The following is a 288,358-nucleotide window of genomic DNA, read 5'->3' on the forward strand; positions in this document are numbered from 1 at the left end:
TTTCCTTTGCTTTGGAAAAGCTTACAAGTTTAATTAGGTCCCATTTGTTTATTTTTGCTTTTATTTCTATTGCCTTGGGAGACTGACCTAAGAAAACATTGGTTTTATGTCAGAGATTTATGACATAAAATGATTTATCTCAGAGAATGTTTTGCCTATGGTCTCTTCTAGGAGTTTTACGGGGTCTTATCTTATATTTAGATCTTTAAGCCATTTTGAATTTATTTTTGTGTATGGTGAGAGGGTTTATTTTAGCTTTATTGTTTTACGTGTGGCTGTCCAACTTTCCCAGCACCACTTGCTGAAGAGACTGTCTTTCCCCATTGTATATTCTTGCCTCTTTTGTTGACGGTTAATTGATCATAGGTGTGTGGGTTTATTTCTGGTCTTTCTATTCTATTCCACTGATCCATATTTCTGTTTCTGTGCCAATACATGCTGTTTTATATTCTTCTAAATTGTGGAAAATATCTCAGGATATTGAATTTAGTTCCCTGTGCTCTACAGTAGGGCCTTGATGTTTTTCCATTCTGTATGCAGTGGTTTGCTTCTACTGGCCCCAGCCTCCCACTGCACGCCTCCTCCCACCCCACTGGCAACCACAGGTCTGTTCTCTGTGTTTTTGTTTTGTAGATACGTTATGCCTCCTGCTTTGTTCTTTTCCTTCAGGGTTGCTTCGGCAATCCTGGTCTTTTATGGTTTCATATAAATTTTAGGATTATTCTGGTTCTGTGAAAAATGCCATGGGTAATTTAATAGGAATGGCATTAAATTTGTAGATTGCTTTGGGTAGTATGGCCTTTATTTTGGGGTATGGAGATTGCTTTGGGTAGTATGGCCTTTATTTTGGGGTATGGTTGCTCTATAATGTTGTGTTAATTTCTGCTGTACAATGGAGTGAATCAGCTCTATGTATATATGTCTTCTTCCTCTTGGACCTCTCTTCCACCCCCACCTTTCCCCATTCCATCTAGATCATCACAGAACATTGAGCTGAAGTCGCACTAGCTATCTCTTTTACACATGGCAGTGCTTATACATCAGTCCCAGTCTCCCAATTTAGTATGGCTATTTTAGCAATATTAAATCTTCCAATCCAAGAGCATGGGATATCTTTCCATTTCTTTGAATCATCATTAAAGAACATTTAAAAAGGATGTGTGTATCACACATAACCCTCCCAGACTTCAAACAGTACAACACGCTAAGCAAAGTCAGTCATAAACAGAAAGACATATCATATGATGTCACTTACATGTGGAATCTAAAATACAATACAAATCAGCCTGGGTCCATCATGTTGCTGCAAATGGCATTATTGCATTCCTTTTGGTGGCGGAGTAATACTCCATTGTGTATGCAGGCCACATCTTCTTTATCCATTCTTCTGTCTGTGGATATTTAGGTTGCCTCTTTAATTTTCTTTATTAATATTTTGTAGTTTCTAGCATATAAGTACATCTTTTACCTCCTTGGTGAGATTTATTCCTAAGTAATTTTTTGGATGTAATTTTAAATGGGATGGTTTGTTTACATTCCCTTGCTCATCTTTCATTGTTAGTGTAAAGAAATGCAACTGATTTCTGTATGTTAATCTTGTATCTTGCTAAGTTGCTGAATTTATCAGTTCTAGTAATTTTTGTGTGGAATCTTTAGGATTTTCTGATATGATACCATGTCATCTACAAATAATGACATTTTTACCTCTTCCTTTGTAATTTGATACCTTTTATTTCTTGTCTGGTTGCTGTGGCCAGGACTTTCAATACTGTGTTGAATAGAAATGATGATAGTGGGCCTCCTTGTTCCAGATCAGCCTTTCACTGTTGAGCATTATATTGACTGTGGGTTTGCCATAAATAACTTTTATAATATTGAGATATGTTCCTTTTATACCCACTTTGGTAAGACTTTTTATCATGAATGGATGTTGTATTTGGTTAGGTGATTTTTCTGCATCTGTTGAGATGATCATGTGGTTTTTATCGTTTGTTGAGATGGTATAGCACATTGACTGATTTGCATATGTTGAACCATCCTTGTGAACTTAGGATGAATCCTACTTGGTCATGGTATATGATCTTTTTTATGTGTTGTTGGATTCAGTTCAGTTCAGTTCAGTCGCTCAGTCGTATCTGACTCTTTGTGACCCCATGAACCGCAGCATGCCAAGCCTCCCTGTCCATCATCAACTCCTGGAGTCCACCCAAACCCATGTCCATTGAGTCGGTGATGCCATCCAACCACCTTATCCTCTGTTGTCCCCTTCTCCTCCTGCCCTCAATCTTTCCCAGCATCAGGGTCTTTTCCAATGAGTCAGCTCTTTGCATCAGGTGGCCAAAGTATTGGAGTTTCAGCTTCAACATCAGTCCTTCCAGTGAACACCCAGGACTGATCTCCTTTAGAATGGACTGGTTGGATCTCCTTGCAGTCCAAGGACTCTCAAGAGTCTTCTCCAACACCACAGTTAAAAAGCATCAATTCTTCGGCTTTCTTTATAGTCCAACTCTCACATCCATACATGACCACTGGAAAAACCATAGCCTTGACTAGATGGACCTTTGTTGGCAAAGTAATGTCTCTGCTTTTTAATATGCTGTCTAGGTTGGTCATAACTTTCCTTTCAAGGAGTAAGCGTTTTTTAATTTCATGGCTGCAATCACCATCTGCAGTGATTTTGGAGCCCAGAAAAATAAAGTCAGCCACTGTTTCCACTGTTTCCCCATCTGTTTGCCAGGAAGTGATGTTGGATTCAGTTTGCTAATATTTTTTGAAAATTTTTACATCTGTGTTCATAAAAGATTATTGTTGTTGTTCAGTCGCTAAGTTGAGTTTGACTCTTTGTGACCCCATACACTGCAGCATGCCAGGCTTCCCTGTCCTTCAGTATCTCCCAGAGTTTACTTAAACTCATGTCCATTGAATTGGTAATGCCATCCAACCATCTCATCCTGTTGCCCGCTTCTCCTCTTGCCCTCAATCTTTCCCAGCATCAGAGTCTTTTCCAATAAGTAGTCTCTTCACATCAGGTGGCCAAAGTATTAGAGCTTCAGTATCAGTCCTTCCAGTGAGTATTCAGGGTTAATTTCCTTTAGGATTGATGGACTAGTTTGATCTCTTTGCTGTCCTTGGGAATCTCAAGAGTCTTTTCCAGCACCACAAGTCAAAACCATCAGTCCTTAAGCTCTCTGCCTTCTTTATGGTCCAGCTCTCACATCTGTATGTGATTACTGAAAAAACCATACCTTTGACTATATGGACCTTTCTCAGCAAAGTGATGTCTCTACTTTTTAATACACTGTCTAGGTTTGTCATAGCTTTTCTTCCAAGGAGCAACCAACTGTCTTTTCATTTCATGGCTGCAGTCACCATCCACAGTGATTTTGGAATCAGAGATTGTAAAATCTGTCCCTCTTTCCACTTTTGCCCCTTCTGTTTGCCATGATGGGACCAGGTGCCATAATCTTAGTTTTTTGAATGTTGAGTTTTAAGCTATCTTCTTCACTCTCCTCTTTCACCCTCATCACGAGGCTCCTTAGTTCCTCTTCACTTCTCCCATTAGAATGGTATCATCTGCATATCAGAGGTTGTTGATATTGTTCCTGGCAATCTTGATTCCAGCTTGTGACTCATCCAGCCCGGCATTTCGCATGATATACTCTGCATATAAGTTAAATAATCAAGGTGATAATATACAGCCTTGACGTACTTCTTTCCCAATTTTGATCTAGTCCATTGTTCCATGTCTGGTTCTAACTATTGCTTCTTGACCTGCATACGGGTTTCTCAGGAGGCAGGTAGGGTGGTCTGTATTCCCATCTAAGAGTTTTCCAGTTTGTCATGATCTACACAGTCAAAAGCTTTAGCATAGTCAATGAAGCAAAAGTAGATGTTTTTCTGTAATTCCCTTGCTTTTTCTGTGATCCAGCAGATGTTGGCAATTTGTTCCGTTTCCTCTGCCTTTTCTAAATCTAGCTTGTACATATGGAAGATCTTGGTTCACCTACTGCTGAAGCCTAGCTTGAAGGATTTTTGAGCATTCTTGCCAGCATGTGAAATGAGTGCAATTGTGCGATAGTTTCAACATTCTTTGGCATTGTCCTTCTTTTGAATTGGAATGAAAACTGACCTTTTTCAGTCCTGTGGCCATTGCTGAGTTTTCCAAATTTGCTGGCATATTGAATGCAGCACTTTATCAGCATCATCTTTTAGAATTTGAAATAGCTCAATTAGAATTCTGTAACCTCCGCTAGCTTTGTTTGTAGTAATGCTTCCTAAGGCCCACTTGACTTCACACTCCAGGATGTCTGACTCTGGGTAAATGAACACATCATCGTGGTTGTCTGAGTTATTAAGATCCTTTTTGTATAGTTCTTCTCTGTATTTTTGCCACCTCTTCTTAATCTCTTCTGTTTCTGTTAAGTCTTTAAGTCTTCTGTTAAGTCTTTCCATTTCTCTTAAGCCATTTTTGTCCTTTATTGTGCTCATCTTTGCATAAAATGTTCCCTCCGTAACCCAGGTTTTTTGAAGAGCTCTCGTCTTTCACATTCTGTTGTTTTCCTGTATTTCTTCGCATTATTCACTTAAGAAGGCTTTCTTATCTCTCCTAGCTATTCTCTGGAACTCTGCATTCAGTTGGGTATATTGTTCCCTTTCTCCTTTTCCTTTCACTTCTTTTCTCAGCTATTTGTAAGGCCTCCTCAGACAACCATTTTGCCTTTTTGCATTTCTTTTCCTTGGAAATGGTTTGATCACTTCCTCCTGTACAATGTTACAAACCTCTCTCCATAGTTCTTCAGGCATTCTGTCTACCAGATCAAATCCCTTGAATCTATTCATCACCTCCACTGCATAATCATAAGGAATTTGATTTAGGTCATACCTGAATGGCCTAATGGTTTTCCCTACTGTCTTCATTTTAAGCCTGAATTTTGCAATAAGTTGCTGATTATCTAAGCCACAGTCAGCTCCTGATCTTGTTTTTGCTGACTGTATAGAGCTTCTCCATCTTAGGCTGCAAATATTATAATCAATCTCATTTCGCTATTGACTGTCTGGTGATGTCCATTTGTAGAGTTATCTGTTGTGTTTTTGGAAGAGGGTGTTTGCTATGACCAGTGCATTCTCTTGGGAAAACTGTGTATTAGCCTTTGCCCTGCTTCATTTTGTACTTCATAATATCATCAAAGATACTGGCCCATAATTTTCTTTTTGGTGGTGTCTTTGTTTAGTTTGGTATCAGGGTGATGGTGGCTTCATAGTATGTCTTTGGTAGTGTTCCCTTCTCTTCAGTCTTTTGGAAGAGTTTGAGAAGGATCAGTAAAAGTTCTTTGTATGTTTGGTAGAATTCGCCTGTGAAGCCATCTGGACCTAGACTTGTTTGTAGGGAATTTTTTGTTTTTTCAACTACAGATTCTCTTTCACTACCAGTAGTCCATCTTTTCAAATTATCTTCTTCTTGATTCAGTTTTAATGGGAAGTATTTTTCTGGAAACTTGTTCATTTCTTCTCCGTTGTTGAATTTGTTGGCATAAAATTGTTCATTGTATTCTCTTATGGTTTTCATGTTTGGGTTCCACATAAGTGAAAAAAACATCGCTCATATTTTCACATGTGACTCTGCTTAAACATAATGAAAACGTTCCATTTTAAAAACAATTTGTGACAAGCAATGAAAGGTAGATACTGTACAATAATGTGGAATGGAAGAGAACAGAGAGCAAGAGGTCGTGGAACCACCACCAACCACACCAAAGGCTGGTCTTCATCCAAGGAAGGTGATGTTGTGTATATGTGGGTTGGAAGTGAGTCCTCTACTAGGAGCTCCTTTTGGAGCTCAATTAATTCCAATAAGTACCGCCCCCACGTAGACCAGGTGAAAGCAGCACTAGACGAAAAGTGTCTGGAATTAGTCAACAGAAAATGCATAATCTTCCGTCAGGATAACTCAAGACCACATGTTTCTTTGATGACTAGGCAAAAAGTGTTACAGCTTGACTGGGAAGTTCTGATTCATTGTCATATTCACCAAATATTGCACCTTTGGATGTCCATTTATTTCAGTCTTTATAAAATTCTCTTAATGGAAAAAGTGTCAATTCCCTAGATGATTGTAAAAGACACCTGGAAGAGTTCTTTGCTCAGAAAGATACAAAGTTTTGGGGAGGTGGGGTTATGAGGGTGCCTGAAAAATGGCAGAAGATAGTAGAACAAAATAGCGAATACATTGTTCAGTAAAGTTCTTGGTGAAAATGAAAAATGGGTCTGTTATTTTAACTTTAAAACCGAAGAAACTTTTTGGCCAGCCTAGTGTTAACCGTGTTCCCATCACTTTCTCACTCTATGTCTGTCATTATTTGTTTTACGTATTGGGGCGTTCCTGTATTGGTGCATATAGTGTCCTCCTTTATTTTTCTTTATGCTTTTTGCTTTAAAATCTATTTTATCTGACAAGAGTATTGCCAACTCTTGCTTTCCTGTGATCTTCATTTGCAGGATATGCCTTTTTCCATCCCCTCGCTTCCGATCTGTGTGTTCTTTGCCCTAAAGTGCAAAGTGTCTTGCGGTGCCTACAAGGGTGCCTTGTCGGTGGCTTAGTCACTTGTTTTTTTAATCCAGTCCGCCACCCCGTGTCCTTTGATTGGAACAGTCTGTTTACATTTGAGGAAATTATTGGTAAATATGTATTTAATATCATTTTAAACCTTGTTTTCCAGTTGATGCTGTGTTTCTCCTTTGTCTCTTTGTTTTTCATTTTGTGGTTTGATGATTTCCCTTTATTTTATACATGTGTTTTCTGTTTGTTTTTTTGTGAATCTGTTGTATGTTTTTGATTTGTGGTTACCCTGTTTTTCAAGTATGTTAACCCCTTCCTATATCTGCTTGCTTTTAGACTGGTAGTCATATAGGCTCAAATAAACGAATCTGTATTTTCCTACTCTCCTCCCCTGCATTTTATCATTTTGATGTCCTCAGTTACCTCTTCATGTTTATCCTTTTGCCATTCCTTATGTTTATCATCGCTTTCATAAAAAGATTTAAAGCCTTTTTTTTTCTTTTTGGTCTGTATATTGGCTTATTTAAATGATTTACTTTACAATTGTGATTTTCTCTTTCCTATCTTCTTGATTCTTTTATAATAAGAGAAGACCTTAATATTTCTTTTAGAATAGGTCTAGTATTGCTCTTTTCTTTTAGTTTTTCCTTATTTGAGAAATTCTTTATCTCTCTTTCTCTTCTAAATGTTATTCTTGCTGGGTAGAGCATTCTAGGTTGCAGATTTTTCCCTTTTAAGACTTTAAATATGTGTATCCACTCACTTCTAGCCTGCATGATTTCTGTAGAGAAATCAGCTTATACCCTTATGGGTGTTCCCTTATAATTAACTCTTTGTTTTTCTTTTAGTGCATTTGGGATCTTCTCTTTGTCTTTCGCTTTTGCCATTTTGATTATAATATGTCTTCATGTTGGTCTCTTTGGGTTCATCTTGTTCAGGAACTTCTGTGCTTTCTGTATCTGGATATCTGTTTCCTTCTTTAGGTTTGGAAAGTTTTCAGCCATAATTTCTTCAAACACATTTTCAATCCCCTTTTCTCTCTCTTCTCCTTCTGAAGTCCCTGTCATCATAGAAGCGCACCCTTTATGTTATCCCATGCATGCATGCTCAGTTGCTTTAGTTGTGGTCCAGCTCTTTGCAACCCAGTGAACCATAGCATGCCAGGCACCTCTGTCCATGGGATTTCCCTGCAGGAGTACTGGAGTGTGTTGCAGTGCCCTTCTTCAGGGAATTTTCCCAACCCAGGGATTGAACCCATGTTTTCAGTGTCTCCTGCATTGCAGGAGAATTTACTGCTGAGCCACCAGGGAAGACCATGTTATCCCATAGGTATTTTATATTATTTTCACTTTTTTTTTTTTATTTGACTTTCTGTCTACTGTGTTCTTGGAGAAGGCAATGGCACCCCACTCCAGTACTCTTGCCTGGAAAATCCCATGGACGGAGGAGCCTGGTAGGCTGCAGTCCATGGGGTCGCTAAGAGTTGGACACGACTGAGCGACTTCACTTTCACTTTTCACTTTCATGTGTTGGAGAAGGAAATGGCAACCGACTCCAGTGTTCTTGCCTGGAGAATCCCAGGGACGGGAGCCTGGTGGGCTGCCGTCTGTGGGGTTGCACAGTCAGACATGACTGACGTGCCTTAGCAGCAGCAGCAGCTACTGTGTTCTGAAGGGTGATTTTCATTATTCTATTTTCCAGATCACTTTTTCATTTTGCTAGTCATTGCCTTTATCTTAGTTTTAATCTTGGCAAATGAATTTTCTAATTTTCTTGCCTCCTCATAGTTTCTAGTTATTTGTTTGTTTTACAGTAATATGCATTTCTGTCGATAGCCTTTCTTAATTCCTCTGGTATCTTTATTACCTCTTTTTTGAACTTGGAGTCTATTATACTGGAGAGGTCTGTTTAATTGTTCTTTTAGGGGAATTCTCTTGGTCTTTTAACTGGAATTGGCTCCTCTGCATCTTCATTTTACATATATTTCTCTTACTCTGAGTTTAGGAGAAACTTATATACTGTGGTCTTGGAAGGCTATTTATTTGTGGGAGTGTCTCTGTGTAGCTTGTTGTAGGTTTAATGTTTTCGGTGCAAGGGCTGCTTTTATGTGGATGCCTTCCTTCTCTCCTCAGCATGTGCCAGCTGTTACCCCTTGATAGGGGGTGCACAGATGCTGTAACTCATGTGTTCTCCCAGGCCAATGGCGGCATTGGCTGATACCACTCCCAGGGCCCATGGCGGCAGCTTCTGTGCGCTCGTAGGTTCCACAACAGCAGGGGCAGTGATTGGCACCATTTCTTGGATCTCTCTGTGCCTGTGGTGGTTTGTGTTGCCCCCAGAGCTTGCATAGGCAGTGTCCTGAAGTCTGAGACCGTGTGTGTAGGGAAAGAGGCTCTTAAAGCAGTCCTGCCTTTCCCCTTGCGTGACCCCTACAGTGGCACCTTGCCTCTGTGGCAGGTCCAGGCTTCTTCCTCATGCACCTTTGGTTGTGGATGTACCATACTCCAACCCTTCAGGCCATCTCTGCACAGCCAACCCCAGCACTCCCCCTGAGTTTGACCTCCAAAGCCTGAGGTGCAGCACCCAGCCCCCACCTGCACTGGCAGGCACATGTCTCAGACTGGGCAGTGCAGGGCGGCCGCACCTACTGTCTGTGTAGGTCTGCGTTTTGCCTTCTCCAGCCAGTTGCTGCACTCTCCTTTGAGGCTCCAGAGCTCCCACTCTGTCCTGGCTGATCTCTCTGCTGGTGCGGGGACTTCCCAGGATATTGGAACCTTTGCTCTTTCATGGCTCCCTTCCAGGGTTGCAGGTCCTGTCCTGATTCCTTTCTCTTTCTTTTTTCCTTTTGTTTTGTCCTACCTGGTTATGTGGAAATTTTCTTCCCCTTTCAGAAGTCTTGAGTTCTTCTGCCGGTGTTCAGTAGGTGTTCTGTGAGAATTGTTCCACGTGTAGACGTATTTTTGACGTATTTGTTGAAGGAGGTGAGCTCCACATCCTTCTCCTTTCCCATCTTCTTCACTGTCCAGTTTCTAGAATATTCTTCTCAGGAGCTCTAAGCTTTGTATTTTCTTAGTTTTTTTTTCCTTTTTACATAAGTTATAGAGTGAAACAACAACTAAATAGGCAAGATAATTGTCAGTTATTTTAAAGTGTGGACTGCGGCCCACAGTCCTAGATATGCACATGTAGTCAGCCCTCTGTATCTAAGTGTTTTGCATCCGTGGATTCAACCAACAACATGTTGAAAATGTTCAGGAAAAAAAATCCAGAGGGTTCCAAAAAGTTTACATAGTATTAGGTATTATAAGTAGTCAAGGGATGATTGAAAGTATACGGGAGGAAAAAAAGATGTATGGGATGATAATGCAGGTAGATTATGTGCTAGGTCACTTCAGTCATGTCCAACTCTCTGCAGCCCTATGGACTGCAGCCTGCCAGGCTCCTCTGTCCATGGAATTTTCCAGGCAGGAATATTGGAGTGGGTTGCCATGCCCTTCTCCAGGGGTTCTTCTGGACCCAGGGATCGATCAGTGGGTAGATTATATGTAAACACTAAGCCATTTTATATAAGGAACTTGAGCATCTGCAGATTTTGGTATCCATGGTGGGGAGAGAATCCTGGAGCCAGTCCTCCATGAATACTGAGGGATGAATATATATAAAGATTTATGTGTGTGTGTGTATATATATAATTTTTTTTTTTTGCCCTCCCTGATTAGATGACTTCCCAGAATCTACAGGAGTAAAGCGAATTGTTCAAGCCTTGAATGCCAACGTCTGGTCCAATGTAGTGATGAAGAATGGTAAGTAACTTGGGACTAAACGTCCTAAGGACTTTTTTCCTCCATTCTAAGTTTTAAATTATTCAGATATATGTGGAAGCATTAGGATTATATGAAATCTGTATATTTGTTCCATTTTAAAGTCCCCAGTTGAAGAGAAGGCCAAAATAAACATTTCTAAGAATTTAAAGTATATGTTTACTCGTTAACAAGAATTTGTAACTTACGTTTAATATGCTTGGCCTTGTCTTTGGCTTTGAGAAATAGCCCCAAAGTTGTAGAGCATGAATTCTATCCTTAGAGAGCTCATAGTCCAGCAGAGGAATCAAAGTGTATCCTTTTAAAATGCTAGGTAACTGTGCAAGGCAGTCTTTGATGAGTACAGAATGCCTGATACAAGCAGCAGAGGCAGAGGGGCCAGAGGTGTGGCCTTTATTTATTGTGGGCCTGAGTATAGAGAGTTTCAAGACGAAAGCAGGTCCTAACAGTTGTCTTCACGGGATGGTCAGGATTTGGGTTGGTGAAGCGAGAGTGGCAAACAGTGGAGGGAGCATGTCTTCAAGAATAATGGTTGTATCTTTTAGGGTTTCTCAGAAACTCTTGCCTACCAGTTGGACCTAGCTTAGGGGAGAGAGGCCTGTATTTGAGGCAGGACAATCTGAGCTTTTTCCTATAGGAAGTGATAAGTCATTATGAGACTTCTTAACAAGTGGTGCAAAGAAGTTGACACCTTTGAAAGGTTGATGTTGTGGTGGGTTTGGCAGCTGAAGCACGTAGAGGTAGAGCCTGAAGTCAGGAGACCAGGCCCCTGTGGCCGCAGCTCAGTAGCCACAGGGCGAGAAGCTGAACCTGAAGTGCGATTTGAAGCCAACAGGCTAGTTGGTACATTAGCCTCTTATTGTCTGTATTAGTTTGCTCGAGGCTGCAGTAACAAAGTACAGCCAGCTGGAGTCTTAGAACAACAGGTATTTATTGTCTCACAGTTCTAGATGCCAGAGGTCCAAAATCAAGGTGTCAGCAGGGGCTGTGTTCCCTTTGAAGGTGTCAGGGAGGTATCTGCCCCGGCTGTCTCTTCTGGCTTCTGGTAGCGTAATTCCAGTCTTCACATGTATTCTCCCTGTTTGCTGGTCTCTGTCCCTGTCTTCTTTATATAAGGATAATAGTCATAATGAATTAAGAGCCCACCCTACCCCAACATGACTTCATCTTTACTAATTATATTTGCAAATAAGGTAACAATCGGAGGTATGAGAGGTTAGAACTTCACCATATAATTTGTAGGGGGGTGTAGTTCAACCTATAACATATTTCTTTAGGGAATCACTGCCTGTGTAGCGTTTTTCTTTTTTGTAGCTCTTGGCTGCCCCAACAAGTATGTTATGCTAGGTGAAACACTGCAGAAAAGAATGAGAAAAATCATGTTTAAGTGACCTTATCCCATATTCCCTGAGATAAAGGAAAATTGGTTTTATAAAAACAGAGATATTTCATCTCAATTTTCTGTTGACACTTGAGAGTAAAGTGAAGTGGGGGCTTTTGAGCTTGCCTGAGATCTAATTTAAGCCATACATCATGAGAGAATTTGCTTCTGGCATAGAAAGGTATTCCTTCCTCCCCTTTCCTTCTCCTTCCTCCGTTTTACTTAATTTTTTTCTGGGGGAAAATCTAATGGGTCTGTTATGTTGAATTCCAAAGATATTAGACTTTATTCTGTTGCAGAAGCAATTAAGTTAAGGCCATCATAGTTCTAAAAAAAATAGATTTCAGCCTATGTTGTCATCTCCCTGTTACCAAAACAGACTCCAGTCAAGGCTTGGTTCTCATTCATTCATTCAGCAAATCCTTGTTGAAAATTTATCATGGTGAACCATTGCTATAGACAATCATCACTATGAAAATACACTTAAGGTATGGGACATAAACTGGATCAGTGTGGAATACAGTTACATTCAGTGGTGCTTTTTATAGTCATGAGGAATATTTTCAGGAGAGCTTATTCAGTTTCAATCACTTTTTGAAAAATCTGTCCCCCAAGTTTGCACATTAAGTAAGTACTGTGGGCTTCCCAGGTGGTGCTAGTGGTAAAGAACCCAGCTACCAATGCAGGAGACTTAAAAGACACAGGTTTGATCCCTGGATCAGGAAGATCCCCTGGAGAAGGTCACGGCAACCCATTCCAGTCTTCTTGCCTGGTGAATCCCATGGATAGAGGAGCCTGGCAGGCTACAGTTCATGGGGTTGCAAAGAGTCGGATATGACAGAAGTAACTTAGCACGCATTCACATCTTATAATTGACATTTATAGCTATAAATTTAGAAGCTGGACTGAACACACTTTATTACTTTGGAATTATGGTCAAAGGTATTTTCTGGAAAACAAAATATGCTTTTCAAACACTAAACAATACTTATGAGAACTGCAAAGCCAAGAGGCACACTGGATTTCTCACGGTCTTTGCCTTGAAGCGTCATTTATTTGTTTTCTCTGCAGTAAGTGATATATTGGTTTGCTGTTAAACAAATCTCAAATATTGCTGTTAGCTTAATTCCATTTTTAAGAGGATCTTGACCTACATGGTATGAAGGAGACTTAATTCTCTTCCTTCTTGAAGGAGCCCGAGGTGTGGAAATACAGTGACATTTAGAGGCAGCCCACATTTTAGGAGGCGTGGAGGACGTCCTTGTGTAACCCACATCTTAGATTAGAGACAGAACTCTGTGTGAGTGTATGGTGGGGGTCACGTTCCTGTTCCAGGGTTGCCCTACCTCCCGTGCTCCCTGCAGGTCCTTGCTTTGCTGGTGGGCTGAGTGAACCGAGCCTGCCTCCCAGCAGGCTGTTCTTGAATCCTGCCAGCAGGTGCTCAGGCTGCTTTGTTTATTTGCAGGTGTCCATCTTTTCTACTTCTTTTTTCTCTTTCATTTCCCCCTTTTTCTCTTTCTCTCCTTTTATTTTTCTCTTTTCTTTAAAAATTGTGGTTAAATACACATAGCATGAGAGTTATCATTTGAACCATTTTTAAGTATGTGGTTCAGAGGCATTAAATACGTTCGCATTGTTGTCCAGCCATCACTACTCAAAGCTTTTTAAACCCCCCAAAATTTTACATCAGGAAGTTAGTTGACAAAATAAAGAAAGGTATTGGAAGTGTTCTTTTTTGTTTGTCTTTCTGCTGGAAATTCAACCAAGGTTTTTTACACAGGGTTTTATTATTTATTTAAAATTTATGAATTTTAATTGGAGGCTAATTACTTTACAGTATTGTAGTGGTTTTTGCCATACATTGACATGAATCAGCCACAGGTATACATGTGTTCCCCATTCCTGAACCCCCCTCCCACCTCCCTCCCCATCCCATCCCTCTGGGTCATCCCAGTGCACCAGCCCTGAGCGCCCTGTCTCATGCACTGAACCTGGACTGGCGATCTGTTTCACATATGATAATATACATGTTTCAGTGTTATTCTCTCAGATCATCCCACCCTCGCCTTCTCCCACAGAGTCCAAAATACTGTTCTATACATCTTTTACACAGGATTTTAGAGAACAGTAGGAGAGGTAGCATACCTAATTCATTCTAAGGCCAGGTTAAAATGATCCAAATCCCTAAAAATAGTACCAGTAAAGAAAGTCATTAGAGGCCATCTCCTCTATGAACATAGATGCCATGATTTTAACCAAAATGCTAGCAACCCTAGCCCTGAAATACATAAAAAGAATATAACATGACCTAGTTGAGTTATTCCAAGGACCTAAGATTCTTTAATATAAGAAAGAGCTACTTAAATCATCACATGAACAGGTTATGGGGGTATCATATCATTATGGCAGTTAATGAAAAATGCATTTAAAATTTTCAACATTTGTACAGAGGGAGGAAATAAAGAAACTGTGAACAAATCAGAAGTGGACTCTTGTGGCAGAAATTGACAATATGTAATATAGTAATATAGTATATACCACACTGAATGTAAAACAGGGAGAGGTGGAGTGGTGCCACTTCTCACTTTCAGGACACTAATGACTAGTTTTTATGTTGTTGTTTTCATTAGAAAAATTACTGTAATCACAGTTGATTCTTTGGGATTATTGCATTGCCAGTTATATAATCTCAGTTAATTATTTTGAAATATGTATTATCTATTTATTTGTCAAGCAATAATGGATCATTGAGGTTATGTCATATTGGTCTTTAATTTCAATTCAGAAAAGTATCAGTTTGAAAACCTTTTAAAAATGCATTTTAAATGTGCTCAGCTTGGGAAAAACATTTCCAATTCTAATAAGGACTGTGAAAATTTAGCTGTTCCGGCAAATATCCCTGAAAACATACAGATCTGACTAGGGTTTCATTTCTTTGCAGTTTATTGGCCATTAGGCATTCAAAAGTCAAACACTCAATCTGAAAATCCACTTAATTAAAAACTTAGACATGAATAACTGTCTTCCTGCCTTCTACCAAAATAAAGTGAATGTGTTTTCCTCAGTGGGACTTCCTGATTGAAATGAATGGCAAGCTCAATTCTTTGCTTATTGCAAGTCTGAATAACTTACCCTGCTATAGTAGGTAGCCTCGTTAAGTTTTTGCCCCTAGTCTTTTCCTTAAAAGTTAATAATATAGAAGATGGTTCCTTGGGACTCTAGTTTCACCACCTTTGTGGCCTGCTGGTTTTGCAAATAAGGTTGTTATTCCTTGCCTCAACAACTTGTCTCTCGATTTATTAATCTGTCATGCCATGAGCATTATGAGCTTGGACTTGGTAAAAAGTTTTGGCCTGCCAGCCTGGAATCTTGGGGCTCATAGACAGCTGGCATGGGTTGAGGAATTTTTCAGGTAAGGCCCTAACAGCTTCCAGGACCACTTGTCTTGAGAATCTTCCCTTCAGAATTCCCCAAAGCAACACTGTCTGCCACAGGGTTTGGCAGTTGAAGCAAGAAACTGACATCTGGTCTGTACAATAGGGTAAATAGAAAATATAAAGTTAATGATAACTTAGAAGTATGAGATTAACAGATATAAACCACATAAAACAATAAGGATTTACTGTATAGCAAAGGGAGCTATATTCACTATATTATAATAGTCTATAATGGAAAATAATCTGAATATTTATATATGTAAAACTGAATCACTTTGCTGTACACTTGAAACTAACATAGTATTGTAAATCAGTTATGTGAAGTGAAAGTTGCTCAGTCATGTCCAGCTGTTTGTGACCCATGGACTGTATAGTCCATGGAATTCTCCAGGCCAGAATACTGACGTGGGTAGCCTTTCTGTTCTCCAGGGGATCTTCCCAACCCAGGGATCGGACCCAGGTCTCCCACATTGCAGGCGAATTCTTTACCAGCTGAGCCACAAGGGAAGCCCAAGAATACTGGAGTGGGTAACCTGTCCCTTCTGCAGCAGATCTTCCCAACCCAGGAATCGAACCGGGGTCTCCTGCATTGCAGGCAGATTCTTTACCAACTGAGCTATCAGGGAAATCAACTATACTTGAACTACTAAAAAAAAAATGAGGGATATATTGTGCAGCTGGAAACACACACACACATTAGTGATACAGAAACAACCAAAGAAAAGATAAATTGAACTTCATCAAAATTAAAAAACTTTTGTAATTCAAAGTACACTTAGGAAAGTGTCCTCTGAATGGTGGAAAGTATCTGTAAACCATACATTTATCTGATAAGGATCTAGTTGTTCAGTCAGTCAGTCATGTCTGACTCTGTGACTCCATGGACCGCAGCACTCCAGGCTTCCCTGCCCTTCACTATCTCCTGGAGTTTGATCAAACTCATGTCTATTAAGTTGATGATGCCACCTAACTTATCTCATCCTCTGTTGCCCCGTTCTCTTCCTGCCCTCAATCTTTCCCAACATCAGTGTCTTTTCCAGTGAGTTAGCTCTTTGCATCAGGTGACCAAAGATTTGGAGCTTCAGTATCAGTTCTTCCAGTGAATATTTACGGTTAATTTTCCTTTAGGATTGATTGGTTTAATCTCCTTCCTGTCCAAGGGACTCTCAAGAGCCTTCTCCAGCACCACAGTTTAAAAGCATCAATTCTTTGGTGCTCAGCCATCTTTATGGTTCAGCTCTCACATCTCTACATGATTTTTGGAAAGACCATAGCTTTGACTATATGGACCTTTGTTGGCAAAATAATGTCTTTGCTTTTAATATGTTGTCTAGGTTTGTCATAGGTTTTCTTCCAAGGAGCAAGCACCTTTAATTTCATGGCTGCAGTCACCATCTGCAGTGATTTTGGAGCCCAAGATTCTGCCACTGTTTCCATTTTTTCCTCATCTATTTGCCATGAAGTGATGGGACCAGATGCCATGATCTTAGTTTTTTGAATGTTGAGTTTTAAGCCAGCTTTTTTACCCTCCTTCACCTTCATCAAGAGGCTCTTTAGTTCCCCTTCGCTTTCTGCCATTGGGGTGGTGTCATCTGCATATCTCGAGGTTATTGATATTTCTACCAGCAGTCTTGATTCCAGCTTATGATTCATCCAGCCCGGCATTTTGCGTAATGTACTCTGCATATAAGTTAAATAAACAGGTGACAGTATACAGCCTTGACATACTCCTTTCCCAATTTTGAACCAGTCCATTGTTCCATGTCTGGTTCTGACTTTTGCTTCTTGGCCTGCATACAGGTTTCTCAGGAGGCAGGTAAGGTGGTCTGGTGTTCTAATCTCTTTAACAGCTAATGCTGCTGCTGCTGCTGCTGCTGCTGCTGCTAAGTCGCTTCAGTCGTGTCCAACTCTGTGCGACCTCATAGACGGCAGCCCACCAGGCTCCCCCATCCCTGGGATTCTCCAGGCAAGAACACTGGAGTGGGTTGCCATTTCCTTCTCCAATGCATGAAAGTGAAAAGTGAAAGTGAAGTCGCTCAGTCGTGTCCGACTCTAGCGACCCCATGGACTGCAGCCTACCAGGCTCCTCCGTCCATGGGATTTTCTAGGCAAAAGTACTGGAGTGGGGTGCCATTGCCTTCTCCAAACAGCTAATGTTAGTAGTTCTCAAAATTTGCTGCATATTATAATTACCTGGGGATAATCACCTGGAGAAGATGTTTTAAATCTCTATGCCTAGGCCTCACCCCACAACAGTTAATGCAGAATCTCCAAAAATTTTCCACAATTTGTTGTGATCCACACAGTCAAAGGCTTCAGTGTAGTCAATGAAGAATATGTTTTTCTGGAATTCCCTTGTTTTTTCTATTTTTTTTTTTTTTTTTTTTTTTAAATATCCCTTGTTTTTTCTATGGTCCAACGGATGTTAGCAATTTGACCTCTGGTTCCTCTGCCTTTTCTAAATCCACCGTGTACATCTGAAGGTTCTTGGTTCATGTACTGTTGAAGCCTGTCATGAAGGATTTTGAGCACTACCTTGCTTGCATGGTGAAATAAGTGGAACTGTGCCCTAGTATGAACATTCTTTGGCATTTCCCTTCTTTGGAATTAGAATGAAAACTGACCTTTTCCAGTCTTGTAGCCACTGCTAAGTTTTCCAAATCCAATTTTCCTATTGAATTCAGCAGTTTAACAGCATCATCTTTTAGGATTTGAAATAGCTGGGATTTGATCACCTCCACTAGCTTTGTTCATAGTAATGCTTCCTAAGGCCCACTTGACTTCACACTGCAAGATGTCTGGCTCTAGGTGAGTGACCACACCATCGTGGTTATCTGGGTCACTAAGACCTTTTTTGTACAGTTCTTCTGTGTATTCTTGCCACTTCTTCTTAATATCTTCTGCTTCTGTTAGGTCCATGGCATTTCTGTCTTTATTATGCCCATCTTTGCATGGAATGTAGTACTTAGAATGTATAAAGAAATCATATAGCTTAATATAATGAAAAGACAGTGCAATTTTTTAAATGGTGAAGGAGTTGAATAGACATTTTTCCAAAGAAGGTACACAAATGGTCAGTAAGCATATGAAAAGATGCTTAACATTATTAATCATCAGGGAAGTCACAGCCACATGAGATGCAACTTCATTCCCACCAGGTTAGCTATAATCTAAAGAGACATTAAGAAGCATTAGTGAGGATGTGAAGAAATTAGAACCCTTATACACTGATGATGAGAATGTAAAATGGTGCTGTAGCCACTTTGAAACAGTAGTAGTTTCTCAGAAAAGTAAGCCATATGACCCAGCAGTTCCACTCATAGGTATTTTACCCAAGAGAATTGAAAACATATGTCCACAAAAAAACTTGTACACAGATGTTTCTAGCAGCAATATTCATAATTGCAAAAAAAAGTGGAAACAAATGCTGAATTGGAAATAACTGCTGAAAACAACATCCATATGATAGAATATTATTCAACCATAAAAAGAAATGAAGCATGGATGCATGCTACAACGTGGATGAACCTCAAAAACATTATGCTAAATGAAAAAAGCCAGACACAAAGGCCACGTATTTTAACAATTCCACTTAAGTGAAGTGTTCAGAAGAGTTAAATTCATAGAGATAGAAAGTAGGTTAGTGGCTCCCAGGGGCAGGGAGGGGTGGTTCGGGGTGTGAGATTTCTTTTTTGGAGTGATGAAAGTGTTTTAGAATTATGTAGTGATGGTGGCTACCCAGCTTTGTAAACACCAAAACCCACCAACTTCCACACACGAGAGAAGTCGAATGTTGTGTATACGCAAGTGATACCTCAGTAAGGAGGAGGAAAGGGAAGGCTGGAAGGAGAAAGGAAACAAGGAGGGAAGTCAGGAAGGAAAGAGGACTGATAATGATGATGGTACTGTTAGAAGGATGTTGGTCGGAGAAGGCAGTGCGATGGTAACCATACTAATGAGCTGCTGATATACATACATTATCTTATTTAATCACAGTATTCAAAAGAGTTAGGCTTAAAGAGGTCAAGTAATTTCCCCAAGGTCATATAAGTCATCAGTTCTCAAATTTGTGTGCACACTGGAATCACTTGGGGAACTTTAAAAAGTACTGATGCCTGAATCTCATTCTTGGAGATTCTGCATTAACTGTTGTGGCCTACGCATAGAGATTTAAAACATCTTCTCCAGGTAATTATCCCCAGGTAATTATAACATGCAGTAAAGTTTGAGAACCACTAATATTAGCTGTGAAATAGCAAAACCTCTGATTTGAACTTAGATCTTTATAATTTTGAAGTCTCATGCATGTAACTACTGTAACGTATAGCCTTATAAATTACTATATTTTAATGACATTTTTCCAAAGAGTCTGGTGACAGTGTCCTGTCCGAACATTTCTACGTAGCTGTGTTACCTTATGTGGCTCTCATTCTGTCTAGGCTTTATTTTTAATCTGGAAAAGGAGGTTGGTCTCCATCCATGGCTCTGGCTGTACAGTGAGATCACCTGGGAAGCTTTTACGACCTGTGCTGTCTGGGTTTCACCCAGACCATTTATCTTAGAAGGGAGGGGTGGCTACAGTATTTTTTAAGTGCCTCAGGAATTCAGATAGGCAATTTGGTTCAGAACCACTGTCGTAGATGATAGTCCTCTAATTCTAACTTGTAAGAGTCTGTGCTTAATCCACAGGAGTAAACTCGGCATTTTGAAAGCTATTAGCCCCTTGACTGATTTGCTTTCTCCCATTCATGAGTTGTGCAATACTCACAGGTCACTCCTCTGACTTACAAAGCCAGAGGACAGAGATAGGACTCTGCCCAGGGTAGAGTCACCTAGAGGCAAGATGAACATAGTGGGCCCTGTCCTCTGTACGTCCTTGGTACCTATTTCTAGTATGACAAGATCTTCTTGAGACCAGGGAGAAATAACACAGCCTTTATAAGTAGCTACCTGTCTGGGGCACAGTTGAGACCTTAGGTGTGGCTAGATCATATGAGTTTGTCTTCTGTCGACCTCAGATTTCTCACTGCTTCCTAATTTTAAGACCCAGTTTCAAGTGTCTGTTCATTCATTCAGAAAAATCCTTTTTTTTTTTTTTCTGGCTGGGCTGGGTCTTCATTGCTTTGCGCAGACTCTCTCTCGTTGTGGCCATAAGGGCTACGCTTCATTGCAGTGCACAAGCTTCTCACTGTAGTGGCTTCTCTTGTTGTAGAGCACAGTCTCTAGGCAGGTGGGCTTCAGTAGTTGCTGCTCATGGACTCAAGACCTCGGGCTCAGTATCATGGTACATGGGTTTAGTTGCTCCCGGCATGTGGAATCTTCCTGGACCAGAGATCAAACCCATGTCCCCGTTATTGGCAGGCAGATTCTTATCCACTGCACCACCAGGCAAGTCCAAATAATATTTATCAAGTGGTTACTATGTGCCAGGCATTGATCTCTGTGGTTGGGATACATCAGTGAACAAAACAGACCCAAGTTTCTGTCCTTGTGGAGTTTTCATTCTAGTGGGACACAGCCAGTAGACAATACACCTAATTAGTAAGTTGTACAATATACTAGAAGATGATAAGTGATAATGAAAGAAAAATACAGCAGGTTTTAAGGATATTGAGATAGTTGGGTAGATTGCAGTATTAAATAGGTGTAGGTCTTAAGGTTGATCTTCAGAGCTTGAGATCTGATGATGGAGATGAGGTATTTGCCATGTGATATCTGGGAGAATAGCTTAGCAGGCAGAGTGGATAGCTACAGCAGAGGCCCTGAAGAGAATCCACACCTGATGTGTTTGAAGAATATCGAGGACTGCACTGTGGCTGAGGAGGGAGCACAGTCAGGGGATAATGAAGGGTCTCACAGGCCATCATAGTAACTTTTGTATTTGCTCAGAGGCAGCCAGGGACTTTGGCAGGTCTTTTGCTGAGTAGAAGAGTAACATGACTGACGTGAGGTCTGAAAAGAGCACTCGGGCTGCTTTGTGAAGAGATGGTAGAGGGGAGGAGGAACCAAGGTGATCTCATAGGAGGTGATTGTAGTATTCCAGGTGAGAGAGAGCGGTGACACAGACCAGAGTTGTAGCAATGGAAGGAGTGAGGAAAGGTCAAATTCTGGATCTGTTTTGTGGTCGTGCCAGCTTGATTTCCTGATGGTTTGGATGTGAGGGATGAGCGAGAGAGGACAGTCAAGGAGGACCCCAGGATGCAGGCCTGAGCAGTCAGAGGAAGAGGATGCCATCAGCAGCAGTAAGGAAGCTGCAGGTGAAGCCGACTTTGAGGGGCAAAGGGGCATATCAGTGGTTTCCTTTTGGACATGTTAACTTTTGAAATGGACGCTAGACTTCCAAGTGGAGATATCAAGTAGCCCGTTGGCTAGATGCATGGAGAGGCACATGCATAGCATTTAAAACCTTGAGTCTACATGAGATCGCCAGGTGAGTAAATGTAGTGAATAAAGAGGACCAAGGACTCAGCACAGGGACATTCCAACAGGAGGAGGATGGGGAGAAGAGAAAGAACCAGCCAGGGACACAGAGAGTGACAGGGGCCTGGAAGCACATTGGAGGGCTGTCAAGGTGGAGGGGGTGGTCAGCCGCGCCAGAGGCCGCTCACGGGTCAAGGAAGATGAGAACTGGTCTTCAGATTTAGCAATGTGGAGATCATCAGTGGCCTTGAGAACAGTTTTGGTGAAGTAGTCTTAGAAGAGATAGGGAGGAGAGGAATTGGAAATGGTGACTGAAAACCGCTCTTGAAAATTTTTTTTTTGCAGGAAAAAGGAACAAAGAAATAGGTGGGTGCTAGTGAGAAGGGTGTGGTTTTCTTTTATTATTTTTCTTGAGAATGAGATCAAGAGCAGCATGTTCATAGGCTGAAGGGAACGAGCTTGTAAAAAGTGAGAAAACTGTTGAAGGAGGAGGAGAAGGGAGGAGTGCTAGAGGCTGTCCTTGAGTAGGTGAGAGAGGGCGGGCTCTAGTGGGGGAGTGAAGAGGTTGGCCGTGGATGGGAGGGGAAAGTAGATCTGTGCAGAGGCAGAATGGAGTATGTGGGCACAGATGTTGCCGGGTGGGGAGATGTGGCATGGAGATCTGTGGAAATTTCTTCTGATGGCCTCTGTTTTCTCAGTGAAGTAAGAAGCCAGGTTATCATCTGAGGACAGAAGGAGGTTGCATTAGGATTTGAGGAGAGAGAAGAAAATGTGAAAGTTATCTAGGAGAATGAGACAGTAGATGATCCTAGGGATGTAAGATATGATGCTAAAAATAAATGACTGCCAGACAGCACGAAGGGGCCCGCTTGAAATTTGGTGTGATACGTTTAAAGTGAAGACAGGCACAGGCGGCATGAGTGTGTGTGTGTGCCTGTGGGAGTGGAGTCGAAGGGTGGGTCTTTTCCCTGGCTGCCTTCAGGTACACGGGTACAGCCATGGAATCGGCCGTTGAGCTATTACCAAGCAAGGATAATCATGGTAAGAGAGAAGAAAGGGCTTCCCTGGTAGCTCAGAGGTTAAAGCGTCTGCCTGCAATGCTGGAGACCAGGGTTCAATTCCTGAGTTGGGAAGATCCCCTGGAGAAGGAAATGGCAACCTACTCCAGTACTCTTGCCTAGAACATCCCATGGATGGAGGAGCCTGGTAGGCCCCAGTCCATGGGGTCACAAAGAGTCGGACACTACTGAGCGACTTCACTTTACTTCACTTCATAAGAGAATGAGTATAATGATTGATCATGGAATTTAAGCTGAGTAAGAAAGGGAGAGAAAAATCAGGGTGGAGAGGATCAGGGAAAAGGTGATAGTTTTGAGGTCCTAGTGAAGCTGAAGGATAATTGGCTTGGGCTACTATAAGGGAGTGGGGATAATAAGCTGGGAAAATAAGCAGTGACCAGCGAATGAGATGCATGAAATTGAGATGACAGAGGGGTTGTAATTGATAATAATAAGATCTTAGGCTATGACCATGGGACTCTTTTACTGAAATAGGTTGAGGACAACATCTGTGAAACGAAACTTTAATGAATCAAGAGCCAAGTTCTTAGAAGGACTATCAGTATGTATATTGAACTTTCTGAGAATCAGACAGAAATAGTATTGGAGAAAAGGACAGTGAGCCAGTAATTAAAATTGTGATGAAATAAGGGGAATGGTTGGATAATATGTTAGATGATGGTAGCAAAGTATCAGATGCTTAGCCTTCAAATATAGACTGTGTGAGAGTATTGGTAAGGTTTTATATTCAGAGGCAGTTTTAGAAGTAATTTAATCCAGTGGGAGTGGGGGAATGTATACTAGATATGACACACATCTTCTCCAGGTGTTTGCCTGGCTCCCGTTGATAATCATTTTAACTAGTAAGCCCGTATTACCCAGTTGATGGATAGGTGACATATCTCTCGAATGCATTTAGATAGAAAACTGATAGGAACGCCTGAGCTAGTCTGTTCTATCCAGTACAGGTATGGTTTCTATAGCATCCCTGCCAGATGATTGTCCACCGTTTTTGGTTGAATGCTTCTAATAATAGTTACTTCAGTCTTTTATGAAGCAGTATTCCTAGAAGCAGTAAATTGCATAGAAAAGTCAGAGAACAGGCCTGTTAATTCTCAGAAGATATAATATCTTAGTCTGGTAGTTTGAGGAAAGGATATTTTACTTTGTGATATAGAGCTGAGAACAGTGGTGAAAATTTTCTCTGTAATGTATTTTCCCCACATCTCCCTATTTACTGGCTTTCATTTTGATCACTCTTCTTCCTTGTCCTCCTTGGAGGTGAAGAAAGTTCCAGTGGAAATGATTTAGCTCAGAGCTGTTGAAATGATCAAGGGGATGGGAAGAATGGAGATTGTCTCAAGTAATGAGTTTGGAAAAACCAAAACTGAGAAGGGATTTAATTGGAATATGTAGTGTAGGGTATGCCTAGGGTACATACGGACTTGATTTCCCAAAGCCTAGGAGGTAATTTGTGGAGTATATTCCACTAAGAGATGATTCAGGCAGAAAAGAGAAATGATTCTAAAAGGACTGCAGTGAATTCTTTTGAATGACAGTTGTGCCTGATTCAAGTTAGGAAGGCACTTGGCCTAAACTTTTAAGACTTTTCCTTTGGAGAACAATCATTTACTTCCCAATATTTTTCTATGCAGTATTTTTTTCTATCAAGTCTTGTACTGGCTGTACAGATTGCATATTGTTGAACTTTATAAAATTTAATAAGGGACATTGTTTTGTTTGGTATGCTAGTGTATATGAATTAGCCAGGGGAAGCATTTAGAACATAGAATCGCTATGCATGCCTCTGGCATGATGTGTTCCTTTCATAGATGCGGAAAAACGAGGCCCCAGGGAAGAGAGGTGACTTGCCCACATCCCCACAGTGAATCAGTAGCTAAGGTGAGACAAGAGGGCAGGTCTCCTGACCCAGGAGCGTTGTGTGTTTTTGCATTACTGTGTGTGTGTGTGTATCTCTGTGTGTGTGTTATTTGCTCAGTCATGTCCGACTAGGTTGGGAATTCTCCAGCAAGAGTACTGGAATGGGTTTCCATTCCCTTCTCCAGGGGATCACAGTGTGTGGATCTACAGTATTGGCTGGTGAGAGAAATGAACACAGAGGAGTTAAATAATTTACCCAGGCTGCATGGGAAATTATTGGCAGAGTCAGATGAGCTCATTCCCCACAGAACTCTCTCAAGCCGAGGCGTTCTGCTGCCATGAGTAAGATTTTTAATGAGACAGGCAGGAAGTAATGATCATACCTGAGTTTTTGGACCATTTTTACTGACTGCATTTTAAATAAATCCTTTTAAAAAGGTTGATGTGGTGTTGATACTAAGTTTATCCCATTGTTCTGCACTTAATCCAAAACACCGGTAAGGCTTCTGGATAGTTACTGTAATAACTATCTTGTTATGCCTAATGAAAGATAGTTTATTTTAAATTTTTAAATAATAATTTTAAAATTATTTCTCTTCAGAGTCACCATGGATTATTCTCTTTAGTTTGAGTTAAGGTTTATTTGTACATAATAGGTGCTCACTTATTGTAATTTGTTACTTAATTTCACATTGTAAAAGGAAACAGGTTAAATTATAGTACTGCAGTTCAGTTCAGTTCAGTCGCTCAGTTGTGTCCGACTCTTTGCAACCCCATGAATTGCAGCACGCCAGGCCTGCCTGTCCATCACCAACTCCCGGAGTTCACTCAGACTCACGTCTATTGAGTCAGTGATGCCATCCAGCCATCTCATCCTCTCGTCCCCTTCTCCTCCTGCCCCCAATCCCTCCCAGCATCAGGGTCTTTTCCAATGAGTCAGCCCTTCACATGAGTTGTAGACAAATTGTTATTCTAGAGAGAGATCTATAAATCTTCTTGATATAGAGGTGAAATTTCTGGGCTAACTTATAATAACCTGGTTTCATATTCTTGGCCCTACCAATGTCTTGTTTCATAAGTGAAAGCTTCATTTTAAAGAAATTTTTATTCGTTTTAAATTTAAGGATAATTGCTTTACAACTGGTTGATTGTGTTGACTTCTGCCGTACATCAACATGAATCAGCCATAGGGATACATATGTCCCCTCTCTCTTGAACCTCACTCCCACCCCTCCATCCCCGACCCCCCGCCATGTTGTTACAGAGCCCCAGTTTGAGTTTTCTGAGTCATACGACAGATTCCCATTGGCTATCTGTTTTACATGGGGTAGTATATATAATTTATTTTTTATGTATAAAGCACAGATATGCAGATAATGTATAAGCATAGATATAGTGCATCTGTGATATTAATAGTTCAGTAAGGAGGGTATATCATAATTAGGAAACAAATGTCTAGAAAGGCCCTGAGGGGGCGTGTCTTTGTACCCAGTTCCTGGCACAGAGCTCCAAATAATACAATAAATTAATATTTGGGTTTTGTCCTGGCTCCTGAAACAATTCCAGAGCAGTCAAGGTGAAAATAGTATCTTCTGTGAATTCAATAACAGACCCCTTTAAACCACACTGGAGTTTATGTTAATAGAATGACTTTTGGAAAGCCCCTGAGAATGGGAGACTGGTTATCAGGGGAACCAGCCACATGATTAGATGGTTGGAACTTTCGACCCCACCCCCAACCTCTGAGTTGGGGAGGATGGCTAGAGGTTGTTAATCACCAATGGTCAATGATTTAATCAGTCATTTACTTCCAGTTAAATTGTAAGCAGTGGAATTTGGAGTTTCCAGATTGGTTAACACATTGAGGTGCTGGGAGGGAGGCATGCCTGGATACCTTGCTCTATGCATCTCTTCCATCTGGGTGTTCCTGAGCTATATTCTTTTATAATGAATTGGTGATCTAGTAGGTAAACTGTTTTTCTGAGTTCTGTGAGGCATTCTAGCAAATTATCAACGCTGAGGAGGGGTTCATGAGGAACCAAGCCCTTGGAGCAGGCAGTTCTACACTGTCTATGGAGAGTAGTGTCAGAATTGCATTAAATTGTAGGATATGTAGTTGGTGTCCTCCAAGAACTGGAGAATTGCTTGGTGTGGGAAAAAAAACCACACATCTGATGTCAGAAGTGTTGGTTATAAGTAGAGAAGGAAACAAGTTTTTCCTTCAGGGGCCATGATGAAAACAGCTGAGAAACAGTGAGCTGAAGGGTCAGGTGGTACATACTAAGCTCTTAGTTCAGTTCAGTCACTCAGTCGTGCCCAACTCTTTGTGACCCTATGGACTGCAGCACGCCAGGCCTCCCTGTCCGTCACCAACTCCCGGAGTTCACTCAAACCCATGTCCGTTGAGTCAGTGATGCCATCCAACCATCTCATCCTCTGTTGTCCCCTTTTCCTCCCACCTTCTATCTTTCCCAGCATTGGGGTCTTTTCCAATGAGTCAGTTCTTTGCATCAGGTGGCCAAAGTATTGTAGTTTTAGCATCAGCATCAGTCCTTCCAACGAATATTCAGGACTGATCTCCTTTAGGATTGGCAGATGGGATCACCTTGCAGTCCAAGGGACTCGCAAGAGTCTTCTCCAACACCACGGTTCAAAACAATCAATTCTTCGGCGCTCAGCTTTCTTTATATTTCAACTCTCAAACCCATACATGACTACTGGAAAAACCATAGCTTTGACTAGACAGACCTTTGTTGACAAAATAATGTCTCTGCTTTTTAATATGCTGTCCTTGGAGGAAATTCCCAAATGTCGCTGTGTTTACTGTAGAGAGGTCAGAGTTTCCACTGTATGCATCAAAGCCTTCAAATGGTCTGCAAATGAAATGGATAGAAATGCCTGTACACCTCAGTAGGTTTTTTAGATGTCTGTATCCACATTAATTTGCTCACCTTGTATAATCTTCCCTGTACTGTCTTCCCTTCCATTTACTCTACCTGAAAATTGATTTAAGAAGAGGGATGTCAATAAAATCTCAGCTGCCTACTTGAGTTACCCTCAGCTCCTGTGAGAGCCAGCTTGTGGCTATGGAGACTTAGCATTTGGGGTTTTTTATAATTGGATAATGTCCTCTTGTTATGAAAGAGAAACTGACGGGGGCCAATGCTTTATGCCAAATGTGACAGGTTTTTAAAGTTGATTCCCCCCACTCCCACCTCCCTTTTTGGTCTCCGGTGTAGCTGTCTTCGCTCTCCATTTGCCTGGTGTACAAGGAGACCTAGTGACAGACTCCTTTGTTATCTTTGGATGATCAAGGCATCTTGCAACATGAAGTGTTAGTCACTCAGTCATGTCCGACTCTGCAACCCCGTGGACTATAGCCCATCAGGCTCCTCTGTCCATAGAATTCTCCAGGCAAGAATACTGAAGTGGGTTGCCATTTCCTTCTCCAGAGGATCTTCCTGACCCAAGGACTGAACCTGGGTCTCCTGCATCACAGGCAGATTATTTACTGTTAAGACTTGGTTCTAAAATCCAGGAAAAGAAGATGGCTAGTAGAGGCCTGATGAGCTGTGATTTGCTTCAGGTGAAGGCGTCGCTTGTTGTTTTGCGTAGGATTGCAGCGTTGTGTGTAGTGTCCTTGGTTAGTGTCAGGTTAATGTTACCCCCGTCACCTGACCACTGGTACCACAGAGGATTTAGTTGGCTCTTGGGTGTTCAGTGGGTTTTTGTTTGTTTGTTTTGTTTTTTACAAATACCACCACTGAGGGATGGGCTAGGAAGGGAAATTCTGTGATCTTTTACTGTTCCTAATCAGTGAAGGAGGGATTAGACTAAATAAATACTACAGGGTTGTAACAGTGATCTCCCAGTGGTAAGCAGTAATTGTGGAGATTGGATTTCAGAAGCTCTGAAAATTTACCTCCAGTTTATTATAATTAATATATATATATTAATTATATATATAATTATATATATAATTATATATATATAATTAATATATATAAATAAAAAATATATATTGACTATCCAGTGATACAAGTAGGTAAAGATTAAGTGGAATTTTAATATTAGAAACAATTCTTTCATATGGTTTTCTGTGTTTTCCCATTATAAATGAAAAGATTGGTCGCCTATTAATGTATGTTCTCCAGAATGTACTTGGTAACAAGATACCATGGCAGAAATCCCAGTCCATTTTTAAGGCATCCTTTGCAGCTGATGTAGAGCAGTATCAATAATGGAGTACCAAAAGATAAGGTCTCTCTGGCTACCTGATACCTGGATTACTCTCCTGAGAAAGCAGACGGCTAGTACCTTTAATATAATTTTTTTCTAAAAGTTGAAAAAAATGATGATTAAATAAAAAATTGAATTTAATGTTACAGAAAACAAAATAACATCAAAGTAGTGAATGGAAGAATGGTTAATGAAGAGGATTCTAATGGGGTCTGTCTCTGCCTGGGTGGTTTTGGGAAAATGGCATCATGGACTCCACTTTCCTAACCTCTAGCATAGAGTAGAATTATATCAACATAATATTCTATGAAACTAAGTTCCTTGAGACAGAATGAGTTGTTCCTCTTTTTTTATTCCAGCACCTAATATTGTGGAACTGAAAAAAAAATGATTTGAGTAATCTGTCAGTACTCTCACTGTGAATGTTGTGGTCAAAAATGTGTTATATTAATACATTGATTTTTAGGTAGAATGCATAATTTGGTGGAGAAGATTGTGTTGTAAGAGCAAAACGGGAAGGAAGAATTGTGACAAAATAGAGAAGATAGAAGGCAGTAAATGTATGAGTAAAATAATGAGATTTTGTTTTTAAAAAATCACCCCCAAAATTGTCCATAGGCAAATAAATGGTGGGAAATCTCTTCAGATTAGTCACCGTGAAGGCACTGCAGGCTTCCTTCTGTGGCCCCCTTGCAAAATATTTTTGTAGTCATTCTTTGGAATTATTTTTAGAGCTGGTTATGAGCCACATAAGAAAAGTCGTCTTTTTGTTTGTTTCATTTGCTCTCATTAATCCCCACACTTGGTTTTGAATATTTTTTTGTTTCTACTTGATTCTAAATATTCCTTTGAGGAATTTCAAGAGTGTGCTTTAGGCTCTGGAGAAGGGACTCACGGTAGAACCACTTTTGGAATTAGTTTAAAGCTTTCCTTTACAACCTTGGAAAAAACAGTACTCATTCTGATATTTAATTTGGTTGATTAATAATTTGTGTGTATACATAAACAGGAAAAAAAGAACAGGAGGGCATATGCTGAAGTTAACTGGCATCTTTGGTTATTTAGTTTTCTTCCTATGATTTTCTCTATTTTACAAATTTTCTACAAAGAACATATTTACAATCAGGAAAAAAGGCAAAAACATATAGTGTGGTTACTTTCTGGTCACGTTTATTGCATGTTCAAGTTTTGGCAGAGACACTTCTTCACTTGTGAGATGTGTCACAAGTGCCAGAGATCGGCTTTTCTGAATTCAAAGCTGGTGATGGAGCCAGATTTAGTGCTTAAGCCTATTTTTCTGAAGATGTGCTGTCTTTAATAATATACTTTATAATTTTACCTTTTTTAAGCAGTAGCTTAGAAAAAGAGAATAAGTCAATTCTGATTCTTTTGTGATTTTAAGAACATGTCATTTCCATTTTTCAAAGCAGAAGTGGAATGTGAGATAAAAGTATAGGCTTACTTTCCTAATACTAGTGAAATCATTTTGGATGAAGTACTACTGTATTTGCATAACAGTTTTTATGCAAATAATATGGTATGTTTAAAAAAATTATTAAAAAACATACCTCGTCTCTGTATAAATTGAGATATCTTAGTTGTGGTTATGGTAAATTTGATCATCTTGTCACACAGGTAGGAAAAAAAATACTTTGTGGGGAGAGAAAGGGGATGTAAAGAAGACTTAAAATACAGGAAAACTTGAACTTTGTATGACAAGATGATGCCAAATAATTGGTGCTTTAGAGAAATAAAAGCTGGGGATTTCCCTGGTGGTCCAGTGGTTAAGACTGTGCTTCCAGTGCAGGAGGTGCAGGCTGGATCCCTGGGCAAGGAACTAAGAGCCCACATGCCACGTGATGCAGCCAAAAAATAAAGGAATAAAAGCTAAAATATGCACACAGAAAATATATAACATATCATCTAAGACATTTTGGGGGTGCAGTCATGGAAATTCAAAAATTGTGAGCAATACATATAAATTTGAAGTAAAACCTTCTGTCATACTTGCAGCCTCTGTCTAACAGCATGTCAGGCTGTCAGCGGATTTCTCCACATCCCCCCTGTAGGCTTAGCACTGCGCTTTGGGCTATGCAAGGTGGAAGAACTCTGAACTCCTGTCTCTTGTCTGCACGGAGTTTCTAATATAGTTTAGAACAGCAAGTAGACTCAAGGTAGGTGTTTATGCTATCACAGTAAGGACAACAAGGCAGATGGGACTGAGGAGCAGAAACCATTTAGAGAAGTTTCCCAGAGCAGGGAGAGGTGGTTTGTGATGCTGACAGGATATAAAGATTGACTCCAAAGTGCTTTTATTACTTTTCCACTGAAAAATCCTTACAAGAAATGACTTAAAACCTGAGCATTTTAGGCCCAAATTTCCTGTCCTAATTAGATTTATATCAGTGGTTCTTAATTCAAGGTAGTTTTGCCCCCACCCTGGGGACATTTGGTAGTGCCATAGGTATTTGGTGGTATAGGTGGGGATGTACGGGATGCCCCCATACACGATCAAATGTCAAAAGTGGTGAGTTTGAGAAACCCTTGTCTACATATTCTTGAAGGCACAGTGAGGGGACCCTGGGGCTAACCACCTGTCTGCCACGGGTTTTATGTGACCAGTGCCTCCAGGAGTTACAGGGGCTGGGCTAGGATAAGTTAGTGACAGGCACTGAAGCGGCATGTAATTAATTATTCAGTTCTCAGCTGTTCGTCTTATTTCAGTTGAAATCAGCCTAAACCAGGGATATAATAAAGGATTACAGACAAAAGAGAACTAGATGTGAATAAAAGGATATCTTTTTGCACTTGATCCAAGTTTCTGTCATCGTATTCAATGTTTGTATTGTCATATTCAGTATTTGTATGTTAAGCATTTAATGTCTCTTTGCTCTTTATTTGATACCTTTGGGCTTAATGGAAATTAATTAGGATGGAGATTTTTAAAAATAGTTTTATTAATTTATGTTTGGCTGTGCTGGATCTTCGTTGCTGTGTGGGCTTTCTTTAGTTGCAGCGAGCAGGGGCTACTCTCTAGTTGCAGTGCATGGGCTTCCCATTGCGGTGGCTTCTCTTGTTGTGGAGCAGTGGGTGTAGGGCATACAGGCTTTCACTAGTTGGGGTACATGGGCTCAGTAGTTGCAGGCCCCCGGGCTCCAGAGCACAGGCTCAGTAGTTGTGGTGCTGGGGCTTAGTCTTCCCCTTTATATGGGATCTTCATGGATCAAAGATCGAACTGTGCCTTCCGCTGAGCCACCAGGGAAGCCCTAGAATTGGGATTAATTAGAATCAAAGAGTTCTGAATTTCACGTTCAGGTTCTAGTTATGTGACTTTGAAGAAGTTACCTAATCTCTATGAATTATAGTTTACTCTGTTTAAAAAAAAAAGAGAAAACTTCGATTCATGTTGATATTTGACAGAAACCAACGCAATACTGTAAAGCAGTTATCCTTCAATTAAAGATAAATAAATTTTAAAAATTAAAAAAAAATTTGTAGAAGAAGATAAATAACAGTGTTCCTTTAGCTTTATAAAGAGATATCCAAATAATTTCATATATTTCCACAAGGCTTGAATTTTCCATTTCTCATCTTTATTCTAGATGCTGTGGCTTTGTTTCTGACATTTCCTTGAGGAATTCTATGCAGATGATCAGTACTGAATTCGTGTTTTTAGGACCAGAGTTTAGTATACTTACTATTCCTTCTAGAAGAATTTAATTTACATCACTTAACAACTTCCCCTTTCTGTAGCTCTGAAGTTCCAGAAGAATCCATCGAGCAGACAGATTTATTCCTTCTTAGTCTGGTATTTTGTGGTGTCAGTAAAACCAGAGATGCTAAAGTCAGTTTCAACAGCTATCAGCTAAAAGAATAAATTCTTAACAGGGATGACATTTCCATGCCCTGAATCCTGGGGAGAAAAATCTGGCAAACAAGACAAGATTTAGGTGATTTCTTACCTGTTAGAACAGTTTACAGTGGGTGCACATGGGTAGAGTTTTCCTAAACATTGAACTCGGGGAAAATGGAAAGTTTCTTTAAAACCATGGGTGTTTAAAACATTTCCAGGTTTTTTGAGCAACATTAATGTGCTTTTCTAATTGTGAAAATTTTTGTCTCTAACTTCCTTAAAATATAAGCAGTGGAACATAGTGAACTCATGTTAGTTGGCCAAATTCTCCATTGTTTATAAGAAAATACTGAGCCAGAGTTCTTCCAGCTTTCATTAGCCTGAAATCTGATTATAAATTCATAACCATCTATAGATCTTAAAAGGATTTTGGAATTTTTTGTTCTTATTTTTCTATGAAGTAACTTAAAATACTTAATTCAGAGTTGACTGTCAAGAGAAGCTGAAGAATGCCACTTTACTTCTTAAAATCACAAACCTCTAGAGCAGAAAGGGCCTTAACAACCATTCTACCATTCTAGCAAGGCTCTTTTAAAAAAAAAAAAAAAAAGATCAGAAAATTGAGACACACAATGATTGACTTGTCCAAGGTCACACTGGTAGGTCAGGCCTATTTGACCACTAGTCCTGTCCTCTTCCCACCTATTTGGACTCTTTTCATAATTTTATTCATTATTAGAATGAGACAATCAGGGTTTTTTTGTTGTGATGGTGGTTAAACACACATAGCATTTAATCATTAAAAGTTTTATCTTTATGATAAAATTCAACATCCATTTATGATAAAAACTCTCCAGAAAGCAGGAATAGAAGGAACATACCTCAACATAATAAAAGCTATATATGACAAACCCACAGCAAACATTATCCTCAATGGGTGAAAAATTGAAAGCATTTCCCCTAAAGTCAGGAACAAGACAAGGGTGCCCACTCTCACCACTACTATTCAACATAGTTTTGGAAGTTTTGGTCACAGCAGTCAGAGGAGAAAAAGAAATAAAAGGAATCCAAATTGGAAAAGAAGAAGTAAAAATCTCACTGTTTGCAGATGACATGATCCTCTACATAGAAAACCCTAAAGACTCCACCAGAAAATTACTAGAGCTAATCAATGAATATAGTAGTAAAGTTACAGGATATAAAATCAACACACAGAAATCCCTTGCATTCCTATACACTAATAATGAGAAAATAGAGAAATTAAGGAAACAATTCCATTCACCATTGCAACGAAAAGAATAAAATACTTAGGAATATATCTACCTAAAGAAACAAAAGACCTATATATAGAAAACTATAAAACACTGATGAAAGAAATCAAAGAGGACGCTAATAGATGGAGAAATATACCATGTTCATGGATCAGAAGAATCAATATAGTGAAAATGAGTATACTACCCAAAGAAATCTGTAGATTCAATGCAATCCCTATCAAGCTACCAACGGTATTTTTCACAGAGCTAGAACAAATAATTTCACAATTTGTATGGAAATACAAAAAACCTCGAATAGCCAAAGCAATCTTGAGAAAGAAGAATGGAACTGGAGGAATCAACCTGCCTGACTTCAGGCTCTACTACAAAGCTACAGTCATCAAGACAGTATGGTATTGGCACAAAGACAGAAATATGGATCAATGGAACAAAATAGAAAGCCCAGAGATAAAGCCATGCACATATGGACACCTTATCTTTGACAAAGGAGGCAAGGATATACAATGGAGAAAAGACAATCTCTTTAACAAGTGGTGCTGGGAAAACTGGTCAACCACTTGTAAAAGAATGAAACTAGAACACTTTCTAACACCATACACAAAAATAAACTCAAAATGGATTAAAGATCTAAACATAAGACCAGAAACTATTAAATTCTTAGAGGAGAACATAGGCAAAACACTCTCCGACATACATCACAGCAGGATCCTCTATGACCCACCTCCCAGAATATTGGAAATAAAAGCAAAAATAAACAAATGGGATCTAATTAAAATTAAAAGCTTCTGCACAACAAAAGAAACTATAAGCAAGGTGAAAAGACAGCTTTTAGAATGGGAGAAAATAATAGCAAATGAAGCAACTGACAAACAACTAATCTCAAAAATACACAAGCAACTCCTGCAGCTCAATTCCAGAAAAATAAACGACCCAATCAAAAAATGGGCCAAAGAACTAAATAGACATTTCTCCAAAGAAGACATACAGATGGCTAACAAACACATGAAAAGATGCTCAACATCACTCATTATCAGAGAAATGCAAATCAAAACCACAATGAGGTACTATTTCACGCCAGTCAGAATGACTGCGATCCAAAAGTCTACAAGCAATAAATGCTGGAGAGGATGTGGAAAAAAGGGAACCCTCTTACACTGTTGGTGGGAATGCAAACTAGTACAGCCACTATGGAGAACAGTGTGGAGATTCCTTAAAAAACTGGAAATAGAACTGCCATACGACCCAGCAATCCCACTGCTGGGCATACACACTGAGGAAACCAGAATTGAAAGAGACACATGTACCCCAATGTTCATCGCAGCACTGTTTATAATAGCCAGGACATGGAAGCAACCTAGATGTTCATCAGCAGATGAATGGATAAGAAAGCTGTGGTACATATACACAATGGAGTATTACTCAGCCATTAAAAAGAATACATTTGAATCAGTTCTAATGAGGTGGATGAAACTGGAGCCTATTATACAGAGTGAAGTAAGCCAGAAAGAAAAACACCAATACAGTATACTAACGCATATATATGGGATTTAGAATGATAGTAACGACAACCCTGTATACGAGACAGCAGAAGAGACACAGATGTATAGAACAGTCTTTTGGACTGTGGGAGAGAGAAGGGGGGATGATTTGGGAGAATGGCATTAAAACATGTGTAATATCATATAAGAAATGAATTGCCCATCCAGGTTCGATGCAGGATACAGGAAGCTTGGGGCTGGTGCACTGGGATGACCCAGAGGGATGGTATGGGGAGGGATGTGGGAGGGGGGTTCAGGATGGGGAACATGTGTACACCCATGGCAGATACATGTTGATGTATGGCAAAACCAATACAATATTGTAAAGTAAATAATAATAATAATTTAAAAAATAGAAAAAAAAGTTTTATCTTTAAATAGGCAAACACATGAATATGGAACAAACGTTAAAAGGTACACAGAGGTTTATAGAATGCAGTGATGAGGCCAACTCCCTTGCTCTCCTGTCCATCCCAGATCCCTTCCTTGGAGGCAGCCACTGTAAAGAATGAGGGATTTTAAATAGACCGTTTGGGTCTAAATAGCACATCTAAACTGACATTGTATTGCATTATTCTTCACGGGTTGCAGTTTGGCCTGCCAAGTTTAGGTAATGCCCAACAAAGGAAAAACATAAGCCGTGGAATTGTAATATGGAGAGAATTGTGTACTGATTTGAAAATTACCCAAAGTCCAAGTGATTTGCAGTAATGGAAGTGATGGCTCCCTTACATCAGTACTCTGTTACTCAGATAATGCCTTTTGTGCAAAGAGCCTGAAGTATTTTTTTAGAACTCTCATGTATCCTCATGACATGTAAAATCCCTGAGTAGTACATAACTACTTTCAACTGCTTTAGAGTCGATAGCACATTAGCCACAAAAAAGAATTATGTTGATGTTTGAACAAACACCCCCAGGCTCTGTGAAACCATCAGTGTGGGACATCACACGGATCTGCTTTCTCAGCCTCTGAGCCTCCATGGCCTGCCTTGATGAAACCTTAGTGTCTGGTCCTTGGATGGGGCATACCCAAGCATTGGGCCTGGAGAATTACTCACTGAGTGGGCAGTTTGGCTGAGGGGTGAGGGGGGCTCCAGGAATACATGTGCACCTTTGGTTGTGGAGCAGGGAAGGCAGCAGGGCAGCAGCAGACACTTGGTACCGCCTAGTGCCTTTGTAGCCTTAAAGCATGGGTGCTGACTCGGGTAGATAACTGCCTGCAGTAAGTAGGTGACTGCCCACGTGGTAAGAGTTCAGCCTGGAAAAAGCTGCAGGTCTAGACTCCACATGCCCCAGTTGGGCCTCATCCCAGTTTCCAAGGCAGACCTCCCCAAGTGAAAAGGGGGACAAGTAGACTGCAAGTGCTTACCTTTCTGTGGTGCTCTGTGTGACTTATGACGGTTTCACCCAGTAGGGGAGAAGACCTTGAAAGTTTGTAGGTTGAAGAGAGGTGAGAATGGAGCCAGGGAAGCCACAGGGAGAGGAAAAGTGAAGTAGGAGGAAATTATCTTTTTGAGAGTGCAGTTCTGTGACTTCTGTGCTGCTAGCCTCTTAAATTACGGGTTTCATATTCTGCTCTCAGGCAGTGGTTTTTTGTTTTGGGGGCTTTTTATTGTTGTTGTTGTTTGGTTTTCCCTCCAGTTTTCCTGATCCTAAGGATATTCCTGGGCTTCCCTGATGGCTCAGTGATAAAGAACATGCCTGCCAATGCAGGAGATGATGCTGGTTTGATCTCTGGGTCGGGAAGATCCTCTGGAGAAGAGAATGGCTATCCTCTCCAGTATTCTTGCCTGGAGAATTCCGTGGACAGAGGAGCCTGGTGGGCTACAGTCCATGGGGTCGCAAAGAGTCAGACACCACTGAGTGACTAACGCTACCTAATAAATATAAATACTGAAAGTATTGGGAACCTTAACTGAATTAAACAGAGCTTAATTTCAAGAAAGCATGAATGTTCATTTTCATCTGGTAATGATTCCTTGACTTTGATTCTTTTTAATGTTTTTTAATTGTTTAGACACTGAAATATTAGTTCATCGGTTCAGTTCAGTCACTCAGTCGTGTCCGACTCTTTGCAACCCCATGAATCGCAGCATGCCGGGCCTCCCTATCCATCACCATCTCCCAGAGTTCACTCAAACTCACGTCCATCGAGTTGGTGATGCCATCCAGCCATCTCATCCTTTGTCGTCCCCTTTTCCTCCTGCCCCCAATCCCTCCCAGCATCAGAGTCTTTTCCAATGAGTCAACTCTTTGCATGAGGTGGCCAAAATACTGGAGTTCCAGCTTTAGCATCATTCCTTCCAAAGAACACCCAGGACTGATTTCTTTTAGAATGGACTGGTTGGATCTCCTTGCAGTCCAAGGGACTCTCAAGAGTCTTCTCCAACATACACAGTTCAAAAGCATCAATTCTTTGGCACTCAGCTCTTCACAGTCCAACTCTCACATCCATACATGACCACTGGAAAAACCATAGCCTTGACTAGAAGGACCTTTGTTGGCAAAGTAATGTATCTGCTTTTCAATATACTATCTAGGTTGGTCATAACTTTTCTTCCAAGGAGTAAGCGTCTTTTAATTTCATGGCTGCAGTCACCATCTGCAGTGATTTTGGAGCCCAAAAAAAGAAAGTCTGACAGTGTTTCCACTGTTTCCCCATCTATTTCCCATGAAGTGATGGGACCAGATGCCATGATCTTAGTTTTCTGAATGTTGAGTTTTAAGGCAACTTTTTCACTCTCCTCTTTCACTTTCAGCAAGAGGCTCTTTAGTTCCTCTTTGCTTTCTGCCATAAGGGTGGTGTCATCTGCATATCTGAGGTTATTGATATTTCTCCCGGCAATCTTGATTCCAGCTTGTGCTTCTTCCAGCCTAGCGTTTCTCATGATGTACTCTGCATATAAGTTAAATACGCAGGGTGACAATATACAGCCTTGATGTACTCCTTTTCCTATTTGGAACAGTAGCTATTAAAACATCAGTGCTGTTAATCTTTGCAAACAGAACTACTGAGCAGCCTTTGTTATAATGGCCCTGCCATATATTTGTCCCAGGGATGGGAAGCCTGGTGGGCTGCCGTCTATGGGGTCACACAGAGTTGGACACGACTAAAGCGATGCAGCAGCAGCAGCAGCCGTATATTTGATCTGGACTAATATGCCTTGATTTCAAAGTTATCCAGAATTTCGAGGGTTTTGTAATTAATTTTTTATAGGTAAAACTTTTATAATGAGGAAGTAGCTATTACATCATCATCACAGTCATTTTAACAGCTTTAAATGTAAATAAAACATTTCACTGATTGTACTTTTTCTCTTCAGAGAGGAACCAAGGCCTTAACCTTCTCAGTTCATTGACTGGAGCAAACCATAGCATTGGTTCAGCAGAGAGCTGCCACTCAGAGGTAAAGATTGTTCCTGGATCTTGTCTCTGCTTCGGCTTTTCTTTCTACTCATCATTATGAATCTGTACCCCATTCATCATTTTTTCCTTTCCACTTAAGAAGTGGCAGAGAATATCAGGAATAGATACAAGGAGCCTGCTGCCTGTTAAGAGCAGGCTAGATTGGTATTAAAGCAGTAAGCCCTTTCAAGATGTTTACAATTTGGGCTGTTCCGTGTGTTTTTGCTCGAGTGCTTTTAAAAACATGCTAGAATTTCCTTGAGGCTGAAGTTTCCCCCCAGATCTTCAAATATAAAATAAAATTAATGGTTCTTTTCAGTACTTCCTGTGTGCTCTACAGTCTGAGGAAGGTCTTTGTCCTTAATGAGTGTAACAGGCTGACTTCAGCCCTCTGTCCTCAAGGACTTTGGTCCGTGTCTGCCTTGGTCGGCATGCTGGAATCGTGAGCACATTGTGTAGTGCCACGTTGTCTGCCCAGGACCTCCTTCTTCCATCTCTGAGCTGTTTTGTGATAGGATTGTGTACATTTTCAGGTTTTGAGTAAAACGTGATTTGAAACAAAACAAACAATATGTTTTTAATAGTCAAAGGCAAAATCATAACACTTTTCTATCCCTGAGGAAAATCAGCCCCAAGTTAGTGAATCTCTGGCCTTTTTTTAAATAATGTGACCTTGATCCTTCTTCCATCCCTCCTTGTGTCTAGCTCCTGTTACTGCCTCTCTAAAGCTGAGCAGTGAGTGGAACTGTGAGCCGTTTTGGAGTTAGTTGGGAAGCAGCCTCCTATTAGGTTGTGACCCGTGTGTTTCTCCACAGCAGCCCTGTGTGCCAGCAGCAGAGAGGACCGAATCCCTCTTGGATCATCGAGGGGCTGCTTCTAACACAGCAGACGTGCAGGTCGATAGCACTGTGGGTAAGTGCTGTGTGGCTGCCAAGTGACAGCTCTGTGGAACTTGCCAAAGCCCATGCATTGGGGCATAAATCATCCAAAGGCAAATTGAATTTAAACGAGGATGAGGGAAGGACATTGATCATGGTTATTGTTTAGTTGCTAAGTCGTGTCCGACTCTTTTGTGACCCAGTGGACTGTAACCCGCCAGGCTCCTTTGCCCATGGGATTTTCCAGGTAAGAATACTGGAGTGGGTTGCCATTTCCTTCTCTAGGGGATCTTCTGCACCTGGGGATCGAACCTTTGTCACCTGCAATGGATCCTTTACCACTGAGCCACAGGGAAGTCCAAGGACATCAGTAGTGACCCCCAAATGAATGTGAGCCTTGTGGATGGCTGCAGAAAAAGCAGGGAGAGTAAATACATTACAGTACAAATCTGTGGGCACCACTGGTTCTCTCAGCAGGATCTTGATTAAGATTATCTTAAAGTAGATAGAACCAGGTGGTGAAACAGCTTTATATCTCCATATTCCACCATTTTTTCATGGTATTTTACAGTAGTCAGAATTATTAACAAGAAGAATATAGTTTTATAAGCCCTCTCATATCCTTTTAAAGTTCTTTTATGTCCACATTCTCATTTGGTAATGAAGTTTGGCAGAGAAGTTGTTTTACAAAGATGAAGGTGTGGCCCAGAGCAGTTTAATAACTTGTCCAAGGGCATCGAACAAGAAAGTCTTGGAGCTGAAACTGAAATGCAGTTTGCTGTCCAAAAAGCTAAAAGGCCAGGGCGCTTAGTTGACAATAACTATAAATGTTCTATTGTTGGGAAACTGCTCACATCAGTACTACTTTTAATGCCACGGAGGGCCCATGTGCAATAATAAGTCTTAAAATTTTTTTTTTCTGTTTGTAAAATAATCCATAAAGAAAATTCAACTAATTGGTTATAGAAACATATTAAGAAGAAAAAATTGTGTATAACTTCATTTCTCTCCAGTTTATTTAGTCTTGTCCTCTCAGTTGAACCCTTCACATTGGCTTTGAAACCTACTAAAGTCTCTGCCGTGAAAGCAAACCAGTGACCACACTGAAGAAGATGGGAGGATAAGAACAAACCTACAGAACTTGGGGAAATGGTGTCCTGACTTGATGCCGTGAGCCAGAAACAAAAAGAACTGAACAGAAATCCTACACTCTGCTTAATAAATGTGATTCTTACAGGGATCTGGGTTTGAAATTCTAAAAGTAAATATATTTTACATATATTATGGTTGAAAGAATAAGAAAATATAGCCTAGAGAAAGAGAGCTAGGTTTCTCACTGTCAGAGAAAGAAGTTAAGGAAAGGTGAAGGCTAGGTTGAATCCTTTGGTACTGAACTAGAATTGAAGGTATCAATATGAACTCTTAGTTTGTTAAAATATAGTTTGAGCAGTGGAGAAATAAGTATAGATATGTGTATGCATGTGTGGGCTTCCCTCGTGGCCGTAGTGGGAAAGAACTTTCTTGCCAATGCAGAAGACATAAGACATCTGAGTTCTGTCCCTGGGTCAGGAAGATCCCCTGGAGAAGGGAACAGCAACCCACTCCAGTATTCTTGCCTGGGAAAGAGGAGCCTGGCTGACTGCAGTCCATAGCGTCACAAAGTGTCGGACACAACTGAAGTGACAGCACACACTCAGGTATGCATGTGTAAGTACACACACACACACACACACACACACACACACACACTTCCTAGCTCAGTCCACTAGGAGGGTCTAGAAGCAATAATACTCTTAATAGTGGTGGAGACACTTAACACTTAGATCTTGGTTTCTAAATACCATTCTCCAAGAAAAGATACCAGGGCTACTTGGAAAAGTGTGTGATTCAGGGCTGGGGCAGGAAAACTGAAGGATGAACCTGAAGCATCTCGTGGGGCCAGAAAGTAAAGTGAAAGTGAAAGTCACTCAGTCGTGTCCGACTCTTTGCATCCCCGTGGACTATACAGTCCATGGAATTCTCCAGGCCAGAATACTGGAGTAGGTAGCCTTTCTTTTCTCCAGGGGGTCTTCCCAACCCAAGGATCGAACCCAGGTTTCCCCCATTGCAGGCAGATTCTTTACCAGCTGAGCCATCAGGGAAGCCCTAGAATTCTGGAGTGGTTAGCCTATCCCTTCTCTAGCGGATCTTCCCAACCCAGGAATCAAACCAGGATCTCCTGCATTGCAGGTGGATTCTTTACCAACTGAGCTATGTGGGAAGCCAGAAAGTAAGGAAGTGCTCAAAAAAGGATGAGGGCATGTTGAAAGGTCACAGGAACCAACCTGAAAGCATTTCCAATGGCTAACGCTGGAAGATTTTGACAAGTAACATAAATTAACAGTAGTATTAGGTTGTAATCTATAAAATAAAATGTATATCCATGAATCCATACTAATTTAAATAAATAATTGAATAAATACATACCTGGAAAAGAAAGGGCTGCTCCTCCTCCTAGAGGAGTTCCAATTGATAAATGTAGACATTATGAGGGAGATAGAAAATCACCCTTAGCCACACTCTACAGTAATAGTTGTTGCAGGCAAGATCCACTGATGGTGAAATTAGTAGATGAACATTTGAGAAGAAACACAACATTTCCATAGTCAAAAAATATCTTTTCCAAATTACTTATTACAAAGGGAGAATAGTAGCTTTATCCTGGAAAAACCTGGCAAGTAACCCTTTAAGGGATGAAGGTTACGTCACCAGTAACGGCATGTTGATATCTCCTCTCAATATGATGCGCTGAAAGGGTACTCACGCCTGTGGTATTCCCGCCAAAGGTCCATAACCTCAGTCGTAAGAAAACATCAGACAAACCCAAATTAAGGGGCATTACACAAAATAACTGGCCAGTACTCTTTAGAAGTGTCAAAATCATGAAAGACAAAGAAAGACTTAGGAACTGTCACAAATGGGAGAAGACTAAGCAGATTTGACAGCTTAGTTCTGTGTAGAATCCTGAATTGAATCCTGAAACAGAAAAAAGATATTAGTGGAAAAACTGATAAAGGTTGAATGAAGAATGTAGTTATAGCACTGTTCCATTATTAACTTCTTGATGTTTATAGTTGTACCTTAGTTACGTAAGATGTTACCACTAAGGGAGGGTGGGGAAACGGCTTATTGGAATGCTCTATACTATTTTTGCAACTTTTTTTGTAAGAGTAAAATTATTTCAGATTTCGTTTAAAAAGGAAAAACCAAACCGGCGAAAGTGAAACACTTGCCCTACCTCACATCTTCCTCCTCTCTCTACTTATTTCCATTCCTCAACTCATTCTCATCTAGCTCTTGTTCCCATTTTCCGCTACAACAGCTCACCAACAACTTCTGTGCCACTCGATCTAATTGGTGTCCTCCTGTCCCCATCTTGACCTCTTGGCAGCATTTGGTGTTATGAATCAATCCCTTTCTGAAGCATTAGCTTCTCTTCACTCAACCAACACATCTCCTGGTCTTCTTCCTACCTCTCTGATGATTCCTTCTCTTCCTTTGGAAGAGTACTCTCCTTTACCCAGCCTTTAAATATCTCCATTCCTCAATGTTCCATCTAAGCTCCTCTTCCAAACCTATATTTGAGCATGAAGTGATTTTAGCATATCCATAGTTCAGTTAACATGTATACAGATAAATCACAAATTTTTTGTCCCTAGCCCTGTATAGCAACTGCCACCATGACATACCCATTGAACAAAAACAAATGTATTAACCAAAATATTTTTAACATCAAATAATCTGTATAGCATTGTAGTAGATGCAAAGAACTATGTTATCATCCTTGTCTTCAAGGAGCTTATAGTCTACAAAATGCAGAGACAGGCCTTGTAATGTAATGGGTAAAGTCATGGACTTGGAGTCCTGGACGACTGGGTGTGAACCACGACTCTGCCACTAGTAGTGAACTGGCCTTGCGTCAGTTATTCAGCTTCCCTTAGTTCCCCTTCTATAAGGTGAGGCAAGAAATCCTTCTCACAGTGCTGTTGGAAAAACGAAATGGAATTGTGTCAGTTAAAGCACTCGGCAGTGGAGACAAAGCTGTCTTTCTCTCTTACCTTGGTATATATTACAGAAGTGGTGGACAGATGTGAGAATACAGAGTAGTGTGTGTCAGTGCCAAGACAGCTCTGTGAACACCAATTGTGGAATGAATCTTAAGGAAGGAGACGTGTGAGTTGGGATGGTCAGGGAAGACATCCTACAAGTGGCCAGCCTGGAGTGGAGGCTGAGTGAAAATTCTGACTAAAAACAAAGTTTGATAAAGAAACCACATGCTGAAGCAGAAATAGTAAAGGATTTGTGATAAGAAAATAGGAATTTAGATTGGCTCTGCCTTTGAATAGCTCTAATTGTAGAAGAGTTCATTTTTAAACCCAGGTTGCTTCATGTGTAAATTGTGGACAGTGGTATCTGTCCTAACCACCTCATATGGTTGTCAGTAACAGATGTGCAAATAGTTGTTGTCCAGTAAAGTATAGTATAAATTTCAAGCATTTATTGAATCTGCGTATCTTAGTTCAGGGTGTGGGCTTTAGAAACTGGAAACGCCTACGTCTGAGTCCTGGCTTCCCGGTGGCTCACTGGTAAAGAATCTGCCTGCCAGTGCAGGAGCTGCAGGAGGGGCGGGTTTGATCCTTAGGTTGGGAAGATCCCCTGGAAGAGAAAATGGCAACCCACTCCAGTATTCTTGCCTGGAAAATCCCATGCACAGAGGAGCCTGGCAGGCTGCAGTCCATAGGATCACAAAGAGTCAGGACCGAGCATACATACATGCATAAGTCTGAAGCCAAGGTCACACTTACTAGCAGTGACCCAGAGTAAGATCACTTCTCTTTGTACTCTAGTTTTCTTAAAAAAGGTAGAAACAGAATTCTTTGCCTCATTGCAGTTATTTCAAGGATAAAATGAGTCCCTGTTCATTTGTGAGGGCCCCCTAGCAGCCAAGCAGGCTACAGCACCAGAGCTGTACAGCTGGTCCATGCTGGGCCCTCGTTCAGTGGTAACTTGCATCCAAGCCAGATTGATTGCTTTAGGATTCTGTGTATTTAGCACATACGTAATACTGTGTGCAAATCCTCATTGCAGATCCCATGTTAGACCTGGACATTCAAGAACTTGCCAGTCTTACTACAGGCGGAGGAGATTTGGAGAATTTTGAAAGACTGTTTTCAAAGTTAAAAGAAATGAAAGGTAATTGGATCCATTGGGTCTTACAGGTTTCCACAGTGATGCTCCTCTGTTTTATCTAGTAGGATTTTACTTTGTAACTGCTAATAGCATTCCATGCTTTGGGCTCATCTGAGAAATGTAGATACTGTGGGACTGTGCCATCCTCTGTTGGTAAAAATTTCTTTAGGAAAATTCTCCCCTTTTTTTCATTCTTTTTCTTTTTCCTTTCCCTTCTTCTCTTGCCTGTCTGTTTCTTTCAGTCTGTCTCACTAACATGGAATCAGTAAGATCCCTACCAATTTACTTACATCATTCCCATCTGGAAGATTTGGAAGACTTAAACTATCTAACAGCTGTAATAACTCCACCATAAACATGTGTTTTTGCAACCCATCTCCCATCTTCTAGTGTTAGAACATCTATGCGCTCCAGATTCTCCTGTGCGATTAGATGAATTTCTTAAGATATATTTTCCCCCTAGACAAGGCTGCGACGCTTCCTCACGAGCAAAGAAAGATGCATGCAGAAAAGGTGAGAAAATTAGTCAGGTATTTGCTTACTTACTGCAGGTCCAGTGCTGTGAGAATTACATGTCACACTTGTTTACTTGTAAAGTGTCTTACTGTGAACTTTCTGTTGGATATTCACTTACAGTTATTTGAATATTTAGTTGCTGCCACCAAGCCAGGATTTTCCAGTGTATGTTGAGTGATGTGGAACACTGAGGCTCAGAATGTTTGCCTTCCTAGCTGTTAGGCTGGAAAACTCTTAGTTATTTTGTTTGGGTTGGCAAGAAATGTATATGGTTTATGTATTCCATTGTATGACTGTGTCATAACTTACTTATCCACTTCCCCATTGGACATTTCAGTCATGCACCGTTTTTTTTCCTGTAGTGAAGCTGTTCATATCCCTATACGTCACCTATGTATACAGTTCTGATAATATCCTCAGTATAAAGTCTAGGAGTAGAAGTCCTGGATCAGGGTGTTCAGGGGTTTTGACAGATGTTGTCAGAGCACTAAAGGGCAAGGTATAGAATTTTAAGTCTTAATCAGTTCTGTGTGTGACATGAAATGAGCTGAAGATTAGGTGTTGCCTAAACTCTGTTGCTTGCTTCTCTCCACAGGTGGCCAAAGCCTTCTGGATGGCAATTGGGGGAGACAGAGATGAGATTGAAGGCCTTTCATCTGATGAAGAGCACTAAACTATTCATGCTAGGACTTGCCTAACTAGGACCCTAGCGCTTTCTCCCTGAGATTCTTCTCTCCTCAACCCCATCATCTTTTGCTGAGCTTACCAGCACATGTTGGCTGCCTGACTTATTTATAGGATCCCGTTAATTTTAGTTTTTAGTAGAGGGTAAAGCAGAAATCTCTTCTCCCTCAGTATATTGTAAGGGAGTGAGAAGTTTTCAAATAACATTTTTTGTTGTAGGAATGGGAGTGGGGTGAGCCTCAAAGGCCTGTGTGACTTGCCCAAGTTAAAGAAGAAAAACCATCACCAAGCTTTCCTGGTCAGTCTTTTGAGGAGCATTCCCTGTGTTCATGTTGATCACTGAAGATCAAGAGTTTTCTGGTTTTCTCTTTCAAGGAGCTTGCTGCTCAAGGTTTGATGCTTTTGGTGGGAGAAAAGGAAGAAACTGCAGATTTAATCTGTGCTGCAGCACAGATTATAGGTCAGCCACTGGCCTTCGGGTTAGTCTCTAGCTAAAAAAAAAAGCATCTGAGTATTTCATTTGAAATACAGTATCTGACCTCCTGGTAGAAAGTATTGAGAAACCAGTGTGAATTTTTAGACTATAATAAATGATGCAAAGGTTTTCTACTCTGGTGGGGATAAAAATAAACCCTTCTCTCCCAAGTTGTGGGCGGGCGTGGGGATGGGGGTGGGGCATGGGTAAGAGAAGGAATTCCCTGTATAGGCCATTGAATCAGTATGATCCTAGCCTGAGATTTTTGCATTAGTATTACCACGTAGAAACTTTTCTTTCTTAGAGTTTGCCACTTGAGATGGCCGAGATGTGTTGTCACAGTTGATACCCTCAGAACAAGGGGAGCTTCCTCTTCTCTCTCTGAACTCAGAGATCACTGCCAAACTAGTGAGACTTAAGTGGGACTTGGTGAGAAAGCACGCGAAATGTTAAGCAGTGAATCCCTCAGCACCTGTGTTACTTCCAGAGCTGAGGAGTTAGGTTCCAGGGACACTGACCTCCAAGGGGGAAAGTTCCCAGAAGAGTGGGAAATACAGCAAATGAAATCCTTATTTCTGTTTGTTTAGGGACTGCGTAATGCATGTCATGAGCCTTCAGTCTGCCATGGCTCTCAGCTGGCTCAGGACACATGGGCTAAGAACTGCTGCTGGCCTGGTGTGGGTGTGAACCCCATAGGTCACCAGCAGAAATGAATTTCAGACCTGCCTGTGCAACACCTTTTCAGCCCTGCAGAACCTGCTACAGATAGCAGAAGGAATGGAGTGCTCCAGGGTCCTGGCCAGAGCGGCCACAGGATGGAAGGTTTCAGTGAGTGGGAGAGCCATTCCAGGGAACACTGGAGGCTGTCTTCCTTGATACCTTTTTTCTTTTTCTTTAACTATTCTGAGGGTCTTTGAGACTGTAGTTTACCACCATTCCACCACTGTTTCTTTGAGGTGACTGCATTGGCTATTGATGGGGAATGTAAGGAAAGTCAGTTCTGGGATTGCAAAATGAAAGGCGGAACAAGTTTTTCTTAAAATATGAAAGGTTTCAGAGAACACATTAGGTCACGTGGTTTGGGAAAACAGACTATAAAAAGCTGTGAACTTGATCTTGTGGATTAAACAAAGCCAGGTATTAAAATGTGGTTTATTTATAAAGCCTGCTTATGTATATTTTTATGATTTTGTTGTTTTTTAGTAGAGGATGTGGGCGGGGTGGGGGGCAGCCTTTCTTCATTGGATTAGGCATAAACAGCAGTAATCTGTTCGTCAAACTCACTGTTTTAAATCTGCCCTTCATGTGTATAATACCATGCTTTCAAGGTCTCAGCTATCTAGGTATTGGCCCCTCCTGGGTGACATGTGAGATTAAAGTACACAGTAGTAACTACTAAAGGCCCTTTTAAGAAGCGTGATCATGAGCCAATAGTGCAATAGAAATTGCAGACTAGCCGAAGTGACCTATGTACATGCCACCACAAGTTGTTATGGACTGTCCATCTGGGATTTAAAACAAGAGCCTCGACTTTTTTCCCCCTTAAACATTTTTCTATTTGTGTAACACAGCGTCTGGCATAAACTGGGCCCTTAAGTTTGGTTTGGATTTTCATTTGATATTTTGATGGCTATGATTGCAAAGTTTTAAGGTCCATGAGTGTTGGGAGAGACAAGAATAAACTTTTTTTTTCCTGAGAAAATCGTATATTATGTAATAATTTTAGAGTGATGAAGACATAGATATTTTTATAATTTTAAAATATGTTATCCTGCCAGAATATGAGATTGACAGAACCACGTCTGCTTGCTGTCTTTTTATAGAACTTGGCCACATCTAGTTCAGAGAAGCAAGAGATTCAGGGAAGCTAGACTTAGATGGCTGAGTAATACGGGATGTGGTTCAAGGACCATAGAGCATGTCAGGCCATTGCTGCAAACTGCTTGTGACACAGGAAATGTGACCTACAACTAACTTCGTGTTCCCGCCATGGAGAGCTGGGGATAAATGGTTTTGCTGTGGCCCATCAGATTCTCTCAACCTTGGGCCAGTCTCTTAACAATGGACATTAAAAGAACATGTGGAGTGCCCCTTGCCCTGCCTTGGCCTGCCATAGAAAAACAGTCTTAGAAGAATCACTGTCTAAGGGTAAGATGAGAGCTCCCTGAGCTATTCTGAGCTGGAATGTTTGCTGATGCAAAGCTAAATTTAGCCAACATCTGTCCAGTGTGGTCAGAAGTTTGATTCATTGAACGTTCTGATTGATGGAGACAGTGCCAGGGAATGCTGGATGAGTTAAGAGTCGCCCTTCACCTCACCCCCCCCCCCCCAAAAAAAAACCCTTTTAAAACAGACGAGATAATTTAGCTACAGCCTTCTATCATCAAATACCCATCTTATAGAGGACTGTAGGCAGAGAAAGTGTAAAAAATCAGGTCAGGTGTAATCCTGCATCCCTTAGTGCAGGATTGGTTTAAAAACAACACCCTAACAATTAACTTGCCCATAATTTGTGTGTTCCTGAAAGCATCCTGCTGACCATGCAGGACAAAGTTCTAGTTTTGATTTAGATTCCACTTGGGGTTTAGATTAGTGATTTATCCTTGCACCTTTGGAATGTGAGCTCTTGCAGAAGGGGTCCTAGAAATATTCTACGTTATATTTTATGATGTGATTAACGTCACCAGTCTTGCTCTTAATCTGGGTGTCTTTGTTCAGGGTTAATGTGTGTTACAGTTCTTCTAGTGTAGGAAGTATCTTTCTTGATTCTGAGGTGTCTCTCTGATTTGCAGAATGAAGAATTGAAAAGAGGTAACAGCAACAGTGTGATCTTTTTGTTGGAACACTGATGAGCCCTGGTCCGGTTCTTAAATATGTGCTGTTCTACTGTGTTTCCTGTTGGAAAAGTATTGATTCAAAAACAGGACCTAATGGTTATAACTAACTGCATCTTTGGAAAACAGGTTTGGGAAGAAAAAAATTTCTTTTTCCTCTAAGCTCCTTTTTCATATGTGTGTGTGTTGATAGGCTTAAATAGTTGAGCCTCACAGCTGCAAATCTGGGAAGAATACCCGGGCCACAGAAAGCCTCCCGGGTTCTCTCCTGTGAAGCATGTGGCCTCCCCTTGCCTCTCCCTTTTCTGTCATTGACCAGGTGGCTTTGATGGTACAAAGTATGGGCTGAATGAGGCCTGAGGTAGGAGCTTTAGTGGAAAGAGCAGCATAATTTAGGAGAGATGAGTCTCTTCTTCTCAAGCCCAAAGACATGGTCTGCATCAATCCTGTTGCTCCAGGAAAGTCTCAGGAAGTCATTTAATGGCTTTAGAAGGCCTCAGACCTGATGTTAAGGATGAGCAACTGCAACCTGTTCCTTTATCCTGATGAGAGCTGAAACGAGGCCTCAGTGCAGCCAGCCCTGCCTGGGACCCTTCTCGGTGCCAAGACTGCTCTGGCCGGGCTCTCCTCTCTAACAGCTGTCTGACTCAGGAGGGAGACGGGGGTGAGCAAATTGAGGCCACAGAAGGCCGAACGCTGGGCAGGACGTGAAGTGCGCTGTACCCGGCCTTGACTGCTGTGGGAAGGAGTGCGCCCAGTTGGAGTGGGAAGGGCATAATGTACACCTTGGAGCAGCGGGTCTGTCTTGAGCCCACGTCAGAATCACCTGGAGGGCCCCACTCCAGGATTTCTGATTCATTAGGTCTGGGGTGGGATCTGGGAATGGGGATTTCTAACATCCCAGATGATACTGATGTTGCTGGCCAGGTGCTGCACTTTGAGACCCGTTGACTCTGAGGAAGCTTGAATTGAGCTATTGGGCTAAGAATCGGGGTAGATATATGGGTGAGGTTGTGGAATTCTCAGCGGAAGTGACAGCATGAATAAAGGTATAGAGATGAGCAAGGGGTGATGTTGGGGAAACCCCTGTCGTACAGCTAGAGAAGTGGTGGTAGATGAGGATGAAGTGATGTCGAGAACCTCGGAGTACCACTCAGTGCCTGCTCGGGAGATCATCAGGGAGCCGACGGGCTTAGGGCAGAAAAGACAGGTAACTGTAATTCCAGGAACATCTGGCAGCAGTACTAGCCAACACCAGTTGATTACCAGTCTTCCTAGAGAGCTGTGTTGAAGATTCTGAAACGGAGAATGGACTCCGCACTGTGATGAGTGCTCTGCATGGATAGAAAAATAGCAAGTGGTGGTGGTTTTGCCCTGTATTTGCCATCCCTGGACTAAAGGGTGGCAGATTAGGGTACTGGAATAACTGATGAAAGGTAATCAGAACTTTGGGTGGCATTCCTTCAGCCATATATAAGGACTTGTAGGGGACAGTAGGACTTCCCAGCTGGGGCTAGTGGTAAAGAACCCGCCTGCCAGTTTAGGAGATACAAGAGTCAAGGCTTTGATCCCTGGGTCAGGAAGATGCCCTGCAGAAGAGAATGGCAACTCACTGGAGCGTTCTTGCCTGGAGACCCATGGACAGAGGAGCCTGGCTGGTTACAGTCTGCATGGGGTACAGCTGGAACGACTTAGCACACACGCACATATAGGATAATGTGAAAATGGATGGAAAAGGTACTGCTAAGGTAGAGTCTACTATAATATGGGCACCAGTTCATAGTTCAGCAAAAATATGTGATTGCCAAAAGAACCTGAGGATACGAGAATAAGATGTAGACCCTACTTTCAAGGAACTCAGCTTAGACGGGTAGACAGTTAATTCAAGTTGACTCCACGGTGATAGGCAGATTAACAAAAGGCTTCCTTTCTGAAGTGAGTCTTGGAGCATTAGGGGAGGTTAGCCAGGTGAACTGCTGCTGTGTCAGGTGGGGTGGGGAGCAGGGTGTAGACTGGGGAGGTGTTGCCATTGTGAGTGGTCACAGATCCTGGTGTGATAAGTGAGGAACGGTGTCACCAGGCTGCTGGGTTGCAGGGGCGAGGTGGCGAGCTGGATGGGGCCCAGCTGCCAGGGGTCATGAGGTTCATGTCAAAGGCCTTAGAATTTTGTGCTGTGGACTGTGGGGCCGTCTGAGGTCAGGGAGGTGCCTGGGTCACTGTGGATGATGCAGTTACAGGAACGCAGGCTAGAGGCTGGGGGAGTGGTTAGGAAGCCAGGCAGTTGTCCAGGTACTGGAGAGCCTGGGGCACAGGACTGTGAGTGGAGGGCCAGGACTGGTCAGACATGGGGCACAAGGGAGTGGTGGACAACTGTGACTTCATGGCCGTGGGTTGGGTAGAGGGCTGTGACGAAAGAGGGTTGAAGGCAGGAGAGGGTGATGGCTCAGTGAGGGCAAGGATAAATTCTGTTCTTTTAAACTGAGTTCTGAGGTATTGAATTTCAGGAAAAGGAGTCCGTCAAGGCTGTATATTGTCACCCTGTTTATTTAACTTATATGCAGAGTACATCATGAGGGACGCTGGACTGGAAGAAACAGAAACTGGAATCAAGATTGCTGGGAGAAATATCAATAACCTCAGATATGCAGATGACACCACCCTTATGGCAGAAAGTGAAGAGGAACTCAAAAGCCTCTTGATGAAAGTGAAAGCGGAGAGTGAAAAAGTTGGCTTAAAGCTCAACATTCAGAAAACTAAGATCATGGCATCTGGTCCCACCACTTCATGGGAAATAGATGGGGAAACAGTGGCAGACTTTATTTTTCTGGGCTCCAAAATCACTGCAGATGGTGACTGCAGCCATGAAATTAAAAGACGCTTACTCCTTGGAAGGAAAGTTATGACCAACCTAGATAGCATATTCAAAAGCAGAGACATTACTTTGCCAACAAAGGTCCATCTAGTCAAGGCTATGGTTTTTCCTGTGGTCATGTATGGATGTGAGAGTTGGACTGTGAAGAAGGCTGAGCGCCAAAGAATTGATGCTTTTGAACTGTGGTGTTGGAGAAGACTCTTGAGAGTCCCTTGGACTGCAAGGAGATCCAACCAGTCCATTCTGAAGGAGATCAGCCCTGGGATTTCTTTGGAAGGAATGATGCTAAAGCTGAAACTCCAGTATTTTGGCCACCTCATGCGAAGACTTGACTCATTGGAAAAGACTGATGCTGGGAGGGATTGGGGGCAGGAGAAGGGGACGACAGAGGATGAGATGGCTGGATGGCCTCGCTGACTCGATGGATGTGAGTCTGAGTGAACTCCCAGAGTTGGTGATGGACAGGGAGGCCTGGTGTGCTGCGATTCATGGGGTCGCAAAGAGTTGGATCGACTGAGCGACTGATCTGATCTGGTGGCTCAGACAGTGAAGAATCTGCCTGCAATGCACAAGTCATGAGTTCAATCCCTGGGTCAGAAAGATCCCATGGAGAAGAGAATGGCAACTCACTGCAGTAGTCTTGCCTTGAGAATTCCATGGACAGAGGAGCCTGGCAGGCCACAGTCCATGGTCCTCAAAGAGTCGGACACGACTGAGCAACTAACACCCTGAGGCACCGGTGGCACCTCCGTGTAACAAGGCTGTTGGATGTGAGTCTGAAGCTCGGGGTTGATGTCTGGGCTAGAAGTACTGATCTGGGAGTCTTGAATGTATATGTGGCTTGCAATCACATGGGTAGGCAAGCTCTGTCAGGGATATCCAGGGTACCTACCATGGTCTGGGTGCACCGCCATGGAGCGGGGAGGTGTAGGCCTGAGAAGAGCTTGTGCAAGAGGGTCCAGGGGAACCCGAATGCTCAGGGCCTTTCCAAAAGGGAGGTTTGGTCCACAGGGATGGCTGCAGAGGTACGTGGGGAGCAAGGAAAAGAAACGCTCGGGACTTGGGTGTGGGGAGGAGGCCTGGAAGTGAGGCTCCAATAAACACTGGGAGTCAGGAAAGGGAGTTTGGGCAAGGTGGAAGATGATTCAGTTGGGGTGTTGTCTGGCTCATGTTTAACAGACGGCTGGAGTTAAAGTTGTGGGGCTCAGGGACAGGCTGGTTAGAGGAATGGATCTAAGAGTCATTTGCTGAGAAATCGACTAGATAAAACCTTGAGGAAAGTTGTTTACGGGCAGGAGGCTGGAACTGGCCAGGTAACGATGAAGGTAGGTAGGAATGTGATGTCATTCATGGAGGGGAAACCTACAGGCTCACAGGTGCGGTTCCTGTGAAGCCCGAGCCCGCCTCCCTCCTGGGATAGCAAGTACTTGGACTCTGGTGATGTCCTTAGAAGGAAGTGACCCAGCTGGAGAATGATTCCAGCTCCCTTCTGCCTTCCCCAAATGGTTTACTCATTCTAGTCATCCTTTTTCTTAATCCACATCATCTCAGGTCAATGTACCACTCAGCCAGGGGAGAGATTTTTGAAGTCTCTTTCTCCTTGGGGGTTTGAAATTTAAAATGAATTTCCACAGGAGCTAAGTCCATCAGAGCTGGAAAGATGCAGAAACCGACTTCTTTAGGAGTCTGAAACTTAACTTACCTCCAGGCCTTTGGGGAGACTTATCTGGTGACCTGCAGTCACTGGCCGGAGGCTTTCAGATACAGTGGACGTGAGCACAGACTAACCGCTGGGAGCTGTGCCAGAGCCGGGGCCCCCGCTCTCCCTGCACGTCGCGCTCGGTGAGTGAATGCGGGCGGTGGCAGAATGGGACCTGGCACTCCTGGGCTCAGCGACTCTCTTCTCTGAGGGCCCCAGGCCCTTTAAACTCTCCAGCCAGACATGGCAGCAAGAATGAATGCGCACTTCCAGCCCAACTGCTTTTCAATGAAGAGTTTTATTAGAAGGGCACTTACAGGAGGAAGAGAGGAGAGAGGACACATTTAACAATAGGGGTACAATGCTTAAACAGGTGCTCAGCTCTTAAGATACAAAAGTTAGAAAAATCTAAAACACTATAAATACATACATGCTTTTTACAAAGGGTATTAAAAGGTCAGGCTGGCTGAGAAGGGAAGGTAATCAGCATCCTCCGTTCTCGTCCCACCCAAGCAGGAGTCCCGCCCAGGACAGCCTAGTTGCAACAGCAGCACTGAAGGTGGATGAAGGCTTCCTGGGGCAGGTGGCTCCAGCCCTCTGTACAGTTCTCGCCCCTGGGAAGGGAGGGGCTGGGTTCAGAGGCCCCTGTGGACGGGCCTGCGTTGGCCTGAGCTAGCTGCCTGTGTTCACATGCTGCCACACAGGGAGCCAGCCTGGGTTGGTGGCTCTGGGGGCCAAGCCACTGTCCTCGGGAGGAGAGCCATTTCCAACTTTCTTCCAAAATTAAATAGTTATCTGTCTTGGTTTTAAGAAATTATTACATAAATATAAAAACACCAGAATGCTCGAGTGTACATTACTTCAGCATAAAAAAAAATTACAGGATCACTTGAGAGAATTTCTCAATCCAGTTTACACAATACATGAGTTTTTCTTTGTGATAGCCGTGTTTCTGAAAGGTTGCTTGTATAGCAAGTCATCTCCCCTCTCTCCCATCAGAGAGGGCTCTTCAGTTTTGATCCATACATTTTTCTGCTTTCCTACCCACTTGAGAAGTGGCTGATACTCCTCAAAGACTGTTAGTTGAGGAAGGTTCTAGAAGGGAACATCTATACCACACCAGAGTGACACAACTTGACTGTGTTGAGGTTTTCTAGCAAAGATGTAGATTAGGGAGAAAACTCCCAACTCTGCCACTTGAAGTCACAGTGAGATACAGGGTTCAGAACCAAACATGCGCCCTCTCGCTACTGGTAACCCCCTTGATAAACAGTCCTAGGAGCGCATGCCAATTCCTGTCCCTCCCTTCTCTTACAGACTACAGAGAGTGGCCTAATGGGAGCTCTGGCCCCGCAGAGGTCCTCAGAGCCTCAGAAATGGCAGCTTGGGGCTGCAAATGAAATCAGATCTCTGCCTTCTCCCCAAATGACTCGCATGCATGCATGACATGCACACATTACTTCAAGAAAACTTTTTTCTGCGGTTTGAGTAAAAGCATTTAGCCCTGGAATATGTCCAAACTCCAGGAAGCCAGAGGGAGATGGAGAAAAACAAACTGAAGCACAAGATATGTGCTACAGCTCATTCCAATACGTTAACAATGATTTAAAAAAATAATCACCACGGACGATTCAAAAAAAAAACCTCACCGACAACATAAGGACAGTGGAAGAGTCTGCCAGCAGCCTTGCCCTCCTGTCTGTTCCTCCTAAGAGTCCAAGTCCCCGCTCCTGACTCTAGGTTTGTCTCAAAATGTCAGGTCTGCAGCCTGCCAGGAAGGTGGCCAGCGGAGATGACGCGCCAGCACAGGCCTGTAACCCGAACTGCCAGGGCGGCTACCTACTTGTGCTGGAAGGCTCCCAGTACTAAATAAAGTTAGGAGTGGGGAGGGTGTGGGAGGAGAGGAAAGGGAACAGAAGCTGGCTCCCAGGGGAGGTGCCGAGGCCAGGATCTAGGGCCCCTGCGCCGTAGCTACACCCGGGTCAGCATCGCCACAAGCCGCAAGGTGAAGGTGGCCTGGCGGGGAGCCGGGCCGGGAGCAGGCGTGTCCTGCAGCCTGGACAGTGGCACCAAAAGCACCTCCAGCAGCTGCCATCAGCCCGAGAGCCGCCCTCCTCCTGCCCCTTCACCTGGCCTGTCTTTCAGTGTATAAATGCCTTTATGCAATAGGGTTTTAAAACTACTTTTTATGACTTGTAGGACACTAATATTACACATGCCTCAAAGCCACTTACGCAGCCTCTATGATGGGAATGAAACCAGATCCTAACCTCTAGGTACAACCAAATTTTCTTTTGAAGGGTGCTGAACGTGGTTTTACCCACTTTTTCCTCACCCATCTTCCTTCAGCAGTATAGTTATAAAGAAAAAAGGCCAAGTAAGTAGCTTTAGGGAAAAAACACAAAAACTCCATGCCTCCTACAAGGATTCTTTAGCTTTCAGCATTGTGGGTTCTAAGATGCCATCCAGATGCAGCCAGACATGACCAACCAGATCACCCAAATTGGGCTGTACCTGAAGCCAGCTCCCAAGTACCTGGAGGACAGCTCTGTGCCGTAGGGAGTGCTCACAGGAGAGGACGGGCCCCTGGAGACGGCTCCCCGTGGCTTTTAGTAGGCGCACCACGACGGCTCCAGCCTAGGCCAAACTGAAGTTGGAAGCCATACCACCAGTCTCAGGCCTGACCGGGAGCAGAAACACACATCCAGGAGGTTCAGATGATTTCTTTTATCTGTAAGAAGCAGTCCACGATCATTTCACACCAGGCAGAAACTTCAGACCCACAGCCTCTGGCCTCAGGTGGAGTGAGGGGCTATGTGGTGTCTCTGGACTCTGACAACAGCCCTGTATGAAGACTAGTCCAGGTCTGGCAAGGCACTCCTGTCTGCTGCTGTGTCCTCTGGAGGCATGGTGAGCAGCCCTCCTACCTGGACTTCGGGGCTGGAGCTTCTGAGGCCTAGGGTCCTGCGAGCAAGGCACCAGGAAGCACCCAGTGTCTCCACACAGCATCACAAAATGTCATCACATTTGAGGTTTATACCTGCCAAAAGTACACAACTTTCTTCCCTTCACCTGGAATAATACAGGACTTCCATAGGAAATCCCTTTATTTTTCCTGGTAGAAAACCATGCAAAAAATATGGGATAACTCATTTCATACAAAAAACAGCAGCAAAGAATAAAGTACCAATTGCAAGTGACAATTCCATCTGCTGCATTCTGCAAAAGGTCAGTATAAGGGGGCTCTTTTTTTTTCCAGTTGAAATACTCTATAGTCGTTTCCTCACTAATGGCCCCCGGAGCAACACTTACTACACACTCTAACTGCTAGGGTTGTCACTGCCGGTCCTCTGCCGTGAGCTAGATAATCTCATACCTCAGGGAAAGATGACAGGCCTCTTGGCACCAATTCTGCAGTTTTCAAAGGGGTAAAAATAATTTTTTTTTTAATAGCCCTTTTATTTCTTTGTTGGCCTGAGATCTTTCCCTCTTGGTGAATTTGCTTTTGTCAATTTCAGCTTCCAAAAGTACTGGCAGGTGTCTTCTTAACAAAACCTGGGAAAAGCTTCACTTCGGGAGAGAAGTCGCTGGGCCCCACTCTGGTTTCCAGTCAGTGTGTCAACCAGGGTGTTTGTTTTTTTTTTAAAAAATCACATGTTTAAAAGAGCATACGATACCGTTCATTTAATGAACGCAACTGACTATACCAACCAATATAGCCAAATGCATGAGAGAGCGGAGCGAGCTCTTACAGGTGACCGGACACCCTTGCACACCTCGTGGACAACTACCTCCTGGGAACACTTCCCCTGATTCGGATCTCTCTTGAGATTAGCATGATGATACAAACTGTATGTCGCATATGTGCTGAGCCTCAACAGATCCTGCCAACTGCTGAAAATGAGGGCAAATTGAAGATCATTTTTAAAGAAGAGGTGTCTCACCACCTCTTGCCACCGGTCCCTATGTGCTCGATTCTAGACACAATCAGTAGGCTCAGAGAGGTGGAGACAGACGAGCCCCTTCCCCGCCGCAAGTCAATTCAGCACCCAGGTACATGGTCTGCTCCTGCTGGGGTTTGGGAATATTCAGTGGAAGGGGAGGGCTGGGCCCGTGGTGTGCTCAGACCCCTGCAGGCTTCTCCCTGCCCAGAGCACCCAAGGCAAAGTCCACACTCCAGTCCTAACCAGGGGGCCAGTTCCTGTTGGGCACTGACATCTCAGTTTGCTGTCTTTAAGAAAGAAGGGGACCCGGGGAGGGGCAGGTGGTGAAACACTACCTGTTTGCTCACGCCACCAGAGCAGAAGCCATTTCTTACCCTTCATACCAGGGCCGAAGGGCCACCGTGTTCAGACAGCTGTTCACAGAAATCCACCTCTGGGTTTGCTTTTGTGTTTTGGAAAACAGGCTGATGCCACTTTAGTTGAGGGAGAAAAATTTCTTCTTTTGACACCAGTGAGTTGAGTTCTGATTTCTCCACCTCCTACATGGCCCTCTTCCCCAAATCCACCCTCCCTACCCTCCCCCTTCGCTCGCAGTGTCCCTAAGACACGCTGGAGCAGCGGATGCTAGGGGAGCCCATCTGGGTGAGGACCTTGTCAAGCCACTGCAAGGGTCCATTCAGGTGCAGCTCAATCCAGCAGGGGGTGCTGGTCACAGTTTGTCTCCTGCAAGACATTTGAGAAAAGGGTGGGTGGGGGCCATTTAGAAGATCCAGTAGCACACACAGATGCATCAGAGTGGCTTCTCCTGATCTGGTGTCAGTCTTCTTCCCAGAACCAGAGCTACAGCCTGCCCTGCCAGACCCAGTCCTGGAGAAGGTGCCACCAACTTGCTGAAACTGCCTGCCAAACTCCTCCAAGCAGGAAGGGAAAGGAGGTGGCCCCCTTAAACATGTAAGGCAAATTCCAGGGTGCCCCAGAGGCCCACCGGTTGCCGTGACGGGCCGCTAATGGAGAACCTCCAGCCAGAGCAAAGGTCTTCCCAGCCCCCCGTCCTAAATGGGCACCCACAGCTCCCCCGCCTCCAGTCCTGGCAGGCCACGGTGACGGGCGTCTGTCTGGTTGAGGGGTGTTTTTTTACAAAGCGCCGACAGAGTCCGCATGCCGTTGGTCCCCAATGTGCTGATATAATTCCCATCTATGGCCTTATTTTGGAAAATCTTACGAGCAGAGCGAGCCATGGAACAATTACTGGAAAAAACTAAGGCACACCACACGTTTCTTTTCCCCAAAGCCCTCTGTCTAAATTCGGGCTGGTTGATGACGCAGCTTGCAGGCGAGCTCCCAAAGGCCTCCGCTGAGCAAAAGGCTATCTGCTGAGGCCGGAGGTGCGGGTGCCAGCTGGAGGTGAGAGGCCCGGCTCTCGGCCACCTCACAGGAAGGGATGAAACCTTCCTCTCCTTGGCCCAGGAGGCAGAGGAGGGCGAGACTGTTCTGGGAAGGGGCCGCGCCGCCGGTCAGGCTGCTCCACAGTGCTGCCAGGCAGCAGTGACGTGGTGGGCTGCACAGGCCGGGCTGTGCTGGCAGCGTGTCCTGCGCGGTGACACAGTGGCCCCAGGGAAAGGCTCCGGCCAACAAAGGGCCTCTTCCCCCAGCACTTAAAGCTGGGCGGCCGCGTGCCGCGCCAGGTTGAGAGCCGCCAACCCCAGGGCACCACCCTCCTCGCCTGGCCTGCGCATCGTCTGAGCGGAAGGTTAGAAACGGGCTCACAGACTCGGCCCCGGGCGCCTGCCTGACCCGGGTGCCTGTGTGCGACCCTCAAAACGGCAGTCTGAGTGTTAGGAGGGACAGACCTCCCTCTGGCTCCTTCCCACTGGGTCCATCTTTAAATATTTCCCTTCCCCAACAAAAAGCAAGACTAGTTTTCTAAACTTTCTTGTTGCCTAATGATTCCAGCCAAGGCTAAGAGGTGAGCTACAATGTCCCTCGGGCTGGGCCCGTGGGCCTGGGCTGATCTCAGGCTGTTATCATCCTGAAGGCTGACCACTCGGACCGCCCAATTGGTCACACCTCCCAGATTTGAGAGAGACCCCACAGACCAACGGCTGTGTTCCCCAGCACTGTGGGGCAGACACGGAGAACAGCAGCTAAAATACGGTAAATGACAGACGAGGATTTTACGGACCGAAATCCTCTAATGAGAATCTGACTTTCCATAAGTCACGCTCATCTGGATTTCATTATAAATGGTGGCCCAGAGCCAATACTGAAATGGGTTTGGCCCGGGTGCAGAATGACTGCAAAACAAAATGGATTCCAAACATCTGGGAAAATGAAGAGAAGGGGGGAATAACTTGCGAGGTGCTGGCTTGGGCTGACGTGTGGGTGCCCCTGCCTCTGCCGTGGAGTGGGGGCTGGGTGCACAGACCCGCCTCTCGAGGAAGCTCCTGTGCAGGTGTGGAAAGAAAAGGAATGGGCAGCTTAGGCCCACACCCGAGAGGTCTGAGAGCTTCGACAGAGCAGACCAGGGACGTCCCCTGACCAGTGCTGCGTTTAAACCAGTACGTGAAATTCTGAAAGAAAATCATTTCTGAGCAAGTGAATTATTGTTCCTTTGACTGCTGGCATCTCCTCCTCTCTTCCCTGCTTTCTCGGTTTTAAAACCCTAGATCCTCAGGATTACCAGGTCAGAGAAGGAGCCACAGAGGAGGGAAGGAACCCTGAGGGGGAGACTTAACTCCTTGGAGAGGGTCGTCCTAAAACCATCTGCCCAGAAGAAACGAGGAGGACGCAAAGAGGGTGCAGTAGTAGGCTCAGCGTTTCCACCAGTGATGTGACTTCAGGCAAGTCAGTTCCCTCCCTGGGCCTCCACTCCCTCATCTGTACAACAGGGATGATACCAACATCCCCACCCAGGGTTGTGACGATGAGATGCTGCCCGTGCCTGAGACGCTGAAACGCTGGGCAAGCACTGCTCGCTCTCCCTCGTCTGGGACTCGGCCCCGCTCTGATCCCCGGTCCTTCTGCTCTTCAGGGAGAGGGCCAGCCTAGCTCATCTCTGAGGAGCCCCTGCTCGGCTGTTCTGAGTCACCTGTGGCCCCCGCGCCCCTAGGACAGGCACCCCAGCACCCACCTGTACTCGGCTCCCCAGCCTTTGACAAAGCTCATGCGAATGGTGCACATGCGGGTCAGCTGGTACACGGCCTCGAAGCCCTGGTTGACAGACTGAGCCAAGAGGGCGGCAAACTCCTGGTTGTTGAAGATCTTCAGGTTGCATCCTGCCAACAGGACAGACGCAGAGCTCACGGGGACGAAGACTGTACTTGGCCTGAGCACCCCTCCTGGTTAAAGCCACCCCCCAGGTCACCCCCCAGACCAGCATTTCCGCATTAGCCACAGACTCCACACTCAGCCGCCTGCTGGGGGTGGCCCATGTGGTCTCCACCCTGAAGCCACCGCCGCTTCAATAGGGAGGTGCAGCCGACACAGCTGTAGGGGGTTGCTCAACCCTGGTCCATAAGTTCTAGTTCGCAGAGCGAAGGGAAGGCTGAGGGAGACAGTCAGGTGGGGGGCTCTGCCCTGGGTGAAGGGGCCAGGCGGAACTCCAGGGAACAGAGAGACAGGGCTGTGACCCGAAGGTGCCCTTGGCGTGGGGCATGGTCAGCCACCTGGGGAACAGAAGCCCGTGCCCTTCGATGGAGGGGGCGCCAGACAGGGCAGCTGAGAGGCTGCCCAGCCTGCCATGCCAACAGGAAGTTCAGCAGAGGGTCCTGGGCACCTTCCACCCAAGGTTCTCCGATGAATCCACCTCCGCTGGGACCGGGGGTAGCGAGAGATCTGGGCACAAAGGTGGGTTAGGGTGACATTCACAGGAAAGAGAAGGTGTGTGCCTGACTCCCAGCAGTTCAACCAGAGAGAGGCACACGTGAAACGTACAATAAATCTCCTGTTTGAAGTCCTACAGCCCAAGTGCCAGGAATGTGTCAACGAGAAAAATAAAAAGACAAAAGCACATGCCGGAAATGCCCCAAAGGTGAGCTGAGGTGACGCTCACTAGCGGGCCAGCACTGACTGGGCCCCTCGGCTGGCTGTGCGACTCTGGGCTGGTCCCTTTCTCTTCTAAGCCCATAGCTCCCTTGTGAAAGGAGAGGCTGGCCTCAGGAGCCCCCAGCTCCGACATTCCAAGAACTGACAGCCAGCACCACAGCCAGCTCTGCCCGAACCAGAGAGGCTGGGAGGGCCAAGGGGTGGGCAGGAAGCCAAAAGTGCAGCTGGGCTTCCTCTCCTCGTCTTCTCTGAGGGGACAGGAGGTGGAGCAGGGCCCACAGTGGGCTCCAGCCCCCTGCCCAGCGAGCAGCAGAGGAGCGCACAGCCCGAGGCTCGTCCTGGCTCGGCCGCTTACTAGCTGTGCGTCCTGTGCAGGTGACTCAGCCTCTCTGAGCTTATTTCAACATGCCTCCTTGCCTGGAAAGCTAGAGTAACTGGAGAGGACCAAGTGAGCCCCAAGATAGACACGTGCTCTGTAAACGCAACCGCACGACCTTCTGGGAACAGAGAGCACCGCTAGCATCTCAAACCGCATTCTTCAATTGACCTTGCCCATGACCCGCCACACCACCACCATCTGCCTCTTGGCAGGCAGGGAGACATGCCACACTCGTGCCGTAGGCAATGGCCTGAGCCACACGTTCCACCCGCCAGGCGCAGTCCACACTCTGCGGCTGCATGTCCTGGGAGGAGGGGGCCTCGGGGGCTTTCTGCCTCTGCTTTCTATGCAAGGTTCTAGGTAAGACCAGCCTCTTGCCTGGTTTTCTACCCAGGGCTGGCCCTGTCCACACCACCCTCTGAGGTGAGCCAGGTCAGTCCTCCACCCCCTGGAATACATAGTCCTACTCAGAAAACCCTCAACAGTCCCCTTGAGTAAACGTGATCTCGTGTCCTTCCATGGCCCGGTCCCATCATATTTTCTAAACATGTCCCTGACTGTCTTAAACAGCCTCCACCACAGCCAGAGTGCAGCCCACACGTGTCTTGCCCTCCTTCACCTCTAGGCCTTTGCCCATGTCATCCCCTCTGCCTGGAATGCCCTCGTCCCTGCCCCCATCACCCTGTGGCTACTTCTTCCACACGGATGCAGGCCCATGGCTCCTTGCAAGCCCAAATGCCTTATCCTCCATGAAGCCGCCTCTGAACCATCCTAACAAATGCTTTTCCCCCTTGGGTCCAACAGCATGTGACCTGTGCTGCTTGCTTTGTGCTTAGCACCACCCTCCCTTGTATTAAGCACATTTGGGTCTTTGCCTTGTACACTCAGCTGATGGGTACACTCTGAGAGGGCAGTAGTAGGGCTTCCTGTACCCTCCCATCCCCCTGCAGCTTCCAGCATGGCTGTAGGAAGGAAGGAGGAAGGGAAGAAGGAAGCAAACAAGCATACTACCTCAGCATCTGTGCACAGAGGCAGGAAACAGGTACCCACAGATCAAAGGCAGACCTGTCAGATGCTGCGTCTGTTCTGCGGAGGTTCCAGGAGGTCACAGTGAGACAGCAAGGCACAGAGAAAACGCAAGTGAAGCATCTCCAGATTGTCAGTGCAAACACCAATGAGAAGAAAAGGAAGAAGGCGGCTTTCCGGCATCCCAGGCACTCGCAGCAGAGGAGAGGCCCAAGGGGTGGGGTGGGTGTGTAGATGGTGGTACCTGGTGGAATCTTGCAGACGGTGGCTGGGTGCCAGCCATAGCGCTGGTTACAGTTGGGAGACTGCACAAAGATGGCACTGTCACTGAGGCATTCTGCGAAGACTTCCCCTCCAATGTAGTACAGCCGCACGCCCCGCCCTAGAGAGATTCAGGTTAGCCTGGACCAGCTCTCTGGCCCCCACAGTGGTCCTGGCACCCACCGCAGCGACCACAGGAGGCAGAGCTGCAGTCAATGTTCCAGGTGACTGGTCTCTAGCAGCATCACCAGGCAAACGGGACCCAGAGTCCAGGCCTAATCCCACCAGGAGGTGATGGGTGATGCTGGGCTGCTAAACTAGGGAGGCAGACAATGAGAGGAAAGAGCACAGGGTAAGTCTTAATGGTAGCCTCCACCAGTGATCTGCCACAGGCCTCAGCCAAGTTACCCAGCCTCAGTTTCTTCATCTGCAAGAAGGGGATCATGATAATACCTACCTCATGGGTGCCTGGTGGGCAGTAGCTGTTGCTGCTACTCTTAGGTCCCTTCCCCTTCCAACATTCAGAAACTCGTAGTCAACCTGCAGAGCTCCTCAGGCAGCAGACACCCCAGGAGCCCTTCACTGCAGGCGTGGCTTAATTAACGCCACCCCATGTACCTTTCTCCTCTTGATGCGTTTTTCTAAACCATTCCATAGGTCTACATCATTTCGTTTTCCTTCATCTCTTAAATCTACTCCAGATGGACAGAAATTATTTTTAAACTGGCCCTGCAATTCAAGCGGTTACATAAACCCTCCAACAATGAGTCTCTGCTCGGCCAGGGGATGTACTCTTCTGCCTGGAAGGCCTCTGTTCCCACTCCAGGAGGGGAGAGGCCCTGAGGGCCGAGAAATGGAGCCAGATTTCACAGGCGCGACGTGGAGCGGGATGGAAAGCAGGTGATCTGCTACAGGCCTGCCACCTCGTCCCACAGCTGTCCCCTGCCCCCACTCCCCTGCTCCACCTGGCTCAGGGCTACAGGACTTGGCATCTCGAAGACCCCAGGGTGCTGGCAGACCCAGGGGGGCCCCAGTATTACGTCAGTCAAGAGCAGGAGGCAGAGGTGGAGGTGGGAAGACAAGATCCAAGGAACAAAAATGTTTGTTTGGGTAACTTTTAAAATACTATTTTTAGATATACAGAAGTATGGAGTGAGTAAACACACCACTGTGTATACCACTGCGGGTCTTTCTAAACCAAGTGGGAGGCTGTCTGGGAAGGGTACAGGCTTGGAGCAGGGGGCTCTATGTCGCCCACTGTGTCACACAACTGCTGTGTGCCCTCTGCCCCTCCCTGGGCATCAGGTTATTCCCTGGAAAACGATCCCACTGGCGCAGGCCCATGGCTTCCCAACTTTTAACTGGAAAACCCTCTCTCTACATGAGATCTTCTGTGAAGGCCCACGATACAAGCAAGAGCAGAGGTGCTCTGGTTCACATGGGCCCGGACGCCTGCTTCCCCGCTCAGCTCTTGAGTTTGCTCTAGAGCCCCTCGGCCACCGTGGATGCACTGAACAATGTCTGAGAATACCCACCCTCTCTACTCCATCTCTACGACCCTTCTAGGTGACTGGATCGCAAAGTTGTGAACATCCTCAGCATGATAATTTTGTGAACAAACCGAGGGACACACATCAAGGCTTCACCTTCCCTATACTAAGTGATCTTTCGCCACGGGCTGGGGCTCAGAAGACCGTGTTAGCAGCCGTGCTGTCCCGGCCGCAGGCAATGAAAGTGAAAGAAAGTGAAAGTCGCTCAGTCGTGTCCGACTCTTTGTGACCCCATGGACTATACAGTCCATGGAATTCTCTAGGCCAGAATACTGGAGTGGGTAGCCTTTCCCTTCTCCAGGAGATCTTCCCAACCCAGGGTTCAAACCCAGGTCTCCCGCATTGCAGGCAGATTCTTTACCAGCTGAGCCACAAGGGAAGCCCAAGAATCCTGGAGTGGGCAGTACCTATCGTCTTTTCACCTTTTCTAAGTTCCTAGGACAATAATATATGAAATGAACAAATGGAAGATCACTCCTCCAAGACAGACTATCTACCTGTCTGCGCTCCGTACTTTAAGGGTATTTTTATTAAGAGAATGGCACAGTTGCCTTTCTTGAGAAATCCAAGGGTCTTCCTCTACTGCTTTCAAATTTTCAGAGACAGTCTCTGCCCAAGGAGGGATGAACAGGCGACCTGGATTGTACCCATCTTACCCTAAGCAAGGTGACAAGGCCTGAGGGGCAGGTGAGGGAGGCGCGGCACAGCGGTGGCAGGAGGGTCCCAGCGGGGGCTGGGGTGGGTGAGGGAGGCGCGGCACAGCGGTGGCAGGAGGGTCCCCGCGGGGGCTGGGGTGGGCTGGGGTGTCAGGGGTGCGTAGTGTGGCCGCCCCTTACCGATATGCCTCCGTGTCAGCTCCACAGCCGCGTTCCGGTTGACGTTGGAGAGCAGCCCCAGGCAGAAGCGCTCCGAGTTGGAGGGGTCGGTGAAGCCATCCACCGTCATGGACGGCTGGGAGGCATGGAATGTCTCCCCAACGCGCTGGTTGAGCTCGTAGTAGGAGATGGAGCACCAGAAGGCCGGCTCGCAGTAGGTGACGGGCTGCAGGTCTGAGGAGACAGGCCAGGCAGCTGGGTCAGGGAGTACCCCCAGGCTCTGGACCCCTGGATGGGGTCCCTTGGATGCCCAGGAAGACTGTTTCCTCGCCTCTCAGAGGGCATTATGATCTCCCCATCCTTTTCCTGTGTAAAACTCGCAGGATCTAGGGGGGCAGAACCGTTAGGTTTTGGGAGACGCGTTCCACCGGCCCTGGCACTGTTTAGCTTGAGCTCATAAAGGCTCTGCCCCGCCTGGCCTTAGGTCAGAGCCATCTTCAAGGAGGTGCCAGGCCAAATCTGGAAGGCCCTGGGACCAACCAAGAGACACCTGGGCAGATGCACCAGACAGGCCAGGAGCGGCCAGTGCAGTCTCGTCCCGCCACCGGCCTTTCTTTCAAGGTCCCCATAGTAACCCTTGCTGATCTCTGCCCCCCAAAAGGGCCTGCAGCTGCTGGTTCTGCCTGATCATGGGCCAACTCCTAGCCCATCTCGTGGCAGCGTCCAGGCCTGTGAAACGGCCAGATGACGAGGCTAGTGCGACCCCGGGTGTCACCCGGGCTCAGCGGTTGCAACCACATAGGCACCGGGTGCCATCTGCAGCGTGAGCTGGGTCCCTGCCACCGACCACGGAAGCTATCCTCCACGCGTATCCAGATGCCATCCACTGGGCGGCTGAGACACACACTCTCACCTAAGAGAAACTCGGCATTTATCCCAGTTGCCAGCCTGTCTCAGTCAAGGGCACCTTAGAGCAGACTGCCATCCTGTGAGAGGGTGGTTCTCAGAAGAGGTAGGCACCCCGGAAACAGAGGTTTCCCCTCACGTGGCACCACATCGCCTTTCCCGTGACTCGTGCCACCTCCAGCCATTCCAGGCTCCACACCTGCCCAGGAGCCCTCCTCCTGCCCATCTCTCCGTCATAGCTCATCTCAGGGTCCAACCTCCTGGCCAGGGGCCAGGCCCTCATCATTCCTCATTTGCACCACTGCCTGCCCACTGACATGACCCCCTGCCACCCCCTCCGCACCCCAGTCACCCCTTCCAGCCGGGCACTGCTCCTGGGACCACATCCTGCACTCTGCCCCCTCGAATCCTGTGTGCTGGACAATCAGGGAGATTGCTGCTCTCAATGCTCCATCACGGGTCACTCACTGTGGCTCTTATTAATACATATATACATATACATGGACGGTCATTCAGGGTGCGTCTCTGGGCAGCTGGTGAGAGAGTCCAGGAGGGCTCACTGGACCAAGTCTCAGCCCTGGCCTGAGACCCCTGCTCACTGCCTGGCAGTGAGAACCCACGAGAACCTCTGCTTAGCTCCCCAGGCCGCTGACAGTGTGTAAAGCCCAGGAGAGAAAAACCCAGAAGGTGGGGCCAGGTCTCCCTGCTGGGCAACGTGGCCCTGACCTCCTTCCAGGGTCAATGTCCACGATCCCATCTAAGGGTGAAAAGAAGGTCAGCACACACAGGAGGAGCTGCAGACAGGTGACAACCTTGCCCTTGCCACACCCAGGAAGAGTCGGCCGGAGGGTCAGGACATCTGACCAGGTTTCTCCGCCTCAGCACTATTGAGATTCGGGGCCGGGTAATTCTGTTTGGGGAGAGAGGGTTCTGTGGGCTCCAGGATGTGTGCGGCACCCTTGGCCTCTAGATGCCGGCAGACCACATCCATCTCGCCCTCCCAGCTGTGACAGCCAGAAGGACCTTCAGACATTGAGAGAGGTCTTCCAGGGAGCAAAATAGCCCCCAGACGACAGTCACTGCCCTGAATGTTTGACCAGGTCATGGAGCCCAAGCTTCAGGCCAGACACAGAGCAGCTGTGTGCTGCTGAGCAAAGCAGTTTAGCTCGGAGTTCCAGTGTCCACATCTCCCCGGGGCCACCCGAGTAGAGAACCTCCTTTCTCACCCGGCGCTGTTTTTCGATGGACTGAGAGAATTCAAGTGGAGAGCAGGGCACACATCAGACACTCAATAAATGGTGTCTACAGAAATTAGAATAATTTTGGTTGTTCAAACTTGAGAACATCCTGTTCTTGGCCTGACCTCCAACCAAAGGGGGCAAAGTGTCCTTGCTCCTCCCCCTCCTGCCAGGGTGGAGCAAGGGAAGAGGAGGGAAGGCAGGGTGTCCAGGCTACTTAATGGCGAAGTGGGTGTGATGGGGGCAGAAGCAACCACAGCCCGCGGCCAGTACCCTGGAGGCTGGACTGAGCCATGTCAGCCACATCTGGCTCTGGTGTTGCTCGATGTTTGACATTCCAGTGAGATAAGTTATATTCTAAACAATGTGCTCACTAAAATGTGAGCTATGTTGCTTTGGAAATCTTAAGAAAAACAACCACCACCACCTAAGAAATCCAAGTGCACTCCAAGCCTTCAAAGTGGCCCGGCAGCGTGTCAGATCCAGAAGGTACTGGGGAAGCGCTGCGGGCCCCACTCCCCAGAGGCAGGCTCTGCTGACTTTGCTGCGCAACCTCAGGGACATGACGTCCCTCTCTGGCCTCAGTGGCCCAGTCTGAACAGTGACTGCAGTGGACTGGAAGCCACCGAGAGCAGACTCTGAAGGTCACGGGTCACCCTGAAGAGGCAGCCGTGACTGATCTGGGCTGGCCTTGGCCTCCCTAGCCAAGTACAGAACAGCATCCTCGTCCTCAAATGATAAAGCCAAGTCCAAGTCCTGGGCTTAGTGCAGGCAGAAGGCAGTGAGCCAGGATCCCAGGAACACTGACCCAGTCCACTTGTCAAAAGAAGGGAAGTCAGCAGGCCACCCGCTGGGTAACGTGGGGCCAGAACGCCATTCTGGTGATGTGTAGGCTTTGAGGTGTCTCAGAATCAGAGAGACTCGGAGTCCTCGCCAGAGGCTCTCCCAAGCAGATCTGAGCCCTTATCTAAACATCCCTGCAACTCACAGACGCGCACTAAACAGTGTTGTGGAAAACACAGGATGCAGGAGCCTGACACATAATTAAGCAGATGGTAGTTTGGGGACTGGAGCAGTCAGGCCAAGGCCAAGTCTGAAGGCTGCCATTTCAGAGAGGGCTGTCTGGACGAGCTGACCCACGTTCAGAAGCAGCACCCCAGCCGTGCACTTACTGTGGTCTGCAAACAGCTGCCAGTCGGCCCGGCCTTTCCCCTCTCCCCTCCCATCATCGCTCAGGCCTTCCTGCAGGCACTTACGCCAGGGGAGCTGCACGCTCAAGTACGACCCGCTCCGGGGCTCTACCTTGAATGGCGCTTTATTTTCAAACTGCATGTCCGCCCTCATTTCTTTTTCTAGTAAAGGACTTATCCACACCATGGTTTGGAACAAGACCAAGTCAGGACCCTGGGAAAGAGAGACTATAAACAGGCTAACCATCAAATTAGATAGCTACTTAAAGAGCACTCAGCTTGGCTCTGAGCTTCCTAGCAGACAAGGCAAAAAGGGGGCATGACATGCGACCTGGCTCTGGTTGGCAAAAAGACAAGGCAAAAAGGGGGCATGACATGCGACCTGGCTCTGGTTGGCAAAAAGAAAATTCTTACCAGTTCTGTAGGGAAAATAAAGCTTGTCCTGGGCACTAAATCTTAAAATAACTCTTCAGTGAGGCCACTTCTCCCCCACAACAGTCAATACAGTCAGCCAAGCCACCCTGGATTCAAGAGGGTCCCAATAAATGCAGAAGCAATTTTACATAAGGCTGCTTCTGGGGGAAAAAACTCTGAACATATACGGCTCACAGGCTCCTCTGGGTGGACAGGGCAGGGTGACCTGCCCCAGAGAAAGCGGTTTCGCTTCCCCAGACCAAGGACTCCACACACCTGGTATGGCAGCTGACGGCACGCGCCCAAGGCCTTCCCTCCACACGGCTCTGCTCCCAGTCAGACTGCTGAGTTTGTGCTAATCCCTCTTCCTGTGGCAGAGGTGTTGCAGACGCAGGAACCTCCCGCTCCAGCCACTCTCGGCCCCCAGCCCCCGCCGCTGCGGTGAGGGCCAGATTCCTCGAGGGGCAGGGGGCACTTAATTCTCGACTGGCCCCCTGCCAGCCTAACGCACTGGCTGGCTCTGGTTCTGAGCCCAATTCCAAGCTGGCATGGACTTTCTGTTTTGTTTAAGGGAAAGAAAACAGAATAAAACCCAGAAGGCAACACTTGGATTAAGGGATGCCTATTAAAAACACGTGCAAGAGATCCAAATCCGGGAAAGGAGAAGGGGGAGGCCCGAGCGGGGCAATTAACTTTCCGCTATACGTCGAGTGCAGGGAGCGGGTGAAGAGCGGGCGCGCTGATGCGGCGGAGCTAAGATCAGAGCGCCAGCGCCCGCCTCCATCTGGGCCCTATGGAAGGAGACTCCACACCCTAGGCCCCATCTGCCTTCCCACTGCCTGCACTGCTCGCCCCCCTCATCTGCTTGGACACAACCTTCACGGCCCAGCTCAGGTGGCTGTGAAAACATTCTCTCACCCCTGGTGTCTGAGCCACCTGCCTACCTAAAAGTCAGGTCCCTGCCAGCCCAGGACAGTCATCCCAGCAGCTGGGCACCAATTCCAACTGATCTCACGAAGGACTAGGCAACAAGCCCACTTTTACCCAGAAAGGACCCCTGCTCTATCAACCTAGGACCAGTCTACTGAGACCAAGAACAACGGAAAGTCTCAGAGTTGGACAGATGCCCGGGAGTCTGACGGTCCAGCCAGCAGTTGACTTCCTGCCATGAAGACGTTCGCCTGTGGTATCCCGAGCTTATGGAAGACGAGAGCTCAATGGGGCCTTGGAAAAGACACCTGAGATCGGGTTTGGGCTATAGGGGGTCCCCTGCCCTCTCTTGAGGGGTCAGGGGTCTTCCTGCAACCTTGGCCACCTGGGCCCCCTTCTCTCAGCAGGAGGAGAAGGCAGCCTCAGTCCAGGGCCCTCGGGGAAACCATCACCTCCTTCAACTCCAGCTCAGTTCCTGCCCCTGGACACTCCCTGGTACCTCACTTCCCCCAGTCAAAGCCTCTCCAGAGATGTCTCACTCTAAAGCAAAAAACAACTTACTCACAGGCAGGATCTGGCTCGTTATCTCTCTCCACCTCCCTCCTCACCCTTGCATTTGCTCCAATCCTTGACCTAAATCCTTAGGAAATTCCAGGTGACTCATCCAACACAATGTGTAATAACAGGAACTTCACCTGCTCACATCCCTTCCCTGCACAACAAAGCCCTGGGATCTCCCCAGAGCCTGCCGCTGGCCAGAGGCTGAGTTGGCTCTCAGTCACTCCTGGGGCTCCCCCATGAGGCACCCCAAGTGGCTTCACTGTGGCCAGAGGCTCAAGCTTTTGCCTGGAGCAGGAAAGAAATGAAGATAGTAGCCAGATGTCCTATGCCTGCTTTCTGTTTGTATAGTAACTTCTTTATGAGAACTAATAGGTGTCCTGAGATGCCCAGATGTCTCCGGGGAGAACTCTCCATGTGCCCATCAGCATGCTGCGGTTTGGGACATGTGGCCGTGAAAGAGGAATGCAGGGCTGGTAGCTGTGTGCTGCCCCACCCCCGCCTTTATCTGCCTGCAGCCCACTGCCGAGGACTGGAGCCCCCTCTCCTGCCCACACCTGCTCTCCAAAGGATGCCCTTGAACCTCCGAGGAGCTCTCTCCTTACACCTCACTTGGCATCTCCACAGAACTGCCCACCCCCTGCCCTCAGCACCTCTCTCCCCTCTGACTGTTGGGCCCCATCCTCCACCTGACCCCCAAGCCTCTTCCCGAGGCACATCTCGTGAGTCCATCCTTAGGTCTCCCTCTCCATCCACTCCCAGGACTTCAGCCGAACCTTTGTCAGTGTTTCCCAAGTGAGGTCTATAGAATAGTCCATGGGATCCTAAGAAAGAGGTGTTCCAACAGTGGTCGGATCCTGGGGAGAAACGCTGGACCAGCCAGGCCTCCTTTCTGCAGGACTCTCAGAGGCTTTACGCTGCAAGTGCCCTGGGGGGCCTCAGGAGCGAGCACGGGACAGGCTTTCCAAACTCATCTGATGACAAAATCATGTCTCTAACCCCACGATGGGCAAGGCTATCACACATGCTAATGGCTCTGAAGCTGCGCCTCCAGCCGTGGCCTCTCTCCTGGCCGTCCCGCTGCTTCCTGGACTCAGGTGAGCAGAGGCGCCTCCCTGTCACCCTCCACGCCAAACCCCGTCCCCCATCTCCTGGGGTCCGGCCGCAGTGACACGGAAGCCTCCTGGTCTTCCCAGTTAAAGCTGGTCAATAAACGCTGCTGATTCAGGCCCATGGTGCTCACAGATGCCTTCTCCTGTTCCGCTTCCTTTCTCTAAAGCATTCATCTCAGCCTCCTCCAGTGCTACAGCTTCCTAAGTGGGTTTTTTGGGAGGGAGGGGTGGGGCAGAGGTGGTAGCCCCAGCAATTTCTCCTAAAATTTAAATTCCACATAATGGCCAGATTAATCATTACGAAGCCACCATCAGATAAGCGCCCAAAATTCGAAACCCACCATCTTGCCTTATCCTGTAGGCAAGACGGGGCTACGGAAGTGTGGCCTTCTGCGCTCTTTTCTCAGGCCTGCCAGCCCCCTCAGCCTCGTCTCCACTGTGCCTCCCACAGGCCAACCCACCACACTGCCAGCCGTCCGCAGAGCTCGCCCACCCTTGCCCCGGCAGTGCCCCGCCCTCCGATTCTGCCTGTCCCTCAGGGCCCAGCTCACACGGGCCACCACAGCTCTGAGGCCTCCCCACCCTGCCGGGCACATGCAGTTCCCCTGTCGTGTGCGCTGGGCACAGGACAGCACCGGTGACTAGACACCTCCAGCCACTCCACCAGACAGTGAACGTTTCAGGGTCTTCAGCTCTGGACCCCCAGCATCGGTACATACTAGGAACTCAGGGAATGAGTGAGTAAATACGGAGAAGACACTGACCACCCAGCATGATGTCCCCACTGGAATGCCACCATTCCCTTCTATAAGCCCTCAGGGAATTTCATCTGCACCTACCTCTTGTTTTATATAAAAAGTTATTTACAGTCCTGCTTATTTATCCCAACAAGGCCGACAACACTTTGATGTCAGGGTCTGGGACTCCTCTTTGAATTCCCCTACCTGGGCTGGCATACAGAGACAGAGCAGGAAGTGCCAGCAAATGGTTGAGTGAGGAAGAGACAGGCAAGCAGGCAGAGGTCCCGCCAGGGACGACATGGGACACCAGGACCCTCAGTTCCCTCCCTGAGCCGAGTTCTACTGAGTGAGAAAGGGGAGAGCTGGTCCAAGTGGCCGAGCATGGCAGGGTCCCGCTGCATGTGGGGGCACAAGCGCTGGATCCCCGAGGCCTGAGGTCCCCATTTCCCAGCTGTGTGAATGGGACAAGTCCATTAACCAGCCTGCCCCTTGGCTTCCTGTTCCACAAGATGAAAACTGGAACACTACCACCTTATTCAGTTGTCATGAAGATGCAGCGAGCACGCACGAAGTGCTCTGAACAACACTCAGTAACAGCGAGTTCTCAAGAAATGCCAGCCATTATCATCACCATCCTCTCATCTCCATCCAGCCCTGATGCCAAGGCGATGAGACTGTAGGGTCCTATCGATGGTTTTGAGTGGGCGAAGGCTGGGGTTCGAGGGCTCATCAAGCAGAAAGGAAGCCAGGCCTGTCCGCACCCGAGTCTCACCATGAGTCCTTCGTGACTCGTCAGATGACTCGTGCCCCCATTCACATCTTCCCAGCAGAGGGGCACCCCTCTCTGTCCACCAGGCTTGGAGGCTGTTCCTTCATTTGGAAAAGATGGCCTCAGAATTCCTGACTCTCAGACAAGAGGCCAAGGGACAGGGCCGCAGCCCGGGAGGATCATGCCAGTCGGGCACTCTGCCTTGGGGCCAAGTTCAAGGACATGCTCTCATCCTGGTCTACGCAACCTCGAGGGGAATGCAGAGTGAGCACCCACCCAGGACAACTTTCAGTCCGAACCACAGAGTCAGGCAGTGGGGTTGTCAGGTCAAGCACCAGCTCATGTCTGTGGACTGAAAGGGCTGCCAAGGTGGGGTCAGAGGGGTCATCCTTCAAAGCAGAAAGCCCAGAGTGAAGTTCACAGTTATGGCCTTCAAGTTAACATGAGCTTCCAGCCTTCAGCGTTTATGTTTAATAACTCCATCAGTCCTTTCACATTGGGAACATACACCGTGGTATTATTTTACAAAGATGCTAAAACAGATCCCCCAGTCACATTTCACATTGCCCACTTGTCAGCCTGTATTAAAGGGTTTTCAAGCAGCTCCCACATTCCAAATGATGACTCTTCATCTGATGCTATCAGTCAAGGACTGGGAACAACTGGGAAAAGAAGCCAGGCCAATCCACTCTGATTCACCAAGTTTGGATATTAGCTCCTCCTTTCCCTGAGCCCCAAGTCAAGTCCCAGCAATACAGGCCAGAACAAAACCAAACTCACATTTTTCTAAAGCTACCAGACCAACTCAGGAAAAAAATTCCTCTAAATGAGAACTGAACAAATATTTCATTTGTTTTGAGCCCTCTGGCAGGCCCCACACTGAAGCCAAAAGATGCTCCTGGACTAGAAAAGCAAATCTCACAAAAATGACCCAGAAATCAAACATCTGAGGGAAGGTTGTGGAAATGATGGCCCAGCCGCTCCAAAACATCATGAGATAATGCAAGATGATCAATGAGACATCTAAGCATGGAAATGTGTTTACAAAACAATAGAAGATAGAAGGAAAAACTGAATATGAAGTATTCTCTCAAAGGCAAAGCACAAATATATGTGCTTGATTCAAAAACATCAGAGGACCAAGATAAAGGGAACGCATTTGTGTTAGGGTAGAGGGATTATGGGTAACTTTGCATTTTTTTAAAAATTCCTTATATGGTACTCTTTTAAATAAAAATGACATCACTGTCAGATGAGGTGCTCAGATGAAATCCAAGTAAGTGTATCTGAAACAAGTCCCCGACAGCTGGGGGTTGTAGTCTGCAGCACTGCCCGTGGCTTTGCATCAAACCACACACGGATGCTCGCCGACCACAGACCCTCATGTTTCTACAGCACAAGATTCAGGGGATTTTCATTCACTCGTGTCTAACCGCCTCCCCGGGGAAATACAAACCTGGCCCCCCGGCTGCCTTTCCTGCCACCGCTGTTCTCAGGTTTCCCATCCTGTGGGTGACCCCAGAAGCTATGTAAGCAGAAACCTGATGGGTTGTGCTGGGCAGATGGTGGGGGCCGGGGGCGGGGGAGGAGCCTCACCTTCAGGGCTTCCTCCCCACACTGAGCACCAGCCAGGGCTACAGCTAAAGGGGGTTCAAATCATACAGACAAGGAGCTACTTACCCAAGTTATTGTGTGTTGGGGACATCGGATTCGGGGAGAGGTTTGGAGAACCTGCGAGGTAAGACACTGCTGTGAGACGTCAGAAAAGACTGTTGGCCTGGGAGCCAGATGACAGAACGTGTACTTCACAGTGGGGCGGGGAGAAATCCCGCTGAGCCTCCACGGCCCAGGAGAGGGCCGCACCTCCTGTCCCCTTGCCTGTGCGCTCCCTTCCCTGGGTCCCAGCTTCTTTATCTGTGCAACCAATAGATGAGCGGATGACCTTGGAGTCTCTTCCACAACTCGAGGGTCTGATGCGTCTAATCAAGCCCGCAGCATGCGGTTGCTGCGGTCCCAGCCTGCGCGCACAGACCCCACACTGACATGCCCTGTTAACTGAAGGACAAAAGGAGCAGGGAAGACCCTCTCCCCAGCCGCCCAGATCCCTCTCTGCTCTCAGAGCTCAGGGTCTGCAAATACCAATGCAGGCATTCCCAGGTTTCAGGAAACGCACCCAGCTGCCTCAGACACCCCACAGCTCAGCAACCAGACTGATGTTTTATGCAAAACATGATGCTACACACGGGGAAAAGTCCTAACTACCCAGTTCTTCCTACTCTATTATCTTTACTCATTGCTCCTGGTGGGTGGGTGGGTGTGTGCGGACCCACACAGCATCAGCCTTCAGAAAACCAAGCTATTGCTTTCCCAGAAAGCAACACTGGGCTGGTCCCTCCATTGTCCCTGCACCCACGGGGCTCCAGCTCCAGAGAGTTGCTTGTTTACTGACAGTCCTTTGCACCTGGCTCCACTCCCTGAAATCTCCAGTCCTCACCACTGGGCCTTCAGCTTAGGCTGCCTTGAGCTGTGAGCGGGGGTCTGCTCCTACCCCTCAACTCAGCTGTGACCTCCTTGAGGACCAAGGGGGAACCATGGGTTTCACCCCTCGCACCCAATTTTATGGGGGATGTGGAAAAGTCACAGAAAAAGTAGAGCTTTCAAATCTTCCATGGTATCTGGACATGGCACCACGTAGCCATAGGTCTTTGGCAAAGTGGTTCAAACACTCTGAGCCTTGATTTTTTTTCCCCTCAGGTATAAAATGGGAATGATACCATATACTGTGTGATGTGTAGAAATGAAGCAGAACGGTGCACACAAATAAGCCTACACCATGGCTTGTACTCAGGAGGTGGTTAGTAAGTGTTGGTCTCCTATTTCAGGCTGGTCCAAATCATGGAGACCCAGGAAGTGGGACCTTCTCTCTGGTCTGAACAGACATGCGCATATATCTGGGGAGACATAGGGCTGGACAGGGAGAGCCTTGGGCCCCAACTGAGATGCTCCTCCCGTCTGCTGTCAGGAAGTCAAGCCCATGAGCAACTGGACTGGTCTGAGTGAAGAGCAGAGAACAAATGGGAGACCCCACCCACCCACCCACAGGCTGGCTGGGCTCCACAAAGCCCAGGACTCATATTCAATAAACATTCATGTCCACAACAGGGTCCTACAGGTACACGACGGGAGGAGATGAGAAAGGGAGGACAGAGAAAGGAAGGGGAAGACAGAAGAGTTGAGAGGGTGAAAAGGTGGGCTTGTCCCATGTAAGACCTTCTTCTCCTTTGGTCTGTTTGCACAGGCAGACCTTGTGTTACTGTGCTTTGCAGATGCAACGCTGCATCCAGCCAACATACTGGCACCATTTTTCCAACAGCATTCAATGATTTCATGTCTTTTGTCCCCTTCTGAAAATTCTCACAATGTTTCTAATTTTTTAATTATTATATTTTTGATGGCAATCTGTGATCTTTGATAGTTACTACTGCAAAAAAGATTTTGACTCATTGAAGGTTCAAATCATGGTTAACACTGTTGAGCTACCAAGTATTTTTTAATTAAGGTGTGTACACTACTTTTTTGGACATAATGCTATTGCACACTTAACAGACCAGGACAGTATAAACATAACTTTTACACGTACTAGGGAACAAAAGATTTGTGTCACTTGCTTTATGGTGATTATCTGGATGTAAACCACAGTATATCAAAGGTTTGCCTGTAATCCTTCCATAAACCTGAAGAGTAGCGAGGAGGGAAGCAGGCAGGAGAAGAAGAAACACAGCATCTGCAGAGATGCTGCTCAGGGGGCTGGTTTCCCATGCCAGCATTTAAAGATGTGGGCTTACGGCAGGCACTTGGCATCAAATACAGGTCTCCGATGCATTCTGACTGGGTTCACACTATCATCCACTCATCAGTGGTATGTGGAGGTATGTGGCACGATGCCCAGGCTATATATCAAGTGACCACATTTACAATAAACAGGCACGTCCCCTGCATCCTTCTTTCAGGAACTGCACTCTCTTCTGGGCTATGTGCAGGGCAGGTGGCCCGACCACATTGGATGGCTCTGTGTACCCAAGGCATGCCTCCCATCATCGGAAGGGAACATCTGCTTGGCTCCCTCCTCCTCACCCAACCACGTGCAACGCCATGCACATGCGATATGGCAGCTGGGGTTCAATTCAAGAAGCCGCTGGTCTGAGGCCAATTTGGTCCCAGAACAAATGATGTGGGAACATCTGGAGATGTGGCTGGAGATGACTGGGCTGGGTCCCTCATGGCAGGAACACATAGATCACATTTGGGCATCACACAAAAATAGATGCTTCGGGGCCTTGCAAAGATCTTGCCTCTGTTCCAATGCTCCTGAGCTGTTTCAGGTGATGAAGCCCACCCTCCATCACACTGCCAGCAGCATCTCATCTGCTTTCAGCCTGCAGGGGCTCCACGTCAGCCTCTGGCTACACCTGAAGCTTTGAATGACTGGCCCTCCTGTCTCTGGAGGAGGATGCTCTAGCCACACAGAGCTCTCACCCACCCCAGAACTCACCAGCTCTCCTCCCCACGGCCCCTCATGACTCTGCCTGGCATGCTGCTCTGCCTGTCCTGGCAGCCTGGCCAAACGCTATATACTTCCAAGACTCAATGCAGGAAAAGCCTACACCGCAAGTTACTGCTCAGTCCCCCAGCACTTTGTCCCAGGCTGGGTGGCACGGCCCTGTTCCATGCCACATAGCATCTTCCATCAGGGCACACAGGAGACAGCACGGTAACTGCGGGCTGTCTTGCTGGTCTCCCCCACACACCATAAGCCACTCAGGCTCCTCCTCTATCCCAGATCTGGGCCCATAGTGATTGCTCAGTAAATATTGGATGGAGGGACAGAGAGAAGGATGGAGAGAGAAAGTGGGGAGAAGGGAATAGAGAGAGCGAGATGGAGGGACAGAGGGAAGGATGGGAAAGGGCAGGCACTCAGGACGAGATGCAGAGACTCCACAAGACTCTGACCTGCATCCATGCTGTGGTTCATCTGGTGGTCACTGGTCTCTCCATCTTCACTCAGGTAGCCTGGGGGTGGGGTTTCTGGGAATTGGAAGGAAGGTGGTTCATTACATGGCCTCCGGTTTGGCTCTTAAGCCGCCCTTTGCAAAATCATAGCTTCAGGCCACTACGCCGGGGGCGGGAGCTGAAGGCTGGGCCTCGGACTCCTGGCTCTCGCTGTCCTGGCACACTCATCCTCCCGTGTTCCCACCTGAATCGCTCTGAACTGCATTCACACTGTCTGACTTCCAGTCTGAAGTGCCTATTCCTACAGTCTCTGTGGGCCTAAACTTCTCCCCATCCCTCAAGACCAGGTTTAAGCCCCCCGCCCCGTTCCCCCCCTCTCCCCGCCACCTGGCAGTGGACTCACCTATCTCTGAGGGCAACTGCCTCAAACCACCCTCTGGCTCCACCACCCACCCCCTTACCATGATCTGCCGGCTGTTGAGGGGATGTCTCAAGTGGGATGCAAGCTGCATGAGAGCAGACTGCCATGCATTCCTCTCATTGAGCTCAGGCCCTGACTGACTTCTCTGCTTTGCTGAACAAAGAGAGTAGGCAACCCACCCCCTGGGGACCAGAGCCACCTGTGACATGAAAGGCCAGAGCTGTAAAGCAGGTCCTCCCTTAATGCTCTGACCCACGCAAACAGCCTGCGGTCAACCTCAGCACAGTGAGCTCATTCGGGACCAAAGGCTAGTCCAAAGTAGACGGCTCCGAAAGGAACACGGCCCATCTCTGCCCCAGCTACCCTAGTGCAGGGTCTGGCCAAGCACTGCCAAGCAGTTTTCCTGGACTCCTGGAGTTCTGGTGATTCACACATTATTTGCATGTAAATGATGGGCTTCTAAAAACATTTACACTCTGACAGCAGAGCCCACTTCTCCCTTTAGAGTAAAACCTCCCACCCAGGCTGGAACCCTCCCAGGGCTTACTTACAGGGCCGGTTCTCCACACGCTGCCCGGCCCTTGGCCCCGGCTCGGCCCACTGCCTCCGCAGCCCCCAGACCTTCGGGGATCCTGCCTGAACTCGAGCCCCGGGGCCCGGAGGGTGGTGAGAGAAACACAGCCTTGCTATTTCCGCTTCCAAAATAAATGACTGCACCGAGGCCGGGCGGAAGGGTCACGCCGCCGCTCCTCCATGCCAAGAAAAGCATCATTAGTGAGCGGGGAGCCAAGGCCATGGATCCTCTCCCCACAGGGACGCGGGTCTGAGTCAGGGGACGCGGGCCAGTGGGTGTGCAGAGATGGGGTGACGGGGCCGTCCCGCGCCCGCCTCTGGGGCTGGCCTCACTGCTCGTGGGTGCCTACCTGGAATATTGCTCTGGGGCTCGATGCCGGCAGGGAAGTTAGTGTTTTCGGGGATGGAATGGCTGTAGTCATCCAGCGGGGGGAACTCGGCCGGGATCTCTGTGTGGCGGGGCACCAACACAGGAGGTAGAACTGTGCAGAGGAGACAGAGGGAAGGAGGGTCAGGGTGGATGCCAGGCTGCACTGAAGCCCCGGCACCCCCAGATGCACCAGAGGCCCGCCCTCAGGAAGAAGAGAGGAAGGTAGGGGACGGGGAGAGGAAGAGGGGGAGGAGAAGGATGCCCGGTAGACACCTGCAGACCCCACAGAGGAGGCCGTACCTGGGGTCTCTACCCTCTGATAGTGGTAGGGATTCACGCAGACCTCGTCCTTCTTCATGTTGAAGGCGAACTCACACAGCTCCATGGCGCGCAGCTCGTGGTGGCTGTGCAGGTCGGGCCACCGCCACAGGCGGCAGTAGATGACATGAGGGAGCCCCTTCCGGTGGGACACCTGCAGCCGGCCATCCAGGGACCTGCCAGGATGGACAGGAGGAGCAGAAACGGACAGTGAGGGGGATCCGGCCTGCCCCCTCCCCAAGTCCAGCCCGCCGAGCTCCTGGCAGAGACTCAGAAAGCTCCCCCCACCGCCAGCACTTGTCCAGCTCGCAGACAGAGGGCCTGCAGATCAGAGAAGTTCCGGGCATGCTGGAAGGGGTCCAGGAGAAGAACAGAAGCCCACCAGGCAGGCCGAGGGCTCCTGGGCCGGCAGAGCAGACCCCGGAGCCACCAGGCCACGGGATGACTACCCTCCTTGACCTTGAAGGGAACAGCACTGAACTGTGCTCTGCAAAGGCCAGGCCAGGCGGAGGTGGGCAGAGGGACCAGGGCTGAGCTAGAAGACGGGAGCTCTTCAGGAGCCAACATGAGGACACGGTGATGCCGCAAGGAGGATGACGGCGCGCAGCCCGTCTCCAGCGTCTCTCCATGCTCACCCAGTTCCCTCCTCATACACAAGAAAACAAGGGGGAAAATCCCCCGTTTCAGCTGGGGTCTGTGATAAGGGGGGGAGCGAGGGAGGGACGTGAAAGGGAACTGTAACTGGTCAGGGCCTACACAGCAGGCCTCCCAGGAGCCCCTTTCTGTGTGTGGGCTTCTTGCCGGTGGCCCAGGCGCCCATCCACAGTGCTCCCCTAGCTCAGAGCTCAGGCCTACATGGTTGTGCGTGAGCAGAGCTGCGACCCCACTCCAGGCCTGGTTCTGCCTCGGTCCCCAGCCCAGCTCGGCCCAACCCGCCACCCATGGCAGTGTCCTGTCCCTGTGCAAGCTTTGTTTTCTGTGGTGACTTGACCTCTGAACAGTTGACCTAGTGCCCATCACATCCCCTCCCTAGGGTAAAACGTGGTCCTTGATGGACCAGTGGCGTGTGTCCACGGGAGCTCTTCTAAAAGGCAAAACCAGAAAGCCTACTCCAACCCATTACATCAGAATCTTCCTCTAAAATCTCCAGGTCATTGGCCCAAAGGAAAGTTGGAGCAGTGCCATAGGCCGTGACGACTGGGAAGCTCGAGCAGCAGGAGCACCATCAGCCAAGAGTCAGGCGGGAGACAGGGGGCTTCTGAAAAGATGCGAGACTTCGGGGACAACCAGGATTAGACGGGTGAGGCGAGTCCTTACACAAAGAATTCTTTATCAAGGGATTTCCCTGGTGGTCCAGGGGCTAAGACTCCATGCTCGCGATGCAGGGGCCCCGAGTTCAATCCCTGGTTGGGGAACTAGATCCCGCACGCCATCAACTAAAAGGTCCTGCCACGACTAAGACTTGGCACAGCCAAATTACAAAGAAGACGAAGGAAAAAAAGGGAATGCTTTATCTAACAAGTATTTCAGGAGCTCCTACTCTGTGTGGCACAAGGGATACAGCGGTGAGGGAAAGAGGCCACAAAGCGGTCCCGGCTTCCATGGAGCTTCCATGGGCAAGGCCAATGTTAATCTACTAATCAGGTCAGCAAAAATGACAAGCGAAGAGCAGGGAGCTGCGAGCACATACGACCCTGGGGATGATGCTTCACTGAAGGGCGAGACAGGGCATCTCTGAGGGGACAGTGGTTGACCAGAAAGTCTAAAAGGCAAGTAAGCAGACAAAGGGGGCTGAGAGGAGGACATTCCAGGTAGAGAGATGAGCGTGTGCTCAAGTTCCAAGAAGGTGGAAAGCATAATGAGGAGGGAGACCAGAATGGAGGCCAGAGTGGCCAGAGAGGACGGAGGCTGGGGCAGCAGGGAGGGGTGCCTCTGCAGGGCCTCAGACTCTGGTTCTGCCTTCTTTCTAAGAGCCACAGGAACCCTCTGAGATGCGTGTGTGCATGTGTGTATGAAATTCTGGCTGTGGGGACAAGCGGACTAGAGGCAGTGGTGGTGGAAGAGTCAAGAGTGGATGAGACGGGGAATTCTCTGGTGGTCCAGTGGTTAGACGACTCCCTGCTTTCCCTGCTGAGAGCCCAGGTTCAATACCTGGTTGGGGAACTAAGATCCCACAAGCCAAGTTGCATGCCCCCCACCACAAAAAAAGAGTGGATGCGATGGGTGCTCTTGTATATAGAGAGAGGCCCCCAAAGGCAGTACTGCCCTTCCTATAAGAAGGCTCATCCTTGGACCCCCTGGTCAGTGGGCAGGACGTTTCTGATTGCTGGGCAGGGCTGGTGGAGAGGCATTTGAAGCTCTCTCTCCCTGCCCCGATTCAACTGAGGGTACCTGTTTTCCTGAATAAATGGAATTTATGGACACTGTAAGGGAGGGGCCTGTCAGATGCCATCAGAAGTACCAACCAAAGAGACAGAAACAGGAATCCAGGCAAACTCTCTGAGTCACTGGCCTGGGCAGGGGGAAGGATGGACAGAGGTCAGAGTCGGGCTATGGCGCAGGGGCTGCCGGGAGCTGCTGACCAAGGGCAACTCCAAGGGTGTAATTACCTCCCTCCTGTGGGGCCCCACACCAAGGAACCCCAACAGCCCCAAAACAGTAATTAGCAGGCAGAACGAGAGAAGACAGCCTGGGACTCACCCCTGAGACACGGAAGGCAGACGGCCAGATGTGGAGTCATGAGACCCGGGGTCAAGACGAGGTTCTACTCTTCCGCCTGTGAGACCCTGGGCAAGTCTTGAGGTCTCTGGGCCCCTCAGTTACCTCATCTGTAAAATGGGAACATTCTCCCCCCACTGCTGCACTTGACCTCATGCAATTTTCAGTATCCACTCAAAAGTGCTTTCTGGGGGCTTCCCTGGTGGCTCAATGGTGAAGAATCTGCCTGCCAATGCAGGAGACACAGGTTGACCCCTGGTCTGGGAGGATCCCACGTGCCACGGAGAAACTAAATCTGTGTACCACCACTGTTGACCCTGTGCTCTAGAGCCCGGGAACCACAACTGCTGAGCCTGTCCACCCCAACAACTGAAGCCTACACACCCTAGAGCCCATACTCTGCAACAAGAGAAACCACTGGAATGTGAAGCCCCTGCTCACCATAACCAGCAAAAGCCCACATCCAGCAACGAAGATCTAGCACAGCCAAAAATAAATAAATAAAATTATTAAAAAAAAAAGTCCTTAGTGAAGTACCAACCAATGAGCATTATTCTTCCACACCACAACGGACCGTCTCCGAAGTCAGCCCTGGATAAGTGAGGTGAGCTGTGGGGCTGAGGGGGAGAAAAGGGGGGAGTGGAAGGTGACTAGTGGGGACAGAGAAGGACTTAGCTGTTCCTATTGTCTTGAAAAGCCACTGTGTGCCCACAGAGAGGGATGTGGCCACACTCCCTCTTCAGTGTTTGCCAAAATCCCCCGAAAAGAGACAGCTGAACGCCTGGAGTGGCCTCCAAATGGAGAGTCCTTGGCGAGATGCTCAGCCTAGCAGGAAGGAGTGACTGTGCGGGGAGTCCCCCTTCCCTACCCAGTTGATGGAAGGCTTTTTTTTTTTTAATGCAGCACTATTTACAATTGCCGGGACATGGAAGCAACCAAAATGTCCATTGACGGAGGAGGACTGGATAAAGAAGATATGGTGTATATATACAAGAGAATATTACTCAGCCATAAAAAAAAGAAAAAATAATGCCATTTACAGTAACATGGACGGACCTAGAGATTGTCATATTGAATGAAGTAAGTCAGACAAAGAAAGACAAATATTATATGATACCACTTATACACGGAATCTTAAAAAATGATATAAAAAAACCTATTTACAAAACAGAAATAAGAGTCATAGATGTAAAAAAATAAAATAGTAATACAGGGCAGGAAGAGGGTGATGGTGGACAAAAGGAGAGAAGGGTCCCCCTTTCCACAGGACAGACAGACTGAGTGAGTGAGCAGAAGGCCACGTTCCCGTCAGCCGTGCACGGGGCCTGGGCCTCAGCAGGGAAGGCGGACAGGAAACTCTGGGCACTCCTGGTGCAGAGGGGTGCCCACACGCCGCCCTAACAGCCTAACCCCGGACCCTTAATGCCGAACCAGAGACCCAGAGTGAGCCAGGGCCCCACACCTGCTTGGGGGCCTGCAAGGGAGAGACGGGCGCAGAGTGGGCAGAAATGGGAGGCTGTGGACAACACAAGGCCTGCACGTGCTATATGGGGATGCAGCCCTTATGGGTTTGGGTAGTTGATGGAGGGGAAGGAGAGGCAAGGAGGGCAGAAGGCAGATCACACTGGCAGGCAGAGGCCTCAGTGTCCTGACTGCTCATCCAACCCCTTCTGGGTTACATGGGTTGTTTTTTCTCAGGGCCTAAAGATCCTGGCTGTCTACCTGCAGTATTACAGCAGACAAAGCTCCAAACATAAAGGAAGGAGCAAGGAGAAGGGGTGGTGATAAATGGGAGGGTGTATGAGACTGGGAAGGTGAGGCGGGGGAGGGAGAGGGGACAAGGGATAGAGGATGGGAGGGAGGTGGAGGAGAGAGAGGAGGCAAGTGGCGGATGGTGGGAAGGAGATGGATGGAGGAAGAGGAGGGGAAGGAAGAGAAAGGGGGGAGAGGAGCAGGGGGAGGGGAGGAGGGGGAGGGGAGGGGTAGGGGTGGGAGAGACTAGGAAAGTCTTTGGTCAAATACAACAAACCGGATGGATGCATTTCTCCCTGTCCTGCCCAAGACAATGAGTAGAAGAGCAGATCAGACAAAACTGGAAAGCAGCTGGCCAAATGGGAACAGACTTAGCAGAGTGATGTGAGCTGAGACCAAGCATCATCAGAGGAAGCCAACAGAAGTGATTCCCATTGGGCCTCAAAACCTGGGAAGACTCAGGAGTTGGAGGCACCACTCAAGTGTCAAGACTCGGCTGAGAATAGGAAGATGGAGCTAAAGTCTGCAGAAGAGGCCGGCAGGTCCCAGCTCCTTCCCTGTCAGCCTCCCCACAAACAGGACCTCCCCAGGCCTGCCAGAGACAGGTCTGCTCTCTGTGGAAAATGATCCGGAGAGCAGGGCTCTGGATGGGGTCACAGGGCACAGCTGGGGGTGAAGTCAGACAAGGGTTAGAAACAGGATTTCGTGAAGGCTCCCTTGTTCATCAGGCACCAGGACACTAACAGTCAGGCCCATGCCCCCACTCCCACCTGTAGAGGAATTAAACAGCTCAGCCCAGGAGAAAAGACCTGCAACACTGACATCTGGGGATCACCCAACAAAACAACCCAGTTCCTGCAGGCCTGCCCTACAGGGAAGCCCATTTGCCAACAGGCCCCTCCCATCGCCATACGCCGAGCAGGCACTCATCTGTTCACTGCCACACTCTCTAATAGAGACACACATCCAGAATCCCCACAGACAGACATAGTGGGGAAGAAAAAAAGAAGTCTGAGGCAATGTAGGGAGCAGAAAAAAACTTGCAAACAAAATGAAACAAAACAAAAACTACTCTCAGGGAGACAAGTCACTGGAATCCTAAAACAGGAACAGTTGCAAACTATTGAAAAACATTCCTGGAAATAAAAAATAAGAATAGTAATGAAAAAATCAAGAGAGACTGAGTTTTTCATGGACTTCTTGAGTTTTTAAACTACATACATGAATTATTTTAATAGCATAATTTTTTTTAAACCAAGGAAGGTACAATAATCAAGGTACAGATCAATGGACACTCACAGAGTCCAGAAATAGCCACACAGATATGATCCACTGGTTTCTGAAAAAGGTCCAAAGATAATTTAGTAGAGAAATAAGGGACCATTTTCAACAAATGGTGCTAGAACAACTGGATGGCCATATGCGAGGAAAATAAGATGCAATCTACACGTGTACCTTACACTGAAATTAACTAAGGTGGGTCATAATACAAAGCTTTAAACTATACAACTTCTAGAAGAAAACAGAGGAGAGCATCTTTGTGACCTTGGGACGGGCAAAGATACTACATCAGAAACATATTCCACGTTTTTTTAAAGTTGATGAATTGGACATCATCAAAGCCTAAGCCTCTGGTCTTTGAAAAGACCCTGTTAAGAGAATAAAAAAGACAATCCACAAATTAGGAGAAAATATTTGCAAAGAATATATTTGATGGGGCTTCCTTTGTAGCTCAGTCGGTGAAGAATCTGCTTGCAATGCAGGAGACCCCAGTTCAATTCCTGGAAGATCCCCTGGAGAAGGAAATGGCAACACATTCCAGTACTCTTGCCTGGGAAATCCCATGGACAGAGGAACCTGGTGGGCTACAGTCCATGAGGTTGCAAGAGTCAGACACAACTTAGTAACTAAACCACCAACATATTTGATAAAAGACCTATTTCCAGAATACATAAAGAACTCTGAAAACTAATAAGAAAACAAACAACCCAACTATTAAAAAACAAAACAGGTAAGTGACTTGAACAGACACTACACAAAAAGATATAAATATGGCGAAAAAAGGAGGATGAAAAGATGCGTGACATCACTAGTTATTAGAGAAGTGCAAACTAAAACAATGAGATGCCACTCCATCATTACGAAAACAGCTGCTACTGAGAAGACTGCCACGTCCTGGCAGGGATGGAGAGCAACTACAACTTCTTACGTTGCTGGTGGGAATGTAAAATGGTACAACTACTGTGAAAAACAGCTTAGAAATTTCACAAAAGTTCAAAATATAAACCCACCATATGATCCACCCGGTCTGCTCCTAAGTCTTACCCGAGAGCAACGAAGGCATCTGTCCACACAAACACGTGTGCATGAATGTTCATCCCAGCTGTATTCATCAAAGCCCCAAATTGGAGATGACCCAATGCTTCTCAACAAGTGAATGAACAAACAAACTGAAACAGCCATACAAAGTCTAGCAACAAAAAAGGATGAACCATTGATACAAACAACGTGGATGAATAGAAAAACAATCATTCTCAGCGAAAGAAGCCAGGTGTGATTCTGTTTGTACAACATCATATAAAGTCAAGGGACAATGCAACCTTACGTTTGCATGACAGCAAGCAGATCCGTGGATGCCTCAGGATGGCAGTTGGAGGCGGATGGGATAGGGAGCTTATCAAGGAATAAAGGTGATGGTTGGTACCTTGACTCTTGTTGGTGGTTTTTTTTTTAATTGAAGGATAATTGCTTTACAGAATTTTATTGTTTTCTGTCAAACCTCAACCTGAATCAGCCATAGGTATACATATATCCCCTCCCTTTTGAACTTCCCTCCCATCTCCCTCCCCAGCCCACCTCTCCAGGTTGATACAGAGCCCCTGTTTCAGTTTCCTGAGCCATACAGCAAATTCCCGTTGGCTATTTTACATACGGTAATGTAAGTTTCCATGATACTCTTTCCATACATCTCACCCTCTCCTCCCCTCTCCCCATGTCCATAAGTCTGTTCTCTATGTCTGTTTCTCCTTTGCTGCCCTGTAAATAAATTCTTTGGTACCATTTTTCTAGATTCCGTATATGTGTGTTAGCATACAATATTTATCTTTCTCTTTCTGACTCACTTCACTCTGTATAATAGGTTCTAGGTTCAGCACCTCATCAGAATGGACTCAAATGCGCTCCGTTTTATGGCTGAGTAATATCCATCGTGTATATGTACCACAACTTCTCTATCCACTCATCTGTCGATGGACATCTAGGTTGCTTCCATGTTCTAGCTATTTGTAAACAGTGCTGCAGTGAACCACGGGATACGTGTGTCTTTTTCAATTTTGGTTTCCTCAGCGTATATGCCTAGGAGTGGGATTGCTGGGTCATATGATGGTTTTATCCTTGGTGGTGGTTCTGCAGGTATATACACAGGTCACAATTGACCAAACTGTACAGTGGAAAAACATGCAGTTTGTTGTATGTCAAATATACCACAATTTTTTTAAAAAAAAGGACTTTGGGGCTTTGTACTTGGATAAACCTGGATTCAAATACGGACTCTCTGGTCAATAGCTGTGTAAACTTGATCAGATTGCTTAATGTCTTGGTCTTAATTATCTGTCATCTTAAATAAGTCCCTTTGCTGGATTGTTGGGAGGACTAAATGACATTCCAGGGAAAGCTTTTGGTGAATAGTTAGGACACAATATATGGCATCAACCCACTATCGTTTCTGTAGCATCACCATTACTACCCCCATCACTATGATCAGTGCCTGGAGGAGAAAGGTCCCCAGGAGGAGCTCGAGACAGCAGGCCCCGCCCCTGCCTGGGCCATCTGGGTCCACAGCCCTGGAGCCACAGCGAGGCCTTGGGTAGCCTGGTGCTTCTAGTCTTCACAAGACTCTCGTGCTCCTTATCTCAGAGCAGCCTCACCGAGATGCAGTTGGGTCATAAGGCAAGTCTTGTAATGGTCCCGCCTCACTCCATCGAGAGGAAAGGCACCCCCCTCCTAGGACCACACAGCTGTCTGCACCCAGGTTATAGCTACAGAGCAGGTCTCCTGGCTGCCAGGTCAGGCCTGATGGTGGGGAGACATCACCACTCTCTCCAGCTCCTGAGCACTTGACCACCGGTCTGGCTTGGCAGTATCCTCAAGAAGTCACCTGGGACTTCCCTGGTGGTCCAGTGGTTAAGAATCTGCCATCCAGTGCAGGGGATGCGGGTTCAATCCTTGGTCAGGGAACTAAGACCCCACATGCCATGGGGCAAGTAAGCCAGTGTGCCACAACTTCCGAGCCCATGTGCCTCAACTAGAGAGAAGCCCACATACTGCAACGAAAATCCCATGTGCCACAGATAAGAGCCATGGAGCCAAATACATAAATAATAAAATATTCAAAAGAAGAAGTCATCTAGTTCATGCCCCTGCTTCTGGGCTGTACGATTTGCAACCTCACGATGAGGAGGGCATCTCATTCATGTCCTTCTATGCATCACCGACTACTCCTTTGGGCTCAAGGCTGCACAGAGCTAGCCCTGGTAGTGTTCCTTTTCTCCCTCCCTCTCAAAACACCCAGTAATGCTTACCAAAGGATTAATAGTGAACTGGGAGTTTCAGCTGCTGGATCTAATTTAGTCCATGTGTCCAGTACACACCCTCCCAGTCTCACGGGGCGCCGGGCCCATTTTAAGCAAATCCAATAAATAAGTCTTAATTCTGAGCTGATGTTACCATAAACACGCTCCACTGCAGAAAAGGGTCTATTTCCGACCTGCCCCTCTCCCTGACCCAGTCCTTTCTCAACATGGCCCAAGACCAGCTGCTGGGGCTAAGAGCACAGTTCGCCTCTGGGCTGAGGTCCTGTCCCACATCCAGCAGCTTCCTGATGAGAGACCCTCAAGAGTTTCTCCAGCAACGCTCTCAAGCTCCTCTGACAGAGGTTTTATTCCTTAAATATATTCTTCACCAGCTGAACCATTTCCTGTGGCAGGAAATTAGGTTTCCTCCCATTGGCTCCAAGTGGGGCCCATAAAGTGTCCCAAAATGGTGGTGGGAGCCACAGCCAAGGAAACAGACATGCCGAAGTCCAGAGCTGATGGTGAAGCAGAGCCCACCAGTGCATTCGGGCAGAGAGGCAGGCCCGGGGCCCACATATCCCTGTGACCAGAGATCTGTGACCCACAGCCATCTGGGGGCCGACATGAAACCGGCAGACTTGGACACGGGGCTGGGAGATCAGGAGCAGAGCACAGAGCTCCAGAAACACACCAGGACCCAGTCACAGCATGGACTATATGCGGGGCACGTTGCTGCATATGCATGCGTGTGCACTCAGTCATGTCCAGGTCTTTCTGGCCCCATGGACTGTAGCCCACCAGGCTCCTCTGTCCATGGGATTTTCCAGGCAAGCATACCGGACTAAGTTGCCATTTCCTTTTCCAGGGTATTTTTCCCAACTCAGGGGTCTAACCTGCATCTTTTGCATCTCCTGCATTGGCAGGCAGGTTCTTTGCCAGCTGAACCACTGAGGAAGCCCGGGCACACTGCTACTATGTGAGAATACAAAGACGGCTCAACCCCAGGGCATCCTGCCTTCCCCGAGTTTAGAGAACTAAAGGGGCTTGACCAAGGTCATGTAACTTGTACAGGAGCAGGGCCAGAACTCAGAGCCAGACCCGGGTGGAGAAACGGAGGGTGGGGTAAACAGTGCTTTTTCCCATGCTGTCCCATGCTGCCTCCCTACCAGGGAAACTGACTTCTTGCTGCTGCTCCTGCTAAGTCACTTCAGTCGTGTCCAACTCTGCAACCCCATAGACGGCAGCCCACCAGGCTCCCCCGTCCCTGGGATTCTCCAGGCAAGAACACTGGAGTGGGTTGCCATTTCCTTTTCCAATGCATGAAAGTGAAAAATGAAAGTGAAGTCGCTCAGTTGTGCCCTACTCTTAGCGACCCCATGGACTGCAGCCTACCAGGCTCCTCCGTCCATGGGATTTTCCAGGCAAGAGTACTGGAGTGGGCTGCCATTGCCTTCTCTGAACTGACTTCTTATCCATCATCAAAGAGTTACTGAATACCCACCAAATCTCAGGCACCAGAGCAGAAGAAGTGAACAAAAAGCAAATTTGTTAATACTTCAGGTGAAGCCTATTTTACTTAAAACACATACATACAACTAAACTTTCTAGATTCTTCCAGAGACCAGCTTTTTTTTTTTTTTCAATTTGCTCACTGAGTAGTAACAGTTCCTTTGGTTCCACCTGGTCTTTGAGCACCAGTGGTCTGCTCTGAGATCTGCTGCTCTGCCTCTCCTTCATATGTATCAGAATGTTCTCTTCCATCTTCCATGCCAAGGATGGCCCAGGACAACTGCTTGATAGAGCATCAAATATGCTGCTGCTAAGTCACTTCAGTTGTGTCCAACTCTGTGCGACCCCACAGACGGCAGCCCACCAGGCTCCTCTGTCCCTGGGATTTTCCAGGCAAGAATACTGGAGTGGGTTGCCATTTCCTTCTCCCCAGCAAATTTGAAAGCCCTGCAAATAGCCCTGCTGAGAGGGCCAGTGGATTTAGTGGTGCACCCAGGATCCTCTCCCTTTGGTCAACACAGCCAAAACCAGGACTTCCCTGGTGCTCCAGTGGTTAAGACTCTGCCTGCCAATGCAAGGAACACAGGTTCGATCCCTGGTGCAGGAAGATCCCACCTACCAGGAGCAACAAATCTTGAGCACCACGACTACTGAAGCCCAAGTGCCTAGAGACCACGCTCTGCAATAAGGCACTGCAATGAGAAGCCCTCACTCACCGCAACTAGAAAGCCCACGAGCAGCAACAAAGATCCAGTACAGCTACACACACACACACACACACACACCCACAGACAAAACCAAAGCATCTTCTGTTCCAGGCAGAAATGCCACACAGGGGTCACATGTCGAGTCAAGGGCTCCAGGTGACAAATCACAGAGGTCCAGCATTTAAAGAACGAAGCATTCCTGGTCAGCTAAGCCCCGGCTAACTGTCTACCTGAAAACCCACTCTGCAGAACTGCAGACTGGGACTTGAGGACCTTGAGAGCATCCTGACCAATTCCTTCCTTCTGTGGCTGAGGAAACAGACTCATAGATTAAGCCCTTCAAGTTCACCCAGCAAGTGAGCACAGAGCAAGAAGGTGGTCGCCCAGCTGCTATTTCACAGCAGCCAGAACTCGCTGCTGAAGTCTGAAAAACATGAGTCCACATTTGCCCTCAGTAAGCTGAGTGCAACAAAACATATTAATAATTTTTCTTTATTGTATTGGATCTTAAGTTGCCCGAGTTCTCAATCTTCAGGATGACAAATATTTTTTAAAAACTGGGTCTGAGCACCTGGTCTAGGTGAAGGATGCGTGCTATAATTTCTGTCCCATCAGTGTGACCTTCTGAAAGTTACATTAAAAGAACCTGTTACAAACAAAAAGAAATTTAGCTGTATATTGAATGTGCTGCTGCTGCTAAGGCACATCAGTCGTGTCCGACTCTGTGCGACCCCATAGACGGCAGCCCACCAGGCTCCCCTGTCCCTGGGATTCTCCAGGCAAGAACACTGGAGTGGGTTGCCATTTCCTTCTCCAATGCATGAAAGTGAAAGTGAAGTCGCTCAGTCGTGTCCGACTCTTCGCGACCCCATGGCCTGCAGCCCCCCAGGCTCCTCCGTCCATGGGATTTTCCAGGCAAGAGGACTGGAGGGGGGTGCCAGTGCCTTCTCCGGTATATTGAATCTATTATTCCCCAAATCTTTTCAAAGTTTACTTTGGTTGTTAGAGTTTAAATAAAAAGCAACATTTCCAGTATCAGCGCCTTCTTATCATCTGGTGCCACAAAGGAAGAATCTGGCACAGGGGAGTGGGGGGTGGTCCCCCAAGTTCCAGATAACTGAGGTTTCCCTGTAACCCCACCTCAGCAACCACATGCTCCAGCCCGTTTCATAAGTGTCCTCAGCAAGTTCTGTTAAGTACACTAAGCACGTTTTTTTTTTTTTTTAATGTTCCAGTTTAGATTGGCCTGTGAAGAGCTGAAAACAGAATTTCACAAGCCCTGATACCAGTCACTGAACCACTTCACCAAGAACAACCCAATTCCCATCTGAACTTGCCAACAGGTAATAGCTGGTGCTTTAGGCTGCCACACTGGAGAACAACCCATCCCATGTCAGGCTGAAGCCCCCTGTGCTGTGCTCTGGACCAGAAACCAGCTCTCACTCCTTCCCCACTGGACTGATGTCTCCCCTCCCCGCTGAGAGCTTTCCAGAGTGGCTGGCTCAGATCTGCGACAAGTGCTCCAAGCAGATGGGGCCCGAGTGTGAGCCCCAGAGGTGGGAGGACTCCCTGGGCAAACCCTGGAAGGAAGAACCAAGGAACACCTCGTCCTGCCCACTGCGGGGGGTGGATCCCACAGGAAACACATCTGGACGTGAGGGCCTCCCTCCTCCCAAGGGCCCCGGGATGCACTCAGGGTGTGCACTTTCTACAGCAGGAGGAGGCTGATCTGGAGAAAGTTCACTTAATTACAATCATCTGTAAAGCACACGTACACCAAGAATCTTTCAACATCGGGCCATGAGGGGAGCCCAGTCCCCTCCTCACCCCAGCTGCTCAACCTCAGCTTTCCCGCCACAGCTGGCCTGTGTGTGGCAGGACATTTAGCAGCATCCCTGGCCTGTACCCAGTAGATGCCAGTAGCACCTCACCTCCCAGCTGCAAGAACCAAAATCATCTCCAGGTATCGCCAAAGGTCCCCTAGGGGGCAAAGTCACTCCCCTAGGTTCCCTGAGAACCTGTGGGCTATGAGAATACTCTGGGCACAGGCACAGGTTGGGGAAACAGAAGCAATCTCCACCTCAGGGCAGGTGTCAGCCTGGCACTTCTCACTCATCATCTCCCTGGATACAGGGATTCTGTGGGGTGGGTCCCCTCAATCCCATTTTACAGGTGAAAGATTCACATGACATTGAGTGACTCGCTCAAAGTTGCCCAGATGGGCAAGAAGTGGTGCCCGACTTTGTAAGCTGGGATCACACCCCAAACCCAGCTCCCATGCCTGTGATCCTTCTGTTTGAACCAGAGGTTCTCCATGGGACTGGTGAGACCATCCATGGTCATGGTACCCTCCCATCCCCCTCACCCATGCAAAGAAAGTAGTTATGTCTTGGAGGGAGAGAGGGAGAAGGAAGACAAGGAGGAAAAGGAGTGTTTCATGTGGAATCTTTCTATTTCACAGCTTTGGTGTTCAGAAACTTTTTTTTTCCTCCAAAAACCAACTTGATGGGGATTCCTTTTTTCTCCGCAGGATCACAGAGGTTTCACACTGGAAAGGGAAGATGTGACAGAAGTCTGGGTTGGTCTCTGGTTACCGAAATAAGGGGGAAAGAATTGTTGCCAGGCTTCACGGAACTTTCTGGATGGCCATTTTGCTCTGCCAGTTAATATTCACTAAGAATGGAATTAAGCCTGAAGATCATGTATTTGTTTATTTTTAAAGAGATCACTCGCAGAATGTTCAGGATCCTCATAGCCCTTGGCCCTGTTCTGATGGGCTTAAGGCAAAAAGAACACTTCAGCCCAGCTTTTATTACAACCCCCACCCCGAAAGCTCACTTCGTAAAACACAGGGAGTTTGAAATGGAACTGTGAGTTCAGGTGTGTTTAGATACTTCTCATTCAACTGGGGGACTCTGGCCTCCTGTGGCCCTGGCCCTGCATGCAGCATGGCTATTCACACAGCCCACACTTCAAGGGTCCCTGCTTCCAAACTGCTCTGGAGAAATGGATTCATTTGTATTTTCAGTATGGGGGAAAAGAAGAGAAAATGGCAGTCTGAAGCCCAGAGGACAGACTCACACAAGAAGACAAAAGGGTTCCTTCTCTCTCTGACATGGCACTCCGGGAGCAGCTGGGGAAAGAGACTCACTAGGCTCCACAGTCTAACTTTGGAGGGAAAAGTTAAAAAAAAAAGAAAAAAAGAGGCCGGTGGGGGGTAGGGGGGCGTGGGGAGCAGCTTTTGGAGACTGTTAGATCATTATCTAGGCTTAGACCCTTTTTTCTGAAGAAGAGAAAACCAGGGCTTGAACTGCAGATCAGCCTTCCACTAATAAATGCCTGAAGACTGAGAAATGTCTTTGATCTCTTACAAAATAAAAAGGCAGGGCTCCAAAGAGTCACCTCCCCTGACAACTGCTATTTCTCTTGTCTTATCTGCCAGTGAACTTCAATATTAGCTCACTTCGCTAAACAAACAACTCTTATTACAGGACTCTTAGTCATTCTGTTTTTTCACTTTCTTCCAGCAGAAACCATTAAGGTCTGAGTAGCCTCTCCGGGGCTGTCTTTTCCCAGACCCAGTTCCCAGCCTTCCACCTCCTGCCCCACCAGGTTTGCAAGAACTGAGCCCCATGAATCACTTCCTGTGGGCAGACTGCACGTTTGGGGATGGGATTTTCTTTGTCTTTTTTTTTCTTTTTTGGAGAAGATTCTCACAGACAGTTGGGCCTCAAGGAGTGGAACCACGCAATGATGATGATCACTCACTGCCTTGTCCTATTAAAACAAATCAAAGTTTCCAAAGACATATAGAAAATGTCAGGCGGTGTTCGTGACTAGGGGAGTTGGGGGGGAGAGGTTAAGAGGACAAATGAAGAGTTTTTCTGTTAATTGCTCAGTTTTGACTTCCTTCATTATGAGTCACTGGCCAGGGAGATAAAACAATGTTATAAGCACTATAGAGTATGCAGGGTAAACCTGGCAACTTTCTGTGACATTTGAACTGAAGAGTAGGGCTTCTAGAAAATGTTCACTCAAGCTCCAAGTTTACAACCATTTCTGGTGAAATACCATACAATACGGGTTGGGAAAGGAACATTCTCACATTTCAGTCTTAATCACATTTACCACTCTTTCCCTTATTTTTAAGAGAGGCCCACAAATGGGAAGGAAATCTAAAAAACAGGGGCTTTATGTATAACTGATTCACTTTGCACAGAAACTAACACGACATTGTAAAGCAACCATACTCCAATAAAAATTCACTTTAAAAAAGTAAATAGGCCCCAAAGCCTTAAGTAAGAATCCTCAAACCTTTCAGGGCAGCCACTGTAGGGGAGCTGGAAGCAAGGGAGGGGTGGGAAATGACCACATTTCTAGAAAAAGTGAATTTAAGGCCCATGAAGTTAAACAGCTACCTTTGTAAGCAGAAAAGACAGCATTTGCAGGACACCAGTCTCTAACATTCCACAGACACTCTGCCTCTCTGGTCCAAAGCTTTACAAGCTTACATAAGCAGTTTCCATCTATCTGGTAACAAAGAATGGGTGTCCTGTATATTCTGGGCATCACTATCCTGAGGACAATTTAAGCAGCCAATTAGCATTCCTTTCAGACTAAGGGGACAGACTTCCTATTGTCTCTCAACAAAAGGTTCTGGTTCATTGGGGGTAATTGCACCTAAGACAGCAAAGAACCCCTATGGCAGGAAGATGGGAATTCCCAGTAAACAAGAAGGGAGGACTTCAGAACTTAAAATGTCAGGGTGGCAATCACCTGCCGCTTAAGCTGGCCTCAAGGACTAAACAGCTCTAGGCTAAAAGCTGCATCACCAACCACTGCCCCCACCGACTCCCCAGCAGCTCCACACGGGAGCACAGAAAGGCTTCCAGGTGAAGCTCCCTCCCCTCGGGTCCAGCACCCTCACAACTCTCTTCCACACCCAATGCACCCAGTCCCAGCCAAGTACCCAGAGTACCTGCCCACCCACCGCCTCATCAGACGCCCACTTCCCAAACAGCACACAGGTATTTAGAGGCCTGTGTTGCTGTTGCTGCTGCTGCTGCTAAGTCACTTCAGTCGTGTCCGACTCTGTGCTACCCCATAGACGGCAGCCCACCAGGCTCCCCCGTCCCTGGGATTCTCCAGGCAAGAACACTGGAGTGGGTTGCCATTTCCTTCTCCAATGCATGAAAGTGAAAAGTGAAAGTGAAGTTGCGCAGTTGTGTCCCACTCTTTGCGACCCCATGGACTGCAGCCTACCAGGCTCTTCCATCCATGGGATTTTCCAGGCAAGAGTACTGGAGTGGGGTGCCATTGCCTTCTCCGAGAGGCCTGTGTTACAGGTATGGAAATTCACGGTGCTTCGCTGGCTCAAGTTGTTGAGGTAACATGTTGCGGCCATAGTGCCTGAGTGTGGGGCTCTTACATCCACAGCCACAGATCTTCAGTCCTTGGTGGTATGCTGACATGGTCTAGGGGTCCAGAGGCTCCCTTCGGCCCAATTATGCCTCCAGCTTAAAGATTACCCCCATTCTGTGGCTCTTCCTGCAGAAAGATCTCTCTCTGTCCTCCCCTCTTCAAAGACTTACAGACCTTACTGTCCAACACTCACCAAACTCACCATCACCATCACCTGGGATGATAAAGTAACTTCCATGTGTACTTGGCTTCCCCTCCCAGCGAAGACAGGAGCTCCTTAAGGACAAGGAGACCCAGCTTAAAATAACTCCCCCGTCCCCTGGATGGAGCATGGGGCTTGTATGTTGCATTTGTTCACAAGTAGGTCAGGGCAAGGGAATTACTCCTCTGGGCAGCAACTATCAGAAGATTGAGGCGACAAATGCAAACCTCAGGCTGCATCCCAGCCTTATGAACCCAATCAAGACACGAAGCCTTGTAGTAAAGGGACCCACAGATGAACGTTACCACCAGAAACCCAATGCCAGGAATGTTCTCGAAGCAATCAGCTGGTATCAAGAGGTGCCATTAAAAACAGCGGGGGAATGACAGCCACAGGTGCCAGTTCATTCTGCTGAAGCAGCCAGCGACGGGGTGCAGGGAGCTGAAAGGCTTCTGAGTGAGGAAGTCCTGCCTACTTCACTCATCATACCAGAGAGAGACAAAGTCATATGTGGCTAAGGTTGTAGGCAGACACAGGCTAGAAGGTTTTTTGATGAATTTACTCAACAAATATTTGTTGAGTGGAGATTTTATCAGTGTTGAAGTTACTGGCAGAGAAGACATATGCACAACAAATGTGGGTCTATGCCAGGGAGTGGACTAGAGCGTCTGCACTCCCGCACTGGCTGTGCTGCTCAGAGGTGAGGGGTCTCTAGGTATGGCGCATCCCATCTATACAACAATGGGTTCAGGGACTTCCTTGGTGGTCCAGTGGTTAAGACTTCGCCTTACAATGCAGAGGGTGTAGGTTCGATTCCTGGTCAGGGAACTAAGATCCCATATGCCTCATGACCCCCTCTTCAAAAAAGAACTAGAACATAAATAACAAAAGCAATATTGTAACAAATTCAATAAAGACTTTAAAAATAGCCACGTTAAAAAAAAAAAATCCTTAAAAAAAATGATGGGTTCTGCCAGTCTCTCGTGTCTGCTTGCTTTCCAGCACTGACGGTTCACCTACCTGAGAAACACACTAATTTGCCGGGAAAAGGATCTTAGAATGGTTGTGTTTACACCTGCCAGCTCCCTGACTGCCTTTACGCACGTAGGGCCTTGGAAGAAACAAATCTGAATCATCAACAGCAGCAGAGCAAATACATGATCAAGAAGAGGGACTACCATCTCAGAAATGAAATCACACACAGCAAGGGGAAAAGAGAAAACCTCAGGACCTCCACTCTTTCTGCAGGTTAGAAGAAAACAAACCCCCAAAGCCCAAACCTAACAGCAGTAGCAGCAAGGCTCTGGCAGTCACAGCTGTGAGGCGATAGTAAAGGATAAACTGGTATCAAACAAGTTCCTGAGAAGTTGGCTTCAAACCAGAAAGGTGGGGCTTCCCTGATGGTTTAGTGGCTAGGACTGCACTCCCAGTACAGGGGGCCCAGGCTTGATCCCTGGTCAGGGAACTAGATTCTACATGGTGCAACCAAGACCCGGTGCAGCCAAATAAATAGAAATAAACATTTAAAAAGAAACCCGGAAAGGTAACAGGCTGCAGAATTGCTGACCTCAAAGGTCAGAGGTCAGGAAACGGGTGCTCTGGCTCACAGACGTGGCCACACTCGTGGCTAGCTTCGGTGGGATTCGCCCAAGACACAGGAATGAAAGCAGATGACCTCGTGTGGTTTGTTCCAGATTCAGGAATCAGAGGACTTCAGAGCTGGGGGTGAGGGCGGGGGCTCTAAAATGAACCATTGCACTTCCTCTCCCTCTTTCTCTCCACTGCAGAGACAGCATCACCCCAGGGCCCCTTCCGTTCTTTTTTTTTTTTTTTCTACTCCAGAAATCCATGATCCTAAAACTATCTGTGGCCCGAAATGGAAAGCTCAGCTGTCAGGGAACAAAAAAGCTAAGCCCACAACAAACGGCAGGGCTCCCCTCCAGGGCAGGAAGACCAGAGGGTGTCTGGGCAGGAGGACCGCCTTCTGGCGCTTCCCACCCTCCGCACAGCCAGCTGTCGGCCCCAGCGCCCTCCCGGCCCATTTTCCAAGGAGGCCGGGCCCATCTCCCCGGCTCTGTAAACAGCTCTGCCCTCCCCTCCCTCTGCCGCCAGAGTGCAGACACCCCCTGCCACCGGGGCCTGGACTGTTTGGTAACAATGGAGGGAACGTTAAACAAGGGTGGAAGACGGGAAGTGAATCACTGAATTCTCAAGCAGACTCCTTGGAAGGGGCAGGGTGGCGGGAGGGGAGGCCGGGGCCACTCGGGGAGGCCTGGCAGACGGTGGGGAAAGTTTCCCGGATGCTCTCTTCTTGCCCCACAATAGGGTGCCCCCCGGCTCTGCCTGCCTTCCGGCAACAGGCAAGCTCAAGTTCCTGAGTCATCTCGGCTGCTTTGAGAAGTATCTCGGATGTTCTCTGCTCGGGCACCAGGTGGAAGCGGGTGGAGATGCAGAAGAAGAGCCACTTCTCCACAAAAGGACCCAATTCTGTCCCCACGGCCCTTCAACAGTCAGATCCTGGTCTCCCCAGTAAAAGGAATGGCTTTGTCTCCTCTTTCCCCTGCTCATAGCATCGATTATTTATATGGAGATTTTCCATGGGACAATGGCAGGGCATGACTTGAAGTGGCATCTAAGTGAGACACACACTGTCCCCTATCCCCGCCCCTTCCCCCCGACCAGTCTGTACTGATTCCCACTCAGCCCAGGTGCCACGCCAAGCCACCTCCAGCACCATCGCTCACCTTCACTGACGACCACCTCTACTGGGAGAGGCAGGGAGACGCTCCAGCAGCCCCAGTCTGCAGTTACTGAGGGCCTACTATGTGCCAGGCACTTAGCGAGCACCTCAGTTTGCTCAACTTTGCAAAGGATCAAGGACTAAAGGACCACACCATGAACCACTGAAGTCAGTGCGCAGGAGCAGGGCCACGGGCGACCCACAGTTGGTGCAAACCTGACCTAATTTTTGCTTTCCAGGCTCTCTCTTCACAACTAGCTTTTCCCATACCTGCCTCATCTTCATTCCAGAGGTAACATCAATCAGTTGTTTCCTAAAGCAAGTTCTTTGCTAAGCACTTTATGCTTATATACTTTTATCCTGCTGGACAGGGCCGTTTTGTAAAAGAAGGCCATGAAGTTCAAAAAGGTTAAGATTCTTCCACAAGGTCACACAGAGAGCAGGAGAGCGGAGTCAAGCTCTGAACTCCAAACACAAGGGCCTAGGGTCTTTCCATTGCATCAGGCTGTTGCCCGGCATACTCACCTGCCGTGAAGGAGACACGGTGGGAACAGGTGAGACCAGGGACCAGGAACCAGATTCCAGCTCTGGCTCCTCTCTCTGCCACCTGGGTGACCTTAGGGAAGGTGTTTCATCTCCCAGGGCCAGTTTAAATGTTAGAACATGATAGAAACTTCATCTGAGGACAATTTATGTTGTTGTCCATGCTGGTGGTGTTTTACATGGTACCAGCAGCTTTGAGCAGAGACTAAGGAGATGAACAATTTCCTCCTTCCTAAGTCCACTCAAGTTTGCCAAGTTTTTCTTGACACTCCCATCCTCAGAGATCATGAAAGTGAAGGTCTGAAGCAGTTGCCTGGGTTCCTCAAGTCCCAGTCCTGCTTTAGTGACTATTTATGAGTTATTCCCGTTCCCCAAACCTTAGTTTTCATCTGTAAAACGGGCAGGTTGGACCAGATATGCCCAAGGTCCCTTCTCCGACAATGTGACTATTAATCAGCAGCTCACTGTTTTGTTTTTTTTCTCACACAGAGAAGACTTCCTCCAGGCAAATTTCTCTGAACAATGCAAAAAGGAACACAATTCCAACACCCCAGCAATACCATTCTGTTCTAGCTCCCGCTGGGGACTGCCCAAGTGCCAGGAACTCAACTCCCATGGTCAACTCCGACCCTGGCCTTGTGTGTGTGGCTTTGCCAGGATGAGGGAATCCACAAGGTTAACTTCCTGCCTGCGCTCCGCACGAATGCTCTGAGCAGGAATCACAGAGCTGCGGAAGCTGCAGCGGAAACGGCAGAGTCTGTCCCCATGCCTGGTCACGGAAGAATCGCAGGCAGGGAAGGCGTAGCTGCTCCAACATTCAGCATCGGCCACTGAGAAGATTATAGAAGGCAAGCTGGTGCCATCCTGTGTCTAAAAGCACCGCAGTTCTACCCCAGGTAGGATGTCAGAACCTCATGAGCAAATCCATTGCTGGTTGTGATGTGCAGTCCTTTTGTGCTCCCGAGTCCCAATAGGAAACACTAAATAATTACTGATTTAATTAAGTGAAAATTGAGGGCCAAATGCATTCTACACCAATATTTGCTCTTTCAAAGGGCATTTTCAAAAGGAAAAAAAAAACTACTCCTCCATAAGAAATGTTTAAAACAAAAAGTAAATGAGAGAAAACCCACGTGTACATATTCCCCTCGGACATAATATTTTATACGGAACATGTACTTTTGACAGCCTCAGCTAAAATTCTTTGCTTTTAAACACAAAGAGCAAAACTCCTGTTTATATCCATCCAGTGAAACATTACCCAGTTATAAAAAGGAATTCATGACTGCAACATGCAAAAACATGGAAGAATCTGAAAATAATTACGCTATGCGAATGAAAGTATCCCCCCACCAAATAAAAAGAGTACACCCTGTACAATTTCATTAGTGTAAAATTTTAGGCAGTTTAAACTAATGAACAGTGACAGAAAGCAGACCAGTGGCTGCCTGGAGACCGAGGGGCAGCAGGCAAACAGGAAGGCAAAGGTACAAACGGGCAGAAGGGATGTTTTGAAGGACATGTTCATTATCTTGATCATGCCGATAGTTTCACGTGTGTACATATGTCAAACTCATCAAGCTGCACACTCTCAATAAGTGTCATTTACTGTATGTCAATTATATCTCATCAATTGCTCCAACAGTGTCAGAGCTAACTTCCTATTTACTGCATGACACGCTGAAAAAAGCCAGTGTTGACACAGGAAAGCATAATGACTACATTATGACGTTCTAAAAAGGCGTGACATATACACACACTAATGAGTTTGCTGCAAAAGTAGTTACGCCCTCTCTGGTACATGAACGTCTAACTATCTAGTTATTCTCATAAAACTGCGCAGATCCATGACTTGAGACACTGCTCGTAACAATGCTGATCAATGAAAAGCCTCAGAGCATCACAGAGCGGGTCTCAGAACTTCAAGTTGGCACTGGAGAATAAGTTGTACACAAAGACTCCAACCCCTGCCGCAGGAGTGCGGGGACTGGGGTGCGTGCGGGGTGTGGTCTGGCCAGGAATGATCCACGGAGCAAAGGGACATGCCAGGGAAATGATGGTGGGGGGATGTTTAAACCCAGGAGCAAACTTCCGGGTGTGCTGTGCTCCGAGCGAGCTCTCTCTTGCACACAGCCTCACATCCCTGTGTTCATGTTCAACATGGTGGGCCCAGATGGTGAAGTGCAGGGGTCCTTTCAAGCATCACAAGACTATTCTGTCAGCTTTTTTTTTTTAAATCTTTAAATGTTGAGGTCACTATAGCTTCACCATAATTTAGCACGGTGGTTTGCCAATGTCTTAAGACATCGGCAGCCTCTACAATCACTCAGGCCTCCAGACTCCCCTATATTAACCTCCTATTCCCAAACAAACCAGATATAAACACTCTGTTCCCCTCAAGAAGCCTAAGATTTGGGGATGGGAAGGCTGTATATCAGGGCACATCACTTGGAAACCTCTTATCTAGGATACTCGTGGCTCAGGCAGTAAAGAATCTGCCTGCAATGTAGGAGACCCGGGTTCGATTCCTGGGTTGGTAAGATTCCCCTAGAGAAGGGAATGCAAACCCATTCCAGTATCCTTGCCTGGAGAATTCCATGGACAGAGAAACCTGGCTGGCTACAGTCCACGGGGTCTCAAAGCGTTGGACATGCCTAAGCGACTAACACTATCTAGAACATGCCAAGAGGCAAGAGCACTCGGCACACTTAAGACTGACACTGGGGGCAAGAAGGGAGGGGCACATTAATGAAGTGAGAGACAGAGGGTCGCCATGCCCGGAGGACAGACCTTCCAACCTGGGGGTGATACGTCCCCAGAAGTTCTGCAGAAAGACCGACTTCATTGCCAGCCCAGCCCCGGGGTTGAGTATTTCTAGTATAACTCCACACAAACCATGGAGGCTCTGCAAATGTTCACAGATGGTGATGAATTCCTATTTCTGGCCAAGTGCATAGGGAAAAACCCCAGTTCTTAAACATTTGAATGCTGATAGTCCTGAAACAATGCGGGGGGCGGGGGGAGATACGAAGAAGAATGAACACACACACACACACACACACACACAGGAAATTAAAAATGGAATAGTTAAGCATCATGGATAAGAGAACAGTGAAAGTCAACTGTCCGGTCCAGGACTGGGTTCCTCCTAGCCCAGGTGTGTGTCTGCGAGCAAGTTACTTAAGCTCTCTGGGCCTTAGTTGCCTCAAACCATCCTGGAAGCAGGTAGTATCATCCCCAATTTAAAACTCAAGGTGCAGGAGACCAGAATATGTGAGCAACATTTCACAGCATCAAGAACTGACCCTCCCAGAGCTTGCCCCCACCTGCGCCTCCCCTCAGCCCCAGGTGAACCGCATGTGTTTTCATCACAGTTGAACTGGCTTTTCTGGGGCACCTGGCCCCTTGTTCAGCTGCCAGAGTACAAATAAGCTAGTACCTGCTGGAAGCCCATCAGAAATAAGAATCACAAACCAGAAAAAAAGCATTAAGTAGAGACTGTCAAACAGAGTGAAGTTAACTCAAAGGGAAAAACAAATATCACATATTCACGCATATATGTATGAGACCTAGAAAATGGTATAGATGATCTTATTTGCAAAACAGAAATAGAGACACAGATGTAGAGAACGAACGTATGGACGCCAAGCAGGGAAAGGAGGTGGAGGGGTTGAACTGGGAGATTGGGATTGACATACGTACACTATTAAAACTATGTATAAAATGGATAACAAGTGAGAGTCTCCTGCATGCTCAGGGAACTCAACTCAGTGCTCTGTGGTGACCTAAATGGAGAGGAAATCCAAAAAAGTGGGGATATATGTACACATAGAGCTGATTCACTCTGCTGTAGAGCAGAAACTAACGCAAGATGGTAAAGAAACTACACTCCAATAAAAATTAAAAAAACAAAAAAAGAGTTTAAGGTCCAGGAATCTGGTGGGTAAGCAGGAGGCAGCCGCAAGGTATTAGATTTTTTGGATAATCAAAGACAAACTTAGGGGTCCTCTAACCCAGTTCAGTTCACTCGCTCAGTCGTGTCCGACTCTTTGAGACACCATGGACTGCAGCACACCAGGCTTCCCTGTCCATCATCAACTCCCAGAGCTCACCCAAACTCATGTCCATCAAGTCGGTAATGCCATTCAACCATCTCATCCTCTGTTGTCCCCTTCTTCTCCCGCCTTCAATCTTTCCCAGCATTAGGGTCTTTTCAAATGAGTCAGTTCTTCTCATCAAGTGGCCAAAGTATTGGAGTTTCAGCTTCAGCATCAGTCCTTCCAATGAATATTCAGGACTGATTTCCTTTAGGATGGACTGGTTGGATCTCCTTGCAGTCCAAGGGACTCTCAAGGGTCTTCTCCAACACCACAGTTCAAAAGCATCAGTCTTTGGCACTCAGCTTTCTAGTCCAACTCTCATGTCCATACATGACTACTGGAAAAACCATAGCTTTGACTAGACTTTTATTACTTTGTTGGCAAAGTAATGTCTCTGCTTTTCAATGTGCTGTCTAGGTTGGTCATAGCTTTTCTTCCAAGAAGTAATCATCTTTTAATTTCATGGCTGCAGTCACCATCTGCAGTGATTCTGGAGCCCCCAAAATAAAGTCTCTCAGTGTTTTCATTATTTCCCCATCTATTTGCCATGAAGTGATGGGACCAGATGCCATGATCTTAGTTTTCTGAATGTTGAGCTTTAAGCCAACTTTTTCACTCTCCTCTTCACTTTCATCAAGAGGCTCTTTAATTCTTCTTTGCTTTCTGCCATAAGGGTGGTGTCATCTGCATATCTGAGGTTATTGATATTTTTTCTGGCAATCTTGATTTCAGCTTGTGCTTCATCCAGCCTGGCATTTCTCATGATGTACTCTGCATATAAGTTACATACGCTGGGTGACAATATACAACCTTGACATACTCCTTTTCCGATTTAGAACCAGTCTGTTGTTCATGCCCAGTTCTCCTCTAACCCAACAGCCTCAGATACAGCACTACATTCAAAAGTTCTGCCAAACACAGGGCTGAATGCAGCCTGTTCCTCTGTGATTTCTGCCTCCTGCTCTTAGAACAAAATTCAGGGACCCTGCAGAACAAGTGTCCTTGGCTGGGCACTCTCTGCTCCAGGTCATCATGCCCACGTCTTTCCTCAGATGAAGACAATCTCCTAGGGACTTTTGCGTTAAGCTGACATCCAATGAGCTGTCCAGGGCCTGAGAGTTGGGCCCCAGGTTCTCCATCCACATCCCTTCTTGTATTTCCCCCATTGCATCCATCCTGGTTATAATCTCAGGGGAGAGGCAGGGACGCGTAACAGTGCACGATATAAAGAACTTATCAGCATGAGTAGGACAGCTGTCTCAAAACATTAAACCCAAAACACAGCATAACAGAGAAAGCGCTTTGAACATAACAGGTGCTCAATAAATATTTATTGTGCAAATGAATGCTCCATTGAAGTCAAGGCAAGTGCCTCTCTCCCCTTCACCACTTCATTCGTGGTCAATTTGGGCAACTTCCTGAGAAACTTCCCGCTGCCGGAATCCAGAGACACAGAAGAAAGCCACCAATTAATTGGTCTGGGCCGGAGGTTGAAAACAGGCAGCAGCCCACAGATGTTGTGCTTGGCCTACACAGAGATTTTTAAATTTTTAAGTTAGTTGCCAACTTTTCAAAGCTGGGAGATTTCATATGTAAATCTAGATTTTTGGCCTCTCTTGGAAAAAAAAATCAGAAGATCTGGCAACCCCTGGCTGATGCCATGTCACCGATGCCTCTTTAGATGAGAAATGAATCCTCAAGTGCCACTCTGTCTTGACACCAGGCCCCAGCCTCCCACCTTCTGCCTGTCCCCGGGAGCATCTGAGCCTGCAACTCTTGCCTGTTCTTCCAATGTGGGAAGCACTGCTTCATATAAAACAAAATGGAGCCTGAAGGGCCAAGGGACATTTGTAGGACACCACACAACGTTCGCTTGGGACAGTCTAATTCACACTGCCCTCGTGTCATTAGTAAATGCATCTCCTTTCACTCGCAGAGTCCCAGTTTGAGTAGCAAATTGTATGGCTACCCGGAGCCTCTGCCAGCTCTAGACCTGCCTGGATCAACCCACGAATTCAATAGCCAAAGCCTGAGATGGAGAGTCCCTTGATCTCTCTACAGTTTCCCATCCTGAAGATGTCAGACTTCTAGAGGGGTTCACTCCACAAAGAAGGCCTTCCAACAGCCTGAAGAGCCTCGTGGTGGCCTTCTCGAAGCTGTGGCAGTGGCCAGCAGCAGTGGCCAGCCTTGGAGGATCCGCAACACTGAATGCCAGGGAAGGCTGGGGAGGCGTGGCCTGGACTACACTTGGGGCAGGCAGAGACAGAGAGAAAAGAGAACAGAGAAGGGAGTTTAATAACAACCCCACCTCCTGGTACCATTTCTCTTGCTTGAAATCACAGGGAGAACTAAGGCTACCTTATTTTCAGTGGAGACTAGGGAAGAAGAGAAAATGGCAGCCTTGATGGTGAGACAAGTCATCAAAGGTCATCAATTTGTATTTATTGTCTCTTCTGTAATCTTCTACCCTCTTGGATCAAACATGTTGACTTGTTGGGGCCAGGAGCCTGGCTTCCACCCACGCTGACAGACAGACAGACTTACTGAACCTTTAATTGGGTGAGGCTGGGTCAGGGTTTAAAAAAAAAAAATCTAGTTATCCAACATTTGGGGGGCCTTTAGTATAGCCAAGGGAGGTACCTTGCTTCAGACGGGATGCTTTGCGAAGACACAGCGATAGGAAGGCAAGCAGGTGAGCCTCTTTTCATACTGAACAGCAACACCCAGCCAGCCCCAGGCCCCAGGCTGCAACATTCTTAAGTATTTCCTAATACCCCTCCAATCCAGCCTCGGTGGAGAGGGAAGCTTTGCATTTAACCCTGAAATCAAAGTATTCCCTTTCCAATCTTTAAAGGGTTAAAGGCCAGGGAGGGAATGATTTCCCTGAGGGAGGAGGGCAGCAGAACGGCTCCCTCTCCCTAATACAAATTCTGGCAACAGCAGACAGTGCGCAAAGGGGAAAGGCAAGGCCGGAAATCAAGCACTGCTGTCTTGACATTTTATCCGAAAACCTGACGTAACTGGATCTCACAAGGCATCTGAGGCTTATTTTTTTCCCTCCCTAATGTGAGCAAACAGAAGAAAATCGGGTTCTGAAAATCCTTAAGGTCCATGTGAACTTAAGTCCCTCACCCTCTTCTTTTCCAAAGTGGGCGCATTACAGAGGAATCATGGCCGCCAAAATCTGTTTTTAAGTTTTCTTAGGTCACTTGCCTCGGAGATACCCAAGCACATTTCATTGAGCAACACAGAGCTAACAGAATGCGCAATCTACGTGGAAATGGGTTCCCAGGATTTCAGTCTCTAAAATTTTGTAAACATACACAGGGAAGGGCCTTGGCTTTGGCGTGGGCAGGGAATCAGCTACAGTTGCTTAAACACTGATCAAATTCTACAAAGAGGACAAAGAAAACATCCAAAGAAATGGTATTTTGTTTTCCCTGATCAAGTTAGCCAGCAGCCTGGGTTGGGAGGGTTAACGGGATGGAGTTGTAACATCTTGTAGGGCGGGGAAGAGTTGAAGGGTATTTATAAATTCTCCGCTGGCCTTTCGCCAGGGCTGCTTTTATTGATCTAATCAAACACAAATGATGATGCCTGACATGACTTGTATATACAAATGGCCATCTGAAAACAGTCACAGACCTAATTGAAGGAGACGGCAGGAAATCAAAGGAGGGCTGGATGGAGGAAGAGAAATACCCAGACCCACAGAGCAGCATTCCAGCTGCCCAGAGAGGCAGAGCAGGGGCTTTTCCTTTGAGGGGAGGGAGATGTTTACTCTCACTGAGGAGTTCGGCTCCCCTGCCTGCCACTGTCCCAGGGAGCAACTCAGAGCAGCCATGGCTGGAAAGAACGAATAGCTACCCTCGCCAGCAGGCTCCCCGCAAGCTCCGCCACAATGGCAGCTCAGCCCTGATGTCATGTGGCGGAGCCAGGGCTCAGGGACTGGAACCCAGCCGAGGGTCATGAGCAATGCTGCTGTTTCTGTCATGCAGGGGGTTTCCTGCAGGAACTGTGGCTTCCTGACAGTTGGAGCATCTACAACCCCACCCAGAGAAGGATAAAGCTGGAAGACTTCTAACAGCCTTCCAGCAAGCAACCCTGTGGACGGACAGGGAGACCAGCCCACAGAGGGGGCTTAGAGGGGACTTGTCCCGGGGTGCGGTGCCTGACCCCCATCTACTGTGCTTCCCAGCATACCAGCCTGGAGCTGCCCCATCCGAGCAGGCAATAGGCGCTGGTGAACTTGGGAGGTCACAGAGCAGAAGGTGAGGAACGTGGAGAGAAAGACAACACTGCCCTTCCTAGGAGAAGTCTGATCCCTAAGAGCTTGCATGTTCTCTGCTGCCAAGAGGAAAGCTTTAGTGATATCCAGAAAGGAGAAACCAAGAGCGAGAGTCATAGTTTGTAAGTTTGTTTCAAACTCTTCAAGAAAGAAGACTTTTGGACCCATCACTCCAATTCCCACAGGCACTCTGACCAAATGACCACGAAAAATTAGACAGAAATAATAAATCCCAAAGAGCTGACTCACTGGAAAAGACCCTGATGCTGGGAAAGACTGAAGGCAGAAGGAGAAGGGGGTGACAGAGGATGAGATGGTTGGATGGCATCACCGACTCAATGGACACGAGTTTGGACAAACTCTGAGAGATATGAAGGACAGAGAAGCCTAGTGGGCTGCAGTCCATGGGTTTGCAAAGAGTTGGACATGACTTAGCAACTGAACAACATAATCAATCCCAAATAAAACTGGTAATGGCTATCATCACAAACACGTTAATTTGCTGAAGATAAAAAGTAAATTGGCAACATCGAAAAACTGCAAAAATCAACCCAGGAGAAAAAATAGGCTCCAGAGTAAAAAGTTCAGCACAAAATAAAACTGGAATCAGTGAAAACTATAGGCAATGAAAGTCATTGATAAAAACTGATGGACAAAAAATCTAATAATTCAGATATGCAAAGGAAAACTGGACTTGGTGGCAATAATGGCACAAAAGAAAATTCCAAAATGGCAGAAGCTAAAATCAGTACCAAACAAAGGGAAGCAAGCAAACAAAACTGAAGCAAGTTTTGTTATAAATTGCACAAAGAGCAGCAGATGCTAATGAAAGTAATTTGTTTAAAAACACAAACAAGGAAGAAGTCAAGAACAGTTTATAACACACAGAAAACGGCCGAGGTATTAAAACGACTCACGTCCAGTTTAAAGTGCTAAAATGAAAAACGTCCAAGACGTTTTCAGGAAAGGTGGTCAAAGGTCCAGCCATTGTCTGTGGCTACCTCCCCATTTCCCTGAAGAGAAAGAGGGACCTCTCCCCTTTGCTGGATGCTTTGTCATCGTGCCTGGATCAGGGCCAGGATCCGTGAAGGATCAGACTTCAGCATAAAGAGCAGATATGATAGAAAGACATCTTCAGCCACCAGGAGATGGCTCTCCATTCCCAATCAGGTCACTGACCTGACCTAGGGCAGGTGACTGCTTCTCTCACCTTGGGACACAGACCCTATTGTAAGTGGAGGATGGACCATTACTCACTAGGAAACCCTGAGTCCATGGTGCTGGCCCTACTTGGGGGACCCAGTGACTTCCAATTTTCTACCCTTGTAGGGGTGGGTAAAAGACAGAGAAGGACACAATTCTATGGGTGGGGGGTGGTCAAATGAGCAGAGCAATGGGCAATTTTCATCTTTCCTTCTCTGTATGTTCTGAATTCTCTACAATAAGTATACATTACAGTTGTGATGGGGGGGGGGGGTGGTTGGTGAGAGGAAGCATTAAAGAAAAAAGTCAAAAAAACCTACTCTAATAATAGACTCCAGAATGTATTTACTCACATGAAAGGTCCAGATGACCCTGGGAGCTCCAGATGGCACAAGTTCGAATTTATTTGCAATTAAGCATGGAGGCAGGGTCAAGTTTTAAATCCAAGGCAAAGGATTTGTAATTTTGGAATTTAATATAAATAACGATTCGGGGGCGGGCAGACTTGCTCTCTCTGTGAAGCTGTTTCCCTCGCCTTAGGTATTCAGTCTTCTTCTTCCAAATGCTGATCTTTTGGTGGTTCAAACACATTCCAACCGAGTTACTCGGCTTTACAAACAAAACACTACAAAGTCCTGGCTGGGAAGGACACACACCAAATTCACCAGAGTAAACACCTGTGAGAAGGAGAAGGGAGAATAGGAGCGGGGTGGGCTAACAGGAAGCCTTTAGCAGAGTAGCTTTAGGGTTTTGTTTTTGTTTTTTAATAAAGAAATAAGACATTACAGGTATCTGAAGTAAACATGGAAAAATATCAACACTCGTTATATCCAGTGGAAGGTTCATAAGCAAGATATAGTATATCTGTAGCTTGTATGTTTCCAATTTTTGTATCATGAAAACACACTCACAAAACCCCAACAACAATAGACCACGGCAAGGAATCACCTCTGGTCACTTGGAGAAGATGTCTGGATCAGCACAGAGCCAGCTGAAAAAATCAAAGTCCTCTGGTATGTAAATACTTAGCAAATTCTTGGCCTGAGAGTATATACACAACATATTAACTTGTCTCTGCCTTCTAAAATTTTTGTTATCATAGGAGAAAAAAATTTTTGTTTTCTTTTTTAAACAAATGGGTGTAAGGGAAAATGAAAACTATTATTGAGAGATGGTCTACTTGGTGTCTGGTACTTTGCAAGAAGTCTGGGGTATCAGCTCATCTAAGGTTTAACAACAAAGAAAGCTATTATGACCCCTTCCTTTCAAGAGGAGGAAACTGAACTTCTGAGGGGCCAATCACTGGTCCAAGGTCAGGCATTCAGCAAGGAGAGTGGAGAAAGGCAGGCTGGGCTCAGGGGTAAGAGATATTCACAGGGCCCCATCTTTCTTACCCTAAGTTGGGGTTATTCTCTGTGGAGTCCCCCTCTCTCCCCTACCAACCTACGTGTCACCCTCACAGGGTCAGAGCCCAGATCACCAAGCCATGGGACAAGGAACCTTTCCCAAACACAGCCCTTCCCTGCTGTCTTGTCTCTGCAGCTCCACAACGGTGCCAGCTCCATCCCTGGCATCTCCCCACACTCACGCTCCTAGGACAGCGCCACCTTCTGGGGACACATCTTCCCCAGGGCGACACTGGGAGGTTCTAAAGGGCAGATGGCTCGGAAGGCTCATCTACCATCAACTCTTTAAACCTCAGGGTCCTCCTCTGTAAAATAAAGAATCATGGCTCCATCTCACATGATCACTCTGATGGCTGGGTGCAAGAACACACCTACGGCTCTTAGAACGGGACCTGGCAAGGTCACGGGCAAATATTTATCATCAACACAATGGTCCTTAACAACTCCAGGTAAATACAGTTTCTCTTGGCACCTAGATTTGAGATTCTTTGAGAGCAGGAGTCGTGCCTTTTGTGTTCTCACAACCCCCACAGTACCCTACAGGTGTCAGGGGAGGAGAGGAAGCCCGAGAGGCTGGGGCGGGGTTGAGCGCCCGCCCAGGAAAGAGCTGGGCACCTTGAAGGAAGGGTCCCTTCCACCCTTTAAGACATCCAGTTAGTAAGGGAAACAACAAAGAGACAGGGAACTCTCACAAGTGGCTTTTCTTAGAGCTGCTCTGTCGATTCGGGGTCTGCATGTGTAAGGAACACACACATGTGAGGGAGTGGGACCAGGGGAGGTGACATCACAGGGCTTCACTTCAAACAGGTCAGGGGGACAGCATTCACAAAGTCTCTGGTGACTCAGGGACATCTCAAAGCCCCAGTTCAGGGACTTCCCTGGTGCTCCAGCAGCCAAGACTCCATGCTCCAGATGCAGGGGGCCCGGGTTCGACCCCTGGTTGGGAAACAAGATCCTACATGCTACAAATAAAGAGTTTGAATGCTGCAACTAAAGAAGTAAAAAGGTCCCACGTGTCACAATGAAGGCAGAAGATCCCATGTGCCATAACTAAGAACAGGCACAGCCGAAAAAAAAGCCCCAGTTCATCCAAGCTTAGGGAGGCGCAGGAAGAGGTCCTGCTACAAACTTCGAAACCCTGACACACATTCCCTGCTAATTAAACCACAGGCTGACTTCACTCCCAGAGCAGCAGATTCTAACGTGTAGGGCTGGGACTTGGCCTGGGGTGAGCTCGGGGGAATAACCAGGCTCCTTCAAGGGAGGGAGAAACCACTGTGTTCCCCCTTGAAGCAGCATGGCATGCAGTATGCAGCAGCAATCTGACCCAAGTGCACGAACAGGGTGGCCCTGGATGGAGGGTTCCCTTCCCTCTACTCTAACAAGGTGCCGCGTTAGATGAGAGCCCAGATCAGGTGCACAGGAGGCTGAAGCACACGCTCCCAGGAGGCGGAGGCAGCGGCGGCCAGAGCACTGGTGTCCAGGCTCTAGTCTCAGCGCTGGCGTTCCCGGCTGTGTGACCTCAAGCAAGTCTCTCACCATCCCTGAGTCTCTCAGTTGCCTCATTCAGAAAATAGAAGGTTAGAACAGATCATCCCAATGATCCCTGCCAGTTTTAAAGTTGTTGGAAACGGCTCTCTTCTGGGGAATATGTTTTGCTCTCCCAAATTCAGACTTGAGTGAAAACCAGAGCAAGTCCTGGTTGTCACACCCATCCCTCCCAACACCACTCCCCACCCCCCCACCCCGCCCCAAAACACACACACCCATCTGCTTCTGCTAGTTTTGTATGTTTGTCCCTGAAAGTCCTTCTAACTCTCTTCTAATTTTCTAATTTGTACTTAATCACAAGGAACTGCACTTACATTTGGTATGGGGTTCACAAATGGAAAATACTAATGACTTTGTAAATTAATTTCAGATTTGGCTCCATAATTTCTGGCTGTAAGATTCCACTTTGTTTTCCTTCTCATTGTTTTTAGAGGCAAATGGAAATGCAGCCCACCCCTCCAAAAGTACATTAAAATTCCAATTAAGTTTTCATGGGGAAAAAAAAAAAACTAACAGCAACATAATATTGGCATCTGGGGCAAACAAGCTGGAGTGTGGAAGATGGCAGCTATAAGCCTGGAAGCGTTCAAATGGGCTGAATGTGACATGGGATTTCTCCTGCAAGAAGATAAGAGGTCTGGGAGGGCTGTCCCTAATCCCACCAGCAGCTCAGCAAAGGCCACTTCATTCACCCTTCCATGAAGTCAGACTGTCGCAGGGCCTGCCTGGAGGGAGGCAAAGACCTTAGGGCAGGGTAGCTATGATCTCTGCTACTTGGGCTGGGCTGTTAAGTCTTGTCCTGGGTGTGACACTGGACTGGGCCATCAACAAGCTGCACAGCATTTAAATGGGAGGGACCAGAGGGTGAAGAAGTTTAAAACATAGGTCAGAGAAGGAACAGACGAGGAAGCTGATGATACTCTGCAGAGAGAAGTCCCAGGGGACACAGCAGAAGGTCCCCCAGGCCAGAAGACTCACTGATAGGCTATTCTCAGGTGCGGTGAAAGTTACAGGGAGGCTGACTTTTGCCCAAATCAAGGTGGACTTCATTGGAAGGAGAGAAAATAAAAGGGCTGTCTTGGAGTAATGATTTTGGAAAAGGAAATGGCAACCCACAAGTATTCTTGCCTGAAGAATCCTAGGGACAGAGGAGCCTGGTGGGCTGCCATCTATGGGGTTGCACAGAGTCAGACACGACTGAAGCAACTTAGCATGCATGCATGCATTGGAGAAGGAAATGGCAACCCACTCCAGTGTTCTTGCCTGGAGAATCCCAGGGACAGAGGAGCCTGGTGGGCTGCTATCTATGGGGTCGCACAGAGTCGGACACAACTGAAGTGACTTAGCAGCAGCAGAGTAATGACTGGAGGGGGTCAGCAGCTGGTTAAGGATTTTTAAAAAGCCCGTCTGACATTGAAGGCACATGCTTCCGGGTTACTCTATACTGTTACTTTATTCACACAGACCTTCTGCAAGGGCCACCACTCAGGCCTCTTGGTGTAACCACCAACCTCCATATAGTCACTGGGGCTTTGCCCCGTGTTCACACAGCAGGTAAATGCAGGTGCAGGGACCTGAGCTGGGCTCTCCCCTGGCTTCTTCCCCCCTGCATCCCTCCTGCTCCAGCACTGATCCCCTCTGCATTGCCTGTGGGGGGGCATGCAGATTCCTGGGGGCTAAACGCCATGCCATGCGGTGTAAATGTTCCTTGACTGTCTATCTCAGGAAAGGGTAGATGGTGAGGTGGTTCCTCTCCAAGCCCCCTGGCAGGGGCAGTGAGGAGACAGACATTCACATATCAAGTGGTTTAATCCTCAGGATTCACTTGCCGAGAGGTACTGTGAGGCTCACGCTGGGGCTCCTAGCCTGGGAATGTGCTGCTCAGACAGGGAAGGAGACCCATGCTCAAGTGTCTCTGATGTAAAGTCTTTATGGCTGGTGTCTCTAGGACTCGGCTCCTCCAGCCCTTCCCTACAAAGTGAACAGTTGGCTCAACACCTTCCAGTCTTCCACATCTCTAAAGTATGGAACCTCTCAGACGGCCAGCAGTGTGGACCAGGCTCCCTGCAGCTCGGTGGTGCTCCAGGAGGACCACACTCTGAAGTTGCCGGTCATCAGGAGGGAAGAGGGCAGACAGGAGGGACAAAGGCCTGCTCTGGTGGGGCTCTCACACACTGCACCTCTCGTGTAATACAGCTTTCTTAGCCAGGCAGACTCTGAAAGCAGCAGCATCTCCTTCTGCAGAGGATGGACTGGCTGTTTCTGCCCCAACTTTACAGCTGGTAAAACAGAAGACCAGACAAGGTGGCACAAGAAGGGACAGGGGAAGCTGGGCTTCACTTTGGGATCAGTCCTGGACCCTGGTCACAGAGAGGCAGTGAGGTGTAGGGGCTGAATCGGGGCTCCGGAGAGACCAGCCGGGATTGAAATCCCAGCTCCTCCCGAGGTGTAGGACCTCAGAAAGTGCCGTGTCTCTGCGTCTCAGTGGCCTTCTCTTCCCATCAGCACTGGGAGGAATCCCTGAGAATGATGGTGACCACGCCTGGCACACAGCAGACATCGGCCACTACTCAACATCTGGTAGCTTCGTGATTGCTCTCAGATAGAAAACAAGACACTGCACACCAGACCCAAGAAATCTGGAAACACAGCTCAATGCCCAGCATATAGGAGCTCAATGACTGCCTGCTGGCTAGACAGACGGGCAGACAGAAAGTCAAACACACAAAACCCAAACCCCTCAGTTCTGAGGGCCTGTGTCCTCCATTCAGTAGCCATCCCGCACGCGATCTCTCCTCTTGGATCCTCAGCTCACCGCACTGTGAAATGGGATAACTCAGTACTTCAGAGGATCGCCGTGGGGTCTAAACAGGCTGATGGGCTGGATCTTCCAGGGAAAAGGTAACACATAGTAATTCCAGCTTAGAGCATGTACTCAATAAATATTTGCTGAGTGAGTGAGGGCATGAAGGCACACATGCATTCAAGAACTTGCCCAATCCCAGCCTCCCCAAATTCTTGGGGTTTCTCCAAGCAGAAAGTCTCAGCTGCTCGGAGCCTCTTGAAGTGCCCGACATTCCCAGGTGGCAGCGGGAGCAAGGCCCAGCATGCTGGCCTCTACAGTGACTGCCCATCACAGGCTCCCCACCCCCAGCCTCCACTATCACCAGCCCCATCCCCCACTGGTTTAAGAACCTGGGATTAGAAGAAATGTGTTTTACACACACATCACCTAACAAAGCAGCCCCAGACCTTCTGAACCTTGTCCCGAAGCCCTCGTTGAACAGGTCAGCCATGGCGCCCCTTTTGTGCCCTGTAGATTTCTTTGAGCACTTGGCCTGACTGCTATGCCGTGTGCAGATTTTCTTTCTCTATACAGAGGGAAACAGACAGGTGAATGGATGGCTCTGGAATCAGCAAGCCCTGGTCCAAATTCCAACTCCAGCTCTGACTGAGCAGCCTTGAGTAAGTTGCTTGGCCTCTCTGGGCCTCTGCTACTTCCTGTGTAAAAATACATGCTATCCATCTACCACTCAAAGTCCAACAGAACTACAAGGGTTGAGTGTCTAGGACAGCGCCGGGGCACAGCAGACGCTCACCAAATTCAAGTGTCTCCTGCTCCCAGTGGAGAGGAGACCCGAGCGCTAGCTCCACTCTGCTCCTCACTGGCTGTCACAGTGAGTCCCAGGCCCTGTAAGCACAAATCTCCCCTCCAATATGCAGATGCTGGGACTTCCCTGGGGGTCCAGCGGCTAAGACTCCACACTCCCAATGCAGGGGACCCGGGTTCAATTGCTGGTCGGGGAACTAAATCCTGCATGCTGCAACCAAAGAATCCGTGTGCCACAACAAAGACCATAATTAAATAAATTAAGTAAATATTCCTTTTTCTAAGTGCAGATTCTATTAGTTGACCAAACAAATCCCTGAGCTGTGCTGTCCAGTATGGCAACCACCAGCCATACATACCTATATACACTAGCCATGTGGCCAGCCAGGAGTGACAGGTAATGTGAGTGGAGAAAACAAGCTAACTTCAAACATTTAGTATGATCTTTTTAAAGGATGTAAAATGTCTCATTAAAAATGTTTATATTGAGTACATATTGAAATGTTAATGCTTCTGGATACACTGTATTAAATAAAATATATTATTTAAATGAATTTCACCTTTTCTCCTTTCGTGTCTTAACATGTCTAATAGATTTCAAACCCCATCTGTGGCGTGTACTCTACTGCTATCAGAGCACTGCCCCAGGGTTCTAAGCAATCAGGAGTTAGTGCTGTGGGCACTAGTCTCCCCCTACATAGCCTCCAATTTCTTCTGGACCCCCGTTAGTGCTTTCTTTTCCCCAGAGCACTTAACACTGTAGGGTTCAAGGTGCGGACCGAAATGCTCTTAGGGACCTGATGAATAAAGTCTTAAGATTTCAGACAAGATCAGTCACTGTGCACCAGGAACCATGTCGGTGGGTAAAAATACACACCAGCTCATTTAATCCTTACAGGAACTCCATTTCACAGACAACAAAACTGAAGCTCAAAAACATTGAGCGCTTTGCCCAGGGCTACTAGATGGTCAAGGACAACAGCCGGGACCCAAGGCCAGGCAGGCCCCACTAGTTGTCCCAGTGGCATCCCTCTCCACACACATCCTGGAAAAGCTCCAGCCTCACAGTGCTCCGCCTTCCACCCCGTGCTCTGCCTCCCATCCCCACCACCTAAGGATTTCCCAGCAAGTCAGAAATGACACACCACCGAGTGAGTCCACGTACAACCCTACCTGCATTTGGCCTGGGCGGGGTTAGCTCAGAATGAATCACCTTCTAAAAGGGGTGAGTGATAGGCAAGGTAGATTCTAGCTTATTGCCTCTGAACTTCCTGGCCAGGGTGCAGGTGGGAGCCTGGGAACAAGGAACTGGTGAGCAGTACAGGGCCTGATGAAGTTGTTTTGCTTTTTCAGAGGAACTCATTAGCAAGGCTGAACAGCCCCAAGTTTCATAAACTCAACCCCATTAAAAATCGCCTCCCCGGGACTTCCCTGGTGGTCTGGTGGTTAAGACTTCACCTTCAAAGGCAGGGGGTGTAGGTTTGATCCCTGGTCACAGAACTAAAATTCCACATGCCGCCTGGCCAAAAAACAAAAACAGAAGCGATGCTGTAACAAATTCAGGGCTTCCCTGGGGGCTCACTCGGTGGTGGAGAATACATCTGCCAACATAGGAGACCCAGGCTCGATCCCTGGTCCGGGAGGATTCCACATTCCTCGGAGCAACTAGAGCCACGCACCACAGCTGCTGCCCCTGTGCTCTAGAGCTTGGGAGCCATAACTACTGAGCCCACGTGCCGCAACCACTGACGCCCTCACGCCACAGAGCCTGTGCTCTGCAACAAGTCCGCACACCACAACGAGAGAGGACCCCCACGTGCTGCAACTAGACAAAGGCCCGAGCAGCACTGAAGACCCAGCACAGTCAAAAATAAAATAAATGAATAAAAATTTTTAAATCGTAACGAATTCAACAAAGACTTTAAAAAAAAAAAAATCACCTCCCTGCCACTCCCAGGTCACCTGTCCTCTGGGCTCTGGCTGTCCACCTCAGCCCTACATATGATGTTTCTTTGGCATCAGGGATCAGGGGGAAGGCTCAGGCTGATCATAAGCATGGTTTGTTAGATGTGTATGTGAGGAGATGGAGGCAGAAACAAGGCAAAGGGACAGCTTTAAAGGTGCAGAAGCTACAGTCCTGTCTCTGAATGAACTCACGCAACAGGGTACAAAGAACCTGAAAAATAAAGGACAATGCAAGAAATACCCAGCAAGCAAGTACTGTTGGCAAAGGGGACGAAGCAGACGGAGGATGAGCCAACAGGCCGCTCCATGTCTAAACCATCCGAGCTCAAGGGCAGAAGTGGTTTGCAGGTGGCAGGGAAAGATCAGGGTGGGCCTGGCAGTTTGGGAGGGCTTCATAGAGGAGGACGTGCCTGCAGGAGGAGCAGGGCTCAGACAGGCCTGGAGGACATGCCAATGGTTGGCTGTGTCAAACCTGACACTTAGCCTTTCAACCTCTCGGTTTCCTTTTTTTTAAAGGGGGAAGGGGTAACAGGCAGAGAGGGAGGAGACAGAGAAAAAACAAAACGCCTGGGAGACAGTTCATATCCGACCTCAGACAGGGCAAATATTTACTCACCCATTCACGAACCTGGCTCTGGGGAGCACCCTCAGGGGTGCTCTGGGTTTATGCTGGTGTCTGGTCTTGATGTGAGGCCTGAGGCGGCCAGTGTTTAGCCAATGGCACAGAGTCCAGCCCTGCACCTTGTCTGTCTGCGAGCTCAACGGACAGCATTCGATGGCAGCGGAAAAACTGACCGCCACAATGACCCCACTGCTCACGCCAAGACACACAGGAGCCACAGGGCAAGCTGCCCTCTGTTGAATGCCCACCTCCCACAGGGCCGTCCTGAGTGTGTGGGCCTGTGTGGGGAGGGCTTGTCTTACTCTCACCAGGGAGCTGGAGGGGAGGCTGATGGCCCCTCATTCCAAGGATGAAGATGCCAAGGCTCGGCAAGGCCACATGATTTCCACTGAAGGCAAACCTGAACCCGTCCAGTCAGACCATCGCCTGAGCTCTCCCACGCCGGCCCTGCAGCTGAGAAAAACTGTCAAATACTTACTGAGAACCTACTGTGTGCCATGCACTGTCCAGGACAAACAGGGAAGGAGCCTGTTCCCTGGGAGCTGGTGTACCATGAGAGGAGACTGGCGCAAACACAGAACACAAAATTAAGATGAGTTCAGTAGTGATAGCAGAGAAGGCAATGGCAAGCCACTCTAGTACTCTTGCCTGGAAAATCCCATGGACGGAGGAGCCTGGTAGGCTGCAGTCCATGGGGTTGCTAGAGTTGGATACGACTGAGCGACTTCACTTTGACTCTTTACTTTCACACATTGGAGAAGGAAATGGCACCCCACTCCAGTGTTCTTGCCTGGAGAATCCCAGGGACAGGGGAGCCTGGTGGGCTGCCGTCTATGGGGTCGCACAGAGTCGGACACGACTGAAGCGACTTAGCAGCAGCAGCAGCAGCAGCGGTGATAGAGGCTCATTGTCTGAGGAGGTGCGAGGTTAAGTGGGCTGAGCCCCTGGACCACGTTAGAGCAAAGATTCGTAAGAATCACCAGGAAGCATGTTTCAGTACAAGTTCCCAGAGCACACCCCAGGGCTTTCACTACAAGTCTAGGAAGCGACCAGCAAATCCACATCTTTAGGAGCTGGCCAGGAGCCTGGAGGCCCCGGATTCCCAGCAGCCTGGGGCCTGGGCACAGTGCTCTGGCCGTATTCCACTCTCCATGACGGGTTACAACTCCCCCCTCAGTCCGTCATCCATAAAGTGAGCATCATTCTTTTCCATGATGGTTTCTCACTGGATATTGAATCCAGTTCACCGTGCTATACAGTAGAGCCTTGTTGCTTACGCATTCTATATACAATGGATTGCACCTACGAACCCCAAATAATGGAAAACAATGTGAAAAATTTATATATGTATTGCTATAACTGAATGACTTTGCTATCCAGCATAACTAATTCATCATGGTAAATCAACTATAGTCCCAACACATAATATTTTTTTTAAAAATAAGCATAAAAACAGCAGACCTGACCTCCCTCTCAGAGTATGCTGAGATGCAAAGAAGACTGAAGATAAAGAGCTGGACAGGTGGGAGTTATGTACATTTTTAAACCACACTGTTGGGGATTCTCTGGTGGTCCAGTGGCTTAAGACTTCACACTCCCAATGCAGGGGACCTGGGTTCAATCCTTGGTCAGGGAAATAAAATCCTACATGCTGTGCAGCATGGCCAAGACATAAAATAATATTAACAGCAACAACCACACTGCTGGTGAGAGTGGACCCACCAAAATGAAAAAAAGAAAACCACACAAGCCCGGGAAACCCGGGGCTGCCTGTCCAAAGCACACTGCTCAGTGACAGATGCCCCTACACATAACCCACCCTGCCACATATAATCATTCTGACACAAGCGCAGTTGCTCAACAGGGGCCCATGTGTCGGTTTCCATGCAGTGGCCCCATCCTGTGGGAACCCAGCGTGTGGGGTTCCTGGTTAGGCAAGCGGCTGCAATAAATTACCCCGCCGCCAGTGGCTCTAGCCCACATGTTGCTCTTATGGTCAGCGCACTTCATCCGAGCAATGACCTAACCCCAGCGCCAGTCAAGTTAGCAGCAGGCTCTCCTGTTATCCCCCTCCAGCAAGCACCGGCTCACATTTCAGGCCGTTTGCTCCCCTGGGCATGACTCAGAGAGTCAGTTGTCTTTAAAAAATGCTTTTCATATTTCAAATCAAAAATAAATACCACGCACTCTGGACACAAGCCATCACAGATGTCTCTGTTGAGTTATTCAAGTAAGAAGACCCGAGGAAGTAGAAAAAGTTAGAAAAGGTGGTTAATTCTTATCATCCTGTCCCTACTCACTTAACACAGTGGGCTGGTAGAGTGGGCCTGAGGCCAGGTCACAGGACTGATTTCTGGCTAGGGCAGGAACAGAGAGGTCAGGGGTTCATACATTCATTAGGACCGGGAAGTGGAAAAACAAATGCCCTGCAGGCTAATCCCACTAGGAGACATCGTGAATCCTGGCAGCGTCACCTTGAAGGGGCTCTCTGTACACAGACTGGAGTAGCTCTTAATCCCTAAAGAAGAACGGCGGGTGGTGGGCAAAAGCAGCTGCAAGGGCTGCCCAGGCAAGCACCATCCAGCAGGGAGGGGCCTGCCCAGCACACAGAGATGCACCCGGCCCCCAGGGCCCTAGGCCATTCAACCAATCTGCTTCCCATGACTCCCTCCTTCCCTTATCCTGACCCACCCATGCCTTGACCATTTGGCTTCCTGGGTGGAGTGCCCACAAGGAGAGAACGCCCTGCTTAGAATCTCATAGTGGTTCCAACAAATAAACTAGTGGCTTGATTTGTGCTTTAGCTTCTTACTAGTTAGTGGGAGCCCACAGTCTTGACTTCAGGCTGACCACATGAAGTTTCTGAATGGGTCAGGCCAGGCCCAGCTCCCAGGTAAATGACCAAGGTCAGGGCCATCTTCTGTCCACCAGCTCTTCCCCGGCTGGCACATCTTTGCTCCCAGGCCCTCCAGATGCACCTCCACTGGGCACAGAGCTGTGCATTTTTTCAAGGTGCTCCTAGGTCACACCTGCAAGCATATCTTTGAAAGCGGAAATCAAAAGTGAAAACTTCCCCTTTAGCCACGGATTAATTTCCAGTCAGACATGGTCACAGGTGAGGCCATGATCAACTGTGATACTGTGTAATGGGACGTTCTGATTCACAAATATTCTCATTAATCAAGGATAACCAGAAACCTTTCTTTTTCCAATTCCCTGTGAAAATATTTCCAGAGTATCTATCCACTCTTCTTCCTCAACAACTCTGTTTTCTCTGAAGACATTTTTAAGACTAAGGATCCCTTAGCCACTCAGGCCCAGACCATGAAGGGAATCCTCACTAGACAGATCAACAAGCGTGGTGACGTGCAGAGGTGGCCGGTCAGCCAGGTCACCTCACCACCCCAGGACAGCCGCTGGCAATGCTTCTTTCCCAGGAACAAAAGCCTGATGATAAAATTGACTACAACCTATTTTCCAGTGATTGGTTTCAGTCTTATTCCATAGGGTATCCAAAAAGTTAGAAAACAGGGTATACTATTTCCCCTCTGTTTCTAGACTTTCTGGGCTCCCTGGGATATTGATACTAAACCTTTCCAGGTGAGAAGTTGGACTTATCACTTTCAATTTAGAGATCTGTGACCTAAAAAGAAGTCCAAGGGTTGCAAAAAAACACTGAGTATCTTATTTGAAAATGTAACTAAAAGACTGTTTCAGAATAAGTCTATCCCATTCCCCAACTCTGTGGCATGTATCTGAGCACCTTATGTGCTGGCCACGAAGCTATAAAATTTAAATGCTAGAAGGAGGTGATGACATCATCATGCTATTAATGGCTACCATTTAATGAGCAGTTGTAATATGTCACGGATTGGCATTACATCTTGTCAACTTCATTTTTTAAAACAATTCTGGCGAGCTATTTTATCCCAAATTTACAGATGAAGAAACAGAGGCTCAGGAAGTTCAAGTCCTTCTATATGGAATCTAAAATATGACACAAATGAGCCTATCTATGAGACAGAAACGGACTCATAGACATAGAGAACAGATGTGTGGCTGCTGAGGGGATTGGTGGAGGGATGGACTGGGAGTTTGAGATCAGCAGATGCAAACTAGTATATATAGAATGGATAAACAACAACATCCTACTGTATAGCACAGGGAACTATATTCAATATCCTGTGATCAATCATAATGGAAAAGAATATGAAAAACAGATATATGCGCAACAGAATCACTTTGCTGTACAGCAGAAATTAACAGAACACTGCAAATCAACTATACTTCAACAAAATTGATTTAAAAGCAAAAAACACCCAAAAACAAACAAACAAGGAAAGTTGAAGTCCTTGCCTAAAGTCCCATAACTTCTGAGTGGCATGGCCAGGATTTGAACCCTGGTCTGTGCACCTCGAAAGCCCTGTTATTCTCTACCTCATCATTGCTGTGTATCTCAGACCTCAGGAAAGTCACTGCAGTATGTTCCTCTTCATGAAAAAACAATTCTTGCCCATGAAGTGATAACTTTAAGATTATCCGATAAATCCTGGCTTGAAAACACAAGTTTGAGAAGCAGTTCCACTCAACTCCCAGCTGGCTGCATAACCCACGAACTGCCCTCACCTCTTTGGACCTTAGAAATGAGTCTATATTTCCCGAGACGTCTTTCAGAGCTAACAAAAGGCAAAAATTCCCAAGAGGTCACCAACAGCCATAAATCCTCACATAGGAAATAGACCTAAGGATTACTGTGAGGAAAGCAGACCTAACTTGCTCACTCCCAAACTCTGGGGAGAAAACCAGTAGAAGCTGGATGGTGTCCAGGGAAGGACAGACCCTCACAGCACCCCTTCAGGGCTACCTGAAGAGTCCCTGAAGCTGCACGTCAGTTTCTCTTTCCTAAGAAGGAAAAAAATAACATTCAGTTTCCTGGTTTGTAAAATGGAAATGTTTCATGTGTTCATTCAACAAAGGACTGCCATGCGACTGCACTGAAATATTAACCATAAACACACTTTTAAAGAAAAATAAAAAAAGTGCAGAGCTCCTGGGATAGGCAGATTTGGATTAAAACTCCAGCTCTGACTATAAGTGAACGAGTCAACTTAACCTTGAATGAGACTCAGTCTTCTCATCTATAAATCAGACCCCAGATTAGGGCTAGAATTTTCTGTAAGGATGAAAAAGTCTTGCTCTGGGCTGTTCAATGTGGTAGCCCCTAGCCACCCATGGCTACTGAGGCCCAGAAATGTGGCCACTGTGACTGAGGAACTGGATTCTAAATTTTAATTAATTACCTGATATTTTGCAAATGCAGGAGGCATATGAGACCTGGGTTTGGTCCCTGGATCGGGAAGATTTCCTGGAGGAGGGCACGGCAACCCACCTCCAGTATCCCTGGGGAATCCCAAAGACAGAGGAGCCTGGTGGGCTACAATCTATAGGGTTCCAAAGAGTTGGACACTGAAGCAACTTAGTACAAATGCAGATATTTAAATAGCAACCCGTGGGTGGTGGCTACCCTATTATATAACATAGCCTTTGTAGCGATAAGAATGAAATCAGATAACGTCTATAAACTGCCTAGCACAGTACACAGGAAGCAGTAGGTTCGGGAGGAAAAATGCATGAATATATAGAGGTCCCATCAGTGGAATTTTTTTTTAAGCAGAATATTCTTACATCAAGAAATGGAGGCACCGGAAGCTGACATCTGGACAGAGAGACACATGGATAGTTTAGAAAAACCCCAAAAGAAAAATCAGATACACTATTGGAACCATTCCCTTAAGTGTGTAAATGCCTGGCTTGAACGTTTTGTTTTCTTCACCAATGTGCTTGTCAGCAGATAGAGAGGGCGTTTTAGGCCAAGCTGGGTTTTTATAACCCTCAACGCCCAGTACAAACTGCCCCATGAGCAAGCTCTCTCAGCAAAACCTTCCATCCTGATGGGCAGCCGCCCCCAGCCCACGTGCAGCCTCCCTGGGGCCCTCGAGGGAGCTGCCCACCCAGCCCCGGGCACACCCTGCTGGGGCCACAGGCCCCAGGGAGGGAGGGAGGGAGAGCCGCCCACAGGGCCCGGGGAAGGTGAGGGGAAGGCGGGGGCCAGGGGGGGTCACGGCGCGGGCGGGAGTACCCCCGCACCCACTGGCAGGCAGCCTGCGTCAGAGCCCGACAGGAAACAGGAGAAGACAACACGGGCCGCGTGGAAATCCCCGCCGGGCCCCACGCCAGAGTGTGACTCAGTGGGGCCGGCCGGCCAGCTGCCCTCCCACCCCGCGGCCAGGACCCAGGGGGCCGGGCTGCAGGAAGCCGCGCAGCCTCTGCACAGACGCGGCCACTCGAGTCCTCCAACGTTATTCACTACATGACAGATGCCATCTGAAAGCAGGCGAGACAGGAGGCCCAGCCCATTGGGTGGGCGTTCAAGGCTGTCTAACTACAGCAAAATGCAGTTTCCCTAAGGGCAGGTTGGCGTTCAAGTCCCAAAGCTGCCACCAAGCCTAAGAAAGCCCCTGTACCTTCCTTGGCCTGCACGATCCAGGCCCCATCCCACCTTCGGCCCCCTCCCACCCACCCTGCGGCAGGTCCTAGTCTCGCCCCAGGATGTCAATTATCCGAAATGCGGACGTTCCAACAGGCCTCCCCTTCAGACACTTATGTCACCAGGACACAGGCCGTGCCTGATACGGTCAAGGTGAGTTGGATACATACAGGGAGCTCCAAAATCACTCTTGTATCCAAAGAGGTAGCATGGAATATACCTCTAAGACTGATATCCCACAACTTTGCTGGTGGCCCAGCAGTTGAGGGTCCACCTGCCAATGCAGGGGATGTGGACTCGATCCCTGGTCTGGGAACTAAGACCCCACATGCCACGGGGCAACTGAGCCTGGGTGCCACAACTGCTGAGCCAGTGTGCCCTAGAGTCCACCCTCCCTACGAGCGGAGCCGCTGCAACGAGAAGCCCAGAAGCCCGAGCACTAAAGTTAGAGAATAGCCCCCACTCGCTGCAACTAGAAAATCCCACATGCAACAAAAAGACTCAGCACAGCAGGGAAAAAAAAAAAAGACTGTATCCTTGACAACCCCTGGCCAGCTCCAAGTCACCACAGGTCCACCTGGGCTGCCAGGGGCTCTATCTCATGCCTCCCTCAGGGCAAGGTCTATCCTATACATTTTTCTTTCCCCCATAAAGTACCCTGTGTACTTGAGAGCACGTTAGCTGGTACTGACAAAAAGAAGCAACAGCAGCAACAACAACCAATTCCTGGTGCGACAGACACAAGAGGCTCACTAATCCAAATTCTTGACCCTTTGAAATAACTAGAAAAGTCCAACTTGCCTTGACTTTTTACTTTCAGAAGTAATCTTGGGCCATTTTGCCTTTGGACTACACACTTCTTACAAAACAATCCATTTGCTCCACTCCCTTAAGTGTGCGCTGGTTTGAGCTTTAAGGCTGCTTTTGGCAAGTCTGAGTACAGCTCGGACTGCCTTCTGTGTACCTCCCTAACCACGGGAACGTACTCAAGGCTCTCCCCTCCCGTGGGGCACCCCAGGGCCCCACCCAGCTCCCACCTGGTGGCTGTCCTGCCAGCACCGGTGAGCGGTAGCAGCAGTGACCCACGCCCTCTGTTTCCCCTTCCTCACCTCCATTCACTCGACAACTTACTGTGTGGGCCTGGCCCCCAGCTACCACCACGACTGCCCTTACCAAGGCCACTAGTGACCGCTGAGTCACCAACTCCAAAACACGAGCTTTGCACCCCTTCGCATCCTGGCTCCGCCGCTGCATCCAACCGCGCTGCTCCCTTCCTCTCGCTGCAGGGCCTCACCACTCGCACCTCCCGCGTCCCCGGTGTCTTGCTTTGCCTCGCTCTCCCTGTGCCCTGAAGGTAGCTGTCCCTCAGGTGCTGGCCCCCTTCTCGACCCACCCTCGCACCCTCCCCAACCTGGCTTCATCCATACCATAATGCCTCACAAACACGCATCTCAGCCCAGCCCTCGCCCCAACTCCACACGCATCCACCCAGCTGCCCGCTTTATGGGGCCCATGACAGGAGCTCCATCAGCAGTCACTGGTGCTCACTGCTCATCAGCCCAGGCCTCCTCTGTGCGTGGCGTGATGGGAGATGCATGGCCCTGGGTTCAAGGGGTACCCAGTGAAGAAATGCTGTGCATCTCAGAGAAAGGGCAGACCTCAGCAGATCGGGGCTCCTGAGGAAGGCACCACTGAGCAGGTGGCATGTGGGGTGGTATTTTAAAAGACAGCTTAGGAAACCAGCATTTTTATCCCATGAGGTATTCTGCACTCAGCACCCCCACATCACAGGGAGAGAGCACATAGTCTTACCTGGCTGTTTGAAACTGCTCTTTTACATCCTAGGTTGGATGAAAAATCTCCTAGAGAAAGGCACTGTCTAAGCAGATCTCTTTTATTTTTTTCTTTGCAGCAAGGGGTGGGTTCTTTGTGACAAATTGACTCCCCCTTCCTAACTCTGCTGCTGCTGCTGCTAAGTCGCTTCAGTCGTGTCCAACTCTGTGCGACCCCATAGACGGCAGCCCACCAGGCTCCCCTGTCCCTGGGATTCTCCAGGCAAGAACACTGGAGTGGGTTGCCATTTCCTTCTCCAATGCATGAAAGTGAAAAGTGAAAGTGAAGACGCTCAGTCGTGTCCGACTCTTAGTGACCCCATGGACTTCAGGTCCTAATTCTAGTGTAGTCTAAAAGTAAGATATCTTTGGACCAAAGTTCACTGGTCCCAGCCCTCCCTCACTCAAAACTGCCATTTATTTACAGAAAACATCTGGGATTTGCTTTATTCTAATTCCGGTAAGGAATGCGCTCTAAAGAGGGACACTCCATCTATATTTTTCACTCTTGCCCCTGGTCCTCTCAGCCAGGCTGGACAGCCCCTCCCTGGGTCCCCACGGCAATCCCTATGTGGGGTGGTGTGTTACGTGTCCCTCTCCCCTTGCTGGGGGGTAGCGGGCACCCTGCACTGTGCCAGGCGCATGGTCAGCACCCACCACAAGCATGTGAAATAATGCATTTCAGACTCTTAATAAGGAGTTCTTGCAATAAATGATCTCTGGGTTGTGCTTGGCATTATATGCCTTCTGTGCTATCACTAAAACATCATTACATGATCATGTCTCTAGGCATTTTAAAGCAAACAAGAGTCTCTAAAGAAGGTTTGAGGAACTTCCCTGGTGGTCCAGTGGCTGAGACTCCACGCTCCCAATGCAGGAGGGCCTGGGTTCAATCCCTGGTCTAGGAACTAGATTCTGCATGCTGCAACTAAGAGTTCACATGCCACAGTGAAGATCAAAGATCTTGAGTGCCACAACTAAGACACAGGAGAGCCAAATAAATAAAGATAAATGTTTAAAATGATCATTATTAAAATGTGAAATGCCAGGCTTCAACTCACAAGCTGAAATCAAGACTGTAGGGAAAAATATCAACAACCTCTGATATGCAGATGATACCACTTTAATGGCAGAAGGCAAAGAGGAACTGAAGAACCTCTTGATGAAGCTGACAGGGGAGAGTGAAAAAACTGGTCTAAAACTCAACATTCCAAAAATGAAGATTATGGCATCTGGTCCCATCACTTCACGGGAAACACATGGAGAAAAAGTGGAAACAGTGACAGATTTTATTTTCTTGGGCTCCAAAATCACTGCGGATGGTGCCTGCTGCCACGAAATTAAAGGACTCTCGCTCCTTGGAAGGAAAGCTATGACAAACCTAGACAGAGTATTAAAAAGCAGAGACATTACTTGGTCAACAAAGGTCCGTCTGGTCAAAGCTATGGTTTTTCCAGTGGTCAGGTACAGATGTGAGAGTTGGACCATAAAGAAGGCTGAGTGCTGAAGAAATGATACTTTCAATCTGTGGTGCTGGAGAAGACTCTTGAGAGTCCCACGGACAGCAAGGAGATCAAACCAATCAATCCTAAAAGAAATCAACCCAGAATATTCATTGGAAGGACTGATGCTAATGCTTAAGGTCCAAAATTTTGGCCACATGATGCAAAGAGCTGACTCATTGGAAAAGACCCTGATGCTGAGAAAGATTGAGAGCAAGAGGATAAGGGAGTGACAGAGGACGAGATGGTTGGATGGCATCACCGACTCAATGGACATGAGTTTGAGCAAACTCTAGGAGATAGTGAAGGACAGGGAAGCCTGGCGTGCTGCAGTCCATGGGGTCACAAAGAGTCAGACATGACTTAGTGAATGAACAACAATAAAGAAATAAAGCAATCACAACTGAAAAAAAAAAAGAAGGCTTGAAAATCTGTGCTAAATAAACCCATCTCTTTCACATGAGCTTGGAGGGCTTCCCAGAAGGAAGGGAAACATCCCCACACCCACCAGAGTCTCACACCCAGCACCACCTGCTCTAACCCACTTGGGGACCTGGTGACTTCCTAATGATCAGAAGGGGACAGCCACTCTGTGCAGTGAGGGCTGCACGGGGCTGGGGCTCAGGGAACCATGGCCTGAACCTGAGGGTAGCCCCACTACCACTTCTGCTTTGGGGCACATGGCTTCCTCCTCTGTGAAATGAAGGAGCTGAGCTGACAAGGTCTGAGGGCCCTGCTGGGTCTGCCAGGGGCTCTTTCCTGACTTTCAGGTCTGACCAAAAAAAAAAAAAAACAAACCCTGCCCATTAGCTCCTTCTGCCAGAACCCAGGGTCACCACCTGAGTGAGGCTGGGGTGGCAAGACAGAGTCTGGATTTTAGATCAAAAGACCCTAATTGGTCTCCTAATCAGTGTTTTCAGCCTGTGAGGCCTCCAGAAACCTTATGCATCCAAAAAGGATTATGACTCACCCTAATGGCTCTATAAGACAGACCAGTCATGGCCCTAGACCTCAAGAAGCCAACCCTCCAGGTGGAGAGGCAAAGACACTTTCACACAGGGTGTATCTGGGGGTTGAGGACGTGGAGGGCCCAGGAGGACTGGGTGGGGGAGCCCAGAACAGCTTCCTGGAGGAAGTGAGCATGGGGATTTCCGAGCAGTTTACAAGTTTTTTTGAGATAAACATTGCATTTATCTGCTTTCTTACCTCCTGACCTTTGCCTTCCAAATTGGACATGCCATCATATCTAGTCATAAGATGCTTCTCCAACCATGAAGTAAAAAGCTAGCTGCCTGGGTCACTTCCCCATGGGTGAGAAGCCATCTGCTCAGCTCACTGAACATGTGTCCATTTCCTCCATGTCAAATGGATAACACCAGAGGTCTTCCTCATTTCTTGCTCCTTGGCTCTCCTGTCTCAGCTTGTGAGCGCCTACCTAGAACTCCCTCCTCTCTGGCCTTCCCGCTGCCTCGGGTTCTGAAGAGCACTCCCAGCATCAGTGACTTCTTCTCTTCTGATTTCCTATGGCACCTACTTTGAAGACTACTCACAGGACTGCTAGGAATAACCAGCATCTTCATCACAGCAGCCCCCTTTTCCTGCATCTCCCGCAGCCCGGTGCGTGCACGACCCACTTGTGATCACAGGAGTAGCCACACAACCCCATAAGATGGGTGCTACGTTTATCCCCACCATGCCAGGATGGGTCTGATATTCAAAGCATATGTCCCTGGCCTGGTCACCTGGTACTCTGTGGGTAAGATTTCCCCTTGCCTGGCAAGGGATGAATCGGTATCCTAGGGCAGGATGTCCCGGAAGTGCCTTCCAGGCCCTCACATCAACTATCATGCCCTGATGGCGCCAGCACCTGTGATGAACTTAGCCCCTAGCAGCTGCTCCATAAAGATCCCCTGAAGGAAATCAAATAGGAGATGCTCGAGATCCACGTCCACAGCCCTCCAGGCAAACTTCTCTCTGTTGTTAAACGCTCCTCCTTCCTCAAGGCTTCTGCACTTGCTCTTCCCTCTGTCCAGGCTGCTCATAAATCACCTCTTCCCGTGGTGACCCTTACTCACCCTTTACACTTCAGATCAAATGTCACTTCCTCCAGGAAGCCTTCCCTGACCACCACTCCTTCCACAAACAGAATCAGGTCTCCTTGCCTACAGTGCTCAGGCCCTCTCCCTGTCCTCATTCACGGCCCCCAAGGTCTACAATGTGACATCTGTGATTGCTGGGTTCCCCAGACTGCAGGTGCCTTGTCTCAAGGCAAGGACTCTCTTTGTTCACCACAGAATTCAGAGCCTGGCTGAGGGGAAGCGATCAATAAGATATGCTGAATGAATGAACGAGTGAGTCCATGTCATTAAACCTTATCTCAGCCTCAACGTCACTCTTGAACACAGACTGCCAGACATCTTCATCCCCACTACACTGATGAGAAAATTGTGACTCAGAGGACACATGTCTGTCACCTGGGGTCAGAGGCTTGGTAAAGACTAGGACAAAAATGCCCCCAAAGGGTAAATGCCCCCAAAGGGTCACAGAGTTTTCCTGTTGGATTTGCTGGTGACTGGCACGGCTCACAGCACACAGGAGGTTTGGAGACCTAAGGAGATGGACACGGGAGCCAAATGACCTCCCAGGTGGGCCAAAACAACTTGTTTTGGTGGTTGTTGGCCAGCATCATGTTCCCATCCTAACAGATTCTGGAGCAAGGCCACATTCTGTCTGCAACCTGATTCCACTCTGCTTGCTCTCTTCTGAGAATATCGTGAGGGGCTGGAAGGATACAGAGAAATCCACGAGTGTAAGTGAGACTTTACTTCTGAGAGAGAAGAGACTTTCCTTTTGTCTCATCATGTGAGTAAAGTGCCAAGGCACTCCTGGAGGTGCCCACAGCCTCCAGACCAACATAAATTCTCAGCTTGCTGGTTCGACCCGACACACATTTGAGAGCACTGGGTCAGGAGTCAGACACGGGTTTCTCAGCCCACCTCTGTCCATGACCACCTGGTGACCCCAGGCAACTCAGCATCCGCACATGCACAGTGGGGGAGACAGCGCCCACCCTGTCTCCCTCGCTGTGGTCAGGCTCAGACAAGACGGCAGGAGCGAAACAGTCTCTGTAAGTCCCAGGCAGTAATCAGATGTCTACATTCTTACATTATTACAAGGCCACTGCTGGCCAAGGGCCCAGAGGTGCAGAGGGTGATCCCTGGGGGGCTGCTTTTTGACACCCAACCCCATGGAGGCAAATGTAACTTTAAAGGAAACTGCTCTTACCTGTTCAAAGATACCCAAAGCAGAAAGAGTGCTGGCCTCTTACACTCCCTAAATTAGATCAAGAATGGGGGCCAGCAAGTAGAAAAGGAAGAACAGGTGAAATCAAAGCCAGGATGCCCTGGGCTGGAGTCATCTCTTGACACGTTACTAGCTGTGTGACTTAGAACAAGTAGCTTACACACGCCGAGCCTCCATTTCCCCATCTGTAAACGGTGAAACAGTAACCTCCCCTAGAGGCTGGTGTTCAAATCTCTCTTTTTTTAAAAAAAAAGAATGTTACCAACAAATAGTAAAGCCCTTTATTAGGGATGAGATGGAGCGGGCCACCCAACACGACACATGTAGTGAGTTAAAGGCAGTTTGCTTCTTTGCCCCGTGAGGGAGCCTGTCTGGGTGGGCCTCTTTGTAGAGTGACCAGGCCTGTGCCAAGCACAACCACAGGTGGTGGTGGCCCCAATTCTAGGAGAAGCTGTCCAGTTTGGGCCAGGACCTCCCTCACACATGCTGGATTTTTCCATTAGGCAGGGAAGCAGGAAGGCATGTCAGAGTGAACAGAAAGGATGCTCCAGCACGGAGGAGGTGGAAAGGCGGGTGGGCTCCAAGGTGGGTGAAGCAATGCTGCCTCCCTTCTAGGTCACTGCCGTCTCTCAGAGCAAAGCCACCCAGCACTCATCACTACTTGGCCAGCTCTCAAGGAGCTAATGGCAGGAAATAACTCCTAAAACACAGCCAGAAGGGCGAGCAAGCACTTCACTTCTCTACCTCCAAATGAGCCTCAAAATCCTAACCTGATCGCAGAAATGTCACTGAAGGAGGGAATAAACATTCAGAATTTTAGAAAGCATTCAATCAACATTTTTTTAAAGTACCCCCCACCCCATGTCCCTTCCTAGGCATGATGGGGGGATGTGAGGGAAGTAAGACACAGTTCCTGCCTTCAAGAAGCTATCAGGGGAATTCCCTGGTCGTCCAGTGGTTAGGACACCACACTTTCACTGCAGGGGCCTTGGGTTCGAACCCTGGTCAGGGAACTAAGATCCGCCAGGCTGCCTAGTGCAGTCAGAAAAAAAAAAAAAAGATGGATTATTAAAAAAAGAAATGTTATCAGTCCAAAGAGACAGAACACAACTGAAACAATTATATGCTCAAGAATCTCTGGTCCTAGGACCCACAGGGAAAGGTCTCTCATGTTGAAGCCCCTGAAAATATTGGATAACTCCCTTAGGGCAGAAAAAAAAATTTTTCTTTAAATCCCATGGAACATATGTTACTCTGTTCAGAGGTCACATTTCCATTTTACCTTCAGCTGATAGGAGGCTCAGAGCCAAATTTGCAGGCTACATCTAACAATCCCACAAAACTTTATAATATACAATACTGTGTACTAACATTACCTTTGATCTCATCTTATTTTCCAATCCTTTTCTCCTCTTCCCCTGATTTCCCTATCTCAATCCTTTTTTGTTCACTGTACTTGAGACTTATCTCAAAATCTTTTTTGGAACAAGGTAAATGATTAAAAAAAATTTTTTTTAACTTGATTAGTATTACAAAGCTGCAGTAATCAAGGCTGGCATGAGGATGAACACATAGATCAATGGAATAGAACTGACAGTCCAAAAATAAACCTTTACATTTATGATCACTGATTTTTTAAATTTAATTTTACTTTTAATTGGAGGAAAATTACTTTACAATAGTGTGATGATTTCTGCCATACATCAACATGAATCAGCCATAGGTATACATATGTATTCTTAATCACTGATTTTTGATAAAGATGCCAAGACCACAGGAAATAGTAGGGAAATAATAGTCTTTTCAAATAGTGCTTGAACAACTGTATATCCATATACAAAAGAAGGAAGTTGGACACCTATCTCATATCATAAACAAAAATTAAATTAAAATAAATCAGAGACCTAAATATATAAGCTAAAATTACAGAGCTCTTAGAAGAAAACAAGGGAGTAAATCTTTGTGACCTTAGGGTGAGATAATGGTTTCTTAGATATGACACCAAAAGCAAGAGCAACAAAAGAATAAATACATTTAACGTCATCAAAATTAGAACCTTTTTGTTTCAAAGGACACCATCAGGAAAGTGAGACAATTCAAGGAATGGGAGAAAATATTTGCTAACCATCTATCTGAAAAGGGAATTTGTATCCAGAATACATGAAGAATCCTTAAAGCTCAACAAGAGAAAGACGACCTAAATTAAAAAGAGGGCAAAGGATCTGAACAGATATTTCTCTAAAGCAGACAGACAAATGGCCAATGAGCATGTGAAATGATGCTCAGTGTCGTTAGTCATCAGAGAAATGCAAACCAAAACCACAGGGTGATACCACTGCACCCCCAGTAGAATATCGAAAATAAAACAGACAACAACAAGTGTTGGAGAAACTGGAACCCTCGAACACTGCTGGTGGGATTTGTAATATACCCACACTTTGGAATAGAAGCCAGTTCCTCAAAGAGTTAAAGGTAAAGTAATAAATGACCCAGTAATTCTACACCTAGAGATATACCCAAGAGAAATCAAAACACAACCATACAAAAACTTGTACATCAATGTTCACAGCAGTAATATTTGTAATAGCCAAAAAGGAGAAACAACCCAAATGTTTATCAACTGACAAATGGACAAACAAAATGTGGATACAGCCATATCATCTAATATCATTTGACCATAAAAAGGAATGAAGTACTGATACATGCCACGACATGAGCCTTGCCAACACTATGCTCAGTGAAAGACACCAGTCACGAAAGACCAATACCGTACGTCTCCATTGTATGCAATGTCCCAGAGAGGCAAATCCAGAGAGACAGAAAGTAGATCAGGTTTCCAGAGCAAGGGGGTGCAGTGGTAAAGAATCTGCCTGCCAATGCAGGAGATGCAGGAAACATGGGTTCAATCCCTGATCAGGAAGATCCCCTGGAGTAGGAACTGGCAACCCGCTCCAATATCCTTGCCTGTAAAAATCCCATGGACAGAGGAGCCTGGTGGGCTATAGTCCATGGGGTCACAGAGTCGGATGTGATTGAGCACACACACACACACACACAATGGTTACAGAAGTGTTAATCCACTAAAACCAATGAATTGTATATCTTAAAAGAGTAAATTTCATGATATATGAATTATATGCTAATAAAACTTTTTAAAAGTTCTTTTTTAAGGTTGGTTAAATAAAGTCGGGAGTTGTATTAACAGTAACTCACTGATGCTGGTTTCTTAATTTTGACAGAAGTACTGTGATAACGTAAGCTGTCAACACCAGGAAAATCTGGGTGCCAAGTACATGGGGACTCCCATGTTATCTCTGCAATTTTTCTGTAAGTCTACAATTATTCCAAAATAAAAAGTGTACTTCACAAAAAGGTGGCTCCTATAGAGTTAACTATTATGTAATTAATGAATGAGGCTACACAACTGTAGTGTACCTCCCTGCTAGAAGGCAGCTGCTCAAGGGCAGACAGAGCTCACAGGTCTAGTCCACAGACTCTCAATGCACGTCAGCAGGGGGGCTGTATGTGTAACAACAAATGTGGTCCTTTTCCCTCCTGCAAGAGCAGGGAAAGATCCCTGAAGCTTCTCGACCATACCAGAAGGGAAACACTGTCACCCAGGAAGCCATCAGCCCGAGGTACTCTTAGTTTTCCACCACTGTTTATATACACATGCACTTGTGTTTGGCCAAACCCACTGTCCACTTAAGCCAAACCCTCTGACACAGCCTGCAGTGGGCTGGGGTCCTGGGACACCTAGCCGGGCATTGCTGACCCTCCCTCCTCCAGCAGAGGAGGTAACTCTCTTGATGTCCCATTGCATACACATTGCATATAACCTGATTAGGGCCCCACAGACCTCTGCATGTTTACAAGTCTCCTCCCCTAACTGAATCTAAGTCCAAGGGCAGAGACAATCCTTTATTTATTCTTATTCCCCCAAGGTCTTACAGATATACACCCAAGCAATGATCAAGTTCATTCATTAATGGGTAAACTAGGAGAGTTCAGGAAGCATAGGGTAACATCATTCCTACAGGAAATCTGGTCTCAGCAGAGAAGGACTAAAAAGCAGAAATCCTTCCTGGTCTTCTCTTTCTTGCAGGGACATCACTAGTGGGTTGAGGTTTTGGTTTTGCGAGCACAGGGTGGGTATCTCAGTCCGACCAACCTGGGAGCCGCAGCTGCTTGTTTTCTAGAGACACGGGTGGGTGGCAACCGGGCTGTGGGGGTTGGGGTAGGGGGGCAGGCTTCACATGCTCTGCCAGGCTGATGGTAGCGCTGCTTCCCGTGGGGCCACTGACATCAAAGGCCAGCTGCGCGCAGGGGGCACGCGGGTGTCCCAACAGCAGGCAGCAAGCAGGGTCATGTGAAGTTCAGCACTGGGGCTTTCTCAGTCCATTGGGTTTTACTCATCCCCTGTCCATGAGACGTGTTTCTCCCCCTCCTGCTCCTCTTTGTGTGCGTGTGTGTTTTAATTATTTGAGGGCTCTTGGCTTGCTTTCCTAACCCCACATAACATTTCCCTCCGCTACTGAGAAAGGAGGCATTCCACCCGCTGGAAAGCAGTCAAAGAGGCCAGGGAGAATTCCAGCTCTGTGCACGAACCCTTGGGGACACGGTCTGTGTCCTCGTGCCAAAGAGGAGGATGGGAGGATGACATGAGCAGGGCAGCAGGAAGCTCTTGGAAGCCACGTGGCCCACTGCCCCCTTGCACCCATTTTACAGATGAGGGTCACGAGTCCCAGAGGGTTCCAGCAACTTGCACAGGGTCACCCAGCTTCCATCAGAGCAAAAGGACTCAATTTTTCACAACTGCTACCATAAAGCATTTTCAGTCCAGGCAAGTACTCTGCATAAAAAACATTCCCCCACACAAAGAATTTACAGTGGAAATCATGTCTTACAAACCAGCAAGCCATGAGAATTTTCTAATCACCAAGCATCAAAAAAAACCCAATGTGCAGATTCACCCCGTGCCTTCATTTGACAAGCTTTATTAAGTGACTACTCTCCACCTGGCATGGTGTTAGGCTGAGAGGACTCGAGGGTGAATTTGAACTGATCCCCTTGCCTTCGAGAAGAACCCAAAGGTTGTCCGTGAGACAAAGACCAATCCGTGGAAAATAAGTTTGGGACCTTTAGCACAAGCTCACCTCCTCTTACGAAAACATCCAAATCAAAACTAACTGCTGAAAAAACCATCGCCAAAAAGATGCTGGAACCTACCAAAAATGATACCCTACAATCATACAAGTCTGACTTTAGGTAATAGTCATAAGAAGTAATACCTTCTATGATCTTCATAATTTTTATCTCAACCTCCAGATCATTGAAACCTCTAGATTTTCACTGTTTTTCCTTCTTCTCAAATGAAAAAAAGAAGCACAACAATCTGTTTCAATATATTAAGTCATAAGCCACAAGGCATAAGCAAGGGCCAAAAGCTCTGTTTAGAACCAGTGCAGTCCAGGGAACAGAGCTCACACAAGGCAAGACCGCCCTGCAGTCCTGAGCAGTGATGTGCAGAGTGACCCGAATGCCAGCACCCTGCCAGCCTCGGCGACCCAGAGACCAGCCCCACAGAGCCTTTGCCCTCAAGGGGCTCACTGTTCAGGCTAAAAATAAAATAAAAACCTAGAAACATGATTTTCTACTAAGATTTAGGTGTGCTCGGCAGCTGTGGCGGTAGGGGGGGTGAGAGGGCAGGCGGAGGACACTTAGCAATGGCTAGGAGGGGACACCTGTAGGCTGCTTCCTGGAGGAGACCAAGATGGAATTACATTGTCAAGGAAGCTAGCTGAATAGGTTTGGGACATTCCATGTGCATGAGGCGAGGTAAAGAGGCAAGAAATAGCCTGGGGAAGGGTGGGGCAGGCATGCAGTACTCAAGTCAGAGTGAGAATTCTCAGCCTTGATGGGCAAAGAGTGATCACTGGGAATTCCAATGATCTTCACAGGTCTCTCCCAGGATCGCGGTTGTACTTGATATGAGTCACCTGAGTGTCCATGTGAATATCTGACATTTGTGGCAAATATGGAACCTCAGAGTGATTTCAGCTGCCAAGTGGGAAAGCTCCTTACCAGAGCCACCAAAGGCAAGGCTGAGTGAGGAGACATAGGAGGTGCCGTGCAGACCCTGAGGGACAAGCTGAAGCATCCTAAGGCTCTGGGTGCTAGGATGGCTTCTAAGCAGGGAGTGCCAGGGCAAGACTTGTCCCATAGAAAGACTACCCTGGGGGAGCAGGAGAGCAGATCCAAGGGTGTGGGAGGGGAGGCTACAGGGGGAGTGCTGTGCAGAGCTTCATCATCCAGGTAAGGGAGAAGCTTCATCCACCCTGGAGTCAGTGTTGAAGAAGCCTCAGGCCAGATCCTCCTCCCTTCCCAAAACTAATCACTCACTCATTTTAAACAACAGTTTCCACTCTCTTTGCACCCAGCCCTGAAACAAATCAAAAAGGAGGATTTTCTTACAACAAAACCCAATGGCTCCTCCCTTCTTCCTGTTTTCACAGGCCACATCCACATGACACGTGGAAAAGGCGACCATGGGGCGGGACTGGAGCGGAGGGAAGGAGGCCTGTCTTGCAGTAACCACGGCAGCCAGATGGTCAGTGACTGGGCTACACAAACCAACGTGACCTTGGCGGGGCTCAGAGGGGCAGGAAGGGCCAGGGGAGAAATTATCTCACATCAGGGATGATTTCTAGCCCTTGGTTGCCTCATTGGCCTCAACCTACAGATGATCACAAACGGCATCAGATGAGCAGGTGGATATGATCACACGACTTCCACCTCCTCTGGCACCTTGGGAAGCCAAGAGTAGATAAACCTCATTCTGGGGAGAAGGACACGCTGCTAAAGTGACGTGGCTGGTGTGGCAGGAGGAGAGATGTGGATTTAAGGGCTTTGAAAGGCCACCTGCTTTCTACTCAGATAAAGCTGCCTCTTTCCTGGTCTGGCACAGTCATGGTCATCGTGCTTGAAATTCCCACCATTTTTCATTCCTCTGGCATCCAGGGCCTAAAGACTGACTAATGACACCAAAAGCCTTGGTTAAAGTGTGAGTCATGAAAATCAACTTCTTTTAAATTCACGTAGTAAATATTTCTGCAGGATCTGCCCCTGACAGGTACTGTGCCAGGTACCTGGGAGGAAGGAAGCGAGATGACTAAGGTGTGGGGACCTGCAGAAGCAGACAGAAGCCAGATGCACACATGGGGCCTTGTCAACCTGGCTGAAGACGGGAGCCTCTACTTGGACTCCCAGGAGCTTTTTAAACCACCAGGGAATGATATGTTTTGATACCATCATTTTGCATCCCCTGGGGTAATAAACACTATGTCATTAGCGCCATTAACACCTTAGTGTGAATTAGGTAATCAGATGAAGTGTCACCTTGCAAAAGACTGAGACGTGGGACTGATAAGTTTTGATGCCAGAGGAGCAAAGCCAGGGAAAGCCCAGTGCTCACAGGCCACTCAGTGGGGACCAGAGAGTAGGGGACAGATGCCAAGAGAATCAGGGTGCTGAGGCAATGGAAGCACAAGCAGACATGTCCTCCACCTACCATGCATATATTTACTGGGCTCTGCAAATATTTACAGGGCTCTTTGGTCCTGGGCCCTGGGCATAGTGGAGAATAAAAGAGTTGGCCCCTGCCCTTGAGGGGAAGACAGACAGTAAACAAATAAGCACACAGAATTAAAGCTACAAACCAAGGGACGGTCTCTGAGTGACAAGAACCACAGGCCATGGGACAGCATGGCAGGAGGTATAAGGAAATGGGGGGTGGGGTGGAGGTGGAGGGACTAGCGAGGGCTCTCTTAGGAGAGGATAGATAAGCTGAGATCTGATTCACATTTGCCAGCTGAAAATGGTGGGGAAGAGTACTCCATGCAGAAGGCACAGCCCTTACAAAGGCCCTAAGGAAGGAAATTTAAGAAGGCCAGAGTGGGGATGCGAGCCCAACTGTAAATAGTGGTTGGACAGGCAGGCCTGGGCCAGACCCCACAGCCTCATTAGGGATTCGCACCCTCACCCGCAAGGCCACAGGAGGCCCCTGAGTGATTTTCAGCAGATTTACCAGGTGACAGGATGCACGTTTTTTAGAGTTCACTCTGGCTGCATGGAGAATGGCCCTGGGGGAGAGGTGGGTGTAGGCAGAGGGACCAGCTGGGAGGAAGGCTAGGCCAGAGAGACCCTGATTCAGATGAGGAAGCCACAGTCGAGATGGGAGATCAGACAGATGTTGACATTTTAGAGGCAGGACTGGTAGGCCTTGGTGATTTACTGGGGAGGGGAGTGGCGGGGGGAGCGGCAAGGATGACTCCTCTTGGGGTCTGGTTCAGGCAACTCACGGGATGGTGGTCCTTTCATGAGAAAGGAGGCTGAGCAGATGGCAGAGAGGGTGCGGGGAAGGAGGGCAAAGCAAGGCTCGGATTTGGGGTGTGCTCAAGCAAGGCCCCAAGAGGCCCAGGAGAGATCTCAAGGGACATTCACAAGCCCTATGCAGCTTCAGGCAGAGGCGGCTCACCATGGGTGGAAAATCCCATGGCATCTCCAGCCAGAGCATCAGAATCAGGGAGTTTCTTGGCACCTGAGCCCAGAGACGCATGTCCGTTCCTCCCTCCCATGCCCTGTCAGAGAGGAAGGCTTCCCTTTTCTGGAAGTGTCAAAAACGCTGCACAGGAAACTCCTTCAGCTGCCAGGGTGACTAATATTTATCACTGGTATATACAGTAGCCATTCTCCAAGGCCATGAAATTCTGCCCACAGTTACCACCACCAGGCTCTCGGCAGCCCTGCCCGAGCCCAGCCATGCCTCGGCATTCCACAGGGCTGAATAATACCACTCGCTTGCCGGAGAGGCTCCGCTCACCCCACACCTCAGCAGCGTCTCAGCATCCTGGACTTCCTGCCTGCAGGTCAAGGTCCAGAGTCTCCGCTGTGCTCACGGACATGAACCACGGCTTTGCCCAACCTGCCCCTCCAACCTCAAGACACAAGCAGCACCTCCCTCCCCAGGGGAAGAACAGGGAGGGTAGGGACTTTGGAGGGCATCCTGACCAAACTTTTCATCTTCAGAGGAGCAAACTGAGAGTCAGAGAAATCTAATCACTTGCCCAAGGTCACAGAGCAGAACTGAGACGACAACTCTGGGCCCGGGGCTCACTCTTTGGGGTCCCAGCCATAGGATCGAGGCAGCAGGGCGCAGGTGGGTGGGAGCGAGCTGCGGCCAGTGATACAGAGACCCCTCTGGGAGAAAACAGGAAGCGGATCAGGAAAAGCATCCACTGGGATATCCCAGAGGATCTAACTCTCAAAGTCTGCACGTGGGACCCCACACACCCTGTCCTCTCCAACAAGACCTTCAAACAAGAAGCAGGCATCTGTGCCAAAAGTGGGGGAAGAGTTGGGCCTTAGGAGCCCATTGAAAGGTTCCTGGGAACAGTAGGCTATTCTCCAAGAAGACTTTCAGCAAGACCCCAGCTCTTAACAGAAATGGCCTCACTCATGCAATGCAGTTTACAAATTTATCTACGCCCACAGGTCTCTGTGAAGGGAAGCCCACAGAGGAAGTACTTTCTCATGTGACAATGACCATCGAGGAAAGGTACTAACAAGATAGCACAGATACAGCAATCCGGTGTAAACTATGCCGTTCTGCCAAGTCCCCTGCCAAGGTTATCTGCCTGCAGCACCTGCCAGAACAGAGGGGAAATCAACTGAGAAAAAGGCACTGCTCACAACTGCTATGGATTTTTTATCACTGCATGTGCAAGACACATTACAGTCCCCTCTGGGAACCGAGGAAAACAGGGCCTTTACTCCTTTCTAGTCAGAGATGTTCCTGAATTCAAGAATACTGAAGGGTGGCCACAAAATGCAGAAGGACAGGGACAAGGAGGACAGCGTCAGAGGGCAATTCTTTCTTCCTAGAAGCTCCATCTTCTTTTATAATCAGACATGTTGCTTAGTATTTCTGAACCCATCAGATCTGCTAACAACCATGGCTTTATATATTCACTGACACTGCTGTGAAGATGAGACGTGGAAAGTCATTCATTCAAACTATTCACTGAATATGCTGAAACACCAAGTACTGTGCCAGGCACATGGGATAGAAAAGTTGAAAAGTACTCAGTCCCTGCCCTGGAAAAGCTCACAGCCATCAAAAGTTGGGGGAGGGTGAAAATCCTGAAATCTGATCTTATCTATCTTCCTGCTTTTCAATGCCACCCCCACAAAACCAGCTGAAGCAGGCACTTCTGCAAGTCTGGACCCGTTACACACACGTTCTCAGCAACTAGCCTCTTCCTCTCCTCCAGGGTTCTTGTCACTCCTTCTGTACCATCACCCCCCACCATCTTTAAATGTCAACACGACTAGAAAGGGTGAAATAATTCAGCCACCTTAAATAGTGCAAAGGGCCTCTCCTAACAGTTAAAGCGAGTGCTTATGGCATGTCCGACCCTGCAACCCCATGGACTATAGCCCACCAGGCTCCTCTGGCCATGGAATTCTCCAGGCAAGAATACTGGAGTGGGGAGCTGTTCCCTTCTCCAGGGGATCTTCCCAACCCAGGAATCGAACCCAGGTCTCCCGCATTGTGGGCAGATTCTTTACCATCTGAGCCACCAGGGAAGCCCAAGAGAACAAAGAAAGAGGTTCAGGGTGGGCCCTCAAGGTGACATCAGAGCGGACATGGCCAACACACAAGCGCTAATGGTTGGAGGGAACCCTCCTGATTCTCTCAGCCAAGTTCCCACCAAACATGAGTGGGGAGCTGGCGCCTGCTGCCCCTCCCTGACACAGTGCCATGACCAGCAGGGCCAGGGCTGGAAAGAGTCATGGAGCTGAGAAACATGGAGCCCAGGGAGGGTGAGTGAAACTCAGTATTCCTAGACTCCGGGGAAGTGGCATATACCAGCTCTCTTGGGGCCCTTGCTTGTCAGGTCACAGCAGCTAAGAGCCCATCCACAGGCCATTAACAGCTCCTGTCTGCATAGTGCTCTACAGTTTTGAAAAACTCTCCCATCCCTTGCTCTCTCCTGATGACCATGGTCCCCTTCAGTGTAGGCAGGTGGCTCTCACTAACCACACTGTGTGTGTGTGTATGTGTGTGTGTGTGCTATAAAGGAAGTCCCAGGACTTCCCTGGTAGTCCAGGGGCTAAGACTCTGCACTCCCAATGCACGGGGCACGGGTTTGATCCCTGGTCAGGGAAGTAGATCCCACGTGTCACAACTAAGGATCCCACATGCTAAACTAAGACCTGGCCCAACCAAATAAATAAAAATAAATAACATTTTAAAAATAATAAAATGAATCCCATGGAGGCTGTGTGCTTGGACCGAAGCCCCGTCGAACAGGGAGAAGTGTCCAGGCATGTCCACTCCTCTTTCACAGGGCGGCAGGAAGTGGGCAAAGTGTAAAACATGAGCCCAAGACAATGGCCCCTGCACAAAGGAAGGTGGCAACCACGTTTGGGAGGATGAAGGGCACACAGAGAGGGCACCTACCCCAAAGAAGGGCCCAGCTCATACATTCGAAAATAATGATTATGTACAAGGAGTGAGTCAGGAGACCATTTAAAGAGGAGATGGTCACAGCAAACTGGGACAGTCAAGGAAAATGCAACAGAGGGGAATGTAAACTGGGCGCGCAGACAGCAGGCTGGTCAGGGGCATGCTCCGAAGAGACTCATCTTGGTGGGGGTAGAGAGACAGACACAAGGTCAACCCATGAAACGGCGGTCCCTGGAGGACTTTAAATATCAAGCAACAGGCCCCAAGTACCCTGTCTACAGAAATGCAGGGCATCTGGCCAGCCCAGTCCTAGGTCACCTCCTGCTACAGACCAACCAGGACCACCAACAGGGTCAGAACTCACCTGTCTAATAGATCTGCCCAGGGCCTTGCCCCCGTCCACATGGCCCCCGTCTATATCCCACCCGCAGTCGGCCTGGGCGGGCCTGGAGCTGGCAGCTGGGGCAGACACAAAGTTCCTGAGTATGAGGAAAGAGCTGAACCTTTACAAATCCATCCTGGCTCCAGAGAAGGTGGGTGGTGGGCAAACTTTCAAAAGAGCCACATTTTGCACATTTTATGTGGTTTTTGCACATTTCTGAGCAAGTGGATGACTGCTGTGTGTGTGTGAGCATAAAGAGTTTCAAAAGGGAAAAAACAGTGGGCAAATCTGACTCATCTTACACACACACAAACACACACGCATTTCCCGCCCCCCCTCCCCCCGGCCCCGCCCCAAGACTTTGACTTGAATAGCACAGCTGGGGTGGGGGGGGGGGGGCGGCCTGGGGGCTGCATTGGGTCACCTGCACTCCCTTCTCAAGTGCTCGCCTTCCAGGTGACCCATGAAAACACAATTAAACTGTGGACTCCTGGAGGGCAGGAACTGGGTTTTCCTCATACTGCCTTTGACAGAGCAGGGGCCTCAAGAGCCCTGCTGATCTGATGGCAGAAATAAATAACCGTGCATGCCAAGTGCTGCTTCCCTGAAAGTGAAAGCCAATTCTACTCCTCAGCTCCCAACACAAACCAGTCTGCATTGGTGCTTTATTCCTTTGGTCTTTCTACCCGCTGGCTTCATAAAGCGCTTCAGTAAGCACCTCGACAGCTAACGAAGCACTTTCACATCCATCACCTCACTCAGATGCTCACAGCAACCCCAGGACGTGGAAGAAGCTAGGATATTATTCACGTTCCAAGAGGAGGAAGCCCCAACTTAGAAACGTTAGATCATTTTGCTAAGGTCACGTGACTAATAAAACTCGGGTCCCATCATTCCTTGTCCATGGATCTTCCTAACAGTCTAACTGTCAAGATTCTGGAACCTGATTCACCTTCTCCCAAGGATCAAATATATATTTACTTTCATTAAAGCTCAGTCTCTTTTAAATGGCATCACCTTCATTGCTGTCTTGCCACCAACCAGGACAGGAGGCTACAGCCTGACCTACGAGAGTAGGCAGGCCTGTCTACTGCATAACCAGAGGGTGGGAGAGCTAGGGGGCTTGCTAAATTTGAAATCTTTTCTGACATCCAAGCATTTAAACAGCTCATTGACTCCCATACGTAAATATTACTATAAGCTACAGTTTCATTTACCCTGTGCTGCGGCCAAGAGGGTTTGAAAGTAGAGTGAGCACAAATTAGGTACTGGAAAGTTTCTTATTTCCTGTAGTGTCAGATGTTCACAGTCAAAAAGAAAAGAAAAGAAGAAGCAATGTCACGCGGTAAGTCTCCTATCAAACAGCAAACGTCTTGTGTTCACACTTAATTGGTTCCTTTTGCTCAATGCCAGCACTGAGCAGCACAACTGGAATTGTTCTAGACAACCCAGGTCTTTGACTGAGGCTCTCCTGACAGCTGAGTCAGTCCAGAGGCTGCTCCACCAGCGTGAGACACAGTTTTCCCAGATATTACCTAAGGCACGTGCAAAACAGCAAGTGGATCAGAGGCGAACCTCTGTAGCTGGGCATTTATCCAGTGACACAAAGAAGCTTTAAAAAAAAAAAGCACATTTCCATTGCGATTTTCCTAACGGAGAGTGAGAAGGCCAGAATCCATACCCCAGCTCTGAGCCCTTCGGCAACTTAGTATCCCTCTCTGGGTCTCTTATTTCTCCTAAAGGTGAAGCCTGGTTCAGAAAGCCTCAAGTCTGCTTCAGTCGCAATGCACACACCAATGACTCCTCCCTTTCTCTCTCACTCAACACAGCATACCTGAACCCAAGTTGGTGACAGGGCCACCATAAGGAAAATATACTTATTAAAATACATATTGTGATCTACTGGACATATAGCCAGAGAAAATCATAATTCAAAATGCCACCTGCACCCCAATGTTCATTGCAGTCGTATTCACGATGGCCAGGACATGGAAGCAACCTAAATGCCCATCAACAGAGGAATGGACGAAGAAGATGGGCTGTGTATATGCAATGGAATATTACTCAGTGGTAAAAAGGAACCAAACTGGGTCATTTGTAGAGATGTGGATAGAACCAGAGATTGTAATGCAGAGTGAAGTAAGTCAGAAAAAGAAAAATAAATATCATATATTAGTATATATATGTGGAATCTAGAAAAGTGGTATAGATGATTTTATTTGCAAAACAAAAATAGAGACATAGAGAGAACAAATATATGGACACAAAGGGGGAAGGATGGGTTGGGATAAATTCGGAGATTAGTACTGACATATATACACCGTTGACGCTATACATAACATGGATAACTAATGAGAAGCTACTCTACAGCACACGGAACCCTATTCTGTGCTCTGTGGTGAAGTAAATGGAAAGAAATCCAAAAAAGAGGATAGAGACATCCAGCTGATTTACTTTGCTGTACAGTGTCCAATACTTTGGCCATCTGACATGAAGAGCTGACTCATGGGAAAAGACACTGATGCTGGGAAAGATTGAGGGCAAAAGGAGAAGGCAGCAGAGGATGAGATGGTTGGATGGCATCACTGACTCAATGGACATGAGTTTGAGCAAGCTCCAGGGGATAGTGCAGGACAGGGAAGCCTGGCGTGCTGAGTCCATGGGGTCACAAAGAGGTGGACATGACTGAGCAACTGAACAACAACAACAGTCCAAACTAGCACAACATTGTAAAGCAGCTATACTCCAATAAGAATTAATTTTAAAAGAAAAATAAAATATACACTGTGATAAAATGCACAGAACCAAAAAGTTGCCACTTTAACCATTTTAAGGGGCACAATCCAATGGCATTTAATTCATACAGAATGTTGTGCAACCACCACTTTTATTTAGTTCTAGAACATTTTGATCACCCCTAAAGGAAAGCCTGTACCCATTAGACAGTCACTATACCCCATTCCACCCCATCTCAACCCTCTGGCAACCATTAATCTGCTTTCAGTCTCTATAAATTGACCTATTCTGGACAGTTCATGTCAATGGAATCATACAACACATGGCCTTTTGTGTCTGGCTTCTTGCCCTCAGTATAATGTTTTCAAGGTTCATCCCTGGTGCAGTATGTACTTCATTGCTTGGCTGAAAAAATATTCCATTGTATAAAGGAATATGTTTTGAATTAATGGCCAAGGAAACTATTCATGAACTTCAGCAGTGTTAGCAGTAATAATTAAATAAGATGATCTAGATAAGGTCCCAGGCACATATTAAATGCTCAATTAACAGAAGCTTCATTATCTTCAGCCTTCCCGAAGGCTAAAGTTTCTCACAGCAGGGCTCGCTTGAGAATCTCTGACCTGGATGCCTCCCGAGGCACCACCCAGGCCCCAACTTCTTTGAATAAGCGAAGCAAAACACTGCACCCATGTGCTGCAACTTCCCCCAGTTCTCCAGGACATGTGAACCACTCCTCTGAGCAACTGAGGAGTAAACCATCCTTAGGCGCCAACAACACAACCTTGCAAAACAGCGGGGGCCTCTTCTAAGCCGTCTTGCTCCTTGAATGTACCAAAATAAAACATTGCTGGGGACGTAGTGTAATTCTTCATTTTTCGAAATGACTCACAACAGGATTCCTTGAAATGGTTTCCCTGGTATGCTTGAAACATAATTCAATTGACAGCATCACTGTTTCGGCAATAGACCTTCTCCATAAAACAGCGTGTGGCTATTAGGAGTCGGCTCTCATCCTGGAGGACAGGGTTTGTTCCAAGTCAGTGGGACTGATGTTTGCCTTTCCCTCCTCGTAATCAGTGTGCTGCGTCTGGAGACAGAAGCCCTGAGCCCTCACCCTACTTCCCAGCCCTGCAACTTTGAACAGCCACCTCCTGGACTGTCACTTCACTTCAGGAATATAGAAGTCGCCCCCACTTTCCCTAGTGCTGGTACCAGAACCAAAAGTGCCACAGAGATGTGAATTACTGTTACTCACAGACCCAGCCACGTGTTGTATGATTCCATTCACATGAACTGTCCAGAAGAGGGCAATTCACAGAGAGAGAAAGCAGACTGGGACTTCCTGGGTGGTGCAGCGGCTAAGAATCTGCCTGTCAGCTGAGGAAATGGGTTTGATCCCTGGTCCAGGAAGATTCCACATGCTGCAGGGCAACTAAGCCCATGCACCACAACTACTCAGCCCATATTCTAGGGCTCGTAGGCTGCAACTACCGAAGCCTGCATGCCTAGAGCCCATGCTCTGCAAAAAAAGATCCCATGACAAACAGTAGCGTAGACCCCGCTCGCCACAACTAGAGAAGGCCTGTGCAAAGCAATGAAGACCCAGTGCAGCCAAAAATAAATTAATTAATTAGGAGAAAAGAGATTAATGGCTGTTAGGGAAGTGAGATGGGATGGAATGAAGCACAATGACTGCCTAATAGTCCTAGAACTAACTTGTTCTAGGCACAAGTTTTGGGGCACAAGTGCACACTTGTAAGCATTTCAGAACCCTGTCCCACCTTCATGGGTAGCTTGACCTTCTCCCAGCTGGTAACCTCACAGACCAAGGTCACTCTCCCATCCCACACAAGCCCCCCACCAGCCTCCCAGTGGGTCCTCGGAGCTCCCTTAGGGACACGCAGGGGCCTGGATGCCTGCTTCACCTGTCTTCCAGGGGCTGTAGAGGCCTCTACAACCCAAGCAACCCTCCCCAAGTGCTCTGTGGCCAGTCCTCTCCCAGCTCCCATAGCTTGTTTTCTTTAATTAGCTCGCTGTGGCAGGAGAAAAATGCGGCCCCACCCTCGAAATGAGCAGATCTGGGCCTCAAATGTACTCTGTGGTTCGCCTCTGTGCTGCCAAGCTGTTAGCCGGGAGTGACAAGCTACCGGAGCTTAATAGGCAGGGGCTGGTGAGAAACCCTGCTCCAGTAAGAGAGGCCTTTCTCGTCCCAGCATCTGACGTTTCTCGCCAACAAAGCTGGGCTGCACCCCTTCTCAAGTCCCTGAAACCTGCCATTGTGGTTCAGGGGACAATTCCAAATTCTGCTGGTTTGCTTTCTTTTCCCTCCCTCCTTCCTTCTTTTTTAATCTGCTTCTGGGACAGTTCATCGTCCATCTCTGATCTCAGAGATCAAGGACTTTGCCCACACAAAGTAGCTGATGCTCATCTCCTGATACTAGTGAGCCACGTTTCAACCAAGACTGAGAATTCACCAGGGAGTTCACACAGCACCCCGAGTCTAAGCTAAAGGAAGATTTCTACCCATGTCATCTCAAACGCTGTGGAAGGCAGGCAGACCCATTTCACAGATGAATGAAGGGAGGCTTGGTGGGGAAAGGACTGTCAAAAGTCAAGTGACTCAGGATGACAGAGGGTGGAAGGACAAGGACCCAGATCTTCCAACTCCAAGCACGACAATGTTTCTCTCATTCTGATAAACTTCTAAAACAGTCTGCAGAGCTACTTAGGAGTCAGGCTTCCCAGGCACTCCTCCTCCCAGGCCCTCTCCAGGTAGACCTTGAAGACTGGGGTCCCAAATGCTACTCCTCTGGCCCTAGAACCTCGAAGGATTGATTATTTTTCACCATCATGACCATTGCTATCATTTATTCAACACAATGTACCAGTCCTGATGTTAGTTCCTTCCCCTGAGTTCATTTCATACCATTTTACAGATGGGGAAATTGAGGGTCCAGGGGGCTTGAACAACCTGCCCAAGGTCCTGCAGCTAGTTAAGACATGGAGACACGATTTGACCCAAGAATTCCGCCTCCAGGTAGCTCACACTCTTCACAACTACATTGTAACTGAGAGACTAAGGATTGTCCAATGAGGAGACTGACACAGGAAGAAACAACTTGCCCTAGGAGACCAAGCCAGAGGTGGAATCTTAACTGGGGCCTCTCTCTCAGCCATTGCTGGCTCAAGCCCCTGCACTGGGATGCTTAATAATTCACAAGAGTGAATGCACAGCACACTCCCAAAACACCTCCAACAAGGGTATCTTTGTAGCCTCTGAGAATTCTCAGCTGTGAGGTCCATCAACGGCAGACCCACCATCACCTGGAACAGCCTGGAATCTTTAGCGCAAGTGCCAGTGTTCACTTATCCATAAGTTGTTTCTTGGTTCTACAACCTGGAACAGAGTGAATCTAGCAAAGGACCTGTGTGTATAAGATCAGTCTGAGGCCCCCAGCCCCAGGAGTCATCCAGTGTCAGCCACATAATTTGTGGGACTCTAAGCAAAATGAAAATGTAGAGACCTCAGAGCAAAAAGCAGGAAGAAATGTCATTAATGGTACTAAATGTAAAATATTTCCCCTTTCTTCCAGTGTCTCTCTCTGGACTTGTGATAATGGGTTTTGGCTTGTTTTTGCTATTTAATACCATCCTAAGTCAAGAAAAATTACAATTTTAAATTATTGGCATGAATTTTGCCATTCATGTTTACATTGTGCAATGCCAAGTTTTGAATACAAACAAAAGAACACTTAACTAGTATGTGAAATCATCAAAATCACACTATTTGTATTTCGTAGCTTGGTGCTGTATGCTCATTCGTGTCTGACTCTTCGCAACCCCCATGAACTATAGCCCACCAGGCTCCTCTGTCCATGGAATTTTCCAGGCAAGAACACTGAGTGGGTCACCATTTCCTCCTCCAGGGGATCTTCCCAACCCAGGGATCCAGTCCACATCTCTTGAGTCTCCTGCATTGGCAGGCAGACTTTGCCACTAACCATACATACATACCCACCACACATCGTATGACCAACCAGAGCAAGAGCACCACTGTATAAACTAACTCAGCTGTTTTCACTTCACTTCTTGATATGTGCACATTCTACCAACACTCCCCCTGGCTGCTTACTGATGCACAGGGAAAAGGCACCGTGGGCTGCCTGATCTTTCCTTGTATGTCATCATTTTCAGGGTAAGTGATTGGCTAGCACAGAGAAGTCACATGAGTAAGAAAGTATATGATGAGATTCTTTGGTGGTTGATGTTTCTTAGAATGACATCACTTTCTGTATCTCAAACAAGCTCTGGTTCAAACTCAGGACTATCATGGGCTTCCCAGTTCTTGGAATAGCTTCAGAACAATAAAGATGAAACAGGTATCTTCCAGTTATTCATAACAAGCTCCTTTCTACAACACCTGAGTTTATGGAAAGCCTCTATGAATGAGGGGCTTGTTGCCAGGGAAACCAACCTTATGATTAGAAGGTAGGAACTTTCAGCCTCAGCCCCTCAACTCTGCCCCCAACCCCAATCACCAATGGTCAATAATTTAATCAATCAAGTCTTCATAATGAAACCTCCATAAAAACCCACAAGGACTGGGTTCAGAAAGCTTGCAGGTTGGTGAACACATGGAAATGAGCAGACAGCTGTGCATCCAAGAGCATGGATGCTCCGAGCACCTTCCCACATACTTGCCCTGTGCATCTCTTCCATGCGCTTGTTCTCGAGTTATACCCTCTTACAATAAACCAGAAGATGTTTTCCTGTGAGCCGCTCCAGCAAATTAACTGAACCCTAGGAGGGTGTGGGGGAAAGCTCTGATCAATAGCTGGTAGGTGAGAAGCACAGGTGTCAACCTGGACTTGTAACTGTTGTCTGAGGTGGGGGAGGCTGAGACTGAGCTGTTATCTGTGGGATCTGACGCTTCCTGCAGGTAGAGAGGGTCAGAATTGCCTGAAACTGCTCCTATCTAGCTGGGTGTGGGGAGATCGCCATACAGCACCCCAACACACACACATACATACACACAGTGATCAGAAGCATCAGAAATGAAGTTTTCTGTGAGTAGGGTGTGAAGAGTAGACAAGTGGAAGCATTTTCCAGACACCCCTCTAGGCAGCCCTGATGTCCTCCTCGAGACTGGTAGCAGAGCTGGGTAAAAACTCAAGTGCACTGAAGTCCAGAAAAAGTAAGAAAAAAAGAGTGACTGACTCCAAAGGTTCTAGAACATCAAGTCAGTTGCAACCTGCAACTTTAAATAAAGGATTTATTTAAAGAGTTTTAAATAAACTCTTTTTAAAGAGATTTAAATAACGAGTTACTGGAAAGGCTTCTCTGAGACACCTGTTATAAAGGTATTGGGCAGCATCCTTGCCTAGATGAGTGCAGCCCACCTGCTTCCCTAAATGCCTGTGAAGCAGACCTGAGGTAATTACGATCCTCAGACTATCTGGGCTATATTACAAATGATGTGTATCATTGTGTTAAAAGCTCAGGTCCTGCCTCCAGCACAGTTATTTAGTGTCCTCAGGACCTGCCCAAGCAGGCCCGGTTCTGTGTTATCACACCCTGCCCTGGCACAGCCTTGTCCTCAGGGCAGCGATTCTGAGCAGAGCTGGAAGAGTAAGATTGTTTAGTGCTGAGTCTATCTTAGGAGGAGGCTAGGCAGATGCCCTCAACCCTGCCCGGGGGGAATCACCAGGTGGGAAGACAGCCCCGGCTGACCCCCAAGTGTGGGATGAACGGAAGCAGTGGGTGCTCCCCTCTTAGAGCCTTCACATCCCAACCTGATGTCACTTCTAGCTACAACCCAAACAAGAGGATAATGTTTGCTGGTTGGAGGAGGACGCGTCTTCTGACCTGCCCCAGCCTTAGGCTGATTCGCTGGACCTGTCACATACAGATCACCCCACGCTGGTCATCTCACATAGACCCACTGACCACCTGTGGACCCCCCACAGAACGGCTGGAAAAGGATCTGGAAAACTGCCAAGTGGTGGCTATGCCTGGATCTGGAAACACCCTGGAACCATGCAAAGAGCCCTGGACCAGAAAGGATGCAAACGGGGCTCAGATACCCACCCTCAGACAAACCATTCGACTGCTCGGAGCCCCAGCTTCTTCGGCCGTCCAGTGCGGAAGGCGTCCGAGTGTGCAGAAGGACGGCGGCTGGTCCTTCCACTGGCCCAAGAGGCCTCTCACAGGTGCTGCCAGGAGTAGTGAAGTGGGAACCTGGCTGCCTGGGTTTCTGTTGGGCAGCCAGCCTCCCCACCGGTCCTGATTGGCTCCTCAACTGCACCCACAACACTTGTGGGTGTGAAACATCATCAGAAGCCAGCAGGAGCCCTTACCCAGTTCCTCTTTCCCTTCTTAGCAACAGCAACGCTGCGGATGGCTCTGGGGCCAAGTGGGCCTCCATCTGTGCCCTCAGGACCAGTTTTGTTTACATCCTTCCTCTTAAGCTATCTGGGCCTCAGCTACTTCTTGGAAGTCTCAGTCCTTGGTAGGGCTGCTGGGAGGACCGAAAGACTAAAATGTGCGGAAGACCCTGGCCTGGTACCTTCCTACAGGTCACGGTTAGAATGAGGATCCACCCAGATTGCCTGCCTTCGCTAAAGGAAGCCCCTCCTGCGTTGGGAACAGAGTATGAGGCTTATGGAGATAGCAAGGCGGACGAAGGGCCCAGTGGAGATGTGAACCCTAAAGCGTCATACTCAAGGGGCCCACTAAGGTTCAAGCCAGATTCCACATCCATCACTCCACCTGATCTGCACCACGGTCAGCAAGCATAGAGGCTTTACAGACAAGAAAAGCGCGGCTCAGAAAGGTTAAGTGACATGCCCAAGAAGACACAGCCAGCTCAGGAAGCCGGGGTCCTGAGGCTCCTTTCCATGACACCAAGTGGTGAACAAGAAAAGAGGGACAAAACAGTGGTAATCACAGGGTCAGAGCAGCACCTCTAATAAAAAGGGCAAGGAAGGGAAGCTTGACTACAGATACGGAACTCTCAGTCCAAGATTCCTACTGCCTTAAAGCTCCCTTTCAGCCTCCCAGTGCTCATCACTGACTTTCGGACCACAACCCTCAGGTAGTAGGGCCAGGGCCAACTTCCTATGGCCCAGATGCCGGCTGCTATTGCCACATTTCCTTCCCTAAAGCTCTAGAAGACCCAACATATAGGAAACATCATGCCCGTTATTGAATCCTCAGAACACTGCCAATGATAAGATTTCATATTTTTAGCTGTTGAACAAATGAGAAATGAATCAGCCAGGAGCTTAAGGGCAAGAGAAGGCTTGACCCTAGAGGTGAACAGCCCTGGAGTCTGGGGCCTTTTCTGTCACACCACACAGCTCTGGATAAAGACCCTGGACCAACAGTACCCTCGGTATCCTGTCCCCACCTTTAATGGGGTGCAGCATCACCTGTAACAGAGGCTCTCCAGTTTTAACGTGCGTCAGCATCTTTCAGAGGAAACAGACTTCTGGGCCACACCCCAGGGGTTCCGAGTTGGGAGGTCTTGCTTGGTAAAGCCTGATACTCTTCATCCCCAACAAGATGTGGAGACTTGCTGGCTGGTGACCACACTTTGAGAACTGCTGATTTATCATGCATTTAAGCTCTCTCCGAACAGCTGAGGAATGGTTAACTCTGGCATATCCACTTGAGATAATGTGTAATTATGAAGACCATGGGGAAATGCTTAAGACAACATCAAATCAGGACAGGAGGCTGGCTCCCTAGGCTGGTCCAGATGCTGTGTGTCCTCTGATCCCTTTTCATCCTCCAGTCCTCTGCTGTGTATCCCCAGGGCTGATCCCTAACAACAGGGGGCAACTGGGGAGTTTGGACAACAGCACAACTCATGGGAGGGTGGAGGGCAGGAGGCAGGGAGCAGCCGGGGTGTTTCTCCCCTCTCCCCGTTTCTGCCTTGGGTGGGCATTTCTAGAAGCAGCTGCATCTGTTCTAGATAGGTGGCCCACCAGTGACCCTTGACCTTGGGCTCTGGGCAGAACACGTCTTCCCTTTGTCCCTCCAGCCTAGAAGCAGCTTTCCTGCCACTGAGCTCTAGGTCGCCTCCCCTTCCCACATTTGGCTTCTTGGCTTCTTTATCACCTGCATAATGAAGGCCCATATTAAATTCCCTTTGAGGTAAGTACTTGATGGTGTTCCTGCTTTCCTGGTTAGACTGACTAATGTACTCTGATTACAGCTACACAAAAACGCTTATGCCGACGGACAACTCTAGAAGGTAGTAGGGAAAAATTAAGAGAGGTTAACAAGGTGAAGCTTGTCTTCCAAAAATGTAAGAATGTCAGTTATTTATTATCAATGACTAATATTTAAAAACTGGTCCTAAGCACATGGTTTAAGAGAAAACAAGGAAAAGAAAGAAAGAAAGAAAAAGAGAAACAACTCTTTCTTTCATAAGGAAAAGGTTGGGGAGCCAGGAGTCCATGACAACAATCTAAGGAGAACAAACCCTTTACCTTCATTTCTAAAAACACCTTCTCTTAGAGAAACCATGGCCACAGCCACAATGATACTAGCAGTTCCCCCTGAAAGTACCGGTGGTTATCTGGGGGTGAGTGACTCACTTGTTAAAGAGGTCACATATCATCACAAAGCTGGTCTCCGGGGCAGAGCGGGTCACACTGGACAACTGCCCAAACCACCTTCAACCCTCATTACCATGGAGGCAGCTCCCACCTCAGGTCAGAAACCTGGGACCCATTCGAGAAATCCCTTTAGAGGAGACCAGGGTCCAGAGACTGCTGGGATTCTGTTCAAGCCACATCCACCAAACACAAAGGCAGCAATGTGTGTGTGCCTGGGGAACGGGGCGGGGGGCGGGTATCTTATTTTCCCAGCATTTGTAGGGCTTTTCTCTCCCAAAGAGCACAATTAAAATCAAAAGCAAGGCTCCACAAAACCAGATGGTAACAATATAAGAAATTATGCTGGATTCCTGCATTGAACTCAAGGCTGAACACTGCGGCAGACAATCAAATGCTCAAGTGGGGAGGGAGGTTCTTGGCCTTGGACCAAACACAGTTTGGTGGTCTGTTTATAATATTTTAGCCTGACAGCACTGCAGAGAATGGACCACGAGGCTCACCGCTATAATGGGTTACTTTCAACCCCAAGCCAAAGATGATTTAAAGCCCTAGGGAAATGGGGGTGGGGTGGGGAACGCAACAGAGAGAAGCATCAAGGGCTTTACGAGAAATGTACATCTACTCTTGAAAACTCTGAGTGGAACATCTCAGCGTCAGAACCATGCTTACCATCAAGAATACTTGGAAAACCAGGACTAAGCTTACAACAGCTCACGTGGAGCAAGCATCAGCAAGTCTTTACTGCCCTGCCCTAGCCTCCTATCCATTCTCCTCGTCCCAAGAAACGGACATCAGAGACCTCACATCTTCATCCCTGGGAGCTGGCTGACTCTACGTCATAAGGCAAGTAACTCCTCAGGGACAGGGCTGTTTGGCCAGGGTGTAAACTAACAAGAAAAGCTACCCCAAGTTCAGGCAAAGCACAAGCAAACAAAACACCCACACAGGATCAAGAGATTCGGCACCATCTCCAGCTTTGCCCCTCATCCACTGTGAGCTGGGGCAAGTCCCCGTGCCTCTCGGAGCCTCAGTTTCCATCTGTGAAAGGGGCTGGACTAGATACCTATCAAGTCAATTCACCAGGGGAGTCACTCCTGTGTAGACCCAGTCGATGGCCCATGCTTCTGAAGGACAGACAGAGTACCCCCAAAGTGTGGGTCAAAGTGCTAAAGTGACTATCCTAAGAGCCTAAGTTGGGACCGTCAGCAAACCTGCCAGGCTCTAGACTCCGGGTCTTCCTACCACCCGAGGGGAGGTGCCCCACTCTCAAGTGCTGCCTTCCTGCACATGCCCTGCAGAGTCAGCCTCTCTCAGTCTGACCCAAGCAGCCTGTCCCCACTCCCTCGGGGTGGCCCTTCCTCAGTCTGAGTGTGCCTCCTCCTCACACGTGGGTCCAGGCTTCCACACAGGGCAGGTCAGGAACCACGACCCTGTGTGGCTTCAGAGGCAAGAACAGCAAAACCCAATGCCTCCAACTGTTGGTTTCACCACCCACCACCCCCGCGGGACTCTCACTTCCCCATCCACTGCTGCTACCCGCTTCCCACTGGCCTGATGACCAGATGCGGGGCCCTGCGCCAAGTCACTCAGCATCTCCAGGCCTCCATTTGTTCATCTGGACCAGCATCGACTTCCACAGATTGTCACAGAGATGAAATAAAATCAGGTATGTGACACAGAGATAAAATGAGATCAGGTCTATGAGAGCTCTGTGTAAACTGTAAAATACAGTACATCAAAGGCCATGGGGGGCTTCCCTGGTGCTCCAGTGGTGAGGAGTCTGCCTTGCAAGGTGGAGGATGCCACTTCCATCCCTCATCTGGGCAAATCCCACAGGCTGTGGGGGAACCAAGCCCATGCACCACAACTGCTGAAGCCTGCACACCCTAGGGCTTATGTTCCGCAACAAGAGAAGCCGCTGCAACGAGAAGCCCAAGTACTGAAACTAGCGAGTAGCTCCTGCTTGCCGCAACTAGTGAAAGCCTGCGTGCAGCAATGAAGACCCAGCACATCCATAAATAAATAGTTGTGTTTTTTTTAATGTGCTGGTGGTGGTGTCTCCCCTTCCCAGTGACAGCAGCTGGAAAGAGAGTCCATTGTCGTTGGAGGGATGCACTGAGAAACCTCGTGAGCACACACACCTGTGCACTGACGTTTGCGGCCACGCGGTGCAGCAAAAGAACGACCCTGTCAAAGCAGAGGAGGAAGGGCCACATGAACACTCAGATGGTCCCTGTCACCTAGAAGACGGGTGAGACCACGTCTCTGCCGCCCCCCGTCCCAGGGCTGCTGTGAAGGAAGACAGTGGGAAAGTGCAAACTCTCCGTCCTCCCCGCAGGAACGGGGAGATGAAGGTAACAGCTAGAGGATGCTTGGCTGCCTTTCTTGCTCTTCAGAATCACCAAGGAGCTCACAGAAAGGAAAAAGCGGGAGAAAGGATAGCGCATTGAAAAAACAGCTGGGGAGCATGGCTGGGCAGGCAGAGCTGACCAGGAAGGAGGAGGGTATGGGTTTTTGGGGTGTTTCTCTTATCTTTCGGGGGCTTCTAATCTGGTGTCTTTAGAAACACAAAAACAAGAGCAGCCATTTCCCCAAGGAAAACAAAAACAAAAACACCTACCTTGCGAGAGAAAGTTGTTGGCTTGTTCACGCTCAGGACCATGCTGGGGGTCATAGAGTTTCCTGGGGTCTCCTGGGAGCTCTGTGGGGCCGGGTGCTGAGGGTCCCTGGGGAAGGGCTCGCCCTTCTCAGTTCACTGAGCTCTCTCTGTTCACACAAGGATGCCCAACAGAGGTTTGAGCGACCCCGTCCATACCATGTGCTTCTGGGTGCTGATAGACCCCAGGTGTGAGCCGCGGTGGGCGCCAGTCCCCTCCACCCTCCCCAGAACAGCTGCTCCCTGGTTCGTGGAGGTGGGGCAGGTTCTAAAACAGCCTTCCTAAAGCTGTGCCCAACTACAACGTGTGAAAAAGCAGCAAAATACCGCGTGTGTTTCCTTCAAGCCCGCCCCCACCACGCAGCCCCATAGCTCTGCTGCTCTTGTGGGTTTCTCCCCAGCTCTGCCCCCTCCGCTCCTGCACGGATGCTCACTCACACTCATCGATGCATTCCACCTGGCCTCTACCCCGGGGTTTCCCTGGTGGGCTTCCCCAGCCCCTGCCTGCCCCACTGCCCTAACCCCAGCTGACAGGTAAACCAAAGAACACGAGATCCACCAAGCAGTTCCCACTTAACAAGAGCTGACCCTCATGTGTGCCCCGCCTCCAAGCCATAGTCTCAGAGAATTAGTTCTAGGCTGGGGCTTCCCTGATGGCTCAGTGGTGAAGAATCTACCTGCAATGCAGGAGACCCAGGTTCGACCCCTGGGTCGGGAAGATCCACTGGAGAAGGAAATAGCAGCCCATTCCGTTATTCGAGACTGGGGAATCACATGGACAGAGGAGCCTGGTGGGTTACAGTCCACAGGGTGGTAAGAGTCAGACCGGACTGAGGCAACTGAGCACCACTGGGTCACTGGACGCCTCTGACCACCCGAGCAGAACTCCACACAGGCAAAGGGGCAACAAAGAAAACAGACCCCGGACCAGAATGACACTGCATGAAGCCTCCTGCGATAAAGGGAGAGAAACAAATAAACGCATAGCCACTCCCACCTTGAGCTCCAGGTCTCTGTTTTTATTCTTCTAGATGAGCTCCAGGAATCACTGCTGAGCTGTCAATCAGCTGGGCCAGAGGAACTCTAAGAACTCGGATCGAAAGCATGGCTTCCCAAGGGCCTGGCTTGCTCCGCCCCAACCCCCTCTCCCAGCAGAGCTGGTATCATAGCAAAACAATTTCAAAGCACAGAGACCATAAACACCAAATTAAAAGGTAAAGTAAAAAAGGGAGGAGATGTTTACTGGAAACTTAAGTTCTACTGCCCAGAAAAAAAAATATAGGTCTTTTTTTAAACACACATACACCAACACACACACATATATATAAAGCCTCTGCCACCCACCTTAAGAAATATGTACTTTGCTCTATATATGGCTTTCTTATCTGCCCTTGATTATGCTCAGTTCATAACCGTGAAGCCTGAAATAATTACCCACAGAGAAATAATAGCCTTGGCCCCAGTCAGGGCCTAACAAAGCCAGTCCTGTATTTACCAATGATCATACAACTCACTCGCAGGACACACTTGAGTTTGCTGATGCACAGATAATCATTCCCATCCATACCTGAAATGCAGCCACTGCTGAGAGGGTGCCAGGTGGCTACTGGAACCAAGAACAATCATCTTACATGGTATTTCTGGGATAGAAAGGAAAGGAGTTCCAGCTGAAACTAGGCAGGAAATCAAGGTGGGCAGATGGTAATCATCAAAGCAGGGGGCTGGCAAAGACCACCCCTCTCTTGCAGGAGAAGGAAAAAGCTAAAGGAAAATTGACTCCTGAAAGCAGAGAATTTTGAGGGGGGCAAGAGCATACAGTCCTTCTTACTAGCAAGGGGGTGCCCCTCGGGGTTGCTCCCCAAAGACAATCAACATGTTAGAAGCAGGGAGACAGGCCCAGGAGTTTCCTTTTCGCTAGCTCACATCCTTGACTGGACCTGATCTGCCCTACCGCACCTCCACTGCCCCTCCCTCTGAACCTCTGCGTCCTCACCATGTTCTTGAAACACAGAAGGCCTTCAGATTGGTTGCCCAAATGTTCCTTCAAGTTCCCCTGTAAGATACTATGGAAAAACCTCAATGAACATTTTGGCCCACCCAATACTATCCCACACTTGTGCAATCAAACCCCAAGTCAGATGGTAAGCTGTCTGAGGGCAGTGGCCATATTTGCCATTTCTCTGAGCACCTTGCTCCATAAATATTAAGTGACTGATGGACTCTTGCCTGAGAAACAGCAACCTCCATCTGGCATCTGTGTCTACACCCACAACTCAAACCCTGTCACTGAAAAAGCTCTTGAACCCCACTCCCCTCTTTGCAAGACCCTTTGGGGTGCATCAGTACTGACCAGGTCTCCTCCCTCCTGAAGCTCATTTCACACCCAATAAGTCATCACCTTTGCAATCCCACCACCATCACAAAATGCCCTCTTCTCTGCCTGAAAAAATATTAGAACTGAGCTGTGCTTTCCCATTAAAGTCTGACCTGGACAGCCCCTCGGATTCCTTCGGCAGTAGAGATGGAGTCCCCGCAAGGAACTATGAATGACTGGGCATAAACAGGAGTGTTTTATGCTGCAGCTGAAGGGAAAGAACACTCACCAAGGCACAGGGACCACCACAGGACATATTCTCACAGCCCCTAGCACCCACCAGGGCACTGCCAAGGTAACACTAAGGTATGCCAGCATTGGCTGAGGCCTCTGACTTAGCTTCACGACAGAAGTGTGGGTGTGTGTAATAGTATGTTTAATCCATTCCTGCTCCGCCTCTGCCCTTGCCACCACCCTCCGCCCCACCTTAGTACTCTGAGTTTCCCAAGCAGAAATAACCAACTACAGATGGTTCCACTCCTTCAGAGATGTTTGAGAAACCACTGACCCAGAGATAGGAGAAAACTGAGGCTCCAAACCTCAGGGCAACTATCCACCATCGGCAGCTGTGATTACCCAATCAACATGCTTCTAGAACTTTTTTCTGTGTACATGCGCTTTTTCTTTTTAAACCAACCACTATCACTTTTCCCCAAGAAGAGATGCCCGAAACACTGAACCACAGCTTTACTTAAGCTCTAGAGCTGGGGTTTCCCTGGTGGTTCAGTGGTTAGGAATCTGCCTTCCAATGCAGGGTGTGTGGGTTTGATCCCTGGTCAGGGAACTAGATCCCACATGCCACAGGGCAACTAAGCCCGCATGCCTGAACTACCGAGCTCACACTCCACAAGTAAGATCCAGTGTAGCCAAAAAATAAATGTTAAAAAAAAAAATCTAGGACTGTTGATTCTCAATCGTGGCTACACACCAGAGAACTTTAAAAATCCTAATTCCCAGGGCCCACCTGTAGAAATTCTGAATTGGTTTGAGGCATGGTCTAGGTATTGGAATTTTTATAAGCGAGCGAGGTTGAGAATCTTGCGTGTTGAGCCCAAGCACCAAATGTGAATCATGAGGAAGCAGGAGTCCCAGCTGCCACAGCTTACTCCTGCACCTCAAACCTCTTTTCATCCTGTCTTCAACGGCAGGCCCCCATCTCCAGCTCCCGGAGCGATGGTACAGTGATCTTGAAACTCCCCAAATGAGTAACAGAGTTGGTCATTTCTTTGAATGCAAGCTTCAGAATTAGAACGTTTAAGGTACAGAAACTTTAAAAATCCTGCTAAGCCAATGCCTTTGGTTTGTCAAGGAGGAAACCAGGGGCCCAGGTAGCAAAGTGACTCACCCAAGGTCATGAAGCTGGTTCACAATGGGACAGGCCTAGAACCCGGGTCTTCCACCTCTAGTTCTCTCTCCGGGACACCAACCAGGAGGTCCTGGGGTGACAGACCCCCAACAAAAGCGAGGTCACAGGAATGGCCACTGTTTACTTCTTGTGTGCTTTTAGTGGCCAGCCCCTCAACACTGCATCTCTGGGAGCCTCTGTCTCTTCGCTGGCCTTAAAACAGCTGAGAGCAAAGATGGTTCTTCTCTTTAAAGATTCCTGAGCATGCCGGTCAAATCATAATCCTCAAAGAATATATTTGCTGGCTGGCTGGAATTTGTGAAAAAAGCCTTTAGAAAAAAGAGTCTACCCAAGTTTTGAAAGAGCGCTCTGTTGAGCTGCGGGTCTGAGAGCCTGAAAAGCAGCAGTGGATTCTGGTTTCTTGTGGATAAGAGAGAGTTGATTGTTAGTTTCAAAATCTCTAACCAACCTGTGAACACGTTTCCCTTCCTTCCTGTATTTTTACGGCACCACGCCTGCAACGCATGCAGCCGGTGGCTAGAAGCACAGGAAGCCTGTGCTTTGGGTTAAATGAGAATTCCTCTCTGCCTACAAGCTGACTTCCCCTAGCCTGGGCATAGGGAACAGATCTTCATCAGGTGAGCCTTGTTTCAACACAAGCCTGGCAGCTCCAGGCAGCAGGAGTATACGCAACCATCCAAATCTACAGACCAGTTACAGCCCCTGGACCATAGTGTCTGACAGCACCGCCACCAACTGAAGATACTCAGTAACTATCTGACGGGTTAAGTCACCACTGTAACAATTAATATAAGGAGTAGGCCACCTCTGAAGGTAAAGCATTGGACAAAAAATTAGATTTATCCCCCCGGAAAATATGTGCATCAAGAAAAGAGTGAGGGGACTTCCCTGGTAGTCCAGTGACTAAGACTCCATGCTCTCAACGCAGGGGGCCCAGGTTCCATCGCCGGTCAGGGGGCTAGATCCCACATGCCGAAAGTAAGACCTGGCAGCAATTAAGTGAAAAGCAAGAAGTCAAGGGAGAGAGGGCAAAGAAGTGTGTCATGAAATATTAGAACTGATATAGGCCTTTGAGATTCTCTCTTGGACTTGTCATTTTCTAGATGCAAAGACCGATACTCAGAGAAGCCAAGTGAACTTTCCTGAAGTCAGAAAGCCAAGTTGCATCAAAGAGTGGCCGAGGGCCCTCAACCTCACTGGAGAAACAGGATGACGAGACTGCGGTTCCCTCCTGTGCATGCGTGTCTGTTCTCAGGCTCATTCAGCACTTCATTGACCCTGGAGCTTCAGCAATGACGACGGTGAAGACCTGTGGAGGTCGTGGAAGGAGTATAGACAGCAATAGTCATTGTTCAATTCCAGGCATTTCTGGGATGTTCAGATACAGATGTCCAGTGAACAGCTGAAGCTGAGGGTCTCTAGCTGTGCAGAACTACAGATCTGGAAGTCAGCTCCCCAGGGAAACCCAGGCAGAAGACAAGTACTGCAATTCTGAACTGTGATACCCAGCAGGGTAGAACGAGGTCCAGCCTGTGGTTTGATTTTCTCATAAACGAAGTTAAGGCTGATAGGCAAAAACTAAAAAAACAGAGTGGCCAAAAGGTGACATTCAAAAAGATTCTGGGATCAAAGTCCCTTTGTGAGCACTGTTATTTCACCCTCCTCTGAACGGTAACCACTTCCCACATGAGCCTCAGTAAGGCAACCGTGTAGCCCACAAAAGAGATAGAAATATGACCACACTTCCCTCTTATAAACAGGCGATGGTAAACATCTGAGACCACTGGTCCACAGTCGTGGTTAAACAAAGGGTCAGGGGGCCCCCTGGAATGGCTGTCAGGGCGTCCATCTCCCCACATGCTGACCCTCCTTCTGAGTGGGGACCTTGGACCATTAACTTCAGGGCTCCAGCTGGTCAAACAGAGCCAGCCTCACCCTGGAACCACTTTGTTGGCTTTCACGGCCAGGCTCCCCTGGCCACTACTCCTAAAGACTCAAGAATTTTCAAGGAGAGTAGCTGCCTTGGTGCCTGCCCTGTGCTCAAAAATGCCACTCTGGGGTGGTGGGGGTGGGGGGAGGTTCTCGCAAAGCAGGCAGGAGGGCAACACGTCATGCATGTGCTGAACCATGCAATCCCCCCACCCCCACCTCCTGGAGGGGTAGTGGCGGTAGATTCTCCTTTAAAAAAAAAAAAAAAGTCAAAACTGCAACTCGTTCAATCAAGCAAGAAAAAGAGGCAAAACCCTATCTTTAATTAGCTTTAAGATGTTCCCTGGGCGGGGGTCCCGGCTCCTAGATCAACAGGAAAATAAACTTTGAGGCCTTGGGACAGACTCTGTTTTCTCTGAATTGGAATGAAAAAGGCTTTGCAGACCTGAAGCCAGTTGTTAGCTGACTGAGACAGAACTCCTCCTGGGTATGCTGTGTCTGCCGAATGTTCCATCAGAAGACGACCCTCAGATTCTATAAATTGGCCAGCACTTTGTTTTTAACCACTGAACATTTATAGAATTCTTATTTCTTCGTCTACATGCTTTCAGAGAAAGTTTCCAGCAACTTCAAAGCCAGTTAGACGCACAAAGACGCTAAACATGCAATTAAATTTCACAGGGTTTTGAAGCTAGAATACCGCAAGAACCTTTAGAAAATTTCCCCTGGGGGCAGGAGGCTCTTAACTCTCTACCCCACCCCCACTCCATACTCAAGGGCAAATTTTTAATCTTCATTTCGTCAACAGGAAAACACGACTGGTAAAGGGGCGGAGATAGAAATCTGAACTGCTTGAAAGACCTGACTTAAGTCAGAAAGTATATAGTCCTCAGATACAGTGTTCAGAGGCTCTGCTGGTCCCCTCAGTGAGTCTCACTTCCATTTGCCCCCCTGAACCCCAATTTCACACCCATTCCTAAGCTGTCCCACAGCAGACTGCTACAACCCACACAGGTGGATGTTCTGAACACAGATAATGGTCTCTCCATCTCGACTGTAAGCTCCATGAGGGCAAGATCTAGCCCTCTGATTGGGTTACCAATGGGACCTCTAAACTCAGCAAGACATCGTTCAAGACATCAACAAGACAAGTGTTCAGGAGTCTCAGAGAAGAAGGAAAACACCAATCAAGTATTAATTGACTTTTACCAAATGCCCAGCAGGTATTACTGTTCATAGAATTCAGCTAGGAAATCAACCCTGAATATTCATTGGAAGGACTGATACTGAAGCTCCAATACTTTTTCCACCTGATGTGAAGAGCCAACTCATCGGAAAAGACCCTGGTGCTGGGAAAGATTGAGGGCAGGAGGAGAACGGGGCAACAGAGGATGAGATGGTTTGATGGCATCACCAACTCAATAGGCATGAGTTTGAGCAAGCTCCAGGAGTTGGTGATGGACAGGGAAGCCTGGCATGCTGCAGTCCGTGGGGTCAAAAAGTCAGACACAACTGAGTTACTAAACAAGAGCAGGTACTGAGTACCACAATGAGCCAAGGAAACAGCCTGGGTCTTTGACTTTGAGGGACTTGTTACAGTCTAATTTTTGCCACTGGCTGCATGGGACACAATACTGGCCAGTGAGATCCAAGAGGGGTTCTGGGAAAGGTTTCCTTCCTGGCTAAAGAGACCCCCAAGGAGAAGCAGCCTTTCCTGCTGCTGGATGCAACCGTGTAAAGAGGGGAACACCTGGAACAGCTGTGATCGTCAGTGGATCATGAAAGCTGGAGATGGCAGAGCAGAAAGATGGAAGGCTCCCAAGTCCTGCTGGTGCCTGACACCACCCTGCCTCCAGACGTCTTAGAGGCGGTAATAAGCCCCCTCCTCTAAGTGGTGAAGCTGTTTGCTGAGTTTCAGGTTACTTGCAGCCCAAGCATCCTCAGACAGTGAGTATGGGGTAGATCGGAGAGCAAAGGAGCTGGCTGGCTTACTGCAGAATCCAGGCATGAGAAACCGGGGGCCTCGGCTGAGGAGAGGGTGGCGATGGTGAGGACAGCTTGAATTCAGGAAACACAAAAGCGGATTCCAGTCTTACCCACACGATGGCCTAGTCATCTCCATGAAGCCCAGGGCCTAGTTCCCACGCTGACTCTCCAATGAACTGGAACATAAATAATTAATATTCCCGGCCCATCCTCACCCACACACATGCCTGCTTGTGTCTGTGGGGTAAAAAAGAAAAAAAAGGGAAATGCATGTTGTTCTATTTATAAGAAACAGCACAGCCACAAAGGGTGATGACTAGAGCGGCACAGTATCAGCTGAAGTTCTCCAAGCAACTGCTAAGTTCGGTTTGAATTTACACTTGGCTTCTCTCAGCCTGTAACTGGTCCTCTTCAACACTCCAGCTGCTCTCCTTGGAGCTCATCAGACAGGGCCTTGCCCACAGCAAACAGTTTGGTTGGAGGGTATAGAGAACTCAAGCCCCCTCTCTAGGCTTCCAACAGATTATCTGGGGCAAGAGAGGAAGAATGAGGCTTGGATGATCACAGAAACGAAGCCTGTGAACACGAGGCAGGAGTGAAACATGCAAAGTCTTCCCATGTTCTCCATGGGATTCCACTGGCAGACAGGGTTACTTAGGGCCACGCACCCTGGTACATTCCATGCATTTACCACCATCAAAGAGAAAGAAAAGGCATGCTTGCTGTTATTTTTAATTCCTTCCCCAAAGCCTTCCAAAACTCTTCAGCAGAAGACTGATCCACTAAACCCCCACAGCTCCCAGCCAGTAGTATCTTGGAAACCTTAATGAAAATGGAGCAGGAAGCAGGAGAAGTCAGCTCACAGAAGACTTCACTCCTGGACATGAAATCCCATCTCAGCTGTACTGGACCTGGGGGCATCTCCTGCTTTCCAAAGGGACATGTCTTGATGAGGATGCATATGTTCTAGAGCCAAGTGAACACCCTACCACCCCCTCACTGCCACCCCGACATCCCCCATACACACCCCCATCTCCACCTCCTGCTTCTTGTCCTTCCCTTCAGAGTGGCCATCAGTGAAGCCAAAGGTTCCCCAGCTCCCACTGCAGCTAAGTAAGCGCTAGTGTTAATTTGACTATTGTAGATTATCTCTAAGGTCTCATCCAGTTTTAAGTTATGTTACATTGCCAACTTACTGAATGATCTTAGACAAGTCACCTCACTCAGAACAGCAGTAAACGATCTAGACAGTCCCTGCCTGACACTTTAGCAGCGGCAGAGAAAGCAACTGATGGACCCTCCCAGTTACTCTGGCCAGGTATTGTGATCACTGGCACAGAGGCAGGGTGGCTTAGAGTGACTACCTCTCCAGGTTTGCCTCGATAGTCCAGGTTGACGTCAGTTTCTGGCCATCACTGATAACAGCACTGTCCCCTTTTCACTCTTAGAAGTGTCCTTAGAATTTAACGAATTCTTTGGTCACCCTAGATTCTAAAAGGGACAGAGCTTCAGAGGCAAATCCAGCTCCATCTCTTATCATGAGACCTACAGCAACTTTGCTAAGCAATTTCATGGGTTTTCTTATAAAAAGGAGAACAGTAGCCCTTTCTTGGGGAGCCCTGGGGCAGACAGCTGGGAATGAGAGACCTGAACTCAGACTGCCAAGCTGCTGCTGACTCCTCAAAGCCTGAGCCTCCTCTTCTACAAACATTGGGAACTTATCCTTCCCAGAAGATGGGTAAAGAAGATCAACCAACTGATGAATGGCCCACCTTGGTGTCTGGCACATAGTCAGCACCCAGTCCACGTTGCATGTACCAGAATCACTCCCAGTGAGACAGCTCAGGTGATCCGCCACATTTCAGCACAACTGACCCAAATCTTCAGACAAGACCATAAGCACCAACTCACCTAAGCTTCTGGAACCAGACCCATGCCCCTCCTCCCCCCCAACCCCCCACTGATGGTACGCATGCCCTAAGATCATACTCCTGTTGAATTCTGTGTATCATTAAGGTTTTTCTCTAAGGTCTCTGTGAAAATGTAGGTGTGAACTTGGAAGCCTTAAGTCCATCTCTGTGAGGAAGGGTTTTTAACAATACTATAGACCTGCGCTTCATAAAGAAATAATGAGTGGGGCCTTCCTGGTGGTCCAGTGGTTAAGACTCCACGCTCCCAATGCAGGCAGCCTGGGTTTGATCCCTGGTCAGGCAGCTAGATCCGACACGCCACAAGTAAGAGTTCGCATGCCACAGCTAAGACCTGGTGCAGCCAATCAATCAATCAATAAATTTTTTAAAAAAAAAAAGAAAGAAAGAATGAGTGACACTGCATAATATTTTATAGTCTGCAAAGATCTTTCAATACGTATGCTATGCTATGCTAAGTTGCTTCAGTTGTATCCGACTCTTTATGACCCCATGGACTACAGCCCGCCAGGCTCCTCCACCCACAGGATTCTCCTGGCAAGAATACTGGAGTGGGTTGCCATTTCCTTCTCCAGGGGATTTTCCCGACCCAGGGATCAAACCCAGGTCTCTTATGTCTCCTGCACTGGCAGGCGAGTTCTTTACCACTAGCACCATTCATTAATACATAGCTCATCTACATAAACAACCACCATCCTATCAAGGGAGGCATCGTTTTTCTCATTTTACTGATGAGGAAAGGGAGGCTCAAAAAAAATCAAGTGACTGGTCTAGAGTCACCAAAGCAGGAAGGGGGAAGGCAGGGATTTGAACCTGGGTCTCCTGAATGCAAGCCCAGAAAGCTCCATCGCAGCAGGCTGCCATTTCAGCAACAGGTCTCTATCAGGGTTCTCAAAAATGGTCCATGAACTAAGAACCTGTCCATGGATACAAAACTTTTAACTTCTAAAAACCTATAAACTTCAATTAACAGCAACAACAACAAAAAAGCTGACCCTGAACAGATGAGGTAAACTGTATGCATGGTTACCAAGATTTCTGCTTGCCCTTGTGATGAAATATATGAACTTACCCCATTTTACTCTCTTACTAAGGAATGTAATCTGTTTTTAATACATGAGAGCATCTGATGAGTCTGAAGTAGAGAACTTAGGCATTTTTACTGATTGCAGTGTGGTCTGGAACTGGAAAGCCCGACCTAGACGATCGTCAATGAAGAAATTTAAAACACTGACCAGAGACATTCCACACAAAGACACCACGCCAGGCACAGGGAAAACCCAAAGAGAGGCTGGGATTTGACGTCGGGGCCGTTGCTTGGGGAGAACAGGCCTCTGCATGGAGCCCAGCGACACTCTGCTTAATTTCCCAAGGAATCCATGTCAAGAGGCTGGCATGACTCACTGGCTAATTACCTGAACACTTGGGCTCCCAGAGCCCTCCTGGCTGTACAACCCGTCTTCTCTCCTGCCGGCGAACAAAACACTATTTTCACCCTGGTCCAGACATAGCCTAAAGCTGTCCACATGGTGGTGTAAGGGATTATGACTCTGACCTGGATAACTCAGGCAGAAAACTTGCTCTTACCAGCCACGGGCTGGGGGAGGCGAGGAAACGCGAATAGAACGGTGGCTTCAGCCATGCCACTCCCGTACTTTAAAATCTCCTGGGTGCTTTACGGAGCAAGGTCCAAACGCCAAGCTTGGCCGAATGAAACCCTTGGCAACCTCCTTCTCAGACTCCTCTCTGGCCACGCCCTCTTCCACGTTCTGGCCGCCCCGCCCCAGACGCCAGGCTCTTCCACGCTCTGTCTGGCCAGTGTTGCACTCAGCCTTCCCTTCACTCCCACACGCCTATCCACCCTTCAAAGTCTCACTGGAGCATCATCTCTTCTGTGAAGCCTTCTGAGTCCCTCAGAAACAAGCTGCTCTTTCTCTGGGATCCCCAACACTGCTTTATTCAACCTGGAAGTGTCTTTCCCATGAGCCCACTGTAGCTGCAGTAAGGTCCCTTTTAGCCTCTGCACGGTTCAGAGACAGGGCTTTATCTCCGCATCTCTCTCTCTCCTGAGGCCCAGCACCAAGTCAGTGCCCAATAAATGAAGCCAACAACAAATGGCACTAGCGGGGGTTGGGCTCTTCACTCGGCCTTTCAGATAGGCAGCTGCCATATGCACCACCCATCCCTGACCTGCACTTAATTCACTGTGATCTGAGTTCAAGGTGAGGGAAATCAATCCTGCCTATAGAAACACCCACAATCTTCCATATAATGGTGCCACCTGAGTGGGGCCTCAGTTGTGGCTATATAACAGAGAAAAAGTATTAGAAAAAGTCGTTCCGTCACGTCTGATTCTTTGCAAAGCCATGGATTATAGCCCACCAGGGTCCTCTGTTCATGGGATTCTGGAATGGCAAGAATACTGGAGTGGGTTGCCATTCCTTTCTCCAGGGGATCTTCCCAACCCAGAGATTGAACCCGGGTCTCCCACATTGCACGCAGATTCTTTACCATTTGAGCCACCAGGGAAGCCCACTGAGAGGATGGCCAGAAAAACAGGACTGCCTCCACCATCAAATGGTCTGAGAGCGGGAGGAACTATGCAGTTGCACATATAATATGTCATATATAAAAGAGAGAATCAAGGTAACAGACTGATAAACAGAATATGTTCTATCATATTGACAAGGACCTTAACACAACCTGGGAGGCCAGGTTTGAATGTAGAGTTCTCTGACGCCTTGGGTTTCACAATGGAACTGGTGAGAGAATTCCAGGAGAACTGATCCTGAATCCCAGCCCATTCCTGTCATCACCCCCCACTTAGAGGGGCTTCCTGTACACTCGTGCAGACACCCCAAAGCTGAATTTCATCCAATTTCTCCATCTCCCAGCCCGACCCACGTCATCGGCCCAGGGTCAACACAGTCTCCCTTCCTTAGGCAGATGGACCTGGGGAAGAGCCCACCTGGGACCTGGAAGCAGGCTCAAGATCACGGGGGCTGGGAACGGAAGGGTTGAGACCCAGTGTACCATCTGAAAGAAGGAAGTGTAGGCTCTACACGGGCCATCCCTGGGCCCACAGCTCTACCCCGTGGAAAGGACCACATCCAGAAGGATGTGCAAAGGATGGTGCACTAAGTGTGAGCCCCCTGACACACCTAGAGGGCAGCCAAAGGTACCACCGTCCATGTCTGGGTCATTTTGGAGCCATGAGCTTCCGGGACTGAACATTCTCACCTAACAACCAAGCAACTGGTGAGGGGGTGCCTGGAGCCAGAACTGCCTTCCAACCAGGCCTCAAAAACACCCCAGCAAGAGTAAACATCAGACACTTCCACACATGGATGGGCAGGCTATCGGTGACAGGCCCGTGAGTCACGGCGTTTCTTCTTCAGGATCTTACACCCACCCCCCCACCCCAGGAGCACTGATTCATCAAAGTTTGTTTTCAATACTATTATTTTTAGTCAGCCAAACAGTTTTTAAAATGATGATGGAGGACAGGAGTGGGGAGGGGAGAACCACCTAAGAATACGAATTGTTTCTCTTTGAATAGCCTGCCAAGCCCTGCATCAGCAAGCAGTGAGACTGTGGCCTCTTGGTGAATATGTGCTGGAGGCAGATTCTTTTACTGCATCCATAGGGGGTCTCCAAACAGTGAGCCCCGAGAACGAGTGGAGGGGCCAGGATCCCTTACTGGAATCTGCCAACACCATCAGTCAACCCCACCTCCGTCCTTGAAAGGGGAAAAGTGAATGTTTAGAAAGCACCTACTACGTGCTGTGAGCCACAAATACCAGCCAAGTGCGTGCTCTCTCTTATATCCTGTGTTGATTTACAAGAGGCAGGCAGCCCCATGCCCATTACACAGATGAGGAAAGTGGAGCTTCATCAATGGAAGCAGATGTCCCCAAGGCTGCCACATGGTCAGTAACTGGCCAACTGAAACCCAGGTTTGTCAGACTCCAGAGCCCTTTGTTCATCCTTGATGACTGTGGTCTTCCAGCCTACTCACGCCCTGAACCCCTGCTCCGCAGGCAATATTTTAAGAATCTTTGGGTAGAGATAAAAGGCTACACACAACATCTAAAGGGGGAGCAAAACAAAGTCACTCACCCTGCCTTTCCAGGCACACAGAGAAACAAGACTCACCTTGAGCCTGAATTCAACGAGGGTGTGAGAGAATTTACAATGTGGAGCATTTGAAACAAAAGGAAAAACCCAGCTTCCATCACCAGGGCCTGCCTTCAGCCACTTGTAACTATTCAAAAAGTCCTTTCTGGATCCATTACTCCACATTTGGGCTTAGCCCAGAGGTGATTTTTTAAGGAAAAAATGCCTTTTGGCATTTTTGAGCTGTGACAGCGTAAAAACAGACCTTTAAAAAACACACACCCAAAAAGCATTACTATTTTCAAAAGCCCAGTCTCAAAGAAAAAGAAAAAAAAAAAAAAAAAAGGAGGTGACACCCCAGAGCTACAACTAGGCCTGGCGGTCTGTGATGCAAGCGTTAGTGGGGAAAGCCAACAGATTGATAATGCCATAGATTTCAAAGGCAAACCTTGACCCAAGGTTTCTTAAACAACACCCCAGTCCTAAACTCCCAACAAAGCTGTCAGGAGAAAAACTTGCCAGATGTAAGCAGGGAAAGCCGGTGTGATACAGAAAAAGTACTATTATTTCGGGGGAAACTCACTTTTCATTTCTTAGCTGGGGTTTCAACTTGTAACCTCCATGCCCCCCCCCCCCCCAACAAGAGGCGCATGCTTACGCAATCAAGTATAGCCTTTCTTTATATAGATGCTTGAAAATAAATAAAGAAAGCTTCCTGGGTAAACTCTGACATATGAGCAAACATTTTCCACAGGTATCCTCTATAATGCCTACCTCTCACATTTAACCATTTTTAGGCAATTGTGGTCATTAGTTTAAGTAAACTTCCTGCTCTGAGGATAGCCAAAAATAGCAACAAAAGAAAAACTGCTCACTGCATCTCAAAACATTCAGCCTTCATGGTGTTATCCTTGTATTCAGTTATTTTTATATTCCTTTGTAGTTAAATTTCACTGATTTAGACTCACAGGGCAAAGGAGAGGCAGGGAAGACAGAGAGGGGGAAACAACTAAAATTAAAAGCTGAATTGTAGTTTTCTTACTTTCAACTAGGGAAATTCATTGGCACCAGACTAACAGGGACTTAGGACATTAATAATTAAGAAAGATCTGTGGTTTAGTGATCAAGCGGATGCATGCAAAGGGATGCTTCTAAGATGCTTGCATAGAAACCACTTTAGAATTAGAAAGAATCTCTGATAGAGCTCAGGTAGCCCATTTCCCAGTTGCAAACATCTGAGGCCCAGAGACGGTCAGTGACTTGGCCAGGTGACACAGCTAATTAGAAACAGAGTTAAAATCTAGAACTTACCCAGGTCTGTTGACTCCTGCCTCCAAAATGACTCCCAAAAGTTTGTTCATGACTAATTTTTCTTGACAGCATTTATGGGGAGAAAAGGCCTGCTAAACAAACTTCAGCCTAGTCCAGAATTAGACAAACTTCTTAATTAATAGGCTTCTACTGTGTTTTCATTTTAAGCCGAGTCTCTCTGTCAAAACACCCTGCAGCAGTGTGCCACGGTGGCAGGCTGCTGTTTACAGCAGAGGCCTCAGATAATCACAATGGATAGTGTGACTTGTGCTCTAGATTTGTTATTTCTAAAACTGTTAATTAAGTCAAAACAAAGAGTAACGTTACACACACTCTCTCTCTCTCATCAGGACTCAATAAACTGCAGGGCTTGGGGAATTTGGTTCTCTGGCATTAAGAAAACAGTATTTACAAGTTAAGCAGAGTGAACACACACATGATTCTTACAACTCCAAAGGACCAGTGTTCAGCAGCCAGTGGACCAGAGGCTACAATAGGGCAGAATAAGGCATCTGCCTCGTTCACTGGTGTGTTCCTGCTACTGGAAACAGGTTTTGGCACCTGTTAGGTGCACTAAGGCAGCACACACATGAACTGGACAAGTTCTCTTGGATCTTTGTTTTAAAATCTGGAATTTGGTAAAATTAGAAACCAAACTTCTGCAAGGTAGGTTTACTATGGCAACTTCCAACTGTTTCCAGAAACCACGGCACCTGAAGATTGAAGGCTCCGTGGCCCAGGAACCTGTCAATGGTCAATAGATGATGCCCAGCCCTCCTGGGGAAGAACTAGTCCCATCCACCACTGCAGGGGACATTCGTGTCTGCAAAAGGCTGCTAAACCTCCCAGGCCCTGCATCAGCAGCCTTTCTGGGCAGACTGTAAAACCAGATGTGGATCTGGGAAGGGGGCAGGGCGAATTCTTTTTTTTTTAAATAGGTCAATACATCAAAGGAGACAAGGACAAAAGTTAATTAGAACTATTCATGAGCTTTGTTGATTGAAAAAGCGGCATTCCACTTTCAAGAACTTAACTGCGCTTACCAGAGGCTGGGGGAGGGGTAAATAAGGTGGGAAAATAGATGAGGGAATAAAGTCAGACTTCAAGTCTTAAAGCAAGCATCGCTTGCAACGTTGATAGACCTAGAGGTTACCGGACTAACTGAAGTAAGCCAGAGAAAGACAAATATCATATGATATCACTTATGCATGTGGTCTAAAAGCACGATACAAATGAACTTACACAGAAAACAAAAATAGACCCACAGACTTAGACAACAAACCTGTGCCTACCAAAGGGGGAAGGGGAGGGAGTGATAAATGAGGAATCGGGGATTAACAGATACACATTACAATATATAAAACAGATAAGCAACAAGGACCTACTGTCTTGCACAGGGAACTGTATGCAATATTTTGTAATAAACTATAAGGGAAAAGAGTCTGAAGAAGGATAGACATATATAAGACTGAATCACTTTGCTGTACACTTGAAATTAACACAACACTGTAAATCAACTATACTTCAATAAATAAAGCAGGCACTTCTTGGTCCTATTTATTTCCTAAAGGAGTTCATACAGAGACACGGCTGCATTGTGCAAACAATGGCATTTAGAAATCTCCCAATAAGTTAACAAGTGAAAATTAATGGTCGCTCAGTCCATTAAATCGTGTTAATTTTATTTCCATTAGAATAACATAGCAATTACAAATTTACATTATTGAACCAATATTTATTTTTCAAAAACTCATTTTAATTGGATTCCTGATGTGATAAGCTCAAGCCAGTCTCTCTATGCCATCAGCTGCTTCCATTTCTCATCAGAAGGAAACGACTACTGTATTCATTGGCTTTTTCTATTATTAGAATTGTCATTTAAACCTGTATATCCTTGCAAAGACTTTTAAAAATACATTATTAAAAGCTCTTATGTCTCTGTAGAAATTCAGGTTTACAGGATTTCTTTTTTGGCAAGTGTTAACCAGAGAAATGAAAAGTTACGGCACACCAAAACTCAAAAATTCTGAGCATCCACCATCACCTCCAAGTTGCCCACTTCTTATCGACGCAGTCTGTTATATTCTGAGCTAATACATCCTAAGTCACCGTTTCCACCAAGGAAACTTGAATTTCAGGGTTGCCATACTAACTCCTTTTTTATTTCAAAGTGAGAACACTTTACAGTGGCGTAAAATACTGAACACAAGTCGCTGGTCTTCCGGTGCAGACTAGGAGGGAACATATCATAGCAGCACTCCATTTAGGAACAAGAGGAAGATAAAGACATTCTCAGTCCTGTAGGCAACAAACACCATGAACCCAAAAGTTCCCATGATTGTACTACGGTCCAGAAACTTCCTCCTTTGGATAATAACTCCTGTCCTCTTGGTTTTCCACCTTGCATTGACCCCTCCCCTCCTCTCCCCACCTCTTCCCAGAGAGTAATGGTCTGTCCCCCACATCCCTGGGCATTTTGTACATCCTTTGGCTGCAGCTCATGGCCTATATTTTGGGCAAGTCTGTCTCCCACTCTAGACAGGGGAGCCCTTGAGAACAGGTGCCCTGCCCTGCTCATCATAGTAGGTATTTCATAAATGACTGAATAATTTAGTAATGAATGAATGATACACAGAGACATCTAAATATAAAACACATCTGTCAAACTTTCTGGTTTACAAAACACTTCCACAGGCTTTACCTCATCCTGATTTTACAGGTGCCGACAAGAAGGCTCTGAGACATCAAGTCAACTGCTAAATCCATCCAGGTATTAAAACAACAAGATTCAGGACCTGAATTCTGTGCTTTTTTTCTGGGGAAAACAGATGGCCATGCTTACTTTGTTATCTAACATAGTGACCTCTAAATATTTAAAAAACATATCATAATCCCCCTCGCTCCCCAAAAATATCACTCCATACTACAGCTCATATTCTTCCTGATGGCTGGGAGTAAGAAAGAAATAGACACAAATAATGTCCTGTTGATGTTTTCCTTACTCAAGTGTAAGCTTGTCATAGGCAGGGACCATCTCAAGTTTATCTCCACATCCTCCCCCACTTCCCGGAATACTGACTCAGACATGGGAGCGGCCAATACCTACGAATCCACAAAATCCCATCCTGTAATATTTGATTAGGAACTGTGAGCAAGGGGCTGTCTTCAACACGTACTGAGCCCAATCATTCAACTCCTGGGTGCAAGGAGCAAGTTCGAAGGTTCCAAATGGCTCCTAAGTTCGAAGGTCAAGTGGCTCCTTGGTTCCTAACGTTCAGCCATAGCCCTAAGCCAGCCCCACGTCCACTACCCAGTGTCCTGCAGACTCCTTCTCTTTCCTGCCTTTGTGCAGAACTCCTCTAATCGAGGTTAACAAGAGAAAGGAGAGGATGGGTGCTTGCAAGTGAGTTGGGTTCCAATGGGCCACACAAGAATGGTGCTCTGAGCTGCAACTGAGAGAAAAGAGGACAGGAGATGCTGAAATGGAGAGGATGTTAAAGCTACCACTCTTGCACCCCTGGTCTGTCCCCAGAAGCCTGAGAAAGAAATGTTACGGTGAGACCAGCCTGGCAAAGTCCAGGCAGATAGCAGGAGGAGGCCACACCAAAAGAACAGATGCACAGAAAGGTATGTGTCAGACCTTATGTTTGGTTCGAGTCCGCCACTTTCCTCTGGACTTGGTGCTCTAACAGAAGAAAGCCTGAATTTCCTTCCAAACAAATAAGGTCTTAAGCTTGGTCCAGCCCTCAACAAGTGGGCCACAGCATGGGTCCCATTGGTAGAAATACAAATTATCAGTGTCCATCAGAAGAGTCATTTTTAAGTGTGCCTGGGTCCTTCTCCCTGATAGAACATACACACACCTTCTCTGCCTCTCGTTGGCAAATGCTATCACTCCATTCTTATAAACTGGCCAGGAAGATACCTGCAGCTGGACTCAGGTACTTAAGAAGGATAGTAGATGACAGGGAGGATGCTATTACACAACTCATCGAAGTTCTGACCATCCTGCCAGACCTCAGAGAATCCTGATAGCCCCTCTACTGGTGTATCTAAATCAGGCTCTTACCACTGCTTTGGCACCAGTCTCTTTGACATTCTTGAAACCAGTAAGCCTGTATCACTCCAGCTCTCTTGATCACTGAGACAAGTTAGAGCCGGAGTAACAGAAGAACGCGTGCAGTCTGGTGGGCTCCAATACACAGCTCTAACTGCTAAACAGTCCTGCTGCGGCTCACGACCTTGTATTAGCCAAAACAAGCTGGAGAAAATCTCCTTAGACAAAGGGTTCCTTACACTGTGAAGTCCAGATCTTGTAGGGTACTTTTAAGCACCCAGGGCCCCACCGCACACCCACAGTGGGACAGCTAGGTGAAACATTTCCCTTTGTCAGTTTTCCAAAGACCTCATTATAAAAAGCTGTGAGGAGAGAGCAGACAATTTGACAAGCAACCCCACAACCTATGGGACTCAGAGACACACCGCTATCACCCGTGTGAGGCCAGCTAGCCACCTCCCCAAGACGTGGCCTTTAGTTTTCTGCCCACGAGCAAAACAGCAGCCGCTGTTGCCAAGGGAGACAAGGTGACCCAGAGGCGTGGGCACAAAATCCAAGGATGGAAATCCACTTTGTCTGGATCCACCCAAGTAACGGGGTTTCCCTAACTGAAAAAGATGGAAAAAAATGTGCCTCAGCATTAGGTCCTTGCCAGGCAGGTAGAAGATGGCTCAGTCCTCACAGAGCCATGGGAAGGCTGAGTTAACTTGAACTCTCAGGAACATCAAAAGTGTCCATATGCCCCAGGCTGCGGAAAACACTGGAAGAGGAAAAGGCAGGCCACGGCTATGCTTTCCCAGAGGGCAAACTCCTACCAAGGCAAGGGGGAGCCAGGCCTCTCCTCCAGGCTGTCACCAGCCCAAAGAATGCTGGCAACCTTACTACCAAAGGTCCCAGGGCCCACCCCTGTAGCCATCAGCAAAGAATGTATTCAGAGCCTTCAAAATGAAGAGGAGCCATGGTAAGCAGAAGGGGCACACTTGGTCAGAATGGCATGTTTTGCTATGCCAAGCCTTTTCACCTCTCTCCTCCAGAGTTTTCTCAACTTTGAAAATGGGATCAGTCTTAGGCCTAATTAATTGCCTTATCTATTTTCCAGGAGTTTCTTTTTCTTGATCTCCTAAAAGCATATGAAAGTCCTTTGTAAATTGTGCAACAATTCATGCAGCTGTTCGTTTTATACTGGATACTGATTTTTTTTTCTGTCTCAAAACATAAAAAAGCACTTGTCCTCAGCACCCTCAGGCAGGTAAGAAGGCAGGTTCTCCCCAGGAGGGAGAAGTATGACATTCATACACCCTACTCCCTACCCCTCACCTAAAGTAATAAAGAAGGAAGAACCGTGGCTGAGACCAGGACCTAGGGCTCCCTGACCATCACATCACACCACCTCCTCTGAAGTCAATTCTGGCTCCCCATCATACCCCAGAACACACTTCCCAGACAGCACACCACCTTCCTTCCCGCTTTATTGACTGGATCCACCCAGTTTTGAAAAAAAAAAAAAAATTATTATTTTTCAAGTCAGCACTCCCACCATATGTGGCATTTATTTCCAGAGGAGGCCGGCTCTGGGTTTCCGTGGACAGATGTTGCTTTGTGCCTGCCTGACACGGCCAGTGTACAGCTGCCCCGAGCAGGTGGCCAAGGACGGAGTCCACTTCTGGCCCGGCATCAAGAGGGACAATTTACGTGGAGCTCTGGCCCCGGGGACCCTCTGCTCATTCCTCCGCAGCCAGGGACCCCTACTCACACACACAAACTCAGTACACAAGACGTTCAAAGGAGGCTAAGAGGGAGACACAGAAAGCTAAGATACCTCCCCCCTCAACACATCCCAATTTCCAGCCAGGCGCAGCTAAGCTAAGAGAAGGCCGTGGGGAGTGGAGAGAAGTCACTGACCCCTTCTATCAGCCATCTGTGAGCTCCTGCCAGACCTAGCTAGCGCGAAGTGGAGGATAAAGGAGGTCCAGACAGATGGCAAAGCGCTTTGGGAAGGAGGGCTCCGTAGGAATGCGAGGGCCGATGCGAGGCCCACTTTGGGGTGCGTTTTGTTATCTCCTCGGCTCCAAACCCCCCTCCTTTCGGCACCCACCCGCAATCTCAGACTGAAAGAAGGGCAAAAAACAGTCGGGGGAGGCGGGGGAGAAGACCCCACTCTCCGCCACTTATCTCTCTCATTTGAAAGTCAGAGCACTGCACTGCAACTAAAGTGCGTGTGTGCGGAGGGGGCGGGAGACTGGCACAACCGAATCTAAAAATACTCGATAAAAATGCTAATCCCGAAGGCAAAGAGAGAACGAAGAAGGAATCTGTCAATCACGAGGCTCCCGCTCCTCACCCACAGCCCCAGCTGTACGGACTGCATTCCTGTCGAGAAGGAAAGAAGTGGGGGGACAGGAATGAAGAAAAGAAAGGGAGAGACACCACCACCTCTACGAGCGCGGGCCGCGGGGGCGGGAGGCGGCGGCGGAGGAGGGGCTCGGGCCCGCGGAGCTGAACAAAGCGGGCCTCAAGTTCTATCCCGCAGCTCCCCGGGGTGTGGGGGGGCCATCCTGCAGCACCCCCTTTCCCGGAGGTGAAAAGCCAATGCGGGGTCTGGGAGAGCGAGTGCCGCGTGGAAGTCCCAGGCTCTGAATCTTTGCAATTCTAGAAAAGGTTTTGTTTGGGGTCCCCCTCACCCGCTTCCTGCCTGCGTTCCCACCCCTCGTATACACACACACACACAATCCCTCCGGCTCCAATCCCACCAGGCCGGCCCCGCCACGCTATGGGGCTGGGCGGGCGCGCCCCAAGGTCCCTCCAGCCCCCACCTGGGGATGGTGATGCACTTGGTGTTGACGTTCTGCGTGGTGATGGCTTTCTCCAGCTCGTCCAGCTGCCCCGTCTTCTTGAGCTTCTTGACCAAACTCTTGACTGCCTTCTCGCACCACTTCTCCTCCTGCCCGTTCTGCTCGCCCTTTTTCCAGCCCAGCAGGCGCTTCACGATCGGGGGAGTGAAAGGCAGGATGGACGACATGGTTGGGGAGGGCGCGCGAGCTGCGAGGAGCGCCCCCGGCGGGGCTGGGCGCGGCGGGACGCCGGGGGCGCAGCGAGGAGCTCAGCCCGGGCCGGCCGCGGCCGCCCAAACTTCGCTTCAACTCTCGGCGAACTTGCTGGTTCTCCGGGCCCGGCCGCGGCGCGGCAGCCGGCGGGGCTCGGCGCGCGGCCCTGCGCCCCGGGCGTCTCCCACGGCGGGGAGAAGGACGGCGGGGCTGCGGGCAGGCAGTAGCGAAGCGGGATCGGGAAGGCCGGGGACGCGGGGCGGAGGCGGCGGCCGCGGGGACCAGAGTGGCAGAAGAAAGTTTGGGTTTCCGCACGGGGTGGCTGTTTGGGTGCCGCCTCCAGGAAGGAAAGTCCAACCCCCAGCCAAACTTTGCTCGCCTCGCTCGCTTTGATGCGCAGATCCCTCCGCCTCGGCAGCCTCGCCTCCCCGCTGCCCTCCTCCTTCCCAGCTCGCTCGCTAGCTGGGCCGGGCCGGGGCGTGCGCCGCGCTCCTGCTCCCGCCCGCTCCCAGTCTGTGTTTCATGCAAATCCGCGTGCAGCCTCCTTTCCAAGCGCTGTCACCGCCCCCTTGCCGCTGGGGCTCCCCGCCTCCTCCCCAGCGCCCTGCCGCCTCCTCCTGCGGGCGCCTTGCCCGCGCCCCCCCACTCCGCCTCCGGGAGGGCTCCTGGCCTTCCCCCCGCCCGGCGCGGAGCACTCCCACGTGGGCGACCTGGGACAGCGGCCGCCGGGGCTGGAGCGCGCAGGACCCCGCGCGGCCCCGACCTGAAGTCCAGCGGACGCCAGGAGGAAGTCGTGGGAACGAAGCGGCGAGAAGGGCCCCTGGCGGGAGGGCCGGGCTCGGGTCGTGGCGTCCGCTCTCGGAACCCACACTCAGGAAACTCAGCTGGAGTGGCGGGCCCGAGGGTTAGACTCGCATGAACGAACGAGAGCGGGCTGGCCACAGGCAGGCGGTGCGCTCCTGGGAGGACCCCGGCTAGAGGGAGGACTCGCGGAAGGTTGAGGCCCAGGAAGTCGGGGCGCGCACCAGGACGCTGGCGCGCCGATCCCGGTCAGGGGCCGTGGCGGCGCCCGGGGACTCGGGGGGCTGTTTTTATTCTCGCACCTGTGAGACCGTTCCAGTTTAGAGCCCCAGGGCCGGATTAGGGAGAGGCTCTCAGAAGTGCCGATTTGGGGACCCCAGTGACTCCCCGGATAATAGCTGGAGTCAGGGGTCCCTTGGGCCTTTGGGCATCAAGTGCCCCGCAGAAAATGGGCCTCAGAGTCATTCGTTTAAGCTCAGGAAGAAATGAATGGGGGAGCCTTAGAACTTATCTGTAGAGGAAAAGTTTCATTACAGGATGCTGGAATCCTATGGGAAACAAAGTATCCGAAATTCAACAGCCAGTAAATAGGAGAGAGAGTTTTGTTTTCAAAGCTGTGAACTCGCAAGAAGTGGAGCAAAAGGGCAGTCTTTGGGGACCTTATATATTCCAAATTAGCTTCGGTGGGAAGCAAAGGAACACCAGGATATCGGGCGTGCTCTGGAGCTTTTCTTTCCGCCAACGCAATTCAGGGGCGTCTACCCACAGACCGCTCACTCTGCGGTAGTCCGGAGTTACCCCAGGCCCCCAGGGCCTTTCTCCTGCAGCCCCTCCCCTACCAGACCTCTTAGCCTTTGTTTGTTTTTAACAGCAGGAAACTCCCTTGGTGAGAAAGAAGTGATCCGCAAACCCTCGAGCGGGTGGGGAGTTACAGAGCCCTGTGAGGTGTGGCCTAATCCACAAGTCAGCCCAGAAGCTGCAGGGGTCCCCGACTGGAAGGAGAGAAAGAGCTTTGGCAAGCCTGTCAGCTGCTGGGGCTGAGCCCAGGGCTCCCCTCCTAATTCCCTGCCTGCTTGGACCTTAAAGGAGAGTCCCCTGAACCCCAAATGGGGCTTAATGACCTGCTCCCCACTCCTGGCCAGTCCTCGGAACTAACCAGCAGCCACTATAATCTGGTTTCATTCCCTTCCTGTGGCTCTCATGGAAAAAGAGAAGGGAGGAAGGCAATAGACTTTTATTGATGGCTTTCTTCATTCCAGGTAGAATGAAGAAAGTGCTGCCCTCTTCACAGTGACTCTTGAACTAGATGTCCCTGATCTCCCATTTACAGCTGAAGTACCTGAGGCCCAGAGCTTATAATACTGGAGAGCTCTAGCTGCAGAGTTAGGATACAAACCAGTGATTTCTGAGGCCTCAGCCCACACTGCACCCAGCTAGCTGCCTTCTAGAGTTGCAGAGGTAGAAGGTGACATCACAGATGGAGCTCTGCAAAACCAAAGTTCTTTACACAGGTGCACTATTGTGATACTAGAAGAAATGTTTGCTCACCTGGAAAACGGGCTAGAGATAGCTTTCCTCGCAATCTGTTAGGGTGGTTGTGGGAGTCTGATGTAAAAAGCTTCGCCAACCATCAATACTCTAAAGGAATAGAGCCACACCTTGGGGCCGCTGTTAGTGCCATGGAGAAGGCTGCAAAGTGGGGAGCAGGGTTCAGTTAGACATGCACATCTACAGAGCACCTCCGTGTGCCGTCCTACTCATTTCTGAAAGTGCTGAAATGAAAGACTAAGCGCCCTAGCCTCACAACCTAAAGAAGCACCAAGGGGTAGGAGGTGTGTGCTTGTGAGAAACGGGCCCTTGTGTAAACCGTTCATATTAACCTGAACATTGCATCAGGTAGGTCCCACTGTTGAGAGGCATCCAGCAAAAAGACCTCAAGCTTCATCAATGACTGACCTGGCTTTTAATCTTGGCTCTCTCTACCCTTTCACCCCACCAAGCATCTATTCTCTCGGCTGTAAGAATGAAGCACACAGTTCTTATTATGAATCTAGAAAAGGTGTTAGAAAATCTCCCTCAGTGCAGAAGCCATGTGTGGTGAAGTGTAATGTACACTATGAAGGTGAGGAGCCTAAGAAAGATCTGAGTTTTGCAGGTAGTGGAAGGGCCTGGCATGTCCCCGAGCCTCTGAATCATGACATGTGAAGGGCCCCCTGGTCAGCCTTCTCGTTTTCCTGAAAGGAGGCAGTGACTAGTCAGCAGTCAGTGTGGCTGAAGCTTGCTGTCCTGCGTTTTCTTTGCTGGTCTCGGTAGTACAGCTGGTGCATGCAGAAAACAGGGCTGGCTCCACGTGTGAGGCCAACAAGTGCCTTGTCTGGGCGTTTCTTTGTCCTCTGGCCTCAGTTTCTCCACTAGAAGAGTTAGAGAAATCAGTCCAGTTTCATAAAACAGTGAGGAGGGCTAAGGAGCAGATTCCTCTGGGTGCCCGAGAACCCCACGTACTCCCTGACTTTGGCAGGTGAGTGGGTGGGCGGCTCTGGGTGGAGAGGAACTCTGCTCTAGTGCCTGTGCTCCTGGGGCCCAGCCAGGCCGGCTTCTGCAGAGGCTGTCCTTGGAAAGGAAACATCAGCCCAGTTAATTTTTCATCGGGGTAAGCACAAAGTTCAAGAGAGGTGGGATGGGGCCGGAGGCAGCGCCTCTGTTTTTCTGGGAATAGTTAGTCCTATGGGGGAGGAGCCTCACAAGCAGATTCGCCAAAAGATTTTCATGTGTTTGGCATGGCTCCCGGGTGAAACACTGGAAAGAAACAAACACCTGCCTTCAATTCTGATGATTTTTCTGTTAGCTAAAGGGTGTTTAATCAATAAGTGGTAAATCTCGAAAGAGCAAGAAAATTGTTCCTGTGTTCATTTTACACAGACATAAAGTGACATCTGGTGAAGGCAGGTGATTCACAACCTGGAGATGAGTCAGGATCTAGTGAGGACTAGAACTTTCAGCAGAATGCCCTCACCTGAGAGGGAGCCTCTGTGTGCAGCTAGCCCTCTTTCTTTAGCACTTAACACATGTGAGTTCTCTTTGTGGTACCAAATGGACCTGAGTTAAAATGTCTAGTCTCCTCTTTCCAGCTGTGTGACTTCAGGCGAGTCCCTTAACTCTGTGCATCAGTTTCCTTATAGAATGGGAATAATAATAATCTACCTGTTAAGATTACTGTAAGGAATCAAATAACACATGCAGAGAGCTTTCTACAAGCACTCAGAACATTTTCAATACACTTGGATATAGTTGGTGCTCAGTGTAGAGTACTATGCACAAATGAGAAGCAATGAGTTCTGTGTACAGGAGAAAAAATGGCTGTATCTTAAAAACAGTTCAAGGTGAAGATAGCAACACAGATGCTATGTTACTTGTGTAAAAAGTTACATAGGCACAAAACAACTATGTATTTTGAAAGAAGTCATATAAACAAAAAGATACACACTGAATCACTTCACACCCTTTAGGATGGCTACTCTTAAAAAAGGAGAAAATAGTAAGTGCAGGTGAGGATATGGAGAAATTAGGACCCTTGGGCAATGCTAGTGGTAAGGTAAAATGGATGCAGTGTTGTGGAAAACGGTATGGTGGTTCCTCACAAAAGTTAACATGGAATTACCACATCATCCAGCGATTTCGCTTCTGAGTGTATACGCCAAAAGAAGTGAAAGCAGAGATTCCACAGATATTTGTACAGCCATGTCCATAGCAGCATTATGTGATAGTCAAGAGGTGGATATAACTTTAGTGTCTATTGATGGATGAATGCATTAACAAAATATGGTCTATACGTACAATAGAATATTATTCAGCCTTAAAAATGAAAGAAACCCTGTCACATGCTACAATGAGCATGAACCTTGAAGACCCTGTGCTAATTGAAATAAGCCAGTCACAAAAGGACAAACACCATATGATTCCATTTACACTAAGTATGTAGAACTGTCAAATTCTTTGAGACAGAAAATAGAATGGTGGTTGCCAGGGCCTAGGGGGAGGAAGGGAATTAATGGGTACAGCATTTGAGATGGGAGATGAAAAAGTTTTGGAGATGGATGGTAATGATGATTGTACAACCATGTCACAGAACTGTATACTTCAAAATGGTTAAAATGATAAATTTTGTTACCTATATTTTATCATAATTAAAAAATAGAAAAAATACACATTGAACACAATAGAATAGGTGTTTGAGGGTAAACGTATAGGAATTGGAGGGGAGACTAGAGGGGGAAAATAAATACATCCATGGGTGTGTAATGATGAAGTACTGCGTGGTGCTGAGGAATCTGTTAACCTCACTCTACACGTAAGCTGCAATAGTACAATGTACTCAGCACAGGGTAGTCAGTAGCCTGACTATTCTCTAGTTCGCTCGACAGTCAGTCTTTGGGACTTCCCTGGTGGTCCAGTGGTTAAGACTCCACAATCCAGAGGGCACCAATTCTGTCCCTGGTCAGGGAGCTAAGATCTTGCATGGCACATCCAGTCAGTCAATCAGTAAAAAGACAAAACATCTAAACCACTACAAAATAAACCAGGACAGAGCCTTTGCTTCCCAGCACCTTCCCACCAATGATGGTGATCTCTCATATTTGGAGAACCCAGTCAAAATTATTTAAAATGCCTGCCCCAGGGCCACCCCCAGGAACCTGCAGCCTCGGATGCTGCCCCCACCTGACAGCTGAGAGTGTGGGGACCAATACCCTTTGCAGGTCTGTTCTAGGCCAGCCTCTGGGCAGAGACTTCCAGGATAGGATCTTGTTTGAAATTCTCGGTCCCCAAAAATGATTTCTATTGTTGCTTAGGATGGACCACAGACTGAAGAATTTAAGTTGCTATTGTCCAAACTGGATGGCTGACCCCTGACTGCCAGCCCAGGATGGACCCTCTGTCTCCAGAACCCCCAGACTAAGGTTCCTAGGGTTGATTACAGACAGTCCCTGGGGAAAGGGAGCTGGAACAGAAGGAGTTGGGTGTAGAGAAGTTGGAGTGTAGGATTTGAGTGTTGGGTCTAAGGAAGGTAAGGTGAGAGGCCAGGTCTGACAGGAGGAGATTTGGGGGTGGGGACTGGACTCGGGGGTGGGCATTGCTATCTTCCGCTGGGTACAGACTGAGGCACGGGGCCAGGGCTTCGAGGGAGGACAAGGATGGGCCTGTGGGCAGGCGGCTGGAGCCCAGGGCAGGGTTCACAGAGCTATTTTCCTGAAGAAGCTCCTTCCCAGTGTCCAGAAATTGTAGGCCTGGGAGTCAGGGGCCAGGAGAAGATCCTGGTAGGAGTACAGTTGTGTGTGTGACTGTGTGTGTACTTGATTATACCACCTGTGTACGTGCTGGTGTGTTGATCACTGTGTTTACACAGATGTTGTTGAGATTCAGATGTGTGTGTGCTAAATGTCTCTGTCCACCCATGCCTCTGAGATCTGTCTTGTTCAGATCACATTATTTCACAGCGCCCAGCCCCATATGTTTAAGTGAAATGGGTATGTGTGGTGTGACTTTTCCCCCTGGGTTCATGTGTTTCTGTGTCTTTGTCTTTGTGCCGAGTATGAGTGTATATTTGCAGAGGTCACTGTGTTTTCTCTTTCCTATTTTCTGGGATAATAAGAGTCACAAATGTGGCCTTGGCTCAGGCCCAGGATTTCCCTCGGTCCAGAGTTCAGTTTACAATGTGGCCCTAAAGCAGCGATTGTTGGCCCATATAATTGCATTTATTTTTAAAAGCACATGTGCATATAAACAACCAGCAAGGAGTGGTGTGCTGAAATAAAAATTCAGTTCTAGAAGAGCAGTGAGACTGTATGCCCTTAAATTACTTTTTAATATATTGGCGAGCTATTTTTACACTATAAGTGAATGGAAGATACTATATCAAAGTTACACCTCAATTTAAACAAAGATTTTAAAGAAAGACAGCAATGTGCAGGGTGAAAGCACAGTTGGGTTTATCCAGGGCAGGGAATGTGGACCCTGGAGGGAATGAGGCAGGGGTGGTTTGGACTGTCTGCTCGGGTCTAAGAGGGTGACTGATGCTTGGGGCAGTGGGTAGGGTGGTTTGTTAGTGCTTTTGTGTAGTCAAACATGGGCCATGTTAAAAGAGAAACAGAGTCCTCATTTCTCAAAACAACACACATATATCTAGAATCTTCTGTCCCTTAGATACACCCCAGCATCTGGAAACAAACCTCCTGGGGTTGACTCAGACCTTGAAGGAATAAAACGGGAAAAGCTGTCCCTCTCCCAAGCAATTCAGTCTGACCAGAGGGAGGGACACCAGCTTCAAGACATGAGTTAGGCTGCTGTTGCTGTTTTAAAGCCCACATACTCTAGGATTCCATTTCTCTGAACTGCCCAGAATAGGCCAATCTACAGTGGCAGAGGTAGATCACAGGTTGCTGGGGGCCTGGTAGAGGGTGGGCTGGGAGTGCCTTCCAAGGGGTCCAGAGTTTCTTTCTGGGGGAATGAAAATATTCTGAAGTTGACTATTGTGATGGCTGCACAGCTCTTTGAATATATTAAACCCCACTGGCTTGTTCATTTCTAAGTGGGTGAATGGTATAAGTGAATTACAGCTCAATAAAGACGTCTTTAAACGTAATAATAAAGGCTAACACATACTGACGTCTCACGAATGCTAGGCCTTGCTCTCAGTGCTTCAGATGAATGAGATTAACTCATTTAGTTTCTGCAGCTGCCTGTGGCTGGTGTCATTACCCTGCCCTTTCCAGAAGAGGACACTGAGACATGATGAGGTGACATTCAGAGACTGGCCTTGCTCGGACAAGCCAAGATACCGGCTGGACAGTCCTTGTTCTTAACCATGATGAGGACAAACAATGACCACAGACTAGAGATAATCACACTGCAACCCCCTGATTTGTCACTAAATATATCATGAACATCTTTTTCTATTACTCCACTATTTTGAATGCCTTTTGAGCAGCCTGTCACATGGGTCTATCATAATGTATGAAGCCAGTTTTCCACAAGTGGACATTTAAGTAGCTCCCAGTTTTATTCAGCATTATAAAAGTGATGCTGTAAACACTTTTGTACATATGCATTTGTGTGTCTGATTATTTTCTTACAGTAAGTCCCTAGAAGGAGAATGGCTACTTATGGAGTCATTACCAAATGGCCCCCTGAAAAGCTACTGTACCAGCTTATCCTCATCCTAACAGCTTTATAAAGTGAGACTGAATCTGGGGCAGAATTTTTCTTGTCATCTGACTTAGTCATCAATAGCTCCACTCAAGGGAGCTTCAGCTTTTGCTGTGACATTTTTTGTTTTCTTCTGAAATCAAAAAGTGAAAAAGGGTCTCTAGTGAAAGATCTCTGAGTACAGGGCAGAGGAATCACAGGGCGGTGTTATTGGCAGGCAATACGAGGAAACACTTTTCAATCTTTTCCACCTGCCCTCTCATAGGTGCTGGTGTTCCCCGGGGCCAGGCACTTGCTTCTTTCCTTTGACTTCTCTCCCTGTGTAACCCTGATGTTGGAAAAGACCCTGATTCTGGGAAAGACTGAAGGCAAAAGGAGAAGGGGACAGGAAGAGATGAGATGGTAGATAGCATCACTCACTCAATGGACATGAGTTTGAGCAAATTCTGGGAAGTAGTGGAGGACAGGAGTGGTGTCCTGCAGTCCATGGGGTCTCAAAGAGAGGGACATGACTTAGCAACTAAACAAAAACAACAACCCTGGGTGATCTTATTCTGCTTGAGTCTTGCCTGATCTTTAAAAACTGGCCCCAAAATCTAAATATCCAACCCAACCCCTCTCCTGAGCTCAAGTCTCAAACTGTCACCTGGAATTAGAGGCCCACAGTCATCTCAAGTTCATGTTCAGAACTGAGCTCGTCAGCTTTCTTCGTGAACCTGCTTCTCAGCCCTCCATCCTCAGGGGCATCACCATTGTCTCCAATAATCCAGTAACCTGGGAACTCCTCCCCTCTTTCACCCCTATATCCAATCTGCCACCAAACCCTTTAGGATCTGCCTCCCATCACCCAGCCTCCATCTTAATTCAGGCCCCTATCACTGCCCACCACCAATTATTACAATTATTTTCTAATTGTCTTCCTTCTCTACTTGCAGCCAGAGTGAGCATTCCAGAAGTGTAAATTGCATCTACATTTCCCTGCTTTGTAAAAAAATGCTTTCGGTAATTTATAAAGAATGCTTTCAATTGTCTACAGCGGTGCTGTCCAGTAGAAATATATGCGAGTGACCCATGTAATTTTAAATGTTATTGAGGCTACGTTATTTTTTAAAAAGGAAAAATAAACAGGTGAAGTTAATATATTTGATGTAACCCAACATAGGACTCAGTGGTAAAGAATCTACCTTAAATGCAGGAGACACAGAAGATGGGGGTTCGATCCCTGGGTCAGGAAGATCCCCTGGAGGAGGAAATGACAATCCACTCTAGTATTCTTGCCTGGGAAATCCCATGGACAAAGGAGCCCCGGTGGGCTATGGTGGGCAAAGAGTTTAACATGACTGAAGCAACGTAGCATGCACGCAACCCAACATATCCAGTATATCATTTTAACATGTAAACACTATAAAAATTATCTCTGTATTCTTTTTTTGTGCAGTCTTTGAAATCTGTTGTGTGCTTTCTGCTTGCATCTCAGTTTGGACTGGTCACATTTCAAGTGCTCAGTAGCCATGTGTGGCTGCCCTGTTGGACAGCACGCTTCTAGAGAACAGAATCCATAGTGTTTCATATGGAGTGAAGGCGCTGAGTGATGGGGCCAGTCTTCTGCAGCCTCAACTCTCTTGCTTCACCCGCATCGCATCCTTTCTCCAGGCACATCACAAACATCCCTGGGCCTTTCCACCACAGTGTCTTTGCTCACACCACTCCTTCTTGACTTTGGTGTCCTCTCCATCCCTCCCATCTCCACATCCCACCCCTTCAACTAGCTGAACACTCCTTCCATCCAAGTCTAGGTTGGAGCAGCACCCACTTCACGAAGCCTTTCCTCCTCTATCCTGTTCAGACCTCTAAGCTCATACTTAGGGCTTATTCATGCATTTATCTGTTTATTTATTAAAGGTTATTGTTAAAAGATTGTGGAACAGTTATTGTGGTTTTGGACCATGAGTTTTAAGTCATTATGGGTGAGACACATCTTTATGAATCAAAACAGAAACCATTACAAGCAACACATTTTCGCCAATGAGAAATAAGTTGATTTATTCCTGTCGTATAAAAATCCCTGCTTCGGAGTTCAGTGAACTCTTGGAGAGCATTTTCTGCCTCCTGCTGTTTGTGGAAGCGTTTTCCCTGCAGAAAGTTACTGAGATACTTGAAGAAGTGGTAGTCGGTTGGCAAGAGGTCAGGTGAATATGGTGGATGAGGCAAAGCTTCATAGCCCATTTCATTCAACTTCGAAGCGTTGGTTGTGTGACATGCCATTGGACGTCGTTGTGGAGAAGAATTGGGCCATTTTTGTTGACCAGTGCTGGCTTCAGGCATTGCAGTTTTTGGTACATCTCATCGATTTGCTGAGCATACGTCTCAGAAGTAATGGTTTCACTGGGATTCAGAAAGCTGTAGTGGATCAGACCAGCAGCAGACCACCATACAGTGACCATCACCTTTTTTCAGTGCAAGTTTGGCCTTGGAAAGTGCTTTGGAGCTTCTTCTTGGTCCAACTACTGAGCTGGTCATTGCCAGTTGTCATATAAAATCCACTTTTTGCCTCGCATCACAATCCATCAAGAAATGGTTTGTTGTTGTGTAGAATAAGAGAAGATGACGCTTCAAAATGACAATTTTTTTTTTTTTGATTTGTGGTCAGCTCGTGAGGCACCCACTCATCAAGTTTTTTTACCTTTCTAATTTGGACAGGGAGGCCTGGCGTGCTGCAGTCCATGGGGCTGCAAAGAGTTGGACATGACTGAGCGACTGAACTGAAATGAATTTGCTTCAAATGCTGAACAACCAGAGAATGGTCGATGTTGTCACCTTCTGATGGCCAGCCACTGTGCTCATCTTCAAGACTCTTGTCTCCTTTGCAAAACTTCTTGAACCACCACTGCGCTGTACATCCATTAGCAGTTCCTGAGCCAAATGCATTGTTGATGTTGTGAGTTGTCTCTGCTGCTTTACAAAACATTTTGAACTCAAATAAGAAAACTGCTCAAATTTGCTTTTTGTCTAATATCATTTACCTAATCTAAAATAAACAGAAAATAATAAGTCATTAGCAAAAAAAAATGAAAGAAATGTGCATTAAAATGATGTATAACATAATCACATTTATTTAAGAAAGTATCCCAATATCAAGCAGCAAATTTCAACAATTACTTTTGCACCAATCTTAATAATTCATTATAGTAGATTTTAAATGCCTTGAAGATCAAAGACCTTGTCATATTTTTCTCACCCCAACACCTGTGCTTGAGCCCACTGAAAGTACTCAATAAAAGTTTGGTGATGGATTGAATTAATAGTCAGGCAATTGAGGCCCAGAAAGATTAAATGATGTGCCCATGGTCTCATAACTAAAATGTAGAATCCTGACTTACACTGCAGACTCTCAGCCCCATGCTCGTTTGGCCACTGGATTAGGGGATGTCAGAAAGCCAATCTGTAGGAAATGCGTGGGAGGATTTACGTGAAGATTGGCTTGAGGTGCCAATTGCTAAAATCCAGGCAACCTGGACCCCAATCCTGTAGTTCCTGGTATGGATTCATCTTCCATTGCACTGTATTTTACTGCCTCCAAACAATTACTAGGAAATGTCAGGGGCCAAAAGGAACATAGGGACAGTATGCTTTATGATGGTGAACTCCTGATCTGGACCAGCCCCACCCACAGAGGAAAAGACTGGTTGTGACTTGGGGAGGAATTCTCTATGAAGGGCTTGAAACCTGGTTAAGTGGCAGAAGAACTGACTGACTGGAGTGCTGGGGTTGGGAATGGTGGAGAGTTTGGTTCTATCAATGGACCTGCTCTAGCTTGTATTGTATTATTATTTACATCCCCACTCTCAGTTTCCTCGTCTGTGAAAGGAAGGGATTGGAGTGGCCTTGGGTTTAAATACAAGACTCAAACACCCTTGTTTGCACGCATGGCAGACGTCATGGCAGAATGGCTTTCTGAGTTCTTTTCTGCCTTGGGATCCTTCTTTAAACTCTGCCACGGAGCTGCCATTCCTCCAGTTGGAGCCTGTTTGCCTCTGTGCCTCTTGTAGCTCTGACCTTCTAATTCACTGATAAAGACGCATCCTCTGGTCTCTGGGAATCCCCTAACTCGATGCAAATGACTGTGGGAGGAAAACACCTCGACTCCTTGTCAGCTTCAATCAACAGCTAAACTCTCGGGGCCCCTTCCTGCCAAGGCCGCCCAGGAGGCCCAGGAGAGAAGCCAAGGAGAGGGGGTGAAAGATGGAAGGGGCGTGCATTTGTCAGCCTGCTGGGCCCCATGCCTCAGCTTCCATCGTAGGCACCTTTGTTCAGGACGATGGGTGGAAAAAACGCCTCCAGGAGAGCCTGGCCTCCTGCCCTTGGGTAGCAGGTAGGTTAATTCAAGAGCCAGAAAAGACAAGTGCTGTTCCCACTGACTTGAATACACAGATCAGAACTCATCTGTCTAATTAACAGGTATGTCACCAAGTGTCTAGGATACTGCCTGACACAAAGCAGTCTTCCCATAAATATTTGATGGAATGAAGGAAAATAATGAGCGTACACAAACACTAACTATCCTACAGTTTAGCTAGCAAGGGTGGAGGTAAAGTCCCAACCAGCATGGACTCATATTTTTACAGGTCGCTCTCTACTCCCCTCAGATTTTTCCAAGTGAGGCCACATTACCTTAATGTCTAAAACACACACAATTATACACTCCCTCTCAAACTCAAACCCCACTGGCCGTGGTTTTGTGGTGTGTCACACCTTCATTAAGTGTATTTTTGCCTCCAATGTTATTTTTTAAGCAGAGCTGGTTTTAAGTAGGAAAGCATACCCATATCATGCATCTGCCTGGGGCTGTATCAGGAAACTCTAAAACCCCTTTATGGAACTGCGTCTTCTGTGAAGCCGTGGGTTCCAGGCCCAGCATTCTAGCCATTCACTTCAGGGCTAGCAGTTGATCCTTCTGTGAGAAACTTGTCCGTAAAGGACAGTCAGCATCAGGGCTCAGTTAGCACCTGGGTAAGTGTGGGGATCCCAAACTTGGATATTTTTTTGAAGTCTTTATTGAACTTGTTACAATATTGCTTCTGATTTATGTTTTGGATTTTTGGCGGCAAGGCATATGGGATCTTAGTTCTCTGACTAGGGATTGAACCCTTACCCACTGGAAGGCAAAGTCTTAACCATTGGACTCCAAAGAAGACCCCTGGACTCAGATATTAATTAGGAGAGGGAACAACACGTTTTAATTTTGCTGTCCCTTTAAGCTGGAGCTAAGGAGGGTGGATGAGTCCACACACATTGTCCTCCTATGCCTCCTCCCCGTGCATGTGTGTGTAGGTGTGTGTGTGCACATGTATGCCCCAGCTAGGCTGGCACAGACTCTCTGCCCACACCTCACACAGTACAGCTTAGACTTAGTTCTCTTTAGGAAGCGAGCACACATCATTCAATTCAGAATATGGGGCTTGAGCACCCACTATGTGTAAGACCCTCCTGGCAGATAGGGGAACCCAGGAGGCAGAGCAAGAAGGGGCTTAAGACCACTGCAAAGCACCCTCCCCCTCCTGCCCCTCTTGCAGCTAAGGAGAAAAATTCAACTTTCTTGCATTCACGCAGGATTTTAAAAGCAGAATTTCTAGAAAAAGCTACTTTTGAGTTCAGCACACATGGATGGGAGGCACATTATCAAGTCTAGACTATTTTTGCCCGAATGTGGTATGTGGAGACTGAATCTCTCAGGGTGTCTCAGGGTCTTGTCCCAGCCCTGTCCTCATGCAAGGCGATGAGAAAAGGCCCCCAGGACAAGGACTGCACCATGCAATAGCCACAGCCTCTCCAACCTAGGGCCCATCATTCTGAAGCTGGTAAAGAGGACAAAGGGGTCCCTGTGACCACACAGCCCGGGTACCACAGTCCAGAGTCCTGGAGAGAAGTCAAATGTAGTTCCCATGTTCCATGGGACCAATATACTCCAGTCTGGGACTAGAAGCAGCACCTGAGAAACATTCTGCTGAAACCAGGATTTCTTGAACTAGGAGTCAAGGACTAAGGTTCCTTTCCCAGCATCTCCAGGAATTCTATTAAGACCTTATGTCCAAGGGTCCTCTGCAAATGCAAACCCCACTTCCGAGGTTTATGATCCACTCCCCATCTACCTTGAGCACATCACAGAGCTCCTCTGCGATTCAGGCCTTCACTACAAGATGAGGTAATGAACTCACCTGACAGAGTAGATGTGAAGGCCTTCCCAGGTGGCAGTAGTAGTAAAGAACCTGCCTGCAAATGCAAGCGATATAAGAGATGCAGGTTCAATCCCTGGGTCAGGAAGATCCCCTGGAGGAAGGCATGGCAACCCACTCCAGTCTTCTTGCCTGGAGAATCCCATGGGCAGGGAAGCCTGGCAGGCTACAGTCCATAGGGTGGCAAACAGTCAGACACGACTGAACCGACTTAGCACACACACAGCACACACTTGGTGGTGGGCCAACAGAAGCCAACTTTTAGCATCTTCTCTCTTTCCCACACTTGAGTACCTGGGACAGTCATAACAACAAAGGTGATTTGCCAGACACTGTATCTTCTTTTACATAACAGCTCCTGAGCCCCTCCCTCCCCTGATCCCAGGGTCTTCCTGTGAAAGAACCAGCTCCAGAAGCTGAAGGAGTTTAGTTAAACCAGATGTTGTGGCTCAGATCACGAATTTCTTACAGCAAAAATCAGATTTAAATTGAAGAAAGTAGGGAAAACCACTAGACCATTCAGGTATGACCTAAATCAAATCCCTTACGATTTTACAGTGGAAGCAACAAATATTCAAGGGATAAGATTTGATAGACAATGTGCCTGAAGAACTATAGACGGAGGATTGCGACATTGTACAGGAGGTGCTGATCAAGACCATCCCCAAGAAAAAGAAATGCATTAATGCAAAATGGTTGTCTGAGGAGGCCTTACAAATAGCTGAGAAAAGAAGAGAAGCTAAAGGCAAAGGAGATAAGGAAAGATATACCTTTTATGTCAAAGATATATATTTGAATGCAGAGTTCCAAAGAATAAAAAGGAGAGATAAGAAAGTCTTCCTCAGTGATCAATGCAAAGAAATAGAGGAAACAATAGAATGGGAAAGACTAGAGATCTCTCCAATAAAATTAGAGATACCAAGGGAACATTTCATGCAAAGATGGGCACAATAAAGGACAGAAATGGTATGGACCTAACAGAAGCAGAAGATATTAAGAAGAGGTGGCATGAATAATCAGAACTATGCAAAAAAGATCTTCCTGACCCAGATAACCATGATCACTCACCTAGAGACAGACATCCTGGAGTGCAAAGTCAAGTGGGCCTTAGTAAGCATCACTACAAACAAATCTAGTGGAGATGATGGAGTTCCAGTTGAGCTATTTCAAACCCTAAAAGATGATGCTGTGAAAGTGCTGTACTTAATATGTCAACAAATTTGGAAAACTCAGCAGTGGCCACAGGACTGGAAAAGGTCAGTTTTCATTTCAATCCCAAAGAAAGGCAATGCCAAAGAATGTTCATCTACCACACAATTACACACATCTCACATGCTAACAAAGTAATGCTCAAAATTCTCCAAGCAAGGCTTCAACAGTACGTGAACCTCCAGATGTTCAAGCTGGATTTAGAAAAGGCAGAGAAACTGGAGATCCAATTGCCAACATCCATTGGATCATAGAAAAAGCAAGAGAGTTCCAGAAAAACATGTACTTCTGCTTTATTGACTATGACAAAGCCTTTGACTGTGTGGAGCACAACAAATGGTGGAAAATTCTTAAAGAGATGGGACTACCAGGCCACCTTACCTGCCTCCTGAGAAATCTGTGTGCAGGTCAAGAAGTAACAGTTAGAACTGGACACGGAACAGCGGACTGGTTCCAAATTGGGAAAGGAGTACATCAAGGCTGTATATTGTCACTCTGCTTATTTAACTTATATGCAGAGTACATCATGACAAATGCTGAGCTGGATGAAGCACAAGCTAGAATCAAGATTGTCGGGAGAAACATCAATAACCTCAGACATGCAGATGACACCACCCTTATGGCAGAAAGTGAAGAGGAACTAAAGAGCCTCTTGATGATGTTGAAAGAGGAGAGTGAAAAAGTTGGCTTAAAAGTCAACATTCAAAAAACGAAGATCATGGAATCTGGTCCCACCACTTCATGGCAAATAGATAGGGAAACAATGGAAAAAGTGACATACTGTATTTTCCTGGGCTCCAAAATCACTTCAGATGGTGACTGCTTGCTCCTTGGAGGAAAACCTATGACCAACCTAGACAGCATATTAAAAAGCAGAGATATTACTTTGCCAACAAAGGTCTATCTAGTTAAAGCTATGATTTTTCCAGTAGTCATGTATGGATGTGAAAGTTGGACTAGAAAGAAAGCTGAGCACCAAAGAATTGATGCTTTTGAACTGTGGTGTTGGAGAAGATTCTTGAGAGTCTCCCTTGGACTGCAAGGAGATCAAACCAGTCAATGGTAAAGGAAATCAGTCCTGAATATTCATTGGAAGGACTGATGCTGAAGCTGAAACTCCAAAACTTTGGCCACCTGATGAGAAGAACTGACTCACTGGAAAAGACCCTGATGCTGGGAAAGATTGAAGGCAAGAGGAAAAGGGGACAACAGAGGATGAGATGGTTGGATGGCATCACCGACTCGATGAACATGAGTTTGAGCTGGCTCCAGGAGTTGGTGATGGACAGGGAGGCCTGGCCTGCTGCAGTCCATGGGGTCTCGAAGAGTTGGACATGACTGAGTGATGGAACTGAACTGATTTCAGCACCCATTTCACAAAAGGCCTGAGGATAAAGCAAAGCTTTCCTACCCTCTTCCCTTAAAAAGCTGGTGGGACTTCCCTGGCAGTCCAGTGGTTAAGATTCTGTGCTTCCAATGCAGGGGGGCATGGGTTTGATTCCTGGTGGGGGAACAAAGATCCCACATGCTGCATGGCACAGCCAAAAAAAAAATGAATAAAATAACAATAAGAATAATAAAATTTTTTTTAAAGAAATACTTGAAAAAAAGAAGAAGCTGGCAGGAAAAGGTGGACACGACGGGAGACAGGGTCCTGGGCCCTTGGAGCTCACTGGCCCTCTGCCCTGGGCACAGATTAGTGCTGCCCATCCTTCATGGGGCCCACAGGGTGTAGGACCAGGTGCAAAAGTGTTCCCCAGGCTTGAGGTGGAGGGGGCACGCTCAAAAGAGTAGGTTTTGAATTCCACTGCTGCTGCTGCTGCAACCTGGGTCTAAAACTCCTTCCTCTTGCCCATTCATTTCCCAGGTTAAGACGTGGTTCCAGTGTGAACTAATTTCCCCATCTGTGGAACACGCTATTGCAAATAACTTACTCATGAGTAATGCGGCCATGTTTGTGCAGAGTTTATTTAGATAAGAAAAACAACTCCAGGCCTCACGGGAGGGGCTGCTCAGCCGCTCAGAGCCAACCCGTTTCCTGGGCCTGCCAGGGAGGGTGAGGCCTTCAGGCTGCAGGAGGCTGGACTTGGAGGGCTTCCGAGAAGCCGGCCTGTCCCCAGATGCCTCCGGGCCCTGCACCAGGAGTGAAGGTGAGGGAAGGAGCAGAGCGGGTCGGGGAAGCAGAGCTGGGCGGCGAACACAGCTTAGTTGCTCTACAGTGTTTGGCCTTGGGTGAGATACTTCCACCCTCTTACCACTAGTCTCCCCGTCTTTGAAAAAAGGTGGGGTGCATCCACCCACAGAAGGATGTGGAGAGTACTCAGAAACTGCGGAGGGTAACGCACAGGTTACTTATTAACTGATGTCTGGATTAAGGCCGTGTTTTCAGGCCACACATGCTCGTGGAACGGGCCCAATGCCAGGATTCAAAGGCCTGGGTCCAAGTTTCAAATCTGCCACCTACCAATCATGTGACCTCAGGTTTCTTCACCTCCCTAAGCCTCAGTATTCACCTCTGTGAAGCTGGTAACCCTGAAAGCTCCAGGTTGATTTGAAGGGAAAGACAGATATTTTTGTCCTATATGAACAAAGAATCTGAAAAAGAATGGATATATGTGTATAAGTAACTGAATCACTTTGCTATACACTTGAAACACACAACATCGTAAATCAACTATACTCCAATATAAAATAAGAATGTTTAATTTTTTTAAACAAATTTCTTTTTTTTTTTAATAGTCCTTATTGAATTTGTTATAATATTGTTTCAGTTTTTTGGCCATGAGGCATGTGGGATTTTAGCTCCACAGTCAGGGATTGAACCCACACCTCCTGTACTGGAAGGTGAAGTCTTAACCACTAGACCACCAGGAAAGTTCCCCAAATAACAATTTTTTTTAAAAATAAGAAAATAAAAATGTTTTGTTTGTGTACTGTAAAATGTACTAGTATGAGATGACCACGGTGGTAAGTTATTCAAAAGTTTATCCATGAGTCGATCCATCACCAAACGCTTACCGCACTAGACACTGAAGATACAGAAATGGAGTCCAGCTGCAGAGAAGAAAAGGGGGGCTGCATGAGAAGAGTCTATGGACAGTGCAGAGCAAGGCAGCAGAGGGGCAGACTGGCTTGGGCTGGAGGGGGAACCCACTACCGCCTCTCAGTTCACACAGCCCAGTGGCGCCTGTAACACTTTGTGAACGATACTTTCACTTGGTTTTCATGCTGTTTTTGTTTTTTAAAGCAGAATTCATTTTTCGAACAAAAAGTTTTAACAGAACTGCAAATTCTAACGCATGAAAGCAAATCTGTTCTGGCTGAAACAGGTAGGGGCCCAGAGCCGGGACTACCTGGCCCCACCCCGCAGCCCCCGCATCCACTCACCCATCTCTCTCCTCAGTCCTGTTCCTCAGCAGCCCTGAGCGCTGAGTCTCCCTAGATCTAAAACCACAGCTTCATCGGGGAGGCAAGCACCCTACAGACACTCTCATGCAAGGAGGCACCTGCATGTGGATTCACAGGAGCATGACTTGTGGTGATGAATGCTGGAGGGAACCAAACATCCATAAGTAGAAGAAAGGGTAAACAGATGGCATTATATGTATAAAGTGTAATTAAGTTTGCTCCAGTGAAAGGCAATGAGTGAAAGCTACACATAGCAACGAAGATTAATCTCCTAAATGTACTATTGAGTGCAAAGAGGAAATTGTAGAATATTATCGTATTTGCTGTTATTGTTTAGTCACCAAGTCATGTCCGACTCTTTTGTGACCTCATGGACTGTAGCCCGCTAGGCTCCTGTGTCTATAGGATTTCCCAGGCAAGAATACTAGAGTGTGTTGCCATTTCCTTCTCCAAGGGATCTTTCCAATCCAGGGATCGAATCTGTGTCTCCTGCATTGGCAGGCAGATTCTTTACCACTGAGCCACCAGGGTTATTATATTACTATGTTATAATATGTTATTATATATTATTTATATAAAACTAACTAGACTCTGATGCTGGGAGGGATTGGGGGCAGGAGGAGAAGGGGATGACAGAGGATGAGATGGTTGGATGGCATCACCGACTCAATGGATGTGAGTCTGAGTGAACTCCAAGAGTTGGTGATGGACAGGGAGGCCTGGCATGCTGCGATTCATGGGGTCGCAAAGAGTCAGACACAACTGAGCGACTGAAATGAACTGAACTGAATTGAAAAATATACAAAAGAATATCATATTTGCTTATGATATATATACAAAAATTGGAGTGTGAAGATGTGCATGAGAAATAATAAGGCTTCTAGTGGAAAATCTAGGAGAATATCTTCAGGACCTGGCAGTAGGCAAAGAATTCTTAGGACACAAAAAGGACTAACTATAAACAAATTGACAATTTGGACTGCGTTAAAATTGAGAAGTGCGTGAAGAGACAAGAAATGAAAAAGCAACACAATTAAAAAGCAATTTAAAAGCAACACAGAGAGTAGGAAAAAATATTTGTGATACATATATCTAAGGACCAAATTCAAAATTCATAATAAGCTGCTACAAATCTATAAAAGACAATTCAATTATTACAAATTCTAACTTGAAAAAATAGGTTCTTTAGAAAAGAGGCTATCTAAAGGCCACTAGACATATAAAAAGATGTTCAACATTCATTTTTAGGAAAATGCAAATTAAAATAGAATGCCATACGTCTACACACTCATCAGGATGAATATAATTTTAAAGACTGATGACACCATGTATTATCAAGAATGTGAATCAACCAGAACACCCATACATTGCTGGTGGGAATGTAAACTGGTGTAACCACTTTAGAAAACTGTTTGACACTATTTAGTACTGAATGAAGATAAACATCCTCCAGAAATCCTATCCCTGATCATATACCAAGCAGAAATGAATGATTAAGTCCATCAAAAGTCATGTACAAGAATGTTATATATTCACAGTATTCTCAATAGCCTAAATGTCCATCATCAGTAGAATGGATAAATTATGGTAGAGCCCACAATGAAATACTATACAATAGGAAACGAAAGAAGTCCTGCTATACATGACAATCTTACAGGTGAAGCAAATCAGGTATAAGACAGGATATATTGCATGCCATTCATATGAAGATCAAAATCAAGCAAAACGAATTTATGTGATAGAGTCCAGACTAGTGGTACTCTGGGCAGAGGCCAACTATGACATGGTTTGAGGAGATTTCTTGAGTTTCCTCTATCCCAATGATGATGACCCAGGCATGTTCACTTTTAAAATGCATCAAGGTGTACATTTAAGACATGTGCACTTACATGAAAAGATGCTTAGCATTGCTAATTATTAGAGGCATGCAAATCAAAACTACAATGAGGCACCAACTCATGCTGGTCAGAAACTCCATTGTTACAAAGTCTACAAGTAACAAATGTTGGAGAGGGTGTGAGAAAAGGGAGCCCTCTTACACTGTTGGTGGGAATGTAAGTTGGTATAGTCACTATGGAAAACAGTATGTAGGTTCCTCAGAAAACTAGAGTTACCATATGATCCAGCAATATTACCCCTGGGCATACATCCAGACAAAACCATGGTTCAAAAATATATATGCCCTCTTATACTTATAGCACTGTTCACAATAGCCAGGACATGGAAACAACCCATAGGCCCATCAACCAATGAATGGAAAAAGAAAATATGGTGTATATATATATAATTAAATATTACTCAGCCATAAGAAAGAATGAAATAATGTTATTTGCAGCAACATGGATACAACTAGAGATTATCATGCTAAGTGAAGTAAGTCAGAAAGAGAAAGACAAATACTATATGATATCACTTATATGTAGAATCTAAAATATGACACAGATGAACCTATCTATGAAACAGAAAGAGAATCATGGACATAAAGAATAGAAGGGTGGCTGCCAAGGTGGATAGGGGTGGAAGAGGGTTGAATTGGGAGCTTGAGATTAGCAGATGCAAACTGGTATGTATAGAATGGATAAACAACAAGGTCCTACTGTATACCACAGGTAGCTATATTCAGTATCCTGTGATAAGCCTAAGTGGAAAAGAGCATGAAAAAAGAATGTATATATACACATAACTGAGTCACTTTGCTGTACAGAAGAAATTGGCACAACATGGTAATTCAACTACACTTCAATAAAAATACATTTAAAAAAGACTTGTGCACTTAATGCAGGTGATTCATGGATTAAACCCTCTGGACTATAGCCCACCAGGCTCCTCTCTACATGGGATTTTTCAGGGAAGAACACTAGAGTGTGTTGCCACTTCCTTCTCCAGGGGATCTTCCCAACCCAGGGATTGAACTTGCATCTCCTGCATTGGCAGGAGGATTATTTACCACTGAACCACCTGGGAAGCCCCAAATGGGAATCACTATGAAATACTGCTGCTTCGTACTGTGCTGGCCCATGGTACTCAAGAAACAGGCACACTTCCATCATTATCTTTATACCAGGAGACTCTCCTAACAAGAGCTACAATGGGCACTTGCTGTCTTTATCTCAGTCATCATCCCAGAGGCCTGAGATAACACAGTAGGTGCCAAGAACCCTCACATCATAAAGCAAGGGCTGGGCCATGTGTCTGGGACAAGCTAAGAGATTGTAGAACGTTCTGCCAGCACCCCCAGGGTAATAGGAGGATTTCCTTCTTTCTCATGGCTGAGTAATATTCCACTCTACATAGATACACTACATCTTTTTAAAATTAATATATAGTTAACATACAATATTATATAAGTTTCAAGTGTATAACATAGTAATTCACAATTCTTAAGAGCTATACTCCATTTACAGTTATTTTAAAATATTGGCTACATTCCCTGTGTTGTATAATATATCCTTGTAGGTTATTTATCTTATACACGCTAGTTTACACCTCTTAATCCACTACCCCATCTTGTCCCTCCCACATTCCCTCTCCCCACTGAAAATGACTAGCTTGTTGTCTGTATCTGTGATCCTGTTTCTGTTTTCTTATATGCATTCATTTATTTTTTTTTTTTAGATTCCACATACAAGTGATAATAGAGTATTTGTCTTTCACTGTCTGACTTAATTCACTAAGCATAATACTTTTCTTATGATCCATCCACATTGTTGCAAAGGGCAGAATTTCATTCTTTTTATGGTTGAATAGTATTCCATTGTATATATGTACCACATCTTTATCCACTGATCTTTGATGGATAATTAGATTGCTGTCATATCTTGGCTACTATAAATAATGCTGTGATGAATGGTAGGGTGCATATATCTTTTCAAGTTAGTGCTTTCATTTTCTTTGGATACGTACTCAGCAGTTGCATTCCTGGATCATATGGTACTTTTATTTTCAGTTTTTTGAGGAACTGGAGCTTGGAGTTTTGATATTATACTAGACCAGATTTTCAATTTACTGAAATGAAACTCTCTTGGAGACTAAAAAGGGCCCAGAAAAAGCTATAAGACCTAAGGTTTTATTTAGGGATGGAAAGAAAGAGAATAGTTTAAAAAGGACAGGGGGGAAAAAAAGTGAAGTTGACTTCTGTTTGCATATTGAATCCAGCTGGAACCATAAAGCGGCCACATGTGTATAAAGTGCCCAGCACATGAAGTGCACCTCCGGTTTCCCCTGGACCTGGGAGAAGCTGCCTCCCAGGCCCCCTTGGCCCTGTTCCAATCCAAGAGGTGCCTCCCCCTCCCACTCCCAGGAAGGCCCTGCTGGAGGCTGGAGGCTGACAGCGGGGAAACTCCTTAGCAAAGTGTTAACCTCAGCCTCTGGAATTTACACTTGCCCCACCACTGTCTGCTAAACATTCCTGCCTGAAATTCCAGCCGAACCAAGATACTGCTCTGTGAAGGCCCCTCGACTGGTAGGGCCTGGCAGTCCTCTCCCAACTTCCGAATTGCTGTCAGAGGCTGTGACCTCACTTCCTCAGCCTGCTCCAGCACGGGCCTCCTCCCTGGCCTGCCGGGATGCTGTGTGGATGCCTGGCTCAGATGCGGCTCAGATCCCTGCAGGCTGCTGAGTGGGCTTGGGGAGCCACTGCCGCCCGTCACTCCCTGCTCTAGTGTCCCATAGCGTGCCATCATTCAAAGGCAAATGCACAGAGGAAATGCCCACATTCCAGGAGAGCTGGGGTAGAGGGGGCTTCTCTTGGCTCAGCTTTCGGATTAAGAAGGGAGGAAAGGAGCTGCCATGTATTGAGCGCTTACTGTATATTAAGCCCGGTGCCAGGTCCCTTCTGTGAGCCATCCTACACTCCTGAGAACAGCCACCTGGTGTGGATATGGTCATTCCCATTTCACAGAAGAGGAGGAGAGATGCCCCGGGAATTAGAAAACTAGCAAGCGGCGGAGATACATTTTTCACTTGTTCTTGCCATAGCATTATGCTAGTCTGGATATGGTAACCTTCTCGCGTGACTATGGCCCTCAGCCATTGTAAATTCAAATTATTTTTTGCTGGTGTAGAATACTGAATGGAGTAGTACGGTGTTAAAAGACAAGGCTGGCGTCAGCCTGCCTGAATTCTACCACTTTATGGGTGTGTGCCCATAAAAGTGTTACTTTTCTGAACCTCAATTTCCGTGTCTCTAAGGAAGAACAGTCAGAGAAAGCAATGGCACCCCACTCCAGTACTTTTGCCTAGAAAATCCCATGGACAGAGGAGCCTGGTAGGCTGCAGTCCATGGGGTCGCAAAGAGTCGGACATGACTGAGTGACTTCACTTTCACTTTTCACTTTCATGCATTGGAGAAGGAAATGGCAACCCACTCCAGTGTTCTTGCCTGGAGAATCCCAGGGACGGGGAAGCCTGGTGGGCTGCCGTCTATGGGGTCATAGAGAGTCAGACATGACTGAAGCAACTTAGCAGTAGCAGCAAGGAAGAACAGTAATAATAGCACCTTCCGCATCGCACTATACAGACAACATGTGATGGTGTGTGGAAGAGTGAGTCCAGAGCTCGGGATGTTTTTATGTGCTCAGTAATTATCACTTGTGATTACTCACATCACAGACTAGTGAGGGGATGGGACAGACTATGGTTACACTGTGTGGATGGATGGCTAGGACTCTGAAATTCAAAGGCGAGATAATATCCAAGGCCACTTGGTGACTGAAATGGCCCTACTTCATGGCAGGTACCAGCTCCTTCAAGGGTCCCCTCTCACCCTGGAGACCTCCCATGGTTTTCTGAGCATTTGCCAGCCCACAGGGGGAGGCCCTGAGCTGTGTGCAAAAATAGAGAAGGCTGTGTAGGTGGCTGGTGCTGCAGTCTACCGGGGAATGCTGCTTCTCTGTACTCTGTGCAGCCGTTTGCAGAGGTGGGAAGGGGTGGCTGTTTGAAACAGACAAAAAGTACAGAAAGCTCCAGAAGCAAAAAGTGGTCCCCTTCTCCTCCACCCTCACGATGGAGTCTTTAACATAGACGCATGTCACTTTCCATTTTTCCTAGATCCCTCCATTTGATGCCTTGAAGCATCACACTGAGCTTCTCTACCCATTTCTTTCTCGGGAAACCCCCTAAAAACTCTCACACTTGTACACTGGGAGTTCAATTCCCCCCAGGTTTAGCTGGGGAATCCCCCTACCCATCCTCAAGGGGAAAGCAGGCCACATCTGCACATCTGGGCATCTGGACCCTTGCCACCCTGGACTTTGAGAACAACAGCAAATCTGCTAGCCAGCAGAGGAACCCAGCTCGTTCTCAGTAAAAATAACCTGTCAAATCAATTACTGTGGCAAACCCAATTAGGGTGACCGCAGGGGAATAAATATGCCGTGTTTAACTTAATCATCTTTCTGTTCCAACAGCACTCTGGCAGGGCTGCATGACTAAGGCAAATGACTATTATATAACTGATATTTTTATTCTTTGCCCCTTCTCTTCAGAAAGAGAAGCCGTTAAATTCCATTTTTCTTCAAAGTTGGGGGGGGGAGGAAGGCAAAGAAAAGTAAGATTGTCTGAACTCACACAAATGATAAAAAGAAAGTCTAGGACCCCCTGTGGTGAATAAACACATGTAAAACTACTCATCAGCTATGTGACTTGAGGCAAGTCAACTTCCTTCTATGATTCCCTATCTGTGAAGGGAGAGGATGGGACTTGGTGATCTCCAAGGGCCATCCTTGCACAGTCACATGACATATTTTTTGAGTCACCCCACTGCTCCATGACGGTGACTGCATCCATGAAATTAAAAGATACTTCCCCCTTGGAAGGAAAGCTATGACAATGTAGACAGCATATTAAAAAGCAGAGACATCAGTTTGCCAACAAGGGTCCATATAGTCAAAACTATGGTTTTTCCAGTAGTCATGTATAGATGTGCGAGTTGGACCATAAACAAGGCTGAGCACTGAAGAACTGATGCTTTCAAACTGTGGTGCTAGAGAAGATTCTTCAGGGTCCCTTGGACTTCAAAAGAGATCAAACCAGTCAATCGTAAATGAAATCAACCCTGAGTATTTATTGGGAGGACTGATGCTGAAGCTGAAACTCCAATACTTTGGCCATCTGCTAGGAAGAGCCGACTCATTGGAAAAGACCGCGATGCTGGGAAAGATTGACAGCAGGAGGAGAAGAGCCAACAGAGGATGAGATGGTTGGATGGCATCACTGACTCAGTGGACATGAGTTCAAGTAAACTCCAGGAGATGGTGAAGGACAGGGAAGCCTGGAGTGCTGCAGTCCATGGGGCCACAAAGAGTCAGACACGCTGAGCAAACGAACAACAACATCGCACCTTTGACAGCATCTGTATACTGAAATTCCCAGTCGATACTTGTTGAACTGAACTGATTGACTCACTCTTTATTTCAATTATTTCCTGTCTCTCAAACACTAGCCAGGTACTGGCAGATAGACAGCTAAATGGTGCAAAGAAGAATGTTCTTTTGAAGACGGTTAGATGTGTCACTGTGAAATGCCAGAGTCCTGTGTGATCAGATTAGATGATGTCAGAGACAACAGATTTTCAAAGAAGAGGGAGCCCTGGGATGGTCAAGCACTTCCTGGATGAGGTGAAGTTTGGGTTGGGCCTCAAATTCAATTCAGGGAAAGGTACTCTCAGGGTATCTGTAGGAATGGCCTGTGTAGAGACAGAAGGGGAGAAAACCTGACAGCACCTGAGGGCCTGTGTTGGAAGATAAGGTATTTTAATAGACCATGAAAAGCTCTGGAGAATGGGATGGGGATGAGGGTTAGGAAGAAGGGGGGATGGAGACTGCTAGACCATCACCTCCTCCTCTGGCCAGTGGATAAGCTCACCATTCTGACCAGTTAGAGATGAACTCTGGTCTCAGCTTCTGAGAACCGTCCAGAGGTCCTAGAATCATGGGGGAGGGGTGTCACTGAGTGCAAAGATGCAGTCCTTGCACTCTGCACAACACACCAAGGCCTTAAATTCCCCTACTTTGCCCATGTGTATGCCTACAACTTTTTAGGGCTGAGGGAAGAGTTGCAGGTCAATTATTACAGAGATGTTATCAGTGTCTTCCCTCTGCCTTCTCAGGCACTATCCCTGACACTCAAGGCTGCTTCCTTCCAGTATGTGCAAGCATGGTGGGCCAGTGTGGGGCAAAGTCCGAGGTGGCCATGAACAAACATTTCTGGAAACAGCCCTCTATAAAGAGAGATGCAGATGTGGTGGGTTAATCCCCAGCTTGGGCAGGAGAACTCTGTGGTCTGCTCCAATTCTGTCTCCCAGAACTGCCCAACTGGATGGAGGCCCAGTTGCCATGGTGATGGCCAGCTCAACAGCACACCGTGTATTGGCTCCCTTCCCTCGGTCTCATTTCCACACCCCTCAGTCTGAGTTTCCAGGAACTACTTACGTTTGAATCTTTGACCCAAGTTCAGCTTCTGGGGCAAACCAAGTCAAGACAGGTAATGAACCTCCCTCAGTTTATAGCTGGAGAAACTGAGGCTCGGAAAGGAGAAGGGGACTTGTTTATGGTCACCAAACAGCTGGTTGAGTTGGCGTTTGAACCTGGGCCTGCATGCCCCCAGCCTAGGGCCCTACCCACTAGGCTAGACATGTCTTATGTTAGCTCTTCCCCCTCTCTGCTCACCTCTGAGACCCACCCCCACAAAGTCAGAAGTAGAAGCTATTCTTTCTTCATTTCTATTTGAACAGAAAGCAAGAGGCCTCAGTAAGGGGGAAGGGGCAAGGGTCTGAGGCTCCCAGATATGGCCCTCATTATCCTAGGAAGTGGGCTTTTGTCTCCATGGCAACCAGGGCAGCCACCCCATTTATCTGTTTCAGCGAAGCAGCTGTATTCCTGGGTTCCAACTGCTGGGGCTTAAATGGCATGTTTGCAAAATGGAGTTATTAGCCCTAAAAAAGTAGGAGGAGGTAGAGGACAGGAAGTTTGGGGTCCTTTATATCAACATTAAAGAAGTGTGATATCCAGAGAGATGACTTTAAAGCGACCAGAGCAACTCCACATAAAGACAGCAACCAGAAAAATGGAGTGGAGGTGGATAGAGTGGTGTCCTTTTAAAAGCAAGCAGAGACATCTTATAATAGTGAAGCTGTTTATCGTCAGTGAAAGGAATCCAAAGGGAATATCACTGAGGAACAAAGACGTTTTCTGTCTCTTTAAATAACTCAAGGCAGCTTGACATCTTAGTCAACAGAAGGAACAAAGATATTGTGTGTTCAGGGAAAGGAAACTATTTTTCTCCTGAAAATAAAGCAGATGTTATCACCTACCTTGAGAGAGGTTTGCGGAACCAGAGCACAATTTGACACTTCTCCAGGTTCAATAAACACTGCTTTGATGTGCTAACAACCCCTAATGGAGTTGCTCAGTTAAATGAGCTAACCCCTAGGCTACTAATAGATTCTTATGACAGTTTCCTTTTCTGTGTATGGAACATTATACTGCAGATGCCTTGAGCAAATCATTCTGTTCCCGCCTTGCCAGGCAATGTGTGTGAAGGGCTAATTGCAAATTCTTTCATTCGTTTACACAGAAAATTCAGTATTTTTACTGTATGGTTGAAGAAATGATACATACAGATGATACTAATAGATTAGATTAACTATGCTGCTGCTACTGCTGCTAAGTCACTTCAGTCATGTCTGACTCTGTGCGACCCCATAGATGGCAGCCCACCAGGCTCTGCCATCCCTGGGATTCTCCAGGCAAGAACACTGGAGTGGGTTGCCATTTCCTTCTCCAGTGCATGAAAGTGAAAAGTGAAAGGGAAGTCGCTCAGTCGTGTCTGACTCTTTGCGACCCCATGGACTGAAGCCTACCAGGCTCCTCCGTCCATGGAATTTTCCAGGCAAGAGTACTGGAGTGGGTTGCCATTGCCTTCTCCAGATTAACTATACTTATAATTATATATCATCAAAAAAGTACCCCAGAGGGACTTTCCTGGTAGTCCAGTAGCTAAGACTCTGTGCTCCCAATGCAGGGGGTCCAGGTTCCATCCCTGGTCAGGAAACTGGATCCCACATGCCAAAACAAAGATTGAAGATTCCGCAAGCTGAAACTAAGACCCAGCACAGCCAAAAAAAAAAAAAAGAAGTACCCCAGAGAATCGTGTTGCAGGCCCAGCAGGAACATATCACTATGTTCAGGGGAAAGAACAGGATTTCATTGAGGCTGATATCTTTTTGCCTAGCCCTCATATGTTTAGGGGAGAATTTGAACAAATAGGTGGGAAAGTAGGCAAGGCTAATGCCAAGGTAGTTTGGCTGGGGCTGATGGTATAAGATGTGAAGTTAATAGAGATAAAGATGGAGAGATAACTTGGGTCCCCATTAGCTTTTTCTTAAAGGCAACAGGGAGTCACGTCAGTGGTCATGTTGAGGAGGAAGATTGGGCTGAAGATGGTTGCCTACTTACTCCAAAGGACTCGAGCTCATATCCCTCATACAGCATTGACATGATGAATTGGTTATGAAGGCCGTTCACACATGTGGCTACCTTGGGGGATGGGAGGCAGAGAGGAAGGAAGAGGTGAATTATTAAGATTTCAAATTACAAAGTGGAAGAGGAATTTCTCAACTGGGTTAGACAGCAAGGACATCCTCTCCTGCTGGGACCCAAGACCCACCTGGCACATAACTGTGGAATTAAAGCAGCACCCATTTGAGTTACTGGTTAAAATTCTGCTGTGTTTTTCTTGATAAACTCTTAGACACTTAACATTTATTTATATGGCTCATCCACAGAATTTTTGCTTCAGGATGGACCTCTCAGCCTGTTACTTAATTCCTCCCCTCCCCGCCCCCCGCCTCCCACCCCCGCATCCTTCCCAAATCTATCCTGGGGAAGTTAAACTTCAGTAAGACCTCTTGCATTTCTCTGAAAGAGGTCTCTTGCATTTCTAATTATTTGGGGTTTTCCCCTTCTACTCCTTTCAGGCCAGACTTCAGAAATGTATGCTTCAGCCAATATGCTCTTTAGCAGAAAGCTCAGGGAGTGGGAGGTACAGGGTAATGAAATTTTCTGGGTAATGGAGGGATCTATTGATAAAACTCAATTTGTTTTACCCTTCTTTCTGGCTCCTAGTTTTTTTTTTTTTTTTTTAATGTCTGAGTCACTTTTTCTGCCCTGCGATTGTAATTAAGTGGATTCTTGCTGAAGAGGGTTCTTGCAGCCACGGAGGAGTGGTGCGGTCATCAATAACCACAGGCCAGGGCTAGAGAAGGGGATGAAAAAGGAGAACACGGGGTAGCCACACCCCCGACCACGGGGCCGCAGGGCATCATGGGAACTGAAGGTCAGCTGCGGCCACATCCCTCACGGTTCCCTCCAGCAGCCTCCTCCCCTCCTGTCACCCTCAGGAGAAGCAGGGTCAGAATCATGGCACAATCTTGTTTCTTGCCTCATCTTGCCCGGACCTTCACAAGAGAAAGACAGATGTTGGGGGAAACGCTGTGCAGGAGTTTGTTTTTAGAGGCAACTTCTAGGGGAGGTCCGGGGGGTTCTGGACATCCTGGGTATTAGGAAGAAGAATGCCACCCATGAGCTAGAAGAGTTTATTTCTTGTCCTGCTCTGCGGTTCATAAGCTGTGTGGCCCTGGGTAAGTGGCTTCTTCTCTGTGGGCCTCATTATCTGTCTTTAAAAAGGGCTGCGGTCTGCAGGGTCTCTATCCATGCAGCTGAAAGTTGGGATAGTAAAGCCTTTCCCGCTCACCTCAGGGAGGTATGGCGAGATCAAGATAAAAAGTGCGGGGAAATCCTTGGTAAGCTGTAAAGCCCTATGTCACCGGGAGAGGTGAGTTCTCCACAAGAGGCTCCCTCTTGATGCAAACCAGGTGTCAAGTGTGATCAGATCTGAAGGAAGGGGGTCTGGGGAGACTGTGGCCTGAGGGAGTTGGAAGGGAAGTTAAGTGGACAGCCAGGCCTTCCAGAATCTCCCGTCAGACAGGGCTCCCCAACCCTCCTCAGTCTCAGCACTGACAGGAGCCCCTCCCCGCCCCCATTCGTGTTCACACCTTGTGATGCTGCGAGCACTCCCCTTGCTTCTGGGTCCTCTGCACCTCCCTGGGGGGTATGCAAGGCAGGTAGCTTCATCATGCTTCTGTCCAGATGGGAAAATAAGCCACTTCCAGAGAGAGGTTAGGTGGTGGGCTCCAATCGTCCTGGCAAGTCAGAGCCCTAACTGAACCCTCCAGAGTACTATGGGAAAAGCCCAGGCACTGAAAACAGAGGGTTTTAATCCCTGTTGGGCAGACTCCCCAACCAGCTGTGTGCCCTTAGGCAAGCTGTTTAACTTCTCTGAACTTTACTTTCAGACAAATCTGGGAGGTTTTCCTTAGGCTTCTCGGGAGGTTCCAACTGAGCTGAGCCCCTCTTGTGTCCGTAGCAGCGAGCTTAACAGTACCCCTTATACTGGACAATGCCCAGCACTGGAGAGGCGCTGACAAGCATCAGATGCAGGCAAAGCTGTGAAGTGCACTGTTTTTCAGATGGCTTCCATCCAAAGCTCTGAAAACCTATTCCCCTCCCACTGCCCCCCCGCCCCTGTCACCATGCAGACCCCGCCTTTAGAACCGGACCACACTCAGGTCCACTCTGACTCCCACACCTTCTCTTCACTCCCTCCAGCTCTGACGTTGAGGCTCAGCTGTTCTCATGAAGGCTGTTGGGACAGATCCATAATTCAGGGACATCATTGGTCCTCAAAGGTACAGGGAAGTTTTTGGGAAATAGAACTTGGAGGGAGCTTGACTTTGGCCGAGAGGGTTGCGGTTTGATCCCTAGAGCTTGGAGTTCAACAGAACCTTAAGACACATTTGGCATGTGTGTAAAATCTCTGCTCTGTGCCCCCAGCTGCAGGACAATGGGGGCCATTTATAACTTTGCACATGGAATGAGAACATCTGGTTCAAATAACACACACACACATACCCCAACAGGAACACATTACAGTAGAGACGAGCGCTCTTAAACTGAATGTACTCTCCTGCTGTCAGTTCAGGGACCATGGGAACCAATAAAGAAGATACAAGCCCTGTCCTGGGGGAACTGACAGGGCTTGTTTTATCTAACACTGCTCACTCTGAGTCCCTTGGACAGCAAGGAGATCAAAGCAGTCAATCCTAAAGGAAATCAACACTGAATATTCATTGGAGGGACTGACACTAAAGCTCCAGTACTTGGGCCAACTGATGGGAAGAGCTGATTCATTGGAAAAGACCCTGATGCTGGGAAAGACTGAGGGCAGGAGGAGAAGGGGTGACAGAGAATAAGATGGTTGGATGGCATCATCCACTCAGTGGACATGAGTTTGAGCAAACTCAGGGAGAAATGGTGAAGGACAGGGAAGCCTGGAGTGCTGTAGTCCATGGGGTCGCAGAGAGCTGGACATGACTTAGCGACTGAACAACAGTAACATCTGAGATGGTGGGTAACCTGTCTGAGGTCACACAGCAAGTGAGAGACAGTGGACCGGTGGCCCAGCCTCCTTCCAGGCTGCCGCTCTCCCCCAGCTCTGCGCACATGTACTTCACCCAGGGGAGAAGCAAGCAGACCCTCTGCCCTTTGGAGTCTGGAGGATGGAGAGAGGCACCCTCTCCCCCCAAGAAGTCAGAGGTCCCCAGGTCCTGGGCAGCAGATAGCTTTCTGTCACGTGGAGCACGGCCATCTGTGATGCCAGTGCTGGTGCTGCAGACAGAGACCCCAGGGTCATGGAATCTGCAGGGAGGTGGGGTGCTCCGCAGCCAGTCAGGCGGGGGTCACAAGCACCAGGGTCGCACAAGTGAACATGGGTGCAGGTGCCCCTGGGCAGTGGGCCCAGCTGCACATGCCTGTTGGAGAGTAGATGGTTGTGCCCAGTGGCGCATTGAGCGTGCACTTCCTCCACGGAAAACATCTGCAGAGCTGGGCTGTCTTTTCTTGCCCTATTTTGTTTTAACTCCTTGATTTCTCTGGTTCTCCCTCTTTCCACAGTCCCTCCATGAGGTTTCTCTGCCCCAGATTCCCTCAAAGGTTGGGAGACCCCAGCCTCACTTCACCTTTCTTCCTCATTGGGGGTCCTTCATTCTGAGGTCCCGAGGGAAGTGAAACATCCCTTCACAGTTTCCCCTTCCCTGTCTTCCCAGAAGACTGTCACCCAACCCCTGTGACCTCATAAGTGGCGCATTGAAACGAGGCACAGCCCATGTGGGCTGAATGCATGTGGGGCCTGAGAGCTACAGAGGAATTAAAGATGATGCTTACTTTTTTTTTTTTAACCTAAATAACTAGAAGGATGGAGTTGCTGTTAACTGAGATGACGAAGATGTGGGTGACACAGGTTGGGGCAGTGAACATCAAGAGTTTCACTTTAGACCTATTTTGTGAGACTTCTCAGAAGACAGTTGAATGTATGAGCCTGGATTTCAGAAGACAGATCCGATTGATGAGAGAAATTTGGAAGTTCTCAATATAGATGATATATAAAGCCATGGGCTGGATGGGGTGACCTAGGCTGTGAGTGTGGCACTTTACCCCATTCTCTTAAGTGGGCTAACAGGAGAATCTTTCTTGTATTGTGCGGATGAGAAGGGATGATGAATGTGAGATGCTTAGCCTGACAGCTTGAGGTGCCTGGGGCTTGATACTTAGCTGTTACAGATTGGTACAGGAAGGCTCAGGGAGAGAGGGTCACTCTGGGCAGCAGCAGAGACCTTGGGAAAGGTAAACTACATGCAGATTATTAATGGTGGGCCCTAAACCCCCACCCCTGGGAGAATGGGTTGCCGTCTCTGCAGAGATCAGATTCCCAGGAGCCCTCTGGACCCTGATCCTTTAATCCAGGCTGTCTGACCGATGACTCCTCCATGCAGCCAGCACCCAGCTAGAAGGAAGCCTAGACATCGCAGCCCCGTTGAGACAAAACCCAGACCCTGCCTGCCTCGTGTTCATTTGACTCCAGCTCCTGTCTGGTGGCCCCCTTGCTTCTGCTGGAGGCTTACTGTTTCCCTGCCTGACATGCTCCCACTGGAACTGGACACTGATCAGATGTTTCCCACCCCTGTGTCATCCATTCTACCCCCACAACAACCTTATGAGGAAGATTTGCTCGTCGCCCCTCTTCAGAGGATGGGTAAAGTGACATACTCACTCCCTAGGTCATCTCGCCAGTCTCCTGGCCTCAAACCTCATCTATGCCAAGGCTCCCAAACTCTCCTCTTCGACCAGACCGCTGTCCTAAACAAACTCTTATCTCTGCCTAAATCCATTTCCTCTTTCTCTGCTTGGCTAACTCTTACTCACCCTTCGTTTCATCTTAGACGTTCCATCCTTTCAGACAGCTCTAAAATCTTCCCCTCAATCTGGATCAGGTACCTTCTCAGAGTCCCCATAACACCCTGTCAACACATGCTATTGAATTCATCTATTTTTTGGCTTCTCTGTGTCTCTAGATTTGGTCAAGTTTGTTGCTTAAAAGACAAAAGTATAAAATAGGTTAACAATAAGGACCTCCTGAATAGCACAGGGAACTATAATCACTATAATAACCTATAATGAAAAATAATCTGAAAAAGAATATATAATATATGCACACACATATATAAATATATATAAAACTGAGTTGCTTTACACCTGAAACTAACACTGTAGCCTTGTAAATTAACTATGCTTCAATTTTAAAAAGTACAAGAACTTCCCCGGGGGTCCAGTGGTTAAGAATTTGCCTTCCAATGCAGGGGATGTGAGTTTAATTCCTGGTCAGGGAACTAAGATCCCACATGCGGCAGGGCAAATAAGCCTGAGCGTCTCAACTGCTGAGTGTGCGTGTCACAACTAGAGAGGCCCCATGCCACAACTAAGACATGACACAGACAATAAATGAATAAATAAATATTGTTTAAAAGTACAAAGGGAATGATGGGGTAAATCACAACTGCATGTATTTAGGGATGAAGCCAGTAAAGACGATACCTCACCTTATACCCCACACAACCCCCAGGGAGGACTCTGGAGCAACAGATTTGGAGTCAAGCGGGCCTGGGTTCAAATCCCAGCTTGGCCAGTTATTAGCTGTGTGACCCAAGATTCTTTAAAATGTGTTAATAATCATATCTAGTTCATGAAATTGCTGTCAGAAGGAGCTGAAGCCAGCCTTAGAACAGAGTTATGCTCAAAAAGTTGTAAAAGTACTTGCTGGTATTCATGGTCAATCCTCTTCCTTTTGGAAAATAAACACACAGGGCCAGCTGTAGAGCTAGCAGAATGTGGGCCCAATGAGTGGCCCCTAGAAAAGACAGAGGGGACAGCATGTGGGCAGGCCAGGCTTTGTTCTGCAGGGATTCGAGTTACCAAGCAGTTCCTCAGAAGGGCGGCTACATCTCTTTCCAGCCTACAACCTGAACAAAACCAGCAAAGCTTTGACAAGCAGGGCCTGGAGGAGTGCCTTTCAGAAGAGATAACACTGACTTCCCAGGAGGCCTCCATTGTAAACAAACAGCTGCTTCCAAAGTGCCTCTCCCCAAGCGTGTTCTGGACTCTGCCTAAATTGTCCCCTCTGTCTGCATCTTTCAGTCTCTCTCTATTGCACAGTTGCTCACCTCTCAGCTCTGGAATGCCTCTTTTTATCCCATGCTGTTGGAGAGCTCAGTCATAAAGGCTGGCAGAGGGGCATGCCAGGGGTGGGGGCTGACTTTCAGGAAAGAAGCCTTGTGATGTCAAGAGGGAGGCGCCTTGAGAGTCTCATATGGGATCCTCCCATGGTCCCCCTGTCCCCACACCTGGCCACCTGGTCAGATGCCTGCTAGGTGTACACCTGGTTCCAGACCCTAGGGTCCCCCTCACTCTAATTTGGTGTCTCCTGAATGGAGCTCATCTTTACTACTGGCCATCTCCAGTGGGACACTGGCCTTCAGCCTCCTCTCTCAGGTAGGAGACCCAGGCCCAGACCCCATTTTCACTTCACAAGTCTTAACTGGGAGCTGACTAGTTACAAGGACCACAGCCTCACTATGGACCCGAGGTAGGACAGGCCCTCCACTACCAGCCTTTATGGCTCAGCACCATCCCCCTCTTCTGTGAAGGCTTCTGCACATTCTTAAGTCCTCACTGAACCCCCTTTTTTGAACTCTTGAAGCCTGAGTAAAATTTGCACCCCCTCATCTTAGTACTGAGTTGTATACTTTAGAAATCGATCATCTTTGCATAATGTGGTGAAAAAGAAGGCATTATTTATAGTCACTAAATCCTGACTTGCTGAGGGATTCAGACAAATGACACCACCTTTCTGGGCCTCAGTTTCTGCATCTGTAAAGTGGGATAATAGCAACTTTTCTCATGAGACTAGTTGTAAGGATTCAGCAGGTTATTATATCAGGTGCCTAGCATAGAGCCTGCCACATAATATGTGATCAATAAATGGCAGTGTTATTATTTAGGGAAGCAGACTCAGTGTATGTACTCTAGGGCTTTAAATGCACTCTACCACTTACGAGCTTTGAGATCCTGGGTAAACTTGTTAACCTTTATAAGCTTTGATTTTCTCATCTGTGAAATGGGACTAATGTCTATTTTTAAAGGTGAGGAAAGCAAGGCATGGATAGGTTAAGTGACTTGCCCTAGATTACACAGCTGGCAGTGTCAAATATAGGATATGAAGGCTCTAGAGCCTGTTCGCTTGGCCACTGCCGCGAATGACATGAGGGGCACACAGAGGTCCCTGCAATGAGGAAGTGGAGAGGAGGGAGCGTCTTTTCTGCAGGCAGCGTCGGGGGAGATGGGGAGAGCTTTAAATGCAAGGTGAGCATTGCTCTAGCCTGGAGAAAGAGCACGTGTGGCTGAGAAAGAAGTTAGAAAGTCATTCCAGATGGGAGACCTCTTACAGTGTTGGTGGGGTGTAAATTAGTGCAGCCGCTACGGAAAACAGTTAACAGTTCCTCCAAAAAACTAAAAATAGAGTTGCCATATGATCATTGGAAGGACTGATGCTAAAGCTGAAACTCCAATACTTTGGCCACCTCATGCGAAGAGTTGACTCATTGGAAAAGACCCTGATGCTGGGAGGGATTGGGGGCAGGAGGAGAAGGGGACGACGGAGGATGAGATGGCTGGATGGCATCACCGACTTGATGGACATGAGTTTGAGTGAACTCCGGGAGTTGGTGATGGACAGGGAGGCCTGGCGTGCTGTGATTCATGGGGTCACAAAGAGTTGGACACGACTGAGCTGAACTGAACTGATGATCCAGCAATCTCTCTTCTGGGCCTATACCCAGACAAAATTGTAATTCAAAAAGATACATGCCCCTCTCTGTTCATAAAAACACTATTTACAATAGTTAGGACATGGAAGCAACCTAGATGTCTATCAACAGATGAATAGATAAAGGTGATGTGCTACATATATATCTATATATACAATGCAACATTACTCAGTCGTAAAAAAGAATGAAATAATGCCATTTGCAGCAACATGGATGGACCTAGAGATGATCATACTAAGCAAAGTAAGTCAGAAAGAGAAAGACAATGCCATGTGATATCACTTATATGTGGAATCTAAAATACATGGATGAACATATTTACGAAACAAAAACAATTATAGAGAACAGATTTGTGGCTTCCAAGGGGGAGGGGAGGGGGGAGGGAAGTTGGGAGTTTGGGATTAGCAGATGCAAACTATTATATATGTGCCATATAAACAACAAGGCCCTACCGTATAGCACAGGGAACTATATTCAACATTCTATGATGAACCAAAATGGAATGGAAAAAGATACATGAGATAGATATATATATATCTGAATCACTCTGCTATACAACAGAAATTAAACATAACATTGTAAATAAAATCCACTTGCGAGCTTTAAATGCTTTTAATATATATGTTAAAAGCAAAAAAAAAAAAGTCATCCCAGACAGTTGAACAATGTGAGTGTGCTTAATGCCATAGAACTGTACACTTAAAATTCATTGAAATGCTAATTAAGACTTTTAAAAAATAAAAATGTACAATTTTCTTAAAAGTCACAACTTTAGTGATATATGTATTTTCTGTGACCATTCAGAAGATAGAGATCATCAAGCAAAAATATAAAATAATTTGTTGTTCCCCTATTCAGATATGTCATTTTAATGCATAGCTCTCTGGGGTTGTTTTCATACATATGTTCTGATGGTTATTTACTAAAGATTGGAACCTACTGTATTTCTATACATGTAGATTTGTAACTTACTCTTTTCACTCACTAAATTATAAAACTTCCACGTCATTAAAAATAAAAACAGAGTGAGAGAAAGTCATTCTAAGTAGGAGGACTGGCATGAACAGAGGCATGGAGGAACGACAGTGCGAAAAGCAAGCCTGAAAAAAGTGAGGAGTCCAGAGTAGCAGGAGCACAAATTACAAAGAAGAATGTAATAAGAAAACCTGGATAGGTCACTTGGACCTGGAGACTAGAGAGCCTCAAAGGAAAAAAAAATAATTATGCAGGAAACTCTGGCCTAAAGAAGATACTACACTTTATCACAAAACTTAGCTGAGGCTCCTGGTAGCCAATGCAACAAGAGAAATACAAGGGACTTCACTGGTGGTCCAGTGGTTAAGAATCAGGCTTGCAAGGCAGGGGACACAGGTTCCCTTAGATCCCTGGTCAGGGAACTAAGATCCCACAAGCTGCGGAGCAACTAAGCCTACCCTAACTAGAGAGGCCCTGCGTCACAATGAAAGATCCCGTACGACGCAGCTAAGACCCATCAGAGCCAAATAAATATTTTTTAGAGAAAGAGAGAGAAATGCAAAAAGGAAAAGAGGTTTCCATATACAAAGGAGTGAGGAGCACAAGGTCTGGTAGTAATAGTTGTGTTGCTTTGGCAAATTAGTTTACTTCTTTGTGAGTCATCCTTCTACTTACAAAACAGGCCAAATAGCAGTGCCTACCTCATATGATCATTGTGAGAAATTAAATGAACTAATTTACACCTGTGAAGGGCTCAGAGCCTGCCACGTTGTCAACTCCCAATACAAGTTAGAAATCATTTTCATCAATACTTTTTCCTGGCTGAATTATAAGATGAATGTATCTTGAGATTTCCTCGTGCAAAGAGCTACAAACGACATAAGGGCTAGTATTTGCAATGAAAATGGGACAGTAACCCTGGCTGCCTTCTCAGTGAGCCTGTGTCTGACATCTCCTGGAAAGATGCCAAGGGCTCTGAGCGAGCCGGTGCTCCCATCCAGGCACAAGCTTCCTGACCGCCTGACCTGAGCCAGGAAAGGAAGGATTTTCACTCCCTTCCCGCCTGCCCTCTCTCCCCCTGTTGAGGTCATCCTCTTAGCCTGGCTTTCTGCCCAAGTCATTTCCTGTTTCCTAAACATTTATCTCCTGCACATTCATGCTTTTTTCTCATATCATCCCTCTGCCTGGAATACTTCTTCCTTCCAGAATCCTCCTGGCAAATGCCTGCCTGTCCTTTAAAACTCACTTCCTGTCTCTGGCATTCCCTGACTCTGCGAGTCTCCCTCTGCTCCTGGAGGACTGTGCACCACACTCTCTTTTGGGATGACTGATGGTGACGAAGGCGGCAGTAGCTTTCCGTTATCACCCTCTTCTTACGGTCTAGGCACCACGTTAAGTGCTTTCCAAGCATTGTTTCAGTTTAATTTTCACAACCCTATAAAGGAGTTGCTATTTGCATCCCCATTTGATAGAAAAGGGCTTCCCTGGTGGCTCAGATGGTAAAGCGTCTGCCTGCAGTGCGGAAGACCTAGGTTCGATCCCTGGATTGGGAAGATCCCCTGGAGAAGGAAATGACAACCCACTCCAGTACTCTTGCCTGGAAAATTCCATGGACTGAGGAGCCTGGGGGGCTACAGTCCATGGGGTCACAAAGAGTCGGACACGACTGAGCGACTTCACTTTCACTTTGATAGAAAAGGAAACTGAGGCAGAGAATAACTCGCTTGAGCCACACAACTGGAAGCGAAAGAGCTGAGATATGTACACAGGGAATCTGTTTTCAGAACCCACACCCACAGTTGTTATGCCAAACCACTTCCCTGTATTATTATTTCCATTTTTATTACATTTAATTTATTGTTACAGTTATTAAAAATTGATGATAGATGTGTTCCTTTGTCCTTGTACCCTCAGGGCCTGGCACCAGGGTGGACACCCAGGGAGCACTGAAGGAAAAAACCTGCCACTGTTCACTCTGGCAGTTCAGTTCAGTTTAAACGAATCAAAGCTCAGTTCAAAGGCCTCGTCCTCACTGCTGGACCCCCTGACCAACCCCAACCAGATTTGAGAGCTCCTTTCATTGAGCCCCTTTTATGTCTTTATGCTTCTCCAGTGGCAGACACTTTTAGTACTGCAGTGCACACATGTGTATACACACACACACACACACACACAAACACACTGAGGATTCTTCCAGAGGGTACAAGAGCACCTGCCATATGGTGAAGCCCTACTGCTCATCAGCACGCTGGTGACTTACATACCTCAACTCACTGATGCCTCACTCAATTTAATGAGACTGTATCCCACTTCAAAGACAAGGAAAGCAAGGTTTGGAGCTGGTAAGGGACCAAGGAACCATGCCAGGGTTTGACTCCATCACCCTCTGGCTCCAAAACCCATTTATTCCTCCTTTACATTCTCCTCATCCAGTCTCCCACATCCCTGGATTTCCCACCCCTACAACCTTTGGCGGGCTTCCCTGGTGGCTCAGAGGTTAAAGCGTCTGCCTGCAATGTGGGAGACCTGGGTTCAGTCCCTGGGTTGGGAAGATTCCCTGGAGAAGGGAATGGCAACCCACTCCAGTATTCTTGCCTGGAGAATCCCATGGACGGAGGAGCCTGGTGGGCTACAGTCCATGGGGTTGCAAAGAGTCAGACACAACTGAGCAACTTTACTTACAACCTTTGGCACACAGTAGGCCTGCAATAAATATTTGCTCAATTGAACTGGATTATGGTGTGGGTGGTCCAAGAAAAATGTGCCACAACTCAGGCATTTCAAGTGAAATGCATAGTTTCCAAACCCAAGCATGGAGGAGCCGCTATTTTTGGATGGCCTTGCACAAATGTTGTGTGGGCTTCCTTTCTGCTACTAAATGTCACTGCGTTAGTCTCCTAGTTTCATTCTCCTGCCTGGGCTGGGGAGGATTATGCAACCAGAGTCTAGGAATGAGTCATTGCTGGCTCAGCTGCCAAACTGTCCACAATTGCCATGATATGGTACAGTCGTTCTTTTTCTTTCTTTCCAGGCTATTTGTGGGTGGTTTTGTTTAACTTTTACAGTCTTTTCTTTCTTTCTTTTCTTCTAATCTTGCATCTCTATGTCTTTTGCTTTGAGGGTATGAGTGAGGGGATACTGAAGGTCTTCAAAACGATGACCACCCTGTGTCTGCCATTATAAGTTCATCTACTTTCTGTAAAATCTACATGGGGAAGAAAAATCCCTCTGGGGATGATATTATGAGGAGCTTACCTGTGAGAAAGATGGGCACTCTTTTCCGGGTTCACAGGGCTTTCCTTCCACTGGGTCAGCTGCCACCACCATCCCCTCCCCTGCAAGCCGGCTGGGAGACAAGCAGAATCAGAGATGAGCCTCCCAAACTACAGCTGTGCCCTTCACATTCCTTACACAAGCCTGTTTCCTGGATGTGTTGAGGCTGGTTGTTTACTTACAGTAAGGACCCAGTGGCCTTGAGCCAGGGAAGGCCTGGGGGCAGCCCCCAGCCCTCATTGGGTGAACAGGGCAGACCCAGATGCAGTGGGATACGCAGGAGGGCAAGGCCCAATGGTCAAGATGACTGGGTCATCTTGGGTCAAGATGGGTATGTGGCACCTTCTGTGTGCCAGACACAGTGCTGGGATATCTGATAGCATGGGTGATCTGATACCCAGCTGTATCAGTTCAGTCCAGTTGCTCAGTCGTGTCCGACTCTTTGCAACCCCATGAACCTCAGCACGCCAGGCCTCCCTGTCCATCACCAACTCCCGGAGTCCACCCAAACTCAATGTCCATCGAGTCGGTGATGCCATCCAACCATCTCATCCTCTGTCATCCCCTTCTCCTCCTGCCCTCAATCTTTCCCAGCATCAGGGTTTTTTCAAATGAGTCAGCTCTTCTCATCAAGTGGTCGAAGTATTGGAGTTTCAGCTTCAACATCAGTCCTTCCAAAGAACACCCAGGACTGATCTCCTTTAGGATGGACTGGTTGGATCTCCTTGCAGTCCAAGAGACTCTCAAGAGTCTTCTCCAACACCACAGTTCAAAAGCATCAATTCTTCAGTGCTCAGCTTTCTTTATAGTCCAACTCTTACATCCATACATGACCACTGGTAAAACCATAGCCTTGACTAGATGGAACTTTGCTGACAAAATAAGGTCTCTGCTTTTGAATATGCTATCTAGGTTGGCCATAACTTTCCTTCCAAGGAGTGTGCTTCCTTATATAGGCTGATGGGTCTGCGAACCAAGGCAAGGTTGAACCTGGAGGTGAAACCAGCAGATCCACATATGAGTGGTGGGAAAGATGGAAACAGGAGCTGGAACTTGCCTAGGTGAATAACAGCTACCAGCAGTGCTCAGCCCAATGCTGAAATGAAGACCATCCGGCATTAGGAACATAGGGTCAAGAAGACTCATCAGGAACTTCTTAGTTACTACAGTGCTCGTCATATGTGCAATACTTGATTGTTTCCAGAGCACTCTCTGTACATGCTCTCAAATGATGCCATAGCGCGGGTCCAGATCCCCCCAGCAATCCACATGCAGGAAGAGTCAGCCCTGTCTGCCCCTTTCCCAGCTCGCAGGCAGGAGCAGAGGTTTACACACGAGAGAGAAAAGAGCCCTGGCTGAGAAGGAAGAGTTCACCCAGACTTAGAGAATGAACTTATGGTTGTTAGCGGGGAAGAATGGAGAGAGTTAGGGATTAACATGTACACACTGAAATATTTAAAATGAAAAACCAATGAGGTCCTCCAGTATAGCACAGGGAACTCTGCTCAATGTTATGTGGCAACCTGGATGGGAGGGGAGTATGGGGGGGGGCGGGGTGGATACATGGTATATAGTCAAGGCTATGGGTTTTCCAGTAGTCATGTATGGATATGAGAGTTGGACCATAAAGAAGGCTGAGTGCCGAAGAACTGATGCTTTCAAATTGTGGTGTTGGAGAAGACTCTTGACAGTCCCTTGGACAGCAAGAAGATCAAACCAGTCAATCCTAAAGGAAATCAACCTTGACTATTCATTGGAAGGACTGATGCTGAAGCTGTAATCCTATGGTCACCTGATGTGAAGAGCCAGCTCATTGGAAAAGACCCTGATGTTGGCAAAGATTGAAGGCAAGAGGAGAAGGGGGTGACAGAGGATGAGATGGTTGGATGGTATCACTGAATCAATGGACATGAGTTTGAGAAAACTCTGGGAGGTAGTAAGGGACAGGAAAGCCTGGCGTGCTGCAGTCCATGGGGTACAAAGAGGCGGACGTGACTTAGCGCCTGAACAACAGCAGCAATATGTATGACCGAGTCCTTTTGCTGTCCACCTGAAACGATCATAACTCTTAATCAGCTATACTCCAATATAAAATAAGTTAAGAATAAAAAAAAGAAGGAAGAAGAGTCCAGCTTAGAATCCTGGCTGCTCATGCTATGCACATGTGGGCAATTTTCTTAACCTTTCAGTCTCATTTTCTTAACCTTTCAGTCGCCTCACCTTTAAGATGAGACTTAATATGGCAACCCACTCCAGTATTCCTGCCTGGAAAATTCCATGGACAGAGGAGCCTGGCAGGCTACAATCCATGGGGTCGCAAGGAGTCAGCCACCACTGAGTAACTGAGAACATCAGCATATTCTATGATCTAAAATGGTTGCTTCCTTTCATATTCCTACTGGAAGAGTTTGGGACTTCCAATTCTTCTATATCCTTGTCAATATGTTTAGTCTTCTTAAACTTTTGACCTTTCAAATAAATGTGTAGCATTAAGAAGAAAAGATGGGACTAATAACACAACTGAGAAAAGATCACCCAATGAGGCGGCTCATAAAGTGGGTGGTGTTGTGCCTCTCCTTGACACTCTCCAGGGGCTTCTCCTCTCAGTTGGAGAAAAATCCCAAGGGCTCACACTGCCCAGGAGGTCCTGTGTGGTCTGCCCCACCCTCCCACTGCTCCTTGGCCCTGACCTTCCACCCTGCCCTGCTCCAACCCTGGTTTTCCAAACACATCTGGCTTCACTCCCCACCCCCACCTCAGGGGGGCTTCCCTGATAGCTCAGTTGGTAAAGAATCTGCCTCAAAGCAGGAGACTCTGGTTCAACTCCTGAGTCAGGAAAATCCCCTGGAGAAGGGATAGGCTACCCACTTCAGTATTCTTGGGTTTCCCTTGTGGCTTAGCTGGTAAAAAAATCCGCCTTTAATGTGGGAGACCTGGGTTGGGAAGATCCCCTGGAGAAGGGACAGGCTACCCGCTCCAGTATTCTGGCCTGGAGAATTCCATGGACTGTGTATAGCCCATGGGCTCGCAAAGCCCACGGACATGACTGAGCGACTTTCACTTTCACTTTCCCAGCTCAGGGCCTTTGCACTGGCTGTTTGCATTGCCTGGAGCACTCTTTGCCCAGTTATCTATCTGTAGAGAATCCTCTCACCGATCAGGTCTTTGTTCAAACATCAGCATCTCAGTGAGGCCTTTCAAGATCTCCCCAAAAGGTATCATCTCTTCCCAACACACTCTGTCTCCTCTCTCCACTAAAATATTAGCTCCATGAGGGCAGAACTTCTATTTTGTTCTCTGCTGTAACCCCAGTGCCTGTAGAATGCTTAGGAGCACAGAGAAGATGCTCCATAAATATTCTCTGAATGAATGAAGTAGTAAATGAATAAAGTGGTCTTTAGTACTGTTATCCTACAGTTTAAAGAGCCAGCCTCAGTTCTAGCAATCCTGACCCCACTAAGGCCAAGGTCTTGGGACCTTCAAAACCATGATCTCATGGAGGAAACTGTAACCACTTCTCTCTCCCAGCTAGTCTGAAACCCCAGTCTGATAAAACAGAGCATCAGTTTATCATGTAGCGGATGACTGCATCTTTAACATCACACTAATGGTTTGCTTGTGAGAAAATGGGCACTTAGCCTGTTATCAGAATCAGATGAGGTGAGAGAAGCTTCTTCAAATGCCCATTTCCCTAAAAAGAAGAATCAGTTTGCAAGAAAAACATCAGTTTTTTTATGACCAGTCCTGCGCCCTCCTGTCTGTCTGTCCAACAGAGGAGCAGGTTTGGAGAAGGACTGTGTGTCAGTCCCTGAACTTGACTGGCAAGCACTTGAGAGCTGCAGCCGGCAGGGAGAATGCTGGCTGACCCTCCGACCATGAGCGTCCCAGGAGTTGGTTCCTCTGGGGATCCTTTTTAAAGCTGATTGTTCCCAAAGCAATAGCGCATTTTAATCTCTTCCTTTTGAAGACAGATCCTTTTCCTTAAAAGGAAAGTCTAGCTAATCTTTCCAAGAAAGTATTGGTTTGCCTTTTATATAAATTCTAGATTTTTTAAATATTCTTTTTTTCTCCTTGCCTCCGCTACCAACACTTCTTCTTGAATAATTAAGGCCTGTTGTGTGGGGGAGGGAGAGAATTATATTTAACCAATATACTTCACCACAATTTTATATACATAAAAATAAGCTGGATATATTTCTAATTCACAGATTTGGGAATCTCTTTTCATTCTCACATCTTCCACCACTGCTACCATTGTTTTTTCAGTGTTTAGAAGAGTCCAAGAATAGGTCAGGTATACCTGCAATCTAGTACGACAGGAAGGTACTACTCCCCAGTGTTTGCTAGTGCCTCGCTGGACAGAAAGTCAACTGAGGCCCCTCAGACAGCCAGCAGCAATCCTGGGGTGAGCAGAGGCCAGAGTGCCAGCCAGAGAGTGGGCAGGGAGCCCAGATCTGGGCCCCCAGCAAAGGCAGAGTCGGAGCAGCCTGGGACTCTGCCAGGTGGGGACCGGCAGCTTTGGGATCTGAGTCTGCAGAGGCTGACAGGGAAGCAAGCCCAGGAAGGTGAGGCGCTAAGTCCATGCAGGTGGATGACCTGGCTCCTTGCCCCTCCAAGTCTCAGAGACATGTCTCAGCAAGCTGACCCCAGGAAGGGCACTGTGCCTTTGTCAAAGGCCAAAGTGACATGGGAATTCCTGATTCCATCACATGTGATAACAAGATGCAAATGTTACTATATCTGAATGGACTAGCATCCACACTGGTTTGAAAAGCTACGAAATTAAAGCCCAGATCATCCCCCAAATATCAACAGTAACAATCAACCTTTCCTGAATGTTTTACTGTGCAACAAGCATGGTTCTAAGTGCTTTATGCAAGTTAGATCATTTAGTTTTTACAACAACCCTACTGGTAAATATGGATATTATACCCATTTTATTTTTATTCTTTTGGCTGCCCTTCACAGCTTGCAGGATCTTAGTTCCCAGACCAATGGTTGAACCGGGGCCATGGCAACCGAAGTGCCAAGTCCTAACCCCTGGACCGCCAGTGAGCTCCCTATTATACTCATTTTAAAGGTGAGGAAACTGAGACAGCCAGAAGGCAGGTAGGTTGCTCCAGGTAGAGCCGGCAGTTGAGCCAAGCAGTCTGACTTGAAGCTTTCTCAGCCTTGGCACCATTGACGTGTTGCGACAGAGACTTCTGGTAACTCTCTGTCAAGGGGGGCTGTCCTGTGCATTGGAGGAGGTTTAGCAGCAACCCAGGCCCCTCGATATAAGGGGCACCTCCACCCTCACCCAAGGTGTGACCATCCTAAGTGTCTTCAGGCATTGTGAGACTTCCCTCCCCGTTAAGAACCACTGCTCCATAGCCAGGGCCATTCACCGCAAAGCACCGCCTACCAGAGCAAACTGGATGGTTCCGGATGTGAAATCAGAGATTCATCTAGGAGGGACTCTGGAGGTGGTTACTCACTCCAGGGCTCCCAGGGGAATCCTCACAAGGGTCTTTGGCTTTCAGTTTTAAAAATCGCATTTATCAGGTCATCTAGAATAGGTTGGTCTCAGGGAAACAATCCCCGAGCAGCTTGCAAGCCAGCTGGACAAACCAATTCTTACTTGTGTATCACGGGGGAGGGGGCAGATGGGGACGCTGGCTGGCAGATCACACAGGACAGTCACTTGGGCAGGGGACTGAGTTCTAGAGCAGCAGGGGAGCGTGCAGGAGGGGCTGGGTTTCCTCGCTGCGCTCTGGTTCTTCACTCTGTGCTAGCTTTCCTCTGCGGAATGCATCACGGAGGGCTTACCTGCTTCCTGCCTTGTGAGACAGGTGAGTCTCCTGGCCAGGCTGGCCCAAGACAGAGCAGGACTGTCTGTCCCTACTTCCAGTCTGTTCCCCCACCACACACTGCCCTGTGAGCTCCCTGCAGGCCTCCCCTCATAGATAGAACAACACAGGTAATTAGTGACAGACAGAGCAAGGACAAACATCCCAGGTCTCTGCATCTCTCTTTCCCATGCCCACTGGTGGGTCTTCCCAGAATGTTGAAGAAAGGCGTCTCCAGAAGCTGGGCTTCACCTCCCTTCAGAATCTAATCATACACATTGATTGTTTGTTTTTGTTTTGATGTGGACCATTTTTAAAGTCTTGATTGAATTTGTTACAATATTGCTTCTGTTTGATGTTTTGGATTTTTTGACCACGAGGCATGTGGGATCTTAGCTCCCTGACCAGGGATTGTACCCGCTCCCCCTGCTTTGGAAGAAGCCTTAACCACTGGACTGCTGAGGAAGTTTCAGATCACACATATTTACTGAGGACCCAACTCTGCCCCACCCTATGACAGATGCTGAGGGGTACAATTAGCAAACCCTGGCCTCAGGGAGATGAATGTGGTTATGAGCTGAACAGAAGCCAAGCAGTTCATCTACAGATAAAATGAGAAAAGGAAGGCAGAGAAGGAGGTACCATGGGTAGCCTCCCAGGTGGTTTTGGAGCTTGGAACACAGGTGGAAGGACAGGGTGCAGGAGGAGGTGATGACTCAGTTTGAGCCCTGCTGATGTGCAGGCCCCAGGGGATACCCGGGGGATACCCAGGTGGCCAGGTCAGAAGCTTCAGAAGAATTCCAGACCTGAGATGAAGAGTTTAGAGATGGAGGAGGACTGAGCTGCAGGAGTAGATGAGGAGGCACAGGGAGGGTGTATAGAAGAAGGCAGGCTCTGAGAGAGACAATGCTGCAGGGATGATGGAGAAGGGGTAGCTGGAGACGAAGGGAAAAAGCCCAGGGCGGGCAGTGACCCCAAAGCTGGAGTGTCCTGCCAGGAGGCCGGTGAGGTGAGGATGGAAGAGGGCAAACTGTCATTAGCGACCAGGAGGCACTCAGGACCTCATCAAGAGCAAGTGTAGGTGGAGCTGGGGCAGAAGCCAGAATATAGCAGACGGAGGAGGGAGTGGGAGGTGAGTGCAGAGTCCCCCGTCAAGAAGCTTCACTGTGTGGATCTATTCAATATACAGTCGTATGCATCTATTAATCTCAAACTCCGCATTTATCCCTCTACAATCATTTTCCCTTCGGTAACCGTAAGTTTGCTTTTCAGGTCTGTTTTCTATTTCTGTTTTGTAAATAAGTTCACTTCTATCATTTTTTTAGATTCCACATACAAGTGATGGCATGTGGTATTTGTCTTTCTGTACCTGACTTATTTCACTTAGTATGATAAACTTTAGGCCCATGCATGTTGCAGCAAATGGCAGTATTTCATTCTTTTTAATGGCTAAGTGATATCCCATTGTATATATACCATATCTTCTTTAGCCATTCATCTGTTGATGGACATTTAGGTTGCTTCCATGTCTTGGGTACTGTAGATAGCGCTGCCATGAACACTGAGGGGTGTATGTATCTTTTTGAATTAGAGTTTTCATCTTTTTCAGATATATGCCTGGGAGTGGGCCTGCTGGATCATATGGTAGCTCCATCTTTAGGAGTTCAAGATTAACAGATACACACTACTATACATAAAATAGATAAATGAACTATTACATAGCACAGGGAACTAGAATCAATATCTTGTAATAACCTATAATGGAAAAGAATCTGAAAAATTATATGTATGTATTTTTATATATATAACTGAATCACTTTACTGTATACCAGAAACAAATACAACATTGTAAATCAACTAAACTTCAATTTTTCTTAAACTTCAATTTTTAAAAATTAAAAAAAAAATTTTTTTTAAAGAAGCTTTGTTGTAAAAGAGAGTTGAGAGGGCGAAGCTTGAGGGAAAGGCGGACTCTCACTTTCAAATTCCTGCCACTTGACCATCAGAGGAACTTGAAGACGGGGAAGCCCCGAGATAGTTCCCCACACAGCTGCCAGAGGCTGCTTCCTCCAGCGGTTAATTCCACTTCCTCTGCTACCAGATCCACTGCTACTGCACCTCTTCCTCCAGCCACGGCTTTTCTGACTTGGCATAGACCTCTCACCCTGGCCTGGCCTTCAAGCGCACAGTGGAGAGGCAGCTCAAATAGGCCATGAACGAAAGATGCCCTGGGGTTCTCCGCGTGCTCGCATGAGTTCAGACCCAAAAACACATGGACTCTAAGTTGGAACATTTTTGCCAACACCTTGTGCAAAGAATCTCAAATTTTTCCCATGAAGGACCCCTATTGGCACATGGGAAAGAGCTCCTACCCCAGGTGTTAGGGGTCAAAGTGGAACACAGAAAAACAGTCACAAGCCAAGAGTTTCTCTAGTTTTTCTAAAGCCTCATAGTTAAAAATCCACATGGCTTTGCATGCTCCTCTGTGATACACTTGTGTGTTCTGGAGTTTTAAAGTCACAGTCTATGTTAAACTGACGCTCAAGGAAGACGTGCCAGCTTTGTCCCACAGCAGCCCCAGTTACGACGGTATCCCATAGCTAAGTCGGGCTTCCCTGGTGGCTCAGATGGTAAAGCATCTGCCCGCAATGCGGGAGACCCGGGTTTGACCCCTGGGTTGGGAAGATCCCCTGGAGAAGGAAATGGCAACCCACTCCAGTATTCTTGCCTGGGAAATCCCATGGACAGAGGAGCCTGGTGGGCTACAGTCCATGGGGCCGCAGAGAGCAACTTCACTTTCACTTAGTCCCGTTCACAGTCGCAGTCTGACCCCTCTGCCTCCAGCTGCCTATATCTGCATGAACACACACACAATTTCACAGCTGAGGAGAGTGGGGCTCAGAGAGGGGAGGTCACATGCCCAAGGTCACACCGCAAGCACATAAACTAGAATCGAGGTCCATCGACTCCCTAGTCAGTGTTCCTTTTACCCAACTCTATTGCCAAGGGAAGTGAGGATGGCAGAGCTTTCTTGGATGGCAGAGCGAATATTGGATTCCACACTGAATTTTGGCAGATGAAATTCGGAATGGAGAGCAGGAAGTTTAGAGTAGAAAATAAGTAACTTAATCATCTGGGCTCCACAACAAGGTTCTGATGCTATTAAGGCTTGACACTACTAGAATTAATAGCCATGTCCCAGGGAGGGTTTGACAGACTTCAAGAAGGCCTTTCTGCTCCAAATTCTCTCATCCCTTCTGGTGTGGAAAGATATGAAAACCACCTTTCAGTTAAGCATCATGTTTTCCCCCTAGGTCATTCTTTGGGGTTGAACTGTACACCCCCAAAATCCATATGCTGAAGTCCAAATCCCCAGTACCTCAGAATGTGACCCTATCCAGAGATGGAGACCTTGCAGAGGTAATCATTAAAATGAGGTCTTTGAGGGTGGGCAGTAGTCTGATATGACTGGTGTCCTAATAAAAGGAGATCTGGACATAGATACACACAGAGAGAAGACTAGGTGAAGAGATACAGAGGAAAGACAGCCAACCACACACCAAGCAAAGAGGCCTGGGACAATCCTTCCCTCCCAGCCCCCAGAACCAACTCTGCTGACACTTGGGTTTCGGACTTCTAGCCTCTAGAACTATGGGACAATTCACTTTTGTTGTGAAAATGAATGCAGTCACCTTTGCAGAGGCTTGAGATGCTGGGAAGGAACGCCACAACTGGATTCACACAGCAGAAAAGCCTGTTGCTCTTTTAGCAAAGGGAGCCTCTGTTTTTGAACTGGCCCCTTTACTAGGTGCCCCCACATGGCATCTCCTTTCCTCTCCACTGGAGAGATAATAATAAAAATTGTCGCTCATCTTTACTGAGCATTTATTTTTAAATGCTTTACATTTAATACCCACTACCAGGGGGTCTTCGCTGGTGGCTCAGATGATAATGTGTCTGCCTACAATGCAGGAGACCTGGGTTCGATTCCTGTGTCTGGAACATCCTCTGGAGAAGGAAATGGCAACCCACTCCAGTACTCTTGCCTGGAAAATCCCATGGACAGAGGGACTTGGTAAGCTACAGTCCATGGGGTCACAGAGTTGGACACAACTGAGCGATTTTCTTCTTTCTTCTTTACCAGGGGGTCTGAGGGAGTATTATTCCCATTTTATAGATGAGGCAGTTGAGTGCCAATGAAGTCAAGTGTCTAGTCCAAGGCACTGAGCTAGCAGTAAGCAGTTGGACCAGAAATAGAATCTACTGTTCACCCACCTTTCTATCTACTCTCAGGGTGAATGAGCTTTCCTAGGCTTTCCTCCTGAGTGATGGATGGGGAGCCAACCCCAGTCAATGCTTCTGAAGAGAGGAGGGAGGCCTCCTGGTGCCTGAAGCTCTGCACCTTCTGACCTGCCCACGGCCCCTCCTCAGGCCCCCTGCAGGTCTGAGGGGCTTGGCCAGAGCCTGGGCTGACGTCAGCCGGCTGGAAATTCCTCTGCCCAGCGATCAAGGCTAGTAGAACAAAAGCTCCCACAGCAGGAAAAAAACTTCCTGCTCAGCTCCTAGCGAGAGGGCTCGGGTTTCAGCCACACAGCCGGTGAAGTCATCCGTCATGGGCCAGCGGCTGAGGTGCTCCTGAGGGCACGGAGCAGCTGGGAGGAAGGCGTCTCCAATCTTCCCTTCCAGGCTGGCTTCAGGGAAGCCATTTCTCATCTCCAACCTCAGCCAGTCCTTACATCCCCAACCATACATTTTGCCCCTGGGGAAACTGAGGCCCAATGAGAGGTGAAGTCAGTAACAAGAGGTAATGCTTTCAGTAACGAGAGGTGAAGTCAGGGGTTCCATGTAATTCCACAAATTAGACTTGGGGGGCAAGACCTGAACCCAGCCCTTGATCCCTCCTAGAATTCCTAAGAGGAGCTGAACTCCTGGTCCTAAGGATACTACTAAGCATAGGGAGAAAGAAAGGTCCTCCAACAAAGACTGGGTGGAAAGGAGACAAATTCCAAAGACACCTCCCCCATCCCCCGCACTGCCCACTTGCCTCAGCCATCCATCTGCCCCTCCTGGACCACTGAGGGCTGGGTGGGAGAACAGTCACTTACTCACTCATTCATTCATTTAGCATCTCAGGTACCCACCAGGTGTGTGGGCCAAATGTTGAGCTGTGGGTAGGGTCAGCCTGGGCCCCATGTGTGACCAGCTAACTTATGAGCCAGCTCAGTCAGGTGGGGTCTGAGATCAAAGCAAAGGGAAGCAGTCACCAAGAAAATGAACACAAAGCAGCCAGAGACATGAAAGATATTATCATTATCAGTAATTCCTCGCAGTTAAGCACCAGCTATGACCAGGGCCAGGTGTCGCAGCGCTGTGTCCATGCCCTGGCTGTACACAGGCCACTTTCCATGGAATTTCATTTAATTTCACAACCACCCTTTGAGGCTGTGGAGTAGACTCCAGGATCCACAAGCCCCTCTTTCTTTGGGACTTGGACCCCTCCCCCATCCGTATGAGCGAGTCCCTGAGGCTATGTTTGTATTGACTGGCCCAGCCCCACTGTCACAGAAGATCGGACTGAGAGTGGACACATGACCCAAGCTGTGATGATCAGATTCTTCGAGAGGTTTGGAATTGGAATGTCATATTAACTGAGGCTTACAGGAATCAGGTCTTGGAGGAGACAGAGGACCAATAATGCAGCAGGTATGCTGGGAGCAATAGTGTGGTTGGTGGTGCTTCCTACCCTCTGGTCCCCAGACTCTCCTACATCCTTATAACATATTCTGGCTTTGCATAAGCTGGCTTGAGTTGGTTTCTGTCACTTGCATCCAAGGAGCCTTAAGCAGACAGTGAGTTTCATGATGGCAAAGACCAGGTCTTGTTCACCAGAGTGTCCTCACAATGGGGTACAGAAAAAGTGCTCAGTAAATACTGGTTGAATTAATGAAAAGTGAAGGTTCAGAAAATTTCATTGATTTTGACCCAGGTCACATAGTAAGTAACAGCTGGGATTTGAACTGGGTTTTTCAGCCTCAGAGCATCCGTTTTTCTCTATTATACCACGGCCTTTTACAAATTGGTTTTGAAATCAAGGCCATCAGAGGGGAGTGGATCAGAAAGGTTAGAAAGTCTGACTTTGAGACTTTCCTCGTGGTCCAGAGGTTCAGAATCCACCTTCCAAGGCTGGAGATGTGGATTCAATCCTTGGGTGGGGAACTAAGATCCCATTTGCCTCAGGGCAACTAAGCCTGTGCTCTGCAAGTACTGAGCCCACGTGCTCTAGAGCCCACAAGCTGCAAGGAAAGGTCATTCATGCCACAGTGAAGATCCCAAGTGCCACAGCTAGGACCCAATGCAGCCAGATAAATAAATGTGACAAAAAGTCTGACTTTTCTTTTATAGATGGGAAACGGGGGCCCACGGAAGTGGGTGGCTGAAGTCTCTTGATTACTATACAGCCTTCTACATGAGCCTGGGTTCTATCCATGTGTGTGTGATACAGCGTGTTGGTTATTGGGACACTGAAGTACTTTTATTTGCTGTTTAATCGCTAAGTTGTGTCCTACTCTTTTGCAAACCCATGGACTATCGCCCACCAGGCTCTTCTGTCCATGGGACTTTCCAGGCAAGAATACTGAAGTGGGTTACCATTTCATCCACCAGGGGATCTTCCCAACCTAGGGAATGAACCCATGTCTCCTGCATTGGCAGGTGGATTCTGTACCACTGAGCCACCTGGGAAGCCCAAAGTACTTTTATACCTGTTGGTGAATACCAGCTGCTGGAAGGCCCTAGACCTCCCACCCTCTCCTCAGCCCTTCCCTTTGGAAGCCCGGGGCCTCTAGTAGCCCACAAGCAGAGAGGTGATGCTTAACCCCAGCAGGGGTCTGCCGGTGCATGGTCAGTACTTACGCTGCTCTGTGTGTTAAACATTTTCAGCATCGACCCTCTACCCACATAGGGCAATCTGAGGAATTCTGGTCACTGTCTCTGCATTAAAGACAGCCCTCTCTCCCGTCTCCCATCACAGCTGAAATTCTATCATGCAGAGTTTTCATGTATCCATTCATTCTTGCATTCCACAAATATTTACTGAGTGCCGTTTCGGTGCCAGCTTTCAGTCTCCAGGAGTTCTTGCTCCCCAAGTGGGGAGGGGGGGAATGTAAATAGTCCTGAGGAGGGAGAAATCTGAAGTCTTTATGGCCCCTGTGTCATGGGGAAGGTTTGGCAGTGGTCTGAGATCACCCACCAGGCTGGCTAAACTACTGGAAAAAGGCCAGTAGTAAACGGGGGAACCAAAAAAGCAAGCAAGAATGGGAGAGTAAATACAGAAACAACCGATTGCATTTGCAGCATACAAGGAGGCTTTGTGGCACATCAAAACACCAAATTTTATGGCTTGGTGCTGTTATTCTGATTCATGTATTTGGGGCCATCTGAAGATCTTAATCTAGTCTAACTGGCAGGTAGCTGAGAGCAAACTCCATGACCATAGATAGGGGCTGGACTGAAGTTCTAGGGGGAGAAGTGAGGAATTAAGGATGGATTAAGGAATTCTACATGCCAAGCCCCATCTTATTTACTTTCTTATGCAATATGTCATTCCCCTAAAGCCAGACTAAGCAGCAGATTTTGTTACTCCATTTTACAGATGGAAGAAACTGAGATTCAATATTCCTAAGTGATTTTCACAATGTGACATCACTAATAATTAATGGAGAACTTTCCTAGTGGTCTAGTGGTTAAGAATCTGCCTGCCAATTCAGGGGCCACTGGTTTGATCCCTGATCCTGGAACCAAGATTCCACATGCCATGGGGGCAATTAAGGCCATACACCACAATGACCAAGCCCGCGTTCCTCTATAAGAGAAACTGCCCCAGCTAGAGAATAGCCCGTTTGCTTCAACTAGAGAAAGCTGGCGTACAACAAAGAGCCTGTGTGCCACAGTGAAGACCCGGTAAAGCCAAAATTAATCCATCAATACTCATAATTAACGGAACTGAGATTTGCACCTGGATCTGGCATTTAGTAAATAGCTGTTGAATGAATGATCTTTTTGGCTCCAGAGTCCATGCCCTTTCTACCACAACTGAGAGAACTTGCTGGGAAAGGCACCCTATCTATAGATAATAATTGTAACCTGTATACAATTCTTACCATGTGCCAGGCGCTGTTCCAAGCTCCTTATACATACATTGGCTTCTCTGGTGGCTCAGTGTTAAAGAATCCACTTGCCAATGCAGAAGACTTGGGTTCGATCCCTGGGTGGGGAAGATCCCCTAGAGAAGGAAATGGCAACCCACTGCAGTATTCTTGCCTGGGAAATCCCATGGACAGAGGAGCCTGGTGGGCTACTGTTCGTGGGGTCACAAGAGAGTCAGACATGACTTAGTGACTAAACGACGACAAAATCTCATTTGACAGATGAGGAAACCAAGGCACAGAGAGGTGAAGTCACTCGTGGAAGGTCTCAGAAGTGGCCCATGGAGGAGTTGGTGTTACAGCAACGTGGCTGCAGAGTCCCTGCCCTGAAGGTCTCTACACTATCTGGCCTGTTTCCTGGCTCTACCAACACAGAGTTTTGCCACTGTATTTTGATTAGTTTGATAAGCATGTGCTGATAGCTCATAGCTGATTGCTTGCATTTCTCTCATTTCTGGTAGAGTTATGTACTTTTTCATGTTTTGATTTACCATCTGTACTTCCTGTGTAAACTGTGTGCTCATCTCTTTCGTTGCTTACTGATTAGAATCTGGGCACGATTTTAACTTTTTGTGAAAAAGCAAAAATTAATATATTTTAGATGTATCAGTGGTTTATCTTTTCCAGGCTATTTTCCTCTTGCAATTAATTGTCTATATTTTCTTTAATAAAACGTTTCTATTTTTTAACTTGAAAATCTTTGTTGTCTTCAGTGATGGGTTCTCTTCCAATATGATAAATGTGGAATTATACCTTCTTGTCTTTATGGACTATTTTTCAGATGTGCACAAAATGTAGTCTGCACTTTATTTCAGAAAATAGTATAAGGTATAACTTTACTCTGTATTAATTATAGTTCTTTCCCACACATTTATTATATGGCAAATACTTTCTTCACTGTTGGATTATTTCTAGTTTTACTATATACTGAATTAATTTTGGATCGTTTAATCCCTTCCACTGATCTTTTTTTTCCCATTGTTACCATATGGTTCGGATAATTGTCTCTTTGTAATATGTTATGAAATCTGGTAAGTTAAATTTACTACCATACCCTTTAAAAAGAGGCTTCAGTCCTTTTAACCATTTAATCTCAGTAACTGAACATCACTATTCATTTCTCAGTTCAGTTGCTCAGTCATGTCTGACTCTGCGACCCCATGGACTGCAGCACACCAGGCCTCCCTGTCCATCACCAATCCCCAGAGTTTACCCAAACTCATGTCCATTGAGTCGGTGATGCCATCCAACCATCTCATCCTCTGTCATCCCCCTCTCCTCCCACCTTCAATCTTTCCCAGCATCAGGGTCTTTTCCAATGAGTCGGCTCTTCGTATCAGGTGGCCAAAGTATTGGAGTTTCAACTTCAACTTCTTCCAGTGAACACTCAGGACTGACCTCCTTTAGGATGGACTGGTTGGATCTCCTTGCAGTCCAAGGGACTCTCAACAGTCTTCTCCAACACCACAGTTCAAAAGCATCAATTCTTCGGTGCTCAGCCTTCTTCACAGTCCAACTCTCACATCCATACATGACTACTGGAAAAACCATAGCCTTGACTAGACGGACCTTTGTTGGCAAAGTAATGTCTCTTCTTTTTAATATGTTGTCTAGGTCTCAAGCTCTTGTAAATTATCCTTTGGGAGCGTTAATAGGTAGTGCACTAAATCTATATAGAAATTCAAGGAAAAGTGTCGCCTTCCTATTTTTAATCTTCTAACCTGGTATGGGTGGGCTTGCCATTGATCTTGCTCTATTTCTCCCAACAAGGTTCTATAACTTTCTTTGAAAAAAATCGTATGACTTGAAGTAAATTAATGTTCAAGCACTGAATATTTGATGTTAAATGAAGGGAACACCCTTTCCTGTGTAGGCCTGATATGTGGGCCAGAATGGGAGCTCTCGGCTCAGGGGAAGCTATTAGTGACTAGGAAACTGGGCACACACGCTGGAGTGTGACAAGGGCCTGGACAGCTGCTGGCAGCATGAGGAAGGCTCCCTGGGGCTGGGGACGGGGGAGATCCTGTGGGAGTCCTCAAAGTGGGAAGCGTCCACAGGAGAGTGTGAGCACGTGAGCGGGCATGGCCTGTCACAGAGGACCCATGCAGGAGGCAGGAGTGGGGAGCAGGAGGGCTCTTTGATCCAGGCCTCAGATGTAGACTCTTCTTTAATTAAAAATTTCTTTTTTCAAAGTTACTTTTTTATTTTGGGTTGTACTGGGTCTCTGTTGCTGTGGACGGGTTTTCTCCAGCTACAGCAAGCAGGGGCTACTCTGTGCTGCGGTGCCCAGGCTTCTCCCTGTGGTGGCTTCTCTTGTTGTGGAGCACAGGTATGAAGTAGTTATGGCACATGGGCTTAGGATCTTCCCAGACCAGGGATTGAACCTGTGTCCCATGCACTGGCAGGCGAATTCTTAACCACTGTACCACCAGAAAAGTCCAGTTGTAGGCTCCTAACATTAGCTCCAAATGAGATTATTTAGATTATCAGTGGGTGTTTTTGAGACACCACTGGCTAAGGGAATGACATCCTCGGAATCTCTGTTAGGTGGGCTGCCGTCTATGGGGTCGCACAGGGTCGGACATGACTGAAGCGACTTAGCAGCAGCAGCATGGTCTTTGGTATTTCAAAGCTTCCTTTGGGGGAGGCAGGAGTCTGAAACCTCTGTTGAGTGCCAATTATATGTACCAAAACCTGTGCTCGAAGCCCTAATCTTGCTGTCTTATTTAATCCTCTCAACAGCCTGATGAGGTAATAATCATTATACCCATTTTGAGATGAAGAAACTAAAGCTATAAGAGGTTAAGGATGAAGCCCAAAGGCACACAACTAGTAAGTTTCAATCTGCCATTAAACTTGGTGTTGCCTTCAAAGCCCACGTTCTTTCCATTCACCATTTTGCTTTTCCAGTGCAAGGTCTCCGTGAGTTACTCTGTCACCTGGGAAGGAGTGAAACATGAGTAGATCCCAAGACACAGCCAGCTCATTCATTTCTCCAACAAATGTTTGTCAAGCATCAGTTATGCACTCCACTTCCCCCAGGGTGAAATCATCCTCTCCATGGTTTGAACCACCAACATGCTGAAGTACCTCCCTCAGACTTCTCTTCTAAACTTTACACTTGAACAGCCAGCTTCCTGTTGGTAAACCCAGCAGGATGTCTCCCATCTCAGCAAGTCATTTCTGACCATTTCTCCTTCATCTCCCCAAACTATGTTCTCCTATGTTCTGGCTCAGTGACTGATGCTACCATCTGTCTACCCTCTTGTTTGTTCCCGATACCCAATTTTTCACCAACACTTATTCATTTTCTTCCAAATTATGTCTGAATCTGTGTCTTCCTTTCTGTCTCAGCAACCACCCTCTTGGGTTAAATCCTGACCATTTGGTGTGAGTCCTCCCCTGGCTACATCTCCCAGAGCCAGAATGCTCTGGAGTCCCTAGTATGTTTCAGGTGGACCTTCCCATTCCATGACTCCAAAACCTTTCTAAGTGGAGAATTGCAAATTCAACTTTGGTGTGAAATCTCCAAACTGGACTTCATGCCAGCCATATCAATCATTAAACCTACTCTTTAAGCCCTTTTCAAGGGGAACTGGCCTACTATTGCTACCTGCTCAAAGAGCAATTGTGTTTTGGGCCATGCCAGCTGATTGAACCAGTGTTAGCCATCTGGCCCAAAGGCCAGACATGGTCTGGTGTAAAAGAAGCATGAAGTTAATCAGATTCTCTCTAGAAACTGTGAGCAAAGAAATATTGAGAGGACGAGGCAGTGAGCAGTGGAGACTGAAGTCATGAAGCAGAGATGGGACTGGAAAAGCCATGATGAGCGCCTGTGGGATGCAGGGTACACACAAGAGGAGGCAGCCAGTAAGTGCAGAGAAATGGATAAAGTTGCAGAGTACAAGAGCCACAAAAAGAATGCTGAGCAGCATACATAGGGTTCTGCAACTTGATGACTTCTAGCTTTAGGAAAAATTCTCCATATTGTCCTGACTTTTTTATTTTGCTCTAGGTCAGTAAGGATCACAATGGAATGTGGAGGGGTCCCCCAGCCTGGCTTACATCAAACAGGCCCTCTTTCAGACTGGGGTCTCTAGAGAGGCAGCAGAAGTCTTGCAGAGCTAGAGAAACAGCTTCAGATCTTCCCCCTGGGGAATCCAAGACAATAGGAACTGCCAACTTTTTTCCACTAAAAAATCACCACACGTGGCAAGGCACGGATGCTCCACTTCAATATTTAGACTTCGATGCTGTGGAAGTCAGCCGTGTTTGTTATTCTGGGGGTTGGTGTTTGGAGAAGCACATTGTCTCCACGGTGACGCCTGGTGCTGAAAGTTGTTCCATTGTCTCAAAACCCTGCCGGCATGAGATCACAAGGCTGGGCCAGCGTGTGCTTTTTCTGAATAGGCCCCAGGAGGTTGGGCTGATTTAATTCCCCAAGGGAAGCTTGTTTCCTAACTCCAGGGGGTCAGGGTAGGGCCCAGGTGCCCGACCAGCCCCCTGAGACTGTGGGCACATTCATATTGGTGTCTGGAAAAGGGGTTCACAGCATGGGCTCTGAAATCAGGCCTCCTGAAATTGTAAACTGGCTCCCTCACTTACCAGCTGTGTGACCTTGGATAAGTCAATCTCTCTGTGCCTCTGTCTCATCTATAAAATCAGGCTAATAATAGTAAACACTTTATAGTGTTTCATCATAATTAACTAATGTATTAGGTTGATAAATAATGTATTAGGTTGATCTATATGAAACTGTAAAAATTTTTCTTGGTCAAAAATGGTTTCTCCTCAGGCAGTTGTGATTAGCATGTAGCAAGTGTTTAATAGATGATAGTTAAAAGTGTAAAAAATAGAATTAACATTTATTTTTATTTCAGCCCTTCTCTTACAATGAGTACCAGTCATTTTTGACTAGGCCCTGCCCAGACTGGTACAGAGAGGGTGGTGGTCCTGATGCCCACTCTGTATTGGAGGCACCAGGAAACTGTGGGTTTCTCAGCGCTGGGTCGAATTCTGCCATTAGTAGCTGTGTGGTTTCCTCTCCGAGCGTCTTCCTCTGACAAAATCTATACTATTGGACAAATTCATAAAGATCTCTTCTAGCTCTGATTATCTGATGCTAAGTGTTCTTAGACCATAGCAAATCTCTCTCTCTCTCCTTTCCACTTTTTACCTCTTTGTGTCACTGGTTTGCCACTTGCAAATTAACAGCTCAAGGACCCACTCTCACATTGCCCCTGGGTCTTTGCCATGTCTAAACACCTTGGGAGAGCCTCTATAGCCTCTGACAATATATTAAGGCTATAGTTTCTTTTGTCCCAAATTATAATTTAGGCCACATTCAGCTTTGCTGTAAGAAGTACAGCTTTTCACTTCTCCTTCCCTAAATATTGGGCAGGCCAAAAAGTTCAGGTTTTTCCATTACATCTTACAATAACTCACTCACTTGTCACAGTCTCTATGGACAGAGGAGCCTAGGGGACTATAGCCATAGGGTGACAGAGAGTCAGACCTGCCTGAAGTGACTTAGCCTGCACTCCCACATGTATCAGGCATGCGTCTCGGTGCCTACATGTGTTAAGCCAATTAAACCCCACAGCAAGTCTCTGCTGGATGTACCATGATCCCCATCTTACTGCTGAGGAAAATCAAGGGGCAAAGACAAATATCATGTCCCAGTTTCGCGTAGCCAGTAAGTGGCAGGACTAGGATTTAAACAGCAGTCCATGTTCTCAGCCACAAGCTCTACTCTCTTGGCAGTTCCTGTAAATTCTTAGCATTCCATACATCCCTCTTGGCGTCACCTGTCACCTCTTCCAGAATCTTGTCCCACTCGTGACATTTCTGGTGAGTCACACCCTTTAAGTCTTTAGAGGTACAGTGTGACAGAATAGTACTTTCAGGCACCACCTTTGACCTTCCTGAAGTGTTAACAAAGGGTTTCATGGTCATACCTCCCTTCAGCTTCAGACTTTAAAATTTATTTATTTTATTTTATTTTATTTTTATGTAGCTGCACCAGGTCTTAGTTGCAGTATGTAGGATCTAATTCCCTGACCAGGGTTTAAACCCAGGCATCCTGCACTGGGAGTGTGGAGTCTTGACTGTTGGGCCACCAGGGAAATCCCTCAGCTTCATCTTTAGACCGTGATTTCCCGAGAGATTCCTGGATCTTTGCTCAGAATTTATTTCTTAAAAAATTTTAACATTATTTCCTATCTGGAGAGGTGGGGATCTTCATAAACAGCAAGTCCTATCTCTCCTGTTTAAAAAGTCTTTCCTTTAGCTTATCTCTCTCCTCTAGCATTTTGCTAAAAGCAGCAAGAAACCAGGGGGCACCTTCAACAATCTGGGTGGAAATCTCCTTAGCCCAAATACCCAGTTCACTACGATCATTTTCTACTTTTTCCAAATAAACTTCAGGTGAAAGTGTTGCCACACTTTCTCCAACTAGATGTCAAGAATCTACCCTTCCTGACCCCTCTACACTGTTGGTGGGAATGTAAGCTGGTACAGCCACTATGGAAAACAGGATAGAGTTTGTTCAGAAAACTAAAAATAGAATTACACTATGAGCCAGCAATCTTACTTCTGGGCATATATCCAAACTAAACTATAACTCAAAAAGATACATGCAGCCCAATGTTCACAGCAGCACTGTTCACAATAGCCAAGACATGGAAGCGATCTAAATGTCCATCAACAGATGAATGGATAAAGATGTAAGATATACACACAGTGGAATACTACTCAGCCGTAAGAAAGAACAAAACAATGCTATATGCGGCAACATTGATGCAACTAGAGATTATGATACTATACTAAGTGAAGTAAGTCAGAGAAACAAATACCATGTCACCTATGTGTGGAATCTAAAATATAACAAAAATGAACCTATTTATGAAACAGCAACAGACTCACGGACATAGCGAACAGACTTGTGGTTGCCAAGAGGGAGGGGTGGAGTGGGAGGTTGGGGTTAGCAGATGTAAGCTATTACATATAGGATGGATAAACAGCAAGGTACTGCTGTATAGTACAGAGATCTATATTCACTATCCCATGATAAACCATAATATAAAAGAACATATTAAAAGAATGTGTATATACACATATATGTGTATATATGTGTGTCTGTATGTATAATTGAATCACTTTGCTGTACATCAGAAATTAACACAACATTGTAAATTCAACTATACTTCAATAAAAAAAATTGGTCAATTATAAAATATTAGTCAACTATAAAAATATTAGTCAAAATAATGAAAGGAAGCACATATTTGTGCTGAGCCGTTTTATCAGCCTGCTCCCTACCAGCAGAATTCTAGGAGTGCAAAAACTTCTTTTCATTTTTTTACTGTCTCTGTCCCTTTCAGCCTGAACTGGCAGTATTTTTGCTGATATAATTCTTTTAAAATGGTGTGTTATCAAAAATAAGAAATACTTAGGGATAAATTTGACAAAAGCTGTGCAAGACTTGATGCCAAAAACTGAGAGAAATTAAAGACAACTAAAATAAGTGGAGATACATACAGCTCCTCAGAGATCAGAAGACTCAGCATCATTAGGTGTGAATTTCCTGAAGCTGATCTATAGGTTCAATGCCATTCTAGTTAAAACCTCAGTTGGACAATGGAGAAACAGACATCGAGAATAGACTGATGGACATGAGGAGAGGGGAGGAGAGCATGAGATGTATGGAGAGACTAACATGGAAACTTACATTACCATATGCAAAATGGATAGCCAGAGAGCCAACGGGAATTTGCTGTATGGCTCAGGAAACTCAAACAGGGGCTCTGTATCAACCTAGAGGGGTGGGATGGGGAGGGAGATGGGAGGGAGCTGTAAAAGGGAGGGGATATATGTATACCTATGTGATTCATGTTGAGGCTTGACAGAAAACAGCAAAATTCTGTAAAGCAATTATCCTTCAATAAAAAATAAATAAAATTTTAAAAATTACTAATCAATTAAGACAGAAAATGAGAAAGAAGGAAAATTCTACTATAAAAAGATACAAACCTTCAATTAATCACACTAGAAAATATGGTTTAAATAGAAATAACTTCTGCTTTCAGGTATTAAATGGGGTTAGACCAATATTTGAAAACTGTATTTAAAATTTACTCTCTCTTAATGAGAATTCCACTATTGGAAATGAATTCAATGAAAATAAGCCAAAAAAGGGAAACATTTTCTATTCAAAGTTGCTCAGAGAATGGGAATTTATAATTTAAAGCGGAAATTTAAAATGTGTTCATGTAGTAGAATGGGAAAAATTATAAGAAAGCTACTGTGTATTTATTAAGAATATAAAAACATATTTCTGTGGCATATTTACTAATATATAGACAATAAATAATATTTGTTCCATTTATGTATTAAGGGAGGAAAATGGCAGGATGAGAAACTTCAAAACACTGAAAGTGAAAGTCATATCCGACTCTTTGTGACCCCATGGACTATACAGTCCTTGGAATTCTCCAGGCCAGAACACTGGAGTGGGTAGCCTTTCCCTTCTCTAGGGGATCTTCCCACCCCAGGGATCAAACCCAGGTCTCCTGCATTGCAGGCAGATTCTTTACCAGCTGAGCTATGGGGCAAGCCCAAAGCACTGACACCTCACTAAATCAATGACAAAGCTGGCAAAGATTTTCCAGCTCAATTTCTTTCAGAACTCTGGAATCTAATAAAATACAAAAGTAGGGAACCATTTCATGAAGAAAGAAGTTGCTAAATTTTGGTAAGAAACATTTGTTTCATTCTAAGTGGGCAGAAATTAGGTGCAAAATTTTTTTTTTAATTTTATTGAAGTATAGTTGATTTACAATGTGTTAGTTTCAGGCATACAGCATAGTGATTTGTTTTGGGTTTTTTTTTTTTTTTTGCAGTTTATATTCTATCATAGGTTATTACAAGATATTAGGTATAATTCCCTATGCTATGCAGTGAATTCTTGTTGCTTACTTATTTTATATAGTTTGTATCTGTTAACTACATACTCCTAAATTGTTCTTCCTCACCTCCCTTTCCCCTTTGGTAACCAAAGTTTGTTTGTCTATGAATCTGTTTTTGTTTTGTATATAGATTCATTTGTATTATTTTTTTAGAATCCACATATAAGAAATATCATACAGCAAAAAAAAAAAAACAACTCAGTTGGCTTTTTTGTAGGAAATGATAAACTGATTCTAAGAAATACCTATGATAGCCTGAACAAGTTCATAAAAGAAAAAGTTGTTGAAATTATATTAGTTAATTTCCAAATACATAAAGTTACAGTACTCAAGACAGTGTGGTACTGGTCAAGACAAATAGCTCAATGTGACAGAACAGAGAATCCCAAAATAGACTCACACGTATATGTGGTACATTGATTTTTCAAACAGTCTTCTGAAGACATAATTCACACATCATATAATTTACCCACTTAAAGTGTATAATTCAATAGTTTTCAGTGTATTCACAGTTGTGTAACCATTACCGCAATCTATTTATAGAGTATTTTCATTCCCCCCTAGAAGAAATTCCATACCCATTAGCTGTCATTCCCTATTCTCCTCCACAAACACTCAATGCCACTAAGCAACCACGAATCTATTTCCCATCTCCATAGATTTGCCTGTTCCGGCATCTGATATACGCAAATCATATAATATGTGATCTTTTGTGACTGACTTCTTTCATTTAATGCTTTCAAGGCTCATCCATATTGCTGCATGTATCAGCACTTCATTTTTTATTGCCCAATAATATTACATTGCATGGATATACCCATTTTACTTATCTCTTCATCACTGGTGGACATGTGGACGGTTTCCACTTTGAAGGATATTATGAATAATGCTATTAACATTCATGTACAACATTTCATGCTTTCATTTCTCTTGGGTCTAAACCTAGAATAGAATTCCTGTGTCATATGATAACTCTGTGTTTAACCTGTTGAGAAACTGCCAAACCGTTTTTGAAAGCAGTTGCCCCTTTGACATTTCCACCAGGAATGCACAAGAGCTCTTTCTCCACTTCACCAGCGCTTGTTATTGTCCATCTTTTTCTACTGTGGTCATTCTAGTGGGTGTGAAGCGGTATCTTATTGCATCTTGACTTTCATTTCCTTAATGACTAATGATACTATTGCCTAGCCAAAAGTAATGAGGATTTATTGCTATGTTGTCTTCTAGGAGATTTAAAGTTTTAATTTTTCCATATAAGTGTATGTTCCAATTTCAGTTGTTGTATATGTATGAAGTAGAGTTCCAACTTTATTCTTTTGCTCCTGTATATTTACTTGTCCCAGTACCATATTTAAAAAAAAAAAAACAACCCTATTCTTTCCCCAGGTCAATTGATTTTTGACAACAATGTCAAAGCAATTCAATGAGGAAAGGATATTTTCAACAGGTAGTGCTGGAACAACTGAATATCCATCAAAAAAAAAAAAAAGGATCCTTGACCCTTACTTCATACCAAATACAAAACCTGACTCTAAATGGGTCATAAACCTAAATGTAAGAGCTAGAACTATAGAACTTCTATAAAACAGAGGAAAAAAATCTTGGTGACTGACCGTGGGCTAAAAAAGCACAGATGATAAAAGTAAAAATTGATCAATCTCATTAAAAATTTTAAAATTTCTCTCCAAATGATCATGTTATAAAGTTACAAAAGGTAAACTATAGACTGGGAGAAAATATTTGCAAAATATATCTGATAAAGGACTATTCAGAATATACAAATATCTCTTATAATTCAATATAAAAAAGCTCAATTTTTAAAGTGACAAAAATCTGAACAGACACATAGTTACACAGAGATATCAAATAAGTATCATTATCAGTAGAGAAATGTATATCCAAATTACAGTGATATACTACTACAAATCCTTTCAGTTCAGTTCAATTGCTCAGTCATGTCTGAGTCTTTTCAGCTCCATGGACTACAGCACGCCAGGCCTCCCTGTCCATTACCAACTTCTGTAGTTTACTCAAACTCATGTCCATTGAGTTGGTGATGCCATCCAACCATCTCATCCTCTGTTGTCCCCTTCTCCACCCACCCTCAATCTTTCCCAGCATTAGGGTCTTTTCCAATGAGTCAGCTCTTCACATCAGGTGGCCAAAGTATTGGAGTTTCAGCTTCAGCATCAGTCCTTCCAATGAATATTCAGGACTGATCTCCTTTAGGATGGACTGGTTGGATCTCCTTGCAGTCCAAGGGACTCTCAAGAGTCTTCTCCAACACCACAGTTCCAAAGCATCAATTCTTGGGCGCTCAGCTTTCTTCACAGTCCAACTCTCACATCCATGCATGACTACTGGAAAAAACCATAGCCTTGACTAGATGGACCTTTGTTGGCAAAGTAATGTCTCTGCTTTTGAATATGCTGTCTAGGTTGGTCATAACTTTTCTTCCAAGGAGTAAGCGTCTTTTAATTTCATGGCTGAAGTCACCATCTGCAGTGATTTTGGAACCCATAAAAATAAAGTCTGCCACTGTTTCCCCATCTATTTGCCATGAAGCAATGGGAACAGATGCCATGATCTTTGTTTTCTGAATGTTGAACTTTAAGGCAACTTTTTCACTCTCCTCTTTCACTTTCATCAAGAGGCTTTTTAGTTCCTCTTCACTTTCTGCCATAAGGGTGGTGTCATCTGCATATTTGAGGTTATTGATATTTCTCCCAGCAATCTTGATTCCAGCTTGTGCTTCTTTCAGCCCAGCGTTTCTCATGATGTACTCTGCATATAAGTTAAATAAGCAGGGTGACAGTATACAGCCTGACATACTCCTTTTCCTGTTTGGAACCAGTCTGTTGTTCCATGTCCAGTTCTAACTGTTGCTTCCTGACCTGCATATAGGTTTCTCAAGAGGCAGGTCAGGTGGTCTGGTATTCCCATCTCTTTCAGAATTTTCCACAGTTTATTGTGATCCACACAGTCAAAGGCTTTGGCATAGTCAATAAAACACACCCTTTAGATTGGCTAAAATTAAAAGACTGACCACACCACATGTTGGCAAAAATGTGGAACATCTACATTCCACTAACACTCATACACTGTTGGTAGGAAGGTAATATGGTAAAGCACTCTAGAAGTTTAACAGTTCCTCAAAGAGTAAATACAACTATAAACATTTATACACCAATAATTTACATAACCCAGAAGAAATGGATAAATTCCTAGAAACATACAACCTACCATGACTGAATCATGAAGAAACAGAAAATTTGAACAGACCAATAATGAGTAAGGAGGTTGAATCAGTAGTCAAAAACCTCCCAACAGAGAAAAATTCAGGACCAGACAACTTCTTTGGTGAATTCTACCAAACATTTAAAGAAGAGTTAATGCCAATTTCCAAACTGTCAAAAAATTTAAAATGTGGAAGAACTTTCTTTTTATAAGATCAGCATTACTATTACACCCAAACCAGACAAGGACACTATAAGGAAAGAAAATTACAGGCCGATATCCCTTATGAACATAGATGCAAAAATCCTCAACAAAATACTAACAAAAGAAACTAAATATCACATTAAAAAATAATATACCATGATCAAATGGGATTTATCCCTGAGATGCAGGGATGGTTCAACAGATACAAATCAATAGATGTGATAAATCATATTAATAGAATAAAGAATAAAAATCAAGATCATTGCAATAGATAGAGAAAAAGGATTTGACAAATTCAACATTCTTTTATAAAAAAAATTCTCAAGAAATTAGGTATAGAAGGAATGTACCTCAACATATTAAATGACATAATATGACATAAATGACATAATATGACAAGCCCATGATGAACATCATAGTGGTGAAAAGCTAAAAGCTTTTCTTATAAGATCAGGAACAAGACAAGGAAGGTCATTCTCGCCACTTCTATTTAACACAATGTTGGAAGTCCTAGTCAGAGCAATTTGGCAAGAGAAAGAAAGAAAAGACATCCAAACTGGAAAAGAAGAAGTAAATTTTTCTCTTTTTGCAGATGACATATTATATATATATAGAAAACCCTGAAGACTCCACCAAGAAAAATGTTGTGCTTAGTCACTTCGCCATTCTCGACTCTTTGCAACCCCATGGACTGTAGCCCACCAGGCTCCTCTGCCCATGGGACTCTCCAGGCAAGAATACTGGAATGGGTTGCCATGCCCTCCTCCAGGGAATCTTCCCAATCCAGGGATCGAACCCAAGTCTCCTACATTGCAGGTGGATTCTTTACCATCTGAGCCTCCAGGGAGGCCCAATAATTTAATAATGAAATCAGTAAAGTTACAATAAGTGAATTCAGTAAAGTTACAGGATATAAACTTATTGCCAAATTCAGACATAAATTGAAGAAAGTAGGGAAAAGCGCTAGACCACTCAGGTATGACCTAAATTAAATCCCTTACGCTTATACAGTGGAAGTGACAAACAGAGTCAGGGGATTAGATCTGATAGACACAGCACATGAAGAGCTCTGGACGGAGGTTCGTGACACTGTACAGGAGGCGGTGATCAAGACCATCCCCAAGAAAAAGAAATGCAATAAGGCAAAATGGTTGTCTGAGGAGGCCTTACAAATAGTTGAGAAAAGAAGAGAAGTGAAAGGCAAAGGAGAAAAGGAAAGATATACCCATTTCAATGCAGAGTTCCCAAGAATAGAAAGGAGAGATAAGAAAGCCTTCCTCAGTGATCAATTCAAAAAAATAGAGGAAGACAGTAAAATGGGAAAGACTAGATATCTCTTCAAGAAAATTAGAGATACCAAGGGAACATTTCATGCAAAGATGGGCACAATAAAGGACAGAAAAGGTATGGACCTAACAGAAGCAGAAGACATTAAGAAGAGGTGGCAAGAATACACAGAAGAACTATACAAAAAAGATCATAATGACCCAGATAACCATGATGGTGTGTTCACTCACCTAGAGACAGACATCGTGGAATGTGAAGTCAAGTGGGCCTTAGGAAGCAAACAAAGCTAGTGGAGGTGATGGAATTCCACTTGAGCTATTTCAAATCCTAAAAGATGATGCTGCAAAACTGCTGCACTCAATATGCCAGCAAATTTGGAAAACTCAGCAGTGGCCACAGGACTGGAAAAGGTCAGTTTTCATTCCAATTCCAAAGAAAGGCAATGCCAAAGAATGTTCAAACTACTGCACAATTGCACTCATCTCACATGCTAGCAAAGTAATGCTCAAAATTCTCCAAGTGAGGCTCCAACAGTACATGAACCGAGAAATTCCAGATGTCCAAGCTGGATTTAGAAAATCCAGAGGAACCAGAGATCAAATTGCCAACATCTGCTGGATCATTGAAAAAGCAAGAGTTCCAGAAAAACATCTATTTCTGCTTTATTGACTATGCCAAAGCCTTTGACTGTGTGGATCACAATAAACTGTGGAAAATTCTGAAAGAGATGGGAATACCAGACCATCTGACCTGCCTCTTGAGAAACCTATATGCAGGTCAGGAAGCAACAGTTAGAACTGGACATGGAACAACAGACTGGTTCCAAATAGGAAAAGGAGTATTTTCAAGGCTATATATTGTCACCCTGCTTATTCAACTTATATGCAGAGTACATCATGAGAAACGCTGGCTGAAAGAAGCACAAGCTGGAATCAAGATTGCTAGGAGAAATATCAATAACCTCAAATATGCAGATGACACCACCCTTATGGCAGAAAGTGAAGAAGAACTAAAAAGCCTCTTGATGAAAGTGAAAGAAGAGAGTGAAAAAGTTGGCTTAAAGCTCGACATTCAGAAAACGAAGATCATGGCATCCAGTCGCACCACTTCATGGGAAATAGATGGGGAAACAGTGGCTGATTTTATTTTTCTGGGCTCCAAAATCACTGCAGATGGTCATTGCAGCCATGAAATTAAAAGATGCTTACTCCTTGGAAGGAAAGTTATGACCAACCTAGATAGCATATTCAAAAGCAGGGACATTACTTTGCCAACAAAGGTCAGTCTAGTCAAGGCTATGGTTTTTCCAGTGGTCATGTAAGGATGTGAGAGTTGGACTGTGAAGAAAGCTGAGTGCTGAAGAATTGATGCTTTTGAACTGTGATGTTGGAGAAGACTCTTGAGAGTCCCTCGGACTGCAAAGAGATCCAACTAGTCCATCCTAAAGGAGATCAGCCCTGGATGTTCATTGGAAGGACTGATGTTGAAGTTGAAACTCCAATACTTTGGCCACCTGATGCAAAGAGCTGACTCATTGGAAAAGACCCTGATGCTGGGAAAGGTTGATGTCAGGAGAAGGGGACTACAGAGGATGAGATGGTTGGATGGCATCACCAACTCGATGGACGTGAGTTCGGGTGGACTCCGGGAGTTGGTGATGGACAGGGAGGCCTGGCGTGCTGCAGGTCATGGAGTCGCAAAGAGTCAGACACGACTGAGTGACTGAACTGAACTAAACAGGGAAGTTTATAGCAATACAATCCTATCTCAAGAAACAAGAAAAGCATCAAATAGCCTAACTTTACACCTAAAGCAACTGGAAAAAGAAGAACAAAAAAAAATCTCAAAATTAGAAGGAAATAAATCATAAAGATCTGAGTAGAAATAAATGAAAAAGAAATGAAAGAAACAATAGTAAACAGTAATAAAACTAAAAGCTGCTTCTTTGAGAAGATAAACAAAATTGACAAACATTTGGCCTGACTCATCAAGAGAATACAATGGGGCAAAGACAGCCTCTTCAATAAATGGTGCTGGGAAAACTAGACAGCTACATGTAAAAGAATGAAACTAGAACACTTCCTGACACCATACACAAAGATAAACTCAAAATGGACTAAAGACCTGAATGTAAGTCCAGAAACTATAAAACTCTTAGAGAAAAACATAGGCAAAGCACTCAGTGACATAAACCAAAGCAAGATCCTCTATGATCCACCTCGTAGAATAATGGAAATAAAAACAAAAGTGAACAAGTGGGACCTGATTAAACTCAAAAGCTTTTGCACAGCAAAGGAAACTATAGGCAAGGTGAAAAGACAACCCTCGGAATGGGAGAAATTAATAGGAAATGAAACAACTGACAAAGGATTAATTTCCAAAATATACAAGCAGCTCATACAACTCAATATCAGAAAAACAAACAACCCAATCAAAAAGTGGGGAAAGACCTAAACAGACATTTCTCCAAAGAAGACATACAGATGGCTAACAAACACATGAAAAGATGCTCAACATCACTCATTGTTAGAGAAATGCAAATCAAAACTACAATGAGCTATCACCTCACACTGGTCAGAATGGCCCTCATCAAAAAGTCTACAAACAATAAATGCTGAAGAGGGTGTGGAGAAAAGGGAACACTCTTGCGCTGTTGGTGGGAATGTAAATTGATACAGCCACTATGGAAGACGGTATGGAGATTCCTTAAAAAACTAGAAATAAAACCACCATATGACCCAGCAACCCCACTCCTAGGCATATACACTGAGGAAACCAAAATTGAAAAAGACACATGTATCCCATTGTTCACGGCAGCACTATTTACAATGGCTAGAACATGGAAGCAACCTAGATGTCCATCGACAGATGAATGGATAAAGAAGCTGTGGTACGTATACACAATGGAATATTACTCAGCCATAAAAAGGAACACCTTTGAGTCAGTTCTAATAAGATGGATTAACCTAGAACCTATTATACAGAGTGAAGCGAGTCAGAAAGAGAAAGATAAATATCGCATTCTAACGCATATATACAGGATCTGGAAAAATGGCACTGAAGAATTTACTTAAAAGGCAGCAATGGAGAAACAGACAGAGAATAGACTGATGGACATGGGAAGAGGGGAGGAGAGGGTGAGATGTATGGAGAGACTAACATGGAAACTTACATTACCATATGTAAAATAGATAGCCAATGGGAATTTGCTGTATGGCTCAGGAAACTCAAACAAGGGCTCCGTATCAACCTAGGAGACTAGGGTGGGGAGGGAGATGCGAGGGAAGTTCAAAAGGGAGCTGATATATGTATACTTATGGCTGATTCAGGTTGAGGTTTGACAGAAAACAACAAAATTCTGTAAAGCAATTATCCTTCAATAGAAAAATAAATGTAAAAAGAAATATTGAAAAAAAAAAAAAAAGCAGAGACATTACTTTGCCAACAAAGGTCTGTCTAGTCAAAGCTATGGTTTTTCCAGAAGTCATGTATGGATGTGAGAGTTGGACCATAAGGAAAGCTGAGCATAAGGAAAATTGATGCTCTTGAACTGTGGTGTTGGAGAAGACTCTTGAGAATCCCTTGGAGTGCAAGGAGATCAAACCAGTCAATCCTCAAGGAAATCAGTCCTGAATATTCGCTGAAACTCCAGTACTTTGGCCACCTGATGCAAAGAGCTGACTCACTGGAAAAGACTCTAATGCCGGCAAAGATTGAAGGCAGGAGGAGAAGGGGACTACAGAGGATGAGATGGTTGGATGGCATCACTGACTCAATGACATGAGTTTGAGCAAGCTCCAGGAGTTGGTGATGGACAGGGAAGCCTGGCATGCTGCAGTCCATGGGGTCACAAAGAGTTGAACATGACTGAGCGACTGAACTGAACTAACAGGATATAAAATCAAAATTCATTTTTATATACTAATTAAAGTGAAAGTGAAATTCACTCAGTCGTGTCTGACTCTTTGCGACTCCATGAACTAAACAGTCCATGCAGTTCTCCAGGCCAGAATACTGGAGTGGTTAGCCTTTTTCTTCTCTAGAGGATCTTCCCAACCCAGGGATCAAACCCCAGTCTCCCGCATTGCAGATTCTTGACCAGCTGAGCCACAAGGGAAGGCCATATACTAATTAAGGAACAATACAAAAAAGAAATTAGGAAAACAGAAACAGAAAACAATCCTGTTGACAATAGCATCAACAATACTTTACAATAAATTGAACCAAGGAGGTAAGGTATCTATACCTGAAAACCATAGAACTTTTAAAAAAGAAACTAAAGACAAAAATAAATTATAAGATTCCCATGTTCATGGATTAGAAAAATGAATATAGTTAGAATGTTCATATTACCCAAAGCAATCTATAGAATCAATGTAATACAAACATAATTCTAATGGCATTTTCCCACAAAAATAGAAAAAAAAATCTTAAAATTGATATGGAACCACCAAAGACTGTGAATAGCCATAGCAATCTTGAGCAAAAAGAACAAAGTCAAAGGCATCACACTACCTGATTTCAAAATATAACACAACACGATAGTAATCAAAACACATGAAAAGAGATACATAGACCAGTGGAACATACTACAGACCCCAGAAATAAATCTATGGTCAACTGGCATTGACAAAGATGCCAAGAACACACAATGAGGAAAGGACAGTTCTTTAATAAAGAACTGTAGGGTGTTGGGAAAGCTGGCTATCCATGTGCAAAAGAATAAAATCGTTCCCTATTTTATCCCATCTTACTCCATATACAAAAATCAACTCAAAATGTAATAAATACTTAAATGTAAGTCCTGAAATGTTAAAACTACTAGAAGGAAACATAGGAAAAGCTTTTTGATATTGGCCTGGGCAGATTTTTGGGGGGATATGACCCCAAAATACAGGCAACAAAAGCAAAAATAGAGAAGTGTGATCTCATCAACTAAAAACCTGCAGTACAGAAAATGAAACAACCAATAAAGTGAAAAGACAGCCTACAGAAGGGGAGAAAACATTTGCAAACCATATGTCAGATAAGAGGTTAATATTTAAAATATATAAGGAACTCAATCAACTCAACGGCAAGAAATAAATGTCCTGATTTTAAAATGGGCAAAGAACCTGAATAGACATTTCTCAATAGAAGGTATACAAATATCCAGCTGGTATATGAAAAGATGTTAAACATCACTAATCATTAGTGAAATGAAAACCAAAACTATAGTGAGATACCACCTCACTACTATTAGAATGGCCATTATCAAAAAAATAAATGTTTGTGAGGGTGTGGAGAAAAGTGAACACTCATACATTGTTGATGGGAATTTAAATGATGAAAAACACTATGGAGGTCTCCCCCCAAAAATTAAAAATAGAACTAATATTATGATCCAGCAATCCCACCTCTGAGTACATACCAAAAAAAGTGAAGCCAGAAACTTGAAGCACTATGCATTCTCATGTTCATTGTAGCATTACTCACAATATCCAAGATATGGAATCAACCTAAGTGTGAACCAACAGATGAATGGATAAAGATTACACACACACACACACGCTCACACCCACACTCACACACAGGAATATCATTCAGCTTTTTCGGTCATTTGTGACAACATGGATGAACCTGGGAGACATTATACTAAGTGAAACATAAGCATAGAAAGACAAACATTGCAAGATCTCACTTATATACTGAATCTAAGAGTCAAACTCATAGACACAGATGGTAGAATAGTGGGCAGGGAGGTAGGGGAAATGGGGATATGCTGGTCAAAGTATACAAAGTTACAGTTATGTCAGATGAAAAATTCAAGAGAGCTAATGTACAGCATGACGATGACTATAGTTAATAATAATGTCTTGAATACTGGAAATTTGCCAAAAAAGTAGGTTTTAGGTACTCTGCTGCTGCTGCTGCTAAGTCGCTTCAGTCGTGTCCGACTCTGTGCGACCCCATAGACAGCAGCCCACCAGGCTCCCCTGTCCCTGGGATTCTCCAGGCAAGAACACTGGCGTGGGTTGCCATTTCCTTCTCCAATGCAGGAAAGTGAAAAGTGAAAGTGAAGTCGCTCAGTCGTGTCCGACTCTAGTGACCCCATGGACTGCAGCCCACCAGGCTCCTCTGTCCATGGGATTTTCTAGGCAAAAGTACTGGAGTGGGGTGCCATTGCTTTCTCCGTTAGGTACTCTAGTCACAACAAAAAAAAGGTAATTATGTAATGAGATGATATGTTAACTAGCTTGACTGCAGTAATCATTTTGGTATGTACATATGTACCATCCTGTGTTCACAGCAGCACCATTCACATGGAAGCAACCTAAATGTTTACAGACAGATGAATGGATAAAAAAGATGAGGTATATATGCACAATGGAATAGCACTAAGCCATAAAAAGAACAAAATAATGTCATTTGCAGCGACATGGATTTAGAGATTATCATACTAAGGGAAGTAAGTCAGAAAGAGAAAGACAAATATCATATGATATCACTTATATGTGCTGGAGGAGGGCACGGCAATCCACTCCAGTATTCTGGCCTGGAGAATCCCATGGGCAGAGGAGGCTGGCAGGCTACAGTCCATTGGTCACACAGAGTTGGTCACGACTGAAACAACTTAGCATGCCTGCATGCACTTATATGTGGAATCTAAAATATGGCACAAATGAATTTATCTACAAAACAAAAGCAGACTCACAGACATAAAGAACAGACATGTGGTTGCCCAGGGGGAGAGGATTGGGGTGGGAGAAAGACTGGGAGTTTGGGATTAGCAGATGCAAGCTATTATCCATAGGATGGATAGATAACAAGGTCCTACTGTATAGCATGGGCAACTATATTCTATATCTTGTGATAAACCATAATGGAAAAGAACACGAAAAGAATATATATATATATATATACACACACACACACACACATATGTGTGTATAACGGAGAAGGCAATGGCACCCCACTCCAGTACTTTTGCCTAGAAAATCCCATGGATGGAGGGGCCTGGTGGGCTGCAGTCCATGGGGTTGCCAGAGTAGGACACGACTGAGTGACTTCACTTTCACTTTTCACTTTCATGCATTGGAGGAGGAAATGGCAACCCACTCCAGTGTTCTTGCCTGGAGAATCCCAGGGACGAGGAAGCCTGGTGGGCTGCAGTCCATGGGGTCGCACAGAGTCGGACACGACTGAAGCGACTTAGCAGCAGCAGCAGCATGTATGTATAACCAAATCACTTTGCTGTACAGCAAAAATTAACACAGCATTGGAAATCAGCTATAATTCAATAGTTTTAAAAATATGTATATGTTTATCAAGTCATCATGCTATACACCTTAAATATATACAAATGTTATTTTTAAATAAAATAACAACAACTGGTTCACAGTGAACTGGGGAAAATAAACATTAAACACACACCTGGGCTTCCCTGGTGGCTCAGCGGTAAAGAATCCACCTGCCAGTGCAGGAGATACGGGTTTGATCCCTGGTTCAGGAAGATCCCACATGCCACAGAGCAATTAAGCCAGTGGGCCAAAACCACTAAGCCTGCTAAAGCCAGGGAGCCGCAGCTAACTGAGCCCTTGTGCCGTGCCCGCGTGTTGCAACTAGTGAAAGCCTGCATGCCCTGCAGGCCATGCTCCCCAACAACAGAAGCCCGAGAACTGCAACCAGAGGGTAGCCCCCTGCTCACCACAACTAGAGAAACCCCAAGCAGCAGCAAAGACCCAGCACAGCCAGAAATAAACAGGTAACATTAAGAGTTAGACACACACCTGCCGTACAGTACATCTCACCTACTCCTATGTACTTACCCAAGGGAAACAGAACACATGTCCACACACAAAATATTACGAACATTAGGTATAATCATGGGATCTATTTTAATAGTAGTTAATAGGCTGTTCTAAAGCAACGCTATTTATTAGGCTTTTGTGCTTTGATGGATCCTCAGCTTAACATGGCTATTTCATTCAGCCTATGATTGTAGATGAAACTCACAGAATACATTAAAGTATTATTTGAGCAAAAACAATATAACTACACTAAGAGGAATCAAAATGAAATGGAAAATTCAATCATGATCCACTTTTTCTGACAAATCAACTCATTTATTTTCCCTTGTTCCCATCTGGTACTTGTCTGCATGCATAAAACATTTTTACATAGTTGTAAAACTGCAATTTTGCATTCAGCTTTTGAAAAGCAATTGTAATATTGAAAACTGTTTTCCATATTGCTACTTAGTCTTCACAATTGTTTTTAAATGACCGTGTTGTTTATTTTGTGGGTCTACTATTCTATGACATTTCTCATGTAGATGGACATCTACATGTGTTTTAAAAATGTTCTACTAAGAAAGAATGTGGTAATATCTTCATGTATAAAAAGTGTTCTCTCTGTTTGATTACTTCTTTGGGATAAATTCCTACAAGTGACATTATTGGATCAAAACATGAACATTTCCATAGTTCTTAAAATATACTGTTAAATGGATTTCCATTCATTCACCAAATATTTATTGAGCACTTTCTTCTGATCAGACACTGATTAATCACTGGGGATGCAATAGTGAAGAAGAACATACAATCTACACTCATGAGTCCTACCCTCTAGTTAGGGAGACAGACTTGATCAGATTATCACAAATGGATAAAATTATAACTATGCTAAGCATTACTAACGGAGAAGGCAATGGCACCCCACTCCAGTACTCGTGCCTGGAAAATCCCATGGATTGGAGGAGCCTGGTAGGCTGTAGTCCATGGGGTCGCTAAGAGTCGGACATGACTGAGCGACTTCACTTTCACTTTCATGCACTGGAGAAGGAAATGGCAACCCACTCCAGTGTTCTTGCCTGGAGAATCCCAGGGATGGGGGAGCCTGGTGGGCTGCCGTCTATGGGGTCACACAGAGTCGGACACGACTGAAGCGACTTAGCAGCAGCAGCAGCAAGAATCACTAAAGAGAGAGACATGAAGCTATAAAAGTATTTTATGGTAGAATCCTACTTTGCTTGGTGGTTAATGGAAGGATTTCCTAAGGAAAAAGTGATTGATTTGGGGAGTAAGGATGACTAGGAGCTAATCTGAATGAAAGAGAAGAAAGAACATTCTAGACAGAGAGAGTAGCAAGTACAAATGCCTTTTGGCAGACCTAAGGAAACCACAAAGGCTCGAGCTCAAATAACTGGGAGAGCCTAAGGCAAGACCAGGCAGGGCCTGTGAACCATCAGAAAGGTGTTGGTATTTATCCTGAGAGCCTGGGACCCCTGAACTGGGTGTGGACTTTGAAACACTCACGTTGGGTGTAGTACATAGGGGGAAGGACTTTGAGAAGGGATGGTGGTACCAACAAGCAGCTGTTGTGGTGGTCAAGCTGAAGGATGATAATTGCTTAGATAATGTAAATAGGGAGAGAAATGGAGTTTAAGTGGACACATTTAGGAAATATTGTGGAGGTAGGATTGACAAGACTTGGTAGTTGATTTAAGATGTGCGGGGAAGAGGAAGGAGAAGGGTATCTGAGGGGCAACTGCTTGACTTCTGGTGTTAGGAATAGGATGAACTGCAGTGTGGTGCCCTTCACAGATCCAGAAAAAAATGAAAGAGGACCAGTATTAGGTGACATTATACATAAGGAGTTCAAGGTGTTTTTGAGATAAGAGGATCTGTCAAGTGAGCAGCTGGACCGTGGGTCTGAGACTCAGAACAGAGTTTGGTTTACAGCCATGAACTTACGAGTCATCCACATACAGATGGTGACTAAAGCCACAGGTATGGATGAGCTTGCCCAAAGAGAAAGGTTGAGGGTGAGCAAAGTCTAGACCAGGTAAGTGGGGAACTTTCACTTTCAGATGGAGGGAGACAGCTGGCTAAGGAGACTGAAGGGAACGTGGGTGGAAAGCCAGGAGGACATGATGTCATGGAAGCCAAGGGAAGAGGGGTAGAGGAAGGAGAGAGTGGTCGCCAGTGTCCAACGATGCTGAAAGGTCCTAGCAAATGACTCACAATCAATGGCGACCTTGGCAAGACCTGTCATGATGGAGGGAAAAACAGCCTGGATAAATGAATGGGAAATAAGGACACAGAGAGAGCATGTCCACACAGACCTTTCTAGAAGTATGGCTGAAACAAGGGCCTAGGTAGCTGGAGGAAGCGGGGTGGAAGCCTGAGGTATGGTTTTTATTTCTGTGTTTTATTTTCATAAGGAGGGCTTGTGTGTATGTTGAACACTGGTGAGAAAACTTGGTCACTAGCAAGAGAATGAATTTCAAGGGAGAAGTGACAAGAGACAATAAGGTCCCTGAGCAGATGGGAGAGGATGAGGTTGGAAACACAGGTAAGGGGACTGACACTGGGCAGGAGAAGGGACAGCTCTCCTCCCATAAGAGGGCTGTACTCATTCATACAACATCCAACAAGGACTTGGTAGGGTCCAGCATTTGGTTTAATGATCTGCTACTGCTGTCTTAAAACTATTAATAATTTTTGAACCAGAGACCCTGCATTTTCAGTTTGTTCTGAGCCCTGAAGATCTTGCAGCTGGTCATGCCTCCCACAACGTGGGAGGCACTCCTTTCCCCCAGAACTCACCAGGATGAAGCATAACCATCTGAACCTTTTGGCCATGACTGTTCATTTAATCAGTGGAAATGTGCACCTCAGTGGTTTCAATTTGCATTTCTTTGATTACTGGCCAGGTTGACTGTGTTTCCTCATGTTTGTTTACTAACCATACTTCCTTTTGTGTGAACTGCCTGTGTCCTTGGCCCATTTATGATGTTTTTAAATGCCAAAACCCAGTTTCCTCTGTGGGAATAAATCTCCAATTTATCAAAATGCACAGAGAGAGTTTCCTGCAGAAGCAGTATGGGCTTTCAAGAAGGCAGGCCCAGGCCAGGAGTAAAACTCCTTCGTATTGTTAGAATCCCACTGGTTTATGTACACAGTGGTCTTTCAACCAAGTACTTTCCCATCTAGGGTCTCCCTTCACCTTCTGAGGCAGGAACTCACCATCCTGTGCTTTGCCTAGGCTCCTCCTCCTGCCTGGAGGGCGCCTTTCCCCTTGACTTCCCATGACCAGAGCCATAGCGTTCTATCCATGCTGATCCAGTCAAGTATGTATATATCACATTTTATTGTAATTGTTGATTTCACATCTGTTTCCCATTCTAGGCCATGAGCTCCTTCCTGCTATAGACCATATCTTCTCTCTCACTTTCCCTCTCTCTTTTTTCACTTTTTCTGTCCTCATCCTCCATGCCTCACAGGGTGTGTACATACACCAGGCACTCAGCTTCTGTTGACAAGTGAATGGAATCAACCAATGAATGGTTTGTATATGAAGCTCTCTGGACTACTTGCACCTCCTCCTCTGCAACTCTTTCACCCTTGACCACATCTGAGCCCCGTGTTCTGCCTGGGATACCAGCTTTAAGGAGCGAGAGTCCCTGAAAACAAGGTCCTGAGAGAACAAGGGAACTGCAACACTGCCATCAAGTATGTGAAAGGCTGTAGGTTCCTCATCCTCATGGAGGGGCAGGTGGGTGGGACACCAGGGCTAAGTTTCCTCTGGGCACACCAGGGCTAAGGTGTGAGCAAATCCAGCTAGGCCACTAGCTGTGTGATCAGGGCAAGGGGCTTAAGTTGCAAGTTTCTGTATCCACCAGAAAGGACTAGCTTTCCAGGGTGTTGGGAGGATGAAATGAGATGAAATGCGAAAACTCACAGCCAAGTTCATGGTGCATACTAGGTACTCACTCACTCCAAGTTGGTTAGAAAATTGCCCTTTAGGGCTTCCCGGGTGGTTCAGTGGTAAACAATCTGCCTGTTAATGCAGGAGATGTGGGGTCGATCCATGGTTCAGAAAGATTTCACATGCTGCAGAGCAACTAAGTCCCTGAGCCACAACTACTGAGCCTGTCCTCTAGAGCCCAGGAACCGTAACTACTGAGCCCATGTGCTGCAAGTACTGAAGCCCACACACCCAAGAGCCCATGCTCCCCAACAACAGAAGGCCCTGCAATGAGAAGCCTGAGCGCTGCAATGAAGAGTAGCTTGTGGTCTCGGCAAGAGAAAAGCCTGCAAAGCAATGAAGACCCAGCACAGTCAAAAGAAAAAGAAAATTGTCCTGTAAATACCTTTAGTTAGCACTGAAATCAATGAATGGAAGATGCAAGAAAAGAAAGATTTCAGCTAGAACTTTCCAACAGGCAAGGCTGTTGATGGAAGGAGCTCCATGGGGGAAAGTGAGTTCCCTGTCAATAGAGATATGAACATAAAGACTAGGATATTGTGGGGGGTTTCAGGCATCACAACACAGGTTGGACTAAGTGATCTGTAGGCTCCCATCCAAACTTGAGGAATTTGGATTCTGTGACTGATAAGTCCAATGTAGCAGACATCTGTTGGGTGCCACCAAAACATCTGTTTTCCTCTTCTTTCCCAAAAGATCTCTGGCCTCCTCACTAAGCCCATCAGTTTATCTTATTCCCCAGCCACAGAAAAGAAACTGGTTCAGAAACAGGCATTTCAGGCCAAGAAGATACAAGGAGGTGTTTGCTTAAGGCTCTGGAAAAGAACAGTCCCCTCTTATTTATAGGAGCTACCAAACAAAGCTGGGGCGGGGGGTGGGAGACAGAGAGACAAGGCTTAGGATAGGGTTGTCTGATAAAATATAAGACACCCTGAGGAATTTGAATTTCAGATAAACAACAAATAATTTTTAGTATAAATAGGTCCCAAATGTTGCATGAGACATATTTATACTAAAAAAAAAAATTCATTGTTAATCTGAAATTCAAATTTCAGTAGACAGCCTGTAGTTCTTTCTTGCTAATTCAGACAACCCAATGATTCCATGGAAGGCAGAGAAGAGAGACAGAAAGAAACTGGATTCTTAGTGCCATATTTGAACCACTGGATGAAGCTTTGTCTGAACCTCACACTTCTAAAATTTCCAGGTACAAAAATCAATATGTTCTTTCTGTTGTTTAACTAGATTTGCATCTAGTTGTTGGTTCCTCAGAACCTTCCTTAACCTAATAGATTGATCAGAAGCTGAAAGCTTTGATCTTATTGGCAAGCAGATTTCCTTAGGAGAAGGCTTGCTTTGCACCCTTTGGTTAGTCTGGTTACCCTAGTCAGGAACCTCTGTGTGGTTCCATCCCTTCTTATGATGTTAATTTTATGTCTCAGCTTGACCAGGCCACGGGGTGTCAGATATTTGGTTAAACATTATTCTGGGAGGGTATTTCCAGATGCGATTACCATTTGAATGAGTACAACTAGTAAAGCCGTCCTCAACGTGTGTGGACCTCATCCAATCCCTGGGAGACCTGAATAGAACAAAAAGGCAGACTAAGGGAGAATTTGCTCTCTCTGCCTGTATGTAAGTAGGACTATACAATGGAATGTTATTTAGCCATTAACAGGAATGCATTTGAGTCCATTCTATTAAGATGGATGAACCTAGAGCATATTATACAGAGTGAAGTAAGTCAGAAAGAGAAAAACAAATACCATATATTAATGCATATATATGGAATCTAGAAAAATGGTACTGATGAACCTATCTGCAGGGCAGCAATGGAGATGCAGACACAAAGAACAAACTTGTAGACACAGTGAGGGAAGGAGAGGCTGGGACGAATGGAGAGAGTAGCATGGAAACCGAAGGGGCCGACAGAGGATGAGATGGTTGGCTGGCATCACCGACTCTATGGACATGAGTCTGAGTAAGCTCCAGGAGTCGGTGATGGACAGGGAAACCTGGCGTGCTGCAGTCCATGGGGTTGCAAAGACGGAGCGACTGAACTGAATGTAGAATAGACAGCCAGTGGGAATTTGTTGTATGACTCAGGCAACTCAAACTGGTGCTCTTTCATACAGACGGCTAACAAACACATGAAAAGATGCTCAACATCACTCATTATCAGAGAAATGCAACTCAAAACCACAATGAGGTACCATCTCACGCTGATCAGAATGGCTGCTATCAAAAAGTCTACAAACAATAAATGCTGGAGAGGGTGTGGAGAAAAGGGAACCCTCTCCACTTTTACACTGTTGGTGCAAATGAAAACTAGTACAGCCGCTATGGAGAACAGTGTGGAGATTCCTTAAAAAACTGGAAACAGAACTGCCATACAACCCAGCAATCCCACTGGTGGGCATATACACCGAAGAAACCAAAATTGAAAGAGACACCAATGTTCATCACAGCACTGTTTACAATAGTCAGGACATGGAAGCAACCCAGATGTTCATCAGCAGATGAATGGATAAGAAAGCTGTGGTACATATACACAATGGAATATTGCTCAGCTATTAAAAAGAACACATTTAAATCAGTTCTAATGAGGTGGATGAAACTGGAGCCTATTATACAGAGTGAAGTAAGCCAGAAAGAAAAGTACCAATATAGTATATTAACGTATATATATGGAATTTAGAAAGATGGTAATGATGACCCTATATGTGAGACAGCGAAAGAAACACAGATATAAAGAACAGACTTTTGGACTCCATGGGAGAAGGCAAGGGTGGGATGATTTGAGAGAACAGCATTGAAACATGTATATTACCATATATGAAATAGATTACCAGTCCAAGTTTGATGCATGAACCAGGACACTCAAAGCCAGTGCGCTGGACAACCAAGAGGGATGGGATGGGGAGGGAGGTGGGAGGGGGGTTCAGGATGGGGGACACATGTACACCCATGGCTGATTCATGTCAATGTGTGGCAAAAACCACAATATGGTAAAGTAATTAGCCTCCAATTAAAATAAATAAGTTCATTTAAAAAAACAAAACTGGTGCTCTGTGATAACCTAGAGGGGCGAGATGGGGTGAGCGGTAGGAGGAAGGTTCAAGTGGTGGGGTACATAGGCTCATTCATATAGATGTATGGCAGGAACCAACATAATATCGTAAAGCAATTATCTTCTTCAAAATTTATTTTTAATCCTCTTAAAAATGTATTTTTAATTGGAGGATAATTGCTTTACAATATTGTGATTGGCTTCTACTATATATATATATATATATATTTTTTTTTTTTTTTAAGTGGGACATTGATCTTCTCCTGCCTTTGAACTCAAACCCATGCTTATACCACTGGCTATCTTTCAGTTCTCAAACCTTTTAGACTGGAATTATACCATGGGATTTCCAGGGTCTCCAGCTTGCTGACTGCAGATCACGGGATTTCTCAGCTTCCATACCGCATGAACCAATTCCTTATTATACATATGTATAGCTGTATATGTATATCAGTGTGTATATATCTATGTATGCTATATGTTTATGAAGTGAGTGAAGTGAAAGTGAAAGTTGCTCAGCCGTGTCTGACTCTTTGTAACCCCCATGGACTATACAGTTCAGAATATTGGAGTGGGTAGCTGTTCCCTTCTCTAGGGGATCTTGCCAACCCAGGGATCCAACCCAGGTCTCCCGCATTGCAGGCAGATTCTTTACCAGCTGAGCCACCAGGGAAGCCCAAGAATACTGGAGTGGGTAGCCTATCCCTTTTCCAGCGGGTCTTCCCAACTTAGGAATCAAACCAGGGTCTCCTTCACTGCAGGCAGATCCTTTACCAGCTGAGCTACCAGGCATACAGATGGATGTTCTATATCTACATGTAACTACGTAGTGCTAAGTTGCTTCAGTCGTGTCTGACGCTTTATGATCCCATGGACTATAGCCCGCCAGACTCCTCTGTCCATGGGATTCCCTAGGCAAGAATACTAGAGTGGGTTGCCATTTCCTTCTCCAGGGGATGTTCCCAACCCAGGAACCTGCGTGTCCTACATTGGCAGGCAGGTTCTTTACCACTAGCGCCACCTGGGAAGCCCAGGTATATTACATAGTCAAAGTATATGCTATATATATCTACATGAATATGTTGAATAAACATATGTATGTAGGGACTTCCCTGGTGCTACAGTGGCTGAGACTCCAAGCTCCCAATGCAGGAGGCCCCAGGTTCGATCCCTGGTTAGGGAACTAGATCCTGGGTGCTTCAAATATAAGATTCCACATGCCACACCAAGATTGGAGATCCCAAGTGCTGCAACTAAGACCCATAACAGCCAAAGAAATAAGAAACAAGAAGACCATTTGCATATAGATATCTATAATATATATATTCTATTAGCTCTGTTTAACCAGAGAATTCAGACTAATCCACTTCTCTACTCAGACCAACATCCCTGCAGACCCTCACTAGGTTAACTCTGTCTTTATTTTTAGGACAGACCTTTACGAGAAGCACAGTTCTGTCTTCAGCATCCTCTCCTCCCTCCCGAGCGGTCTGAGTGGATGCCAGCTCCCTCCGAGAAGTTGCGAAGCCGTTACAAGCCGGTGGGTGCTGCAGCCTCGGCTCTGCACACAGACTGCCCAGTGTCTGCCTGGCTCCAGGGCAGGAGAGAGCTGCCTTGGGACCGACAGAAAACTGACCAGCTTGTTTATCTTTGGGACCAGAAGAAACCAGCTCCTTTTCATTCTCAATGGCCAGGCTTGGAAATCCAGCTTGCCAGAAGCCGTCCTTTGGGGAGACTCTGGCCAGGGCATTAAAGAGGCAGGACTTTGCTGGAAATTGTGCTCGCTGGCCAAGGCCAGGTGGAAAGATCAATCTGGGCTTTATGAATTAGTCCCTTCATTTTTCTGGGTCTGCTTTTCCTCATCTGGAAAACAGATTGGACCATGAGGCTGCACACTGGGTACCAGTCAGGGCCCAGGGGGATAACAGGGGATCCCAGTGACCAAGCCCTGGGCTTGAGGCAGGGGTTGGGGCCAGGGCAGGAGGTATAAGCCAGGGGTGAGGCAGACCCAACTACAAGAGCAACGGCTGCAACCTTCAAATCAGCTCAACTCATGGGAACAAGCTAGGCCCAACTGCACTGCTTTCAATAGCCCCTGTGACCCACCCCCCTTTATGTCTGACCTTACTATGCCCGACTCCTAACCCTCAACTCCATTTACACCCCACAGAGGTTGCACTTCATATGCAGGCACCACGGTCACAACATCCTGCCTTCTTCAAGGACGTCGATGGAAAGCTGCTCCTTCAGCCCTTCCTGCTTTGGTCCTCCTCAGGTAGGAGAGACCCTATGCTGGTGTATTAGTAAGGCATAGCTGCTGTCGAAAACAGGCCCCGACGTATAATGGATAAATAGGAAGTTTATTTCATGTCTCATCTAACAGTTCAGGGCGGTCCTAATTGGAGTTCAAGGGTGGCGAGTGGGGACGGGGCCATCCTCCAGGCAGTCAGAGACTTCGGCTGGTGGCAGCTGTGTCATCTTTAAAGCAGCTTCCAAATTCATGCTGGGGGATCACCGTCAGATGACCCAGGGAAAGAGTATAGAAGGGTTTTACTGGTCAGATCTGGAAAGAAGACACATGTATCACCTGGCATTGATTACTACTATGCTGCACGGCCTCACCCAGCTACAAGGATGGAGTCTGCTGTGAGCCCAGGAAGACGAGGAAACAGTTTGGGTGAAGAGCCGGCTGGTTTCTGCCATGTCCGACTTCAGCCCTTTGGGATCTTCGCAACCTGGGCTCGTGGCTCAAGCTGGCTTGGATGCTGGGCCCAGCCCAGAGTTCCTGAAAGGCCTCCCTATGGGAATGGGAGTGGGTTGGGATTTCGGGAAGTGCTGTTTCTATCTCAGGTGGATTAAGTGGCAGGATGTGGCACCCACCGCCATCACCTTCTCCAAACATCATCACTGACCACATGCCTTCCAGGCCTAAGGAATTGAGTGTCCCCTGCAGGGAGGAGAGCAGTGAGGACGAGCTCACTGGTGAACTCATCGGAACCTCGGGAGGTGTTTCTCAGCCCCATGGCTCTGACGTCGCTATGGAAACCAGTGTGTGGGTGTATGTGAAGATGATCACACAAAACAATCACAATAATGTGGAAGTATTATCCCCATTTCACAGATGAGAAAACTGAGGGTCAGGGAAACCAACTCTTGTAGGTGCAAATTGTAAGCCAGGGTTTGAAAACAGGTCATCTGACTTCATGTTCTGTATTTCTCTCCCTGTATCATGCTTCTTCCTTCCTTCTCTCACTCATGTGTCTTTAAGTCTATTCAAATGCCAAACTCCCCATGAAGCCTATTGCTTCTGTCTGAATCTCCATTGGCCTTCCTCTGTGTCTCTTCTAAGTCAACCTTGTATTAGGATATTTTGTGCATATCATGTTCCTCTGTAAGCCTCTTGAGGGCAAAGACTACATCAATTTCACCTCTGAATCTCTCCCTCCTGAATTTATATACATAGGTACACACACACACAAATATCCATTCAGTGAATGAATACTTTAGTCACAGAATTCTTGAATTCGGTTAAATGGAAAATCTAAGCCAACTATGAAAGAAAGATCAAAGGACGATTTATAGTAAACCACACACTCGCTCCTGTATTTTTTCTTCACACCCTGTTCCCTTCTCTCATATCCTGGTTTTCCCAGGCAGGCTTCCATGGGGCTTGGCTCATTCACTCTGGCTAGAGAATTTCCTAACATTCTGTTTATTAGTAGTAATAGCAGTAGGACTATTACTATGAATAGCTGAGATTTACAGAACCTCTAAATGGCATCTTCCTTGAGTGCAGAGACTGTGGAGACCCTTGGCCCTGGCTCAGGTCTGGCCCACTCAATATTTTCTTTTGTTTTAATTGAAGTATAGTTGATTTACAATGTTTCAGTTATATAGCAAAGTAATTCAGTTTCATATACATATATATATATTCTTTTTCAGATTCTTGTCTATTATTACAAGATATTGAATACAGTTCCCTGTGCTATACAGTAGGCCCTTGCTGTCTACCTATTTATATATACATATGCTTTTAATATGGCTGCCCAGGGGGCTCAGTAGGTAAAGAATCTGCCTGCAAATGCAGGTGATTCCAGTTCAGTCCCTGGGCGGAGAAAATCCCCTGGAAGAGGGCATGGCAAACCACTCCACTATTCTTGCCTAGAAAATCCCATGGAGAGAGGAGCCTGGCAGGCCACAATCCATAGGATCTCAAAGAGTCAGACACAACTGAAGTGACTGACCATTCATGCACACATACTTTCAATATGTGGGGTCTTTTGGATAAATAGGCCTGTTTATTGCCAGGCATGTGCATCAGACTCTCTAAATACATTAACTTTCAAAACTACCCAGCAAAGAAACTATATGCAAATAAAATGGACAACTTGGAAGAAATGGACAAATTCTTAGAAAAGTACAACTTTCCAAAACTCAACCAGGAAGAAATAGAAAATCTTAACAGACCCATCACAAGCATGGAAATTGAAACTGTAATCAGAACTCTTCCAGCAAACAAAAGCCCAGGACCAGACGGCTTCACAGCTGAATTCTACCAAAAATTTAGAGAAGAGCTAACACCTATCCTGCTCAAACTCTTCCAGAAAATTGCAAAGGAAGGTAAACTTCCAAACTCATTCTATGAGGCCACCATCACCCTAATACCAAAACCTGACAAAGATGCCATAAAAAAAAAGAAAACTACAGGCCAATATCACTGATGAACATAGATGTAAAAATCCTTAACAAAATTCTAGCAAACAGAATCCAACAACATATTAAAAAGATCATACATCATGACCAAGTGGGCTTTATCCCAGGGATGCAAGGATTCTTCAATATACGCAAATCAACCAATGTAATACTCCACATTAACAAATTGAAAGATAAAAACCATATGATTATCTCAATCAATGCAGAGAAAGCCTTTGACAAAATTCAACATCTATTTATGATAAAAATCCTCCAGAAAGCAGGAATAGAAGGAACATACCTCAACATAATAAAAGCTATATATGACAAACCCTCAGCAGACATTATCCTCAATGGTGAAAAATTGAAAGCATTTCCCCTAAAGTCAGGAACAAGACAAGGGTGCCCACTCTCACCACTACTATTCAACATAGTTTTGGAAGTTTTGGCCACAGCAATCAGAGCAGAAAAAGAAATAAAAGGAATCCAGATTGGAAAAGAAGAAGTAAAACTCTCTTTGCAGATGACATGATCCTCTACATAGAAAACCCTAAAGACTCCACCAGAAAATTACTAGAGCTAATCAATGAATATAGTAAAGTTGCAGGATATAAAATTAACACACAGAAATCCCTTGCATTCCTATACACTAACAATGAGAAATCAGAAAGAGAAATTAAGCAAACAATTCCATTCACCATTGCAATGAAAATAATAAAATACTTAGGAATATATCTACCTAAAGAAACAAAAGACCTATATATAGAAAACTATAAAACACTGGTGAAAGAATCAAAGAGGACACAAATAGATGGAGAAATATACCATGTTCATGGATCAGAAGAATCAATATAGTGAAAATGAGGATACTACCCAAAGCAATCTATAGATTCAATGCAATCCCTATCAAGCTACCAACGGTATTCTTCACAGAGCTAGAACAAATAATTTCACAATTTGTATGGAAATACAAAAAACCTCGAATAGCCAAAGCAATCTTGAGAAAGAAGAATGGAACTAGAGGAATCAACCCTCTTGACTTCAGTCTCTACTACAAAGCCACAGTCATCAAGACAGTACGGTACTGGCACAAAGACAGAAATATAGATCAATGGAACAAAATAGAAAGCCCAGAGATAAATCCACACACCTATGGACACCTTATCTTTGATAAAGGAGGCAAGAATATACAAGGACAAAAGACAATCTCTTTAACAAGTGATGCTGGGAAAACTGGTCAACCACTTTAAAAGAATGAAACTAGAATACTTTCTAACACCATACACAAAAATAAACTCAAAATGGATTAAATATCTAAACATAAGACCAGAAACTATTAAACCCCTAGAGGAAAACATAGGCAAAACACTCTCGGACATAAACCACAGCAGGATCCTCTATGACCCACCTCCCAGAATATTGGAAATAAAAGCAAAAATAAACAAGTAGGATCTAGTTAAAATTAAAGCTTCTGCACAACAAAGGAAACTATAAGCAAGGTGAAAAGACAGCCTTCAGAATGGGAGAAAACAATAGCAAACAAAGCAATGGACAAAGAATTCATCTCAAAAATATATAAACAACTCCTGCAGCTCAATTCCAGAAAAATAAAAGACCCAGTCAAAAAGTGGGCCAAAGAACTAAATAGACATTTCTCCAAAGAAGACATACAGATGGCTAACAAATACATGAAAAGATGCTCAACATCACTCATTATCAGAGAAATGCAAATCAAAACCACAATGAGGTACCATTTCACGCCAGTCAGAATGGCTGCGATCCAAAAGTCTACAAGCAATAAATGCTGGAGAGGATGTGGAGAAAAGGGAACCCTCTTACACTGTTGGTGGGAATACAAACTAGTACAGCCACTATGGAGAACAGTGTGGAGATTCCTTAAAAAATTGGAAATAGAACTGCCATACGACCCAGCAATCCCACTGCTGGGCGTACACACTGAGGAAACCAGAATCGAAAGAGACATGTGTACCCTAATGTTCATCACAGCACTGTTTATAATAGCCAGGACATGGAAGCAACCTAGATGTCCATCAGCAGATGAATGGATAAGAAAGCTGTGGTACATATACACAATGGAATATTACTCAATCATTATAAAGAATACATTTGAATCAGTTCTAATGAGGTGGATGAAACTGGAGCCGATTATACAGAGTGAAGTAAGCCAGAAAGAAAAACACCAATACAGTATATTAATACATATATATGGAATTTAGAAAGAAGGTAATGATAACCCTGTATGTGAGACAGCAAAAGAGACACAGATATATTGAATAGTCTTTTGGACTCTGTGGGAGAGGGCGAGGGTGGGATGATATGGGGAAATGGCATTGAAACATGTAAAATATCATATGTGAAACAAATCCCCAGTCCAGGTTTGATGCATGATACAGGGTGCTCAGGGCTGGTGCACTGGGATGACCCAGAGGGATGGGATGGGGAGGGAGGGGGGAGGGGGGTTCAGGATGGGGAACACGTGTATACTCAATGGCAGATTCAAGTCAATGTATGGCAAAACCAATATCATAAAGTAAAATAAATAAATTGATTTTTTAAAAAAACCTACCCAGCAAGGAAATGATTATAATCATTATTTTACAGATGAGGAAACTGAGGTTCAGTGAGGTTAAGTCCTTTTTGCCCCACATCACACAGTTAGGACGCCAGTCAAGGACCATCCGACTCCAGGGACACCCTTTGTTATTGAATCACACTGCCTCCTGGGCCCCTTTGCTGACTATGTCCCGGTCTCTCTCTTTCCTTTACTTACTCACTCACTCAGAAATATTTCTGAGAGTCTATTACACGGGAGATACCAGACCGGGATGAATAGTGCAGACATAGTTTTTGCCCTAAAGGAACACATGGTCCAGTGGTCAAGGTAGACATTCAGCAAGTGAAGGCACATAGACCCACTGTCAAGGACAGCAAGTGCCACAGGGGAAGAGGAGAATGCCGTGAGGGGCTTCATCGGCTCGGATGGTCAGAGAAAGCCTAAGATCCAGACTTGATGAAAGAGCCTAGTGAGGAGGTGTTCCAGGCAATGAGAACAGTGCCGGGGTAGCCCCGAAACAGGAAAGTTGTGGGTTCAGAGAGAAGGCCAGTGCGGCACACCGTGGCGCAGAGGACTCGGGGTGAAGACGAGCTGTGAGCAAGGACAGAGGTCAGGGTCATTGGCTGGGGATCCTGGCTGGTTTTCTGAGGAGCCAGAGTGCAGGGGAGGACCAGGGAAGAGCTTTAAGCTGGGGAACTGTGTGCAGTGAGGAGGCTGGATGAGACCAGAGTGGAAAGAGGAAGGAGGCTATCGTAGTAATCCAGTAGAGAGAAAGGTGATTTGACCAGGGAGAGGTAATGAAGGTGGAGAGGAAGTGGCAGACAGACAATGGAATCAAGAGGGCTCCAGGATTGGAGTCTTGGCAGAGGAGTCAGAATTTCCATATAAGCCTGGGGGTTGGGGGGTGGGGTGGCTGAATCCAGCCTATACAACCAGGGAAGCCCTGTACTAGATTTTCCAAAAACTCCTGATGAGGTGGCTCAAGTTTATACAATCAAATCAAGGCAGCTGAGCCCTCAGTTTGAGCCTCTGTGATAGAAGCGTACTCCAGTGAGTGCTGGTCCTCCCTGTAAAGGTGTGATTGTTACCGAGTAAAGGCCTGACTCTGAGATGGGTAGGGTCTCCATGTCTCATCAGAGGAAAAGGCAGATCAGTGGGTCTGCCCCACAGACTGCCTGCTGGCTCAGGATGAGCTGGACCAGGATGAAGGGTTGGAAGGAGGTATTTTTATCCTGGCCCCAGGGAGGGGTTCAGATATCCAGGCAAAGTGACCCTGGGTCAGGAAGCAGGCTGTGCCTGTGATGTGGAGATAAGCAGTGAGTTAGGGGAGAGAAAGCCCAGCCCAGGGGTCACTGGCTAAACAGAGTTAAGAGTTTGCTCGACAGAACCCAAGGAGTTGAGACTGTTTTCGTGATTCATTTTCCAGCTTGAGAAATGTTTAAGTGTTTTCTCTCTACCTTCTTTCCCATAAATTCCCCACTGGATACCCCAAATGCCGGTCATATTTGGGGGAAGACTTGTTAGGAATGTCTTCATTTAGTTTCTGAGTTTAGCCAAGTCCACTGCATTTGCCCAGCTGCTGGGTGAGATTGGCTTTCTGTGGCTGGGTCGTCCCTGGGTTCCAGTTCAGTGAACACGATGGGAGGTCTTCAGCTAATGTCTGTCCTCAATCTCCCTCTCTTCTCCTGACCACTACACAGCCCCCCGACTCCGGCTGCACCCATGGCCCAGCTCTGGGTGGGACACATTCCCTGCCAGACCCCTCCCCAGCCCTGCCCTGTCCTGCCCTAGCCTCCTGCCAGGGAAGGGGCTTGGACACCCACCACCCTCTCTGAATCCTCCCCGGTCAAGAAGGCAGGTCCTGCCAGCCCACGCCTTCGCTCCTGAGGAAGCCAGGCCCTCTGAGCAAACCTGTGACGAGCCACATGGTTCCCTCTCCTTTAAAAATAAGCATTCCCTGTGGCTCGAGTTGGCCTTCACCCTAGCAAGGTGAGTCGCTTCCAAAAACCTATGTCAGAGCATCCTTTGTAACACTTGGGGAAGAGTGAAGGTGGAAAAAAAGGCTTCTATTTATCCGGATGTTTGACATCCAGAGAAGGAATATTATTGTTTCTCCCATCAAATACTGGGGCTCCATTGAAAAATATTTCCAATCTGCCAGACTGAAGTCCTGCGCCTTTGTGAACCTCAGCCAACACACGCAGTCCAGGTGTTGGACCCAGGCCCATTTCTCCCAGCAGCCACATTCCTGTCTGGTGTCCTGAACAGGGCACATCTGGTCTTGGTCCCAGAGGCAACTGCTGTGACCTTCTCCTATCCTATCAGTGGACAGAGTTAAGAAAATTCTCTCCCAGTCACTATGGGGAGCCAGGGGCTGCCAGAGAAAGGATGGAGTCATGCCAAAGCAGGGCTGTGCCCTGGAGGTTACAGAAATGATGTGGCTGAAGTCTCCTTCCGACCAGTCAGCCAGCATCCTCTCAGATGTAGGAGAAGCCTGTCTAGGATGGAGCATGCAAAGTTCACCTGGTCTCTTCCTCTGCTGCTCTACATTCAGAACACTGGTTTTTTTGAGGGGGTGAGGGTGGGAGGGTTCTTTTTTCTACACTATAAATGCAATGCATAGTCCCGAAAACAAATTTAGAAAATATAGACAAGAAAAAGGGGGAAATGAAATTCAACCAACTTTTCATTTCCTAGAGATAAGAATAAATAAATCTATTATACTTTATATAATTCAAGCATTACTTGTATGCATGATATATAGCTTTTAAAAAATACTCAAATGAAATCATTCAGCATATATTATTTTATAACTTGCCTTTTTCACTTAATAGTGTATCATGAATATCTATTTAATAAGTACACCTCTAACCATGTGGGTTCAATCCCTGGGTCAGGAAGATCCCCTAGAGAAGGAAAGGGTAACCCACACCAATATTCTTGTCTGAGAAATCCCATGGACAGAGGAGCCTGGTGGGCCACAGTCCAGGGGGGTTGCAAAGTGTCAGACACAACTTAGTGACTGAACAATAGCAACAGAAGATTAATAGCTATAGAGTATTTTATTCAACTGATGCATAGTAATTTTGTAAACAATTCTCAATGGATATTTAGGTAGTCTCTAATTCCTTATTACTATGCGCTTACTCCTTGGAAGGAAAGTTATGACCAACCTAGATAGCATATTCAAAAGCAGAGACATTACTTTGCCAACAAAGGTCCGTCTAGTCAAGGCTATGGTTTTTCCTGTAGTCATGTAAGGATGTGAGAGTTGGACTGTGAAGAAGGCTGAGCACCGAAGAACTGATGCTTTTGAACTGTGGTGTTGGAGAAGACTTTTGAGAGTCCCTTGGACTGCAAGGAGATCCAACCAGTCCATTCTGAAGGAGATCAGCCCTGGGATTTCTTTGGAGGGAATGATGCTGAAGCTGAAACTCCAGTACTTTGGCCACCTTATGCGAAGAGCTGACTCATTGGAAAAGACTCTGATGCTGGGAGGGATTGGGGGCAGGAGGAGAAGGGGATGACAGAGGCTGGATGGCATCACTGACTCGATGGACGTGAGTCTCAGTGAACTCCGGGAGTTGGTGATGGACAGGGAGACCTGGCGTGCTGCGATTCATGGGGTTGCAAACAGTCGGACATGACTGAGCAACTGAACTGAACTGAACTGATGAGCATCACTGTGATTAACATCCACACAGCTGAATCTTTGGGAGGACCTATAACTATTAAGAGTGATGACAATATACTATAGCAGTGAGAACAAGCCAAGAAGAGAGTGATAATCATAGCTACCAAATTTTTAGTGTTCACTCTATCTGAAAACAGACATGTAGCTTACCCAATCTACACAACTGTACATGTCAAAGGCAAAATGCGGACCCAGGTTTGTCTGACTCCAGGTCCAGATTTCCAAATAGTATCCCCCCTGTCTTGCCAGTTTGATGCTTTAGAATGATGGAGAACATGGTAAGACCAGCTACTTCTCTGAGCAAAAGCCTATGGATGCACTTCATTAGCTGTGAAATGAGTTTCCTGGTCAGAAGCAGTGCTCTGTGAAATACCATGATAGTAAATAAGATATTTGGTAAGTCTGCAGATATGGGCAGAAATATTGCAGGCAGGGAAGACAAACCCATATCCAGAATGTTCATATCTCCCTAGAAGAAGAAAAAGAAGTACTCCCCAAATGGAAGCATTTCAGCATAACTGATCTGCCACTGGGCATTTGGCTGGTCTCTCCAAATAGTGGTACCATATTCAGAGCTGTGTTGGTCTCTGCTCTTGTAGGTAGTGTGGGTATTCAGAAGTGACTACAACCAGATTGGTCTTGGAGAGTGAAAGCCCATTTGCTAGGTCAATGCAAAATCTCCATCTATGCTGTCATGGCTATTTTGTTTATGAGCTGTTGACATACACAGAATGGGTCAACCTGATAATTAAGATTATTCTGTGCTAAGATTGCTCTTTGATGAGCACTCACTTGGCATTCAGATATCTTCACTTCTGAGCCCACTTGGAGAGGCCCACTCAAATGTCTCTTTCTCAGACATTCTTGTCATCAAATTTTCAGCTGTATTCTTTCCAAGTCCTTGACCAAACCATTAGCCATGTCCATGAAAGAACATAGATCCAAATCCCTAGCCATCTTTCCCTCCAGGCAAGATAAACATCCAGGTGTCCTGCTCAAGGGGCTTTCCTGATGGCTTGCTGCTGCTGCTGCTAAGTCGCTTCAGTCGTGTCCGACTCTATGTGACCCCATAGACGGCAGCCCACCAGGCTCCCCCATCCCTGGGATTCTCCAGGCAAGAATACTGGAGTGGGTTGCCATTTCCTTCTCCAATGCATGAAAGTGAAAAGTGAAAGTGAAGTCGCTCAGTCATGTCCAACTCCTAGCAACCCCATGGACTGCAGCCTACCAGGCTCCTCCATCCATGGGATTTTCCAGGCAAGAGTACTGGAGTGGGGTGCCATTGTCTTCTCCATCCTATTGGTTTAGTGGTAAAGAATTCACCTGCCAATAAAGGAGACGTGGGTTTGATCCCTGGGTTGGGAAGATCCCCTGGAGAAGGGAATGGCAACCCACTCCAGTTTTCTTGCCTGGAGACTCTCAGGGACAGAGGACAGAAGATGTCCCTTCATCACTGTCCTTCAGGGAATCCCTGAGTGGAGCTATAGCACTAGAGAGCTGCCACCAGGAAGCTGAGAACAGCTCTTCCATCTCTTACCCATGGACCTCTCTCCACATGCCCTCACATCGCAATTCCTAATGAGCTCCCTAATGGCAACTATAATACAAGAGAAGAATGTGTCCAAACCCCTCAGATTTGTACCTGGGAACAGCCGCTCAATGACCCAGACCTTGGGCTGCTCTCTCAGCTTCATCTTGGTGGACTTAAGGCAGAGACCCTGTCTACTGACCTCTTTTATCTGAGAGTGAGCTCTTTTCATTACAGATGTTCCCCGAGGGTGGCAGGGACAAATCTAGCCCCCAGTCCTGATAGCATGCAGTTTCCAGCACCCAGAGCGCTCAGCAGAAAGCCCAGGTCCCTGTTCACATATTTTTGTCACTAGGTCACAGAGCTTTATGTAAATCAAGCCAATCAAGAGGAAGAGTCACAACTAAGATGTCCCTAAGTTCCAGGGTAGAGTTGTTTTAGTTAGTGTAGCTTAGGAAGTTGTTAGAATATTTCTTATTCTCTCAGTTCTATGCACAAATCCCACCCATCCGCCTCTTTATCAATTCTGAAACTGAGGTATGTCTTAGTCAGTGCTTGCATTTATTGTAGGTTCCCTGAATCCCCAAGGAAAAAAACAAGGCTATTATATCAAAGCTGACTATTTTCAGTCAAGTTAGTTCTTGGCATTGAGGTATTAGGGAACATGATAGCCAAAGCCATGGGAATGGGTGACATTACACAAGGTTAAGATGTGGCAGTAGGAAAGAAACAGAACTAGTAGATAAAACAAAATAAAAAATTAGTGGTATTCTTATATCAGTTAACGATTACTTGCTTACTGTGTGCTTGGTATTGTTTTAAAGGCTTTGCAAACATTAAGTACTTTAATTCTGATTATAACCTTGTGAGCTAGACTTTGCTATCAGCAGCAGCATCCCATTTTACGGATGATGGAATTGAGGAAACCTGCTCAGATCATAGAGACAGGACCTCAACTCGGACAGTTCTGGCTCCAAAGTCCTCTCCCAGCTTCCCACCTCAGGGTTAGGCACTTAATCAGGCATTTTCCAGCACCAAACTGGGTACTTTGGACTTATCTATCAGAGTTCTTGGTTGCAAGTAATAGAAACTAACCTCTTTCTTTAAGAAGGAAAGGGATGTATGTCGAGGCTATTTGTTCAGGCATTAACCACAAGCAGCTCTAAGCCCATGAGGAGAAACGTTGACAACACACCAACCCCTGATCACTCTCAGCTCCAAGAAAAGAGGGCTATCTGGACATTTATGTGTCCTGGTCAGATGCACCACCTCTGATATGTTCTTGCCAAAATAATGAGCCCAAATCTGATCAAACTTCTGACACAACGACAGATTCCCCAGAAGTGCAGAGGCCAGAGGACATGTCAAATAAAACTATGAAACAGCAATCAGCCAAGACCAGAACGCAGAAAATTCTCTAGGAAAACCGACCCTAACTCTTCAGGAAATAAGAGGCACAACCCCCCGCCCCCAACACACACACACCCAAAAAAATGAGGGAAAACCTTTACAGATGGAAATCCATTGAACAGCATGTTAGCCAAATACAATGGGTGAATATTGTTTGGATCCTGATTTGAATAAACCAACCATAGAAATACTTTTTAGACAATTAGGGAAGACTAAATATGGCCCAGGTATTAAATGATACTGAAGAATCACTATTAGTGGTATAGATTGGCATAGTGGTAATATAGCTATTTGTGTGGTTTTCAAGGCTGTGTCTGTTAGAGACATGTACTGAAGTATTTATGATTGAAATGATAGGATGTCTGGAAGTTGCTTTAAAATAAATTACGTAGGTCCTCCACTCTAAAGAAGAGGGCTCACAGCTCCCCACTGTTTACGTGTGTGCTGCACGTACAGACTTTCTTCCAAAGAGTACACTGTGGAAGGGGTGGGTGGGGAGATGAATGACTCTCCAGTGGAGAAACCCCCCCAGCACTGCCTCAGCCAGGTGGTCAAGGCCAACATCAACTATAGTAAATCATGTTGAAGGTATGGAGCAACGAAAACAGCACTTTACCTATGCCACCTTCCTGAAACCCATCACCCCAGTCTAATCGTGAGAAAAACAGTAGACAAATCCCAGCAAGGGGACCTCCTGCAGTCTGCCTGACCAGTACCCCTCAAAACTGTCACGGTCATCACAAACAAGGGCACTCTGTGAAAGAAAAACAGTTTCTCTACTCACAATACTCTGGACACAAAGTGTGGATTTTCCACACGGAGAAATTCTCCAATTTTCTGTGGACACCGACTGTGTGTACTACAATTTAACTCAATTCTGACATTAACTACCTGGAGTTAATACAGGCCCTGCATTTTAAGGGCTCAGTCCCACAAGACTGCCCCTACTTCCAACGTTAACCACAAGTGATGGGTGTCCAGGTGACCTGCAGTTCTGTCTGACTTGGCTACAAATCAGGGGTTCCCATGATCCTCTCCCCAGCATCAATAATTTGCTATAACAGCTCACAGAATTGGAGGAAACACTTAAATTTACTGGTGCCATTTCAAGGAACAGCAGGTACATAGGATAAAGTCCAGAAGGATCCCCAAAGCAGGTATTTCTATCCCTCCCCGTGCAGACATCCAAGTCCAGGGGTGTGTTTACCAACCTGGAAGCTCTTTGAACACCAAACCTGGCTCTTGGGAGGCATTCATTCAAGACTGAAGGGATGAGAGGCTGTGACTGTAAATGATCTTGCCTCTTAGGGTGAAGGTGATGAAATCCTGGAGTTGTAAAACCAGGGTCCCAGCACTGACTTTCCCACTGGCTGTGTGCCTTTCCGGAAATCATTGTCCTTCTCTGAGCCTGCCCTCCCCTCCCGTTGCAATAAAGGAGGTGGCGGCCCAAATGGGTTCTTATCTTACCATTCCTCAGTCAAAGTCAACGTCACTGCCTGGGCAAAGAGTCCAGTGAAGCGGGTCCTGCTGCCAGGAAGAATGGCTCACAGCTGGCCTGGTGACTCCCCACGCCAACCCTGCCCTCGCCACCGCTAGAGGGAAGGCAGGTGCCTGCCACACACACTGGCGATGGGACCTTCAGAAGGGCCTTGAGGGAAGATGGAAAGGTTGCTCACCTAACTCCCAAGGACTGTCCCTGCTCTGGAGTCTTTGATCATAACTGAGGCCACCTGTGAAGGTCTCAGTCACAGACGTCCTAGGTCGGGGACCCCTGGAGAGAAAGTCCAGAAGGAAGCGCCAGGTCACAGCACTGCTCACTCAGGACCTAGGGTCTGCCCCAGCCTGGCCCCTCCTGACCCAGGCGCTGGCTCTGTGGGAGTGCAGGAGAGCCGGGTTGGATGACGTACACTTCTTTCCAGGGGAAGGGAGCCTCAGAGAGGAGCGAATCCCAGAACATAAATCAAATGGGGTGTAAAATTGTTCTGAGCCACGCTTCGTAAAGCTGCTGCAACATGTCTTTAGTAGCAGCCCCAGAGCCAGGGAGACACACAGGCAGGCACCTGGTGGGGGGGTAGGGTGGCAATTAGTCCAAAAGTGATGATGCAGGGGCTCACAGCTCTTCTTGGGGGGCACTGTTGACCCACTCCTGACCCCCTCTGGTGGGACAGGAGGAAGGGAGCTGAGGGGCAGGTGCTGAAGGTTGGCTTGTCCTTACCAGCCCTTCCTCTTAAAATTCTCTGAGAATTTCATTGTGGGCACACCCACCTACAGCTTAATCTACAGAGGGGCCAAGGGCCCAGGAAGGGCCATCAGCAAGCCATCAGCTATTTCAGGCATGGCCAGGGCCCAGGGAGCCCAGTATGCTGCTAGGCTGAGGTCAGCAGTCAGCTAACTCCCCTGTGATCTGGCATCTTGGCCAGAGGCACAGGCAGGAGCACGCTTGAGTGATTTGGGACCTGTCGGTGACCCCAGACTTGGATTTTGAAGATGCGTAGCTTCTTTTGTTTGCTCTTTTGCCAAGTAAATATACTTTTTTAAACCCTACAATCTGATATCAGTACTATGTAGTCATGTTAATAGCAAGGGAAAAAATTACAATCAGCATAATCACTTTCCTAAATTTGCTATATCATCTCAATTTTTCTCATTTCATTGTGAGTAGCAGAGGTCAGTGTTATGCAAGATGTTATAAAGACCATTAACAAAATGAAAGATGGCCTACTGAATGGGAGAAAATATTTGCAAATGATATGACCAATAAGGGGTTAATATTCAAAATATGTACATAGTTCATACAACCCATCATCAAAAAAAACAAACAACTTCATTAAGAAAATGGGCAGAAGACCTGAACATTTTTCCAAAGAGAACATGCAGAAGGCCAATAGGCACATGAAAAGATGCTCAACATTGATAATCATCAGCGAAATGCAAATCAAAACCACAATGAGTTATCATCTCACCTCTGTCAGAATGCTGACCATCAAAAAGAACACAAACAACAAACAGTGAGGATGTGGGGCAGAGGGAAGCCTTGCACATGGTTGGTGGGAATGAAAACTGGTGCAGCTACTGCGGAACACAGTATGGAGGTTCCTCAAAAACTAAAGAGAGAACTACCATATAGCCCAGCGATTCCACTCCAGGGTATATATTTAAAAAAAAACAAACCTGAAAACACTAATTTGAAAAGATACATGCACCCCAATGTCCATAGCAGTATTGCTTAAAATTGCCAAGATACTGAAACAACCCGTGTTATCAACAAATGAATGAATAAAGATGTGACATATATATATTTTATATATATATACACACACACAATGGAATACTACTCAACCATAAAAATGAAAAAATGTTGCCATTTGCAGCAACATAGGTAGACTTGGAGGGTATTATGCAAAGTTAAATAAACTGGACAAAAATAAACACTTACATATCACCTATGCATGGAATTTAAAAAATATGACAAACCAGTGAATATAACTAAAGAGAAAGACTTAGATATAGAGAAAAAACTAGGGGTTACCAGTGGGTGGAGGAAAGAAGGGAGGGAAAAATAAAAGGGTAGGGGACTAAGAGACAAAATATTTTGTATAGAGGAAGCTACAAGAATATATTGCACAACATAGGGAATATACCCAGTATTTTAGAATAACTATAAATGGAATATAACTTAAAAATTGTGAATTACTATGTTGTACACCTGTAACTTCTATTGTATATCAGCTACACTTCAGATTAAAAAAAAAAAAAAGATGTTATGAAGGCTCAACATGTGAGAGAGAAAACGGAAGGAGAGCAGGCAGAGAGCAGGTAACCGCAGTACAGGTCTGATGATGAAGGCTCGGCCAGTGCCCATCAGACTGCCCCAGGTGGACCCATATGGCTGGTCTTTATGCCCCCAGCTTGCTCCGCCCCTGGCTGCAACCTGCCCCTGAGGAGGATGTGACCTTGAACCGGGCAAGTCTCTGCAGCTGAGACCAGTTGAAGGCGCTGACAGTTGGAGACCATCTGACCACTGGCCCTACTCCTGGCAGCAACCTGGACGGGGAAGTGGATGGTCACCTCTGAGTCTACCAGAATAGTTAGTTTTCAGCACTTAGACATCTCTTGAATTCTGCAACCACCTTGGAAACACAGGCAGAGTGGAGGTACTTACCTGACTTCACAGATGGGTAAACTGAGGCCGCACATCAAGTGAGACAGTGCTGGGCAGGTCCTCTAAGCCAGGCCTTCAGAGTCCTCCTCCAGTGCCTCTGTGACCAAGAGCAAGGACTCAATGAAAAGAATTACTGTAAATGCTAACAATTAGTATTACCAATCTGCCACTGGGTAAATGGCCAGGCGCTGTGCCATAAATTTTGTGTATTAGTTTGTTTCAGTCAGTTCAGTTCAGTTGAGTCGCTCAGTCTTGTCCGACTCTTTGAGACTCCATGAATTGCAGCACGCCAGGCCTCCCTGTCCATCACCAACTCCCGGAGTTCACTCAGACTCATGTCCATCGAGTCGGTGATGCCATCCAGCCATCTCATCCTCTGTCGTCCCCTTCTCCTCCTGCCCCCAATCCCTCCCAGCGTCACAGTCTTTTCCAATGAGTCAACTCTTCGCATGAGGTAGCCAAAGTATTGGAGTTTCAGCTTCAGCATCAGTCCTTTCAATAAACACCCAGAACTGATCTCCTTTAGAATGGACTTGTTGGATCTCCTTGCAGTCCAAGGGACTCTCAAGAGTCTTCTCCAACACCACAGTTTAAAAGCATCAATTCTTCAGCACTCAGGTTTCTTCACAGTCCAACTCTCACATCCATACATGACCACTGGAAAAACCATAGCCTTGACTAGACGGACCTTTGTTGGCAAAGTAATGTCTCTGCTTTTCAATATACTGTCTAGGTTGGACATAACTTTCCTTCCAAGGAGTAAGCGTGTTTTAATTTAATGGCTGCGGTCACCATCTGCAATGATTTTGGAGCCCAAAAAAATAAAGTCTGACACTATTTCCACTGGTTCCCCATCTATTTCCCATGAAGTGATGGGACCGGATGCCATGATCTTAGTTTTCTGAATGTTGAGCTTTAAGCCAACTTTTTCACTTTCCTCTTTCACTTTCATCAAGAGGCTTTTTAGTTCCTCTTCACTTTCTGCCATAAGGGTGGTGTCATCTGCATATCTGAGGTTATTGATATTTCTCCTGGCAATCTTGATTCCAGCTTGTGCTTCTTCCAGCCCAGCGTTTCTCATGATGTACTCTGCATAGAAGTTAAATAAGCAGGGTGACAACATACAGCCTTGACGTACTCCTTTTTAGTTCGTTTAAACGTCCCCAAATCCCATGAGCTGACTTCTAGTATTATCTTCTTTTGTAGACAAGTAAACTGAGTTTCAGAGAGGTGAGGACTCTTGCCCAAGGTCACTCAGCTAGTAAAGCAGGGTCCGAGACTCAGACCCAGGTCCATCAGCTTCCAGAGCCTACAGAGTTTGGTGCTCCCAAACCAGGGTGATCTGATCCCATTGCCCACCAGGTAGGGGTTGAGAGCTGCATGTTCGTGCTCCAGGTGTGGGCAGGCCAGATGGAAGAGCCCTAGAGACAGACATCACTTAATGCGGGAGGCCTGCTCCGACTGGGGGATGGAGCAGCCTCTGGTCCCAGTGATGTGGCCTGATGCAAGTTCCTCCTACTTAAGGCCTCTGGGGAAAATAAGGGTCTAGCCCATGTGCATTCTTTTTTTTTTAAGGAATAAACTCTTTTTTTTAAATTTTATTTTGTATATGAGTATAGCTGATTAATAAACAATGTTGTGATGGTTTTAGATGAACAGCAAAGGGACTCATCTGTACATATAAATGTATCCATTTTCCCCCAAGCTCCACTCCCATGCAGGCTGCCACACACACTGAGCAGAGTTCCATGTACTACACAGTAGGTCTTTGTTGGTTATCCATTTTAAATACAGCAGTGTGTACATGTCCATCCCAAACTCCCTCACTACCCCTTCCCTCTATCCTTCCCCCCGACAACTATAAGCTCATTCTCAAAGTCTGTGAATCTGTTTCTGATAAACTCTTTCCTTAAGAAATAATCTTACTTATTTATGGTTTGCGTCTTCACTGCTGTGTGGGCTTTTCCCTATTTGTGGTACACAGGCTTCCCCCTGTGGTGGTGTCTCTCGTTGGGGAGCACAGGCTCTATAGTGCGTGGGCTCAGTGGTTGCGGCTCCACTCGAGAGCACAGGCTCAATATCAATTGTCGTGGCACACAGACTTAGAGGCTCTGCAGCATGTGGGATCTTCCCGGGCCAGGGATCAAACTCATGTCTCCTGCATTGGCAGGCAGATTCTTCACCACTGAGCCACCAGGGACACCCCCCGCCCCCATGTGCATTCTGGAAGATCTTCCCTAGATCTCCTGACCATCTGGGTTTCTACTTGGGACTCATTTCTGGAGCCGCCCATGGCTTTGTAGGCTTCTTAGGAAAACCCTTGTATGGCCCAGCCCCTCCCTGTCCTTAGGCTGACCTGGACTATGAGCATCATGTCTGGTTTGGGGCGGCAAGTGAGGCTCTCAGCTCTACCATCTCCATCACACTTGTTTACAAAGCACAACTGGTCCTGGGCCTTGTGAACCCTGCCTCCCCCAGACCCCCTTACTCTTGGGCTCTGATGAGCCCTTAGGTCTGGGACGATACAAGGAGGGGGTGGGGGAGAGGAAGCAGGGAGCCGGATGTGCGCGTGTTAAGGAGGAAGGGAGGGCCCTACAGGGGCTCCGCGTTCCTCAGGGAACCTCCTCCAAGAAATTCCATGCTCCAGCAAGAACCCATAAAAATCAAAGATGTGCTTCCATATGCAATAATTTATCCACAACAAGTGATGAAAACTTCCCTCCCATTAATCACTGGGCAAGAGGCTAACTGATTTACAGGCGTGTGCAGCGCTCTGGAGGGTTACGTGTGGCGTGACTGTGGATGCGACATCGTCCGCTCTCCAGCTCAGCCTTCCAGGCCCTCCCACCTCCACCTGCCTGCCCATGTCCCCACAACTCCTCCCACTGCACCTCAACTTCTGATATGTTCCTAAAGCTGCTTGTGTTGTTGAAAATCCAGGGCCAGAGGTTATGACCATGACAGACAGTCATGGTCTGCTACTTCAGACCCGTCACAACAGACTTAAACCACCTCTAACCAATCCAAGCAGGTTCTAGCTAATTCTACCTCTGACATGATCAGGATGAAAACTGGTTCTAATATGATCTCATGGGAATCACACCAATGGAGACCTTTTAAAGTAGGTTCTGGCTAAATCTGGGGCTTCCCAGGTGGCGCTAGTGGTAAAGAACCCACCTGCCAATGCAGGAAATGTAAGCGACTTGGGTTCAATTCCTGGGTCAGAAAGATCCCCTGGAGGAGGGCATAGCAACCCACTCCAGTATTCTTGCCTGGAGAATCCCATGGACAGAGGAACTTGGCTGACTATAGTCTATAGGGTTACAAAGAGCACCCACTGGCTAAATCTAACTAGATCAAATCACTGCTGTCCAGATCAAAGCAATGCTGACTGGTCTCCCTGAGTCCAGACAGGGTTCAGCTCTGCCTGCTTCTTCTGCTTTAAAGCTGCTCTCAATGCAACAGCCTCTCCCTTGGCCTCCTCTAGGAAGGTGTGACCCTGCTCACTGTCCTTGAATGAAAAGAGGGTTGGCTTTGTCTTCTGAGATCATTTAGCGAGGGAGGCTGTTATTTTATTAATAACCCTATTTAGGGACTTCCCTGGTGGTCCAGTGGTTAAGAATTCACCTTGCCATGCAGGGGATGCAGGTACAATCCCTGGACAGGGAACTAAGATCCCGAATGCCACGCCATGGGGTCACTAAGCCCAGGCACCACAGTTTGCTGAGCCCATTCACAAAAACTAGCAAGTCCATGTACCACAACAAAAGATTCTGCATGCTGCAACTAAGACCCGAAGCAACCAGATAAATTATATTTTTTAAAAGAACACTGTTTATCGTTTGCTGGGTGCCTTTGCACACACTGGTTACATGATCCCCACGAGCAGTGCCCCAGCCAGAGTGTCATATTCTGTGCCCACTGGGTCTTTAGAAGGGCTGAGATGTAGACTTGAATCTCAACCTCCCCCCACTTGGCTTTGTGGCTTCAATTTCCCTTCTTTGAACCTCAGTCTCGCCCTCTATAAAATGGCATAATTACAATGCCTACTATTGTGATGATAAAGATTGAAAAAGGTAATCAAGGTCTAAGCACTTTGAACAATGTTGCAACCCACAGCAAGTGCACAGTAATTATTAGCTCTTTTTAAAAATTATGATGATTCTTATTGTTACTGTATAATTACTATGGTCATCACGCAAACAGAAAACCATCTGGATTCCTCCCACCTTCAGTCTCACTGGAACCCTAACCCCATCAGGGCCACGGCCTCCGGCCTCCTTTCTTGGAGGGCTCACATGAAGTTAAGAGAATTGATTTCCACGATGTTCTTCCCTCTGCCCTGCCAGGTGAAACCCCAGGCTGTCCTGGGATGTGTTTTCCAATACCGCTCCCAGGAATTCATCACTTCTAAATTGCCTGCTGACAACTGGCGAGGTTTCCTCTTTACTGAGCACTTCCTATGGTTGGGTGAACTCCCTTAGAGCCCGGGAAATGGAGTGAGCTGGAAGAGTGCGCAGAGACAAAGACCCCGCATGGGGAATGGGCTTTGAGGGGCCTCTCCTTGGGCTGAGGGCCCTGAGCTGAAGACCCGGGTCCTGGGTGCCCCTGCCTCTCTCCAGACCTCTGTGTGGGGACGGAGGACTGGCTGAGGGCGTAGGGTCCTTTGGGGACCCCGGAGAGCTGGTCTTTGCGCCTCTTGACCCTGCTTTGATGGTGGTGGTGGGTGGGGGTGTAGGGGGTAAGAGGAATAGAGAGTAGAAGGCACCTCAGCCCAGGAAGATGGCAGCAGGCACCCCCCACCTTTGTGCACAGTTACTAAACACTCAAAAACTAACAATTTATATAAATTAGTCTTTGTTGAGGCTTCACTATGTCCCAAGCATTTCATGCATCTGCCACTTACTCTCACCCTGACCCCACGGAAGAGGTGCTGTTCTCACAGCCTCTCACACAGCAAGACAGGGCTCAGGGAAGGGAGGTCTAACCCACCCCCCACCATCCTGGGACTTCAGGCCCATGGTAAAGTGATAAAGGCAGCAGCTGGTCGCTCTGTTGCTCACCTGAACCCACCTGACACTCCTGCAGGGTGGGGACCTTGCCCAGGGAGGCCTGTGGCCTGTGCTCGGGACCTGGTCTGGACAGGATGTAGCTGTTGGGGAAGAGTGATCAGGATGTGAGCGCAGCCACTGAAGATGGTGGTGGGACACGGCTCAGACTCTATTCAAATCCCTGGTAGAGAAGGAGCTCAGAGGCCACCCCAACAGCAGCACTGGACCACTGACCTTCACTTGCATGCCGCCTCTGCTGGAAAGCTCACCACCTCCCATCGCAGCCCTGACCCCACGGGCAGTTCCAGCCCCTATAGCTACATCTAACAGCCACTGCGGCTACAGGCCCAAAGCCCGGCCCTCTCAGGAAAAGGGATAGGAAGGAGGAGCAGGATTTATTAAGCGTCCCTTTCACTTCACACATGGTGCACAGCGATGGGGGCGACCATCTCAGTTAATTCTCACAGCAACCCCAGGAAGTAAGAGCTCTTGCTGGCCCCGTTTTGTTTTTTCTCCTAGATTAAAAACTTTAGGTACACTAGTTTACCATCTTAAACATTTTAAAATGTACA

General features: G+C 46.5%; 2 protein-coding genes and 3 long non-coding RNA genes across 13 annotated transcripts in view; 3 read left to right on the forward strand and 2 right to left on the reverse strand.

The window, feature by feature from the left end:
- The window catches only part of AAGAB (alpha and gamma adaptin binding protein), a 74,045-nt gene extending 26,235 nt beyond the window's left edge, over positions 1-47,810 (forward strand). Inside the window, exons 5-10 of one of the 5 annotated variants that reach the window (XM_006050234.3) lie at positions 10,276-10,359; positions 38,784-38,866; positions 39,681-39,777; positions 44,871-44,975; positions 45,363-45,485; positions 46,084-47,810. In XM_006050234.3, the coding sequence (XP_006050296.1) occupies positions 10,276-10,359; positions 38,784-38,866; positions 39,681-39,777; positions 44,871-44,975; positions 45,363-45,485; positions 46,084-46,127 (536 nt within the window). In that variant the 3' untranslated portion in view covers positions 46,128-47,810. The remainder of the gene's footprint in view (positions 1-10,275; positions 10,360-38,783; positions 38,867-39,680; positions 39,778-44,870; positions 44,976-45,362; positions 45,486-46,083) is intronic. The other 4 variants (XM_006050235.3, XM_025296270.2, XM_025296271.2 and 1 more) reach the window with 4 other exon arrangements.
- Positions 47,811-52,955: 5,145 nt separating this feature from the next.
- LOC112587920 lies at positions 52,956-54,471 on the forward strand. The gene is made up of 2 exons (XR_003112447.3): positions 52,956-53,123; positions 53,988-54,471. It is a non-coding gene; the product is annotated as an uncharacterized LOC112587920 (long non-coding RNA).
- On the reverse strand, positions 54,332-181,250 carry SMAD3 (SMAD family member 3). Of its 5 annotated transcripts, XM_044925397.2 has the most exons (10): positions 159,321-159,591; positions 158,608-158,753; positions 80,603-80,796; positions 80,283-80,414; positions 78,939-79,013; positions 75,609-75,659; positions 66,093-66,305; positions 63,690-63,827; positions 61,127-61,271; positions 54,332-58,719 (listed from the first exon to the last, which is right to left on the reverse strand). In XM_044925397.2, the coding sequence occupies exons 3-10, from the start codon at positions 80,685-80,687 to the stop codon at positions 58,596-58,598; spliced, it is 963 nt and encodes a 320-aa protein (XP_044781332.1). In that variant the 5' UTR covers positions 80,688-80,796; positions 158,608-158,753; positions 159,321-159,591; the 3' UTR covers positions 54,332-58,595. The 5 variants fall into 5 exon arrangements, with proteins under 5 accessions (XP_044781332.1, XP_006050291.1, XP_044781331.1 ...); XM_006050229.4 differs by lacking the exons at positions 158,608-158,753; positions 159,321-159,591 and adding an exon at positions 180,524-181,250; XM_044925396.2 differs by lacking the exons at positions 158,608-158,753; positions 159,321-159,591 and adding an exon at positions 173,654-176,053.
- LOC123328213 lies at positions 106,203-114,501 on the reverse strand. The gene is made up of 2 exons (XR_006543009.2): positions 110,089-114,501; positions 106,203-106,411 (listed from the first exon to the last, which is right to left on the reverse strand). It is a non-coding gene; the product is annotated as an uncharacterized LOC123328213 (long non-coding RNA).
- Positions 181,251-181,465: 215 nt separating the features above from the next.
- LOC123464707 lies at positions 181,466-191,756 on the forward strand. Its single transcript, XR_006639751.1, has 2 exons — positions 181,466-181,803; positions 191,456-191,756. It is a non-coding gene; the product is annotated as an uncharacterized LOC123464707 (long non-coding RNA).
- Positions 191,757-288,358: the final 96,602 nt, after the last annotated feature.

This window comes from Bubalus bubalis, chromosome 11 (genome assembly GCF_019923935.1).
Source record: "Bubalus bubalis isolate 160015118507 breed Murrah chromosome 11, NDDB_SH_1, whole genome shotgun sequence".
In the NCBI taxonomy this organism is placed as follows: Eukaryota; Metazoa; Chordata; class Mammalia; order Artiodactyla; family Bovidae; genus Bubalus; species Bubalus bubalis.

Bases quoted from the DNA above. Each gene is read 5' to 3' on its own strand.
- SMAD3 (XM_006050229.4), bottom strand. From the start codon at position 180,729: ATGTCGTCCATCCTGCCTTTCACTCCCCCGATCGTGAAGCGCCTGCTG. The intron at 80,415-80,602 runs GTACGGCCTCCT...TCCTCTGCACAG, and splicing joins TCAGAGGGTAGAGACCCCAG to TTCTACCTCCTGTGTTGGTG. The intron at 58,720-61,126 runs GTGGGTGCTGGG...AATGTCTTGCAG, and splicing joins GGCTGGGGAGCCGAGTACAG to GAGACAAACTGTGACCAGCA.